The sequence below is a fragment of the Eubalaena glacialis genome, chromosome 6, assembly GCF_028564815.1.
Source record: "Eubalaena glacialis isolate mEubGla1 chromosome 6, mEubGla1.1.hap2.+ XY, whole genome shotgun sequence".
NCBI lineage: Eukaryota > Metazoa > Chordata > Mammalia > Artiodactyla > Balaenidae > Eubalaena > Eubalaena glacialis.
Genome location: NC_083721.1, coordinates 1,027,693 through 1,292,975, shown reverse-complemented (window position 1 = coordinate 1,292,975; position 265,283 = coordinate 1,027,693). Strand labels below are relative to the sequence as shown.

Genomic DNA, 265,283 nt, shown 5'->3' with positions numbered 1-265,283 from the left:
GGTTGGGATGTTGATGTCACGGCAGGGAAGGGGGTGGTCTGGAGTCAGGGGTGCCCGGGACCCTGCTCAGCACCCCACAGCACATGGGCCAGTCCCAGGCGGGCTGAGCGAGCTGGGGGTCAGGGCAGGCGGGCAGGTGGGGACCCTGGGAGGCCGCCCCACCCTGACACAAAGGTCCACACCACGCTCCTCCCGCTTCCATTCAGGATCGGAGAGGAGCTTCGTGCCCTTTGCTGAGTCAGCACCAGTTCCTGGTTCTGGGGGGTCTTGGGGGTGCCATAGGCAGAGAGGGCCCTCCAGGCAAGTCCAGGCATCAAGCTGTGTGCCTGGGTGTCCCGTGTCCTTTATGGGCTCAGAAAACTCAGAGCAGGAGCAGGACGGCCACTGGCACTTTGGCCCAGACCCCGGGCGCTCAGAGTAGGAGACGTGGTCTCAGAAGGTCATGTTTCCAGGTGTCTCCTCGCGTCCGCATGGAGACTTGAGGTGCTGCGCCCCGTGGGCGCGTGCAGGGCAGGGGGAAGGGGGCCACACTGCCAGGGCCTGGCCAGGTCAGAGGACGAGGGTTGCCCACACCACCATCTCTGCAGGGCGTTTTCTTGTCCCGACCCCGTCGGCACAGGGCTCGGGCCCGCGTGGCCCGGCGGGGCCTGCTGTGGTTTCACCCGAGAAAAGAAAGGTGTCTGGTGGCGCCCCCCCGACCACTGCAGTCTCCTGCACACTCAGAAAAGACATCTGTGAGTCCCTGCATTTTTATTCTTATCTCTATAAATGGTATTTTTTCTAATGGGGATTGGGAGATGGACTTAGTTTTTAAAAAATATGTGGCTTTTGGTTACAAAGTCCAGAGGAATGATACTGCACATGCACACAAGCAATCCAGGACGCCCGGCTCCACCTCTGTCAGCCGACTGTGGACCTGAGCACGATCCCCCCACCATGCCCCCAGCCCAGGTAAACGAATGCCTTACTGTGTGGGTCCGTGCCACGTGGCTGTGCCCTGCTGCCTTTCCCCGCTCACATTTGTGCGACCGTCCAGGACGGACCTGACGCGGGGCTCCTGCCCCGAGAGAACCCAGGCCTGAGGAGGATGCTGGGGAGGAAGGCAGCCAAGGATCGCGGGCGAGGGGGGGTTGGGGACCCTTGGGCGGCAGGACCAGGCGGGGCTGCCGGGAGTCGGGCTGGGGCAGGAGGCCTGCACAGCCCCTGCTCCTGGGACAGGGCAACTGGCACATTCCTCTGTAAGCAGGAAAAAGGAGGAAACGCACATCCCCCCCAAAAGACAAATCAGGGAGCGCAGCCCGCCGTGCATCACCACGTAGGCATTTCCTTGAGGTGTCATTTTGCATCCAGGGTCCTTAATCTGGGTTTTAGAAACTTTGGAAATCTGACACAACCAAGCCCTTGATCTTTTGAGAAAAATCTTAAACTTTGAGGACATTTTGACCGGTGGGGTTTGGGAGGGTTTCTGTTATGTCTCGTCGGCTAAGCCTGTAGTATGTATTCTGCAAAGACACTGGCCCTGCTGCGGTGCCTGGGCCCACTGGGCAGCTGTCCTGCTGGCAGGAAGGTCCGCCACAGAGAAGTCTCATTTTGTGACCTGAGCCAGGGCTTGTGGAGAGGGTGGCCAAGGTGGGGGCCGTGATCGCTGGTTTCTCAGCCCTCACCCCTGCTTGGGGTCGGGAGGCCTCACCTCCTCTCTGCAGTTTGACTCTGAGTCTTAATGGGGCTTTTCGTCATCTTTTTCTATTTGGAGATTTTTATTATAATCAAAAACAGTTATTTTAAAATGTACAAGCCCACATTTCACAAGGTATTAACTTCTCTGGAATTTATTTTTTTTGAATAATTTTGTTGCTTTCCAGGCTATAGAATCCCTGCTTTCCTTGTAATTTCACGTGGCCGAGCCTCCCAGTCTCCTGGGGTAGGCGGGTCCCAGAATGGAATTGGTGGGTGCTGGGAGGGGGGAGCACTCCCTGCCCCTTTTCTCCAGAAACAGACAAAAAAGACAGATGCGTTTTTTCCATTTCCAAAATATTTTACACCAAAATGTAAGGTCTGCCCCAACCAGAAATTTGATCCAGCACGAGAAGTAAAATCAGCTGGCATTCCCATCTCTAAATTCTGTGAAATTAGTGAATCTCTCAGAAGGTTTTCTTTTTATCAAAACTGTACGAATGGAAAGAGCGGAGTGTTTGTGATCGTGTGAGTCCGGCTTTGCGTGTCCTCCTCCCCGGCGTGTCCTGCGACCGTCTCTCCCTGGCCAGAGGCCGGCCCGGGGCACTTGGGTTCTGTGTCCACATGGCTGGGAGGGAGCGGCTCTGACTTGATCTGACTCTGAGCTCCTGTTTCTGGCAGCGCGTCTGCGCTTCCTCATTCAGGGTTTGGAGGTACACGCCCCCAGCCCCGAGAACCCTCATTTTGGCCACGGCTTGGGCTGGCGTTGCATCACGGACCCAGTCGTGAACAGTTAAAGGCGGTCTGTGGAATGTTCGTGGAATGAGCCCCAAAAGCTGTTTGCTTCTCCAACTTCGGGTTATATGCTTTAATTTTATCCTAGAATTCGGACACTTCATATGAATGTAATTCAGCCGAGAATGCTGTCACTAAGGCACACTCCTCGGTGTCCCCTGTGTGTCCAGTGATGTACAGGCCACACGTGACCCCCTGCATGAGCTTCCTCCTGCACCAAGACCAGCCAGAACCGAGCATGAGACCCTGTCACTCAGACAGAGGACTTGAGATGTTCTCAATAAAACCATGTTTCACTACCGCAGCCTCGCTGAGATTCTCTCTCCTCCCTGGTTATTTCCCTCCTTGGTCCGGAGCAGGGTTTGGGAAGGTGTGGATGGGCACCAGCCGAGGGCACTGGGCCGACACTCCACTCTTGTCATCTGTGCGTGGCTCTGAGCACCTCCCCTGGGGCTTGGGCCCTCTGATTCCCACCCCCCCACACGTGGGTTCCTGGCACACGCCGGCCACTCCCACATGTTAGGCGGAGGAGTGGAACTTGCACAGCTGGCCCTGCTCCTGCCCGGCTATAGAGAGGGAGGATGACGTGAGCCCATGTGGCGTGAGGCGTGTGGAGGGCCGTGGACGGGACAGCAGGGGGGAGCCCACACCAGCTCGTCGCTGGCCAGACTGTCTGGGTGTCGGCCACGGTGAGGCAGCTACCTGGTGACAGGGTAGAGCGGCAGTGTTCAGGGCTGGCGTTCTGGAGGGCCGTTCACAGTAAAGTGGAAACCTGGCTGCAAAGCCGTATTGAAGTTCGCGGTTGTAGAGAAATTCGGATGCTTTATGTAAGAAGGGTACAAGCACACATGGAACAATCTGGAAGAGGCCGAGTCTGGTCACCGTGTGTGAATGATGGGATTGGGAGTCATTTTAATTTTATTTTCCTTTTTAAAAAATTTATCTCTTTGTCCAACATTTCTATATCAACATGAAAAACAAACAGGAAAACCTTTTGAAAAGTCAAAAGTCCCATACAAATAAAAAGCAGCACTGTTATAGACAAGTAATTTACTGTCTTTTGCATCCATTTTGATTCCGTTTTCATTTCTTTCCCCACAATAAAAGCAACATTCAAATGAAAATATGTGTCATCAAAAAGGGCAGATTAAGCTTCAGAGAAAAGGTTGGGAGCAGCCTCTTCTTTACAAGTTCAGTCTGTAGAAGGGCTTTTCCTCGTGGGGTCTTCCTGTGGCTCCATCGAGGGGGCGGGCAAGACCCCATGTTCTGTGACGGGGCTGACGTGACACGGAGCTCTTGTTCTCCTGCAGGAAAGACTACAGATCCATTCCTGGGATGGGACGGGGGTCGGGGTGGGTGTCGTGGTGGAGAGAGGAGGAGGGGAGAGGGCAGGCGGGCTGCAGCCTGGGGACGGGGGGGGGGGGAAGCAGCTACTTCATAAATTGCAGTCATTTAATTGTTAATATTAATTAACATTTAGTTAGTCATGTTATTAATAATTTCTTTAGTAAAGGTAGGGGGACCAGCCGAGTGAACCTGACGAGTTGGGGCGCTGGCCCAGCAGCGAAGGTGCAGGAATTTGGGGCGAGGTTGAACCCAGCCGTTACTTAAGATCACACCGTATGAGCTCACAGTCATCGAGATCAAGGTGCTGGATCCCCGGAGCCCCTCGCTCGCCGTGTCGCATTGTTGTGCTGGGCCCTGGCGTCGGCCTGGGGGGAAGCTGTGCACGCTGGATGCCCCCGCTCGGGCCCCCTCCGCTGCCCTGCTGTCCCCGGGCCCGAGAAAGGGGCGCAGACCGTGCAGATGGCACCTGAAACGCGCCTGCCAGGTTGTGAGGGTGCCAGAAGTTGAGAACGTGGTGGTGCAGCCTCTGAGAACTGTCACGCCCGTGACGAGAGGCGTCGCCATTGCTTCCCGCGCCAGACACATGGGTGACAGCGACCCCGCTCTGGGCTGGCCCTGGGTGCCAGGGCGCAGCGAGAACCCACCGGGCGTCCGCGGGGGCAGCGGGCCCTGGGACTTGCCAGAGTATCGTGTGTTTTATTATTATCTATTATATGCAGCACGGGCTGCAGCCCTCACAGCCATAAAGTTGACCATCAGCTTATGGACACACGTGCACACAGGACAGGGAGGGGGTGCATGGCTAAGCATCGACCGGCACCGCTGGCCTGGGTCTGTAGGGCAGCTCCGGGCGGCGCAAAGGCCCTGTTCTCGGAGCGTCTGCCCACAGCCCAGAGCGGCAGGGCTGCAGGGACCGGGGCTCCCCACCTCTCCCCGCCCCTCAGCTCCCTGGGGCCGAGGCCTCTGAGCCCAGCTGGCCAAGTAGCCAACACCCCGCCGAAAATGACCTCCTGAGGAGAAAGAAGACATCTGAAGAGTACAACTATTTGACAATTAGAATATTGAATTAGAGATTCCGTCAGAATATGTGCTAATATTTTAGAACAGAGAGCCCAAGAATTTAAAATTAGCTTAATGAACATTCTAAAAGAGATAAAAAAGAAACCAAGAGAGCCAAGCAGAATTTGAAATAGTGAACACAATAGACAAGCTAAATAATAGAATGAATTTACAATCAGAAAACCAGATGGAAAGAGGAAGGGACAAAAAGAAAAACTAAAATATCTGGACGCTAGCAGTAAAGTGTCACATCTGGCAAATGGGGCGTCCGTGCCATTTGTTACCCTCACAAGGGCGCCGTTAGGATGCACAGTGAAGCCCTTGCAGATGAAATGGTAAGTCGGGGGCTTCCTTAAAAGAAAAAACGAAAACAAAAAAAAAGGACTGTAAATGGAGAAAAGGTCTAGTTGAAACAATATTGGCCGAGTGTAGGAAATTGTTGGAGCCAGCACATAGGAATGCAGTATACTCTTCTCTCTACTTTTATGTCTTTAAAATTTTTCATAAGGAATTTTAAAATTTCAAACATAGACTTTTAAAACTACCATTTTATGGTACTCTAAGTGCTCTGGGAGTTTTTACACAAAAGCAGGTAATGCACACACAAAAAATTTTACCACTGTAAAATGTGAATTTTCCAAGTTTTAAAAATGGGGGCGGGGCATAAAACGGTTTTTAAATTGCAATCATTTACTTCCTTGGAGAGCCGTTTTAAGGGTATCTTCATGGAAATAAGGACTTTATGCATCCGCTGAATCTTCTGTCACCGCTCCCCCTGCCTGATTTTTCTTCCTGACACTGCTGTGACATAACTTGGGTTTGTTTATTTGTCCCCAATGAAACATAAACACTGTAGGTCAGAGGCATCAGTTCACAGCTGTTCCCCGTCACTTAGGACAGCCCTGCCATGCTGCAGACAATTAATAAATACCCACTGAATTAACAAAAGGAAATGATTAATTGTTAAAAATGGTGCCTCAGAGCTTTGACACAGAAAAATAGGCATTGAAAGCAGTTTTGATGAAATGCTTAAATGAAGAAACAACATTTAAGAAATCTTGCAAGAGGCCTACAATGTAAAAATTATCAGTACAGTGGTAAGTCTATGGTGGTTGTAAAAGCTAAGCTGAAAGTAAGAGAACGCATACCCCTGAAAACCCGGAGTTTAAGGTCTGGGTTGTGTCAACGTGGCAAAGCCTGGAGTGATGGGAAGGCTAGGGGGTGTGAGAATACATTTAGGTCTTTGTCTTACTGGGGTGGAACGCGAGCATCCATTATCTTTATATGAACACATGTCAAAGCTTTTAGTTAACTCTAGTTAATGACAAGACTAATAAGATGTTATTATGTTACCCGATTCCACTGGGAGTTTGAGTTACGCTGCTAGATAAAATGCGTTCGGCCTTTTATCTGCTTGCCTCGGGCAGGAAACGCTGGGGCCCGAACTGGAAGTCAGCTATGGGTGGGTAATATCTGGCCTCGTGAAGTCGAGTGTCTTGTGAATACCGGTACCTCCCCACGTCCGGCTGACCTGTAAACGGTTTCACGAGTCAAATAGACCACTTGCTTCTCTACTCATTTCTTGTTTCATATGGAGGAATTGAATATTCTTAAATACTGCAAACACACATTGCAAAGTGCCAGCTATGAGAGTGATTTCGTTTTTTGCCTTTTCATTAAGCCTTCATACCTTTCCTACCTTTCTTTTTCATTAAACACAAAGGAGACTTTGATCATGATGCTTACCAGAATTAGTGAGGAAGGGCTTTTTCAAATGATTTTTATACTTAATTCTTATTTAGTCTTTAGCTCCTGGGAATAATGATCATTACATGCATATACACATATTTTTTATCATCATTCTCCTCACTCAGTATATAACCTGAACATTTGCCTACATACTTCATTAAATTGTTACAAATTAAGTTAGAAAAGCAGTGTATAGACTCATTTTCTTTTAAAGGCATATTATAAAGTGGGTCAATTAGTTATATCTATGTTTCAAATCTTGACTTCACTGTCTTCAGCCATTTATCTTATAAAGGTGTGTCCTATAATTTTATGTCTCATGATTTTCTTTCTGAAAATCCATGGAAAATCATGTTAACACTTCTATTTCAATGCAAAGGTGGGTCAGACCTTGTCTGACAGAAAATAAGTCTAATTTGGTTCACTGGTTTGACAAGGAGGGTCAGGCTACATGGAGGACACTGGCCATAAGTGGAATGAACTAAATCTGCAACTCCAAGCTTTGATGAAAATATATTTAAAAAAACAGTATGACAAGAGCATTTTATTGAAAAATATTGAAGGGGCTAAAAAGCAATGAAATGAACATTTCAACGTTCCCAACCCTCTCAGAATGTATCAGGTTAAACAAGGTACCGCCAGGTGACGGAGAAGCGGGGATAAACCATAGTCCCTTGATAAGTCAATGTGAGGCCTCTCCAGTAATGTCCCAACAGGATAACACATCCTCCTCCAAGTACATAGTTTCTAACCCTTTGCTTTCAGAAAAATTTGAAAGTGTAATATTGTTGCCAGTTGATAAAACATTTTAAAATTTTTATAATTTTTATTACAGATCACCTTCTGATTCAAGGGTGTTATGTAGGAGTTCAATAAACAATTAAGGGACATTGCTGTAATATACCTCCTTACCTATGTATTCTGCAAACAATGTGTCCTGGATGTACCTCTATTTTAAAAAGACTAGAAACAGAACTAAGATGAAGCTGGTCTCGTTGCAGCGGACTGTCCCTGACCCTTGCATATGGGAGCTGTCTAGTTGGAAGAACAGGCTTCCTCATCTCATTAGGAGAAGCATTTTCACTAAAATGTTGCTTTTGTGTGTAATAGTTACCTATCAATGTTGTTATATATTTATGTTGTTTGAACAATTGTGAACTGAGAGTATTTGAAAAAACTAACAATCCAGGAGATATTATTAACAAGTAAAGTCTGTTGGTCACAGAGGGAATGAAAAGGAAGGATAAGTGAAGGAGGATAAAAGATGCTGGATGGTGGAAAGTAGAAGGTGACGGGTGGAGGGTGGGTCAAGGAGGATGGAGGAGGGTGGATGGTGGAAGGTGGATGGTGGAAGGTGGAAATGGATAATGGATGGTGATGGTGGCTGGTGAATGGTGGGAAGTAGATGGTGGATGGAATGTAATAGGTACATGGTGGATGGTGGATGGTGTGTGGTAGGAAGTGGATGGTGGACGGTTGGGCTGGATGATGTAAGATAAATGGTGTTTGGTGGAAGGTGGCAGGAGGCAGGTGGATGGTAGAACGTGGCAGGTGGATGGCGGGTGGTGGATAGTCGAGGAGGATGGTGGAAGGTGGATAATGAGGGATCACAGGTGGTTGGTGGAAGGTGGATTCTGATGCTTGAAAGTGGAAGGTGGTGTGTGGATGGTGAATGGTGACTGTTGTGTGATGGGTGGCGAAAGATGGGTTTGGGAAGGTAGAACGTGAGCCATGGAAGGTGAAAGTTGTAGGTGAAAAGTGGAAGGTGGAAGGTGGATGGTACCAGGTGGATAGAAGATGGTGGATGGTGTACACTGAGTGTCGGATGGTAAGTGGGGGATGGTGCACAGTGGGCAGTGAGTGGTAAAATGTGGGTGGTGGGAGATGGAAGGTGGTTGGAGGATGGAGGACAGTGGACGGTGAAAAATGAGTGGTGGAGGGTAGAAGGGAATGGTGGACGGTAGTAATGGAAGGTGGGAGGGGGAAAGTGAAGACTAAGGGTAGAAGGCAGGGGATGGAAAGATTGGAGGAAAACATTGTTATGAGGTCAGCTCTCTTCCAATTTACGTATAGAAGAAATGCAATCCCAATCTAAACCCCCTAACAATCTTATCGAAAAATGTATATGGAAATTTAAAGGAGCCTGGGTCGGAGCCCCCTGCTGGTCTTGGAGAGTCTCCCGGTGAGGCTGGAGCTCACCCGGGGTGGGGTGGGGGGGTGGGGCAGGGGTGGTGGCAGAAGGGCCGTTCCCAAGGCCTCGTCCTCCTGGAGTTGCTGATTCCGGGCCTTTCCCACACACAGCAACTGCGTGTCTCACACTCTGTCTGGAGACTCCATGTCTTCTTCATCACAAATGCCCTTGACCTGAGCGAACAGATGAATCTATTGTCCATAGTTCCCAGGAACGTTGCATCCCAGGAACTTGGCATCAGAGGGACTCTGGTGGAAAGATTTTCAGGTTTAATGTTTTCCAGGTCTGCAGTCACAGGAGGGGGCTTCTCTTTAACCCAAGGACACTGGAGTTATGTTTATCCCATGGATTACTCGGATTTTATGGGATCTTCTCAAGTCTAAGGTGGCTTCTATTTGACCTTCAAGAATGTGGATCATCTCAACCAAAAAAGTACTGTCCTCACGTTGGTTAAATTGGCAAAAGTGAGGTGTGTCTTCCACTGTCTGAGGCTGCACTTACGGTTCAATACCTCGTGTTTTCTTTCTTATTAGGAGAGTATATATATATTTTTTTAATGCTGCATTTTCTCTGGGAATTGTGAACACAGGTGGCCCATTAATTTTGTGACCATATAATATATTGCCCTAACTTGAACAACTTTTTGAGTGAAAAGGGACCATCAGTAACAGGCAGGCTCACACTAGGCACCACCAGAGTGTCCTGGGCCCACAGGGGCGATGCTAACTCTTGCTGTTGCTGACCCAGAGCCAGGACACCATGGCCGAGGGCAGGGGTCAGCTGACCTTCACCCCAAGCGTGCCCAGGCCCAGGTTTCCTTCTTGCCTTGCTCGGGTCATGGGACGCAGTGTCCTCTCGGGCTGCCAGGAGGAGATGGACGGGAGGAAGCCTGGTGAAGTGGGGTCAGTAGGAGGGTCGGTCACCAGAGGGACAGGGACCCAGGGGACAGAGGGGATGGTCTGCCCTGGAGGCTGGTGGCTGAGATGAGAGAGAACGGGGAGTTTGAAGGATAATCTATGCACTGGGTGATGGGTTGGATGGAGGGGGAGGGACCAGGACAGGCCAGGAGGGGTCCTGGGGGGCTGGGCTGAGCGAGCCAGTGGACCTGGTCCGTCTGCTGACCACGGGGATCTGGAGGGAAGTGGGCATCCATGGCCGGCTTCCCCAAGGATGACCAGGGGTCTGAGGTTCACTGAGCTGCTCTGAGACAGGCCGTGTCCTCAGGACCATGTTGGTCCAGGGTAGAGGGGAGCTTCTGGGAGGACCTGACCTGCACATGTTACACACCTGCTCTGCCAGGCTCCCCCTGCCTCGAGTCTGTGCCTGGGCTGCCCTTGGACAGAAATGTCCCAGCCCCTCCACTTCCCCCCTCCTGGCCCATCACCCCCTAAGACCCTTGTCATTCCTGCCTGGTCCCAGCCTGGGCGTCAGCAGGGAGCAGTGCAGGGTCAGACCCAGCCCAGAACCTGTGAATCAGGAGCTGCTTGGTAGCAAGTTCTCCAGGCGATCCCTGTGCCCCTAAGGGGTGAAAAGCCCTGCAGAGAACTCCTGCTTCTCCTTCAGTGCTCAGCTCAGAGCCACCTCCTCCAGGGAGCCCTTCCTGACCTCCTGCTCGGCCCAGCCTGCTGCAGGGACAGGTGGAGAGACGGGTACGCCCAGCAATGAGGGTACAGGCCCCGCTCGTGGGCACCTGTGGTCCCTGAGTCTGTCTCTCCCATGGCTGTGCACGTGCTGGAGGACACCTGGCCCATCTTGTGTCCCGCGAGGAGTGTCACCCGCTACACTCGGGGGGCAAGGGCATCACCGCGGGAGTCCTCACCCTGCACTCCAGCCCCTCCTTCCTGCCCTGGGAGGCCCCTGTGGTGGGAGCTCCTGGGAGGGGAGACCCTGATGCCAGGGATGCAGGGCGGGAGGAACCACGTGGAGTCCAGATGGATGCGTCCTGCTCCACATCTGCCCCAGGGGAGCAGCTCTCGCGGGGTCACGCTCCTGCTCCCTGGGCTTCCCCGGCTCTCCTGCAGAGATGTCACTGCAGGTTACTTAGGGCCCGATGACAACAGGGTCATTGAAAGCTCTGAGTCGTTTCCCCTCTTCTCTGACCCCACAGCCGCCCCACACAGCCCACCCTTCCTCTTCCTCCATCCAGACGACCACCCCAGGGCCGCCCCAGAGCTCCCCGAAGACCCCTGAGCGGCCCCTCCTCCAGTCCTGCCCCTCCCCCCTACATTCCACTCTGCCCACAGCCAGGGGGACCTGCAAAGAACACCCATCACCCCACCTCCCCCCAACCCCCTCCCTCTGGGTCTGCACCCTCCATGGTGTCGGTCACCGCAATAGAGGGACATCTGTGCAGAGGCCCTTCCCCACCCCCTCCCTCCGGGTCATCTTTGCCCCATTTCCCTGCCCCTGACACTGGATCCCAGGAATTCCTACTGCCTGTGCTCTCTTGCCTGGCATACTGTGCCCCGACTTTCCAGGCAAACTCCTCTGACCTCAGACAGCAGCACAAATGTCCCTCCTGGTGTGAGCCTGTCACCCCAGCCGTCACCCTGCTGGAATTGTGTGCAGAGCAGATATGACCGTCTTTACCCCTTGTAAAGGTCCTATTACCTGACCTTGTCCTTCACTGGAGCGTGACCTCTGGGTCCCCAGGACTATTCAGCTTGGGTGATGTTTCCATCTCTGGATCCAAACATCCAGAACAGTGCTGAGGACATCGTAGGAACCCATAGATGTTAACTAAACAAACGGATGGAAACAAAGGCAACAAACCACACAGGCGCGCACACACACACAAACACACTTTGGATCCAAGAGAGTCAAGTGTGCTGGTCGTTCCCCGCATCATGTAGGGGTCCTTTTCGGGCCAGCTCTCTCCCCAAGGCTCCCTCTGCTGGCACTACCCAGGCCTCGGGGGCTGCCCGCTGCTCCTGCGTCAATGCGGGGACAGCACCCAGGGTGGGGGCACTTCCCCTGCTCCTGAGAAGCCCCTCCGTGGCTCAGAGGACACCTCTTCCCCTCCTCCCTCCAGGCCCAGGGAAGGGGACAGCCCCCCTGTTGCTGGCACCTGGGGCCCCGTCCTTGGTCCTTCCCTTCTTCCTGACACTGCTCAGGACAGGGCCTTCAGTTCAATGTCTCCATCTGCACCACGTGGGGGGAAGTGTTTCCATTTGGTATCAGGTCACTGTCACAGGGAACCCTCCCCCTCTACATATCAGAGAGGAGACTTATCTCTATAAAATTACATGCACAAAATTGTTTCTTCCCATACACATATTTATTTTAAAATTTCTTTGAAACTTGCAACTCATATTTTTCATTTTTCAGGTACACGAAACAACTTAAAGGGTCTAATATCTGCCAGGTGGGGTGTATGTGTGTGTGTGTGTGTTTGGCATCAAAAGAAGACTTTAATTTTCACTGCATATCTTCAGAAAAACTAAACAAAAACAGTATCTTAAACAAAACAACAAAGGTTAACAAAAAATTACAAACCATGAAATAGTGGTTGCAAAACCCTAACTTTCTCTAGTCTATAAATCTAGGACTAAACTATGAATTAAGACTACACTAATGCAAATATTAAGTAGTTTGCATGGGGTTTGTTTCCCTTAAGTTTTTTTGTTTTTTGGTTTTTGCTTTGGTTTTAAAACCCACCAAAATTTATTCAGGTCAATTTTAGTACCAGCCATAGTGCACAGAAGAGTTCGCATCGTCTGAAACATCTCTCTCTATTCAGGCCAAACTTAGAGAACTCTTAACTCATAGCGGGCATCTCATTTAAACCAAAAAACAAGACTCTAGAATACATCTCTAAAGGTTTCAGTGGGGAAGTTATGTCATCACGAGAACTCCATGAGCGAATCCATACCTCAATCCCACTACCCTCGAGTTATCACGCTGCACTAGCCAGAGTCACTGTGGCTTCGACTCAGTCCCGGGAGCGCCACAGAGAGAGCGATGCACGCTTCCTTCACAGACCCACACGTGGGTGTTGTGCGTGGTGGGGGAGGTTGGGCCCGGCTGCTGGGAGCAGAGTCACCACTGCAGGTCACCCGGGACCCCTGAGCCTCCTCCTTCCCCGGGGGGCCCGAGGAGCCGGGGGGAGCCGTGGGCGGAGCGGCGGGGGCTCTGGGGCGTGGTGGGGGAGCGCAGGGCCGGGAGGTGGCCGGCCAGCACCTGCCTGCGGCCGGCGTTTTCTCTCCTGAGTTCCTGGAGCTTCCTCTCTGTCAGCACGGCCGCCATCCAGCTCTCCCGGACCCTCGTCTCCTGGAAGAGGGTCTCCTTCCGATGGAAGGAGGCGTTGGCCTCCATCTCCTGGCCCAGGTGCTCGGCCATCTCCCGAGAGAGGCTGCGGGTCTGCTGGGCGGAGGCTGGGTCTCCACGTGCGGCAGGCAGCCTCCTCTCCAGCTCTAAGCAGTGCCTCTCCTCCTGCAGCACATCTGCAGCCACGCCAAGTGATGCTCGTGCAGCCTCGGCAACACCTGCAGCTTCTGCTTCAGCAGCCGAGTCTCCTCCTCCAGCCGGGAGGTCACACCCTGCACAGCTGCCTCTTCCACAGCACAGACTGGCCACACCGGGACTGGGTGCCCGGGCAGGGAGGGTGCTGGACCCAGCGGAACGCCTGAGGCCCCCACCCCAGGTGCCCAGGGCGGAGGGAGCAGCTTGTGTCCTGAGGACTCCTGCCCGAGCGTGTGCGTGTGCGTGCATGTGCATATGTGTGTGTGTGTATGTGTGTATGTGTGGCATTGGGGGGCATGAAAAGGGCTTCCCAGATTATCGCCCGGGACCGTTTGCAGGACTAAGTGCCGAGTCCCGAGGTGCAGAGCCTACCTGCTCAGGTAGAGGGGGCTGGCCTCCCCTCCCCACTCCTAGCTGGCCTGGGAGGGGCTCCACCCACCTGTGGGGGCTGGGCTGACCCACACACACAGGCCATGTTTGGGGTCAGGTGTGACGCATGCTTGTGGGGCATCCAGAAGGTAACACTCTCACCCGCTGGATGTGGAAATGGGACATGAGACATTGTCCATCTTGTCACTGCGATGGGGGCCCTGCGGAGACTGGGTCACCAGTAGACAGCAGAATGGGGAGCAGGAATGGACCAGAGCCCAGCAAGGCTGCTCAGGCCCCTGGATCCAGCTGTGCCTGATGGCAGTCACCCCTGGCCTTTTGAGTGGTGGGACTTGTATGTACTCGAACTGTTTAAGAAGTCTGGCTGGGTTTCTGTTCTCTTGATTGATGCCCGGCCTTGAGAAGAGAATCCCATCTGGAGAGGGCCCAGGCACAGCTGTCTGCTACCCCTCCCCTGGGACGTCGTCAGGGCCAAGAGACACGCTCCTTCAGCAGAGATCTGTTCCCTCCGGGACAAGCTCAGCCCCTGGTTCTTTCTCCCAAATATGTCACCCAGGGTGGGATGCCTGGATGGGAGTTCCCTGTCTCCAGCTCTCGGTCCACACAGAGGGGGTCCTACTCTCCCCAAATCCACACCAAAGCATCATCAGTGTTGACCTCCAGGGCATCCATGGCCAGAAGGAGGTACACGAGCTGAGACAGAAGAATTTCTGGAAGTCAGTCTATATTTTTTTTAATTTATTATTATTATTATTATTATTATTATTTTTATACAGCAGGTTCTCATTATTTATCTATTTTATACAAATTAGTGTATACATGTCAATCCCAATCTCCCAATTCATCACACCACCACCTCCCACCCCCGCCATTTTCCCCCCTTGGTGTCCATAAGTTTGTTCTCTACATCTGTGTCTCAATTTCTGCCCTGCAAACTGGTTCATCTGTACCGTTTTTCTAGGTTCCTCATATATGCGTTAATATACGATATTTGTTTTTCTCTTTCTGACTTACTACACTCTGTATGACAGTCTCTAGATCCATCCACGTCTCTACAAATGACCCAATTTCGTTCCTTTTTATGGCCGAGCAATATTCCATTGTATATATGTACCACATCTTCTTTATCCATTCATCTGTCGATGGGCATTTAGGTTGCTTCCATGGCCTGGCTATTGTAAATAGAGCTGCAATGAACATTGTGGTACATGACTCTTTTTGAATTATGGTTTTCTCAGGGTATATGCCCAATATATACCCTGGGATTGCTGGGTTGTACGGTAGTTCTATTTTTAGTTTTTTAAGGAACCTCCATACTGTTCTCCATAGTGGCTGTATCAATTTACATTCCCACCAACAGTGCAAGAGGGTTCCCTTTTCTCCACACCCTCTCCAGCATTTGTTGTTTGTAGATTTTCTGATGATGCCCATTCTAACTGGTGTGAGCTGATACCTCATTGTAGTTTTTGTTTGCATTTCTCTAATAATTAGTGATGTTGAGCATCTTTTCATGTGCTTCATGGCCATCTGTATGTCTTCTTTGGAGAAATGTCTATTTAGGTCTTCTGCCCATTTTTGGATTGGGTTGTTTCTTTAATATTGAGCTGCATGAGCTGTTTATATATTTTGGAGATTAATCCTTTGCCTGTTGATTTGTTTGCAAATATTTTCTCCCAATCTGAGGGTTGTCTTTTTGTCTTGTTTGTAGTTTCCTTTGCTGTGCAAAAGCTTTTAAGTTTCATTAGGTCCCATTTGTTTATTTTTGTTTTTATTTCCATTACTCTAGGAGGTGGATCAAAAAAGATCTTGCTGTGATTTATGTCAAAGAGTGCTCTTCCTATGTTTTCCTCTAAGAGTTTTATAGTGTCCGGTCTTACATTTAGGTCTCGAATCCATTTTGAGTTTATTTTTGTGTATGGTGTTAGGGAGTGTTCTAATTTCATTCTTTTACATGTAGCTGTCCAGTTTTCCCAGCACCACTTATTGAAGAGGCTGTCTTTTCTCCATTGTATATCCTTGCCTCCTGTGTCATAGATTAGTTGACCATAGGTGCGTGGGTTTATTTCTGGGCTTTCTATCCTGTTCCATTGATCTATATTTCTGTTTTTGTGCCAGTACCATATTGTCTTGATTACTGTAGCTTTGTAGTATAGTCTGAAGTCAGGACGTCTGATTCCTCCAGCTCTGTTTTTTTCCCTCAAGACCGCTTTGGCTATTTGGGGTCTTTTGTGTCTCCATACACATTTTAAGATTTTTTGTTCTAGTTCTGTAAAAAATGCCATTGTTAATTTGATAGGGATTGCATTGAATCTGTAGATTGCTTTGGGTAGTATAGTCATTTTCACAATATTGATTTTTCCAATCCAAGAACATGGTATATCTCCCCATCTGTTTGTATCATCTTTAATTTCTTTCATCAGTGTCTTATAGTTTTCTGCATACAGAAAACTTTTGTCTCCCTAGGTAGGTTTATTCCTAGGTATTTTATTCTTTTTGTTGCAGTGGTGAATGGGAGTGTTTCCTTAATTTCTCTTTCAGATTTTTCATCATTAGTGTATAGGAATGCAAGAGATTTCTGTGCATTAATTTTGTATCCTGCAACTTTACCAAATTCATTGATTAGCTCTAGTAGTTTTCTGGTGGCATCTTTAGGATTTTCTATGTATAGTATCATGTCATCTGCAAACAGTGATAGTTTTACTTCTTCTTTTCCAATTTGTATTCCTTTGATTTCTTTTTCTTCTCTCATTGCTGTGGCTAGGATTTCCAAAACTATGTTGAATAATAGTGGCAAGGGTGGACATCCTTGTCTTTTTCCTGATCTTAGAGGAAATGCATTCAGTTTTTCACCATTGAGAATGATGTTTGCTGTGGGTTTGTCGTATACGGCCTTTATTATGTTGAGGTAGTTTCCCTCTATGCCCACTTTCTGGAGAGTTTTTATCATAAATGGGTGTTGAATTTTGTCAAAAGCTTTTTCTGCATCTATTGAGATGATCATATGGTTTTTCTGTTTCAATTTGTTAATATGGTGTATCACATTGATTGATTTGCATATATTGAAGAATCCTTGCATCCCTGGGATAAATCCCACTTGACCATGGTGTATGATCCTTTTAATGTGTTGTTGGATTCTGTTTGCTAGTATTTTGTTGAGGATTTTTGTATCTATATTCATGAGTGATATTGGTCTGTAATTTTCTTTTATTGTAGTATCTTTGTCTGGTTTTGGTATCAGGGTGATGGTGGCCTCATAGAATGAGTTTGGGAGTGTTCCTTCTTCTGCAATTTTTTGGAAGAGTTTGAGAAGGATGGGTGTTAGCTCTTCTCTAAATGTCTGATAGAATTCACCTGTGAAGCCATCTGGTACCAGACTTTTGTTTGTTGGAAGATTTTTAATCACAGTTTCAATTTCATTCTTGTGATTGGTCTGTTCATATTTTCTATTTCATCCTGGTTCAGTCTTGGGAGGTTATTATACCTTTCTAAGAATTTGCCCATTTCTTCCAGGTTGTCCATTTTATTGGCATAGAGTTGCTTGTAGTAGTATCTTAGGATGCTTTGTATTTCTGCGGTGTCTGTTGTAACTTCTCCTTTTTCATTTCTAATTGTATTGATTTGAGTCCTCTCTTTCTTTTTCTTGATGAGTCTGGCTAACGGTTTATCAATTTTGTTTATCTTCTCAAAGAACAAGCTTTTAGTTTTATTGATCTTTGCTATTGTTTTCTTTGTTTCTATTTCATTTATTTCTGCTATGATCTTTATGATTTCTTTCCTTCTACTAACTTCAGGTTTTGTTTTTCTTTCTCTACTTCCTTTAGGTGTAAGGTTAGATTGTTTGAGATATTTGTTGTTTCTTGAGGTAGGATTGTATTGCTATAAACTCCCCTCTTAGAACTGCTTTTGTTGCATTCCATAGGTTTTGGATAGTCGTGTTTTCATTGTCATTTGTGTCTAGGTATTTTTTGATTTCCTCTTTGATTTCTTCAGTGATCGCTTGGTTATTTAGTAGCATATTGTTTAGCCTCCATGTGTTTGTGTTTTTTATGTTTTTTTCCCTGTAATTGATTTCTAATCTCATAGCGTTGTGGTCAGAAAAGATACTTGATATGATTTCAATTTTCTTAAATTTACTGAGGCTTGATTTGTGACCCAAGATGTGATCTATCCTGGAGAATGTTCCGTGTGCACTTGAGAAGAAAGTGTAATCTGCTGTTTTTGGATGGACTGTCCTATAAATATCAATTAAATCTATCTGGTCTATTGTGTCATTTAATGCTTGTGTTTCCTTATTAATTTTCTGTTTGGATGATCTGTCCATTGGTGTTAGTGGGGTGTTAAAGTCCCCCATTATTATTGTGTTACTGTCGATTTCCTCTTTTAGAGCTGTTAGCAGTTGCCTTATGTATTGAGGTGCTCCTATGTTGGGTGCATATATGTTTATAATTGTTATATCTTCTTCTTGGATTGATCCATTGATCATTATGTAGTATCCTTCCTTGTCTCGTAACATTCTTTATTTTAAAGTCTATTTTATCTGATATGAGAATTGCTACTCCAGCTTTCTTTTGATTTCCATTTGCATGGTATATCTTATTCCATCCCCTCACTTTCAGTCTGTATGTGTCCCTAGGTCTGAAGTGGGTCTCCTGTAGACAGCATATATATGGGTCTTGTTTTTGTATCCATTCAGTGAGCCTGTGTCTTTTGGTTGGAACATTTAATCCATTCACGTTTAAGGTAATTATCGATATGTATGTTCCTATTACCATTTCCTTAATTGTTTGGGGTTTGTTTTTGTAGGTCCTTTTCTTCTCTTGTGTTTCCCACTTAGAGAAGTTCCTTTAGCATTTGTTGTAGAGCTGGTTTGGTGGTGCTGAATTCTCTTAGCTTTTGCTTGTCTGTAAAGCTTTTGATTTCTCCATCGAATCTGAATGACATCCTTGCCGGGTAGAGTAATCTTGGTTGTAGGTTCTTCCCTTTCATCACTTAAAATATGTCATGCCACTCCGTTCTGGCTTGTAGAGTTTCTGCCAAGAAATCAGCTGTTAACCTTATGGGAGTTCCCATGTATGTTATTTGTCATTTTTCCCTTGCTGCTTTCAATAATTTTTCTTTGTCTTTAATTTTGGCCAATTTGATTACTATGTGTCTCGGCGTGTTTCTCCTTGGGTTTATCCTGTATGGGACTCTCTGTGCTTCCTGAACTTGGGTGGCTGTTTCCTTTCCCAGGTTAGGGAAGTTTTCAACTGTAATCTCTTAGAATATTTTCTCGGGTCCTTTCTCTCTCTCTTCTCTTTCTGGGACCCCTATAATGTGAATGTTGTTGCGTTTAACGTTGTCTCAGAGGTCTCTTAGGCTGTCTTCATTTCTTTTCATTCTTTTTTCTTTATTCTGTTCCGCAGTAGTGAATTCCACCATTCTGTCTTCCAGGTCACTTATCTGTTCTTCTGCCTCAGTTATTCTGCTATTGATTATTTCTAGTGTATTTTTCATTTCAGTTATTGTATTGTTCATCTCTGTTTGTTTGTTCTTTAATTCTTCTAGGTCTTTTTTAAACATTTATTCCATCTTCTTGATCTTCGCCTCCATTCTTTTTCTGAGGTCCTGGATCATCTTCACTATCATTATTCTGAATTCTTTTTCTGGAAGGTTGCCTATCTCCACTTCATTTAGTTGTTCTTCTGGGGTTTAATCTTGTTCCTTCATCTGGTACATAGCCCTCTGCCTTTTCATCTCGTCTATCTTCCTGTGAACGTGGTTTTAGTTCCACAGGCTGCAGGATTGTAGTTCTTCTTGCTTCTGCTGTCTGCCCTCTGGTGCATGAGGCTATCTAAGAGGCTTGTGCAAGGTTCCTGATGGGAGGAACTGGTGGTGGGTAGAGCTGGCTGTTGCTCTGGTGGGCAGAGCTCAGTAAAACTTTAATCCGAGTGTCTGCTGATGGGTGGGGCTGGGTTCCCTCCCTGTTGGTTATTTGGCCTGAGGCAACCCAACACTGGAGCTTACCCGGGTTCTTTGGTGGGGCTAATGGCAGACTCTGGGAGGACTCTCACCAAGGAGTACTTCCCAGAACTTCTGCTGCCAGTGTCCTTGTCCTCATGGTGAGACACAGCCACCCCCCGCCTCTGCAGGAGACCCTCCAACATTAGCAGGTAGGTCTGGTTCAGTCTCCTATGGGGTCACTGCTCCTTCCCCTGGGTCCTGATGCACACACTACTTTGTGTGTGCCCTCCAAGAGTGGAGTCTCTGTTTCCCCCAGTCCTGTTGAAGTCCTGCAATCAAATCCTGCTAGCCTTCAAAGTCTGATTCTCTAGGAATTCCTCCTCCCGTTGCCGGGCCCCCAGGTTGGGAAGCCTGACCTGGGTCTCAGAACCTTCACTCCAGTGGGTGGACTTCTGTGGTATAAGTGTTCTCCGGTCTGTGAGTCACCCACCCAGTAGTTATGGGATTTGATTTTATTGTGATTGTGCCCCTCGTACCATCTCATTGTGGCTTCTCCTTTGTCTTTGGTTGTGGGGTATCTTTTCTGGTGAGTTCCAGTGTCTTCCTGTCGATGATTGTTCAGCAGTCAGTTGTGATTCTGGTGCTCTCGCAAGAGGGAGTGAGCGCACGTCCTTCTACTCTGCCATCTTGAGCCAATCTCCTTTGGAAGTCAGTCTTTAAATAACATCTTTGAATTTTCCAGTCCCTTACCTTCCTTGCTTGGTTGGAAAGGACCAAGTGACTGTCCTGGGTTTCTCTGAGCGCTGGTGACAGTGTTGCAAGAGTTAATTGGCTGTGTCATCGCCTCACTGAACAAGGACCTGGCTTAATCACAGAGATGACAGGCAGGCGGGGAGGGACGTGAATATTTATCTCAGGCCGGGCCTCGCTGCTTGGTTGAGATGCCGCCTGCCTTCGAGGTCAGGGGAACAATTTTAGAGCATCAGCCACTGTCTCCTGCCCACGTGCCTGCCTCCCTGACCTTCTCCGCAGATGAGGAGACGAATCCCCGAAAGTTCAAACGTCCGGGTTCGACACTTCCCCTTTGTTTTTAAAAGGTTAACGATGAGTGACGAGTGGGTTTGTCAGACGTCAGCTGGAGCAGGCTTGAGGGGTCCAGAGGAGAGCTGGGAGGGGCTTTGCTGAGGCCCCGCCTCACGGTGTGACAGCCCCCAAGTCCCTACAGGAGAGGGGGCCGTGGGCTGGAGCAGCTCAGGGCGGCCGTCAGCCCTGGTCATCTCCCATCTGCCCCTCCCCACCTTCTGACCAGGCACCTCTGGCAACTGGGTCTCCCTCGCCCTTCACCTGCAAAGGTCTGTCTCGGGGCACCCAGCCTGGCCTGGCCCGTGTGGGGGGTCCTTCCTGCCCCCACCCACACACAGCCGCCCAAGCCCACTCCACAGCAGGAACCTTTGCTGATGGCCTCGGGGCTCCGAGACCTTGGGGCTCCCACCACGTTGGGCTGGGACCTGCCCCTGCTTCTCCAACAAGCTAGGCGGGTGCCCCTGCAAACTCCGGGCCTAGCACTGCCGCCCTCCTCCGAGGCTCTCCCGCCAGGCCAGGCACTGGCTGGCCCTGTGCGCTGGACATGCTCCCTGACCATCACCTAAGGCCCTGGTCCTCCCTCGAGCAGAGGCCTCCCCAGCGCCCACTCTCCTGACTCCATCAGGACACCCAGGCCCGGGGCGGGGGGTTGGGGGGTGCTCAGTGCCCACGGGGTGAATGAGGGCTCCTCCTGTGGCCCAGAGGGCACCTCGGGATCACGTGGGTGGTCTTACATCAGTGACCCCTCTGTGAAGTAGAAAAGCAGGATGACAGCACCACCACCACCCAGAGAATCAGTCCCCAGGTGAAGCTGGGAAAGTTCTGTGACCGCTTTCCTAACCTAGACTGCATCGTGATGGCGCCCCCAACCTGGATGCGTGAAGCGCTTTGTGCTGAAAGGCCAGGCCCCCAGGCTGCAGGCTGTCCGCGTCCACTCCACCACCCTCCGTCCTGGGAGGGCCAGGCCGAGACGCAGGGCCCGCGTGGTCCTTCTGGCTCAAGGTCAGACAGCCAGGTTTGCCCTCCCCCATCCACGTCCCCGTCCCTGTTCAGGCTGTCCTGCGAGCGGAGGAGCGCCACCCCGACCCCCCGACAGCTGGACTCACAACAGACTCAGCCGACGAGAGCCTGCTGCCCACAGGAAGCAAAAGACAATTAAGAGTCATCATTTCACAGAGGAGGGGCTTCCGTTCTCCTTCCGCTCACAGGGAAGGTTCTCTGCTGAAATGGGGTCTCTGGAGGCCCCTGGGCTTTGAGAGCACAGACTGATCATCATAAGAAAACAATCTCCCACGACACACTCACTCCTCGCCCAGGGATGGGGACAAAGGTGCCACCTCGCAGAAATTCCCCTCGGAGCCCGGAGCCTGGCCCGTGGTGCAGGGTAACCGGCCCCGCACGGCTGGGGTCCCCAGGGAGCCACAGTGGCAAGGCTCCCCCGCTGTCCGCTGGACCTGATGCCCTGATCTAGCAGGACTGTCCAGGCCAGCGATGCAGGGATGCCCTCTGTGACCAGGCGGTTTATTTATAAGCCCCTGTGCAGCGCCAACCCTGTGACCTCAGAGTCGGGCACTGAATCAGGGCGCAGGGTGGGGCGGCCCCAGATGTAGGGAGGTGGTTCCACATCCGGGAACCCCCGGCCTGCAGAGGGCGGCTGCCGTCCGTGCGGGGGGCCTCCGGAGCCCTCGGGGGACACTCACTTCTCGTGCCCCCACTGAGGCGGACAGCGACCCCATCCCACGCCCACCGGCTCACCTTCCTTCACCCTCGATGTGTTTCTGAAATTCCGACGACGGCACGACACGCTCCAGACAGGCTCTGACGATGGCCCTCCTGCGGCCTGCCCGGTGCCCCGTCAGACACGGCAGAGCCGAGGGTGCGGGCAGGCCTGGGGCCGGGGAGGCCCACGAGGCCACGGCTCCTCCCGTCTCCTCCGTCAGGACGGGGGTGCGATGCCCGGAGGCCGCCTCCTCCTCCGGCCCCGCCCACGGTCAGGGTCCCCACCGGCTGCCCCTCTCCCTCGGCCCTTCCACGTGGCCAAGACCACAGGCCCCGGCCCCACGTCCTTCCAGCAGCTGAGACGCCACCTCCCGACCACCCACCCCGCGTCCAGTGGCCCTGACAGCGTCACCTGGAGCCCGGCTTCGAGTCTGTCCCTCGCTTCTCCACAGACCCCCAGCAGCCCCCACCCTCACTGCCCCTTGAGATTCACTCCTGCTCCCTCCGCCACGTGGCCCGCACCCACTCCCAGAGCTCCCTGCCTTCCCACCACGTGCCCTGCCCTCTAGGGTGGGGTTTCGCTGGCTGGTCTTTCCCAGCAGGATGCAGACCCCAGGGAGGCTCTACTGCTGCCCCCTCGGCACCTAGACGACAGCAGTTCTCAAACCTGTAGAACCGCGCGCTCTTTCCAAACAAGCCTGGCAGCCAACGTGCAAAGAACGAAGAGCCGGCGGGGCAGGCGGTGCCAGGCTGGTGCCTCCACGATGCTCACAGCCGTAAACACAGATGATGACAACACAGCTTTTCTTAAAAAGGAAGGTAACGGCCAAGTCCAAACGCTTGGACCAGCGCTCAGCCGAAATAGAACACAGGGTGGGAAAAAGCACCATTTCTAGAAAACGTATTTTATTAATACTTGATGTACAAATAGACAAAGAATAAATATCTCCCCGTTTCACCCGGCACGGCTGTGACACCGCAGGACCCCGCCATGTGATCAGGGCCTCTCTAGAGCTCAGGAAGGAGACGCCGGGTGGCCAGGGCCCAGACTCATGGGTTCTGCAGGGCTCCCGGCGCCCACGTCGCCAGTCACCCCAGGTGTCGTGGCAAGTTGGGCGCCTAGTCGGAGGGGACGGGGTGGGGCCCCAGCAGTGCCCTCACGGTAGCTCCCTCGTGGCGGCCGTGCTGAAGTCCCAGCACAGGGCTCTGCAGACCGGCCTCCGCCCCGCGTGCAGCAGCTGGACCCCAAGGTGCCTTCCGAGGCTGGAGTGACCCCGCTCCTCTCGGCCGCACCCCTGCCCTCGCACGGGGATCGAGGACGAGCATCCAGCCACCCCTCGTACTGCTGTGGCCGTCACAGACCAGACAGCCTGGACAGCTGGATGGACCCTGCAGACAACCGGGGGGGGGCCCCCATCCCCGTGAGCACACAAAGCACCGGGACTCGCCAAGGAATGTTCCGATGCTCTGGCCCAGGCAGTGGGGGCGGATGGGGCAAGGGCATCACAGGCCCCCAAAGGCCTCAGACCGGCCCCGTGATGTGGCGGTTCGCCCGCTGTCCAGCTGGCACGGGGTCCCACGTGGGGAGAAGCGCAGGACCAAGGGCCCTGCTCTGTGGCACACGGAGGGTCAGCACTGTGGCCGCCACCCGGGACAGGAGCAGCCCAGGTGCCAGGCCTGCCCGACGCTGCGGGAAACGCTCCAGACCAAGGTCAACAAGGACAAGCTGGCACCTCCGAGGCATCATGGGGGCCTCGCTGGCCGCGGAGACACGGTTCCGGATCTGGAGCCAACAACCCGCATCCCGGGGAAGCGGTGGCTCTGGGTCACGGCAGACAGGTGGGCCTGAGGAAGGCAGGGCAGACGCAGCGTGGCTCCGCAGGGCTCCTGGGCCTGAGACCGGAGAGGGGACAGCCTGCTGCCCAGCCGGGGGGTCCCTGCCCCGGCGGCGACACCTGTCCTAAGGGCAGCTGCGAGCCCGCATGTGGGGCGCCCGCGGGCCGGCTCAGTACGCGATCCTCCAGTGCGTGGGCTGCTCGCACGCCTTCTCCTCGTCCCCACAGAACCGGTTGTATGTCGTCTTGGGGTCCAACCCCAGGATTTCTCTCTCCTCGTGAATTCGAAAGGAGAACGTGGAGACCGAAGTGCCGATAAAAAACCTGCTGAGAAATGTGAGGTCACCGGGGCTGCGGAGCAAACCTGCCGGCCACGCCCACCCCCGACCCCAGGTGCCCGCCCGGCCCCCCACCCCAGTCTCCTCGGCCGGGGCTCCCCGTGGCCAATCGCCACCACGCGGCCTGGGCTGGAGGAGCCCAGAGGCCAGGCTGCGGCAGCCGCAGGGGCTCGGGTGACAGGTCCCGCACCGGGGGCAGGCTCGGGCCACTGCTAGACCTCGGCTGCTCGGGGCAGGGGCTCAGGGCCAAGCTCAACCTGCCCCGCAGGCCTTCCCGCTGAGGGGCGGAGCTGCAGCCGGAGAAGGAAGAAACTCCCCTCCAGGGACGGCATCTTGGAACACACACGCCGGAGGTCTGCTCCCTGTCACCGCCAGGTTTGAGCCCAAGGCGGGCGGGGAAGAGCGAAGCCCCGAACCCCATACCCCCGCCCCCCACCAGCAGAACCTCGGGGCCGAGGGGCAGGGCCCAGAGCACAGGGCTGGGCGGGGGCTGCTCCCTGCACCCCTGGAGGGGCTGAGTCCGCCCTCACCCCTCTGCTCAGCCTGGAGGAGGTGTCCCCTGGAACAGGACAGGGCACACATCTACCTGGTAAACCACACACGCCCCTGCACCCAGCATGTCTGAGAATTCTGGAAGGAGAGGGAAAATCACCTACTCTGCTCTGATTTTCCACTTTACTCCAAGTGCCCGACTCACCCCAGCCCTGCCCTCCCAGCGCTGGTGGGCAGATGAGCCCCAGAGGAACCCCCGAGGCCCGGGCCCAAGTCCCTGTGGACAGCTTGCCTCCCATGACAAGGACGGGACAATGGGCAGGGTGCCCCGCGGGTGCCCGAGATGTACCTGGGGACCAGGACTCAGGGGCGGGCGGAGCGGGCATGGCCCCTCCCCCGAGACAAGACGAGACAGAGGAGAGACCCCGGGTGAGGCAAGGAGGGCCGAGCGGGGGTTCTGCACATGAGGACTCAGCCTCGGACACGGGCTAGGCGTGTACGCGGCGGGAGGGGCTGCTCACCGGGCGTGTGCGCAGACCCACTGGTCCACGATGGCGACGCCCCCGTCCTTGTAGAGCTCCAGCTCCTCCCACGTGGGTTCAAACCGCACCATCTCGGGCAGCAGCCTCCGGAGCCCATCCAGCTCTGCAGGTGCATCACGGGAGGTGACGGGGCCGCAGGAGACACGCGTGTGCATGCACTCACGCTGCAGGGCCACGGAGAGGGGGACGAGGAGGACAGAAACACGACCCCCTCCCGTTAACCGTGGGAGAAACAGACGGATGGAAGCCACGTACCCTTCCTGGCGGCATCCGTGGCCACGAACACCTTGTCCAGCTGGTGGGTCTTCATGAGGCTGCGGATCCTCCTCACAGCCCCCTCCAGGCTGGGCACGTCCTCCCTGTGCCCCCAGATGAAGTCCTTCCTCCTCAGGTGGACGCCCAGGTATGGGCCCCCCAGCGAAGAGCCCAGCTTGACCTGGTGGAGGAGGACCCGACAGGCTGGTGACGATCGGGCGGGACGTGAGGGGCCTGGTCGGGTCCATCTAGGGACGGATTACTGGCCAACGTCCCTACACCTGCACCAGGACAGGGGGCTCGCTGCTGACGAGCAGCGCCTCTGGTGACCGGGGCAGTGGGGCCGGGCAGCCCTGTGACAGACAAGGTGCCCCGTTCTGCCCTTCCCTGAATGAGGGGACTAGTTGTGAGGTGTCTGAAGAGATAAAATGCATCCCCCCCGCCAAGGATTACAGAAGTGGGGGCTACCTTCATCTTGGTCCAGTCCTCCTCAAAGGGGATCCTGTCGGCCGCGTCCGTGGAATTGAGGTACCTGCTCCGGAACTCGTCCCCCACGGCCCGCAGGTGCTTGGCAAACACCATGCTGCGCCGGGTCTGCGGGTGCAACGGGCTGTGAGCCCCTGCCCCGGGGTCCCTGCCCGTCACCCCCCCCCCGGGGTCCCCGCCCGTCACCCCTCCCCCCTGCCCTGGGGTCCCCGCCCATCACCCCTCCCCCCCACCCGGGGTCCCCGCCCGTCTCCCCTCCCCCCCGCAGGTGCCGAGCGGGGTCACCACCCTTCAGGGCCGGCGGGGACCACAGTGCTGTCATGAGGCACAGAACCACCGTGTCCACGTTTTGACACTTCTGCGCTTCTGCAACAACCCGCCCAGGAGGCACCCAGGTCGCAAGTCCAGGGAGCAGGGTCCCATCTGGGGGCCTCTGCCTGCCCAGCCCGCCCACAGGAGGCATCAACGACCCCTAGACAGGGCAGACCCTGAGAGCTGGGGGTCAGGGGCTGCAGAGGGGGCATGACACCCATTTCCCCAGGTGGAGGAAGGACCAGACAGGCTGAGGCTGGTGACGACTGGGCGGGACTTGTGGGGCCTGACTGGGTCCATCTAGGGACTGATTACTGACCAACGCCCTGCAGGGACAGGACAGGACACGGTCCAGGGACGGACCTCACCACATGGGGGGCTGCCCTTCATCGTGAATTAGGTGCAGAGATTACAGAATACCAACTGCATTTTTTTGACAGCAAATACCATGTTTTTCTTTTTCAAATATTACCTGCCATAAATAATAAACCTGCACCTCAATTAACAGACCTGGGAGCCCCTGCGGCAGAAAATAACATGCCCACCATGTGGAAACGGGGGTGGGGGGCATGGCCACGGGGCTCTGTCCACACCGTCGGCAGTGCCAAGGTGCAGAGATCCGGGGAAACCGGTTCCCGCACAGGGGCCTCGGGAGAAGTGACACATCCACCGGGAGCCCCAGATGAGGGGGGCGCAAATCCCCGCGGGGAGGGGAGAAACCAGGCTGTAAAGTATCTGCCTTGAGGGAGCTCAGTGCTCATTTTTAATTTAAGAAAGCTGTAATTTGCCTAAAACTTCTACTTAACTTCAACAATACACAAATGCCCCTTCTAAGATCAGTTTCTGCACAGGTCCCAGGACCCGGGGGGAGCATGGGAGCCGAGTGGGGCAGGCCCCGTGTCCCCTGCAGCCCACCCACCCTGATGCCCCTGGAGGCTCCTTCGCCCGGCAGAGCCCCCGACAGGCCAGGCCGACTTCACCTGGGTCCGCACCTTGCAGCCAAAGGCTCTTCTCAGGGAACGTCTGACGCTTTTACCAAACTGTTGCACCGGCCCCCGTCGGCAGAACTGCGCCTCTTTTCCAAGCCAGACGCCTGACGATTAAGCCGTCCCCACCCCCAGGAGGACGGGAGAAGCCTCTCGCCCACCTGCCTCACTGTCACTGTCTGTGCACCCAGAGCCAGCGCTTCCCCGTCAAAGCAGAGCCCGACTCCGCTATTAAGGACTCGGGGCACAGAATGCCCCACCATGCAACGCTGAGGACACACGGCCGGAGCTCTAATTCCAGGTTCTGAGTGCGTCAGCAGGAAAGGACAGCCGATGCAGTGCAGGAGCGGGGGCCCGGGACGCCCCAGCCCGCGCCCTGGAGCACCTCCTTGGGCAGGGGCAACAGTCACCGGCGGGCCCTCCCCCATGCCTGCTAAGCGCCTCATCAGGTTAGTCAGCAAGGCGGAAAACAAGAGCTGCTGAGGGCCTTGGGTTTTCCAAGACTAAACACACGTACAGAGATGCTCGCCACGCAACACTCACGTCCCAGTACTCCTTCCCTCCATAGTGGTCGTGAAGGAGGTTTTCGGCTCGGTCTAACATCACGGACCTATTTTTAAACAACAGGAAAAGAAGGTTTTCATGTTCACACGCTCCAGAGAGCACGGTCATGGGGGAGGCCCTGGGCCAGGGAACAATCAGGGACGAAGTCTGAGACGGTCAAACCTTGCTGGGCCGCCTGGGTGCGTGTGGGCAAATCTCTGCGGAGCCTCTCACAGGCAGCTGCCTGCAGAAGCTTCTGATTTCTAACTGGCTCTAACACTGACGGACGCTCTCCCGTCCCAGCCACTGAACTGGCTGAGCTACCAAGCTCGCGTGTGACTCGCAACGCAGAAAAACCCACAAGTGAACAAAACATAAAATTAGCAAACAGAACCCAGCAATATATTAAAAGGATGACACACATGACAAATGGAGTTCACACCAGGAATGCAAAAATGGTTCAGCATTAGAACATCTATGGCTTAACTCATCACGTTACTGGATAAAGGGCAAACCCATATAATGATGGCTACCCCAAAGGAACAAAACTCAGTATTTACTCTTATTTTTAAAAACCACCTTAATGAAAGAGTCCTTATCACGGTTGTATTTCTCCAGCCAAAAGCCAGCCCCTTCTCCAGGGAAGGCTCAACGCCCTCCTTGCAAAGCGAGGGGCAGGAAAGGTGGTCTGCCTGAGCTAATCCAGCAACCTGAAGAATCAGCACACGTGGAAAGGACCCTCCAGACACAGGCCACGTGCGGGAAGCGGCGGCCTGCGTCCCCCCTGGGGTCTGAGAGCAGCGTGGCCCCGGCGGCATCCCTGACAGTGTCTGCTGCTGAATTCGCTACCAGGCCGCCTGCCCTTTCCTCGCTCACCTTTAGAAGCTCTGCCTGTACCTGACCCAGCCCTGTACGGACTGACGTGACTGACGTGCTACAAGCCCCCCTCTCTGTGGTTTGCCTTTCCATCTTGTTAACGCTCTCTATTGACGGACAAGACTTATTAATTTCAACGTAACTGAATGTATCAACCTTCTCTCTCTGGTCAGTGCTTTTCCCATCTTGAGTTTTCTGCATGGTGGGGGTCCCCCCCACCCCCCACCCCCGTCGAGCCTCGTGGGTCTCAGCGCCGCCATCTCCCCGCTGTCAAGCCCCTGCGTCTCTCTTAAACAGAGGGGCCTCCGGGCACAAGTCTGTCCCGGGCTCAGCTCCCCTTACCCACAAATGGGACTCAGAAGAAACGGTCCCACGGCCCAAAGCTTCAGCCAGATCTGCGTTTGAAACGCAAACAGCTGTAAGGCGAGTAACGCGGGGCCCCAGCAACCTCGTCTCTTGCGTGGGGCGCGGACCCACCGCGCGGAGCAGGCGTCTGCTGCCTCCGGGGACCCGCCTGCGTTTTGTTGACACAGGCCCGGGGGGACCCGGCCTGGCGTTCTGGCACACCGGGGACGTGCTGGGACAGTCTGCGCCTTCCCGGGCCCCGGAGAGCACAGGCTCAGGGACACTGAAGGCGGCTAACAGGAGGGGCCCTCTCAGGGTCCCCACGTCCCCAGCAACCCACACCTGCAGGGGACTCCTAGGACACCTGCCTAGAAACCAAGCACGAGCCCCCTCGTGAGGAGCTCGCCCGGAACCCCCAGCCCTCCCTGCTGACCCTCCGGTGGCAGGGCGGGCGGGCGGGGCCCACGTGGCTGGTTGTCTGCTTCCAGGAGGAACCGGCCATGCAGACACACTCCCAACACGCGAGGCCAGGAGCAGCCACCAGGGCGGTGTGTCCAGGAAAGGCCTGAGCTGTTCCTCTGACCACTCACAGCTCAGCCTTCGAGGAGGCCGGCGAGAGAGCCTGATTTCAGGGGTGGCCCCGAGGGGAAGCACTCCTCCCCCATGCGGAACCTCCAAGGCCAGCTCCAGGCTGCCGCCCCAGCCCCGGTCACTCAGTGGTCCCTTCAAAACCCTCCTGGCCCCGCTGGGCCCGCTCTTGTCCCGGCCCTCCGCCTGCCGCAGCCTCACGACCCCACGGCCCTCATCCCCGCCCCCTCTTACTGCCCGCCCCCCTGCCCCTACGTCCATCCTCACGCCCTGCTGCATCCAGCAGGCTCCCGCTCGCCCCACCACCTCCGACAGGACCCCAGGGCAGGATCCGGGTGTAAATCCGACTGCACCACCCACCAGGGGTGGGACCAGAGACCCCCATCGTGAGGCTCAAAAGCACAGCCGCTCCGAGCAGCACCAGGAGGAGAACAGCCGCGGCCGCCCCACCTGGGGGCTCCCCTGGATCCCAACTGCCGGCCCCCCGGCTTGAGGGGTGGGGGAGGGGATGAGGTCTGACCCTCCGGCGACGCCCGCGGGCCAGCCAGCAGGACGGAGCACAGGCACACGCGGACACGCTCACACACGTGCCCTCGCACCAGCCATCACCCAGAGACCACACACTCACCGTGCGGACGTGTTTCTCAAAAGCACAGGGGCGATGATGGAAGCCGATCCCTGAACAGACAGACAGGAAACGTTTAAACCCCGCGTCTCTTCATAACCCCAAAACCATCCTCTGGAAAACAAGACCCACGGCACCCGGTTAGTGTGGTTTCTTTTTCCGCGGGCAGGACGTAACGTCTACACGCACGGCCTGATCTGGATAAACTCGGCTGGTTCTCTTAGTTCACCAGTAAGATTTCACAACTGATTGGTCGTGATCACAGGTAGCGACCTTGTGGAAATCTTTAAAGAAACCACAAATTTCATCTGATCTGATGAGACCACAGAAGCTCTCTTCAGGAATCTGGACGGTACGATGACAGGAAAGCAGGGGCGGCCCGGAAGGAGCCCGGCGGAACGAACGCTTACGGGCCAGGGCCAGTTTTGACAGTAACTGTCCTTAAAGCAGCTGTGCTCTCAGCAGCTTCTGAGCTGCTCCAGGTCTAGAACCGGATTACTCTGGTCCCCCGTGCGGGGGGCGCTTTGGGCGGGTTGGGGAGGACACAGCAGCACTTCCACAGGCAGCTCTTCTGATGGCAGCTCAGTCTGGGGTGACAACACCGCCACAACCACGTTCGAGTGCATTAAACAGCACGGGAAAAGGTAAGCGTGTCTCAGCCAGCTATTTCTAAACCAGCCTGAGTCCCCGAACACGGTGCTACCTGTAATACTCGTGCTTGTCCTGCGAGTAAAGGGGCGGCTCGATGCAGGGCCGGCTGTCGATCTTCTCCTCCCAGGCCCCCTCCTTCCAGCCCTCTGCATAACCTTGCAGGACATAGACCTGGTCAATGAAGGGCCCGCCAGACTCTGCAGGAGACAAGGACCGACAGGAACGGTGACCACAGCCCACACTGCGGCGATACAGAGAAGTACCACTGTACTTAACGCCACCGCCTTCCCAAACAGGACTGGAGGAAGCTCACAAAAGCAGAGATGATGGAACAAGTGACCTCGGGACGTGGGGGTCCCTCAGGGGACGGGAGGGCTGCCTGGTGGGGGGCTGTCCAGGAGCCAGCAGCTCCTCTGGGCCGCTCAGCGCCCCGACCTCTTACAGCATCCGGCCTTGCCTGGGCCCCCGTCTCTTTCCAGCCACACCCCCACTTCGCCGTGGGCGGGGCCCGTCCCCACGACAGCCGCAGGCTGTCCTCGCTCTGCCCCTCTCCTCTCCTGCAGCTGCCCGCCTGTGGTGCCTGGAGCCCATGGGGGTGCTCCTTCCCCGGGACACCTGAATAGCTGACCCGCCTGGACCGTCCCCTCCGGGGCTCGTTCTCGAACGAACAGTTTGAGTTCGCCACTCAAACTGCATCTCCCCGAAAAGGATGCCTTCCCAGTCCACGGCCACCGCCCAACACTCCGCACCCCTTCCTGCTTTCTCGTCCTGTGGCTCTGGTCACTGCCGCGAGCGCTGTGGGTCCCCGCCACTTACTTATGCTCTGCCCCCGCCCCCAACAGGAGGCCCCGGAGAGCAGGGGCCTGTGTCCCTCTCACCCACTGCTCTCCCACACCTGGAGCCTCCCAGCCACGACTCGGCGACAAGTGAAGATGTGCTCACAGGTGCAACGACGGAGCGCACTGACGAGAGAGCCACAGCGAGTGACCCGGTGTCTCGTCCACACTCTCTCTGGCTTGGGCACGAGGCCCGAGCTCTGGGGCTCCTCCTACGGCGGGGCGGGGGGATGCGACACCGGGGCTGAGAGGCCGGCCTGGAGGCCTTCCGGGTGTGACGCCCCATGCCTGGCCCCTCTGCAGCAGGAAACCAGAGCTGGTCAAGGCCGGTCTGCCACCGCCACAGTGTCACCCGGGGGCTCGGTCCCCACCCCCACTGCCTGGCCCGAGGGACACGGCCTGCAGAGAGGCAGGGACGACACCTGTCTGCAGTCACTAAGCACCCCTCGTGGCCGAGACGCCACCGCGCTGGCAGGTCAGGGGCCGGTCCCCTGGGCGCCAGGGCCCGCGCACACGAGGCCGAGCCTGCTTCCCGGGCTGAGTCGGGTCAGGAAGGCTGCTCTGCAGCCGGAGCGCAGACGGCAGCAGGTCGCCCGGTGGCCCTGCAGCCACAGCGGAGCCCCACACGGAGGACGTCCCGCGGGACAGGGTCTGCGGCGCGGTGAGAACAGAAGCTGACAAGGAGGACGTGTGGGCCCGGCCTCGGCGGGAGCAGCGACGCTCAGGCCACCAGGCCCTCGCACAGAAGCGCTAAGACCGCCACTCAGGATCTGTGACTCGCTCTTCCGGGCCGCTCCAGGGATCGGGGCAGAGGTGTCCCTGACCGTTTATGTCTTCTGAATAAGGCAACGGTGAGCTCTAAGTACCTTCATTCTAAGAAATCTTCAACTCTTTCCTCTTAAAAACATTAAAATGAGAAGGTTGATCAGAACCAAATGAGACAGGACGTGTGGTCACACGTCTCCACCAGCACCCAGCCAACGCCACACATGCAACATGTCTTCCTTCAGGTAAGAACAGCCTGGCCTGCGTAGGGGGAGGCCTGTGGTCCTGCCCCCCCATCACAGCTCCAGCTCACCAGGCGGCCGGGGTTTTCAGAGGCGAGGGGACACATAGCTCACATGCTTCAGATCTATTTCCCTAGAAAAACTATGGAAAGGTCAAAATCGCTGGTAGTGGGGGAAACGGAAGCAGGGCCCCTAGGCGGAGCAAAGGCCCAAGGCGAGACGGCCCAGCTGGCCGAGGTCTCGGGCCTGGCCTGACGTTCACGCCCCGACCAACGCCCGCCCGGCCCCCGTTACAGGACCGCCGCCCGCCTCACCTGCAATGAACTGCTCGTACTCAATGACGGGGATGTTTCTACTGAGACTTGGAAGGTCAAAAAAGTCGGACCAGGGAATGCGGACCTGGTGAATGTCGGGGCTCTTCCAGTGGTAGAGACGGCCCCAGGGGGGCAGCACCAGCACCCACTCCTCAGTCTTCAGCAGAGTCTTCAGGAGGGAGGCGACTCGGATGTAGACGTCCCTGCGGAGGTTGAAGCCCTCCGGGGGGTTGACGTCGTACAGAAGATACCTGGCAGGGAGGGCAGGAGAGTGGTTCTTCAGGGCCAGGGCTCTGCACAGAAAACCCAACACCCCACGTCCACGGCCTAGCGCCCGACTCCAGGCACGGTCAGTAGCTTCTGGTCTGTAACGTGGAGGCAGCGGCCCGCCCGTTTCTAGGGGACCAGTCACTTAAAGAGCCCGCAAGTAGGAGCAGAAGACATCTCAGTATCCGTTTAACCACCAGCAATAATTCACAGCTGAGACCAGCAGAGTCTCGCAGCCAGAATCTCAGCACTCACCCTCCAGGGGTTCTCAAACTTCTTGGTCTACAGACCCCTGCACACCCTTAACGATTAGCGAGGACCCCAAAGGCTAGTGTTTATGTGGGTTAAATCTATCGATAATTCCTGATTTAGAATTTAAAGCAAGAACTTTAGAAAAGTATTTATGAATTCCCTTAAAAATAACAAAAATAAACGTATTACTCTTACCATTAGCATTTCCAAATTTCCAAATGAAAAATAAGTGTATTTTTCAAGACAAAAATCATGAGGGACAAGAGCGGCACTGTTTTTAATTTTTGAAAATCTCTTTTTGGTCTGGTGATTGCTGGATTCTCCTGTCTGCTTCTTCATTCCCTGTGTTATGGTATCACAGGCCAGGTGGTCTCTGGAAAAACTCCACAGTAAACTCTCGAGAGAGTGTGTGCAAAAGGCAGATGATATCCTGGCCTTTCTAAGAAAACGGCCTGGCACCTCTGGGATCCCTGGACACACTTTGAGAACGGCTGCCCTATGTAAAGCAAGACTTCTCTACACAAGCCGCAGGCAGAAGACCTCAGCTTCTGCTATGTCCTCACCGCCCCTTCTCTGCATCTCCGTTACTGCAAATGAGGCCATGCTGTGATCCCTGGCGTGAGCCTCCAATCCCCCAAGCCTGCCAGGAAGAGGCCCATCTACCATCCTGACATCCCGCACCCAGCAGTCTGTTTTCGGTCAAGCTCTCAGTAACTGCTGAATGGCACTGACGCTTGTCTCTTATTCCTGAGACTTATCTATGAAACAACCAACACCTGGATGCGACGGATATTCTCTTGCAGGTAAACAAAGCTGAGCTTTCTTAAGAACCACCCCATTCGAACATCTGATTCGGGGGCTCCTCGAACTCCAGGGAGGGCCCGCATCATGTAACAGGGGCCCCCGGCCTGCCCCCTAACGCGGACCTGCAGCCTGCCCTTCCGGGGGGCTCGCGCCCCCAGGCCAGGGGTCCCGAGAGGCGAAGGGAGACCGAGGCTCCACCGCTCCGCCTCCCGGCCCTCCGAGCCCCGCCTCCCGGTTCGCCGGGTCCCTGCCCACCGGCCCAGCCAAGGACGTTTACCGTCTGCGGGACGCCGCCCCCGACAAGATGTCGGCTGCCGACTGGCCGGGCCAGAACTCCTCGCCCGAGGCCGAGGCCGGCGGCCAGGATACCGCCCCGAGTAGCAGGCAGAAGACGCCGAACACCGCCATGGCCCCGGGCGGCCACGCACTTCCGGTGGCCGTGCCCCGCCCCGGAAGTGCAGCCCGCCCTCGTGGAGAGCTTCGCCTGTACCACGGCAACGCCACGGGGCCCACCTAGGGCATGAGTCCTGCTTGATCCCGAGTCCGGAAGTTCCTGCGGCAGAACGGGCGGAGCCGCTGGGGGCCGAAGCGGGTCCGGGCCGAGGGGCGGGGGCGGGACTGATGGGCGGGTGGACTGGGCCGGGGTGTGGGCGGGGCCGAGACAGGGGCGGGGCCGCGCGGACGTCTCCTCCCGCGGGCCGCGCCGGGTACAGGCTAGGGCGGGGCTGGCGCCTGGGGGCGGGTCCGGGGCGGGGCCACGCGTTCAGAAGCGCGGAAGTCCTCACCTGGGGGCCGCGCTGGGTACAGGCCGGGGCGGGGATGGCGCCGAGGGCGCGGCCACGCGGCGTGGGGCGCAGACATCCTGACCTGCGGGCCGCGCCGGCCTCCGCCTGGGGTCCGCTGCTTCCCCTCGCGCCCGACGCGCACAGGGTCAGCGTGCGGGCTGCGGAAGGGCAAGCCAGAGGACTGACCCCAGGCCCGCACGGCTGGCCAGGTGTGGTACCTGAGCCGCAGATCCGGCAGGCCCGCCCGACGGATGGGTCCCAGCGACTCCAGCCAGTGCAGCCACCTTGCCTGTCAGGGCTTCACTCTCTGATGGGGGCCCTGGGGGGCCCTATGCAGACCGGAACCAGCTTACACACCTGCTCCCTCGCCACAGCCCAGGCCTGGCCCCAAGGCCCCTACAGCCCCCTGGCCCGGGAAAGACCACCACGGGGGCTCTGGGAAGTCCAGAAGCCTCCAGTGTGCAACCCCCCAGCCCCCTGAGTTCGCCTCTCCGGGGACACAAACAAAACCCGCATTCCTCCCTTGGACAAGACTGAAGATACCCCCTTACAGACCTACACGTTCTCTCCAGGATGGGTGGCCTGTATGCAACCCCCCGGGAAAGGGAGGGCCTTTCCCTCACCCCTGAGAGCACAGAGCCCTGCAAGGTGGGATTCCCTGCCCGGCCCTCCTCCCCGGGTGCCCAGAGCGCTGCAGCCACACCAGGCTACGAGTGGCCAATGGCAGCTGGCCCCTCTCCTCCATCGCTGCCCAGGAGTGCACTGCCCACACTGCTGGGCATTTGGGCCACGTCGGAAGAGCAACAGGTATTTTTGTGAGCAAATATTTGTTCTTTTGAAAAGATTTGAATGCAAAGGGATGAAGGATACACTTTTTCTGTTGCTCTGGACCCAAACTGAAGCCAAAGCAAGTTTTAGAGAGAGTCACAAAACACCCGGCAACCAAAGATCAACGCTCCCCAGCAAGGGCCACAAGACCAGGGCAGCCCCCGCCCCTCCCACTAGACGTTGGGAGCTGGAGCTCCAGCTGGGACGGAGCTGCCAGAAGACCTGTGATCTCCAGTGCAGGTCCTGGCCCTGCTGCAGACCCTGGGGCCAGCATGGTGACTGCCCCGCTGTTCATTCACGGAGGTCTAGGTGCCCTCTTTGGCCCCTCCACCATTGTTTCTTCTGGAAACACCCCCTGGTGAAAGAGTCCTGGGGACAGGAGAGCCCCGCGGGGTGCCTTGGGGGGTCCCGGTTCCAGGCATCCGCTGCCCAGTTCGTTATCTGAGGGAGGGGCGCCTCCTCTCCATGGGCCCCCTCCCCTCCCCCCTCCCCTCCCCTCCCCCCCCCCCCTTCTCTCCCCTCCTCTCTCCTCCTGTATCTCCTGGTTGATCCCTGGATTATGGTCTTTACCACGAAGGACCCAGGAGAGATCTTATGAGTCGTTAAGAGAAAAAAAGAAATCTTTATACAAATAATTGAAAGTAGGTTCCTCCTTCCCCCTGCGCCATACTCTTTCCAGCGGTTCAGGTTTGTTAACTGGGTGTCAAGTTTCCGAGCCCCTCACCGCTGAGAACGAGCTCCCTCTCGCTCATCCCCAGGGGCGTGCACCCTTCCACCGGCAGCCTGTCCGCCCACAGCGGCTTGGCCACAAGAGGGCAAGAGAGCCCTTCCCCAAGGCCATCGGAGGGCGTGGAGGCAGTTAGAGGAAGGGCCCCGCCCTGGGCTCGTGGGAGCCTCCAGACACAGAGGAAGGAGCCGGGTTTGGAGCTGGGCCCAGCAGGGGAGCCCAGGTGAGTCCATCTGGCCCAAGTCTTCCCTGCCCAGCGAACCCAAGAGCTACTCCAGGCCCCACGGCCCAGTCCAGCGGACCGCAAAGAGGAGGCCAGGATCCACACCTGAGGTGGGAGAAGGAAGGCCCTTGGCGTGGGGTCCAGGCAGGTGTGTCCTGTGAGTTCTGGGGCCACACCTGTTCAAGCCGCTGCTTCGACCCCTGCTGGGCCCCAGGGCCTCGTCTCCCCAGGTCTCAGAAGGGTCAGTCCTGGGCACCCTGGGTCCCGGCACTGGTGCGGAAGACACAAGAGCAACTCCGAACTGGGAATCTCCAAAGGGGGTTGGAGAGATTCTTCTGGAAACCAGATTCCAGGGTGAGCCCCTGCCCAGAGCTGGGGACCCTGCTCCGAGCAGACGGCCGCGGTGGGGGGAGGTCCCTTTTCAGAGAAGGGAGCAGGTGGTGCTCTGGGGGGAGCCCAGTGCCCTGCACCGCCCCCCAGCTTTGTCTAGTCATGTCCGCAGTTTGACCACATTCACAAACACCCCCAGCCCACCTGGGGGCAGCCCAGGAGTGGGGGCAGAAGGTGACAAGGGAAGGGCAGCCTCAGGGCTGCCTGGCCCTGCATGGGGTAGGGGCGCCAAGGGTCAGTGAGAACAGGGCAGGGCCAGGCGCCGGGGAGCAGGATGGGCAGCCAGTGATGAGAACATGCCAAGGTTGCAATAAAGTGAACCTGGACCACGGGACACGGGCAGCCTCCACCCGCGGAGGGAGACTGGACGTTTGGGCCCAGCCCCTGAGAAGCCTGAGGGTTGGTGGAGGGTCCCGGGATCCCGAGGAGCAGCTCTCCTGGGGTCGCAGACACCCCAATACACACATTTCTCACTGATGCTTTCCAGGGCACAGAGTGAGTTACCAGATCCACGTGTTACGAGCTTCGGGACTTAGGGTGGAATCCTGCCCCCCTTGCTCATCACGATTCCTGGAAACAAAGTCCTGGCGTTTGTCCCTGGACGGGCACAGGGGAGCTGACCGCTGTCGGAGTCACTTCTGGGCAGGGAACTTCTGGGTTGGGCTCTGTGGCCATAAGCCACGTGCCAGAAGCGTTTCTTAACAGGAGCACCTGGGGGTCGCCTGCCAGGACCTCCCTAGTGGGACAGCTGAGGTGCCCGCGTGACCCAGGCCACCAAGTGACCAAGTTGTGAGGCTGCCGGGGGTTTCCTGGGGGCGTGTGGGTTCCGTGGTCAGCACGTGGGCCCAGCATCCCTGGGTGGCCTGCCCACAGAGGGGCCTGCCCTCCAGGGCGGTGGCTCACAGCACGTGCAGGAAGGGGGCCCCGGGGCGTCCCGCGGGTCCACAGTGAGGGCATGGCGAGGTGCTGTCCCGCTGGCCGCTCTTCAGGGAGGCTGCACCTGGGGCTGATGCTGCAGCCTCAGAAGCCCCCCGGCTGGGCCAGGTTCCCCACCTGGCCTTTCTGTGGGATGGAAGGGCCTCTCCTTCTTGGGGTGCAGTCGGGGGAAGCTAGACCCAGCGTGAAAGTCAGCCTTCACGTTCCCCCCTAAACAGAGGCTGCGCTATGTCAGTTCATGGAAACAAAAATTGGTCACCCCCAACACAGGTGACTCAGAAAGTTATTTAGTCACGTTCTGGGTCCCCAGTTCTGGCTCTGGATGCCGGATCCCTGTCCAGTCCTCAGGAGTGGGTTTTCTGCTGGGGGGCAGGACCCCGAAAACATCTGTGTCTCCATGGGAGCCTCCCTTCCGGCCCAGCTGGGAGGTGGGCTGCAGTGGTGGGAAACCGTGTCTCCCCCAAGCAGAGGGCTACCAGGTGGTGGGGGACAGGGGACTGTGAGAATTTGTCCTACAGCCTTTCTGGGATAAAAACACCAGCAAATGTCAAAAAGTGCGTAATTTGTTTTATCGAACAGGCTGCTTATTTATGTTGGGAGGGCGGGGTTCTCTCATATGATTGTGTCAACGGAAGCACAGGCAGAGCCAAGAGGGGGGCCTGGGACTCCTCCTTGGAATGAGGCAGAACGGGGACTTCTGCGGATTTTCGAGGAGGCCCTACCGCAGAGCATGGGGTGACAGCTCCACGTGACCCCTGCCCTGTTTGGCTTGTGCTCTCCGTCTGGCCTGGATTGCACATTCTTCCAGCTGAGTTCCAGAAACTCAGAGGGTGGACATGTGTGTGTGATCCCCACCATTGGTTTTTCAGGGTTTTGACTAGCTATATAGAATAAACTGTGATGCTTTTGTCTTTTCTGTGCCTCGGAATAATGTTAACTCTTCGTAACAATTCATCTGTATCGAGCTCTTACTCTGCAATAGGGGCATTTCTATATATTTTACATGAGTTAATAACCTTCAGGTAAACCCTATGAATTAGGCACTATTTTCACGTCCATTTGACAGATGGGGAAACCGAGGCACAGAGCATTCCAGTGGCCATCCCAAGGTCACCTTGCTGGTAGGAGGTGGAGATGGAATTAGAACTCGGCAGCTGGTCTCCAGGGCTTACATTCCTAAATTCTGTCCCTCCTTTTCAGAGAGATTATACCTTAAAGGTTTTGGAAACACATAAAACTGCCTGTGCCTGGTGCCTTTTTAAGGATAAAATTGTGGCTCCTTTTTTTTTTCTGTGCCCCCCCCCCACCATTGGAATGACCAGATCTCCTATTTCTACTTGAGTCAATTTTGTGCTTTATATTTTCCAAGAAAATTATTCACTTAGTCTAGATTTTAAAATTTATCACTACAAACTGGAACATGATAGTTTCATAGTTTTTAAATCCCCCATTCTCTTTTCTCCTTTCTCCCTTCATTCTGGGGATAGTTTGTGTGTCCCAGGTGTGGCCCACTGTCACCCCCGAGGTCTCCTGAGTGAGATTTGGTAACAGGGACAGTGGTTGATTGTGAACCGCAGCCAGTGGGCTCTGTGGGTGCTGTCACATTAATGCCTGTTCCGCCCAGCAGAACTTGAAAGGAAAATTGCTATAATTACCGAGTCGCTTTGGTTTTCAACATTTATCCAAGTTACCTTTATTCCAGAGTTTAGCTTATACATGCAGCAGAGAATGTGTCCGATGGCACAGAGGAAAAAAATTGTCAACGTGAAGTTACTGAACATTTTAAAAAGATGACACAGATGTGTTTTTAATAATAACCTATCTAAGATTACTTGAAAAGTTCCCTTCTCTGAATTTTGTTAATTGATGGAAATGTGCTGAGAATGGTGCTTTTAAGAAGGATATAGCAGGTTATGTCTACCAAAACCAGTTCAAAAGCTGGGCAGCATCTGGGTAACTGAGTGATGTTAACACCCTGCAAAACCGTGATACAAACAAGGTCTCAGAAGATGAAAGAGATGGCGGTGTGAGCGTGCAGTTAGCTGTGGTCAGTGCCTGGGGTGAGGCGGGTCTGCAAACCATGTGTCCTGATCTGTTTCCTTTGGGGAAGATGGCGTGCTTCTGGCAGGAGCCGCTGGAGCAGAGCCAGAGCTGGAGAAAGCAGGCCAGGCTCTTATCGCAGTCCTTGTCTGTGGGAACCTTCTGGAACAGAGAGTCACATCTGGGCCAATATCTCCAAAGGGGCTTAGAGCCAGAGCCCCAGACAGGACCGGGGGACACAGGGTGCTGGGGCGACTTCACAATCAAATAGAATTTGTACCAAATATCAAATATTAGAATACAGTAACTAAAGCCAACACGTGCTAAAGGCTTGTCAAATGCCTGGCGGGGCTGGTGTTCACAGGCAATGGCTCTTTGAGCCTCCATGTGTTGGTGAGGCCTCTTGGCTGCAAAGACAGACCTGAACTCCCAGGGACTCGAGGTTAAGGAAGAATGGCCTGCCTAATCAAACTTAAAAGCTTTTGCACAGCAAAGGAAGCCCTCAACAAAACAAAAAGTCAACCTAGAGAATGGGAGAAAATATTTGCAAACGATGTGGCTGACAAGGGGTTAATTTCCAAAATATACAAACAACTCCTACAACTCAATATCAATTAGAAGATCTAAATAGACATTTCTCCAAAGAAGACATACAAATGGCCAACAGGAACATGGAAAGATGCTCAACATTGCTAATCGTTAGAGAAATGCAAACCAGAATCACAATGAGGTACAACCTCACACATGTCAGAATGGCCATCATTAAAAAGTCTACAAATGATAAACGCTGGAGAAAAGGGAACCCTCCTACAGTGTTGGTGGGAGTGTTAACTTGGCAAGCCACTGTGGAAAAACAGTACGGAGCTTCCTTATAAAACTAAAAATAGAGCTACTGTATGGTCCGGCAATCCCACTCCTGGCTATATATCCAGACAAAACTATAATTCAGAAAGATATATGTACCCCTATGTTCATAGAAGCATTATTCACAGTAGCCAAGACATGGAAACAACCTAAATGTCCATCAACAGATGAATGGATAAAGAAGATGTGGTACATATATACAATGGAACTCTACTCAGCCATAAAAAAGAATGAAATAATGCCATTTGCAGCAACATGGATGGACCTAGAAATTATCAATATCATACTAAGTGAAGTAAGTCAGAAAGAGAAAGACAAATACAAATGATACAAATGAATCTATATACAAAACAGAAAGAGACTCACAGACAGAAAACAAATTTGTGGTTACCAAAGCGTGGGGGGAGGGATAAATTAGGAGCTTGGGATTAACAGATACACACTACTATATATGACAACAAGGATTTACTATATAACACAGGGAACAATATTCAATATCTTGTAATAACCTATAATGGAAAATAATCTGGAAAAATTATATATATATATATATATATATATATATATATATATATATACACACATAACTGAATCACTTTGCTGTACACCTGAAACTAACACAATATTGTAAATCAACTCTACTTCAATTTTAAAAAAGAGAAGAATGTCCTGGGGTCTAGAGCAAACAGGCAGAGTGGGAGAGAGGAACGAAGTCTGGGGACCCCTCTGATACTCCCAGGCCTCTGTGTCTCTGTCTCCCCGTCTCCCTCCCCTTCCCCCGTTCCCCTGTCTTCTCCCCCAACCCCGCCTCGCTTCCTCTCTTTCTCTCTCTCTCTCCGTCTCTCCACGTCTCTCTCCTCTCCCTGTGGGGGCACTCACGGCTCAGCCACATAAGCTGGCAGAACACACTTCTAGAAGGATGGGGTGAGCACTGAGTAGAGAGGCCCCATGGAGCCCCTGGGAGCCAGACGTACAGGAGGCGGAGATGCCAGAATTCGGTGGCCTTTAGAAGCCGCCTGGTTTTACAGATACAGAAAAGTATAAAGTAAGCACCAGCCTCCTGAACATAAGAAGTTTTTGGAGACAGAGGTCTGGGCCTGGACTCCTGGGAGGTGTGGGTCCAGCATTTATACTCACACCATCACCACCCCGCTGAACTTCCTGGGACCCCCAAACCCCCCAGAATGATGAGGGTCTGGGTCTGGGAGTATTTCCCAGAGCTAGCTGGTCCATCCGAACCCCTGGAGGCATTTGAGAATTATCCCATCAGAGACCACAGGGGTGGAATTTCCATTGTCTAACCAGATGACTTACAGCAAACCACAACTTTCTATCTTCATCTCATGAAACTGGGAAAGCCTAGATCGTGAGAATGTCAGGAAAATTCCTTTGAAAGCTAGCAGGAGCTGTGCCTGCAGCTGAGGGTGGTCAGCGCCCTGGTAATCTTCTCTGCCCGGATTCACCCCCAGGCATCTAGCTTGCCCCTGTCCCCCCAGAACAGACCCCCTGAGGCCCCGTCCGTCCATCCATCAGCCCCTCCTGCAGGGCCCTCCCTCTCTGTCTGGTGCCTTACTTCCCCCCAGGGAGGCCCACCAGCAGGTTCCAGCATGGGGCTGGGGCTGGGGCCCGAGCCCTGTGGTGGGTCAGAGGGCGCCCAGGTCCCTGTCGGCCCGAGGCTGGGGACAGGCTCCGTCTACCCTCCTCTGGGCCCGGCTGGCCCCGAGCAGCCTTTAGCTCAGCCGGGACCTGCTGTGGGTGCTGCCTGGTGCTGCCGCGGATGCTCTCGAGTCAGTGTCAGCCCAGAGCCCAGGGGCCGTGACCCCCTCGGCTGGGACCTGCGGGAGAAGCCACAGCCAAGCAGTGCTGGCACTCTGAACCCAGTGGGTGCCTGGCGCTTCCCGTCCTGCCTTGTGGACGCAACCAAGGCCCGTCCAAGGCATTGGTGTCGCCAAGGGGAAGGGACGGATGTGTCTTGGGGGGTTGGGGGGAAGGGGATGGAAGACTGACGGCGGGGGAGGGGTGGGAATTTGGGGTTTCGACGTGAATTCTAATAATCCTGGCAATGCCGCCTGCATTTAGCAGTTAAAATATTTGCTTGGAGATGCTGACGTTTTAAAGCTCAGCCTCCCGAGACCTTCAAGATGGCGGAGGAGTGAGACGTGGAGATCGCCTTCCTCTCCACAAATACATCAGAAATACATCTACACGTGGAACTGCTCCTATAGAACACCTACTAAACGCTGGCAGAAGACCTCAGACCTCCCAAAAGGCAAGAAGCTCCCCACGTACTTGGGTAGGGCAAAAGAAAAAAGAAATAACAGAGACAAAAGAATAGGGACGGGACCTGCACCAGTGGGAGGGAGCTGTGAAGGAGGAAAGGTGTCCACACACTAGGAGCCCCTTCGCAGGCGGAGACTGCGGGTGGCGGAGGGGGGAAGCTTCGGAGCCACGGAGGAGAGCGCAGCCACAGGGGTGCGGAGGGCAAAGCGGAGAGATTCCCGCACAGAGGCTCGGCGCCGAGCAGCACTCACCAGCCCGAGAGGCTTGTCTGCTCCCCCGCCGGGGTGGGCAGGGCTGGGAGGTGAGGCTCGGGCTTCCGTCGGATCGCAGGGAGAGGACTGGGGTTGGCGGCGTGATCACAGCCTGAAGGGGCTAGTGCGCCACAGCTAGCTGGGAGGGAGTCCGGGAAAAAGTCTGCAGCTGCCGAAGAGGCAAGAGACTTTTTCTTGCCTCTTTGTTTCCTGGTGCGCGAGGAGAGGGGATTCAGAGCGCCACTTAAACGAGCTCCAGAGACGGGTGCGAGCCGTGGTTATCAGCGCGGACCCCAGAGACGGGCATGAGACGCTAAGGCTGCTGCTGCCGCCACCAAGAAGCCTGTGTGCAAGCACAGGTCACTCTCCACACCTCCCCTCCCGGGAGCCTGTGCAGCCCGCCACTGCCAGGGTCCCATGATCCAGGGACAACTTCCCCGGGAGAACGCACGGCGCACCTCGGGCTGGTGCAACGTCACGCCGGCCTCTGCCGCCGCAGGATGCTCACCCCGCATCCGTACCCTTCACTCCCCACCGCCTGAGTGAGCCAGAGCCCCCGAATCAGCTGCTCCTTTAACCCCGTCCTGTCTGAGCGAAAAACAGATGGCCTCAGGCGACCTACATGCAGAGCCGGGGCCAAATCCAAAGCTGAACCCCAGGAGCTGTGTGAACAAAGAAGAGAAAGGGAAATCTCTCCCAGCAGCCTCAGGAGCCGCTGATTAAATCTCCACATCAACTTGATGTACCCTGCATCTGTGGAATACCTGAATAGACAACAAATCATCCCAAAATTCAGGCAGTGGACTTTGGGAACAACTGTAGACTTGGGGTTTGCTTTCTGCATCTAATTTTTTTCTGGTTTTATGTTTATCTTAGTTTAGTATTTAGTTTATTTTCACTAGTAGATTTCTTTATTGATTTGATTGCTCTCTTCCTCCTTTTTTAAATATATAGATATATTTTTTTCCTTTTTCTCTTTTTGTGAGTGTGTATGTGTATGCTTCTTTGTGTGATTTTGTCTGTATAGCTTTGCTTTTACCATTTGTCCTAGGGTTATGTCTGTCCATGTTTTTGTTGTTGTTTGTTTGTTTGTTTTAGTATAGTTTTTAGCACTTGTGATCATTGGTGGATTTGTTTTTTCATTTGGTTGCTCTCTTCTTTCTTTCTTTTTTTTATTACTTAAAAATTTTTTTTTATTTTTAATAATTATTTTTTATTTTAATAACTTTCTTTTCTTTCTTTCTTCCTTCCTTCCTTCCTTTCTTTCTTTCATCTTCCTTTCTTTCTTTCTTTTTTTCTCCCTTTTCTTCTGAGCCGTGTGGCTGACGGGGTCTTGGTGCTCCAGCCGGGTGTCAGGCCTGTGCCTCTGAGGTGGGAGAGCCGAGTTTAGGACGTTGGTCCACCAGAGACCCCCTGGCTCCACATAATATCAAACAGCAAAAGCTCTCCCAGAGATCTCCATCTCAACACTAAGACCCAGCTCCACTCAACGACCAGCAAGCTACAGTGCTGGACACCCTATGCCAAACAACTAGCAAGACAGGAACACAACCCCACCCATTAGCAGAGAGGCTGCCTAAAATCTTAATAAGGTCACAGACACCCCAAAACACACCACCAGACATGGTCCTGCCCACCAGAAGGACAAGATCCAGCCTCATCCACCAGAACACAGGCACCAGTCTCCTCCACCAGGAAGCCTACACAACCAACCATAGCCACTGGGGGCAGACACCAAAACAACAGTAACTACGAACTTGCAGCCTGCGAAAAGGAGACCCCAAACACAGTAAGTTAAGCAAAACGAGAAGACAGAGAAGCACACAGCAGATGAAGGAGCAAGGTAAAAACCCACCAGGCCAAACAAATGAAGAGGAAATAGGAAGTCTACTTGAAAAAGAATTCAGAGTAATGATAGTAAAGATGATCCAAAATCTTGGAAATAGAATGGAGAAAATACAAGAAACATTTAACAAGGACCTAGAAGAACTGAAGAGCAAACAAACAATGATGAACAGCACAATAAATGAAATTAAAAATTCTCTAGAAGGAATGAATAGCAGAATAACTGAGGCAGAAGAAAGGATAAGTGATCTGGAAGATAAAATAGTGGAAATAACTACTGCAGAACAGAATAAAGAAAAAAGAATAAAAAGAATTTAGGACAGTCTTAGAGACCTCTGGAACAACATTAAATGCACCAACATTTGAATTATAGGGGTCCCAGAAGAAGAAGAGAAAAAGAAAGGGACTGAGAAAATATTTGAAGAGATTATAGTTGAAAACTTCCCTAATATAAGAAAGGAAATAGGGCTTCCCTGGTGGCACAGTTGTTGAGAGTCTGCCTGCCAATGCAGGGGACGCGGGTTCAAGCCCTGGTCTGGGAAGATCCCACATGCCGTGGAGCAACTAGGCCCGTGAGCCACAACTACTGAGCCTGCGAGTCTGGAGCTTGTGCCCGGCAACAAGAGAGGCCGTGGCAGTGAGAGGCCCGCGCACCACAATGAGGAGTGGCCCCTGCTTGCCGCAACTAGAAAAAAAGCCCTCGCACAGAAACGAAGACCCAACACAGCCAATAATAAATAAATAAAATAAATAAATTTACAAAATCACTAAAAAAAAAAAAAAAAAGAAAGGAAATAGTCAATCAAGTCCAGGAAAAGCAGAGAGTCCCATACAGGATAAATCTGAGGAGAAACACGCCAAGACACATATTAATCAAACTATCAAAAATTAAATACGAAGAAAAAATATTAAAAGCAGCAAGGGAAAAACAACAAATAACATACAAGGGAATCCTCATAAGGTTAACAGCTGATCTTTCAGCAGAGACTCTGCAAGCCAGAAGGGAGTGGCAGGACATATTTAAGGTGATGAAAGGGAAAAACTTACAACCAAGATTACTCTACCCAGCAAGGATCTCATTCAGATTTGATGGAGAAATTAAAACCTTTACAGACAAGCAAAAGCTAAGAGAATTCAGCACCACCAAACCAGCTTTACAACAAATGCTAAAGGAACTTCTCTAGGCAGGAAACACAAGAGAAGGAAAAGACCTCCAATAACAAACCCAAAACAATTAAGAAAATGGTAATAGGAACATACATATCGATAATTACCTTAAATGTAAATGGATTAAGTGCTCCAACCAAAAGACATAGACTGGCTGAATGGATACAAAAACAAGACCTGTATATACGCTGTCTACAAGAGACCCACTTCAGACCTAGGGACACACACAGACTGAAAGTGAGGGGATGGAAAAGATATTCCATGCAAATGGAAATCAAAAGAAAGCTGGAATAGCAATTCTCATATCAGACAAATAGACTTTAAAACAAAGACTATTACAAGAGACAAAGAAGGACACTACATAATGATCAAGGGATCAATCCAAGAAGAAGATATAACAACTGTAATATTTATGCACCCAACATAGGAGCACCTCAATACATAAGGCAAATGCTAACAGCCATAAAAGGGGAAATCGACAGTAACACAATCATAGTAGGGGACTTAACACCCCATTTTCACCAATGGACATATCATCCAAAATGAAAATAAATAAGGAAACACAAGCTTTAAATGATACATTAAACAAGATGGACTTAATTGATATTTATAGGATATTCCATCCAAAAATAACAGAATACACTTTCTTCTCAAGTGCTCATGGAACATTCTCCAGGATAGATCATATCTTGGGTCACAAATCAATCCTTGGTAAATTTAAGAAAATTGAAATCATATCAAGTATCTTTTCCAACCACAACGCTATGAGACTAGATATCAATTACAGGAAAAAATCTGTAAGAAATACAAACACATGGAGGCTAAACAATACACTACTTAATAAGCAAGAGATCACTGAAGAAATCAAAGAGGAAATCAAATAATACCTAGAAACAAATGACAATGAAAACACGATGACCCAAAACCTATGGGATGCAGCAAAAGCAGTTCTAAGAGGGAAGTTTATAGCAATACAATCCTACCTCAAGAAACAAGAAACATCTCAAACAAACAAGCTAACCTTACACCTAAAGCAATTAGAGAAAGAAGAACAAAAAACCCCCAAAGTTAGCAGAAGGAAAGAAATCATAAAGGTCAGATCAGAAATAAATGAAAAAGAAATGAAGGAAACAATAGCAAAGATCAACAAAACTAAAAGCTTGTTCTTTGAGAAGATAAACAAAATTGATAAACCATTAGCCAGACGCATCAAGAAAAAAAGGGAGAAGACTCAAATCAATAGAATTAGAAATGAAAAAGGAGAAGTAAGAACTGACACTGCAGAAATACAAAGGAGAATGAGAGATTACTACAAGCAACTATATGCCAATAAAATGGACAACCTGGAAGAAATGGACAAATTCTTAGAAAAGCACAACCTTTCGAGACTGAACCAGGAAGAAATAGAAAATATAAACAGACCAATCACAAGCATGGAAATTGAGACTGTGATTAAAAATCTTCCACAAAACAAAAGCCCAGGACCATATGGCTTCACAGGCGAAATCTATCAAACATTTAGAGAAGAGCTAACATCTACCCTTCTCAAACTCTTACAAAATATAGTAGAGGGAGGAACACTCCCAAACTCATTCTATGAGGCCACCATCACCCTGATAACAAAAGCAGACAAAGATGTCACAAAGAAAGAAAACTACAGGCCAAGATCACTGATGAACATAGATGCAAAAATCCTCAACAAAATACTAGCAAACAGAATCCAACAGCACATTAAAAGGATCATACACTATGATCAAGTGGGGTTTATCCCAGGAATGCAAGGATTCTTCAGTATATGCAAATCAATCAATGTGATAAACCATATTAACAAATTGAAGGAGAAAAACCATATGATCATCTCAATAGATGCAGAAAAAGCTTTTGACAAAATTCAACACCCATTTATGATAAAAACCCTCCAGAAAGTAGGCATAGAGGGAACTTACCTCAACATAATAAAGGCCCCATAGGACAAACCCACAGCCAACATCTTTCTCAATGGTGAAAAACTGAAACCATTTCCACTAAGATCAGGAACAAGACAAGGTTGTCCACTCTCACCACTATTATTCAACATAGTTTTGGAAGTTTTAGCCACAGAAATCAGAGAAGAAAAAGAAATAAAAGGAATTCAAATCGGGAAAGAAGAAGTAAAGTTGTCACTGTTTGCAGATGACGTGATACTATACATAGAGAATCCTAAAGATGCCACCAGAAAACTACTAGAGCTAATCAATGAATTTGGTAAAGTTGCAGAATACAAAATTAATGCACAGAAATCTCTTGCATTCCTATACATTAATGATGAAAAATCTGAAAGAGAAATTAAGGAAACACTCCCATTTACCATTGCAACAAAAAGAATAAAATACCTAGGAATAAACCTACCTAGGGAGACAAAAGACCTGTATGCAGAAAACTATAAGATACTGATGAAAGAAATTAAAGATGATACAAACAGATGCAGAGATATACCACATTCTTGGATTGGAAGAATCACCATTGTGAAAATGACTATACTACCCAAAGCAATCTACAGATTCAATGCAATCCTCATCAAACTACCAATGGCATTTTTCACAGAACTAGAACAAAAAATTTCACAATTTGCATGGAAACACAAAAGACCCCGAATAGCCAAAGCAATCTTGAGAAAGAAAAATGGAGCTGGAGGAATCAGGCTCCCTGACTTCAGACTATACTACAAAGGTACACAGTCATCAAGACAGTATGGTACTGGCACAAAATCAGAAATATAGATCAATGGAACAGGATAGAAAGCCCAGAGATAAACCCACGCACTTATGGTCACCTTATTTTTGATAAAAGAGGTAAGTATATACAATGGAGAAAAGACAGCCTCTTCAATAAGTGGTGCTGGGAAAACTGGACAGCTACATGTAAAAGAATGAAATTAGAACACTCCCTAATACCATACACAAAAATAAACTCAAAATGGATTAAAGACCTAAATGTAAGGCCAGACACTATAAAACTCTTAGAGGAAAATATAGGAAGAACACTCTATGACATAAAGCATAGCAAGATACTTTTTGACCCAGCTCCTAGAGAAATGGAAATAAAAGCAAAAATAAACAAATGGGACCTCATGAAACTTAAAAGCTTTTGCACAGCAAAGGAAACCATAAACAAGATGAAAAGACAATCCTCAGAATGGGAGAAAATATTTGCAAACGAATCAACGGACAAAAGATTAATCTCCAAAATATATAAACAGCTAATGCAGCTCAATATCAAAAAAACAAACAACCCACTCCAAAAATGGGCAGAAGACCTAAATAGACATTCCTCCAAAGAAGATATACAGATTGCCAACAGACACGTGAAAGAATGCTCAACATCACTAACCATGAGAGAAATGCAAAATGAAACTACAATGAGGTATCAGCTCACACCAGTCAGAATGGCCATCATCAAAAAATCTACAAACAGTAAATGCTGGAGAGGGTGTGGAGAAAAGGGAACCCTCTTGCACTGTTGGTGGGAATGTAAATTGATACAGCCACTATGGAGAACAGTATGGAGGTTCCTTAAAAAACTAAAAATAGAACTACCGTACAACCCAGCAATCCCACTATTGGGCACATACCCTGAGAAAACCATAATTCAAAAAGAGTCATGTACCACAGTGTTCATTGCAGCACTATTTACAATAGCCAGGACATGAAAGCAACCTAAATGTCCATCGACAGATGAATGGATAAAGAAGATGTGGCACATATATACAATGGAATATTACTCAGCCATAAAAAGAAACGAAATTGAATTATTTGGAGTGAGGTGGATGGACCTAGAGTCTGTCATACAGAGTGAAGTAAGTCAGAAAGAGAAAAACAAATACCATATACGAACACATATATATGGAATCTAAAAATAAAAATGGTACTGAAGAACCTAGGGGCAGGACAGGATTTAAGACACAGATGTAGAGAATGGACTTGAGGACACGGGGAGTGGGAAGGGTAAGCTGGGACGAAGTGAGAGTGGCATGGACATATATACACTACCAAACGTAAAACAGATAGCTAGTGGGAAGCAGCCGCGTAGCACAGGGAGATCATCTCGGTGCTTTGTGACCACCTAGAGGGGTGGGATAGGGAGGGTAGGAGGGAGACGCAAGAGGGAGGAGATATGGGGATATACGTATATGTAGAGCTGATTCACTTTGTTATAAAGCAGAAACTAACACACCATTGTAAAGCAATTATACTCCGATAAAGGTGTTAAAAAAAAATAAAGTTCGGCCTCACCACAGCCCGAGGCGGGGGCAGGAGGAGGGGCTGGGAAGCAGTCCTGGGTACTTTTATCCCCAAAATATGAGGCAGAGCAGCCACCCTCCCACTCAGAGGAAGTGCCTCTGCCCTTGGCCACGGAAGTGTCCCCCAGCCTCGCCCGGTGCTGTGATGTGGCCCCGGGGACTGGCCTCACACCCTGGAGCGTGGACAGGCCCTCCGCCGTCCCGAGGGAAACGGTTGTCTCCCTAATCAGAGGCGGGTGGCCAGATGCGTCCCTGGGGTCCCGAGGAGCACGGAGAATCCATCAGTGTCCGTGGTGGAGAGTCTGCAGGCTGAATGGATTTTCCTTCCGTCCCCGTGAGCTTGGCGTGTCCCCCGAATGTGCTCACGTCCAGCGGCGGCCGGCTGCTCTTTTCGGACCGTCCGTGTAGTCTGCGGAAGGACGGGCTGGAGGTTCCAGCCGGGCCGCCGCCGCTGGACCGCAGCTCGCGTCCCCGACCCCAGCCCCCGTGCTGGACCGAGCGCCTTTCACTCTCCCTCCCAGACGTGCGGTGCCGAGTCGCCCCGTGCACTCCTGGACCCCAACCCTGTCTGCGCCGTCGAGGTGGGCGGGGTCCGAGGGCCGCGCAACGGCGCTCAGACGCCAGGTCGCGCCGCCCCGGGCTCGCGGTGGCTGGGCCGGGGCAAGGACAGTCGTGCCTCACAGCCAGGACGGCAGCCAGGGGGTCACGGTTTCTGTGTTGTCCTCTGAGCCCAGTCCCCACAGGGTGACCCGACGTGGGCCAGGCGACACCATACGCGTGTCTGTTACAGGAGAGGCGCCGGGATCAGGGACCCGACTCTGCCGGGGGCAGCGCGCAGGCTGCCCTGCCCTGTGACAGCCGTGAGAAGGTCGCCTGGAACGAAGGGCCATCACGGTCACCCCCCGGGCTCTGCAGAGCCGGGGTCGGGTGCGCCCTCCACAGGCCGGCGCCAGCCTCAGCGCGGGGCTCCCTGCGGTGGACGTGCTGCTGCCACAGTTAGCAGCCTGTGTGCCCGTCCTGCCTCCATGGCGTATCCCAGACGCCGGCACACCAGCTTCTCACTGTGGGTTTCTGCCTCCGTTGCTCCCAAACAACCCAGAACCAAAGCAGAGGCGGCTCAGCGCTGCGCTCCACGCGCAGGATCAAGTCCAAACTCGGTCCCGCGGCCTTTCTAGCCGTGTGTGCCCCCATGCCCTCTGACCCCCTGTGCCAGCCAGACCTCAGGCCTTCCTGCCTGTCTGCAGCGTCCCGTCCCAGGCCAGCTCCGCAGCCCTCCATTCAGGTCGGGAAACACTGCTGTGAAAAAGCATGGACGCGATCAGATTTGCCTGCAAGGGAAATGCGTGTGTGTGTGTGTTTGTGCATGTGTGTGCCTGTGAGTTTGTGTGTATATTTATATGTGTGTGTGAGAGCAGGACCCCAGGTGGGTGGGTGTCCACAGTGGGCTTTTGTGGCGGTGGGGCAGGAGCAGAGGAGGCCCAGGGCTAGGGCACGCAGTCAGTGCCACCCACCCTCGATCTGGGCTGCGGAGGGGCAGTGGGCACCGGAGTTGGCCCCCCACCTGGCCACCCCATGGGCTCCGAGTCCCCTGCTGCGTCCCTGCTGCCGGAGCTGCTCCCCCCTCCCTCTTCCTGCAGAGGCCCGGGGAGGGGGTCCCGGCTCTGCCGCCCTCCGGACCCTTGTGGACCTGCTTTCCGAGTGCCGGGCAGGTGCAGGCACGATCAGACGGTTCCAGGCCCTGGAACCTGGACGCCAGAGCGACTGCCTTTTCTTCAAATTTTTATTTTTATTTCGAAACAATGTCAAACATATTGAAAAGTTGCAAGAATAGTACAAAATTCTCCTTCACCCAGAGACCCAGTTCTGTTTTGTCAGTTGTCCCGGTAGCGTCGTTTGCAGCATAGCAACCCACCCTAGGTTCACGCGGTGTGCCCAGTGGCCATGTCTCTGTCCTCCCTCAGTCAGGAATGTCCCCAGTCCTCCCTGGGCTGCCATGACCTTGACATTGCTGAAGAGTGAAAAGTCCCCAGTTTGGGTTTTCTGACACTTCCCAGACTAGACCCGGGCTGACCCTGGGGTAGCACCTCATCTGGGTGTGTCCTGTCCTGTCCACGGGCTGTGGATGTGTCCCCATGTCACTCCTGGGGCGGCAGCCCTGGCCATCTGGGGACCATGGCCCTGGAAAGGTGGCTCCTCTCTGTAATTCGTGCAGGTTTTGCGGGAACACGCGGGGTGGGTTCAGTTCACTTCCATGGCTGGTCAGCATCTTCCGATGTTCTCACAGCCTGAACTCATCACTATAAGTGCGATATAAACCGAACAGTGAATTTCTAGTCCCATCGTTCGTCAGCTGGAATTCTACTGTAACGAAGAGCTTTCTCTTTTCCCCATTCATTAATAATTAAATCTATTTATGCCACTACAGTCTCATTTCATGTAATGGGCTCTCATCTGTTACTGTCTTTATTTGTTTTTTTTGATGCTCGAATTTGTCCCAGTGGGAGTCCCTTCAGGCTGGTCTCTCTGTCTTTTCAATATGTGCCCGTGTCTGTAGCATTTTCTTCCCAGGTTCGAACCCACAGCTCGCCCAGACCCCCTCCTTTGCACTGGCCTCTTCCCTCTACCAGAGAGAAGCCAGGTCCCAGAAGCCTCCACACGTGTGCTCTTTGCTCAGCGTCCCCACCCCACTCAACCTGTGTGTAGCCAGGCTCCTGACTTTGCCCTGTCTGTGTGGCCCCTTCCCCTGCAGGTACCTCCCTGCCCCGTCCCTCCCCGCCCGATGGGGGCCTGACCCCCACTGGACTCCCTCCCTGCCCACTTCTCAGCAGCAAGGAGACACCTGGGGACCCGCGGGCAGAGGTCCTCGTGCGGAAGAGGGGACGCTAGCTCTACACCACCCCTGGGGGCGAGGGGCTCTGCTGGTCCCAGGGCAGCCCATGGTCAGGCCGGCAATTGAGGAGGGGAGACTCTGGGGGCCGCAGGGGGACGGCAGGTGTAGGGCAGGGGCAGGACCACATCCCCACTGTGCCCCGATCTCCGTGAGGCCGTTGGGGAGAACAGATCCAGGCTGGTCTGCAGACCCTGGGACTTGGCCTCAACCAAAGTTAATTTAAATCATCCACTTCTAATCGTTCTGGCTGCTCTGAGCAACCATGGGAAATGATCATATCTGTGACCATCTTGGCCTGGAAATGCTCCCCTGGGGAGGGAGTGGCCCGTGCCCGCAGCCAGCGTCACGGCTCCTGAGCGGGTCCAGGGGCAGGGCCTGGCATGACGGGGGACCTCAGACTCTGAGGTGACAAGTAGGAGAGCCGGGTGGCCAGACAGCCGGTCCACTCGGCTCCTGGCGTGGCCACAGCTGCCCCAAGTGCACAGAGGGGCCTTGTTGCTTCCCGTCACAGCTCCCAGGCCCCACTCCATCCTCTCTCTCAGCACAGGTTCAGGTGTGGGAACCATTTCTATTGGGGCTGTGTTTGACATTTGACGTTCGTTCTGGACAAAGGGGCCCTGGGCGGCCTCCCCAGCACTGGCTCCCTGCAGGGCTTCCTGACACCCAGCTAACCCCCCAGCCACCTCCCCGTCGTCACCTTCCACTCAGGGCACCAGAGAAAGATGGAGCTGCGCACACACACACACACACAGCAGGAACACACGGGCACTCACCTGCACACACACACCGAGAACACGTATATGCACAAATACACAAAAAGATGGACGTTCTGTGCACACTGGAGGGTGCAGAATCCACTCCTCAAGGACATTGGTGTGCACACACATGCACGCACACGTGCACACACACGTGCACGCACGGCCCCACAAACCCCAGCAGAGCTTCAGTCTCAGTGAAATCAGGCTTGCTGTGCCCCGTCCCCGCCTGCTGCCCGCTGCACGGCCCTGCCCTGGGCTGGGGCTTGGAGGGGCCAGGCTCCATCCCTGCTCTCAGGAGTGGCACCCGAGTGCGACCCGAGATGCTGCCAGACCAGCAGGATGGAAAGTCCCCCAGCCACCGGGGCACGGCGGGAGGGGCGGGAGGGCCGGAAGGGGGTCCTGCAAGCTGCCACGCTCCCCTCCATGCAGACCCAACGCCTTCCCGGAGAGGCGGATAACCACGGGGCTGGGAGCGCATTGTTGGAACCGGCCACGAAACCGCAATTCCGCAGCAGAGAGCCGGGCCTGTGTGTTTACAGCACGCTGGGGCAATGGGAAGAGGCTCTTGTAAACATTGCAGGAAAATTGCAAAATTGAGCTTTCCAGCATCCAAATGTCGGGGGGGTCATCCATGGGGAGCGAGGGCCCCGGGGGCCTGCACTCTCAGAGGGCAGCATCTCTGCAGGACGGTGGGTGGGCGCCCTCAGGACCCTGGGCCGGGCTGAGCTCATCTGCGGATAAACCCACCTGCCTCGTGCGGCTGGGCTGGTGAAAGGGGATGAAGCACAGCGGGCAGGGGTCTGGCCCTTGAGGAAGGGCTGAGCAGCCCCAGCGCCCCTCTAGCCGAGCCCCCTCCTGCAGGCAGTCTCACCCCTCCCTCTGCAAAGGGGCCTGTGATCTGCGGGCAGCAGGGTGCTTAGGAGAAAGCTTTCTGGTCCTCAGACTGCGGTGGGCCGAAAACTGCCCCCCGCCCCCCAGTATCCACCTTCAATCCCTGGAGCCCATGACCATGACCTTATAGATTCCTGGCTAAGCGAAGGCCCTCGAGATGCGTTCATCTGGGATTATCCAAGGGGTGCTAAACGCTGTCACCAGGGTCCTCAGGAGAAAGGAGGACGCCCAAGCCCAGGACCCAGGAGCTGGAGAGGCCTCGCCACACCCAGACAGAGGGCTGCCAGGGATCCACTTCTGTGGTTTGAGCCCCGGTTTGTAGTCTTCGTTGGGGTGACCGTGGGTCACTGAGCGCCTCTCCCCTCTGGACCGGAGACACACGTTTTGCTTGAATTCTTCTAAACTAAGGGTGACAGGACGAGGGGACGGTCAGGCTGCTCAGAGAAAGGTCCACCTGACTCTTATGTGAGAAAATTCATTGCTGCCCTCTTTTGGTCAGGCCAGTGCCAGAGAAGAGCCGGGTGGCGCCAGGACCGACCTCGCGACACGCCCTGACCCCCGTGGACCAGCTTCCGCCCTGACCCGGGGGCTGGGCTCAGGAGACCCGCCCGGCTGTAAACTCAAGTGGGCATCTGTGTCCCTGATCGCAGCCGGCCTCACATCCTGCCCTTGCTTGTCCTCAAGTGGGGAGAGCAGGGTCCTGAAAGGGGACAGCAAGCTGGCTGAGCCAAAGGGCTGCTCAAGGGAAACCAGCCTCTTCCAGGAAGGTCCGGGCCTCCAGCATTGCCTTGGCTGGAGATGCTGAGCTCTGTCCTGGTGATGGAGCTGCTCCAGGACCACGCCTGAGCACGTGAACGCACACACACACACACACACCTGCGTGCACCTGCACACACGCTCACATGCAGTCACACACACGTTCTCACGCTGACACACAATCGCACAAGCCTGCACAGATGTGAACACGCGCACGCATCTGCACACGCACACGCCTTCGGCATGTCCGCAGGCGGAGGTGGGTGAGGGGACGTTCCAGGCTGGGTGACAGAGCGCAGGCGTGCAGGGCACAGCCGGGCGGCCGGGGCAGCCCGTGCTCCACCTGCTTCAGATGCTGAAAGTGGCCAGACCACTGGCTTCCGGGGTGCGTCGGTGCAGGTGGAGCTGGCTGAGTGCCCTGGGGAGAGGGATGGGGTCCCGAGTAGGCTGAGGACCCCCACACCGGAGAGGTCCCTTCCCGGCAGCTCCTGACCCCCGCTTTGTGGCCCGGCACCCTGGCCTTTCCCAGAGCCAGCAGAAGGACAAGACTAAACAACCTCGTCCACTTCTCATTTCCTGAAAAATCCTTTCTGCCAAAATAAATAGACGTCTATCAGCTGCTCAGTCGGCCGCAGAAGCCCTGGTCCACCCCAGAGACAGAGGCAAACCACGAAACGATGGAAGAGCAGGGTGGCATCTCATGGGCCGCGGCTCCGGTGAGACTTGCTTCTGACCGTGGAGCAGGTAGGAGTCGGCTCCCCAAGCCCTGGAGGCAAGAAGCATCAGATCAAGCAGAGGGGTTCCTTCCAGGGCTGCAAGTTACCCCAGGAGGCTTAGAGTCTCCAGGAAACTTGGAGGGAAGGCTTTGCACCAGCCCATCTGAACAAGCCCAGCCTCAGGGTCCAGACCCTATCAGAGGCCCTGCCCACCCGCTCCTCCAACCCCCGGTGGGACCTGGAACAGAGCAAGGGTCCCTGCCCCTCAAGGATACTGGCGTTCCTAACTGATCTGCAGCTCTGGGTCCCGTCCAGATTGGGGGCTTCTCTGTGTCAGCTCAGAGCACTCGCCCCAATACTGCCCCCAAAGACCACTCTGCAAGGTCCCCTTGGTGGCTTGTTCCCTTCAGGGAGGGTGGTGGTCAGGACAGCAGAGGACTTTGCTCCACAGCCCAGGACTCCAACTACAGAGTTATCAGCTCTCCCCATACTGATTCATACATTAAAAGCAATAATTCCCCCATGCCTTAGCCAAATCCCCCCCAATTTTTGATGGAACCTGACAATTGGAAACACTAAGTGTACATATAAGAAGAACCAAGACAGTTCTGAAAAATAACCAAGAAGGCAACTCAATACTGAAGGGGAAGAACAAAGTTGGAGGAGTGACAGTATCTGACTTCAAGACCTACTTCAAAGCTATGGTAATCAAGACAGTGTGGTATTGGGGGAGAGACAGACAAATAGATCAATGGAGCAGAACAGAGAGCCCAGAAACAGCCCTGCACAGATAGAGTCACCTGCTCCTTGACAAAGGAGCAAAGGCAAAACCACGAAGCAAAGACAGACTTTTCAACAAATGGCACTGGAACAACCAGAAGTCACATAAAAAATAAATATATCTAGACTCACACCTTACACCCTTCACAAAAATTAACTCACAATGGATCACAGACCTAAATGTAAAATGCAAAACTGTGAATCTCCTAGAAGATAACATGGGAGAAACTCTTGATGACCTTGGATTTGGCAATGACTTTTTAGATACAACACCATAGGCATAATTAATGAAAGAATTGACAAGCGGGGCCTCCTTAAAATGAAAAACTTCTGTTCTCCAAAAGACACTGTTAAGAGAATGAGAAGACAAGCCACAGACTGGGAGAAAAAATTTACAAAACATGTATCACATACAGGACTGTTATCCAAAATATACTAAGAACACTTGAAATTCAACAGTGAGATTAAAAAATGGACAAAAGACCTGAACAGACAATCACCAAAGAAGATATACATGTGTCCAATCAGCATATGGAAAGACACCCCACATCAGCAGTCATCAGGGAAAGTAAATTAAATTAAATTAAATTAAAACAATAATGAGTTATCACTACACACGTATTAGGACATCCAAAATCAGAACACAGACAACACCAAATGCTGGTGAGGCTGTGGAGGAACAGGAACTCTCATTCACTGCTGATGGGAATGCAGAACGGTGCAGCCACGTTGGAAAACAGTTTGGCGGTTTCTTATAAACCTAAACACACTCTTAATATAGAATTCAGCAATCATGCCCCATGGTATTTATCCAAAAGAGTCGAAAACTATGTTCATACACAAGGATATTTATAGCAGCTTTATTCACAATTCTCAAAGCTAGGAGGCAACCAAGATGTCTTTCAGTAGGTAAATGGATAAATAAACTGTGGTCCATCCCAACAATGAAATATTATTCAATGTTAAAAAGAAATGAGCTATCAGGCCATGAAAAGACGTGGAGAAAACTTGAATGTATATTATTAAGTGAAAGAAGCCAATCTGAATAGGCTACATACAATATGATTTCATTCTATGACATTCTGGAAAAGGCATATCTATGAGAGAGTAAAAAGATCAGTGGCTGCCACAGGGTTGGGGGGAGGGAGGGATGAACAGGTGGAGTGCAGGGTAGATTTAGGGCAGTGAAACTGTCCTGTGGGATACTATAAGGGTAGATACATGTCATTATACACTTGTCAAAACCCACAGAATATACAACACCCTGCACTGTTGGTGGAAATGTAAATTGCTACAGCCACTATGGAGAACAGTATGGAGGTTCCTTAAAAAGCTAAAAATAGAACTACCATATGACCCAGCAATCCCACTACTGGGCATATACCCTGAGAAAACCATAATTCAAAAAGAGTCATGTACCACAATGTTCACTGCAGCTCTATTTACAATAGCCAGGACATAGAACCAACCTAAATGTCCATCGACAGACGAATGGATAAAGAAGATGTGGCACATATATACAATGGAATATTACTCAGCCATAAAAAGAAACGAAATTGAGTCATTTGTAGTGAGGTGGATGGACCTAGAGTCTGTCATACAGAGTGAAGTTAAGTCAGAAAGAGAAAAACAAATACCGTATGCTAACACATATATATGGAATCTAAAAAAAAAAAAGGTACTGATGAACCTAGTGGCAGGACAGGAATAAAGACATAGACATAGAGAATGGACTTGAGGACACAGGGGGCGGGGGAAGGGGAAGCTGGGGCAAAGTGAGAGTAGCATCGACATATATATACTATCAAATGTAAAATAGATAGCTAGTGGGAAGCAGCTGCATAGCACAGGGAGATCAGCTCGGTGCTTTGTGACCACCTAGAGGGGTGGGATGGAGAGGGTGGGAGGGAGACGCAAGAGAGAGGGGATATGGGGATATATGTATACGTACAGCTGATTCACTTTGTTATACAGCAGAAACTAACACAGCATTGTGAAGCAATTATACTCCAATAAAGATGTATAAAATAAAATAAAAAGTCATTGCCATAAAAAGAAAAAGAGTGAACCTGATGTAAACTAAGGACTCTGAGTGATTACGATGTGTCGATATAAGTTCATTGACTGTAAACATCGCACTCTGGTGGGGCACGTTGATAATTTGGTAAACTGCGCAGGTGTGGGAGCACGAAGTCTATGGAGAATCTCCATACCTTCTGCTCCATTTTGCTGTGAACCTAAAACTTCCCTGAAAGCCTATTCAAGAAAAAAACCAAAAACAACAACAACAACAAAAAAACCAACTAAGAAGAAGAAGTTGTCTTAATAGACATCTGGACACATAAGAAAACCAGAGTAAATAAACAAGGTTTTTTGGTTACAGGAATAAAGAAATAACTCAATGGGACAGAATCGAGAAGGCAGAAAAAGTTTCCTGCATCTGTGGGAATTCTGTACATGGGGGGAGGGACATCTCAAATAAGGAGAGAGGATGGAAGAATGGAATAATTATATGTGGAGTCAGACCATTCCTCACATCACTCAAAAAATATGTAAAACAAATGACGCGAGCAGCAGAAGTGATCTGGGAAGACCCGGGTTTTGACCCTGGAGGAGGAACAGCTTTCCGAAGCCGGGACACACCCACACGGGTCAGGAAGGGGCAGATGGGCGAATCGGAGGACAGCAGAGGTTAAATTTTTATGAAAAAAGACCCCATAAACGAAGTAAAAGGTAGGTGACAGACGGGATGATTGTCAACACTAAGGATGCCTCAACCTCATGGAAACAAGGGAAAATGTCAGCAAAGAGGAAAAGTGTGACCACCTGAAGCTTTGGCAAGAGCGGGTAGCTGGTGGTCGGGTGGCCCTGTGGTTTCCAGCCATGACTGCAGCCTCAGGGCCTCCTCTATCTCGGTATCCGGAGCCACGGGGGCAGTAAAGATGTCCATCTTTGTGCCCACATTCTCCATGCAGCCACTCTGCCCTGCCCTGTTCTTTGATTCTCAGTGTAAAGCCAGCTGTTCTTGGCTCCAGACACAGAAATGGAGCTCCTGTATCCACGCCCTCGAGCTGCGCTGAGAGGCCTCCGCACCCCTGGGTGCAGCTAGAAATGCAGACGCGGGCCCCACCCACAGGGAGCAGGCGGGGCTGGCACTCCCGCTGGGATGTGCCCTCAGGTCTGCCAAGCTCTGAGAAGGCAGGCTGGGGAAGGAGCCGGCATGGGCGTGCGTGGGCGTCCCTGCACTGAGGCGGCAGTGCCACTGGACACTTCCCGGGTGTCCATCCTTGGGTGCTCGGGCCCCAGCTCTCTGTCAAGTGCAGATTCTCAGCAGGTCGGGGTGGGACCCCAGGTGCTGCGTTTCTACCCAGCCCCAGGGAGGCCCAGGCTCCCTCAAGGGGACCCCCCCGCCGTTCTTGCTGCTGCCTTATAGATACCCACCGCCGGAGGGATGCGCAGAGGACGAAATGTCGGGGTGCGTGCTTGCGCTCGCCGGGAGAACCCCTCTTCTCTTACTTGGCATCTGACAACCTAGTTTCGAGCAGGAGGAAGAGTGGGAAAGCAGCCCGGGGAGAGGGTGGGAGGACAGGTCCCCCTCCCCGCTGGTCACGCCGTGAAAAAGCAGTTCTTGTCCGGAAAGCCCACCTGTCCCACTCGTGTGGATTTGCTTCAGTTCAAGGGGACCTGCTTTAGCCCGGACGCTGCCACCCTGCGCCTTTGATAGCACTCTCCGCCTCCAGATGGGACCTGGGGTGGCCGCTGTGTCCCCACCCCCATCTCTCGGGTCCCCCAGCTGCAGAGGAAAGGGACGCATTGAGACGGAGGCCAAGCCCGGCCCTTCAGATCAGGCTGAGGGCGCCCAGGGTGGGGCTGGGGCCATGGTCACCAGACCCTCGTTTCAGGCTGGCCCGGAGAGAAACCCACCAGAGGGAGCATGTCCCGGTGGGGGCCAGGGGGCTCCCCACAGCCTCCGAGGTAGCCCACTGCCTGTGGGTGCTGCCAGGGGTTCTGGAGGCTCGGCGCCCAGGGCGGGGCCCCTGCGGACAGTCCCCTGGGGGCCACAGTGCCCCTTCCTGCTTCAGAAGCTCCCAGGTCCTTGCGTGAAGCAGAACATTTCCCAGGTTTGGGTGGCGGCCGCCGGGCTTCAGGCCTCCTCTCGAGGGGCCGCCCGCCCCCTGCTGCCCATAACCTCCCATCACCCACACCCCGAGCCCCTTCCCAAGTCCAGGCTGCCCGCCTCTATCTGGAGCAAGCTTTCTGCCCCCTGCAGTGGCCTCTGGCCTGGGCTGGGCGTCATCCGCGTTGCCCCGGGCTCTCGGGGACGCGGGATGGCATCTCTGAGTGGCCGGCACCAGCCTGCGACCAGCTTTTACACCAGTTCCCAGGACACTGGGCCCCCGTGCCCCCCAGCTGGCCCCCACGTGGCCCAGCCCCTCACCCGGATCCCTGCCCACAGTGACGTCCCGGCGGGCTCTGCCTGGAGATGTTGGTCCCCAGGTGCCCCCACCCAAGGCGCGTCCCACAGAGGGGCCCGGGCCACCCTCTGGCCCACTCACGGGTTGGGTTGCGCTGTGCAGCCCCTGCGCCACCTCCAGAGCCCCCTGCTGGGGCACCACCTGGTGGGCGCCTCCGTTCCCCCCAACCTGGACCCCAACCATCCTCCCTGACTCACAGCTGGCCCAGGCCCCCTACAGAAGAGTGGGGGGCCGGGTGTAGAGGGGAACCAAGCTGGGGGCAGGCGCAGGGGTGCGCAGCTGTCACCCTCCCTGGAGGCCACAGCTATTTAATGCGGGGACCCCCTCCACCACACACCTGCCCAGAAATAGTGCGTGCCCTTGGGTCTCGGTCAGGGATGCCAGAGCCCTGGGGCCCAGGGAGCCTCTCAGCCCCTCCCTCGGTCACCGTGGCCTCCAAGTGGCCACCAGCTGCTGACCTCCACCAATGGCAGGCAGGGCCTGAGCTCTCAGAGGGAGTCCCGCCCCCGGGCAGATGTGGGCACAGGGACCTGGACGCCTTGGACGGGAGGAGAGGCCCCTTCTGGGTTCTGGCTTGAGGCCTGGGTCTGCCTTGGGGGTTTCAGAGGAGGGGAGGAGGGTCCCCTCCAGCTCCACCCCAGCCCCTCCTACCCTCACCCCTGTGCCCCCTCAAGCCTCACCTTTGCCCACCCCCTGCTCCTGCACCTATTCAGCATAACCTGTGCTCTGGGACCCCCTCAGGGTCTGTGTGCGCCCTGATACTTCCCCGAGGCTGGGATCCAGGATTTGGGGTCCTTCCTATCCTGAGGTGGAGTCACTGCCCCCCGTCCCGAATGGCCAATGGCCAGCTGGACAGGACGTGGCCCAACGTCCTGCAGATCCCGGGCACTGGGCGGCCTTCCTTGGGTGGGAGGGCAGGAGGGGTCTCTTGTCTGGATGGCGGGGCTGTCGATGACTCGTTTCTGAGTCAGACCAGGGTCAGAGGGCACCAGACGGCTGGCCTTTCATGGGCACAGAAGACAGGAAGGGGCACCAGGCCTTGAGTGGGAGGGGTGGTGTCAGGGCAGGGGGAGGGTGTGAGTGTGTGTGAGTGAACGCCAGCGTGTTCAAGCCCGTGTTGGTGTAAATATGAATGTGAGCGTGTGTGCAGGTAGAAACAAGTAGACAGACAGGAAGTGGGTTTGAGTCTTTCATGTGACAAAGCCCTCTGAGGTGTCAGGTCTGAAAACTCGAGACCCCAGCCCGCCGGGGGTCCCTCACCAGGGTTCCTGGGTGGGATTCGGAGTGTGTGACGCTGGACGCGCGAATGTGGCGGTGGCTTCTGGACTCAGCTGGACACTGCTCTCTAGTGCCCCGGTGGGGAAGCACACGCATCCGATACACACCGCAAGATGTGTCGCGGCTGTGTGTCAACACGGCTTGTTTATAATCCTTTGTGTTTGGTTTTATGCATTTTAAAACAGCGTTCTGAGAGCAAACAGGCTTCTCCAGACGGCCAGAGGGACATGGCTCGGAAGAGGCTCAGAGGCCCTGGTCTGGCCCCGTCTGCACCAAGCAGTGCCCGGTGGGCAGCGACCAGCCCAGATGGGGCCAGGACAATAGCCCACGTCTGCATCTGCGGGCCTGCCCCTCTCTCCCCTCCCTCCCCGCGGCCCCCAGGAGGACAGAAGCCAATCTGAGTGTGGGCCGGACCAGCCTCTGGTCTGGCCTCCCCAGCACTCTCCTTGGGACCCTGGCGCCAGCCCGTCCAAAGGCCAAGCCAGGAGGCTATTCTGGGAGCTTGTGAGGAGGCCCCGGGAGCTCCTTATAAGGCTCTCTCCAGCAGCCTGGTGCCGTCTGAACCCGAGGTCTGCTCTGCCACCCCGCCTGCGTCCAGGCCTGACGGCTGCAGAGTCCTCACTGCCCTTACCCACTTGACCTGGGGTTCCAAATTCCCTCCTGTCTCCAATGACGCTCTCCTGAGATTTAAATGAAATTTAACCAACATCTGCGCCTTGGGGGGCCTCGGGAGAGAAGTGGGGAGCAGAGCTCCCAGCTGGCCAGGCTGGCCCTCCACATCCTTATATGATGAAGTGCCTGGCCCTAGCTGAGTCACCGGCATTTGCAGACTCAGCCGTAGAAGCCACTGGTTCCAGCTTATTTTTAGAGTCTTTTTACCGGAACACCTGGGTTGGGCCCAAATAATACATGTATCTCAGTGGTTCATAAACATAACTTGATGACCACTCATTCACCGGGGAGACAATGCCCAGTGAGTGAGCCTAGCGAGGTGTTTCCTGAGATGTGTGCATTCCCCTCGCCTGCTGTGCAGGGCCGGGGCCCAGCTTGTCTGGATGTGTCCCCAGGAGGACATGCTGGAACCGGGTCACCCCATCATTTCTGCTCTTCTTTCCAAAGGGGGTCGGGAAAAACATGGCGCTAGAAACGTGAGACCAGGACCAGATTGTAACGTCTTCCCAGAGAGGGTTTATGGCTGGACCCCGGCCCGGCCTTGAGCCTGGCGCCCGTGGCGCTCTGCTGGCGCTGGGTGTTCAATGTGCAAACAACACAAGGAACACGCGAGTGAGCGGCGGGTTGTCATTGGGGCCCCGCATGGCGGGCAGAGCTGGCTCTCACACCAGCCGTGCCCAGGCGGCCGTGCAGCCATGCCCAGCATGGTCCCGCGGTGGCAGCTGCCCAGGCGCATGGCATGACCACCTGTGTGTGGCAGGCCCGGAACACGGGGTGAGGAAAGCACGCGAGGTGCTTCCCAAGTGTTTTCACAGGATGAACGAGGCCAGTCATGCTAGGAAGTCCCCAGGAACAGTAGGTGGCAGGGATGGTTTGGCCCCTCCCCTCGTCCCCAGTTTTAGGCTGAGCCCTCTGGACCCCGCCAGGCGGCCCCTGGCATCACCAGGAGCCCCTTAGAGACGCGGCTCAGCCCTGGCAGCACCTGCTCTCTGGGCTCTGCCAGCTGACTGGCTCGGCGGGGCGGGGTCCCCCGGAGGCCGGGCTCTGAGACGGCTCCCTCGCAAGGACTCAGGCCATGGAGGCTGTCAGGCGTGGGCTCAGCCCAGGCTGCAGGGCCGACGCACCCACGCGTGGCCACTCCACATGATTCCTGCTTCTCCCAGCACGTGGCTGGGCCTCAGAGCTGGTGTTCTAGGAGACCCAGGTGGACGCCCACGACTCCTCATGGTGTGAGCTTGGGAGCCCCCAGCCCCCTGCACACCACCTCCCATCCTGCTCAGCTGTACCCTCTCCATCAGGCCATCCCCACCCCCCTCGGTCCCCGCACATTTGGACCCGGTTCCCCAGTCCCCCTTCTCTGCAGCACACATCACCTGTAATACAGGACGCGCGCTACCTGTGTGTGAGGCCTAGGGCTCGTGGCTCGCCCCTCGCTCCTGGGTGGTTGGGGATCTGTGTCTGCTTCGCTGGCGGCGGCGTCCCCGGTGCCAGAGCATCCCCCGCCCATGGAGGGACTGATCCAAGGCCGCATGCAGCCAGCAGACATTACACCATGAGTATGAACCCCGGGGCTACTTCTTCGGTGCGATTGCAAACGCTCAACTCACCTGGCTGACCACTGACCGGCTGGGCGCTGATCGCCTGGACCAGGCTCTGGGGACGCAGGGATCCTGCTGTCCTCCCTCCCCCTCCCCCGAGCCACAGACCATTCTCCAGGCCTTTCACAATCAAGGTGCTCTGAATGCTGTGCCCCCTCCAGACCTGGTTGGCCTGTGTGGGCTCAGCACTGGCTAGGGGGTGTCCACCCTGCCCCTCCCTCACCAGCCAGCGGCTAACTGAGGTGCCTGGGCTTTCATGGTGTCAAAATCCCCAGCTTGATGATTATGGTCTAGAAGGTGCTGCTCCTATGAGACGCCCTTGTGACCTTTGCACACCACTGCCGTGTTGTCCTTATGATGTGAACCGCCCTGCTGTAGCCCGCGGACTCCTGAGGCGCTTGAGGCGCTAAGTAGGTGCTCAGCAAGGATTTCAGCCAAATAGGGGCAGCCCTTGGTGGGAAGCTGGCCTTGCATGTTCCTCTCGTTCTGGGGGAACCTCAGGATGAGAAGTCCCTGGGTGTCTGGCAGATGCCGGCCCACCTGCAGGGAGGTTGCCCGCCGTGCCGAGGTCCTGAGTTATCGCCCTGGAGGACCCTCACTCCCATCCCAGCCACCCAAAGGGGTCCTGGCAGGGCCATGGGGGCTGGGCCCTGGGCCTCTCAGGGGTACTGGGATCACCCCTCCTTGCTGGATCGCAGGCTGGGGTCACCAGGGTCACCAGCCCCTTCTCACCCGCTCTCTGTGGGAACAGTGCACACGTTCTTTCCCACGACAGGTTGGGTGCTGCCGTGCTGGGCCTGAAGGTCTCCGGCCCCGGCTGGTCAGCCTCCAGGGCACCACCCACCCCTGGGCAGCCGCCTCGCAGCAGGGCTCATCCAGAAGAAGCCCCCGCCCCCTTCCCCTTTCCAAACCTGCTGTTCCCTGGCCTGTTCGTTCCGACACCATTGAGCTCCACCGACCGCAGGCCCGCCCCGCCCCGGGGGCAGCAGGGTTGTGGGGGAGGGCAGTGAACGGGAGCCGGCACTCGGGGAGGGGGTGGCGGGGAGCCAGACCGTCCCGGGCAACAAAGGAGTCCAGTGAGGGCTCAAGCAGGGAGACCGCAGAGCCAGCGCACGGGGGGACACGGCGCAGACGCCGACGCCGACGAGTGAGGGACCATCCTGGCAGACATCGGGACACTTGGCTCGGGAATGGGGACGGGAAAGGCACAGACCCCCAGGCCCGACCCTCTGAGCGTGGGCTGTGTCAGAGGCACAGGGGCCGGCAGCCGACCCTGAGGGCTTTGCGGTTTCCTCTGAAGAAAGGGCCCCTGCAGAGGGCTTGAGAGGAGCCGAGACCTCACCTGCTTAAACCCCTGGCTGCCTTTGGGAGGAGAAGGTGGGGGGATGTGGGGGGAGACAGGGAGACTTGTAGGGGGAGAAAGGTGCTGGGGGCCGGGCGCGGGGCAGCCAGATTCTGGAAGGGTTTGGGAGGTGCAGCATCGGGGCTTGCTGATGGATGGGTAGGGGCGGGCAGGAGACAGAGCCTCCCTGGACAGACTCAGGGATGGGCCCTGGGGCCCCCCGGGGGGGCGGGGAGGGGGCACCGAGGCCTGGGGCAGTTCTGGTTCGAGGCGTGGTGTGGGTGAGGTCAGTGGACCCAGGAGCAGGGCATGTGCGGGCTTCTTCCAGCTCTGCCCCGAGATCCGCTCTGGCTGCCACCTCGCTCCCCGAGGCCCCCCCACTCCCGCCGTCCTCCTGCCCTCCCCAATGAAGCCGCGGTCCCGCCCCCCAGACCCCCTCCCCCGAGGCCCCTCCCCCTAACCGCAGCGCCCCAGCCTGGCCTGTCTGCCACCTGCCACAGACCCATCAAGCCAGCCCCTAAGCTGTGACCGAGATCCATCACGGAGGACCGGGGTGGGGGGGGATGAAGAAGTTAATGACACACATTTCCAAATTGTGTGAGACCTGGGGCTACCAAGGGCCAGAGCAGGGCGGGGCTCCGGGCAGCCGGGCCACAGGGAAGGTCCTCCCGTGGGTGGAGGGACAGGCCCCAGGGGCAGTGAGAGAAGGTCGTGTGTCCGAAGAGGCAGGGCTGCAGGCCGGGCAGGGCCAGCGCCTTCTCTCCCTCAGACTAAACGCCCCATTGCCTGGGAACCCCGTCCCGGCCACACCATTGTCACATCCGACCTTGTCCCTACGATCAGGCCACCGTCCACCGCCTGCGGGGGGCGTCCAGCTTCACCTCCACGGGGAGGCTGGTGCCACATGGCCGACGCCTGGGCCATTGGGGCTGCGGAGGGATGGGGCTGGGGGGTGGCTGCCCACGCAGAGCCTTCACACAGGGCCCTTCCAACCTGCACAAGGGCACGTCCTGGGCAAGACGTCTGTGTCCCCACCGCTTGTTCAGACATTTGTATTCCTGACCTAACTCAGCAAGGACCCTCCTGCCCAGCACCACAGGGGCCGTAGCACTGACCCTGTACTTGCAGCTGCTGACCTCTTCCCAGGCTCGAGGTAGACAGTGCCCCTGGGTTTCCGTCCTGCCTGTACCTGGCTGCGTGATGCCACCTCTCCCCCGTGGCTGTGGTCCTGTGGGCTGTGGTCCTGTGGGCTGTGGTCCCCCCGTGGGCTGTTGTCCTCCGTGGAGGGCTCTGGTCCCCTAGGGGCCGTGGTCCCTCATGCCGAGGGGCTTGGTCTGGACTGCCATGTCCCGTGGTTCTTCAGTCTGCAGCCCTGGCCCCCGCAGAGCAGACCCTGCTGGAGACACCTTCTCACCTAGCTGACGAAGCCATCGCCCTCTGGGGTCTCTGAGCAGCCCTGCCCTTCGGAGGGCCTGCTCTGATCTTGACTGGAGACAGAGCTGATTGGACGGAGCTGAGCCCATTCCCAGGAATGCTTGCTGGCCATGGCCTGTCGTGCGGCTATTTCTGACTCAGTTGCGTCACCCACGCCGCTTGCCCCGGGAGCCAGAGGGCTGAGCCGGCCTTGGGCACCGAGGGGTCAGGGTTGGCATTGAAAGGGGCTCTGTCCTCCCTGGGGCCTCGGCCCCAAGCAGCACACAGGGGCTTTGTTCTCCAGCCAAGCCCCGGAGGACCCCTCCTCCAGCCGGGGCCCGCAGGGACGTCTGGCAGGACGCGACGTGTCTCTCCAAGCCAGAGCCCAGGCCGACAGGCCCTTCCCAGAGTCACTGCCTGGGAGTCCACCTGCCTCGCCCCTTCCCTGGAGCCCCAGCCGTGGGCCCTGCCTGTCTGACACACTGCGGGTGGGACCCACCACCCCGGGCAGGGCGCGGCGCACCAGGACGGGGCACTGCACAGAGCCCACACTCGGATAACTCAGGACCCGCTGGAAGAACAGGCTGGGAGGCTGCCTGGGACACCCTGCGGGGAGAATGGGGCCCCCATTTCTCTCTCTTGCGCTTCTCTTACTTCAGCTGTCAGTATTTTCTAATTTTTCTTCAAGATGCACACTGTGCCTTGTTCATCGGGTCCGACCCCCAGGTTACCCAGCATCTGCTGCCCCTGCCCCACCCCCCGGTTCTGTCTGTTCTGCTCAGTAACGCTACAGCTGCGGCATTCATGGCCCCTGGACGCCTGGGACCCACGCCTCCCCCGGCCCCTGGTCTTCCCCCCACACTGTGCTGCATTATTCAGAACCCGTTCCCTCCAGACTTGGGTCATGTCCTCTCTTAGTCACCTCTGATGACGCCCACTGCAGTCCCACGCTATGTGCTGGGCACCGAGGTCCTTCCTCTCTTGTCTTCCCCCCTCCCCTGCCCTGTCCCCTGGCTATAGTGACCACAGCTGCATTCCACAAGCATCACTGCTGCTGACTCTGTCCACAGGCTGCTTCCTTACTCTTTGCTCCCTGGCAGTAAGTTCAGCCTTCAAAGCCCAGTTCACATGTCACCATGTCACCTCTTCCAGGAAGCCCTCCCTCCACGACTGTCTGGGAGAAATTAATCCTCCCCATCTAGAAGTAATGAAGAGCTCAAATCTGGGAGTCAAACAACCAGGTTTAAGGCCTGCTGTATCATTTTCGCCCAACATTCCATGAGGATTTGTGAAGCACCCACTCAATGGCTAGTTCTGTCCTAGGTGCTGAGGATGGCTGGAGTCCAGGCCAGGGGCGGGGCACATGGAGCTGCCCTCTGCAGAACACGCTGTAGAGGGCAGATGCCACCCAAGGGCGGGACCCAGAGTTACTTAATGAGAACCATGCGGGGTGCTACCTGGGAGCAGTGCAGGGTGTTGGGGGGGAAGGGGTGATGGGTCAGCGTGAGAACGTTTAGGTGAGGCCCAGGGCAGAGTGGGAGGAATAGAGGAGGAAGGAGCACGTGCAAATGTCCTGTGGCAGGAAGAAGGGTCTGTGGGAGGAAAGAGGTCCATGAAGCAGAAACAGGGAGCAGCACGGGGACCCTGGTGGAGAGGGCAGGGGCCCAGAGACCCCGGGAAGTGTTCTCAGGGTGGGGAGCCAGTGGAAGGTCCTGAGTACTGGGATGCTGGTGGAGATCGCATGGCATGGGGGGTGGGAGGGTCCAGGTGGGGGGAGCGGCCGACGCCCAGGTGAGCAGGTCTTGGACCAGGTGGTTTTGTAGACTGCACGGTGGACAGACCTGCTTGGAGGCTGAGCTCATTGGACGGAACTGGACAAGGGAGGGGGAGGGGCGTCTGGCATACTTGGCGGCTCTGGCTTTGGCCATGTGGAAGTTCAGGACCCTCGGGGACGAGGATCTGGGGAAAGAGGGGGGCGTTCATTCTGTGCACGTCCATCGTGGTGTCTGGGCCGAGATGCCCTCCTTTCCTGGGACTCTGAGGGGTCTGTGTTGGGGAGAGATCCAGGGGAAGCCCTCGACCCCCAGGAGAGGGGGGAAGCAGCACCCACTGCCAGATGCACAGGAAGCCCACGGCTCAGAATCTCAGGTTCTTCATCTGTGAAATGAAGCAATAATTCTGGACTTGCTGACTTTGTCTAGGCAATTAACAGCTTCTGAAAGCCCCACGACCTGTGGCTCATAACACAAGCTCAGCCCACGTTAGCGCCTTCCAACCTTGCCCACAGGCCACAGCAGGTCCTGTCTGCGTGGCCTGGAGCCCGGGAGTCCCTCGAGGCTGCGCCCGCCCGTGCATCTCTGGGACGCCAGCCTCAGCAAGGCTCCCTGCGTGGGGGGCACTCGGTTGACCGCTGGCTGCTCAGATGGGGCCAGCAGTGCAGACTGCTGGGGGCGGCCAGGGTCGAGGGGGGTCATATCTGGGGAGATGGGGCATCTTCAGGAAACAGGAAATCAAGAAAACCAGGTCTTGCCAAAACACAGAGCCCCCTTTGACATAAAGAATCTGGCTAACATGTGGGCTGGGGGAGGCGCTTTGCTCCTAGAAGGACATTCCTGGGTTTAGAGAAAAATCGCTCAGGCCCCAGGGCCTTTTCTGGGGAAGAATAATCGTCTCATTGTTATGAAATGCCAGGGAGTAGGAAATATTTTCAGGTACAATTGCCCAAATTACGGCTTGCTGCCCTTTGAAACACGAAATCCTCTTGGATTTGGTTTAAATTGTCTCAGACCACAGATGAGACGTGGGATTCGCTTCAAAATTAGCAAAAATAAGCGAACTCACTACAAAAAGAGATTGTTTCCCTAAACACCTGTTGTCTGAAAGATTTTTAGGAACTTTTTATTTTGAGATGACTTTAGCCGTCCAGGGGCGCTCCAGGGACCCTCTGCAACCTCCCTGCCGGGGGTGGGGGGGGGACTTGCACAGGACCACAGCCCACAGGTAGATGCCAGGAAGTCACCACCAGTCATCACTGTGAATAAGCCACAGACTCCATTATAGAGTTTCAGCAGCTCTCTCTCTTGCCCTTTCCGGTCCAGGGTCCCGCAGCCCACTTGCCGTAGGTCCCCCGCTGGGGGCGCCTCCACCCTGAGCACAACTCCTCAGCTCTCCTGGTGTCCCAGCACCTGGGCGCTGGCCCGGGGCTTGTGGACCGTCCCTCGCTTCAGCCTTGTCTGATGGTCTTCTCACCGTTGGACCAGAGTCAGGGGTGTTTGGCAAGCACCCCGCAGAGGGGTGCCCTTCTCGTCACATCTCATCAGGGGTTCCTGGCATCATCCTATCACAGGGGCTGTTGACCCCGATCACTCATTAACGTGGCGTCTGCTGGCTTCTCCACAGTAAAGTTGTTATTTTTCCCTTTCCCCACTTTACTCACTGGAAGCCGGTCACTAACCCAGACCACACTCACGGGAGGGATGCTAGGCTGCACCTTGGGAAAGGACGAGCATCAGAGAAACTATGGACACAGATTAAAACCACAAGAGTCATTAATAAATATTTTGGGGAGATACTTTAAGTCTTTGCAATGATCTTCTTGCTCCTAAAAGTTCCCTCCACTAATTTCTGAGCCCACCGACGGCGGAGAGGTTTGGGTGCTGATTTTCTATTTCCCCGCTGCTTCTGCATTTATACTTGGAGTGTTTCTACAAGGAAGGAGAATTTGTTCTTTCTCCCCTGTTTGTTTATTTAATCGTTATTATCAGTGTGTACTGAAGAATGTTTATTTTATTCTTTGTTACCACCCAATACTTGCTTGTTTGTTTGAACTTATACATAGCTTTACCGTTTTTCATATGGGTACGGTTCTATGAATTTAACACATGTATAGATTTGTATAATCACGACCACAATCAGGGTACAGAGCAGCTTTGTCACCCCAAAACACTCCTCACGGTACCCCTTCATATAACCTCCTCCCCCGACTCATAACCCCTGGGGACCACTGATCCATCTTCCTTACTGCAAATGTGTCTTTCAAGGGTGACTGTAATTGGAATCACATGGTGTGCAGTTCTGTCTTCTTCATTGAGCGTGATGCCCTGGAGAGCCATCCAGGTGTCTGTGTGTCAATAGCTTGTTCTTTCTTGTCACTGAGTAATATTCCGTGGTGTGGATGGACAATGGTTTATTTACCCACTCATTGTTGAAGAACATCTGGGCTGTTTCCAGCTTGGGGTTATCACAAAGAAAGCTGCTATGAACATTCCCACACAGGTTAGTGTACAGACATATTTCGTGTGAATGGTCTTCACCTCTCTGGGATAAATGCCCAGGAGTGCAGCTGTGAGGTCATATGGTAGTTGCGCATTTAGTTTTACAAGAAACTGCAAAAGCATTTCCCAGAGTGGCTGCACCATGTCACATCCCCACCAGGATGTAGAGGGCAGCCAGGCTTGGGGGTACACAAATCTCACACTTGTGGTGGAACACACTCCCCTTCTCCATCCATATGTGTGTTGGTCCCCCCTTAGCTTTGGGGTCTCGCTTCCTGAGAGAGAGTCTGTGTCTCACAGCCATACCAGCTGGGGGCAGGAAGGAACATGCTCTGAAGTTCTGACCCCACCTCAGCCCTGGGCATGGGAAACCTGGTCTCAGGTGTGGCCTTGATGGAGGCTCTCACCTCTGCCAGGTGTCCTTGCCCCCTGCTTCCCTCCCCTGCCCCAGTAGGCTCTAAGGGGGCCATGAGGAGGGGGGCTGGGGGACCCGTGCTGCCAGCACATGGGGAAAGCTCTCGAGGGCTCTTCCCATCTTCTCCCCAGATCTGCACACCTCCCCGGCTTAATAATCTCGGGATGACTCTGCTGACCACCTTATGTGGCATCCACAGCACCTGCTCTGAGAGGCAGCTGCTCTGGTCCCACCTGGGGGAGCCTGACCCTGACCAGATTTCAGGTTCCCTGATGGGCTCGAGACGTTGTTAGTGTGCAGTTTGTCCAGCTTTGTTCTTGTTGTACAGGTGGGAGTGGAGCCCCCGCAGCTGGAGCTGGGAGTCTGGAAATCAGACTTCAGTGAGCTTGATGCCGTATTCCCATTGGAGTCACACATTCATTTGGTCCCAAAACCAAATGTGACCCGGAACCTAAGAGGCACGTTGTCTGGACTGAGGTCCCCTGAGGAGACACATTTGCCTTCTGGTGGGGACGGTTTCCTTCACCCCCCGCCCCCCCACAACGTGGATGAGCCTCGCAGGCTGCCCTGCCCTGGTGTTTCCAGCTGACACTTCTTCAAATGCCTCCACTGGGCCCTGGGTAGTCAGCCCTAGACAAGTCAGGGTGGGTTTGGCCAAGGAGGTCTTGAAACAGGGAGATGGAGCGTTGTTTAATGACCCCAACTGCCCACGTTCTGCTGCAAAGGCAGCTCTGGACTGTGGCCTGGGCTGGGTGCCTCATGCTCGTGATGGATGCTGATCTGAGCCCTCAGGGACCACGCGCTGGTCAGGGATTAGCCTGGTACCTTCACATGCATGTAATTCGAGGAGGAGCCTTGGGTGAGGGGCCTGCGGGGTGTAGGGTGGACCCACAACAGCACGCCTTCATGGTCAGAGGCTCAGTTTCCAGAACCAGAAGCTGAGCGTGCTGGAGAGGCCAGATGGTGGGACCACTGGCCTTCATCAGTAACGCAGCCAACCTGGGGCCCTCACTCACTCTGCCTGTCCTCTGCTCTCTGGCCAGGGCTGCCACGGGCTGACCTGACCAGGCCAGAGGGTGCAGGACCTCAGGGCAGAGGGGCCCAGGGGCTCGCACACGGCTGGTGGGCTTTCCATCACATTTTCCTTCTTTTCGTCCAACAACAACAAAAAGGTCCATGAGGAAGTGGGCTCCTAGCCCAGTGGCTGCGGTCCCCCTGTGTCCCCACCTTCCTAGCCACAGTGGGGAAGGACTCTCCCAGAGCGGGGACTTTGGACTCAGCTGACACGAAGGGCAGCCACAGGGGCACTGCTTCCTGAAGAAGCTGGGAGGTGCTGGTGGGGGACTGGGAAGGCTTCCCTCGGATGTGCGGGGTCTCCAAGTATCAGGGGAGGCCCTCCACCAGAAGGGGCAACAGGGCTTCCGGAGGTGGAGCCCACACCAGGCAGTAGAGGGGAGGCCCAGGCCTCCAGATAAAGCAAAGCCTTCATTTGGTGCCAGGCTTCCGTCCGCAGCCACGGCCGCAGCCACCGGGCCTCTCTTCAGAGTCCTGGCCCAGGTCTCCTGTCCAGTGCAGGCGGGGCCCCCTTCGGGTGGTCAGAGATGCTGGTCTAATGTCCAAACGGCTGGGGGTTCCTTCCAGGCTCTGGAGGACACAGCTCCACCTTCTACCCGGCATCATCCTGGGCAAAGGACCCTGGCAGCGCCCGCAGTTCTCAGGAAGGGCTCACCCCAAGGGGTCTGGCCTGGAAGCGGGACAGAGGCCCAGGGCCTCTTTGGAGGCTCAGCGTCCAGTAAGGCTGCGTGCTTCACAACCCAGAAGGAAAGAGCAGCAAGGGAGGGGGCTGGGGGCGCAGGAGGAGGTGGACACGCCTTGGGGGGGGTCCCGAGTGGTCACCACTGCGGCGTCACTGGAGCCGTGGCCACCGCCGCCCACAGGGGACGTTGCTCTGGATGCCGTCCGAACGCACAGACTGAGGACCTGGCTCCCCTTCTCCTCCCTGGACACCCAGGTGACAAAGGCCAGGAGCAAAGAGGAGGGGAATGACCGACAGCAAGCAAGACGTGGCCTCAGACTTTGGAAAAAGCAATTTGTCTTTTAGAAAGAAGAATGTCTTTCTTCTTCTCTTTCTTTCTTATCATGGAATTTTTTGCATTAATTTGATGCAAATTTTGATGACTGAGTTTCTTGGTATCTTCTCCCTGAAATTTGCCCCGAGCAGGTGTGGGGCATGCGTGTAGGCAAGTGTGCACACGTGTATGCCTCTGCGTGTGTGTGTGTGTGTGTCCATCCCCTGCCCTGCTGGGAGGTGGGGTGCGGCCGGGGGCCGTGAGCCTGGAGCTGGAGCTGGGGCCTCTCACCTGCTGCAGGTGAGCAGGGGCCGGGGCCGGTCATGGCCTCTGTGGGCCTCAGCCGTCTGCCTCTCCGTGGACAATGCAGTGGGGTGGCCCAGGAGCCCCACAGCTCAAGGCCTGGGGCAGGGAAGGTGGGCTTCCTCCACATTCAGGCCCCAACAGGACCGACAGGCTGCCCTACTGCGTGCTACCAGCTGTGCAGTGGGCCATCGGCTTTGGGATTAGCCCTCTCCCTCCCCAGCCCCTGGCGATGGCACCCATAGACGTGCTGCCATCCACGGTGAGGCCCGAGGTGTGGACGCAGCCCTGGGGGCCACGCAAGTTCTGGACGAAGTGGGTGCATACACCTAGCAGCCCAAGCTCTGAGACAGGTGGTGGTAGGTGGCCCTCGGGCAGGCGGCTCTGGGCTGGGATTGGGCATCGTGGGCCCTGACCCTGAGTCTGTGCTTTCCGGCTGTTGTGGACTGGGCAGGCCCTTAGACACTGGGCCTCGGTGTCCCCGTGGACGTGGCAGGGGCAGCATGGGGAGCGCTCCCTGCCCAGCTGTCAGGTCCTTCCTCGCAGGGCAGAGCTTTCTGGCCGGTTTCGGCTGGGCAAACTGAGGTCAACCCCGCAGGTCCAGCTGGGAAGGGAGCAGCCACGGGTCCCAGGAGACAGCTCCAGCCTGAACTGTACAAGGCCGAGTGTGTCGTCAGCCAGACTAGAGCCGGCACGTGGAAGGATGTTTTCTTCGTCGCCCCGGAGGGGAAGGAACCCGGACGGGCCGAGCCCGAGCTCTCCGGCCTGAACGGTCCCTGGGCTGGGGCTGGGCCTCGGCCTCCGTCAGGCCAGCGCTCGGTGCCCGCAGCTGAGCCAGCCCCCAGCTCTCACATCCCCCTCCCCCGCCTGGGCCGACCCTGTGCCCGGCCGTGGCCTGGGAGCCCCGACGCCGACTCCGCCTTGCTTGGAGGGAAAGATGCAGGACTGGAGCCGGGCAGAGACCACCACCCGGGGCTCCGGCTCTCCTGGGTGACACCCGTGTAAAGTCGAATTTACCCAGACTGCACCATGGCAAGAGAAGGTGATTTCTTTATTTTGTCTAAAACTGCGCCGATTTCTCTTGCGAGCCTCTCCCCACCAGGGCGCAGAGAAACCGAAACCAAGTGAACAACATCAAGTCCTCGACTGCTTGGGTCTAACTTAGCAACATCGGGGTGACTGCTCGGACCTTCATACGGGTCCTCTCTCCCCCTCGGAGGCGAGGCTGGGTCCTCTGCGCACCCCGCCCACGTGACCCCACAAAACAGATCTAAGTACGTGGAGTCTGAGGCTGGGTGTGAAGCAGAGAAAGTTCGAGCGCAAGCAGAGGCGGTGGAGGGGCCGCCGTCGGACCTGCTGTTCTCACCGCTCAGAGCTGCCACCTTCGTCTTCTTCTCGGGACAGCCGACCTCGGCACCGACCACTGGACGCGGCGGGCTCCAGGGCCCCTGGGTGCCTTTCTCATTCTCCCTGGACCAGCGTCCACCATGAAGCAGGGCTCTGCTGGAATCTCGGATATTTTGGAGACCGAAGCCACCTCCGGGCCCTGGAGAAACACCCGTCTCCTGCCACCTGAGCCGCGCAGGTGGCTTCTGTCCTGGCTCCACTGGGACGGCCGCGCCTCAGAGCCGTGGGCACCCCTCCCTGTGGAAGCTGCCCACCTGTCCTCCTGTTCACGGGGACTCCAGGGGCCCTGCGGACGCAGCAGGTGATGGGCCACAGGAAAGGGGGAGGTGGTTTTAAAGCTGTGGGTCTGCTCACCGAGGCCCCGTCCTGCTTCCTGTGCCCCGACCCCACTCTTCCCTCGCTAGGGCTTCCCTTCTTCTGCCCGGGGGTTCATTTTGTTACTCTTCGCCCACATCCTTAAACTACGTGCCTGGCTTATTTAATTCCTATCTTCCTTGATTTCTAATGAGACTCGCTGAGGCCCCTGGTGTTAACTGAATCCTACAGAATCCACTGGGAACAGTGCTTTTCCCGCTGTGGGCCTGGAGCCACACCCTCCATTCTGGTCACACGTGGACTTCAACGCACGCATTTATCCCCGTGTCCCCTTCGAGTCCAGAGCCCAGGTCCTCCCCGGTGAGACCAGGCCAGGCCCCGTCCCAGTGGAGAGCGGCGGTTGGTGATACACTGCCGCCGTGTAGACTCAGCTGTCAGCTCCGCCGTCAGCATGGGTTCTGCCAGCAGGTCGCCACCCGGCCGCAGGAGCGCAGGGCGGGCTTGTGTGAAAGGCCGCGGCTTCGCATCCACCCAGCGCTGGGTCTGCCTGGACGTGGGATTCCAGGCCCGAATCACCTCCCCTCAGATCCTCTTTCTTACCGAGGGGAATCGAAGGAACCAGGTGGGAAGAGCTCCCTTGGGGTCCCTCTCCCAAGTTTTGTGGGACTGCAGACCAGCCCGAGGTCAGCTGCGGGCTCCGATCTTGGGTGAATGAGTCTGGAGGGGCTGAAGGTGCCGGCCTGCGCCTCTGAGCCCCCTGCCCTCCCCTGCCCGGCCACGGGGCACAGTGTCAGGACCTCAGAGAAGGGAGGGGGGTGAGGGATCCAGGATCCCGAGGGGCCGTGAGAACAGTGGGACGGCAGGTGCCAGCACTGTGTCCCCACCCCCCCAAGGTGGGGAAGCGCCAGCTGTGTCCCTCCCGCCCTCCACGGCCCAGAGGGGAGCAGTGATTCAGGGGCAGTGACGGTGGGCACCGTGACCCCTGCCCTCCCTGCCCGAGGTGGACGTCAGGCCTGATGGCCGAGAGGACCCCCAGCAGCCGGTGGGCAGGGCCGAGGAAACCACAGGTGGGCATGCAGGCGTCCCTCAGCGGGCGGGACTGAGAGCCGTGCTGGGGCCACTAATCAAAAGCCCCACGGAACCTCGGTCGTGCCCAGGTCTTGTGCGGCTCCAGCCCCTGAACCCACCTGCAGCCCCAGGGCAGCCCCCGCCGGGGGCCACGTCGGTAGTTGATCACAGACGCGCCCTTTGCCCAGTTGTCCTCCAGACCCTCCCCAGACCTCCTAGTGCGGCGTCTCCATGCCTGTCCCCGGGCACGTGGGGTCCTGGCCACTCCCTCCACTCAGACCCTGGGTGGCAGCACCCACCCTGCCCATGCTGTGGGCCCGATTCTGCCACCTGACACCCCCGGTTTTCTCACCTCCCTCAGCCCAGGCCGCGTGCTGTGACCCCAGGATTTCTTGGCTACTTTTAATTAGCTGCAGCCACACGGCTCTCAGAAATGCAGCTACAGGATGCCTGCTCCCACGGCGTTTCCAGTTGTGATCTGGTTTGACACATTCTGGCCCTCAGTTCTCCTGGGCAGGGGCCCTCACCCCATGGCCCCCAGCTCGCCGGGGGGAGCCAGTCCACCGGGAGGCTGGCAGGTCAGCATGTGTGGGGGGGACACCAAGGAGCCACTCTCCAGGGACGGGGATTTCCGGGATCCCAGGAATGGAAGCTCCTTTCGCATCAAGGCTGTTCCCAGAACCAGCAGAGCTTGGACAAATAAGCAGCAGCGCTGCCTGTGGCAGCCCCCAGCCTTCCCCAAATCCCAGCCCTCTCCTTCCCAGGCCCGTGGGGCATCTCATCCTCCTGGAAGCCAGGTGTGGCCACATGACAAGTTGGCCAGTGGACGTGGTGTGCATGGACCCAAGTCGTCCCTGGGGGCCCCTCTAGCTGGTGGGATAAAGACACAACAGAAACCTGGAAACCAGTGGCCCCTGGAGGGCTGCCTGGAGGCGGAGGCCCTGCCGGCCTGTTCCCCACCCAGGGCGGGCATCAGCGACCATCTCAACACGTCACATCCTGCCCATTTGTTACCACGACGTCCAGCACCCTCAGGAGTTCTGGCCTTTTGGGAGAACAGATTCTGAGCCTTCCAACTGCCTGAGTCCCTGCTCCGCCCCCTCCACCCCCAGTGCACAGGAAATGAAGTCACTTAGGAAGCCTGGCCCATCGCACGGTGGGATGTGGGGCGGGCTCTGATGGAGGACGAGGCCTGGGGGTCCGAGGGTGTGTGGGGACCCTGGGGAGGGGGCTGCAGAAAGGAGAGTGGCCCCAGGGGTGTGGGGGGCTGGGCCCTGAGGAGGCCTGGGCAGGACGCCGTCCACGGCAGGTGAAGCCTGTTTGCAGGGGACAGAGATGCAGCCACAGAGGGGTCAGCGGGGCCGACGTGTGTCAGGAGGGGCTGAGGGTCTGTACCCGTCCTACCCTTGAATCTCCGCAGACCCCGTGAGGGGACACCGTCATGGCCCAGGTTCAGGGCCCAGGACAAGCAGGGCAGGGTGCTCAAGGCAAAGCGGGCTCTTCCCTGAGGTCACTCTGCAAGATGGGTCTGGGGGCCACACGGCAGGCAGGGCTGCTGGACCGACCTCCCCGGGAGCTGAGGACACACGTCGTGTGTCCTTGAAAACGCTGTGGCTTCCCCACCCCAATCCATTGGGGTCAGAAGGTCACCAGGATGAGGCAGCCTCTGGGAAGGCGTTGGGTTTGGAGTCAGAGCTGGTGCCTTCCTGACACCTGACGCCACAGGAGCTCAGCCGGCAGCTCAGAGGGGTCAGGTGTGCTGGCGACAGGCAAGAAAGACGAGTCTGTAAAACTGCCTTTTAAGCCGCAACCTGAGGCCTGTGCTTGTCTGTCTGCACGGTTATTCAGGGCCAAGGGTGCTGGGCGGAGAGGGGCCACTGCTGATGGTACCGAGACCCTGGCCCCTCTGCTCCTGCGCCATCCCCAAGGTGTCAGCCCTGAGAGAGGTGACGGCTTAGTTCATGATCCTTTCTGCCTGCCCCACGTAGGGTCTTTTTCCCCATTTCTGTGGCACATCCGAAAGCAAGTGGTTGAAAGTGAGAGTCTTTGGAGAACCCCCCTGCCGGGGGCCACCTGCAACCCTGGCCCAGCACTCCAGTGGGAAAGACTCTCCAGCCACGGGGCCTGCAGTCCCACCAGCCTCCAGCTGCCTGTGCCCGGGCAGTGTTTCCCCAGAGATGGGCCCGGGCCTTGGAGATCCAGGACTGCGAGACTGCTGGGTCACCCAGGTGGGGAGGGCACCCAGACGTGCGTGAGGAGTGCCAGACCCGGCCGCCCCAGCGGGCGAGGCCCAGGAAGTTCCCCAGCGCTCCACCCCCTCGGTTCCAGTGAGATGGGTCTTGGTGGGCGTCCACTAGGCAGGCCTGTTCCCAGGGGTGTGGTCCAGGCTCCGCCTCGGCCCATCTGTCCCCCAAAGGAGCAAGAACCTGGCACTTCATCTAAGAGCCCCCCACAGGTGTCAAGTGCCCTGTGGTCAGCCTTAAAATCGGCACCCATCACCAAGGTCTCCAGACAAGGTGCCCTCAGCACAGTGAGGCCGCTTGCCTGCCTCTGAGCCACAAAGACTAGAAGCTTCTGTGGTTTTTCACACCTGGCAGGAAAAAAGGGAAATCTCCCAGGTGTTTTCATTGTTCCAAAAAAGGAGAGATCCCTGGCCGCAGGAATGTCTGGAAACCGGGCCGTCTGCACAAACTTTCCTGTGGAATTTGCAGGGAATGTCACCCTCCCTGGCCCTGGGACAGCGGAGGGGGGGGTGAGGCCTGGTCCTCTTCCCAGAGGACAGCGGAAGGGCCCCACCTGCCGCCATGGGAGCCCGTCTCCCCAGTTAGCCCTGGGGACGCGCCCCAGGGACCACCTGCTGCAGTGCGGAGAGGTCTGAGCCAGGACCCACAGCTCAGCTGCTGCGAGGACAGTCAAGGTGATGGGCGGGGAACAGCTTGTCACACAGCAAGAGGTGACTGACATACCGCTGGTGGGAGGTCTCCCCAAACCTGGGGAAAAAGTTCCTCCAGAGTTTTGCTCACAGGGACTGGGTCGGCCCTGCACACGGGTATGTTTGTCATAGGTTGAATTGTGTCCCCCCCAAAGATGTGTTAACGTCCTAACACCAGGTGCCTGTGACAGTGGCCTCACCTGGACATGGGGTCTCTGCAGATTTAATCAATTGAGATGAGGTCATGAGGATGGGCCGTCATCCAGTGTGACTGTGTCCTTAGAAAAAAGGGAAATCCGGACACGGAGGTGCACGCACACACCGCACACATACATACGCACACACACACAACACACAGAGGAGGCCACCCGACAACGGAGGTGGAGACCGAGTGATGCGGCCACAAGCCAAGAACGCCTGGGGCCACCTGGAGCTGGAAGGGGCAAGCAGAGACCGTCCCCCCTTTATTTCAGACCTCTGGCCTCCAGAACTGTGAGAGGATAAACGTGTGCTGTTTGAAGCCGGTACGCATGATATTTTTGTGTGATTATGACGTATAAGCCCTTCTGTGGATTATGCTTCTGTCCAGTTATAAATGTGTCCTTTGAAGGCGTTGGCATTTGAATACCTAGAGCTCATGCCTGGGCCGTGGCAGTTAGTTCCTGGGGGCGGTCTGTCTCCACCCTCTGTCACACGGGAAGCCTCACTCAGAGCCATGGGTGGGATTCCCAGGCCCTGGGGGCCACCTGGGATGGCTCCATGGGTACACGGTCCACTAGACAAGCCCACTCTATGTTTTTCTGTTCACAGGACTTGAGTGTCTAGTAGAATCATGGAAACGTACACATTTTTAGAAAGGGAGGCGCCAGACATGGTTACAATGGGTGGCAAGAGGGGGCAAAGGAAGTGTGTCGATTCTTTCCTCATTTTGTTTTAATAAAAGTCCTTTTACATTTATTGCTCCCACTTTTCTGATTAATCAGCCTTTTCCTTCACGGTCCCATTTTACTGCTTTCTTATTAATGGTCATACGACACCTTACACATATAGGGTCAGAGCGAACAGTCTGTTTAGATGACACTGGTAAAGTGATCGGGGCCTCAGTTTAAATTGCAACTCATTACACACATGGCCCCGCACACACTGGCCTCATTGCCTCCTAGTTCTGCTTCAGAAGGAGCCGTGAGGCTGCCACCCCGACGCTGAGAGCCCCTTCCCTTCGCTTTGTCCTGATGTCGTGGGATCGGAGTCACAGCGGACGGCTGTGGGTGGTCATCCCCGCGGCTGTTTTAAATCAATACCGTTCGGAGGAGAGAGAAAAAGACGTCTTTACCTTCCGAAAGGGCTGGATGGATCCCCAGTGTGGCCAGAGAACGTGGAGGGGTCAACAAAAGGGCCAGACACACGCAGGCCTGGGAGATTTGTCTGGAATTTCTGATTTTTAAAAAATAACCCACAGTTTGGGTTTGAATTCTAATTTTTAAAAGGAACTCAGGTGTTTATTCCCTAATGTATGTGTGCAAAGTGCAGAGGCCGTTGAGAATGTCAGAAACTGTGATGAAATCAGATCAAAAAGCGATGGTTCACGCCAACATCCCTGGTGATGTTCACCTTCAAGCTCCACTCCGAACGTTTGTGCTGTGGTCAGAGGCTTGGTGTCACCCAAATCCACATGTTGGGATCCAGACCCTGTGTGATGGTGTTAGGAGGTGGTCTGGGTGTGAAGGGGGAGCCTCAGGGTGGGATTAGCGCCCGCTCCTTCCCCACATGGGCGCCCAGGGAGCCATCTGGGACCCCGACCCCGACCCCGACCCCGACCCCTCCCCTGACCCAGCCAGCACCTGGCCTCAGCCTCCACAACCGTGACCATCAGAATGTGAGAAATACGTTTCCATCATTTATAAGCGCCCAGGCTGCAGTATTTTGTTACAGCAGCCTGAACAGGCAAAGACAATTCAAGTAGAGCTGTTCTTAGGTCTTTGTAATATTATAATATCATAATATCATCTGTGTGCCTATAAATTCATATTTATAAACTAAAGAAAAGGGAGCAGCTTTGTATGTTACAGTCATTTACAAAATGTTTAATTAGCAGCATTGGGTCGGAAAATGACCAAACAGGGAATTGCTAAAATGCCAGGCTTCTTAGACCATGTGTTTCCAAAAGTTGACATGAAAGACTCCAAATTTGACATTTAAAATGATTAATATTATTATTACAGAAAATATATAGGGTTTATTAGAGACGTGGACTGCGGTTTGGCTCCTTTAAATTTTTTTAAATGAGTAAAGGTTATTTTTGGAGGAGCTTTAGGTCTACAGATAAAGCGTGTAGAAAGAGCAGAGTTCCCACGGGTCCCGGCCCTGCAGGCAGGCAAGCTCCCCTCCTGCTCAGTGACCTCCGTGTGCTACGTTTGATACAACCGAGAGTGATATTGACACATTATTATAAACTAAAATCATACTAAAATCCATAGTTTACTTTGGCGCTCACTCTTTGTGACAGACATTCTTTGGGTTTTGAAAAATGTATAATGATGTGTCCACTAGTTTGGGTCCTTTTTATTAGGTTAAAAATTAAATCAGGCCTAACAGAGATTTAAACGTCACAGTAATAAATTTTGCCATGTTTTTCCTTCTGAAAACATTAGCCTTGGAAGGAAATGTTTTCACAACCAGCCACTGTCCTGCATCTCGGGCACACATCCAGAAGCACGTTATCTTATCTCTCGTGGTGTGTGCCAATTTACAGACGAGTAGCTCAGAAGCTGTTTTTTTCTTCTGAGTGTAAGCTTATACTCAAAGCAGGACCTTTGATTCAAAACGGTTTTGTTTCATAAGAGCATTTTAGTTTTACTGGTTGGAATTCACATGGAAACAGATGAAACTTACAGTCTCTTCCTGTGTAAACATTTGTCCACCCATTTCTTCATTTTCTCACTCGTTTACTTGTGCGAGCGTCCAGGAGTCCAGGAGTCCATCGTCTTTCAAACTGAGGTTTCAGCATCGTTTCTTCCTCTTAGAAAGCGCAAGCTCTGTCGAAACAAAGGAAAGCTGAGCTCTGGTCCAGGCTGGAGCCAGAGTCGCGGCCTCTGCTCACCTCCCGTGGGAAGTTCCAGGACAGGGGACGGGAGAGGAGGAGGGAGGGCAGGAAGGAAGGACTTGGCGAGTGGGGGATTTCCCCGCACTGGAGGGAATTGCCCAGGTGTCCCTGGACATTCAGCTCTTAAAACCTGACACTTTATACCAGTGTGAACATCACAGCTGTAAACCATGCGAACTTGTCTAAATGAAAATTCCTGCGTTGCTATCGATGTGATTTTCCCCTGAAAAGCACAAGCTTTGGGATACCATGTGCCCCTTACTCCAGCAGAAATTTTCTTAAACAGAGTGTCTTTCATTCCCAACGTACCTGAGGTTGGTGCAGAAAAAATAGTTGAGGCAGAGAGAACTTTTATCTCTTAGTTGTTGAAGGCACCTGGGGGTTGTGAAGCAGCCCGTCTGCTGAGGGCCACGGGGAACGAGGCTGGAAGGCCCTCTGGTTCCTCCAGATGGACGAACCCCATCGGCATTGCCCCGGCCATCAGGTGCTGAGGTTGCTCAGGCCCCTCACCTGCCGGCAGCACAGGCGAGGGGCCAGGCTTGGCCACACTCATTCCACGTCTCCATCAGTCTCCCGCGACCTGGCAGGTTTAATCTTCTTTGGGGAGGGAGGGGGTGTATCCAGAGATGCTTTTGCAGGAGAGGCCCTTGGGAGCTTGTACTGGAATCACTCAAACCTCCTGATGCTGTTCATACCTGACTGATTCTCAATCCATACCTAAGATTAGAAGTGCGCGCGCACACACACACACACACACACACACACACGAGCGTGCGCTGTGCCACCCACTTTGCTCTGGCTGCCTTGTTCACATCAGCACATATGCAAACTCAGGCTCTTCTTAAGCACAGTTTGTTTCCATCACTAGCAGATGCGTGTTTTTACTAAACCTTTACTTCTACAGGTGCTTGCAGGCTTCACAACCACAAGCATAGCAGTTTGATTCTGTACATAGAAAACCCTAAGGAATCTATAGATAAATGCTTTGATTAAAAGTGAATTTAGCAAAGGTATGAGGTTTCTTTGAGGAGAGGGTAATAAAACTATTCTAAAATGATTGCAGTGTTGATTGCATAATTCTGTGAATATGCTAAAAATTTACACTTGAAATAGCTGGATTATATGGCATGTGAAATATATCTCAATAAAGCTGTATTTTTAAAGTGAGTTTAAGAAGGACACTGGATACAAGATAAATATACAAAAGTCAATTGTATTTATATAGACCTTCAACAAACAATTAGAAAATGAGAATTTCTGAAGGAAACCATTTCAATAGCATTCAAAAACATCAAATATCTAGTAATAAACCTAACAAAATATTCTGAAAACTAAAACAGTTATTAAGGTATTAAGGAAGACCTAAATAAATGAAGGTTTATGACATATTCATAGATTAAAAGACAAATGTTATAAAGATATAAAAATGTGCTTATCGATTTCCTTATAATCCCAATTAAAATCCCAGCAGGGGTGTGTGTGTGCATGTGTGGGTGGGGCTACTGAAAAGCTGATTCTGAAGTTTACGTAGAAATGCAAAGGGACCATAATAGCCAAGACAATCTTGCAGAAAACCAAACTTAGGGACTCCACCACCAGATACCAAGACTCAGTACAAAGCTCCAGAAGTTAAGATGGAAAACAGGTGAAAAATAGATCAATGAGATGAAATGAAGTGTCCACATAAAGACACACACATATGTTGGACACTTGATTTATAATAAACTGGGATTACAGAGCAAGAGACAAGGAAGACCTCTTTAATAAATAGTTCCAGGTTAATTAAATATCCACATGGAAAAATGAAATAAATTCCCAGGTGGGTTGTGGGTGTGAACATGAGAGCTAAAACAATGATGCTTCCAGGCGTCTGCAGTGGTGGGGACATCTCCAGGGCTGGACCCTGAGGTCTGTCAGTAAACAGGACAAAGTCTCCATCCTTCACGGGTGGGAAGGATACGGAACCAACCCAAACCAAGCCGATGATAGAACAGAGAGTGTGGAAGCTTATGGTGGGGATGGATGTAGGCGGGTGCAAGGACTTTAATTACAGCGTCAGGTAGCAGAGCAAAGAGTGGCAACAACCCCAATGTTAATCGATGAACGTTGCCACAGCCCGATAACGGAATAAAAACAGGTCTACATCTCCTGGACTGTGGGAGGAACCCACATCTGGACGGTGGTGGGTGCATCGGGTGGGGCTGAGAGGGCCCCATGCCCTCCGAGGAGGTGAAGGAGGCAGGGGGCTTCGTGGTCAGCGGGCGCACCCCTGGGTCGGCACAGCCATCCTCTGAACCCACTCCGGGCTCAGCACTCCACGGCAGAGCTGTTCTAATTCAGTCACAAGGATGAGAACGGGAGCTGCAGTGATGTGCAAGAGCCCTCCGTGACGATGCTGGCGGCCTAGCGGCCTTTGCGCATGTACACTTAACCATCTGCCCCATCTACCCACATCCAGGTTCAGCTAATGGCAGAAGCTCTGGGAGGTTTTTCTGGTGTCTACAAAGTGGCCTGTGGAATGTCCAGCTCATCGGTGGTCAGCTGGAAGGAGTTTGTATTTAGAGGCAGATGAGGAAAGTAGGGCTCATAGCAGAGCAAACTCAGGCTCCTTGTGGCCAGCCATTGGCTCAGCTGGTCCAACCTCTGGCCCTGCCCATGCCCTGCACCACACTGGCGGCTGGGAGAGGCAGGGTGATGGGGACCCGAGCTCCCCTTTTGGAATCCACCTGCTTGTCTGGGGTTATCACATAGGCTCTGTATCTCACTTGATTCTGGGCTTCCGTGACCCCTCACAGGCCCAGCTCAGCAGTCACCGTGTGTTTGTTAAACAGAATAACACAGGGAACCAAGTCCCAGCAGAGGCACTGAACGTCCATGATGACAGTTAGAGGCTGAGGTGACAGTCCAGCCATCCCCAGAGCAGGGACCTCTCAGATGTCCTCCATGGGCTCATGAGGCCGTGGTCCCTGCTGGCCGAACTGGCCTTCTGGCCAGAAAGCCAGGTTAGACTGAGTAAGCCTTGGTTGCTAGTTTTGCCTTGGGAATCATATAAATATATAATTCAGTTATAAAAGTAAACAAAAATGAAAAAGCAATCCCTAAAAATCCATAACAAATGAACAAATTTTATATCACATTGGTGGCTTAATCACACAGAGAATAGTTTCTCCTGAATTTTAAATACAAGGAATTGGAGTATACACCCCTAATGGCACATGTCATAAGGATAAAAGGAATCATACAGAAATATTAAACTGCGTTCATAATCCAATCTTTGGCAATAATACTGCTTTTATTAACTTTAAACTACAAAAATACAGTTTCAAATAAAACAAGTAAGGATGAAAACAAAAAATATTATGTTAATGGCATTAGGAACCAAGATTTCAGGATTAGAGAAAAATAGATACAAATATAAAATCAAAGAAGTTGAGAAAACTCTTGCATTCGAATCAGAGGTGTCAGTATAAACTCTTGGACTCACACTGTACTTTTCTCTTATAAGAATAAGTCTTGGGACTTCCCTGGTGGCCCAGTGGTAGAGAATCTGCCTTACAATTCAGGGGACCCAGGTTCGATCCCTGGTCTGGGAACTGGGATCCCACGTGCCGAGGGACAGCTGGGCCCATGAGCCACAACTACTGAGCTTGCACGCCTCAGCTAGAGAGCCTGAGTGCTGCAAACTACCAAGCCCACACACCCTGGAGCCTGCGTGCCACAACTAGAGAGAAGCCCGCACGCCACAGGAGCCTGCCCGCCGCAACAAGGGATCCACATACCTCAGCAATGATCCCACGTGCTGCAACTAAGACCTGATGCAACCAAAAATAAATAAAATAAATGAATAATAAATAAATCTTTAAAAAGAAAAAAAAGAATAGGTCTTTTCCTTTCTGCTCCTGGATGGTGACCCAGATTGTGCCCTCCACGCACCTCTTCCTGCTATAAGGACCAGGGCTTTCTGGAGACGTGACCAAGCGCAGGGCTGGGCGGGACAGGAAGCGCCCTGAATGCTCTTCACCTGCAAGCAGGGTGTTCTCAGCACCCGGGGTCCCGCTAGACGGACGAGGTGCCAGCCTGAAAGGCCCCCACCCTGGCCAAAACTGGGGCATTTGGCATCAAATAGACCAATGGCAGCAACGGTTTGCAAAATATCAAATGTTTTTAAAACTTTAAAATCTCCCGTGGCCCTCGCAAGCTGTCAGGGCGCGGAGATTCTGAAGACCGGCAAATAAAGAAAAGGCAAGGAAAGAACAAACCAGTAGTTTGCCCTGGTTTCCTGCAGGAGCGGCCTGGCTCCAGGACAAAGCTGTTTAGAGGATTTCCAGCTGGTAAGTTCAGAAGGAATGGCGGGAAGAGAAACTTACCCTTTGCTCCCGCCGTGCAGTATGGGGGAGGCCAACGTGCCATGAGCGGCGCCAAAAGCTCCGGGTCGGGGGGCTGCCGTGTGGATCAGGCTGACCCAACCCACATCGGGGCCCCCGAGAGACGCAGCAGGAGGGGGTCCCCACTGCCTGTTGACCCCAATCTAATCGGGACTCTAGACCCAGCCCCGGTTTTCGGGAAGTGCGGGGACAGAGGACGTTTTGAAACCACACGAGGTGGCCACAGTGACCGAATCCAGACGGGGCTCCCATGGGGCACAGGCCCAGTCGTTCACGGAACAGTCGTTCCCGGGACACATGGTAATCACGGCTGCAAGTGACGTGGCGTCCCTAATTTGACTGAAAATGTGCCACAGGGGGACACACGTGGGGTTCATTTTCCTAATAAAAGCTTTAAGAATTATGAAAGAGTGGATAAAAGAAGGACATTGAGCAAAAGAAGTGGAAGGAAATAGGACTTACTGATCAAACTCGGTGGTGGTCTGCCATCAGTCCAGGTTATGAATCATGTTTCCCCACGATGCGTGGGTCAAGAGCCAAAGGGGGTGTGGAGGGCCCAGACCCCGGGGCCCTGGGTGGTCGCAAACTCCCTTCCGGAGGGGTCGCCCATCGAGGGACGGGGTGTCCAGGGGCCCCTGCAGGAGCACCAGCATCTTCAGACCCGAGACACCACGGCGTCAGCCTGCTGGGAGGCTTGGGGCAGGAGCAAGGCAGCGCGGAGGTGAAGGCCCCGCGTGCAGGGCCAGAGGGTCACGCTCCAAACCGCTGACCTCCCCTCCGCTGTGTGACCTTGGGCAAGATCGTGACCTTGCTGGGCCTCAAAGTCCTCGTCTGTAAAATGGGACCCTCCTCACAGCAGGGGGGTTTGAGGAGTGAACGGGGGTTTTGCCCGACACACAGCACCTGGTCTGTGGTCGCTTGAGTCCAATTCCATGGACTCTGCCATGTGAACCTGGGGTCCAGCAGCCAGGGCCACGTGTCTCAGACAGACAGACTGCCCGGGTCACCAGCAAGCACTGGAGTCAGCCCTGCCCGCCCCACACCCAGGTTTCCACGCCATGTACTGCGAACATGGGGGAGATGGGTACCCCGAGCAGCCATGGGCTGATCCCCATGTCTGCCCTGACGGGGGCTGGGAGGGGTCTGGGGTCCCGCATCCCCGAGCGTCAGGGACCACCGATCAGCGAGACTGACCAGGTCTTAGCACCAGCAGCAGGACCGACTCACAACCCTCGGATGTTCTCGGACCAGAAGGCCCCTCCCGCCCTCTGGGAGCAGGGCAGGCTGTGGTTTGGGCTGCATCCCCCATCCCATCGCACACCCCCTCTGCAGAGGAAGTGCCTTTCTGCACCTCCTGGGGGCTTACGGGGCAGCGTTCTGCGCGGCTGTCAGCAGTGGGATCTGTGGCATATGTGTGCATGTGTGTGTGCATGTGTGTGTGCATGTGTGTGTGTGTACATGCGTGCATGTGCTGGTGTGTGTGTGTGCACATCACTCTGGAACCCTCCAAGTTGCCGGGACTCAGCATCTCCTCTAACGAGCCCGGGGCACATGCAGCCCTGGAGAAGGGAGGACAGGGGGGCTTTCCTGTCTCTCTGAGCCAGTGAGGGGGGACACGACCCGCTTGAGGAAAACTCTGGAGGCTCTGTCTACGCTCATTTCCACATCACTGAAGTGAGTGGCCCTGAATTTTAAACGTACATGAACACATGCTCATACCTTATACTATACACATGTACATGTGCGCATACCACAAACATACACACACGCACACCTGCACTTACTGTACACACGTACATGTGCATTCACAAACACAGCCCGGGACCCGACGCCGGCCTGCCCACCTGCACTGGGCTGGAAGCGTGTCCTCGGGAGCCGGAGCCCTCGACCCTCCTGCACGCTCCCCGGGCTCAGGACAAGCAGGCAGGTTTCTGCCACATCGGATCCAGTGGGGCCACTCCCACTCCCTCCTGGTCCTGACCTGTGTCCCTCCAGGGAGGGCCCTGCCTTGCACCGGGCAGGGGGCTCCCCTCCAGGTGGAAGTGGCGCCTCCCTCAATCCCCGGTGGCTTCACCCGGGTGGCCCTGCTAGGGCAGAAGCTCTGCTGTGTTTGGGGAGCAACAAGGCTGGGATTGTGGGCGTGAGGTTGGGGAAGGGGTGCCAGAGGGCAGAGGTGAAGGGGTTGTCATCCCGGGAAATTCGGGGGAGCAGCCGGAGAGCACGAACTGGGGGCCTGGCCAGTCCCCCAGTTCTCGAAGGCTCTGGCCACTCTGCACCCTTTCCAGTCAAAAGAAAAGTTGGTCCCAAGGATTTCCAGGTCACAATCCTGAACCTCAACACCCACAGCAGAGCTCCGTACCACATCCCCAGATGCCATCATCGACTGGTGCCCAGTTCCCGGGTCTGGGGACACTCGGATCCTCCAGGCAGGACCTCTAAAATCAGGCCAAGGTGCACCTTGTGGGGCGGTGACTCACCCTGTGACAGCTCAGTGGAGCAGCGCTGAGTGCCTGCTGTATGCAGATGGATGTTCCGGGAGACCTCAGGCTGGAGGTCCCCAGACCCTCATCCCGTGGGGAGAGACACACAGCAAGGTCCCAGTGGGGAAAAAGTTGCCATCCACCTTCCCCCCTCACACCTCCCAGGACACTGATCAAAGCACCAGCTGGAGAGAACCTCGCCTGGGTACCAATAAACAGGGAACTTTGCTAGAAAACTCACAGGATTGAAGAGCAGGGTTTTATCAGACAAGAGGCGACTGGAAGTCAGGAGCCGGAGTAGGGACCGCGGGTGCAGAGCCCAGTGTCGTAAGGGGCTGGTGGCTGGGCAGACACAAGGGGTGAGTTGGCACAGAGGAAGGGCACACAGACAGCCTCAAGGTGGAGGACTGCCTGGAGGCGGTGAGACTGGATGGATGATTTGTCCCGGAGGGGCCATCCTCCCCCCGGGCATCTGTGGCTCTTCTCTGGCTGCACGAACTCTGGGCTCCAGTGGACAAGGACCTGCCAGGACGAACTGGGGAGCCAAGAGGACCCCGGAGAGGTGAGAAAGGGGCTTCCAGACTCTGGGAGTTGTGAGGACCAGGGCTCGGCGGCAGCAGGTGGGGGTCCAGACAAGGTCTCCCTCCACCCCAGGAAGGCAGCTGCTGAGAAATAAGAGAAACCCAGCAAACTTCTCTGAGTGACGGTGAAAGACCCCCAGCCTGGCGTGTGGGGTCCTGAAGCTCGTGCTGGGCCAGCGATCAGCTCACACTTGGGGCCTCCTGAGCAGTTTGGACCTGCGGCCAGCAGAGACCAGGCCTCCCCGTCTGCCACCTGCCTGCCTGCAGTGCTGGGGGCACTGGATGGGATCCTACTCCCTTCCCTGGCCCAGGAGGCTGAGTGGGGAGCCCTGCCTTGGGGGTGCACTGGGTCTGTGTGCAGCCATGCCAGCCAGCTCACCTCTGCGCCCACCCCCACAGGTGCCCTGGGGTTAACCTGGGCCCATGGTTTCTGGGGAAAGGAGGGTCCAGATGGAGCGTGCGTGGCCCACCCTTCCTGCGGGGGCAGGAGGGCTTATCTGCCCCTCCCAGGACCACTTCCTTCCTCCCACAAGGTGACCCCGGGGGCACAGCCCTGGAACGCTGACCAGCTGACTGCAGCCAACCTCCTCTTTCCATACATCGGGAGACTCACACCCAGCCCACTCAGCAGCATCTGGGACCCATTTCCTCCTGGTCCCACACGGCGTGGCCTGGGCCGTGGCCAGCTGGCTGGTCTGGGGCAGCCCCTGGCCATCAGTCAGTCCCGTGCCCTCTGCACGGACACCACCTGAGGCCAGGCCCTGCCTTCTCTCCAAAGCGGCCATACACGTGCTGGGGGCCTGTGGGCCTTGCGGAGGATACGCCAGAAATAAAAATGTCAGAAACCGGGGGAGAGGAGGCCAGACCCCAGAGCAGGACCAGCCGTCCTGACCCAACACCCTGGCCCTGCCGTCCTGCCCCTGGTCCCCTCAGGCTCTGCCCTCGGCTGGACTCTCCCACCAGCCCCTCTCACCAGCTTCCTCTGGCTCTCAGCTTCACAGCTCTGTCCTGGTGCCCAGAAGTCACCTCTACAGCATCATCACGCTCCTGCCCGTGGGGCCCATCCCCAGCTGCGGTGGGTGACCCACTGCCTGTCCAGGTGCCCACAGCCAGGGCGGCAGGGACCCATCACCTGACCTCAGCAGTCCGTGGGAAAGTCACCTCCAGGACGGGTGGGGGCCAAGCAGTGGCAGCTGAGGCCTCAGGGTGGGGTGGGGGCACCATAAGGGGAAGGCCACTTGCCCAGCCTCCTGGGTTTCCACAGCAGGTTCCATCACTGCACTGGACCCAGTTTCTTCACCTGTGTCCTGTATACACAGAGTCATGTGGTTTCCCCACATAGACATACACACATGTATACATGTACACACATATACATGCTGTCATGGGCTGAATTGTGTCCCCCGCCAGTTTACATATTAAATTCCTGGCCCCCAATATCTCAGAATGTGACCTTATTTGGAGATAGGGTCTTTATAGGGTGTCTTAGCTTGGGCAGCTGTAACAAACACCACAAATGGGGGGCTTAAACAACACACATTTATTCTCTCACAGTCCTGGAGACGAAAGTCTGAGATCTAGGTGTAATGCGGCAGGTTTCTGCCGAGACCTCCCTCCTGGGTGTGTAGATGGCCGTCTCCTCCCTGTGTTCTCACATGGTCATCTCTCTGTGTGTGTCTGTGTCCTCATCTGCTCTTCTCATAAGGATGCCATTCATACGGGATCAGGACCCACCCCCAGTGAACTTATTTTACCTTAATTACCTCCTTAAAGACCCTGTCTCCAAATAAGTTCACATTCTGAGGTGCTAAGGGGTCAGGACTTCCACATATGAATTGGGGGTGGGCAAAATTCAGCCCATAACACAGATAATCAATTTAAGATGAGATCATGAGGGTGGACCCTAAACCAATATGACTGTGTCCTTATAAAAAGGGGAAATTTGGACAGAGGCATGCAACTGGGAGAATGCCATGTGAAGATGAAGGCAGAGACCAAGGTGATGTTTCCACAAGCCAAGGAAACCCAAGGATTTTCTAGAAGCTACAAGAGAGGCCTGGAACAGATTCTCCCTCGGAGACCCCAGAAGGAAGCAACCCTGCTGACACCTTGATCTTAGACTTCTGGCCTCCAGAACTGTGGCATAATAAATTTCTGTCATTAAAGCTGTCATTTGTAGTACTTTGTTACAGTAGCTCTAGCAAACTGATACACAAACATGAGCACATACATGCACATGTGCACAGGTACACATACGCACAAATGCAGGTGCACAGGTACACATGCACAGGTATGCATATACATATAGGTACACACATGTGCATACACACAGGTACACATGTCAGAACTTATAGAAAGCAGCCAAAGAAGTGCTTCGAGGGAAATTCATAGCTTTAAATGTTTACATTAGATATAAACAAACAAAAAAGATTAATTATCTAAGTTTTCACCATAAGGAGCTAGAAAAAGACAAGCAAATTAAATACAAAAAAGTAAAAGAATAATAAAAATAATAACAGAAAGTAATGAACTAGAAAACAAACAGAAAAAATTAACAAAGCAAAAATTGATTTTTTTAAAATTGTAAAAATTGATAACTCTACAGCAAGACTTTTAAAAAAACAGAAGAGACAGAGATCAAGAATTAGAGGAGGGATATCAATACAGATCCTTCAAATAATAAAAAGAGAATGAATAAATGTTATGAACAACTTTATGTCAATAAATTCAACTTAGGTGACACAAATTCTGGAAAAATACAACTTACGAAAACTAACACAAAATGAAATAGAAAATCTGAATAGACCTATGATTATCTCTGAAAATTGAATTCTTCATCAAAACTTTCTACAAAGAAAACCGTATGCACAGATGGTTTCACTGTGAGTTTTATCAAAGATTTAGGGAGGAAATATTATGAATCTTACACAGAATCATTCAGAAAATAGAAGAGGAAACAATTCCCAACTCATTTCATGAGGCTGGCATAACCCTGATCCCACACGTGACAAAAAACATTGTAAGAAAAGAAACTTAGAGATTAATAACATTCATGAACATAGATACAAAATACAATACCTAACAAAATATTAGTAAATTAAATTCAGTGATACATGTAAAATGAAACCACAATGTGTGATCAAGCATAGTTTAGCCCAAATTTGCAAGATTTGTTTAATACTTAAAAATCAGTCAATGTAATTCACCATATGAGTAGAATAAAAAAATGAAATATATAATCATCAATAAATGCAGAAAAGTCATTCAACAAAAATTTAACACTTGGCTTCCCTGGTGGCGCAGTGGTTAAGAATCCACCTGCCAATGCAGGGAACACGGGTTTGAGCCCTGGTCCGGGAAGATCCCACATGCCACGGAGCAACTAAGCCCGTGCCCCACAACTACTGAGCCTGTGCTCTAGAGCCCGCGAGCCACAATTACTGAGCCCGCGAGCCACAACTACTGAAGCCCGCATGCCTAGAGCCTGTGAACTACAACAAGAGAAGCCACTGCAATGAGAAGCCCATGCACCACAACGAAGAGTAGCGCCCCCTTGCCTCAACTAGACAGAAAGCCTGCGCACAGCAACGAAGACCCAACACAGCCAAAAATAAATTAATAAAATAAATAAATTTAAAAAAAAATTTAACACCTATTTATGATAAAAGCTCTATATAGACTAAGAATAAAGTGGAACCTTCTCACCTGATATGGTCCCTCCATGAAATACCTACAGCTAAAATCCCATTTCCTGGTGAAGTACAGAATGTTGACACCAGAAGTCTGGGAACAGGCAAGGCTGAGTGCTCTGACCATGCTATTCAACATTGTACTGGAAATTACAGCCAATGCAATAAGGGAGGCTGAGAAACCAGAGGCACACAATTTGGAAAGTGTGTCTGTTACTAAGGGACCATCTTCCACCCAACCCCCCCCGCCCGCCCGCTGCTCTCACCTTGGGGTTGCCAGGCCGAGACTCTACAAACAACAATTCCCCTTTGCCCACCGGCTCTCACCTTACATTCAGCCAATAGCAGATGCCAGAAAGAGGCAGGAAGGGCCCAGCACCTGGAGGAGAGGTGACAACCAAGTTTAGTGTGAGCTCCCGGACATTACCCCCGATGGGAAGGAATACTGTTGGAACTTTGGCAAAAGCTGAACAGGGACTGTTGGCCATATGATTGTGTTATATTATCCGACAGTTGCCCTGAGGATTTGTGGGGGAAAGCCCATGCTCCCAGGAGACGCACACTGAGGTACTCACAGGCGAAGGGACATGGGGTCTCCCTCTTACTTTCCGTTGGTTCTAAAAGCTCTTCAGAGAGAGTGTGAGTGTTGAAGGAAATGGGATAAAATGTAGGAAATCAGTAAGTCAGAGTTAAGCTACACAGAAAGTCCCCTCTTCTTGCAACTTTTATTGAATTTTCTTTGTTTGAAATTATTTCAAAATAAACACTAAAAAAAAAGAAGAGCAGTTAAATCAGGGACAAAATCTGTCTCTCTCAAGGAGGCGGCCATATGCTCACAAGCACAGCAAGCAAGGCCCCGGCTCCGTGCTTATGAGGCTGTTTTGCTGTCGAACGAGCTGAAGCTGCACATTTCAAAGCTGACCTTAGGTCCCTGGAGCTGCATTTTTTTCCAATCAGATGTTCTTTCACAGAGAAAGAATGTCCAGTTCCTCGCGTTTGGTCTCCCTGTTAATGATGCTTTCCGGGTGCACACGCACTTCTCTACAGAGAGTTCAGATCTCTCGCCCACGGACGCAGGTGCCGGGCACTTGCCGGGCACAGAGGGTGTCATGGGAGACATGGGTGAGCTCTCCATCCTTGTGGCAGCTATGGGCGGTGGGTAGAGAGTCCTAGCTTATCTCCTGTCAAATATGGAAAGAATAGTCAAATCGCCTGGTATCTGCAGTTTTCAGATTTTTCAATCCATCATGTAAACAACAGCATGGGTGTAAATGAAGCCCATATGTAACAGTCACACACACAGACCATCCCGGCTGAGTGGGGGAGCTGGCCTGAGCTCCTCGTGGTCCTGTGGCCGCTCTCCCGAGCCCTGTCCCCAGGCGGGAGGGCCCCCGGGGCAGCCGAGGACTGGCCCAGGACCCCAGGAGGGGTTCCGCCAACAAATGTCACCGGACCGGTGAGGCTCCAGAGCAGGGAGGCCTTCCCTGAGGGTCAGTACGCAGACCCGCCGAGGCCTGCTTCTCGTCCAGCCCGTCTCCCTGCTGTGAGTGTCGTGGGTACCAGTAGGCCCCTCCTGCCAGCAGATCGGGCCAGGGGTGACCACAACTGTCCCGGGGCCACTTCCACACCACTTCTGAGCAAGGCAAGGACCTGATTCACAACCATTTCCAGGACGGAGATGGACGCTCGAATCAGAGCCAGAATCCCCGGGTCCTGCCATTTCTCCATTCACCGGACTCCTCAGCGCAAGACAGGGCTGGACTGGCCGTGGGCACAGAGCCGGACGAGAGCTTCATGGCGGGGGGGGGGAGTGGGTCAGCTCAGCACTAGCCTGTATTTAATTCCAGTAGGTGCAGGTGCTAATGCAGCGCTCACAGCGACCCCGTCATAGGCGCTACCATCATCCCCATCAGACGGGGGAGGAAACCGAGGCACGAGGAGGCCCCTCGGCTGGGAAGCTCAGAGCCTGGATTTGAAGCCCTGATTCACCAGGCGTCCAGCTGCCCTAGGACCCGTCTAGGAGAGTATGTCAGGGGACCCAATCGGGACCTGGGGCAGCGCAGGAATGAGCATCTGGAGAAGGGCTGGTGGGTCCTGCAGCAGGGTCTGTGTGTGCAAAGGCCCTGAGGGGACGGGGCCAGCTCTGCAGACCCTGGGAAGGCGTGCCAGTCTGGGTGAAGATGGCAGGGGCCGTGCTCAGAGGTGGCCTGGCAGCCGGGGCCAAAACCGCAGACGTTGCACGCCCCAGGGGAAGGCCCTCCTCAGCTGCGGTCAAGCCTGGTCTGTCCCCCCCGCCGCGCCCGCTCTGCCCCGAGTCCTGCAGAGGTCGCACCCCACCTGCCCTCACACCAGCCAGAAAAGGTACGGGAACAAACAGACCCTCCTCACCAGGCCATTAGGAACAGGCAATCCACAGTGTGTGGGGTCTGATAAAAGGGGACTTTTAAACTGTACTATGAGCTTTACAAGATTTCAGCCATGGAGCCTTTGTCCACTTGGGGGTGGGTGATGCTGGAAAGTTCACTGGCTTCAGCCGCGTTTATGGAGCTCCTGAGGAGGGTGGGGGCGGCCCGGGGAGACCTGGGACATGGGTCGGCCCTGCCCGGCTTCCTGGGCCCCCATGGCTACGTCCTCGCGAGTGACAAGGAAACAAGAACAGAGCGACGGTCCTGCTTGGGATAGAAGGAGGTGAACGGGGGCCACTTTGGATGGGGTCAGAGGCCCCTCTGGGGAGGGGACATTCCCAGAAGACCCAGAGGGACAGCAGCCCTGGGGCCTCCGATGATCCAGCACCGACTTCCCCTACAGACGGGATGGTGGAAACCAAGGAGTCCCTTTGAAATGAAGACAATCCCCAAAGGAATCCTTTATGAGCTTAAAGTGACTTTGAAACCTATTTTATACCTAACAAGAGATTATAAAGGAATGTTTTAATGACAGGGACACTGAGGGGAGGTGAGCCCCCTCAGATGGCGAGCACCCTGAAGCCCAGAGTGGAGGAGGGTGGCCTTGCAGACGGGAGCTGGCCGCGCGGTCCTGGGATGGTTGTAAGGCTCATCCCCTTGGACCAGCCATCAGCCATCCCCTCATCCCTTCCAGGGTGGGAGCAGGGGGCTTCCAGAGCGATGGGACCACGTTGGAGCACGCAGCATCGGGGGCTTTATGGGGTTAACTCAGCCAAGCTCTCCCCCCACTCCCTGTGTGCTGGGAGCCCCGGGTGCAGAGCCCCCCCGCCCCCCTCCAGCCTTGAGGGAAAAGTGAGCATCTCAAACCAGAGAGAAGTTCAGGGAGGCCGATGGTCGGGGAGCATAAGTCACCGGAGAGACAGAGCCATCCCCCCGCAGAAAGCTTCCATAAGACATGGCGGAATTTTGTTAGAACCAGGGGGTCAGCAGAATAAGTCCGCTAAAGAGACCCTGGCCCGAGTCCCTGGAACTGTGAGCAAGTGCCATCGTTCGGCAAAGCGACTTTGCAGACGCCATCAAGGCTGGGGACGGTGGGACGAGAGATCATCGTAGGTTAACCTCACGTGACCACAAGGGTCCTCACAGAGGAGAAGGCAGTCAGACAGCAGAATGGAGGCTGGGGCGGGGTGGCCGCAGCAGGCTCTCCCGGGAGCCTCCAGGACCGTGGCCCGGGAGACTGTCAGATACCCGTGCTGTTTAAGCCGCTAAGTGTGTGGTCTTTTGTCACGGCAGCCGAGGGAAACTCAGACAGATTTGAAAGCAACTCATCTGGGGAGAATTGCAAAGAAGTTACAAGGGGAAAACTGTCACAAGCAAAATGTTTTAATTCAATGAACATCGCCCAGATAGGTAAATAAAACCTTAACATCTGTAAAATAGGGTGGAGGTGGGCCACAGATCCGGAGACTCAGGATCCAGTCAGGATTTCCAGGTTCGGGGTGGGAGCACAGGGCGGGTGGCGCTGGGGACCTCCCAACAGGGTCCCCGACTAGGTTCCCGGTGTGCCCAGGGTGAGGGGCTGGGAGTTGCAGCCTTCTGGTGGCTGATGCCCACGGCCAAGACTGGCCTCCCTCTCTGCTCAGGCAGGAACCTGGGGGCAGCAGGAGGTCAGAGTTCAGTGCTGCAGAGACCCGGTGACCACTGAGGAGCCTGGGGACCCCATGCTCGCACTCAGGGCCCCGTGACGGGTGTCTGAGTCAGGTGGTGCGGGCCCCTGACGCTCTCAGCTTCCAGCCCCACATTCTTCCTTTAACAGAGATGCCTCCTGCTGTGCCTGCCACCCGAGGACCTCAGCAGGAGCTCGAGCCGGCGTGTGCCGGGGACTGGGAGGTCCATGCCTGGCCCTGGCCCCGCTGCTGCCATCTCAGCTGCCCCGCAGCAGCCTGTGCGGCCCCGGTCACCCACAGGGAATCCGGCCGAGTGGCTCGACATCCAGGTCACACTGGAGGGGCCCTGGTGCAGGGCATGCAGATGGCGAGGGGGCACAGTGAGATTCGGGGCCGTGGCAGGAGGTGACACAGGCCTGCCTCTGCCCAAGCCCTCCCAGCCTTGGCCTTGGTGACTCCCAGCCCAGCAGGGTGGGTCACAGGTCCCGGGCCACCTCCTCCCTGAAGCCGCCCTGCCTGCTCGCCCGCTGCCCCTGGTACTGGCATTTACCCCACCGTCACCCTTGAACCTTGACTCATCCAGTGCTGTGTCCACCCCCGACGGGGGCTGGAGAGCAGGATGGGTCTGCTGTCCCTTGGGAGCAGGGTGAGGGGTTGGGCGGCACCAGAGCCCCTTTTGGGGGAAGCCCCCGACCACCGCTCCAGCTGAGGGGCCCACCCGCTGCTCCTGGAGCAGGGGGCCCCTCCCACCCTGCAGGGCCCTGAAGGCGTAGCCCAGGCTCTTGGCCATTTGAACAGAGAGGCAGGCGGGGGCAGCGAGAGGGGAAACTTGTGTCTCTGGGTCGGGCGTGGGGGTTCTTAGCTTCTGCAGAACGGCTCAGAGATCTGCGTCAGGTTGCTGTGTGTATCCCTTGAGGAGGAGCTAGGACTCTGCTTCATCATTGACTATGGTTGAAGCTATCATTGCCGCTCTGGATTGACTGCTTCTCCTTTGTTTCTGGGTCCCTTACTTCTCTAATTAGTAACTGCTTGAGTCTGCTCTTTGGAACTCGGGGAAGGCCTAGGAGACTAAAGCTTTTTCTACAAACAAGAAATGGGGGACACAGAGGGGCTTTTATACCCAGGAGGGCCCTGCAGGGTCCTGCTGGGTTTCAGTAGCCACCCCTGGGACACCCCGTCCTGCGCTCCTGACAGGCCCCCACCGGGCAGGACTTCAGGAGGCGCGAGGTGACCACAGGGCATCCCTACCTGCCCAGGACAGGTGCAGCCCGGTGGGTGTGAGGGTGGTGGGCTGGCTCTCGGGTGCTGCTCGGAGGGATTCGTGTGACGCCCCACTATGTGGGCACCCCAGGTATCCTCACGCATTTCGGGGGGGGAGCTGCAGAAACACCCTGGGCCGGGCTCTCTGAGAGGCAGAGTGGGGAGAGGGAGAGCTGGGATGACTGCGCCCAGGACCAGAGGTCACAGGAATAGCCCCCGGCACCGCCAGGGCCAGAGCACAAGGCCCTGGGCAGCTGGAGGCGATGGCCACAGAGAGAACAAGTCCCGCTAAATCACAGAGCTGCCTGTGGGTAAATCTGTAGATTTTTCTTCCTCAAAGTTTCCTTGAACTTATTTTCCTTAAAAACTCTGATCTGATTTTGGACTGAAGGAAATCAGAACATGCCACCCCAAAATATGCCACTTTGGCATGAAGATTATTTTGAGCTGAAGGTGGTTAAGAAACAACAAGCACAGGAGGGGTCTCTGCTCTCCTCCTTTCTTCCCTTTTATAAAGATAATTTCCATGTGCAAAGGTGTCTTCAGGAGATCATTCTTGGGCTTGAGTCTGTATAACAGACCTCACTAAACAACCCATGTTTCCATAGTTTCCTAGTCACCTTCCCACAACTTACCCCCCAGCCCACAACCACACCCCCCCGCCCCCGTCTCTTCTCCACGAGGGCTGCCCTTTGTTAAAATGATTGTGTAACCACCACCCCCCGTCCTGCCTCTTTGGAGTTGTCTTTTCTGTGACGCAACCCCACCCCCGTGTGCATGTGAAATAAACCTTTTCCTCTGTTAATCTGGCTTTTCTCAGTTTAATTCACAGGCCTCCGGGAAAGAACTTAAGAGGGTAGAAGAAAGGCTCTTGTTGCTCTCCTACAGTATGTTTAGGTACACACATAGAGTTCTCATTGTTTTTAAACGTTGAGAAACCCTCAAAAATCTTTTCTTTTTAAAATTGTAACAGCCCCCCAGGCCAGATGGCAGGGTGTCCCATTAGCTGATGGGGTAGCAAGAAAGTCCGATGTTGGCCCACTGTCCCCATAGATGTTCTGCAAGGTTGTCCTGACCCACAGAACCCGCTTCTCCAGTATTAGAGGCTGCTTCATTATCCCAAAGTACATCATGTCCCGTGTCAGGGAGTTCACTTCCAACTTTTACAGGAAAAGATACAACACAACTGGCCATGCAGTGTGTGGGTGGACGCTCCTTCCCCACATCCTGCAGCCGACGGTGCAGGTCTCCATCCCAACTCCGGGCCTGAGTCACGGCCTGCTGGGCCTCCACACCCAGGCCTGGGATTTGGGGAGGCAGTTTTTGTTGGATGTTGGTCTGTTACAAGGAACGCGCCTTAGTCTTTTTCCTGCGAGAGAATGTGGGCTGGGGCGAGCAGCTGGGCAGTAGCCCCAGACGGGTCCCTACTGACCTCTCACAAAGTCCGGCAGCCACGCGGCTTAATGCTCTCAGGGCTGGGGTCCCTGCTGCAGCCGGCTGCGCCCCACGTCCTGAGCGGAGTCTGGGCCCTGCCCTCTGCTCCTGGTGCAGACCTTCCCAGCCGCCCACACCCTCGCCTGCCCAGGGGCCACCCGAGGGCTGGCCGGTGGGAGCTGCCAGGGCAGATGCGAACCCCTCCCCGCTGAAAATGAGAGATGAGACTCCTCCTTCCCTCCTTTTCCAGAATGTCTTTCTCTGTCCTTTCCAAATGTTTGTAAATCTTTTTAATGGGCTGTCTCACCACTCAGGAATGTCTCCTCAAGGCCTGGGAGCCAGCTATTTGAACTGTGATCTTCAAGGAAGGTGCCTCCCCGACACCCGTTTCCTGGGGGGCGGGGGGCGTGGGGAATGGGCTGAACGAGTCACGGACTCCAACTGCAGAGCCTCCGTATTGCGAAGAGTCTGGTTTCCTTCTGCCTTTGCAGTGGCTTCCGCAGCGGCCCTGCTGTGCGTCCTGTTCGGTTTAATGCCAGCTCAGCGTGGAATCGTGTCCTCTCCTACCCTTATGGAGAGGTTTCCTGGGCTGGAAAGAGACTTGGTTTTAATTCTGTCCCCCATGGAGCCCTGGCAGTGGGAGGAGAGAGGGGTCAAGGCGTCCCCCTCCCTGGTCACTCCCTCGCCTGCAGGCCCAGGCAGAGCCGCTCCCATTGCAAACCCTGGCTACTGCACCAGTCCTTGTAAACAGCCTTTGCCAAACTCTCCTCCCCTCCTGGGCGTGTTTCCCTCTGCCGGGCACCCATGCCCCACAACCTAGGGCCCACCTTTGCCAAGGTGGCCATCGTGTCAGCTGCGTTTGGTCCTGGGGGTCAGGAACGTCCCGGCAGATGGGAGGCCACACAGAGTGTCAGGGGTTCCAAGGCCCGGAGGGCAGCCACACTTCTTCCTCCTCCCCCCTCCCCTGCCCCTACACCCGCACCTGCTCTGCGAGGCTGGGCCTCGCAATGGGCCACATCCCCTGCCTGCTCAGCTCCCACGCCTGGACCCCCGGGGGCCAGGACTCTGCCCATGCCTTTCCATCATTAAGGGCGTGAACCTTTCCTTTTCTGTGCAAGTGCCCTTTCACAGCCGTGGTGGGTCAGCAATTTAGACCGGCTGTCCCCGCCGTGGACGGTCCCAGGTGAACCCCACCATCCCGCTCACCAGCCAGAGCCCCACACGAAGCCGGCCGGCTGCCTCTCAGCCTCCTCAAGCCCTGCACTCAGCCTGGCCACCCTCCCGCCTCAGGGGCTCCCAGGAATGCTCTCCCGGGCCCCCCTTACTTCCTTGGGTCTCTGGTTGTGAAGCAGAAGGGCCCCCACAGACCCCCTCGGGAGGTGTAGCCGGCCTCACACCCGGCACTCGTGCACGTGCACACGCACGCATACACACGCACGTACACGCGTGCCCGCGCACTCACGCACATGCACGCCCACGCACGTGGATCTGGAAGGAGCGCTGGGCAGCGTGCCCGCCTGGGAGCTGGCGCAGAAGCCTGGGAGGAGCCCGGCCCTGGGAGGAGGGCACCACCACTGCCCTCGGCCGGAAGCGACAGTGACAACAGAAGCCCCTGGTGGGCCCGGGATTCCCACGGGCCTGCACTATGGGCAGGGAGCCGGAGGGGCCTCAGTCTCCAAGGCTGGGGCGGCGCGGCGCAGCGCGGCCCTCTGGGCCACAGCCCCACCATCCAGGGCAGGAAGGGCCCAAGCGTGCCCTCCCCCGCCAGGCTGGTTCAGCCCCCAGGGCCGCTCTGGTTCCCAGGCCCCCTGACCTGCCCAGCCCAGCTGCTCTGAGCCTGGAGGCCTGCCAAGTGCTCCGACCTTCCTCCCCCAGCCCAGCCCTGCGGCCGGCACCTTTGCTCTCCCTCCCCCTCGGGCTCTCCCCGGCCCACCGTCATAAAAGACCCGAATCCCCTGAGGAGAGAGGCTGCCTTTCCCTCCTCCCTTCTGTCTGTGTGTGGCTAACACATCCGAGGCCATGGGCCTGAGGGAGTCGCCTGAATCGGCAGGAAGGAGGTTGGGCAGCGGGGCCAGACCCTCCCGCCCCTACCTCTCCATCTCCCCAAGGGCCAGCGGGAGCCTCTTCCCCCAAAGCGGCCCATCCAGGCCCCCAGCCGTGTGCCCCTGGCTGCGGGTCTCGAATCTCAAAGGGGACAAACTGGGAGGCTGGCCAGCCGGCCTCTCCCCATCGCTGAGTCCACGGGGAACTTCTGGGCGGCAGACATGAAGCAGACACAGGACCCAGAGCCAAACGACGCTTGGCCCGCTGGTCCCCAGCAACCGCACCTCGAGTTTTTCTTATTTACTCAAGTCAGAGACAGAAGAAAGCTGAAAGGCAAACCCACGGGCACAGAACTTTCACTTTTCACGTGGAGGATAAAACACCCAAATGTCATGAAAGGTACAAGTGAACGGAATGCAGAAGTGGCTTTGACTTGACGGAGGAGGGTTTTCTTCCAGATCTCCTGGGGCTCTGAACTCTGGGCATCCCATGAGAACTCCCCCAAACCACTCAAGCTTAAAGGAACTGAAAAGACAGCCCCTCTTCCGGTCCCTAATTTGTCTGTCACAGACCCTGAGCCTCAAGGCATAAACGGAAGCTGATTAAATGGCAGCAGACAGTGGAGACTTTCTCACCTTCCCTCTTGTCACCCGAACCAACGAGCTCACGGTCAAAGGCGCTTCGTGGGCCCGGACATCGGGTCACTTCCCCGAGGTGGCTTTGATAGCTCCGTGCAGAGGTCACATGTGCATCAGGGGGTCTTTATTTTCTATTCCTGCCCTCAGCTCCCTCACAGGCCCTCTCAGGGCAATCGAGTCTCCTCTGGGTTAATGCTTGGTCTCTCTTGGGTTCGCACACCCTCCCGGGTGATTCTGGGTTTCTCCTCTCTCAGGGTCTCCACTCCAGGGCGGGCGGGCGGGGTTGGGGGGAGGGTGTCCTGCGGCCCTGGCGTCCCCCTCCCGGGGCGTGGTGTGACACTGTGAGCTCCCCCAGGACTCAGAACCCAGAAGTCCTTCCTCCTTCCACAGACGTCCCAGCCTGGGCTTCTCGGAGTTGTGGAAGGCTGGCATCTCCCCCTCCTCAAGTCGGGGCTCAACCCAACTCCAAGACTGTGGGGCCTCAGCTCCCACAAAAAGAGGGGCTGCAGACAGCAAGAACAGGCAGGAATGGAGCACATACTGGGGAATACTTTGGAATATCGTGGGCTGCTCTCCTGTGAACCCAGAGGGTGCGAGGACAGAGTGACCGGCTGTGACAACCGAGTGGGTGGCGGTGGCTTGTGGCAGCTCTGCCTGTCCCCTCCCATCGTTGGCTGGACTGAGCTGGTGGAGGGGCTGCCTGGGTCCCACAGGAGGAGAGCAAGGCTGGTTGTTAGCAGACAGCTGCCCCACGTCCTGTCCCTCGTGTCCATCAGTGCCGCAGTCAACGTGGCCCCATGTGGCCAGCCTCAGGCATGCCCTTGGGAGCACAGTTTGGCTGCAGAGTGAATCCCAGCTTCACCGTGACCCCTGAAGAACGTTATGGGGGTCGGGTCCTCGCTCTCGTCTCAAACACCCTTGTGCCGGCCTAGGCAGCCCCGGTGCAAACCCCAAGCTGTCCCAACCAGGCCTTTGCGCCTCCCCTGGCCCCAACCTACTGTCGCTGGGCCGTGGGCCACCCCCCCCCCCCACCCCCCGTCCCTCTGCAGAAGATCAGGCCTGGCTCTCCTCCCCGGGCATGGATTGCCCAGGACACACCTAATTGATTGCCGGTGAAAATGCTGATGGGGTGATTTTGTCAGCCTGAGACGCTCCAGGGACATTGTCACGGGCTCCCCATGTAATGAGGAAAAAGCTAGAATCGGGCCATCCAGACTTTGGCCAGCCTCCACCCTTCTGTTCACGCTTCAGCTCCCAACTTCCTCCGGTTCTAAATGAGCAGAAGTCGTTGGAGGCTGTTTACCGCCTCTGCACTCAGATGGGCCGCGTGAGTCACATTCCAGCCACTTCCTTCTGGACGCATCTACCAAACATCCACTGTTTCAGTCCCAGAGGCCAAGAAACTTCCATCTGTTCAGAACATACCATCTAAAGCACATCCAGGCCCAAAGGAAGTTATGATTCAGCAGAATCCCCAGGAGTTACTCACCAGCATTGAGTAAATCTGGCTGTGACGCTTCTGGCTCAACATTCCTCTCTTAATTCACTCGTGAAATCCTCGCCAAGCAGCTGCGACGTGCCAGACACCGTGTGGAGTGGCTCAGAAAGTCCCCATTCCCAGGAGCTGGTGGTCTAGCGAGGGAAGAAGCCGGCTGGTATCACCTGAGTCCAGCTGCAGTGAGGGCAGGGCCGGCACAAGGAGGGGCGTGGCCAGGCGCCTGCGCGAAATGGAAGGGGGCACCCCCTCAGGCTCCAGCCCCCACCTGCACCACCTGAGGGGGAGCCTCCTTACATCCTGCTCCTTGTGAATGGCTGCTGTTGCCCAACTGTATACGTGCGAGGTGCACACATTGGTGTCCAACTGTATGCAGTTGTCTCTCAGTCCTGTGCAGAATTCCATCAGATGGACATACTGCAACCAGCCCACTGTGGACATTTGAGTTGTCTCCAACGTAGGGGATCATGGGTCATGCTGCTATAAATAATCTTTGGGTGAACTTGAGTGGGTGCTTCAGTAGGGCACATACCAGGGAGTGGAATTGCTGATCACACCTTAGAGGAGGGTGACCACCGGTGTTCTGGAGTGGCTGTAGCAATCTGCCCGCCCACCAGCACTGTGTGAGGGCTCTGGTTTCCCATGTCCTTGTCAACACTTGGGTTTGTCCATCTTTCCATTTTAACCATTCTGGTAGGACAGTGTCTCATGGTCTGACTTGCATTTCCTTGATGCGTCATGAGGCTGAACAGCGCTCCACATGCTTACGGGTCTCCCCCGTTGTGAAGGGACTAAGCCCATGCCCGTGTGTCTACTGGGCTGTGCACATGATTCCTCTTGATTTGCAAGAGCACTTTACGGGTTCTCTACACAAATCCTCTGTTAGTCCAACGACAGGATATATACAGTAACTCCTCTCACTCAGAAGGTCACATTTTCCACATGTCTTTATAACACACACTTTTTCTGGTCTATTTAGGATACCATGATTATACATTTCCTTATGTCATATCCCCAGATCTTTGTTGTTTACCTTTCACCTTTAGAGCAGCAATCCATCTGTAATTGACGTGTCAGTGTGATGTGAGACAAAGTCCCGGACAGACATCAATCAGCTCAGCACCGTTTGTTGACAAGACCTCCCTCCTTACTGTGTTGCAGGGTCATTTTGGTGACACAGCCCTGTTATTTGTGTAACTGCACCAGCTTTCTTTCAATTAGCGATTGAATGGTATATTTTTGCATCTCTTTACTTTCATCCTTTCTGTGTTTTTTAAGATGTATTCCCTATAAGCAGGATATAATTAGATTTTGTTGCTTTTTTAATCTAGTCTGACAATCTTTGACAGTATTTTGTTCAGCTGCCATTAATGTAATTTGTAAGATATTTGGGGTCATAACCAGTGTCTTACAGTTCATTTCCTCTTATTCCCATCTGTTCTGTGTCCTGTCTCCTCTCCTTAAATTCCTTAATTATCCTGTTTTTAATTTTATCAACTATCTTTTATGTATGTAGAAGAAATAAGGGAAATAGAAAATCATCATTATGATACTACAGAAATGATTGCTGTAGGCAAGATGCACTGATAAATGCTAAAGTCAGTGGGCAAAACTTTAAAGGAAAGCAGGACATTTGCATAGCTCAAAATACTAAGCTCTGCAATGGTTTGGCACGAATCGTTAACCAGTTTATCCTCTCTCCAGGAGACAGAGATGAACTCCCCTTTCCTGGAGCGTGAGCTCGACTCTGTGACTGGCTTCCGATGGACAGAACACAAAAGGGGAAATAAGAGACTTTGTGTTGGAGACTCCAGGCAGACGCCCTGAAGACAAGTGACCAAGTTTAATCACCAGTAACAAGGCATCCTGATGGCCTTGTCCCCTGATACGATGTGCTGTGGTGTGGTCTTTCCAAAACCCATGAGAAAACATCAGACAAACACCAATTGAGGGTCATTGTATGAAATGCCTAACCAGTACTTTTCAAGAGTGTCAAGGTCGTGGAAGGCAGGAAAGGCTGAGAGACTGACCAGATTGGAGGACACTAAGGAGATGTGATAATAAAGAGGGGATGGGATCCCAGAACAGAAAGAGGACATTAGTGAAAAACTGGTGAAATCCTCTGAGACTCTGCTGTTTAGTTCACAGCATTGCATCAATGATCACATCTTAGCTTTGACCACTGAGCCAAGGTCATGTAACATGTTAACATTAGGGGGTGCTCAGTGAAGGATCTATGAGGACCCTTGGTACTATTTTTGTAACTCTGCTAAAGACTAGAACCTAAAGTTATCTCAAAATAAAAATTAAATAAATTAAGTAAGACCTCAAAAAATTCTTGGGTGGAACTGATTTTCTTCAAAGATCTCTTCCATTGTCTTCTGATTTCCATTGTTTCCTTAGGAAAGTTAGCTGTGATCTTGGTTTCCTTTGACAGAAGTTGCCTTTGTTCCTGCTTTTAAGATTTTCTCTTTGTCTTAGTTTTCGGTAGTCTTGCTCTGAGGTGTGTGGGTGTGTTTTTCCTCAAATTTACCTGATCTTGCCTGGGTTTGCTCACACGCAAGGGATGGCTGGCTGAGGACTCAGCACTGCTGCAAGGCTCCCCCTCCTCCATCAGACCGGTATGGGCATGGTCTAATGGTGGTGGCAGAGACACCAGATGAACACGCCCAGCTGCACGTGTGCCCCTAAAGCCTCTGCTTGCATCACCTTTGCTGACACCTCAGTGGCCAGAGAGTCCTGTGGCTGGGCCAGTGTCGGAGCATGAGGGACCTCGAGTCACACAGCAAAGGTGGGGACCCAGGGTGGGGAGTGTGGTCCATCACTTCAATCTACCCACTTCTTCCTCAGAGCAGCCCTTAGGGCAGGTGTTATCAAGCACTCCTGTTTGTCAGATGGCTGCCCACAGCACACACCAGCCTGGAGCAGGACCGGGACCCCACAGTCCAGCCCCAGAGCTGCTCCCTTGGCCACCACATTCAGCCAGGCTCTTAGCAGATGGCTGCCCCCACCCCATGGTCCTCTGTGAGGGTCACACCCAAGCTGGCCAATTGAGAAGGGCCACCCCAGCTTCATTCAAGTCCAGGGGTGATACCCACACTCCTCCCACTTCTGTCATCCTTTTTCAAATCCAGACACTGTGGTAATGTGCAGAAGCTCTGGGTGGTCTCCCCCAGGGAGCTGCCCACTCAGCTGGCCATGAGTCCACAGGCCTGCAGTCCTCTTGGCCTGAGGTCAGGTCAGCAGGTGTAAGAAAGGACGAGGCTCCTCTCGACCCCCCACCAAGGTCTGTGGTCACTGCTCCCCACCTGGCCTGGGCCAACAGAACCCTCGGAGCTGGGTTTAGCTGTGGACCTCTCCCACAGGAGGAACTTGGGAAGGGGCCTGGCAGGCCATGTGGAGAGACAGTGGCCAGAGCCCCGGGAGCTGAAGCCCCAGAAGCCCCAGAAGCCCCAGAAGTTGTGGGATACAGGCCGGCAGTCCACAGCAGATGCCCCAGAGCCTCCCATGGGACAGGGTGTCTGTCAGCCCTGGATCACCCCGTCCTCTGCCTCTGCCTGCTCCAGGCTCCTGGCCCTCATGAGAGGGTCTAGTTCCTTGGTCACCAAGTCAAGTCAGGCTGAGGCAGGCAAAGGGGTGGGATTGGGCTTTGGGAAATCTGAAGAATCCAGGAGGGTGGCACTTCCTCAGGACTGGACCCCAGCCTGGGATGGGGCCCAGAGAACACACACGGGGCCACCACGAGGCTCCAGCATTGCCCGGAGCGGAAGAAGCCCCTGGAGGTGGGCACTGTCCAGAGGGCTCTCGCGCCCACGCAGGAGCTCTGCAGGAGGGAGAGGGAGAGGGAACAGTGACCCGGACCCCGAGTGTCCGTGCTCCGGGTGATGTCACCCCTCTCGCTCCCACGTGGAGCCCAGAGAGCTGCTCAGCTGCTTCCAGGTTCCAGGGCCCGAGACCCCCACGGGAGATGGGGTCACACCGTGGAGCTTAACATCACAGCGGGACAACTCTTTCCCACACTTCACCCCTCCTCAAGCTACAGAAGAAAAAAGGGAGGCGGTCGCTCAGCAGACTCCCAACACCCGACCCTGGATGAAGATGAGGGCGTCCTGTGGGGTCTCAGCCTCTGACGGTGGAGGGATGACTCCACGGGGCCCGCGGGTCATCGGGAGGGCTGTGGTTTCTGCCCACCCCAAGTATGAGCTTCGGCTCCTGAGAAAGAAACTCAAGCTCTGGATTGTTTTGAATCGCTGACCACAGGCCCCGGGAGAGGCTGGGAGGCCAGCAGTGCCCCTGGGGATGGGCCCGGGAGCAGCACAGGGGCTGACAACACAGGTGTTCCTGTTGCGCTTCCTCCAAGGAGGGGAGAGCTGGCCGCCCACCCTGCTGCTGCCGTGTGCACGTCAAACCCCGCGCCTGCTGCATACTCCTGTGTCCCTTTGTCAGTGGTGGTGGTGTCACCGTGGAGCTTGGAATGTCTCTGTCTCTCGTTGTCTTGGCTCAGGGAGGGAGGGGAGGGGAGGAAGGGATGGGGGAGGGGAGGGGAGGGGCCATCTCCTGGAATTGTTTGAGGCCACCTTAAAGGGGGACGTGCTCACGGGTCTGGGGGCTGCAGCGTCCTCACAGCGACCCCAGACTCCTGTGACAGCGGCCGGGAGCTGGGAAAGCCGGGAACGCCAGCCAAGGCAAGTGGCCAGGCTGCTGGTGTGTGCACGTGTCTGTGTGGGTGGGTGTGAGGATGTGTGTGTGTGCGTGCATACCTGTGTGTGTACACGTGTGAACGGGTGTGATTAGACCAGACGCCCACGCTTCCTTCCACACAATCCTTCGCTCTTGTTCAGGCCTGGTTTTCCTTGAGGAAACCTCCAGATGGTGACCCAGATCAGCAGACACACAGGCTGTTTGGGGGCATCCCCCCCAGGCTGAGGCCAAGGCCCCTCTGACAACCTAGGAGGTCTTCGTGGGGGGGCTGCCACTCAGCGGGGTCCCCCAGGTCAGCAGGGAGATACATCTGAAGGCCCGGCCCCCCTGTTCTGATGGGGGTGACTTGGAAAGGCCTTCGGCCCCCCAGCAGCCCGGGGGCCGGGGATTAACTTGCGTATGCTTTTTTATGTCTAAAAAATCTTATGCTTTTTTAGACACAGATGTGACGTCAGGCCTCCCTGGAGCTTAGTGGGCTTCAGGACAGGGTCCCCCAGGCCGGGAGAAAGCTCTCACTTAAAAGAACGGAAACTGACCCGGGTTCTGAAGGGCTCGTGGAGGAAACTTTCCCTGGAAAAACCCACTTGGGGACCGATCTGGGGGAGGGGTAGAGGGGGAGGGTCATTTCTCTCCCTCCATTAATCATGAACAGTTGGGTTTATTGTTGTATTTTCTCTGACATTTGCTGGAGCCAATGTTTATTTGTTAAAGGAAAACAAACATTAAAACATTTGCTTTGTTACAAAATAAAAGCCACATTCCAGGAAGCATACAAAGGCCTTTACCCACCAAGAGGACTGTGAAAGTGACCCCCTCACTGTGAGCACAGCCTCCCCGACTGGACAGAAGAAAGAGGCTCCAGCCAGCCCCGCACTCTCCTTTTTTCTCCCTTAAAGACCTGGAGGAGAAAACAATCTTCATTAACAAACACGTCACTTGAGCTGGACTCGTACAGAAAATTTAAACCAGCCCCACGGAGGACCTTGAGTCAATCAAGTGCACAAGCCCTTGGGCCAGTCCTGGACACTTGGGGCTGCAGGGGGAGAGTTCCCTGCTGTTTTCACCCCAGTACCCGCCATGGGCAACAGGAAAGGGGCTGCCTGGGCCCTCCAGGCTCCAACTGCGCACGACAAAGGGCTGTGGTCTGAGACCCCGCCGGGCTCACAAACCAGCTCCCAGGGAGGGTCCAAGCCCGACTCCCCCAGATCCCCCAGATCCTCTCCCAGCCCACCCAGCCCACCCTCCCCGGGGTCCAGGTGAGGGAGCCCCCGGCACTCAGGTCACCACGAGACCTCCCACCCGCTCCACAGACCTCCACAAATGTCCCCATCCTGGGTCACCCATGACAGAGTCCGCTCTGACTTCTGCAGCGTGAGGGCCGTGACCTGCAGCCTCCCCACCGAGGACTCCTGTCGGCCCCTTGGCCTCGACCCCGCCTCTACGCCCACGTCTCGGGGCCCCTCTGAGTCCTTCTGTCCAGCTGCTGTCTCAATTTCCTCGCCCACACCTCCCCAAGCCCCTCAGACCCCACAGACCCCAACACACCCTCCCCTCTGCCCCGAGCCCGGCATCTGCCCACCCGACGGCCACCCGACCGCACAGCTGTGGATGCGGCTCTAGCCAGCGGCCCCACCAGGGGGGCGAGGATACTGAGGACCCCACCCGGGGACGCGGAGTGGGATCGGGGGCAGTCTGGCTTGCCCCAGACCCCCGATCTCACCGCCTCCCAGGGAAAGCACAGGTTCGTTTCCCGTCTGTCTTCCCCGATTTCTCCTTTTAGCCAGTAACCTCCGTGTCTGATCCGGGTCACCTGGGAGCACAGCTGACATTCCCCACCTCCATGTGCAGCCCACCCCTTTTCTCTCACAGCACGTGGCCACATGTGGCCTGGTCCAAGCCTCGGGCTTCACCCTGGTCTCCAGATGCGTCACTCATGGTCTTGATGCAGGGGAGACTCAACTCATGACAGAGCCCGCAGCCCCCAGGACAGGATGCGCCCGGGGCTCCACGGGGCCCAGACAGGGAAGGTCCCTGTTCTTGCCCCCTGTGCCGGTCACCCTCACAGCATGCTTCGTCACACAGACAGCTGCTGCTAAAGCGTGAGCCGCAGATTGAAGACAGAATGGGGGGCAGGGGTACAGGGGCACGGAGGGGGAGTGCAGAGGAGGGCGCAGCTCAGCCAGGCAGTGAGACCCGCTGCGGTGATGAGGAACCAGAGTCCTTAGTGGAGACACAGAACCCGGGGCCGGGTTCAGGGAAACCTGTGTGACACTAAAGTTTCAGCAGACACGCGCTTGGCTTCTAGAGAGAAGCCCAGAGCCTGAGGAAGCGCACGGCGGCCACAGCTGGGATCTCAGCCACCAACCACCCTCCGAAAGAGCCGCCTTCCGCTGGGTGACATGGGCCCCACAGAGAGGCAGGGGCGGGAGCCCGGCCTCTGTGCGACCTGTGAGCTCCCTGAACGAAGGTCCCGCAGGAGCGCCCATCTGCCCCGGCAGAGGTCAGGGAGTGGCCGCCCTGCAGGATGGTCCTCTGTCCCGATGAGAGTGCCCGGGAGTCCTGTTTAACTGCCAGGGGCCGCTCAGTGGAAAATGGCTCCAAAGACACCAAGTCCTAACCCCCTGGACACGAGTGTGACCTTATTTGGAAAAGGGCTCTTTGCAGGTGGGATTAAGTGAAGGGTCTTGAGAGGGGAGACCACCCTGGACTCCCTGGGTGGGCCCTGAAGACCATCACAAGTGACTGCGAAGAGGGGTGCAGAGGGAGACGTGACAGATGGAAGGGGCAGGGCTGCGGGTCCGCGGGGGGGGAGACAGGTGAGGACCTGCCTGTGCAGGCGGGAGCCCGCCGGCCGGAGCCGCCGGGGGCTGGGGATGCAGGAAGGACCCTCTCCGGGGCCTCAGGGGGAACGCAGCCCTGTGACACCTTGATTCTGGACTTGGGGCCTCCAAACAGTGAGACGATAAATTTCTGTCATTCCAAGTCACCTGGTTTGTAGTAATTTGCTGCGGCCCCAGGACGCTCACAGGACAGAGAGGCCGAAAGAGGAGGGTCTTGGCAGAGCCGTTGGGGGTGGAGCGGGTGCTAGGGGGGCAGAGGAGGGAGCTGGGGGGGGGCTGCAGCTTCTGTGACCGTGAGGGGACTTACCCTGCCTCCCGCCCCGTGGATGGGAGGCTGGCTGAGGAGCCTCAGCCCATCTCTCCAGCTGCCTGTTTCCCGCCTCAGGCCCCACCCCCCCAGGAGGGATCCATGGGCCACAAGCTTGCGCGCTGCTCCCATCTGGCCGAGCCCTGTCCCTGCTGGGCCAGGCCTGGCTTGACCTGCACTTTGCAGGAATCAAGGTGCAGAGGTGCACTGGCCTCTGTCCCTCTGTCCCTCCCTCGGGACCCACTCCTCTGACCACATCCCTCAGGCCCTTGTGGTAGGCTTGGCTGAAATGCTGGCTGGTCACTGGTCTCTCCATGGAGATAAACACAGGCTAGTCCCTGCGATGGCACCGAGGCCGGGCATCCAGCGCCCCCAAGCTTGACCCTTAAGGAATCCAGTTGGCCACTGAGACAGAGGCAATGAGCCCCACGTGGGGACTGCGTTAACCGAGGATGACAGCAGGGTGAAGCTCGAGGGAGTCCTTCCCCACCTCCAGCTGGCCTCCAGCGGGTGGTGACGACACAGTCTTCATGAGAGGCCCTTACCTTGCCCTGTGTCATCCTGAGGTCATGCTCCCTTTGGTCCAGGGTCCTCAGCCCAGGCTGCACAGCACCTTCACCAGGCTCTTGTGAAACCACTAAGGCCCCTCCACCCAAGACTCCACTCCTGTGGGCGGCCCGACTTCGGTGGGCCTTCAGCTCCCAGGTGACTGCCCGCTGTGCTACAGGGCCTGAGCACCAGGCCAGGCTGGCCCTCAGCTTCAGTGGAGAGGACGCCGGCACAGAAGGGATGCACCGCAGGGGACAGAGCAAAGGCCCAGCGTCCGGAGGTCCCACCGCCTGGACGGCGGTCTCAGCCCTCCCTCCCTCCCCACACCCTCCCTCTGCCTCTTCCTCTGAGAAGGCAGATAATCCCTCTCAGAGTTCCCGAGAGGGTCAGCAAGGGCGTGTGATGGAGGTTCCAAGAACCAGAGCGGCTTTTTTCCTGCCTAAGAGGTAAATTCTTAGATGAAATAAAACAACAAACCAGATAGGGATCGGAAATCTCTATCACTGAAATAGAGGTGTCTGGTTTCTCCAACTCAGTTAAAACAGTGCCAATAGAAACACGGTTAATGCTGCAACTACGAGAAAGTCTGGAAACGGTGAATGATGGAGAAAGTGTGCTGGGGGCCCCACCTTACTTTGGCAATGGTTGCCTGGGGGTGCTGGTCACCTTAGGTAAATGGCAGATGCAGGTACGGGCACAGCTGGTGAGGAGCATTCGGGGACGTGAGTGGCTGCCTTGTTGCCCCAGGACCTGCTGTGTGCTGTTCTGTTTATCTGCCCTCAGCTCTTGGTGGAACAAGTTCTCTGGTTTCATTTTTCAGGAAGCACAAAATGTGCTTTCTCAGTAAAGACAAAAGCAAACTTATGTTCTGACGCACAGATGCCTCCAAGAAGGAGGTGAAGAAAGTGACCTTTATTTTCCAGGGGCTCCTTCAGCTGGGCCTGAGGAGTGACGCACTGGGGTCAGATCAAAATTGCCGTGGCTGGCACGCATGCCATCCCAGCCATCGGTGTTTCCAACTCCTACAGGAAACTCTGGCTCCACACTCCCTCCTTGCTCACCAAAGGCTTTCACCACACCCACCTACCAATTCCCTTGCCCCCTACTCTCTGCCACCAGAGCCAAGGATGTAGCCACAGGGGTGACTGTGGCCAAGTCACAGCCTGGGCTTAGCCATCATAGACCATTTCCAGGGTCTGCCAACCCCAAAGCATTTGTGACCACATCTGAGGACACTTATTGCTTGATTAAGATAGATGGAAAGAACTAAAGATAGAGCTAGAAATAAGGATAGAGGTGGAGATGGAGATGAAGCCAGAGATGAGATGGAGAAGGAAGTTGAGATGGAGAGAGATGGGGATGGGGATGGAGATGGGGATGGGGATGGAGGTGGAGGTAGAGATGGAGATGTGGATGGGATGGGGATGGAGATGGGGATGGGGTTAGAGAGAGACAGAGGTGGAGGTAGGGATAGGGATAGGTGTAGGGGCAGAGAAGAGGATAGAGGTGGAGAGATACAGGGTTTGTGGTACGGTAGAGTTGGGAGAAGATCCAATCAGCTGAGCAACGCCTGCCCCTGAAGACTGTGGGTGTCCCAGTGGGGAAGGCTGGGAGGAGTGGAGGTGAGATCCTGCCTCTGTCCTGCCCAAGGCAGACCCCCTCCTTGTGAGTGAGGGATGCTTTCAGGCAGGCGTCTCTAGGCAGGAGCCATCCGGTCTGGAAGGGAGCAGGCTTCGTCCTCCCACTTCAGTAGCTGCTTTAAGGCCCAGTGAGGGTGCGGGCCAATCAGACTGTGCTCTTGAGGGACGCCAGTCAGATGTGTCACACGGGGTGGGGTATCTCTGCAGAAGCCATACACTTCTCAGGAGATGCTGTGGACGCACCACAGTGCCTTGCTGAGGGTGGTAGATGTGCCAGATTGTTCCCCGGAGCGTCAGAGGCTGATCTGGCACGCGCATCCCTGCTGACTCAGATGCAGACAGATGTGTCTCTGCATGAACTATGCTTTCTCTTTCCATGGAACGGGACAATTCTGTTTTAAAAGAATGGAAACAAAAGCTGAGAGACTATTTCCTACACAGATTTTATCAATTTCTGCATCTCAATGGCTGTGGCCCGTGACTGCTGACCCTGATGTGGGGAGGGGCCCGAGGTCCGGGAACAGGAGCACGTTTAAAATGCACAGATGTGTCCTCCAAGGAGCCGTTAGTCCCAGGAGGCAGATTCCAAGCACCGCCCCTGCTCTGGGCTCCCACCCTCCTGGGGATCCTAAGCTATGTGAGGAATCCGGTCTGGTGCAGCACCCCCCTCGTGCACCAGCGAGGTTGTCCCTGGGAACGGGCACTGTGGGGTCAGGCGCATCCTTTCAGAAGGAATTCCCCAGCCAGCAAGTCGGGGCTTCCAGGCAGGTGGGCAGGCGGCCTGGGGCGGCCACCTGAGCTGGCCCTCACCTGCTGGGCTCACAGCTGCGGCTGCGGCTGCAGCTGCGTCAGGTCTGTGGTGCCAGGTGGGGGGACACACCTGGGCTGTCCTTTTACCGGAAGTGCTTATACAGGAAGCCCTTAACCTTCAAGCTTTCAATCCTGTTTCCCCGCAGTAGCTCCATAAGGTGCTCTGCAGATAAAAGATGTTCCGAAACCAAATCTAAATACCAGCTCAGCCCAGGCGAAGAGCTGGGAAGCACCCAGTTCTCCTCTGCAGAGTCCCATGTGCTCGTGTATCTCAGACCTCACTTCGCCCTAAAATAGACCTGGAGAATCACTGTGACCTTGAAAAAGTCCCGACTATTTTTGCATCAGCGTCTCGGGGGACTGCAGCAGATGACTCATCCGTGACAAATCTTTCCTTTATGTTCCTTTGAAACCCACCCCCCACCCCTTCCAGAGATACACAGCTGATGCGGAGCCTGATGGTGTTTGAACCCAGCACCACACGCTGGCTTTCACACAGGGGGAAACCCGCTTCATAAGTTGCACAAGAAGGGTGTCCCAGCCGGGCCCGTCCCCGTCTGCCTGCACAGCTGTGTCCAGGCCCCCACTGACTCCTGCTGGTGGACGGAGCCCCAGAGCCTGTTTCCTGGAGAACCTCCCCGAAGCCTTTGTTTAGTTAGAGCTCTTAGAACTCGGCGCCTCTCAGCCACTGAAGACCTTGGGGTGGGGCCCGCTGCCCGCCAGGCCCACCAGGCCTGGGTTTCTGATGGGTGTAAGTGCAGGGGAAACACGCCTTCCCATAAAGCTGTTGCCATACTGCTTCTAATCTCTAAGTTTTCCTTCAAAGGAAATACTCTCAGTTCCATGGTCCACAAATTCTGCTCTTGTAAATTCGCCTACTCCCTGAGACTTATTGTAGCCACAGATCAGTACTGTGTGCTTCCGTGGTCATTGGCCACGGTCGTTGCAGGGAGCGCTGGTCAGCTCGAGTCCCAGCGCCCGTTCCCAGCTGGGATGGAGCGGCCAGCTCTGCCTTCCCGGTTCAGCCCCGACTGTGGGGTGTCCTCTTCAAGGTCTAGGTGGTGCCCGCCTTCTGCATTCGCTGGTGGTTTCATTTGAAACAATCCGCCCCCCTCCCGAGCTGGGGCAGGGCTGAAGCGCTGGACTCTGGGCGCAAGGGTGCACCTCGCGGGGAAAACCCGTGTTAGAACAGGCTTCCCGCAGCCGGCGTGCATGTCACCACAACAGTACATTAATGAGGAGGCTTTCCACAGCGACAGGCAGAAAGTAGGTCATCTGTTGGCTGGTTGATAAAAATGTGACTGTTTCCCCCAGAGCTGAGGTTCAGTGACAGCTGATTCACTGTTTGAGGCCACTTTCTAGAACACAACGCTACCAACTCTGAATCGACCCCACCGAGGACTTCTGAAACCTCACAGCTTTCAGTCTTCCATCAGATTTAACTATTTTCTGTTCTATTTCACCTTTAACCCCAAGGTGTGTGAAGCCAGAGGGCTGACCGGGGCCAGCCTTCTGGGCTCAGGGTGCAGGTCCTATGGAGGCAGCTCTGGCAGGGCCCTCGGGGGACAGGGCTGCTGTGTGCGTGAGGGCGCGTGAGTGTGTGCGGACGTGTGGGTGAGTCCGTGTGGGCCAGTGCTCATCGCAGCACAGACACCCCCCGGTGGGCACCTCTGGGCACACGCGGACTTCCCGTCTGTGCCAGAAGCTTCTGGAGTAAAGATCTGCTGTGCTCACCAAATCAAACTGAGCTCGAAGAGAAATCAAAGATGAGCACTTTACCCCTCTTTCTGGGCCAGAAGAGTCTACACATCAAATCATGGCTCTGGGGATCCAGAATGTTTCCTGAAAACCTCAGGCCTCTGAACTGATGTGACTCGCCTGAGGATGGTGACGGGGTCCAGGCTATGAGCAGTGCCAGGGCTGGTGACCACTTTTGCCCACTTCTAGCCTCACTGTGTCTTCCAGACACTGTCCCTGGTCCCTGGGGAAGGGGGAGTTGGGGCCGTGTGCAGACTCCCAGCTTCCCGCTCCTGGACCAGCTGGGCCGGCCCTGTCCCCATCAGAGGACACCCCCCCCTCCAAGAATGGCCCAGCTGGCCCCACGACACCACTGTCCTTAAAAGGAGCTTCCCCCAGGGACCCTTATGTTGGGAATCCCAAGCTGGAGTTGGAGGCAGGAATCCAGGGCCTGGGCGCATCCGTCCTGTCCCCAGAGATCTTCTCCGCTGAGGTCACGGTTTTCTCCAGCTCTGAGGCATTCGGGATCCTTCCCAGGGCAGAGGCTGACAGGCAGGATTGTTCCAGGACAGGAAGAGGCCGTGGTCTTGTAATCCTGCCTATAGCAGTGGGGAACGGAGGGGGCACTTAGCCTGGGAACTGCTCAGGAAGTGAGAACAATGGGGAAGCCACCCCTGCCCACCCCCCTCCAGGCTGCAGTGCAGAGCTGGTTCGTGGGGGTCCTTGACCCCAGACTCTCCCCTCGCTGGTCCTCGCGTGGCAGCGGCTGGATGGGCGTGTGTTAATTTGTCTTAAGCCTCAGAACAAGTGTCCACCCGAGGTAACAGGGTTTGCCCTTTTTTATTGGGGTGACTGTGATCCTGGTTCCTGGGCAGTCACTGTGCCCCCGTGACCCCACCCGTATTCAGTTGTGTGTGTTGTCAACCTCTTCTCCCGTTACAGCCTCTTTCAGCTTTCTCCAGGGTGTCTTTACTAGCGGTTCTTCCTGTAACCCAGTGCGGCCAGCTGACCGCTCCCTCCCAGGTGTGCGGGTCACTTCTGGCCCCTGCTCTCCTCTGCAGCCCCTCACACCTGAGGTGAGGTGTGACGGTGGTCTGCGCCCTGGCAGCTGCACTTTGGCTTCTGGTGGGTTCCTCCCTGGGAGGTGCCAGCAGGAGTCAAGACTGGGAGCTGGGTGAGGTCAGGGACGGACTCCACAGGTCCCCCCACCGCTCACTGAGGGTCAGTGAGTCCCTCCACCAGGGGCCACGGCTTCTTCAGGACCCGCTTCCCACAGCTCCCTCTGGGTTCCTGCAAAGTCCCTCCCTTTCCCTGGTGTTACCGCCCAGTGTGCCCTGCATCCTACATTGGGTTCCTTACACGCTGCCCACATCCTTGTCAATGATCTTTTCCTAAAATTCTCCACAAATGATTTGTTCTGAGTGTGCCCTGTTTCTTGCCAGGGCACTGACTGGTACAATAGTCCAAACCTGTGTGCCATGCTTGTGAAATCTTTTCCAACCTCAATGTCTAAAAGAGAGTCATGCATGTTTTCCACTTAGAATTTACTGCTTTGTCTTTAACATTTATGTCCTTAACCCATGTGGAGTTAGTTATATCTTTTTTGATGTGAGTAGCCATTTTTTTCTCACTCTGTTGACTGAGGGTAGCTCCTTCCCCCTCCCCACCTTGCTCTCTCTTCTACTCACATGTATGTCTGCTTCTGGGGTTTCTATCCAATCCCGGTGCCCAGTTGTCTACCCTCACAATAACCTTGAATCACCTCAATTACTGTAATTTCATGGTGATCCTGACATGTGGTGGGGAAATCCCCACTTCCCTTTCAGAAATGCCCTGGATATTCCTGGTCCTTTATTGTTCTGTGTACATTTTATCCTGATCCCAGCACGTCCCATGAAATACCCTGTTGGAATTTTGATTGGAAATGCATTGAATTTATGCATCAATTTGGGGAGAATTGTCATCTTTATAACATGTGCCCCTATCCATGAATATGGTATGCCATTCCATGTATGTCTTTGAAATTTTTATCTTGATGAAATTTTATAATTTCTACTGCAGAAGACTTATACTTTGTTAGATTTATCCTTAAATACTTGATATTCTGTGATTCTATTGTAAATATGTTTTCTATTTATTCCTTTTCTGGGGAATTGTTTGCTACTCATGTACAGAAATCCAGCTGACTTTTGTACATTAACCTTCTATATAGTGACTTCACTAAGCTCTCCGACTTATAATAATATGTTTGTAGACTCAGGTTTTAAAATGCACAACCATAGCACCTGAAAACAACAGCTTTACTTCCTCCTTTTCAATCCTTGATGGTGTCACACTGAATGTTAGATGAGGTAGAAGTTACAGGGTGGCAGATTGAAAATTCATTCATACATTCATATTGCTAGAAGGAGCTTTCTAGCAATAAAGCAGCACAAAACAGGGGGGCCTGCTGACGTCAGTTGTTTTCTTTGTGAAGGGAGCACAAGTGAGTTTGGAGCATCCCATTCCTCAGAAAGCAGGAAGGACTCTGGTGCAAAGGTAAGGCAGGTGTAGGTGGCGCTTAAGTGCCTTCCAACCACCCCCTCACCACTTTTTGAGGTCCTGGTTCACTTCCTTCCCCCAGGGGCATTGGCAGTGGTTCTCAAGTCCAGTATCCAGAAACCAGAAGTGCTTGGGGCAGCTGCCTAATGTCTGGTTCACAAGTTCCCCGTCTGCCCAAAGAGCAGGGGGTGCAGAAGGCTCTGAAGTCCTGCCACACCCTGAGCCCAGTGGCCCAGCCGGAGGCACACTCCCCCCGGGCTGTGGCATTCACGCCTCCCTGCCATCCTGCACCCTCGGCATGGAGGCCGGACACTCAGGGCACTCTGCTGCTGGAACCCTGCCCAGCAGCAGTTCCCCAGGCTGCCCTTCATCAGAACCACTCAGGGCCCCATGGGACACCCAGCCAGGCCTCTCTCTGCAAATTCTCATGTTACAGGGTCTTGGGCAGAGCCTTAGAATCTGTACTTGTAGAAGTAACACTTGGGTGATTCTGACAACCAGGACGCAGCCCCTAGTAGGGACCACCCCGTGGCCATCCTGTGGGACCACCCATGGTGAACTGACGGGCTCCATTGGACTTCCCACCCACAGACTGCACCTAATGAAAGGTTCTTATCTGAACTGAGAAGTTCTTATCTTAGTGTGGTCCATCCTTGCCTATGAGGAGGTTTCTGGAGACCTGGGAGAGGGTCCCAGGCAGGCAGGAGGAGGGGCTTAGGGCAGGGTTCAGTCCACGGGCTGGAGAGGGGAGAGAAGAGTGATAGTGTCCCCAGTAGAGGTACTGAGCCCTGGGGTGCACGTCTCATCTAGTGATGGAGGGCTCGGCTGAAGGGAAGGGAAGGGAAGTCAGGGCTGAAGAGGTAAAAACAGCCAATGCCAATCAGGCCTGTGTTTGAAGTCCTTCAGCAGGTCCCTGTCAGGATAAAACCCCAACTTCTCAGCAGAGCCATGAAATCCCAAAAAACCTAGGCTCTGCTTGGTCTGCAGCCCAGCTCCACCTACTGCCTCACCCCAGGCCAGCCGGGCCCTTGGCAGATACCCAGTACACGTGCTGTTTTAAGGGCATCGGGACTTGTTCTAATCCCGTGTGGTACAATATGCAGACACAGAAATGATGTCACGAAGGAAGAAGTTTATACACACAGACCCCAAGAATCAGGAGACACGTCACACCATGCAGTGCCACGTGGGGAAGCACCAGGGTTGGTCAGGAGGCAGAGGGAGTGAGAGGGAAATGTGGGCAAGTGTTAGATGGTGGTTTCCACAGGAAGGACGGGTGAGGCAGGGTCAGCAGGCTTGGGATTGGCTGGTCTGAATCATTCCAGCAGGTGCTGGGCGCAGGGGCTGTCCCCAGGTATCTGGCACCTGCCCTGGGTGATTAGGGCAGGTGGACACTGGCCCAGAGTGAGAGGGCCCTGCAGAGGAGGGGGTTGGGGTGTGGGCTCTGATTGGTGCCTTTGCATTTGAAAGAAATGTTTTCTGTCTCTAGGATTAGCTAACCTGGGAGGGGCAGGCCCTCCACGGGCAGCAGAGCCCCGATTTCAAAGCATCTGACAGAAAACAAAAGGCGTGCTCAGCACACATGCACACCAGGACATCATGCCTCCTCATGGACGTTCCCCTCTGGGGGCCCTTTCACTGGACCGATCAGGTGCAGGGAATTTAACATCAGCTCTGGCCTGAGCTCCATGGAGCTTAATATCCCGTCCCGGTGTCCCTGCTTCTGTGCTTCACAGAGGCCCCCTTCTTCATCTGGAACGTCCTCTCCCCCTCCCTCACCCCGTCCACCTGGCGTCCACCTGTGTGCTCTCCAAGCCCAGGTCAAGCGTGACCTCTTGGGTCGAGCCTTCCCTGGCCTCCATCAGGTGAGATGCTGCCTGTCGGTGTGGATTTCCAGGGACAGGTCGTGCGCATTTTTCTGGTGTAGCTTTTAATAGTGACCCCTTCACTCTCCCAGCTGTCTCGGTTTAGACAGTGAATTCCATAGTCACCCTACCTGATTAGGACTTTGTCACGACACTTGTCATTTTTGAAATTGCATATGAGTCTCTTCTAACCGACTGTAAGTTCCTGGAGACGGGGTGTCATTTTCCATTGTTTTACTCTGGACCATAGTGGTGCACACACAGTGGAATCAATAAATATTTATAGTTCTCAAGTGTATCTCCACTCCTCCTCATGAGAGAAGGTGGGGGAGGGGAGCATGGAGGGGAGCATAGGGGTATCCCCCCTGCCTCACACCCGCAGTGCATGTGTGGTTGTCTCTGCCCTCCGCTAGTTTTTCTGTGTCCACATGTCGCTATAGTACTAGACATACTGTGGGCTCACTTTTTTGTTCTTTTTTATTTAATAGTAAGGTGTGATCCACATATTTTTTAGACTTTATTGCAGTAATTTTCAACCTTGCATCATGTTCCATTGTCGATGCGCCCTAACTCACCGAAGTCATTTCCAATCGTTGGTCGTTCGCATTGCATTTTGTAGGGGTAAATAACGTCCCTCTGAACCTCTCTCTGAATGTGTCTTGGGAGTCACCTGAATCACTTCCTCACGATTCAGCCCAGGAACGACACGGCGTTAGAGAATCTGAACATTTGTATGACTCAATTTATGTTGACAAAACGTGCTCTCAACATAAAGAAAGAAGGAAGGAAGGAAGTAAAGAGAAAGAAGGAAAGGAAGGAAGGGAGGGAGGGAGGGGGGAGGAGGGATGGAAAAGAAACCAAGTTACACGGCTGTTGGGTTTCTGGGTGTGAGAAGAAAGACTTCATGCCGTAAAAAGTGTGGTAGAACTCAGAGTTACTATAAGAAAACCAGAAAACACTCACATACCCACACATGCACACACATGCACACACATGCACACACATGCCCATTTGATTACCAGGCGTGGTCCCTCGCAGCCCCCAGAACCCAGGCAAGCACCACGGCCATGTCCCCTGTCCCCACGGGGCCCTGGGCAGTGCTAGCCACAGATATCCCCTGAGCTCGGGGGTTGGGCGTGCTCGTTTCCAGGTGAACTGACGTTGGTCCCCTTGGAGGTGCTGGGTGAGTGGGAGGGTTGAGGCCCAGCTGTCCCTGAGGGAAGGGGTCCACCGTGTGTTTGGGGATCCCGGGCACGCACCCCTCCACCTCCAGTGCCACCTGCGTGGTCAGAGGGCGTTCTCCCTGGCCTGTCCCCACTGGGCACCCTGGGAACCTTCACCATCACTGGGCCTTCCTCTCCAGGCCTCCTCAAGGGACGCAGCACCTCTGCCACCAGCACAAGGGGCGGGGCCCGCACAGCCAGGAAGGAGCTCACACCTGCCCGGGGCCCAGGCGGCTCCCTGTCACGGCATTTCTGTAGCCCGCAGCCTGTGACTCAGGGTTGGCTGGCTTCCCGGCCTGGTTTCCTTTTCCTTTTGCCATAAATAAAATCAAGACGGGCTGAGGGCGTCTCTCCAGGGTCTTTGTACAGGCTTGTCAGGGTGCAGACAAGGGCCCTGCAGCGAGCGAGCGGAATGGGACCCTCCAGAGCCTCCTTCCCGCACAGGCGGAGTCCAAAGCCAAGTTGGCCAGAGGGAAGGGCCGAGCCTGGCATCCTGCAGGACTTGGAAAGAGGGCACAGCTGGCCGTCGGTGCCCTCTCTGCCCGCCAGGCCCTGCATCCGCCCCTTCCTCCTCCTTCATCCACAGAAAACCCAGAGGGAGGCTGAGGCAGAGAGAAGAGCCCGACAGAAAACAGGAAAAGGGGAAGCAGATGGGGAAGTGGGTGTGAGCTCAGAGGAAGGGGGACAATGGGGGGGGGAGGGGACAGAAGGGGCTGGGCAGGGCGGGGGGCAGGCAGGGGCATCTGGGTCCACCCCCTCCTGGGCTCCATCCTGGGCCAGCACCCCCAGGTCTCCCTGCATGATTCAGGAGTGCTCACGTGTCCCGTCACGGGTCCGGTGGCACAGGACGGGAACTGGTCGGGATGCCCCTCTTCAACCAAGAACTTTCCTGGAGAGTCCACATTGTATCACAAAAATTCATCCCCATTTGTAATTTTGGTCTTACACATTTTTATTTACTTTTCTTGTTGTAAAAGACATCATACACCCAGAGGTATGTTTATAATACATACACGGAGTTAAAAGAATAATAACTTAAAAATTGCACCCAAATTCACCACTGTCTCTTCCGGTGGCTCCAGGAGCCACGCTGAGATGAGGATTCCAGCCAAGGAGGTGACCCCAGGAGACACAGGCAGGTGGGCAGTGGGGCAGGAGGACGGGAGGGAAGCAGCCATCGAAGGGCTGGTGACCAAGCCAGCCTGGGCCCTGGAGACACCTGTGGACCCCGAGGCTCAGGGACGCGCCCCACAATGGCGAGGGAGCCGGCACCCTGACTCACTGTGTGGGTCTGAGAAAGCCCTCGGGCAGGCGAGGAGCGGGTGCCGCTCTTGAATTCCCGACGGGGTGCCCTGAACTGGCAAGGCCCCGGGATGTGGGGGGGCCCAAAGGTGTCTGCTGCCCTCCCACCTTGAGAAGAGGGACAGTCCCGTCCCCCACGAGCCTCTCCCCATCACTCTTTATAATGAACACCATGTGCACGGAGACTCATAAATCACTTGGTTTCACTTTCCGAGCTTTATAAAGAATCGTACTGCATGTCGTCTGCTCGCTTTCCCCACTCGGTTATTGGCAGAATTTAATGAGGGGAGCTGGACGTGAAGGGCAGAGGCCTGAAACCTCAAGCGGGCAACTTCGGGCTGCCAGAGATGAGCAAGGGTGGAGGCTGCCACCAGAGCGGGAGCCATCTGGGCAGGGGTCCTGACCATGGAGGGGCTGCAACTGCCCACCTACAGGCCCCCTGAAGTGAGAAAGATGGAAGAAGCCCTGGCTTTCCCCTCCTCCCACCCTCGCATCTCAGCCAGCACCTCCCACGGGCTGAAGCTCAACTAGAGCCCCTTGATAAGGGAGCCCGGGAAGTGTGGTTTTCAGGGACAGAGCAGAGGGGAGGGTGGGGATGTGTCTCAGCAAGAGCAGGCACTTGTCTGAGTTCACATGCACGTCTGTAGAGTACTCCCTGCCGGGGGACTTTGGTTGGTTCCAGTTTTTTCTCCTATAAGCCTTCTTGTGCGTGTCACCCAATACACACGTACCAGATGAAAGTGTTTCTCTAGACAGTGTATTCCAAACTTTCTGACCACAATATTTTCATGGTGGTGAAACAGGGCACACCCACATGACTGAAACCAATGGTTATGAAGGAATAGTTACCCTAGACTGTGCAATGTTTGCTGACATTTACTACCCTATTTTCTATTATTGTTGTCATTGTTCTTACCATCATCACCAGCATCATCACCATCATCACCATGACCACCATCATCACCACCACCATCATCATCATCACCATGACCACCATCACCATCATCACCACCACCACCATCATCACCATCACAACCATCACCATGACCACCATCACCATCATCACCATCATCACCACCACCATCATCATCATCACTGCTTTCATCATCTTATGAAATTGATTTCATCACTCACTAATGGGTGTACAGTTTGAAAAACACTGGTCCAGACTACGTGTCTAAGAATGGCATTGCAGCATGATGTGGCAAGTGTATCTTTAATTCTACTGGGAAATGTCAAATAGTTTTCCAAAGCAGTACCGCCCCACACGCCCATCGGCAGTGCAGGAGAGTTCCAATCGCTCCCCATCCTTACCAACGTGGGGTGAGTACACAGTGGAATCTCTTAATAGGTTTAATTTGCATTGTTTACTAATGGGGAAGAGCAATTTTTCATTTCTTTATGAGCCATTCCTACATCTTTTCTGTGACATTTGTTTTTGTGTTTCTTTCATGTCATTTGATTTTCTCCTTTTAAAATGTGTAGATGTTCTTTATGTATTCAGGATACTAATCTTTTGTGGCAAATGTCTTATCTTAGTTTTCAGCTTGTCTTTCCACTTTCATACTTGTGTCTTTTTATGAACAGTTCTTTAATGTAGTCATATGTATCAATCTTGTTATTTATGGATGAATGTTTTGTGTTTTAAGAAATCCTTCCTCCCCTTGTGATCATTAAATATTCTTCTATATATTCAGTTTAAAATACTTTTCCATTTTCATTCCTTTAATGTATTTGGAATTTATTACTATTTTTGAATCACATTCTGAGAGCAGGATTCAGTTTCCTTCTTAACTACGTATGTACTAACATTCCTCGCTACCTGCGAGGAACAGGATTTTAAAAAAGGAGTTCCTGTAACTGCAAGAAAAATCCACTTGTTCCAAGCCCACTCATTTGCTACGAGCTTTTTATTTTTTCACATATGGATGCAAATCAAACATTTCATTTGTCATATTCTCGAAGTGACCTTCTAGAAAACAGTAGCCTTATTTGCCCCAATACTGCTGTGCCTCGCCAGTGCTTGGTGTATTGAGTTGAATAGTGTCCCCACAAAATTCATGTCCTTCCAGTATCTCAGTACGTGGCCTTACTTTGAAGTAGGGTCTTTGCTGGTATAATTAGTTAAGATGAGGTCGCACTGGAGTGGTGGGAGCACTAATCCAATATGACAGGTGTCCTTGTATGAAGAGAGAAAGAGACACTGAGAGACACACAGGGAGGAGACACCTCGTAAAGACAGAGGTGGGGATTGGAGTGATGGCTCTAAAGCCAACGGACTCCAAGGATCCCAGAAGGGAGGCCTGGAAGGACTCTCTCTCACAGCCTCAGAGGGAACCAGCCCTGCCAGGGCCACCCCCAGGCCATGGTCCTGTCATCAGTGTCCCAGTGTGGGTCACGATTGCTCTGGAAGGCCAGAAATTCTGGGGTGGGGGTGAGGCGGCGGCCAGCATCCCAGCTCCTCCCGGGGGCCACAGGGAGAGCCATGGGGTGGGAGCTGCCCCCCACCCAGCCCCTCTGATGGTGCCCACATCAGTGAGTGGCACTCGGCTCTCTTGTGTGACACCAAGACCTATGCTGGCCACTCGATGGTCGTCACCCGACATGGAGTCAACTCCAGGACACTGGACCCCTCAGGACATGTCCCTTTGGGGTGACAGTGGCTGTGCTTACAGAGGTGTGGGCACCCAGGGACCCCATCCTGGCAACTGAAGTCTGGGGGACACCAGCTGGGGAGAGTGAGCCCCCGGAGGGCATCTGAGTGCATCGTGCTGGGCCACCGGCTCCCCTGCGCTGGCTGCACTGACCTCCTGCCCGTGGCACAGATGGGCCAGTGTGGCAAGGGGACCCCAGCCACGTGCCGGCGGGCGGCTGCTGGACCCACCGGCACGCTCCTCGGCTCCTCCTGCCGCGATGCCTGGAACCCGGTGCAGGCCAGCTGTGGCACCTCGTGCTCAGTGTCGGGAAGGAAGGACCCAGGAGCAGCTGGCTTCCCTCCTGGTGCCGCTTCAGAACCAGTGGCTTCAGCCCGGTCACTTTCAGGCCGGGCCTCCCACAGGTTCCCTGGGCCCGCTGCCCCCGAGCCCGTACATCCCCTTACCAGGTGGTACCACATCCCCCAGCCCCTCACCAACACGTGCCCACAAACCCTGCTGCCCTGGGGTCTCTACGCCCCAGGGTCCCTCTTATTCCCCACCTGCCCTCCTGCTCCCTATTCTCCATCCTATGCACCAACCTCCCAGCGTAGCCCCGGGTCTCTCAGCTGCTCGACTCGTCCTAACCACACGCTGACCGGCCCTACTGACAGCCCAACCTCCCAGCCACTCCCAGCCTCTCCAAGCTCCTCCTCTTCCAGCCCACGATACCCGCAGTCTCCAGCCCACGCCCCAGGCTCCCCAGGCTAAGCCCCCCTTTGCCAAAGTACAGCCCACCCTTTCCTTCCTGCGGCCCCAGCTCAGGGGAGCTCCCCCCTCCCCACACAGTCTCCTACCAGCCCCACCTGGTCACCCACCACCTCAAAATACTCCCCACCCTCCCCCAAGTCTTCTCGCCTACCAGCCCAGCCATCAGCCGATGACAGTGAGGCGGATTCGAGGGTGGGCAGACACAGTGGCCGCTGGCCGGGGCAAGGGTGGCCTCCGCGGGCCTCCCACCCCCTGGCAAGGCATTGAAGGAAAACCATTCCTCTATGCACAGCAATTCTGACACCAAACATGTGGGTTCCTCCACCAGGCAATGCTGACACTAACCACCCAGAGTGAGTGCAGACCCCACGGGTTAAGGGCTCAGTCCCGCAAGACTGTCCCCCCCAGACACCAGTTGCCAGGATGGGGTCCCTGGATGCCCACACGTCTGTCCAACTTGGTGACAAAGCAGAGGTTCCCACGAACCCCTCTTCGGTTTCAATAATTTGCTAGAACGGCTCACAGAACCCAGGAAAGCACTTTATTTACTATAACTGGTTTATTATAATGGGTGTAAATGAACAGCAGATGAAGGGGTCATAGGGCGAGGTCCAGCAGGATCCCGAGCACACGAGCTCTGTCCCCAAGGCGTCGGGGGCATCACACCCCTGGCAGGTGGGTGTGTTCACCAAGCCAGAAGCTCTCCGAGCTCTGAACCCTTTCGTGTAGGGCTTTTATGGAAGTCCCAGCACGCAGGCACGACTGATTAAAGTATTGGCCATTGTTGATTAATACGGTCTCCAGCCCCTCTCCCCTCCCTGGGCTGAAAGGTCCGACCTCTAATCCTGTGGCTGGTTCCTCTGGCGACAGCCCCATCCTCCCAGGGTCACCTCATTAGCATAAGCTCAGGTGTGGATGAAAGGGCTTGTTATGAAGAGCAAAAGACCCCTCTCTCCCCAACTCAGGGAATTCCACGGGTTCTAGAAGAAGCTCGGTGCCAGGACCAAACGTCACAGGTGTCACAAAGCCCTTTGCAACAAAGTTCCCCGTGAAGTTCTGGGTCCATTTCCAATGGGCTTTCTGTTGTGGTCCCACATGTGCCATGTCAGAGCCCTCGGCCCAGCTGTGGGCGGCTCCCTCCTACCCCACCCCGGTGTCCCCTCCTGGCCTGCGGCTTGACGGGTGCGGGGGGGGCGACTTGAAGTTCTTAGGGTGATTCCTGCTCAGGGTCCTTCCACCTGAGCCTCAGCAGGAGCAAAGCTAAGGTTGCCTTTTACCTGTTATTTTACTTTTTGAAGCTTAAGTAAAGTTTACTAATTTTGACCACCACCATCAATGACACAGGGTGGCGTTTAGTTATATCTCAGCTAACGGCTATTTACCGTGTGCTCCCAACCAGGGTGCAACTGTCTCTAGTGAAGTGTTTTTAATAGCTTTATTGACATGTAATTGACATACGATAAGCTGGAGATACAGTGTGCATTTGATGTGGGTGGCATCTGTGTACACCTGGGAACCCGTCAGCACCATCCACATGGTGAACAAATACATCAGTGTGTGATTCGCAGCGTGTCCTGGCCATCTGTCATCTGTGCTCCCTGTACCCGCCCAGCCCAGCCCGGGCACTGGTCCCCCTCTGGTGCTCCCAGGACCTCACAAGGACGGAGCCATCGTATGTACATTCTGTCTGGCTTCTTTCACTTGGCACGATATTTGGACGTTTACTGCTTCTAGCACAGATCAGTAACTAATTCCATTTTATTGCCGAATGGCGCTCCTCTGCAGAGAAGTTCCGCAGCCTGTTTATCTGCTCACCTCCTGGTGGACACTTGCTTGTTTCCACGTTGGGGCTATTGTGCACTTTTGGGTAGGGTCTCTGTGTGGACAGAAACCGAGGAGTGCGTGGTTGGATCGTAGGTAGGTGTATGTTTAACTTTTTAGGAATCTGCCAAACTGGTTTCCAAAGTGTTTGTTCCACTTTATACCCAAGATTAGTGGCAAGAGTTCCGGTGCCTCCACACCCTTGGTGACACATGGCCCAGTTGTCTTTAAATCCTGGCCCTTCCAATAGGGGTGTGGGCATCTCCCTGGGCCTCAGCGTGAATCTCCCCAACAACGGATGATGTGGGGCATCTCCTGTGCTCCCCCGGCTCCGTAGCCATCTCTCTCTGTCGACCCTCGCTCCCCTTGCCTATATTCTTCTTCTCAAAAAGTATTGTTGGGTGGAGGGTTCAATAAATATCAGTGAAGTCTAGGTAGTTGACAGCATTGTTCACGTCTTCTGTGCCTTTAGTGATTTTTCTGTCTACTTGTTCTAACAACCACTGAGAGTAGCGTGTTGACATAACTACAGTTGGGACTTTATTTCTCCTTCCAGTGCTATCAGGTTTTGCTTCATATATTTGAAGCCTGTTGTTCAGGTACACACTCATCTATGACTGTGATGTCCTCTTAGAGACCTGACTCCTTCACCATTACTGAATGTCCTGCTTTATCTGTGATAATATTCCTTCTTCTAAAGTCTGTTGATGTCAGGATAGCTACTCTGACTTTATTTTGGCTAGTGATTGGCGTATTTTTTTCTTCCTTATACCTGAAACTTACATATGTCTTTATATTTAACATGGATTTCTTGTAGACATGACATACTTTTTTTTTAATCCCATCTGACCATCTCTACCTTTTACCTGGTATGTTTAGACCATTCACTTTTAATGTGATCATTGATGATTGGATTAAAATTGTAATTTTGCTAGCTGTCTTCTACTTGTTTAATTGTTTTTTTGTTTCTCTTTTACTCTTTTTCTGCCTTCTTTTGGTTAATTGAACATTTTTTTTATCATTCTGTTTTATGTCCTCTTGACTTACTACTTTTACCTCTTTAAAAAAACTTTAGTGGTTGTCCTAGGGTTTACAATATAAATCTTAAATTAATCAGAGTTTACCTTCAAATAGCATTAGACATTTCACATACATTTCAAATACAATATTTTCCTAATTCCTCCCTCCCACCCTTCTTGATGTTACTATCATACATTTTACTTTCATGTATGCTGTCAGTGCAATACAATGCTACTGTTTTTCCTCTTGATGGCAGCTATAATTTATAGCAATTAAAAATAAGGGAAAAAAAGTTTATCTTATCTTCATTTCTTGCATTTTTGGTACCCTTCATTTTTTGGTGAAGATCCAGTTGGCAGACTGATACCATATTCTTTCTGATTGAGGAACGTCATTTATCATGTCTTGTAGAGCAGGAATGCCAGCAGTAAATTCCCATAGTTCTTGTTTATCTGAGATGGTCTTTTTTTTTTTTAATCCTTAATTTTTAAAAGATATTTTCACTGGTACAGAATTCTGACCTAACACTTCTTTTTCTTTCAGGGTTATAAAGATATCCCTTCACTGTCATCTAGCTTGCATGGTTTCTGAAGAGAATTCTGCTATAACTCTTATCTTTATTTCTCTGAATGTAATGTATCTATTTTTTTCTCTGGTTTCCTTTGAGATTTTTTTCCATGTCTTTTTTTTCTCAGCAGCTTGAATATGTTATGCATATGGGGTTTTTTGTTTTTTTGTTGTTTGTTTGTTTGACTTTGGGGGGGCATTTATCCTGATGCATCTGCTCTGGGCTTCTTTGATCTACGGTTTGGGGTCTGTCATTACCCTTGGAAAACATTCAGCCATTTTCCTCCAGATATTTCCTCTATTCCTCCCACTGTCTCCTTTCTCCATAAAATTTGATTCCAATTTTATGGACGTTAGACTGACATTGTCCCACAGCCCTTGGATGCATTGCTCTGTTCTTTTTTCATTCTGCTTTCTCTTTGTTTTTCAGTTTGGATAACTTCTGTAGAGCTACTTTCAGATTCACGGATTCTTTCCTTGGCTAAGTTGAGGTTACTGATCAGCCTGTCAAAACCATTCGCCATCTGTTTACTGTGCTTTCTGTTTTCGGCATTACTCGTTTCATTCTGTCTCACTGTTTCTATCTCTTTTCAAGGAAGTACATTATTTTAAGCAAATGATTGAAAACAACTTAAATCTCATTAAGGTGGGATCACTCAGTATGCTATTTCCATGGAATATGTGTGCAGTCATTTAAATAAACTTGTATATGGGGACTTCCCTGGTGGTCCAGTGGTTAAGACTCTACACTCCCAGTGCAGGGGGCCCGGGTTCGGTCCCGTTCAGGGAACTAGATCCCGCATGTTGCAACTAAGACCCGGCGCAGCCAAATAAATAAATAAATAAATATTTTAAAAATAAATAAATAAATAAATTTGTATATACTGATGTGTCAAGAGCTATTGTGCTAATGAAGCAAGGTTTATTTATTTTTTAATTAGTTAATTTATTTTTGGCTGTGTTGGGTCTTTGTTGCTGTGCGCGGGCTTCCTCTAGTTGTGGTGAGCAGGGGCTGTTCTTCGTTGTGGTGCACGGGCTTCTCATTGCGGTGGCTTCTCTTGCTGCGGGGCACGGGCTCTGGGTGCACAGGCTTCAGTAGTTGTGGCACGCGGGCTCAGTAGTTGTGGCTCTCGGGTTCTAGAGCGCAGGCTCAGTAGTTGTGGCGCACGGGCTTAGTTGCTCCGCGGCACATGGGATCTTCCCGGACCAGGGCTCGAACCCGTGTCCCCTGCATTGGCAGGCGGATTCTTAACCACTGCACCACCAGGGAAGTCCCTAAAGCAAGGTTTAGAACCATGAGTATTATCCCATGTATGTTTTTAAATTTTCACAAAACAACTTTCTACATTTCTAAAGTAACAAATATCTATAAAATGTATGCTTAAAAGCCAGCAGAAGGATAGTGACAAGGACTAACTTGGCAGGAGGCTGAGGCGCGGAGGTGGGTCAGGGCGACCTTAGCTTTATTTGTAACATTTGGGGTTTTTAGTGAGCTATAATCGAGTAAATTCAATGGGCTCTCACTCTGATTGGGGGTGAGGGCAGGTGGAGGAGGGGTGCCCCCAGCACATGGTGCCGGGGAAGGAGGTTGGAGGCTGTGTTAGGCACAAACCGGTCCCACCCTGGAGGTTCCATCCTGGGGCTCTCGTGTCACTCGTGAGAAGGAGCACTTGGAATTGCCCTTCTCAGCTGAAATATACCTGTGTTCCTTCCTTCCTCCCTCCCTCCCTTCCTTCCTTCTGGTCTGTGGAGCACAAAGCAAAGACACCATCCCTTATGGGGGGCGGGGGCGAGGCGGAATTCTACTGGAAGGAAGTGGGAAAACCACAAGCAAATAAACGGACAAGTGAACAAATAAAGGAACAAGAATATTAGTGATAAGCGCTCTGCAGGAAAGTCAGCCAGCCTGACGCGCTGGTGGCTGGGACTGCTCTGAGGACCAGGCGGTCAGGCTGAGATCCGCGGACACTGAGGGTGGGGTGGGGCAGGGAGGACAAAGGCCGAATCCCTGGCGGAGTCAGGGCTGGAGATGTTCTAATGCTGATCTTGAATGTGAGCAGACCCAGGTTGTGTGTGTGTGGTGTTTAGTTGGGGGTTGGTTTGCACTCAGCAGTCACCCTAGCTCACGGTGGAGGGGGGGAAGCAACCCTCTGATTAACTTGTCTGAACGAAGTGGCTTTGTCGTGGTCACGCCCCAGGGAAGGGAAGGGGCCGGGGTGCTGTTTGTGCTGGAAGGCTGCCATGTGGGCAGGAAATGGGGGGCAGAAGAGTCGCCCAGACACCTTCCTTCCATCTGAGGGAGTTGGCAACATGTGTTTCCTTTGTATTGATGAGCCTCAGTGGAGAGGAGGCAGTTCTCGAGAAATTGACCATCCTGGGCCATTAGATGATGCACTTGAGAATTCGGGGACCCCTCCCCTTCCCCCGTGACTCAACAGGACCTGAGGCATTTCCGTGCAGCAGTGAAATGAGGAAGTGGCACGGTCCAAAATTAATAGAAATGTGTGTTATGAACCTTTGACAGTCACTTCTCACAGCTGGCTCGTCACCTCCTCACATGCGTGTTTCCTATCACGGCACCACGTGGCATCCGTGGCGTGGGACGTGGCTTTTCCACATAAACATTTCTCATTTAATTAGATTTTTCATGGGGATGTAGTAGTCTATTTCATGTATGTCTCATCATTCACTTGCTGTTTCCAAATTCTGCTCTGACAAATCCCCCCATGAAAACTGGCTTCATCAGCTGCCCTTCCCAGTGCCCAGGGTTCCGCCGGTCAGAGATTGAAGTCCAGGTGAAGCTGAGGGGAAGGGCTGAGATCCACAGGCTGCAAAAGGCAGTGGCAATTCCCATCTTTCATTTGGCAGGTAATTATCCAACATCCATCAGAGGCAGGTGTCACCCCAGGAGCTGCAGGTGCAAACACAAAAGGTGTGATGCCTGGGCACAAGGTAGGGGGCTGGCCTTGAGGGCAGCAAGCATGGAAACCAATAAATATACACTCTCACTCACATAGTGACCAGTGAGGCGGAGAGAAGAAACTGGGCAATGGAGGAAGTTGGGGGGGGGGCAGAGTCCAACAGAGGTCAGCGCCCAGGGCCAGGGTCAGCCGGTCCATTCACTGTCAGGCCACAACTGCGTCTCAGATCCAGTGGACCGGCCATTAGGGCCTGAGAACTGATGTGTGACTAGATACACTTTTTGGATAGGCTTTGTGTTTTTCACAGCGGGCTCTGCCTACCATGTAACTTTTCTTCCTCTCCTGATGAAAAGTTACTTTTGTAGCACAGCAAGCCCCATGGTGTCTCTTTGGACACAAGGAGAAGGGACAGCCTGGGCAGAGGGCAGAGGTCCTCCCCTTTCCTCGTCCCTGGCCTTGCTCTGTACCCCTGGCCCCGCGGCCCCTTCCCTGTACACCCCCTCTCTCCCTGCACCAACCCACAGTCCCCACCCAGGACGCGCCCACGGAGCAGGCAGGCGCCCGCTGCACAGGCCCCAGACTTCAGCAGGTCCACTGTGGTTTTGGAAAACCCTGTGTCGATTTAAATCACAAACCAACCCAGAGCCTTCTGTGGGTGGGCGACGTCAATCAAGCATCCTGGGCTTGCGGGTGCCTGCTGGATGGGTGTCTGGGAGTCCCCAACCCTGTGTGTCACCAGGATGAGCTGGGACGAGCACAGCACTTCTGTGGCATCTGTCATTTACTTCTGTGTCATTTGTCATGTCTCCCTGCGGAAGGAGCCGCGAGACCCCCTGCAGTGGAGAGGGATGGAAAACAGCATGAGGCACAGAGGAGAGAGGCCTGCACCTGAGCTCAGGCGGGTCAGCACTTCTCTCTAAGCTCCAGCCACCTCACCAGATGCACCATGTGTCCCAGAACTGTACTGCGCTTGGGCTGGCCCTCCCCCGGACGCGCTCCACCCCCAGGCCTTTGCTCCTGGACGTCACCGCCACCCCCAAGCCCCTTGTGGGGCACCCACAGGCCTGGGCCACCCCTGCTGCCCAGATTGTGCCCCGAGGACCCTGCACAGCACTGGGCACGGCTGGGGTCCTTCTCTGGGGCGAGTTGATTTGGGTCTGTCCCCCCTGGAGGGTGGGGGTCTTTGTGGAGGAGGGCAGGAAGACACACAGCCCAGTGATGCTTAGTGGTACCTCGGGGTCTTCTTTTCTTTGTGTGTGTATACGGTTTGTATATTTCTACAGTGATCACGTATTACTTGTGGATATAAAAGAAAAAATAAAACTCTAATAAGAAAAAGATGAGAAAGCCGTGGGAACTGTGGAGACACATAGCAGTGAGTCTGCAATAAGACGTTCAGTGAAAAAAATGAGCACAAGATACGTACTTTCACAGCTATAAGTTCAGCAATCATAAGTGTTTCACAGTAAAAAGTCTTCCTTTTGTATTTTTTGTTGTTGTAGCACTTTTCATGACACAGAATGCCCCTTGAAGCTGGCCCTCCCCCCAAAGCCGAGAAAGGTGGGCTCACCCCTGCTGTGGGGCTCCCAACCTGAGAGAGGAGAGAGATGGTAAATCCCAGGCCCCAGTGTGGGCAGGGACACAGCACTGCCCGCCCTGGTCCAGCCTCTCCTTCCCAAACCCACAGTCAGGCCCAGTGGGTTGGTTTGGGAGGGCAGGGGAGAGGGAAGAGGTTGAAGAGCCCTGCCCTTCAGCTTCCTCACCCTGGAGCAGGGCCGCAGCCCATGGACAGATGGACAGATGGGCCACAAGGCACAGGAAGGGACACCGTCAGGACCCAGGACGTGCCTACCACACACATGAACACACCACACACACAGGGGCATGACACACTGAAACCGAGCAGGACCCTGCAGGGCCCTCCTGGGTACAAAAGCGCCTCCGTGTCCCCCATTTCTTGTTTGTAAAAGAAGCTTTAGTCTCCTAGGCCTTCCCTGAGTTCCAAAGAGCAGACTCAAGCAGTTACTAATTAGAGAAGTAAGGGAACCAGAAACAAAGGAAAAGCAGTCAATCCAGAGCAGCAATGATAGCTTCAACCATAGTCAGCGATAAAGCAGAGTCCTAGCTCCTCCTCAAGGGATACACACAACAATCTGACACAGATCTCTGAGCTGTTCTGCAGAAACTAAGACGCTCACCCAGGAGGAGGATGGTGACCACATGCTGACCACAAGCATGCAGACCCCAGACTGGTTGGAACCAGAAGGTCGATGATGCTGACTCCCGATTACCTCACCACCAACCAATCAGAAGAAAGTCCATGAGCTGCAACCCTCACCCCTAACGCTGCCTTCCCTGAACGCCATCAGGGAGTTTGGGTCTTTTGAACATGAGCTGACCAGTCTCCTTGCTTGGCGCCTGCAATAATAAATGCCGTACTGTTCTTCACCGCAGCCCAGTGTCAGTCAGTTGGCTTTGCTGCAAATGGGCAAGCAGACCCAAGTTTGGTTCGGTAACAACACTAACAGACACACATGCACACACCACACACAGTCACAGAAACAGCTCCATCACAGACTCATGCATCCCCTTCACACATACCCGTCGGCAGACACACAGAGCATGTGGACGCCACCCCACCCCTCCATCCACATATACAACAAAAGTTTTGCATTTCTATTCAATGCTGTTCTCCTTCATTTAAAAAAAATGAGGTCACAATCCTCTAAGTTGCTTTCTCTCCTCGCCATGGACCATGAGCACACTTTTCTCTGGACCTGGAGGTTCAAAGTCAGGTGAGGACGGAGGAGCGAGCAGGTGGACGGGCACAGCAAGGTGGGGCAGGCAGGGCCTGAAGTGCGGGGCAGGCAGGGCCTGGGGTGCAGGGCAGCATCCATCCGCCTTTGAGGACTAAAGCAGACAGGGGAGGGAGGATGACGCGATGGGATTGGAATCCCAGCAGGCCCTCTGCTTAGGCTGGAGAGCCAGCAGGGGCAGAGGGAGGGGCTGCGAGCCGCTGTCAGGAGGGTCCAGGAGAAGCCCGCTGGCCAGGGCCGGGGAGGTGGTGGTGGAGGATGGGTAGATACGAGAGGTGCCTGGAGGGCGCCCGGCTTGGACCAGGCCAAGGGCTTGGTCTCTAGGCCAGGAGACGGTGAGGTCGGTGCTGTCAGTGCCGCAGGGAGTACCCAGCAGGATGCCTTGGGTGGGGGGTGGTAGGAGAGGGGTGTGGAGAGGCCCAGAGAGTCTACGCTGCAGACACTGCTCAGGGGTCAGGCAGGAGATGAACCCGGATCAGGAGGTGGCAGTGGGGAAGGAGGGGGGCGAATCCAGAGGGTTTAGCAGAGATACTAAGCCAAGGGCGATGGCACTGGGACCCTTGGTTTTGACAGCACTGGGGCCCCTGTTTACTGCACACCATGAGGGGACCAGATCCAGGGAAATGCGAGTTTACTTTAAGAGGTTGATGTGAGGGGCTCTGGTTGCCTGGAGAGGCCTGTGGGTGGTCTGAGGAGTGGACCCCTTTTGCAGCTGCCTGGAGGAAGGATCTGGGTCCTGAGGTCAGGCGGTCAGCTGGGGGTTGGGGAGCAGTGGCCTGCGGAAATGGAAAGGGCCAGACCGAACTCCCAGAGCTGCGGGGGGCGGAGGGGGGGCAGCTGGACCTCCAGCAGGGGGAGGGGCCTCCTGGGCCAGGTCTTGGAGGCAGGAGCGCCAGAGCAGACACCTCGTGGGGCGCAGGGCCCATCCCCTGGGGGGTTTCAGGAGTGCGCGCAACGTGGGGAGTGGGCCGTGGGGAACGTGACCCTTCTGGGCCCCAAGCCCGTGGAAGCAGCGAGGCCGGATGGGCTGCCACGACGCGGCCACGGCGCCCACGAGGCTGGGTAGGAGAAGCCCGGCTCCCCTTTCCTCCATCCGTCGCCCCCTGGCGAGGAACGTCTTTGTTTAAATCGCCCGCCTTCCTGCTGCCCCATCGGACTCAGGGCCTGAGGACGAATCCCCTGGTTACGGTCACCTTCCCGAAGAGACACCGGGCTGGACACACTGCGTGTCCCTGGACCTTGCCCCGGTTTGCAGCCCGAGACCCCAGGTGCCGCCTTGGGCAGCGACAGGGGCAGCTCTTCCTGAGGCCGGGGCTCGGGCCAGCCACGCTGCCTGGGGACTGGGGGTCGGGGGAGAAACACTGCGGCTACAGCGCAGGGGTGCTAGGACCCGGGGAGCGGCCCATGGTCGGGTTCCGGGTCCGCACCCCGCTCCGCGCAGGGTTTACTCCGCGCCAGGCCCTGCCCCCTGCCCGGCCCCCTTCCCGCCCACTGCCCTGGCCCGTCCTGCCCCCTGACCAGCTCCGCCCCCGCCCGCCCTCCGCCTGGTCCCCGCGGCGGTCAGAGCGCGGCCGGCCGAGCCGGCGCAGCGCGGCGGAGGCGCAGCATCCCGCGGCACAGACGGTCCGGCCCGCCGAGCATGGCGCCGAGGTGCGGGCCGCGCGGTGCCGGGGACGGGCGGGGGCAGCGAGGGCTCACGGGCGGGGGACGGGGGCGCGCGCGGTACCCTAACCTGTGGCCTGTGCCCGCAGGTGGCCCTGGCTGCGGCTGCGGCCGCGGCGGCGGCGCCTCCTGGACTTGCTCGCCCCCCTGGTCCTGCTGCTCGGGGTCGGCGCGGCGTCCGCAGAGCCAGGTAAGACCAGCGGGGACGCGGGAGTGCTCGCACCTGGCCCGCCCGCCCGCCTCCGGCCGCACTTCGTGCGGGTCTCTGGCAGGTCCCAGACGGCGACGTCCTCACCCCAGCCCATCTCGGCTTCGGTCCCGGAGGCGGCCCGGCTCTACCCACGCGCGCAGGTGGCCCGCGGGGGGCGGTCGGAGGGTGGACGGGGTCGGGCCGGGGCCGTGTGCCCGAGCGTCCCGCGAGGGCCATTCATTCCTCGACTGCGGGGGTTCGCGCCACCTGGGCGCGCCCGGGACTCGGGGAGCGGGCCGGGCTGGGGATGGTGCGGGCCAGCTGCGTCCTGAGACCCTCGTGTCGTGACCAAACTTCGGCGACTCTGCGGGGAAGTTGGTGAGCTCGACGGACAACGCTGCGGGCCGAGGGCCAGTGAGGTCCCGGAGCCGAGGTCGTGGTGACGGCCGTTACACGCACGGTGGCTCGGAGACGCCCGGGCATCCGAAGCCTGACCGCGGGCCTGTGTCGCCGTCACCGGCCTGGTGCCTCCCAGCGCCTCTGGGCCCCAGCGTAACCGCGCGCGGAGTCCAGCAGGTCTCGGGGAGGACGGTGCTGTGCGGGGCGCAGCCGTGTTGTTTCCAACCTGTTGAGGCAAAACTGCCCAGGTTTCCCCAGGGCCAGCCTTTGTGCGCCGCCCCGGCCGCCAGGCCTCTGCCCCCGCGCCCGCCGCGGTGTCGGGTTGCGCGCGGTCCCTTTGATGCGGCCGAGCGCCGAGCAGCCGCCGGGAGAACAATGCGCAGGGGTCCGTTGTTTGGCGGCGCCCGCCCGCCGCTGCTCCCGCGTGGACGCAAACTGTGGTCCGGAAGGCCGTTCTGACCGCGCTGAAACTTCCTCTGCCCCCAGCTCCTGGGACCCCATTCCTAACCACGCGGCGGCCCAGGTCCTCTTCCCAACCGGCCCCGCAAGGGCCCGGGAGGAGCCGGTGGAGGTGCCAGACCCGAGGCGAGCCCCCGCCCGCAGAACGTAGGTGCTTTACCACAGGTGGAAATAGACTGCCTGCCCTGACATCCGTCCCGGGCCGCCGGCTCCCCGCGGCCAGAGTGACCGCTCACTGCGGTCAGCACAGCAGTCGCACACCTGCTGCCGCAGCTGGGGGGTGTCGCCGGAGGGAGGTGTTCTGGGGAGAGAGCCATAATAATTTGTTTCATTGTTTCCAGTGGGCTTGGTCATCGCGTTAAACGGCAGCACAGACCTTTTAAAAAAGCAACCACCTCATAAATAGATGTGCGGGAAGCACCTGTTCGTAGTGTAGCAGATAACTCCTCAGGTATTTGGGTTAACTCGGGGGGGGGGGCATTTAGGCAGTGTTTGTCCTTACAGGGTTCTGTGGTCCCCGGGGTTCCTGGGGTTCTTATGACTGCCCGGGACCACATCGTGGCTTCAGGGGCCATCCCCTCAGACATGTGCAGGAATGTGTAAGCCTGAAGGCTGTTTTATAATTATGTCTAGTCGGGAAAAGGAAAGACACTGAAGCATCCACACCCCAGCTTATGAAACTTTGTAATCAAGGAGAGGAAGTCAAGGGTGTTGACTTTGAGCCTCACAGAGAAGAAAAAATCAAATGTTGTGTTCGGGAGCTTGGGTGAGATGAGATCTATAGGTGTTCAAGTTAATGCAGACTCTGGGGGTGGTGGGTGGTGGAGTGACAGTTCAAGAAATGGTGTTTTTTTTTTTTTTAATTTATTTATTTTTGGCTGCGCTGGGTCTTTGTTGCTGTGCGTGGGCTTTCTCTAGTTGTGGCGAGCAGGGGCTACTCTTCCTTGTGGTGCACGGGCTTCTCACTGCAGTGGCTTCTCTTGTTGTGGAGCACGGGCTCTAGGCACGCGGGCTTCAGTAGTTGTCGCATGCGGGCTCAGTAGCCGTGGCTCGCGGGCTCTAGAGCGCAGGCTCAGTAGTTGTGGCGCACGGGCTTAGTTGCTCCGTGGCACGTGGGATGTTCCCACACCAGGGCTCGAACCCATGTCCCCTGCATTGGCAGGCGGATTCTTAACCACTGCGCCACCAGGGAAGCCCTAGAAATGGTGTGCTTTATCTTCTGTCCCGCCACGTGGCTGCAGTGGGGGTTTGCCGTAGTCTTAGGTCCCCCAGAAGGAAGGGAGCCCCTTCCCTTGCAAGGTGCCTAACAGAATGTGCTCTTTTTGTTCCCTGGAGCATAAAGCAGGCAGCAGGCCTAGCAGGGCTTGTGTGCTGCCCACCCCTCCCCCGTGCTGGGAGCACACAGGCTCCTTTCCCTGCTGGGACCAAGTCCCCTTGGAATGGGATAATAATTGCCTCTCTAGTTGTTGGAGAAGAGCAAAAGTATGTGAACGCCTGACTTAGCAGGGGCTCAATTTGTTCTAGAAACGCTTCAAAATTACCCTTGGAAGTCAAAAACTTTAGCCCCGTTTGCTGATTTGAACATTTTTTTCTGACCCCAAATGATGCATTTTCCCGAGTCTGTCTCTGGGCTGTACTTGACCAAAAATATAAATAAATAACAACTTCTGCTGTTTTGTTTAAGCTTGGCCGCTGTCATTCTGACGCTCTTGAATGGCATCATGTGCTTTCCCCCATAGCCAGAGACCTGGTGGGACCTTGGCTGGGCGGGCTTACGAGCCTGGAGGCTCAGTGCTACCTGCGGTCCCCTCTCCCGGAGGAAGTACCGGAGTCACATGTGCTAAGGTGGCATCTGCCCATGGGTCATTCCTTCAGGGCTGAGGAAGAACGACCTCGCCCTGTGGACATTTGCAGGATGCCAGTGGCCACGCCAGAGCCCTAGGCTTTGAGTCGTCTTGTCTCTGGCCCCCCCCACATGTGACTTCGGGCTCAGGCTCCGTCAGCTCCCCGCACACCCCCACCCCCAGACCCGCGTGTCCCACCCTTTCTCACCACTAGGGTCCATCAGTGGGTCCAGGTCTCCGCTGATGGCCGTGGTCCTCCCTCCCCCCAACTCCCTCGGTGGGCCTGCAGGGTTTAGGCTTGAACAGGACACGGCCAAGACCCTGTGGGTCCCCGTGTCCGGGGGTGCCTGTCATCCTGGGGTTCACAGGCACCTGGGTAAGTGATCTAAGTAGAGGGTAGGAACTTATGTCGAGGCAGGCTCGTTTGGAGGGGCAGCACAGATGGGGAGTCTTCAGGGTTCAGGAATAAGACCTCTAAGGTAGTCTTGAATTTCAGCAAAACTTGTTTTTCAAGGCACTCTTGTTTTCCTTTAAAAGAAGGAGGAGGGGGAAGGTCCTTGCAAGGAAACCTAGAAGGAGAAAAACTGACTCCTGAGCTGTCCAGAGCTCGAGGGGCCTAGAGAGCCTGCCCCACCCGCCCTGCTTCACCCTGAAAACACAGCTGCGCGTGCACTCAATGAGTGCGCACACACATGTGCACACACAGACGTACACACTTGCACATTCGTGCACACGCTCGCTCTCTCCCCACCAGAGTGCCTGGTCTCTCTTCAGCTGGGTTGTTGAAAACGTCCTGGCGCTCCGTGGGTGACGGAATGGGACAAGACCCATCTTCTGACACGATGGCCAGCGGACTTCCCTCTCTCATGGCCTGAGCACTGCGGGGAAGGGCTGGTCAGTGGAGGGGTGGGTGAGGGGCAAGCGGGTCTTGCTGCAGCCGTGGCTGATGAGCAGCCCCCAGGCCCGGCTCTGTCTGCAGTGGCTGGCCTATGCCCCACGGCACATGCCCGTCTGCAGTCCTGGTCGAGGCGTGGCCACCCCCGTGCCGGCGAGGGTCGGACCACAGATGGCACACTCTAATCTCAGCTCTTTGCTCGGAGGCTTGGAGGCTCTGGGTTAGCTGTCATCTGAGAGGGAACCCCAAAACGGCGGCCCCTCTCCCCAGAACACAGCTGGCCAAGCACCAGCTGTCTGATGTCTGGGTAGAAGGTGGACATTGCAGGATGTGACATGTGAAGCTACCCGAAACTTGATGCTGTTGGCGGGAGGGAGGGATAAATTATTGGGAAAATTAAAATATATGTTTGGCACGCTCATAAGATGATTACATTTGATACATTTTGACGGCAGGGCCCAGAAGGACAGTGAGAACGTTGTGGGAGGTGCCTGCAGTGTGCCCTCGGTCCCCACAGCTCTGCTCCCTTGCCAGGTCAGGTGGCTTCTCTGGACCCCGCGCCTCCCATCCCTGACGGCTTAGGGTCTGGGATGAGCTCTCTGCCAGGCCCGGCTCCTTCCCAAGAAGGCGTGGGCCTCTGAGCCCCTCCCTGCCCTCCTGCCAGTCTTGGGAGGAGCACCGGGGTGGTGGGCGCTGCCTTGGTTTCCTGCTCTAACCGGGGGCGGGAACAGCCCCTCCCCCCGTTCTGGGTGCCCTGAGCAGCAGGTGGTTGCCTTGTGAAGCCCTCACAGCACCCGCGTATGACGTGCCTTGTGTTGGATGCTGCTTGTGGTATCTCCACCCATGTCCGGGACCTCGCAGCGTCCACTGCATCCCTCGGGGATGCTTGGTGGAGACAGGGGGCTTTCTCTGTCCCGCTCCCCAGCACTGCCCGGTGCCGGCAGGGTGTGGCTGGGTGACTTGGGCTGGCCCTTGGGGTCACGTGTTCAGCTGGCGGGTCTGGGCCGTGGAGAACGGCTGTCAGAAGGAGCTTTAGAGCACGGATGCGCTGAGTCAGACGGAACTTGGGGGCCGCAGGGCAGTGTCTGTGCTCCGCCTGCCGGCCTGCAGGGGCGCGTCCCACCCCCACCCCAGCTCCTCTGGCAGCGACAAGTCCCGGCACGGCCTCCTGGCTGTCTTCAGCGAGTGCCCAGGAAGGAGGACTTGTTCACAGGCCGGTACACCTTTCTGGAATTCCGTGCTGGCAGACGGGGACACTCCCGGGCTGATGCACCGTGACGAGGCCGGTGGCATAGGGCAGGGGCACCCAGCGCTGAGCTGGGGTGATGGGTGGGGCTCTCGGCCACCCCTGGTTTCTGCAAGACCAAGAGACTCTGTGGTGGGTCCAGCTGGCCCAGGCACTGGCCACGGGTCAAGGTTGACCTTTACAGGGTGTTTCCCCACAAAGGACATGAGACCAGAGCCAAAGGCTCGGGGATGAGGCTGCAGGGCGAGGGGATGGAGCCTGTGTGACCAGAGCTTGGTGGTGGGTTACAGTGGCAGGGCCTGAATGGAAACTGCAGAGACCATGTACGTGCTTTTGATGGACTGGTGTTGGTGGTTTTCGTGGAGCCCGGATGGAACATCTGCAGATATTGCATGTTACTGATTTATTTTTTTATTCATTCAGTCATTCATTTAATTTTGGTCCGAAGCACTCGTTTCTACTTTTTGCACTGTTCCTTGAGTAGATTCAGAATTAGGCACGGTCAGGCCTCCTTGTTTTGCATCCAAGCTCAGGAATCTTGGAGACGGTACCAGGCTCCGGTAGCTGGGTCTCCTGTTTGCACAGAACCTGCTGGCACAGGCTCTTCTCAGTGAGCATGAGAGGCGCCCTTCTGCTTTGGGGAGACTTGAGCCGATGTGAAAGCAGTGCCTGGAGGGCACATCCCAGCAGCGGTTGAACCGCATCTTGGTGCCCACCGTGCAAAAAAGTAAGCTTCTCTCATCCTGGAAACGGGGAGGGCCCGGGGAAGAGCACCGACCCAGCTGCTGGGAGCTGGAGGCCGAATGCATCTCTGCTGGGGCCTGAATCCAGAGCCCCCATGGCCTCTAGGGCGAAGGGACACCTTTCTTCCCCGTTTCCATTTAGGCAACCAGGGGACTTCATCTTGGAAGGGAAACCATGATTTACGTGGATGCTGCTGCTTTGACAGTGTGAGGTGGGAAGATTCTCCCCCTCCCCTTGCAGTCAGGAGGGCAGGGCCATGGGAAGAGGAGGTAATGTTCCGCAGGCTGACCGAGTGCCTGATGCAGGGTGGACCTGAGCCCCTGAGGTGGCCCTGCCTGCCCCTGAGCTCCCCTGGACCAGCCAGTTGGCCCATGGAGCCAGGGTCTCTTCCAAGCTGGGGCTCACGCATCTGGGGCCGGAGGTCGGGGTTCGCATTAGAGGAGAACTTGGGAAGGCGTTCCTTTCGCCCCGGCTGGTCCGGGGCTGGGAGGTGGTGAGTGGTGAACCCAGCCACCTGGCCCCTTGGTCCATTGACTTCCTCTTTTCTGAGTCATTTTTGAGCACCTCTGTTTGCGCCCTGCCTGCCCCAAAAAGGAAGGTAAACAGCAGTGTCCCTGGGGTCTGTCCCTGTCCCCGAGGGCAGGGCAGACCGTTATCTCCCCAGCAGGCCGAGAGCATCCACTCTGGGGTCTGGGCTGCTTATCTGGGGAGGCCCCATGGCAGTGCTGGGGCTGAGTGCGGGGGTGCTGTGGTTGGGACCTTCGGGAGGGGGGTGGACATCCCTCCAGATGGATATTAGTTCCGTGCAGCTTTTCAACCCAAACCGCCAGGGCTGGGCACTGTCACTTTGAAAATCCTGCTAATCTGATAAATGGAGAAATACCACTTCTGTGCTCTATTTTGTGAGTTTCCGTCCAGTGAGGGTGCAGGTTCTGGAGTGTTATTTGGCCTTCGCATCTCTCCTTGCTCTGACATCCATCCTCCATCTCTGCACTGTCTTCCGCCTTGTCATGCCTGCCTGTGGTGTCACCTCCTGGGGGGCATATTTGGCATATTTTCTAGTTTGTGGGCAGGCTTTAATTGGGAACGTGTAATTTCTTAAAGCAGGGTGTTGTTTTTTTCTCTTATTTTTATGGCCTTTTCCTGTAGAGGTAGGACACGCGTGACGATCACGGCTCAGGGACAGCGGCCTGGGCTCATCTGCATCGCAGGGGTGATGCGGGGGTCGGGAGAATTCAGAGAGGAAAACTGTGTGCGCCAGCAGGCAGAGTGCTGGGGGGCCACGTGCTGCATGTGGCTCTTATTTTCTTTACTTGGCTTTGGTGGGCGTGGAGTTAGGGCTAGTCCTTGCAGAAAACAAGCATGGAGTCACTAAATCGTGGTCTATTACAGCTGGCGGGCAACCTGGCTGACCACTTTGTGTTTGTGGATGGGACACCATCTGCTATGTGGGTTGAGAGCCCAGGCTCCAGGTTTTAATTCCAGCTTTGCTTCTGAGCACTGTGTGACCTTTGGCAGATTCCTCACCGTCTCTGTGCCTCTGGTCTGTAAATTGGGGAGGGCAGTGGGGCTCTGTGGGACTGAATAGGGCATTCCTGCAGGGATCTTCCTGGGATGTGTCCTGACAACTCCTCCTTGGGCTCTGGGAACACCATCAGGGATGGCCTAAGCCACCCGTCAGGGCGGGGCCTGGAAGGAGGGCCTGGTGAGCACCAAGAACAGGAAGTGGGTCCTCGTGACCGGAACACAGTTTTTGTGCTTCTTACTTGGCCATGGGCTGCGCCTGCTAAGACGATCATGTGTTTTAGACAAAGCAGCCCACTCACGCCCGCAGCTCCGAAGTCCTGCAAGTGTTCTGGGCCCGGGTGCCCGCATGGTGTCGCCCACCCACGTGTCCCATGGGGGTGATCCAGGGATCGCAGACCTGCCTCTGCCTGTTGGATCTTGTCACGAGGCTGCTGTATTTTGAAAAACTCTCCCGCTGAGATTCCACGGAGCCTCTTGTTCTCTGCAAGCCAGGCCGTTTCCTGGGGTTCCCGGATTGAGGCCCCGTCTGTGCTGGGAATCTGAGCTCAGCCTGATGGGGTGTCGTCCGGGCAGCGCTTGCTCAGAGGACAGCAGACAGGACGGCGTCCTTTCTGTCCTCTGTCACCCCAGCCTTCCAACCAGAACGAAGGGAAGCCACCCTTGATCCCCTCCATGCTCACCTTCGGGGTCTCCCCACCTGGGGTAGACCCACTCCCTCTCCAGCGAGCGGCTCTACCCCAGGCCGCCAGGCACCGCCCACAGGCCCAGCTCAGACCCTCCTTCCCCTCACACGGGGCCTGAGGGCTTTAAAAGGCAGGCCCCTCAGGAGATGGCGCAGCCAGCCCATTGGTGGAGCTGGGAGAGGCTTTTTCTACCATAAATGATTATTTCAACTAGACAGCTTTCCTTCTGCCGCCCTGGGCGTGTCCACACCTGGCCCTGAGCCACCTCTGCTCCTCATCCTCTTGCCCCTGGAGGGGAGGACGGCCGTTTCTGAGCCCAGGTGACCCTGCAGGGCCCGGCCCTCCTGCCCCACTTCAAGGTTCCGGCTGTCACTTTGCTCACTTCTCTGGGTCCCAAGGCTGACCCAGGGTTGCGGGCTTACCATGCTTCCGCACCGGCGGGCAGTGTTGGCAGTGACCTCTGCTTGTCTTGGGTCCTCACATCTTGACCTTGTCCCCCTGTGGCACCGGGGGACCCATCTTGGTCCAGGTCACCGGTGTCCTTGGGGCAGCCAGGACCTTCCTGTGTTCTGGCTAACATGAGCCTCCATCCCCAGGGGACTCGGGCCCAGCTGGCGCTGACTGAGAATCTGCGATGCTCTGCTGTTCCTTCATAACCTTATATTGTGGCAATAGTTAAGAATGCCGCGGAGGTTTGGAAACCAGAAAGAAAACCCACCCATTCCAACACAGTCTTTACTGTCAGTGTCGGGGAAATGGGACATCTTAAACGGGCCTGGGCTGCCCTCCCTGCTGACTCCACTCCCGGCCTGTGTGGACAGCCCCTCTGGGTGCAGAAGCCTCAGGGCCCCCCGGAGAGCCAGCCGCGAGCTGGTCTGCTTCCCAGATGGGAAAACGTCCCCACCCCACCGCCCACTCCTGGACGGCAAGCTGGCCTCCCGAGCACCTAACTTCCCCACATTTAAGAACCTAGACAACCCCACCTCCCAGCGTTTAAACTTTTTCTTCCCAAGGCATATGGTCTGCTGAATGTCAGCCCCCAAAGACCTCCCCATCCTGATCCACAGGACCCGTGAACGCTGCTTTACGTGGTAAAAAGGACTTTGGGTGGGATTAGGCTCTTGAGCTGCGGAGATTACCCTGGATTATCCGGGTGGGCCTACATGTAATCCTAGGGTCCTAAGAAGGGATGGGGGAGGCCAGAGGGTCAGGTCAGAACAAGGAGACGTGGCGATGGAAGCAAAGGTTGAGGGAGAGATTGGAAGATGCAGGAAGGGGCTACGAGCCGAGGAACACAGGCGGCTTCTAGATGCTGGAACCGAGGGACTGGGTCCTCCCCGGGGCCTCCGGAAAGGAACACAGTCGTGCCGACACCTGGGTTTTAGGCCTCTGGCCTCCAGAACTGTAGAGCGCAGCTCGTGTGGTTTCCAGCCCCTGACTTTGGGGTCATTTGCTCCAGCAGCTGCAGGAGGCTGTCCAGCGCGTGGCTGTGTCCGCGGCGGGCGTGGAGTCATGGCGACGCAAATCCTCTCGTTGGTAAAGTGCTGCCTCTCGACAGTGTGAAACCTCTGATACGTTCGAAGGCCTTGGGACCCCCACGCCCTGTACAGGGCCCCTGAGTGCCCTTCCTGACCCCCAAGTCCCGAGGGTCGACTCCCCGTCCTGCGCACCCAGCACCCTGGGCTGGGGACTCTCTGTGGAGAGGTTAGAGGGGCCCCATCCTAGGAACCTCTTAGGGCTCAGCGGGACCCCATTCTCAGGCCCCAGAATGACCTCCGCGTGTCCCCGGGTGGCACCAGGGGCTCCGACGTGCTGGCTCTGAGCTCCGACTGGCTGATGGAAGCTTGAACGGGGGAGGGAGGTGGGCGGACAGAGGGCAGGTGAGCGGGGCCGGGGCAGACGTCGGGACGCCCGAGAGTGCCTGGACGGGCCTGTGGGCAAGGGGACTGTGTGTGCGTGGGGTCTGTCCTGGGACTCTCTCCGGCAGGGCCCTCGCAGGGCAGGGGCAGGGGCAGGTGTTATCGTCCACAAGGTCGGACAGCAACCCGCTCTGTTCCGTTTTTGGAGAATGAGGCAAATGGCACAAAAGCACATTCCCAGAAAGTGCCAATTCTGCCCAGTGTCCTGGCGTGTTGCAGAAAGGGTTTATAAAGTAAAGCTGACCAGTTGCCGAGCAGGTGGACAGTACTCAGTACTCGTGGAACGGACCACTGCTTGTCAGCCTCCAACCATCTTGGGTGCTGGCTGGACCTTCAGTTATCCGGATGCCGGGTGGGCCTTCAGTTATCCGAGGTGGACCTTAAGTTATCCGGTGCTGGGTGGACCTTCAGTTATCCGAGGTGGACCTTCAGTTATCCGGTGCTGGGTGGACCTTCAGTTATCCGAGGTGGACCTTCAGTTATCCGGTGCTGGGTGGACCTTCAGTTATCCGAGGTGGACCTTCAGTTATCCGGTGCTGGGTGGACCTTCAGTTATCCGAGGTGGACCTTCAGTTATATGGTGCTGGGCGGACCTGCAGTTATCCGAGGTGGACCTTCAGTTATCCAGTGCTGGGTGGACCTTCAGTTATCCGAGGTGGACCTTCAGTTATCTGTGCCAAGAGACTCGATGGCCGGTGGGAACTGGTGGCCAGACTTGCTTCACTTATGAAAACGGCCAGACTGGCGCATCTGTGAGGTGGCTCCTGACGTGCAAGCTACATCTTCATCTGCCGTCACGTACTGGGTGTTGTCACCTCTCCTCCGGCACAGGGACCTTTCTCAGATCTCACGCACTCAGAGAGAGCAGGGACGTCCGGGCAGGGCGTGTGGCTGAGAGCTCAGCCTGGCTCCCGCAGGCCTGGCTTTGTACCTTCCGGGCGGCCAGAGATGGAGCCCAGGGTGGCGGGCAGCCGGGAGGGGTTGGGGGCTGTGCCCGGGACCCTTGGGTGCAGTTTGCTCTTGTTCCCGTCCCCTGACTCCCAGAAGTGGACGGGCCCCCCGCCTCAGGCCCTCTGTAGGCCATCTCAGGAGCGGCCAGGGCTGGCCCAGCCCAAAGGTCACTTCCTCAGGGGACTCTGTGGGGAGGCTGTGCAGCTCCTCCCCAGGGTCATGGGACAGAGGAGGGGCAGGGCACATGTCTCTGCTTGGATTCAGAAATCCAGGGCCTTTGGCGGCAGCGTCGTCCATCATGGCTGGTCACCCTGGTCTGTTCAGTCCCAGCTGAAGACCCTGCTCACCAGGTCTCAGTGCAGGTTGTACTGGGTTTTGAATCCTAACTAGCTAGCAGACAATGGGGAGTTGAATTCTAAAGCCGCAGCCCTCACCTGCCCACTGGATTGGAAATCAGCCCCGCCCCCCCATCCTCCTTTCCCTGCGTTTCCCCAGTTGCATGGGAGCATCCCTTGGGAACGATCCAGGATCGACACTTCCAGGGGCGCCGGCTCACTCGGAGTTTCAGGTGTGTGGAAGCATCTGATTTGACCTTTGCCTTTCTCTTCTACAGAAACAACCTTCGTGCCTTAATGTGCTTTTACTAAAGGGCCTTTTTGAGTGTTGAGGAGTCTCTCCTGTTTTCCTGGCTCAGGACATGCATGTTTGGGGAGCCACTTCTTAAAGGGCAGCCCTGGGCCTGAGCTTCTGGGAGACCCGGGTCACGGAGACGGGGGTGGGATCCGCGGAGACCCCTTCCTTGTGTTGCGGTGTCCCGAGTGGACTTCGTCCTATCAGCGGTGACGGTCGCTCGCTGTGACTGCCCGAGCTTCGGGGCGCCCCGTTCTCTTTCCCTGTGCCTGTTAACCAGCCCCCCTGGATGCCCCCCACGCGCCCTTCCGTGTGCCAGGGCCTGGGGTCCCTGCGACCTCATTCTTGGGTGTCCTTGCTCTTCCCCGTGGTTCACGGCTCTGGGCCCTGGCCCGGCCGCGCCCCCGTGCCAAGGGGTCTGGGCTGTGCGTCCTGCCCGCCGCCACCTCTCTGCTCCTTCTTAGCGGTCAACATGCCGACCCTGCCATTTCGTGAGCCCCGGCTCACCCAGGACCTGGGTGGGAAGACGCCGCACAGGCTGCGGTGTAACCTGCTCTCAGGTAAAGCTGTCCCTCTGTAAGTTGTGGTTGCATCGGCCCAGGTGAAGCCACACCACCTCCACCCTGGCCTGCGTCACACCCGAGGCCAGGCCGAGGTGCCGCTTGCGGCCTCTGCCGTTCCCGGGCCGGTGGCTGACTGTGAGGTGGGGGGACGCGCATGATGGGGGTGGGGCTCCAGCTTCCGGGGTTGGGGGTGGCTGCTCACACCTGCTTGGGCCCCAGGTGGGTGCACAGGTGCAGGTTGCCCTGACTTCATTTTGCACCAAGCACAGGAGTTTCCCTCTCACGATTCACATCCCCTCCACCTCTGCGCTCTCTCATCGCTAATCGAGGACGTGAGGCCCCTCAGATGAAAGCCCCTTTGTGCGCAGCCTGCGGCTGGCTCCGCCCTGGGCTGGCGCTCACGGCCTGAGCAGGTGCAATGGCCCTCGCACCACAGGAATGTCCCCACGAGGCCCCGCGAACAGCTTCCTCCTTTATTCGTGCTGTCAGCTCATGACGTGCGATTTGGGTCCAGTTATATCTGGAGAAGGTCGTGCCGTCTAGACGCTAGTCCAGCACGGTTGCGGCTCCTCCTCGCTCGTATCCCAGCAACAGGATCACGGCTGGCGGGATGGCATTCCTGTAGCCCTGAGAGAGCGGGTTCCCAGTCCGCCCACTCTCCGGAACCTTCTGGGGCCAGCGGTGGGTGTGGGCAGGGAAGGCACTTGGACCCAGCTGCCCTCAGGCTACCAAGAGTTAGCGCTGCAGGACTCCAGCGAGAAGGAGCTGCGGCTCCGGACCCAGGGGCCTCCGTGGGGAGCTGAGCGTGGCGAGTTCCGTGGTCCTGCTGCACACTCCTGCCTTTTACCAGGAAGGGCAGGGCTGCTGATGGCCCGCCTGTGCTTCTCAGTGTGCCCCCCACTCACCAAGCTGGCAGGCTGGCCCCTCTCTGCGACTCCCGACGGGTTCCCCAGCGGCGTCTGCGCTGGCGCCTACTCTGTGTTAGGTTAGCTGGTGCCTGTGTGGGTCCCGCTCAGCACAGTCTAGGCTCCTTGAGGACAGACGGGCAGACGGAGGGCCTCTGGGCGAGACTGGACTTTGTCCCCGGAAGTGTTTGCAGCCCTGTTTCATCCTTACTGAAATTTACAGTCTTGTGCCATGCGCTTAGTGCCCCTTGCAAGGAGACCCGTGGCCCACATTCAAGGACCACCTGTGCATCTGACCCCAGGAGTGACAGTGGGTGGGCTGAGCAGTAGCAATGGTCCCATCGCAGGGTCAGCAGTAGTCGGACGGGAGGAAGAAGGAGGTGAGCCCGGTGAATGGGAGGTTGAGGTCCAGTGTGTACAGAGCAGCAAGGCTGTGCTGAGTGAGGAAGAGTCCTGACTACTTTACCTCGGAGCAGAGTTCCACGCGGCCGGCAGGGCCTTCCTCCATCTCACCGTCCTTTTGGGGCCTCGGTCAGGGGACGCTCCCTCCTCCCGCTCTGTCACATGGCCCCGACACAGCCCGGGACGGGGGGAGGGGGGTGGGGGGTACAGGGTCCCGAGCACACCCTCCTTCCCGACCACAAGACCGTGGGTGGAGCTTTGAGTGCAGCTCCCGTCTGTGGGCACCAGATCCCTCCGCTCCTGGTGGTGAGACTAGTTCGCAGTTAGCAGATTCCAGAACCGCTCACAATGAGAAGCTAGAGTCTCCGCATGCGGCTTATTATGCTTTCATTTGATTAGTAACAGTCCCTTCCACCTGGCGATTCCTGCAGGTGCCTCCCACGGGGTTGGAAGGGGTGGGCACATGGCGGGGAGTGACAGGTGGCGTCTTTGCTCCTAGCTGACCGAGGCTCATGTCATTTTAAGTTCAGCCACGTGCGGGGGGTGCCTTCCTGACACGAAGCCCCAGGTACTGGGCAGCGAGCGGTGGGCGCTGGGGCTGGAAGGGCCATCAAGATCTTCTGGGCACCGGCCGCCAGGCACCTGCTTGTACTGGAGGAGCAAGAGCTCCGTGCAAATGTCCTCGGCTCCGAGGGCCCTGGGTCACCAGCCTGTGGGACTTCTGGGCGGCTGTGACCCTCACGCCCACGGTGGGGGGGGGGCCTGAGCCCACTCCACACTCGACTCGGCCCACGCCTCCTTTCCTTCCACCCGGACAGCACACACTCACAGGCTCACCCTGAGGTTTAGCCGAGTGGGACCCGCACCCCAGGTCAGCTCCTTGCGGGCTCGCCGCCCCCAATCCCCACGCCCACACGCAGCTTCCTCCTGAGCTGCCCCGCCGCCATCCTGCCCCTCGTCCTGCGGAGCCCGGGCAGGGGTTCCTTGGCTGGCCACTCGTCCGGCCCGGCCCCCTCTCCCCAGCCCTGCGTCCACCTGGAGGGAAGCGGCTACAGACCCCTCCGGGCCCCCTGCTCCCCACTCCATGCCAGCCTCTCTGTGGCCTGGGAAGGAGATGGTGGGTCGTGGCCCAAGGGGCACTGGGACGGCCACCCCCACGGGACACCCTCCTGTTTGACACCCTCCTTTGAGTTTCTACCTGCTTCTCCTTCTACCCCTTCCCTGCCTGGTGGACCTCATCTACCCCCTGGACCCGACACCTGCACCTCCACTGCGGCCGCTGACCTTTCCCCTACCCAGTGCCCTGGGCATCGGTGTCTGGCTGCCATCCTCCCCCAGGGCGGGGACCCGAGGCCCCCAGCACCTAACGTCATGCCTGGCGCACAGCTGGGGCTCGTAAATGCTTCCCAGATGCATGGATGGACTTTTGAGGGCTTCAAGAGAATGATGGCTCATGAATTTGGCCAGAGCGCGTGGCCGCCCTGCCTGAGGTCTTGGAGGTGCAGTTTCGCAGGGCGAGGGCCTGGCTTAGGTGCGCAGTTACTGGGGATGCAGAGGTGTTCCTGCACCCACGGGTCACCAGGGGTTTTGCCCGCTCCTGTGCGGGCTTTGAAGGTGTGCGGACGCTGGTAGCCGTGGAGCTGCAGGAATGGGAGAGAGACGCTGAAGCCTGCGGTCTGGCCTGGCTCCCCTCACCGGCTGGCCACCACGCTGGATGCTGGGTGTCAGCAGACACGGAGCAGACGAGTGGGTCCTGCTGCAGGAGGCCACGCAGCGCCGGGAGGAGCTTGGATGGCTGTCTCAGGGTCGTGAGGCTCACGGGCTCTCCCTGGCCAAAGGGCCGCCGTCCCCACAGGGAGATGGGGGTCTGTGGGGGAGACCCCTCCAGCCTGGAGGGCAGTTTCTAGGAGGTTCGAGAGATTTTAGGGGCCCTGACTTGTGGCCAGCCATCACTGCTACCTCTTCCTCGTTCTCAGGGCAAATCGAGCTGGGAGATGGGGTCACTGAGCCTCGGGGTCTGACGATGAAGTCTTGCTGGGGGTGGGCGCCTTCGAGAGCTTCTGTCTGTCCTGGGTGTCCCCAGGCGGGACGGAGCACGGGAGGCCAAGGCCGCAGACCGGCCTGGGCACCCTGCCTCGCTGGGAGACCGTCGGTCGCCTTCTCTGAGTCCTGGTCTCCCAGGGGCAGCCTGGGGCAGCCCTCACTGCCGTGTGGGCACCTTGTCCCGGCCCTGCTGTGGGACCCAGTCAGCGCCGAGCTCCTCAGCATGAATGCTCAGGCCCCCCTGAGCCCCTCCCCGTTTTTGGAAGAATGACTTCCTTCTCATCCCAGATGTATGGTCGGCAGCTGCGGTGGCACCTTCCCTCCGGCCCCGTGGTCCCCAGGTTGAGCCAGCTCCTAGGAGCCGGCTGAGGACCAGGCTCTGCAGTGCCGTCCCTGCGGGCAGCGGCCAGGTGCGCCCAGCGTCCCCAACCCAGACGTTCTTGCCGCGCGTCTGATTTGGAGTCTAAGGTGGAGAACGCGCGTGAGGCTTGAGAGGGTGGACGGAGGAGGCGCCCCTCCCCGCCGGGGTCTGAGTGCCTGGGGAGCCCACGTCCAGCCAGCCGTTCAGCGGCCTTCTGGCCGGAACCGCCAGACAAACTGCACTGGGCCTGGGGGAGCTGGGCTGCCCCTGCCACCCTGGTGGGGCAGCCCTGAGGGCCCGGCGCTGGTGCCATGGGGTCGGGAGAGAGTCTGCCGCCCGAGGACCCTGGTGGGCCACCTCCTTGCCTGAGCGCCCGACGTGACACCCGCGGTAGCACAGCCAGCACCTTACGGGGAGGGGATGTCGATTCACCCGGCAGCTGAAGGGCACGCCCCCACCCTCTGAGCGCCTCTGTACAGCGGGGTCCTGGCCGTTGCTGGGCTGAGCACACTCGGTGCTGCCCGTGGGGGCCCGTCAGACTCTGGGAGTGGACACGAGATCCCTCTCGCTGGGAGGCCCTGGAGCGGGTGGGGAGGTGGGCAGGCTGCCGGTCATCACGCCTGGTGCCCAGCTCCGCCGTGTGTCAGCTACGGGGCCCGGGCGCGTGTTCAGGGGACGCCGCGGCATGGTGACCGCCCGGGGCCGGCCCCGCTCTGGCCTGGAGTCCCCCGCCGAGTGTCACCGGACGGAAGGGACACTCTGCTCCCATTCTCGCTTCAGAACGTCCCCCTGTGTCTCGTGCTGCTCCGGTTGAGAGGGCTCAGGAAGACGCTGTGGCAGAGGTGGGGCCCATCGCTAACGTCGGCCCCCAGGACCCGGTCCAAGGTGTGGATCGAGCCCCTCCGTTCAGGGGGCACGGGGGTTGTGGCTGGATGCCTGTGGTTTCCGCCCTGCACTTTGGAAGGGCAGGGCACCGTCCTCCACCCGCAGCTCCCTCTGTGGGGCCCACCGCTCACGGACCCCCCAGTCTCCCACAGGTCTGACGAGGCCCGAGGCTGTCCCCCTTCCCGCCTGGTGACCTGGTTCAGATTGCCCCGGGCAGCCCCCGGAGGGTCTCAGGTTACTGGCCCTCCCTCTAAAGCCCCCTGAAAACCCTGGTGTCACAGCAGGATCTCCAGGAGGTGGCTGGCGCCAGCCCAGGCCTGGGACACTGCCCAGTTCACGGGCATCCCTGAGGGCCACGGGCAGGGCCTGCGGCCCCCAGTGGTGGCCTGGGCTGGGCCGTCGGGTGGGCCCCGGTAGAACCCGTGCTGATTAAAACAATGACAGCAACAAACCCGAAACTTCCCAGATGCCAGAGGCTGCAGCTGGCTGCTTTCAGTTTTACTGTCACTTTGGGAAGGAATTTAAACTGTGTGACTGTTGGCCTATTGATCTTCATCCCGCGTGATCCCGTCCCTGCCTGTGGTTTCTCATTTTCTAAACCTCATTTTTGTGCTGTCAGGATCCCCCTGAGCTCTAATGCCTGACGGCCCTGAGGGGCCCGGACAGGACTGGTTGGCATGTGTGGGAGCTCGGCTGCCCCCAGGGGCCTCCTGCAGGGGCGAAGGTCCCCTGGGTGTGTCCTGCATCCCTGCCTTCCCCAGCTGTGGCCCTGGTCCGGGGGGCGTGCAGAGCTGGGGCTCCAGACGTGGGGTGCCAGGAAGGAAACGCCCCTGCCTGAGGACTTGGCGTGGGGTGACTGGGGGCCTCTGGGGAACGCCTGCTCCCCACATCATCCAGGAGGGCTCCTCCCAGGGCCTGAAGGACGTGGCTGTGCGCTGCTATGAACCTAGTTCTGTCTGACTTTAAACCCTGATAAATTAGAGAGAGAGAGACAGAGAAAGAGAGAGAGACAGAGAGAGAGAGGAGCCTGAGCGTCCAGCTCCAGGCCTCAGGATTCCTGTTCGTCGACGCAGAAACGCAAACATCAGAGCCACCTGCGACTCCCGCGTGGGTGAAGCACCTGCTCCTGACTCAGCGACGTCCTTCTTGCCTGAACGTCGTGAAGCTTCGTCTGTGGTTCTGTTCGCCTCTTTAACCTGGACGAGAATCGGGAGGGGCTGAGCGCGAGTCCCCTTGATTTTCCCGCCTTTCTGCAGGCGCCCTGCCCGGCATAAATGACAGCGAGTGTTCTTAAGCCGCTTGTCTTTGTCTGCGTCTTTCCAAAGCCCTCAGCCTCTTAGGGCCCTGCCCAGGTCAGGCCCAGTGACTGTGTGAGGAAGGGCAGCGGGGGCAGCTGGTGGCTTTCGTTCCCCCCAGACCCCGAGGAGCCTGCAGGTGCCCCGAGAGCAGCAGGGGTGTTGGCTGCACCCTGTGGACCGAGGTGCGTGCCTCTGAGGACATGGCCTTGTGTCCTCCGTCCCAGCTGGGGGGCTGGCCTCGAGGCAGCCGGCGAGGGCCCTGCGGCTTGGGCTCAGGGCTGTCTGCAGCCTTTAGGGTAGGGGTGTCCGGGCAGAGGCATCCACAGCCGGATGGCCCGCGGGGTCCCCGGCCGTGGGGGTCAGCGTCTGAGATGGCGGGGGCGGGGGGGGGGCTCGGCCTGGAGGGCGCGCCCTTCCCGCCTTTTCTGTGCACCGACTGTGCACGGGGCCCGGCGTGTTCCCTGCTGGATTTCAGGGGCCCACATGCCTCCACGAACAGTCCCGAGTGGAGGTGTGTCTGAAACCAGGGCTGTTTCTGCAGCAGCCAGGGCTCCGGGCCCTGGTGAGCCGCATGGGAGCCCCTGCCTGTCTGCTGGCCACAGAGGTGATGTCCCTTGGGTGATAACTCCGGCATCCCTGGATTTAAGGCTAGGCTGCGGATTTGTGGGTTCCATTGTCTTCTTCCCTGGCTTGTCCTGTCCCCTGGCAGACATGCGCTGCTCAGGCCGACTCTCTGCCCGCCTCCTCACCGTGGCCAGTGGCCCCAGGGCTGCTGGCTGCGGGGGGAGGACCCCAGACCCTGGGAGTTGCAGAGTCTCACCCACAGTCCCTGGTGGTGGAAGGAGCTGCCGAGGGCCGTGCAGGGAGCTCGGGGCTGAGCAGAGGTAGGAGGGTGTGATGGTGTCTGAACACAGGTGTTCCCGAGCAAGCGGGCGTCTCCCGTCCTGCTGCCAGACAGTCCCTGAGAAAGAGAGCGCCCCTTGCTTCATGAGACCTCTTTTTAAAGACCGTGAGTGTGTGCATGTATGCGTGTGCATGTGTGCATGCAGGTGCATGGGTGTGCATGTGTGCATGTGTGTGAGCGCAGGTGCATGGGGGGGTGTGTGTGTGCAAGTGCATGTGTGCACACGTGTGTGTGTTAAACTAGGCTTCTCTGGATGGAGCATTCGTAGGGCCGGGTCTGCTGAACCTCCTGGATGCTGTGTGACCATGTGGTGCCCCGAGTGGGGAATGGCCAAGCTTGTCGTCTTGATGTTTCCTCCCGTCTGCTTCCATCTCACTGGAGCTTTCACTTCAGAATGTCCCCCACCCCCCGCCCGCCGTCCCCGTCCCCGTCCCTCTCCTTCCCATGTATGCACACGTTCCCAGAGACTCGGGGCCCAGAGCCCCCTCCCGCCCGCGCCTTCTGGGCTGGACCCCAGGAGGCAGGTGCCCCTCGCTCACGGCAGCCCAAGGCACCTGGCTCCCCTGGCCTCTGCCGCAGTCAGAGCCCAGAGCCCACTGCGCCCGTGCCGCTGGGACGCTGCTTGGTGAGGGCGCCGCACCCTCTGGGCAGGCCCCAGCTTGCCCTGCCCCCACCCAGCGTGATCTCACCTGCCTGCTTGCGTGTCGGGACCCCGCCGGCTGAGCCGGGCATGTCCGGGTGGAGCTGCCCACGTGCTAACCACGTTGCACTGGCCCCTTTGCTGGACGGTGGGGTCTGAGTGGCCCGAGTCCCGCTAGGATCTGGGTTCTGATTTCCGCCTCCAGACACGTGGGCCCTGGCTTGTCTGCGCTCAGCTCGGGGCTCGGGGCCGGGCACCCCAGGGCTGACGGGGAAGCAGAGAGGGCACGGCCTCGGGGTGCAGGCTGGCACCTGGGCGATGAGCTCACGGCTGAGCAAAGAGGCGTAGTGACTCAAGGCCCCGGGGGCCCCCAGGGGTTCTGGCCCCTCTGTGGCGAAGGCTGCTTCCTGCCGTCGTCCCGGGAGCCAGAGGATCCCAGGGCTCCTGGGTCGGAGCCGAGGTGGGCGGATGTGCCCACACCACCTCCCTCACGCAGCCCTTCTGAATGCCCCCTCTGGTCCCCCCAGGAGCTCTGAGGGTGCATCTCACCGCGCGGTGCCCCTCAGGGCTTCAGGAGCATGTGGGTGAGCGCGGCTGGGGGCCGTGGATGTGCTGCGTGATGGGGTGGCCTCCCCGGACAGGGGCTGAGGAGACTGTGGGAGGTGGGCCACCCTCACCCACCGGGTGCAGGCGGTGACCGGCTGGGCGTGGCCAGGGCCGGGACTTGAGATCAGGAGACTTCACGACACGGGTGTCATATGCTGTCTCTTCTTTAGGCTGGGGACCAACTGGATTCCTTAACTTTTTTTAACTTTTATTTATTTATTCACATAACATTAAAACTAACCATTTAAAGTGAACAATTTGGAGACATTTAGTACATTCACCATGTCATACAACCGTTGGCCCTGCAGTTGGAGAACATTCTTGCCGTGGAAACCCCGTACCCCCTGGCGGTCACTCTCCCCGTCCAGCGCCTGGCTCCCCCTTATCTGCTTCCTGTCTCTGGATTCGCCTTCTCTTGACATTTCACGTGGATGGAATCCTACAGTGTTCGTCCTTTTGCGTCTGGCTTCTCTCGCTGAGCATCATGTTTGCAGACTCATCCACGTTGTAGAGTGTCAGTGCTTTGTGGGGTTTTCTGTTTGTTTGTTTTGTTTTAATGGCTAAATGATACTCCGGTGTAGGTCCTTTCACTTTTAAGACATTTTCTTGTGTATCTGAACTGTCTCTGGACTTGGGACTCTGGACTCGCGACTGGCTTTCCCTAAAAGCACCCAGGTTGTGTCTGAGGGTCCTTCTCTTGCGAGTCCCGCAAGAGAACGTGTGTGCACAGCACCCCGGCGGCGGCCTCCTGAGCACCCTCAAGGATGGAGGGGTGTTCTCTGCTCACCAGCGCGGGGCTCGCAAGGCGCGGGCAGGTGGAACGATGGTCGCCGCGGGGGGCGGCAGAGCAGGTTAGGTGGAGGCTTCCTGCCGGCACGCGTGGCTGGCCCAGGGGTGTCTTCCTTCACGATCCTCCGTCCACTCGTTCATCCACCTGTGTGCGCAGCGTGGCTGGAGCTGCGTCCGGGGCCTCAGTGCCGGGTCCCCCCGCCCGTGGTCCCTGGTGGGGCTGGAGACGGCGTCTTCCAGCTTAAGCTCTGAGCCGATGAACAGGCTACGAGCAGGCAGCCAGGCCCCATAGCCGTGACGAAGCCCCTGAGAGGAGGAAGGGGGCAGGTGGGGCGGGGAGCGCAGTGCCTCTTGGGCGCCGGTCGCTGTCTGTGTCGGGGGTCCTTCTGTGCAGCCAGATACACTGCTGGGTGTCTGGCTCCCCATCCCCAGCGTCTCGAAGGCACTGTCTCAGCATCCCTTGTGAGCTGCATGACCGTGACCGCCGCTATGGGACCTGGGCTGCCGGCGCCCCCTCTCCACCTCCCTGGGGCCCATCCGCATCTGGGCCTGGCTCCCCGGGTGGCTGCCTCTGATCCCCCCTGACGGCCGCCCCCTGTCCCCCGCAAGGGCTCCTGCTGCCCTGCTTGAGGCTTCTACACTGATGCTGGGGGCCGGGGAGCGTCGTGACCGTGAAGTGGGGATGTGCGCCCAGGCGGTCCCGGTTGCATCCCTCCACGTTCGAGGACCCTCCGCGGGGGCTCCCGGCTGTAGTCCGAGCGGTGGAAGGTCCCTCCTCAGCTCCAGTCACTTTGCCCCCCCCTTAGGGCAGGCGGCTTGAAGCGATTAAAGTGGCAGGAATTGGGGGGGCCTCCCCACCGCTCTGGGGGCCTCAGCCACCTGCCTGGGTGCCTGGGAGGGGGTTCCAGGTGGGCTGCCCCAGGCTCCTGCCCCACCTGGCCTGTGGGAGCTGCAGAAGGGGGCTGGGCCTGTGCAGGGCAGGCTCGGGGGTCGCTCCCGGTGACCCTGCGTCCGGTTCCAAGGCAGATGGAAGCCTAGGAATGTGCAGGCGGCTGGTCCGGGCCTCAGGCCTCGTGTGCGGCGGGTGAATTTGCTTTCATGTCTAGGCAGAGGCCACACGGAGAGAACTTTTAGGGCCACAGACCCTTCTGGCAGAGGCCCCAGGCCTGGGCCTTCCATGGCGCAGGCCGTCAGGGCAGCGGGGACTGGCCAGCCGGGAAGCTGGGGCCACCAGGCTCTGCGGCAGTCACCCTAACCCAGGCGCCCTGCACGGCGGGCCTGCCTGGCAGAGCAGGCACCGTGGCAGGGGATCGGAAGGGACCGACACAAACGAGTGGGGAGGCCACGGCTGCCGGCTCCACTGGCTGTGACCTGCGGGGACTGTTGCCATTTGTCTTCCAGGTGGTTTCTTTGCCAGGCTGGGGCCTGACGTCCCCGGGGAGGTCACATTCCACGCACAGCAGCTTATCTGGGCTGTCAGGCAGCCTGGGAAGCGACCTGAGACAGAGCAGAGCTCTCGCGGGGGCCGAGGGCGGGGGGCATCTCCAGGCACCTCCAGTGAGCGCCTGCTGTGTGCAGGGACCGCGTGCAGCCCCGCCTCGCATTGCTCCCCCCCCCGGACCCCCCCACTCAGCGGCCGCGGGGGCCGGGGGGAAGCCAGGCCCTGATGGCCCAGAGTGGGGCAGGGGGCTGGACCTGATGGGGGTCCCTGCCGCCCCCAGAGGATGGCAGTGTTCTCAAGGCCCCCGTAGGTGTGCTGGGTACGCTTCTGAACCCAACAGAATTCTCCCCGAGGTCTCGGGGAGCCCCCCGGCCGCTCTCTGAGCTCTCAGTGTCTGTTACTTGATACAGTTTTGGACGCAGGCCCAGGACTAATGCAGAGGCTGATAAGGGCCAGGCAGCCGGCGGGGCTGGACGAGGCCCGAGGTGGACAGAGGTGGACCTTGGAGGAAGGTGAGAAGGGAGGGCCGCCCAAGTGGTGCTCGGCTGGCCCTGTGGGTCCCTGTCAGGAGGCGTTAATGGAAAACCTCGGGGACCCCACCCTTCTTGTCTTTGAAGACTTGGTCCAGTCAAGTTGCTGTCAGGTTTAAATGGAGCAAATGCCTACCAAGGGCCCAGGTGCCTGCTTCTAGGCCCCTGTGCTGAGGGACTCGGCCTTGGGGTGGGAGGGCATCCTGCAGGGCCTGGAGCCCTGGGGATGGGCAGGCGAACCTGACCCTGGGACCCCGGGGAGGAACCCCAGGGACGGAGGGAGCGATCCCCAGAGGTGCCTCTCGTGTTCTTGGCCAAGGACCAGCCTGCCCATGGGCTCCCCAGGGTGGGCTCCCCCGAGGCAGCCCCGGAGGTTCTGCTGCACCCGTCTGCAGGCTCCTGTGCCTCACGCTCCTTGAAGGGCCTGGAGCAGGTCACCCAGGGCAGGACCCCTCCCTCACACCCCTGGTGGCTCCGCGCTGTGAAGACGTGACGTGGGACCCACTTGAGGTGCCCCTGGGGAGGGCGCGGTCTCGTTTCCTTCTGTCCGAGGCTTGCTCACCTCTCCGTGGACGGAAGCTGCACAAATCAGACTGACCCCTTGACTGCCCGCCCGACTTCCAGAGTGATGTCAAATGTGCCGTTGAGGGCCCCCGAGAAACGCCCCCTACAGGGCACCCCGGCCCCCTTCCTGTAATGACCGCGTGAGAAAACGCCAGAAAGGTTCTAAAGAAAAACAGCAGCTTGCACAGATGTTAATCCTCTTTGAAACTTGACTTAACGGCGTAGCCAAAGAAAATAACAACAGCGGTTTCGTTTTGAAAGGGGTCACAGACTCTTTTTAATGTTTGATTTCTTTTGACCCTCTGAGTCTTGTAGAAGAACACGGAGACAGAAACATGTTGAGTTTGTTCAGACGTCGGTAGGAAGTCTGGCTGATGAGACGGAACGTTTGGTTCAATCTTTTACAATTTAACAAGTGCTTCATTTTTAATCGGTACATTGTGAACAGACTTTACGGTACTAGGTTGTCACTACTCGCCAGGTGTGCAGATGGGGCCGTCCGGTTCCCGAGGGAGAGGGAGACTCAGTGGACGCCCCCCTGGGCACTCCCGGGCTGGGCTGCTCCGGGCGCTGGGAGGGCCTCGGACGGCCCAGACGTGCCCCGGCCTTGGCGGTCTTCGGGGCTGGATTCGGGTTCACAGACCTCTTCCCAGGACCTGTGAGGGGGCCCCTTCCCCAAGGCCTCCGTGGCCTCCTCACAGGTCCTGGGAAGAGGGGAGCTTGTCCTGCTCGTCGGGGAGCAGGTCTGGGGGAACCTCTGAGGGGCCCCAGCAGGTCCCATTCTCTGGATGTTTCTTGACACGGCGACCGGCCGCGTGCCTGCCCTGCACCTCCGGCCGCGAAGGGGCTGGGAGGCTGTCGTGCGGGCGCTGAGAAGTGGGCGGCTAGGGGACGGGCTCCGGCCTCTCCAGGAGCCCCAGCCCCACGGTCGCGTGCACGGGGACCCAGGGGGCGTGGCCCCCCGGCGGGGGGTGCAGCAGCCTTTCTGCCCTTTGACCCCGGCCTCGGGGAGCAGGACGCAGGTGCCCCCACGTGGGCACAGGTGCGGGGGCTCCTGAAACCGCTGCTCTCAGCTCAGAGACCGTCTGACCCCAGGTCGAGGGTGACACGTCCAGGTGGGAGGATCTGTCTGTCCTGCTCGGCCCGCACCGCGACGGGGCCCCAGAGGCCGCAGCAGATGGATTTGCAACTCGGATCTTCTTCCTCAGCCTCCTTTCTACCAAGGGGTTGTCAGTGCAGGTGGTTTGGGGTGTGTCTGCGGGGGCAGGCTGGCAGCTGGGGCGGAGATAGGGGGCGTCCTGCAGGGTCCGGAGGCTACCCCTCATTCCGGCCAGGGCTCCTGGAGGGTCGCAGCCGCTGGAGCCCGGCTTCCTGCGGACGCCCATCTTCGTTGGGTGGTGCTGGGATGGCTCTGGGTGTGGAGCGACCCCAGGGCCTTTGAATAGCCTGTTCTAGGCAGATGGGAGCGCTGCGGTCTGCGTTACACAGACAGGCTGTAGTTTAAGAAGAACCCAGGCGTGGGAACCCTGTCAGGGCGTGGGTTAGGGGGTAAATTGGGGAGGCAGTGTCTGACCCCCATGGCTTTCTAGGAACACGCTCGGTGGGCCCTGTCTCTGGCGCGCCCGCTGCCCTGCTCTCTGTGTCTGCAGCCCTGCCCCCTTCCCTGATGGCACGAGGTGGGAGAGGAGCTCGTGCACACCCAGGTGGGGGCCATGAGAAAGTGGGGGTGGGGTGAGGCCCCTGCGGGGGGTGCAGGCGCAGGTGAGGGTCCCAGGGAGCAGGGTGGGGCAGGAGGGGGACAGGAGGGGACACACCTCCTCGGTGCTGTGGGCCCCCCACCCTGGCCCCCAGAGGGAGTGGTTTGGTCTGAGGGCAGGCGGTCAGGGCGGGTGTGGAGGCCCAGCGTCTGGCGCTCAACTGTGGCCACAGAACCATCCAGAAATGGCAGCCCTGTGCTTGGTGAGCACTGGGGTCCAGGGTGCTCCCCATCCTGGCAGAGGGAGCCCAGCATGGCCTGAGTGTCCGGCGGGTACGGGGCGAGCCCTGAAGCCCTGCCCAGATCCATGGCCATGGGACAGACAGGCCGGCTCAGGGAGGGACATCTGTGGGATCTGCAGGGGGCGGGGTCTGCTGGGGGCACGGTGGGGAGCATGGCCCCCTCGCTGGGGCAGACGAGGGGGGCTGACACCACTGAGGAGGTTCCCACGGGGCCAAGGGGTCGGGTGTGGCCCAGGGCTGGGGCTCCGTGGGGGTCATGACGACACGTGGTCCCCTCGCGTGGGCGTGTGGGTGTGAATCGGAACTTCTGTGAACACACTTCCCTTCCATCACCCATAGGAGCCCCTCCTGGCAGCCCTTCTCGTGGGAGGAGCGGGACGGGTGGCCTGGTCGAGGGCCAGCGTGGGACGTACTGGGGCCCCGGCTCTCCTCCTGGGGATGCCCTGTAAAGCCAGGATGATTCGGGGGCCTTGCAAACAACGTCTTCTGAGAAGGAACGTTTTCAGAGGGAATTCATCTCCAATCTGACCTGCAGTGCTCCCATGTACTCTGTCATCTTGTTGGTGACACTGATTTTAACCTTTCATTGATTTCCTTGGGCCACGTGGGTGGGGACCTGGTTTGAGAAGCGACCTCTCAGGAAGAGGGGGCCCCTTCATCCTCCAGTGGAAGGCGGCACGGAAGCAGCCGCACTCCGTCCTGGACTCCATCCAGCCGCGTGGAGGGGGAACGGCCCACGTGACGGAGGGTGGGCTGTGAAGGGGGCTGTGCCTGGCGCCCCAGTGAAACAAACCATTTTCAGATGAATCAACTTTCACTTTTATAACTTCCTGCAGACCACATTTCTCGTGATTTTAAAGCTTAATGGAATACCCATTTTCAACTTTCCTCTGGAACAAGAGAGGCTGTTAATTAGGGGACAAGGTCGCCTTTGTTGGACGCAGCCCACGCCCAGGCTGCAGCCAGGAAGCGGCCGTTAGAGCTGATGGTGTGTCCCCGAGCGTCCATCCCCAGCAGCTCCAGGCCGAGAAGGACTGTCCCCTCCCAGGTTTGGGCCAGCCTAGCTGCCCGAGTTCTGGAGGTGGGATGTGTGTGTCTCACACACGCACACACACACAGATGCACACGCACACGCCCCGGGTGGGGACTCCCAGAGCCGGCTCACGGGTGCGGCAGCCGTGGGAGTGGGTGCGCCGGCGGTCCATCCTGCCCTTTCAGCAAACCCCTCCTTTCCCTCCTCCAGCTTCTCACGGCTCCGCCAGCCCCAGCCTAGGGCTCTGCTCTACTGTAGGGCTGGTGTGTCTGGCTTGGGGGCAGCTCTTCCCCAGGAGAGGTGGGGAGGGCCGCGGGGCTTGAGCCTGACCGCGGCCCCTCTGTGCTTGGCCTTCCGCTGGCCCCGCGCAGCGCGCCTCAGTGGTTATTCTCTAGAAGCGGCGGTTTGCTTGCTGACCTGCATGGGCAGGTCTGTCCCTGCAGCTGGAAAAAAACGACTCAGATGCCTCCGTACGTGGTGACCCAGGGCTCCCGGGCAGTTTGGGGTGAGGGCACTGAGCACAGAAAGCGACAGTCCCCGTGTGGAAACGCTTGTGTCATCTTGCATCACTGTGACATTTTTACTGTATTTTATAAAGTATTGGCCGTGACAGGTTGGGGGAAGCGGGTCCTGGCCGGCGGGCTGAGAAGCAATGGTCTGAAGGTCCCCATGTTAAGAAGGAAACTGCAAACGTCAGGCTGTCATTCAAGACAAGGTCGGTGGCATCACAGTGTGGGGGCGGGGGAAGCTAGTCAGAAGGAAGCCTGTGCCCCATAACAAAGGGGGCCGGCAACCCGCACCCCAAACGTGGAAGAACAGGGCTGGATGGAGGAGGGACCCCCGAACGTGGAGATGCAGGTGCTGCTGGTCGCAGGTGAAGGGCCCACCTCAGAGCAGGCAGGAGATGCAGAGCGGATGAGGGTCCAGCGGCCGCTGTGACCAATGATGACAAAGTCAGTGCCTTAAAACTACACAGATTATTCTCTCAGAGCTCTGGAGACCAGAAGTCTGACATGGGTCTCGTTAGGTTAAAATCAAGATGTGGGCAGGGCTGATCCTTCCCGAGGCTCCAGGGGAGAATCCGTTTCCTGCCTTTTCCGGCTTCTAGAGGTGCCCGCGTCCTTGGCTCTCTGGGCCCCTCCGCCTTCAAAGCCAGTGACACCAGTTCAGTCTTTCTCGTGATGCCATCTCTTTGGTTGTGGCTCGTCCGCCTCCCTCTTCCCTACTTAAGGACCCTTGTGAGTCCAATGGGCCTGTCCAGATAATCCAGGATCATCTCTTTATTTTAAGGTCAGCTGACCAGCAGCCTTAATCCACCGGCACCTGAATTCCCTGCAGTGTTCACGGACCCCGGGAACAGCATGTGCGTGTCTTGGTGATTCTGAGTCTGTCTGCCCCGCCCTCTGGCCCACGTGCAGAATACGTTCATCTCCTGCCTGCACCCTGCGTGGAGGAAACACGAAACACGCCATCCCCACTGCAGGGTTGGCAGTGCCGGGGGGGGCATGTGGATCCCGTGTCTTCATCGGAAGGTCTCGACCCTCTCTGTTACCTACATTCTGGGAGCTTGCGTCTTTGACCCCATGACCCCATTTTTGGGAAGCACTTCCTGTCAGGACGTCAGTTTAGCAGCATTAGAGCAGCCAGACCAGACGAGACCCACCTGGACCCAGCGCCTGTGCCTCCCGGTGGGCCGGTGAGCCGGCTGGAGCTGGGTCCCCTCAGGCTGGCCTAGAGGGTCCCAAGGTTCAGAGTCACCGGGGGTCCGAGGGTGGGGACAGAGGAGTGGGTGTCACCGAGCTGTGGGCGGGAGTGGCTGCTTCCTGGGCCTTTGTGCATCACAGCATGTACGATACTTTTATTCTTTGAAAGGACCCCACAAAGTGAACTTTTTGGTTCCATCACCACCGGGTCTCCCATCCCTGGGTCCGTGGCTCCCCCCAGTGGCCGGTCCCCCTCATGACAGCCCTGCGCTCGCAGGACCTGGGGCGTCTTCCACGCACAAAGCCTGTTGACAGCAGAGCACGGGACAGTCCTGGACGCACAGGGGGAGCTCAACTAAGGGCTTGGGAGGCAGTTTATCTGCACAGAGCCTGGAGTTTGAAGGATGCTCAGTACGAATGAGCCTGAGAGGGATTTACAGGCTCCAGCTATGAGTTCAGCCAGAAGGGAGAGTGGGAGCCTGGTGGACCACGGTGTCTGGACGCCTGCCTGTGAGAGTGGAGCCCCGACCTGATCCTTCCACCCGTCCATGTCGCCGGCGGCCCTGAAAGGGCAGGAAGCAGGGCCCGCGGGTGGGCTGGCGGGTCTCCTGCCCCTGGTTCTTGGCACATCTCAGGCGGCAGAGAAGGAGATCATGGCCCAAACCAGCTGTCTGTTTCGTAACTGTTCTGGCACCAACTTACCAGTGACGTTTTCTGGATCCTGGGTGGACTTGATTGCATCCTCCAAGCAAGTGCCATTCGATGGTGGGGCAGGGCGGGCGGGGGGAGGGGGTTAGCAAAGGATCCAAATCCATGGGGGTCAGGGGCTGCGATGTCCCTCCCTTTGGCTTCTCAGCCCGTGGAGTGGACCCCTGAGTGGGTGGCCCGTGCAAGGGGCGGCATGGGGTCCCCGTACTCCAACCAGGGCCGACTCTCCCGCTGGGGTCTTAGCTGCATGGAGCCCTCCCTGGCGGGACCTGGAGCCCAACGGGCAGCTGGGCACGTGCTCTCTCTGCTTCCCCACCTGAGGCCAGAGCAAGGCGACCCTATTGCCTTGACCCCAGGGGACAGCTGAGGCCCCTGTAGGTGAGGTCACGTTCTTGCGACACAGATGGACGGTGACCAGAGGCCGCCTCTGGGAGAGGCCACTGTGGCGCCTCAACCTTCGCCAGGGGCCTGGGCAGCCTGCATAGGCGGCTGTAACCAGACCACGTCCTCGTCTACAGCCCAGCCGAGGGTTCACCTGGGGAGGGGACAGAGCAGGCAGTGGTGACCCCCAGCCTTCGCTCTGCCCCCCGAGGGCCTTGGCGTCCTGTGGGTGATCGTGACCCAGTGCACAGGCGCCCGACCAGGGACCGTTTCCACCACGGATGTGGGACCAGCGCTGTGGGCAGGCAGGTCACAGGGCGGCAGCCTGACCGCAGGGGAAAGCCGTGGTGCTCTGGGTGGGCTTGCTGACCCCCGTCCCTTGCCCGCCCCCACTGTTCCCACCCTGGGGGTCTCCTGGGGTGGTCATCACAAATAACCACACACTGTAGTGGCTAAAACAACAGGGTCTGGGTGGGAGATGGCTAAGCCAGGGCTGACCCGGAGGACAGTCCAGGCAGGGGAGGGCCCAGCGCACGTGTAGCACCAGAACACAGGAGCCGTCCCACAGAGGCGCGCCCACCCCTGTCCTTAAAATAAATCCGTGCAGTGCCCTCGCGTGGGCCGGTCCTGCCCAGGCACCCAGCCCGGCCACCTTGGGCCACCACCCTGAGTCTGGACGCCACTGGACACTGCCCACACACTCGACCGCACGGTGCCCACGTGAAGCAAACCGTCAGCTTTCCCAGTCCCTGCACCTTCCTCTTTCTCCTTATTCTTCATTGTCTGTGAGTTTTGTGTTCATAATTTTCAAAAACGTATGCCAAGAGCAAGGATCAGGTAACCCGCGGCCGTGCTGCACCCTGTTTATGTTGTCACGGTCACCGCGGGGATGCCCCGTCCTTGCCTGGCACCCTCCAGCCTGGCCGGGTCCTCGGCCCTCCTCCCTGGCCCCCTACACCTCCTCTGTGGTTTGGGGTCCTCCTGCATCGGGCAGCAGCGTCTTGGCCGACCCTCCGGTGGACGAGCACGCCTGGGCCCTCTTCCCCGAGGGCACGGCTCTGTGAGATGAGTGAGGGTCCCGCCATCGAGGAAGTGCTTGTGGACGCGAAATCGGTAGGGCAGCTGTGCAGCCCCCGGGGCGTCGGGCTCCCGCCTTGACTGGCCGGGCCGTGAGTCCCAGAGCGTGGCACCTGCAGGGAGCGTGGCCCTAACCAGGGTGGGCACAGGTGGGGGCCAAGCAGGCCACCGCCTCCCCGCCCCTCCCCGTGGGAAGCTGGCCGCGGGAGCCTGCCCTCCAGCCTTCCGTGAGAAATCTAGTTAATGAGCAGCCGCCAGGCCCTTAAAAACTAATCGGGCTGCTCGCTGCTTTAAAGGTCCCCTCGGGTCCTTTGCGTCCTCTCTGCTCCCCCCTTGGCCCGTGCCTGCAGGAGCCCAGCTCCCAGGTGTTGGGGGGCCCTCGAGATGCTGGGAGCCCCTGGCCGGGGCCTCCTGCCCCCCCAGCGTGTTCTCATGGGTTCTAGAAGGTCACGGGGGGTTGGGGCTGCCCTGTGCCTCTATGAGGGGGTGGTGGGGACGTGTCACTGAAGAATGGAGCAGTGACGTGACGCTCTGCGGCTCCGAGTCGCTGGGACGCTTGGTGGAAACACTAGTCAAATATTAATTTCCTGGGTGAAGAGCCTTCATTTGAAACGCTGGCCCCCTTGTGCCCCGTCCTATGTGTCACGGACACGACACTGAAGCTGCAGACACTAGAGGACTCTGCAGCTGCTAAAGGACCCAGGTCTCACGGTGACGTCGGCTTTGGTTGGCCTCAAGACTCCTGGAAAGCTGACCGTCCTCCCCGCTGGCCATCAGGGGCTGCCTGTCCCCTCCTGGGTGCCAAGCAGGTGTGTGGCCTTTCCACGGGGAAGGCCACGTCACTGCCCAGGACTTTGGTGTCCGCGTGCGGGGAACCCGCTTCCCCGGGGGCTTCGGGGACGCTGCTGTGTTTATCATCTTCCGAGAGGCGCCCTCCCTCTGCCCCGCGTCCTGGTCTGGGCGCTCACCCCGTGTGTCCCTTGCTCTCCCCGCTGGTTCTGTTCCTTCATGTTCCCTTTGCGGTGGACTCTTCCTGCCCTGAGGCTGACCCATCTTCAGCGCCCAGAGCAGGGCTGGGCACACAGTAGGAGCTCAGTGTGTGTGTGTTGAATGAAGGAAGGCAGGATGTCCCACGAGGTGAAGAATTAGGGTTGTGGCTACACTTTGGGCCCCGAGCCGGAGGGTCTTTGCTCGCCGCCCCCGCTGGGGACCGGCCCACCTCCTTTCCTTCCCTGGGCTCCTGATGTGATGGAGGATGGTAGTGAGGTTGACGCCTACCAGGGCAGGAGTGTGGTCCGGCGTGCCTTGTGCAGAGAGGGCGCCCTGTGAGCGTCAGCCGCGAGCCCGCGGAGCTGAGCACGGGCAGCTCTGTGGATGAGCCGGGCATCCAGGCCCAGAGAGGCCCCGGAGCACAGAAAGAGTGGGAGGGGAACCTCAATCTCCTTAAAAGTAAGAACCTGGGTTTTGTGAAAGAGGCTTTGTGATAAGCTTGAAAAACAACACTAGCAGCAAAGATGACCAGTGCCCATATCCCTGGTTTTTTAAAAAATGGCAAATACTCCCTTAGAAAATGAGTAAAAGTTCATAGGAATTTATAAAGGAAAGAGATATTTTCATTGATATATTCAAAACCTCAATCTCAGGAACAATCAAATAAATGCAAATTAAGTAGCGTTTAAGGTTGTGTGGTTTGAAAAAGGTGACACAGTCTCCCTTCGTTCTTTTTTTAAACAGCTTTATTTAGCCATAATTCACATGCCATAAATTCACGAACTTAAAGTGCACGATTCAGCAGTTTTTAGCATGTTCAAAGATGTGTGCAACCATCACCACAGTCAATTTTAGAACATCTCTATCACTTCAGAAAGAAGCCTTTAATTTTGCCACGTGCAACAACGTGGATGGACTTGGAGGGCGTTATGCTGAGTGAAATAAGTCAGACAGAGAAAGACAAATACTGTGTGATATCACTTATATGTGGGATTTAAAAAATGTGACAAACTAGTGAATATAACAATAAAAGAAGCAGACCCACAGATGTAGAGAACAAAGTAGTGGTCACCAGTGGGGAGAGGGAAGGGAGGAGGGGCAAGATAGGGATAGAGAATTAAGAGGTACAAACTATTAGATATAAAATAAGCCGTAAGGATATATTGTACAACACAGGGGTATAGCCAATAGTTTGTAACTCTAAATGGAGTATAACCTTTAAAACTGTGAATCACTGTATTGTACACCTGTAACTTATATGATATTACACATCAACTATACTTCAGTAAAAATAAAAAGAAACCTTTTAGCTGTTACCACTTCCAGCCCTAACCAATCACTAATCTACTTTCTATAGATTTCCCTATTCTGTCTATTTCATGTAAATGGAATCACCTGTATGTGACCTTCTGTGTGTGACTTCTTTCACTTGAACGTCATGTGTTCAAGCTTCATCCATGTTGTGGCGTGTGTCAGGACCTCACTCCTTTTGGTGGTTGAGTCACACTCCAAAGTGTGGATGGACCCCCTTGTGTATCTGTTCGCCAGCTGGGGAACACTTGTATTGTTCCACCTTTTGGCTGAAGTGAAGAGTGCTGTTGTAAACATTCGTGTACAAGATTTTGTGTGGCCGTATGCTTTGATTTCTCTTGGTATGTATCTAGAGTGGAATTTCTGGGGCATAAGGTAACTCTGCCTAATCATTCAAGGAACTGCCAGACTATTTTCCAAAGCGTCTGCCACATCTTACACTCCGGCCAAGAGAGGATGAGGGCTGTGATTTCCCCACATCTTGCCAGCACTCGTGATTACGTTTTTGATTCTAGCCATCTTAGTGGGTGTGAAGTGTATCTCATTGTGGTTTCCATTTGCATTTCCCAGATGACTGGTGTTATTAAGCATCTTTTCATGTTCCTGTTGGCCATTTGTATGTCTTTTTTTTTGGGTGTGGACTACTTTTAAAGTCTTTACTGAACTTGTTACAGTATTGCTTCTGTTTTTTGTTTTGGTTTTTTGGCCTCGAGGCATGTGGGATCTTAGCTTCCCGACCAGGGATCGAACCTGCACCCCCCGCATTGGAAGGTGAAGTCTTAACCACTGGACCGCCAGGGAAGTCCCCATTTGTATGTCTTCAGTGGAGAAATGTCTATTCAGATTCTTTGCCAATTTAAAAAAAATGGATTGTCTTCCTATTGTTGGGTTGTAGGAGTTCTTTTTATATTCTAGATACACATCTCTTGTTAGGTATGTGATTTGCAGATATTTTCTTCCATTCTGTGGGTTGTCTTTTCACTTTCTTGTGTCCTTTGAAGCACAAAAGTTTTCAATTTTGATGAAGTCCAGTTTATCTATTTTTTTTCTCTTGTTGCTCAGACTTTTGGTGTCATATCTAAGAATCCTTTGCCAAATCCTAGGTCATGAAGATTTATTCTATGTTTTCTACTAAGAGTTTTATAGTTTTAGTTCTTATATTTAGGTCTTTGATCCATTTTAAGCTAATTTTTGTATATCGTGTGAGGTAAGGGTTTAACTGCATTCTTTTGCCTGTGGCTGTCCAGTTGTCCCAGCAACATTTGTTGAAAATACTATTCTTTCCCCACTGAATAGTTTTGGCAACCTTGTCAAAAGTCAGTTGACCATAGATGTGTGAGTTTATTTCAGAGCTCTCAATTCTGTTTCACTCATCTATCTGCCTGTCTTTGTTCCAGTACCGTGCTGTCTTGGTTACTTAGCATTATAAAAGGTTTGAAGTAGGGAAACGTGATTCCTCCAGTTTTGTTCTAACCCTACACAATGTTCTAACCCAATACTGTGAACAACTGTATTTTAACAAATTATATAACTTAGATGAAATGAACAAATTCCTAGAAAGACACAAACTACTGAAATTCAATAAGAAATAGACTATTTGAATATATCTATAACAAATGAAGAGATTGAATTAGTAATCCCAAAACTTCCCATAAAGAAAAGACCAGCTTCACTGCTGAATTTTACCAAACATTTAAAGAAGAATTAAAACCAGTTCTTCACAAACTCTTTCAAACGATAAGAGAGGGGGGAACATTTCCCAGCTCATTTTATGAGGCCAGTATTACCTGGATACCAAAACCATACAGATATCACAAACACAAAAAACTACAGGCCAACGTTTCTTACAATACAAAAATCCTTAAAATACTAGCAAACCAAATTCAGCCACATAGAAGAAGAATTATACATCATGACCCAGTGGGCTTTATCCCACGAATGCAAGTTTGGTTTAATGTCTGAAAATTAATGCAATACATCAAATCAACAGAATAAAAAATAAAAATCACATGATCATCTCAATAGACACAGAAAAGGCATTAGAGAGAATCCAACACCCTTTCGTGATAAGAACATTAAAAAAACTAGGAAAAGAAGGGAACTTCCTCGAGCCAATAAAAGGCATCTCGAAAAACCCATACGTAACATCGAACTTACTGGTGAGAGGCTGGACGCTCCCCCGAAGATTGGGGACAAGACAAGGACACCCCCTCTCACCACTTCTATTCAGTGTTGTACTCTGTTCACAGATGACGTGATCTTATATACGTAAAGTCCTAAGGAATCTGCTAAAAAACTGTTAGAACTAACAAATAAATTCAGCAAGGTTGTAGGATACGAGATCAATATAAAAAAACCAATTGTATTTCTCGACAACTTGCAATGAACAATCCAAAAATGAAATCGAGAAAAAATTCCATTTACAAAAGCATCAAAAAGAGTAAAATATTTAGGAATAAATTTAACAAAGAAGTGCAAAATGTATACTCTGAAAACTTAAAAAAACAACATAGAGAGAAATTAAGGAAAAACATCCCATGTTCACGAATTGGAAGACTTAACATCGTTAAGACGGTATCACTCCCGCAAACAACCTCCGGCCAGTACAGCTCCTACCCGATCCCAGCTGATGTCTTTGTAGGAATTGGCAAACCGATCCTAATATCCATATGGAATTTCAAGGCACCCAGAATAATACTCTTGAAAAAAGAAGAACAAAGTAGAATAACCCCTTGGTTCTTAAAGGAGTTTTTAGAGCCTGTAAACGTATCTGCTTTGCCTTGGGGTGTAGCTTGGATTATTCTTGTAGAGTCTAAAACCTGACTGAGAGAAACACGTTTAGATCTTTGTTTTGTGAAAGTGAACCTAAATGACGCCAAGTAAGAGAAATCGGCGACTTTGCTGCCCGCTGGGCGCTCAGGGAAGGCGGGAGCCACTCCCAGCTGTGTGGCGACCTGCCAGGGGCTTTTGAAGGCTCGGCAGGGATAACACCCACGTGTGGCCCCGGGGACGGGACGTGCCTGGAAAGCAGTTCTTACTACCCTCTGCTGCGTCACCTGCCTTTCCAGAGACAAAGCTGGTGGAGAGAGTGTTCCAGGCGGACACAGGAGGAGAGCTTTACTTTCTGCATGAACTTCTCTCATTGGAACATTTCAAACCTGCAGAAAAGTCGGAAGGACAGTGTGGGGTTTGCTCACGTACTTCCTTCAGCGCGGTTGCCCTTGGTCTCCAGGTCTGTCCCTGTCTGTACCCAGGGGCGTGCACACCCGCACACCGTGTCCACGTGTGCGTCCACACTCACATCCCCGGGCAGGTGCACACGCTCCTTGGGGACATGAGCACTGCATCCTGACCCGAGTCCTGCTCTTGCACGTGTGCCCCCTGTCCGCCTGTCCTCTATCGTGCAGGCCACATTCAAGGGTCCTCCGGGTCCCAGTAACGTCCTTTAGGAACTGGCCCCTGTCTCTGCCCGGTGGCCCTGGGAGCATCGAGGAACCACGTGGCACTTGGCGGCCGTGGCTCCTCTGCCTTTGAGTTTAGAGCCGCCCCTTCCTCCTCATCTTTCCTGACGTGGGCGCTTTTGGAGAGTCCGGCCGCTGTCCCGTGGAGCGCCCTGTCTGACTTGTCCAGCTGTTTCCTCGTGTTTGGATTAAGGCTTCGGGTGTGCACCCTGGACAGGCAACCGCGTGTGCTCCGCGTGGCCCTCCCTCGGGAGGTGGGAGGGCGCGGGTGTCTCGCGGTCGTTGGGTGGCCCCGGGGAGGTGCCTTTTCCCCGAGATGTGTCGACGTCTTGAGAATCTCTGCTCCCAGCCACCTTTCACCTCCACTGCCGACCCCTCCAGCCGGGGGTCTCCACCTGCCACGCTTGCCTCCCCAAGGGCCGGCTCCGTGGGGGCCGGAGGGTCCCCTGTGTTCTGTCACCCCAGACCAGTGGTGGGGTTGTGGGAACAGCGCACCCAGCTGAGTGTGGGGTGACGCTTGGTGTTGATCTGGGAACCAGAGGGTTCCCGTGGGCTCCGCTGTTACCGTGGAGGAATCTGGGTCTGGGCTGGGACAGCCTCCTTCCCACCAGGCAGCACCTCCCCTGCCCGCTCTGCCCAGGCAGCGGGGCCTCAGCCCTCGCGGGAGCTGGGGACTCAGCTGAGGGGGTGCACCTGGCGACCTGAACCCGGGTCTCCACTCTCCACACTGGGACGAAGTGGGTTAAAGGACACCTGAGGGCGGAGGGGGAGGGCTGGACAGCCTGGTGGTTAAAGATTAGACGGTGTCGCAACGTCCCCGCTGCCCACGGTCCTCATGTCTGTGTGCTCGGCTCTCACTGGCGGTGTGGCCAGGCGGGTCCTCGGGTGACCGACACCCAAGGGGAGGGGAGGCACCCGTGGGCCTTGACCTGTAGCCCCGGCTGCCCGGCCACCTCATGCCACTTAATCTTCACAGCAACCTGAGGGCGGGCAGTGGCCACAAGGAGAGGCCCAGCCAGCGCAGGAACCTGGCCAGTGGTCGGCATAGAGCTTGTCGTCAGCAGGCCCAGCAGCAGGGCCTTCAATGGGCATCTCAAGAGCTGTGGCCTTTATCACTGTGGCTCAAAAAAGTCACCATGAAACACAGGGTTGGGGCAGAATGTTTGGACACGTTGGACAGTTATAAACAGAAAGATGAGAAGGTGTGTTCCATTCTGGAAGGGCTGTAAACGTGTCCACAATGTACGGGTCTTTTTCTTTTTAATTTTTAAAACTTTATTTATTTATTTTTGGCCGCGTTGGGTCTTCGTTGCTGCATGTGGGCTTTCTCTAGTTGCGGTGAGCAGGGGCTACTCTTCGTTGTGGTGCGCGGGCTTCTCATTGCAGTGGCTTCTCTTGTTGCGGAGCACAGGCTCTAGGCGCATGGGCTTCAGTAGTTGTGGCATGCGGGCTCAGTAGTTGTGGAGCACAGGCTTAGTTGCTCCGTGGCATGTGGGGTCTTCCCAGACTAGGGCTCGAACCCGTGTCCCCTGCACTGGCAGGCGGATTCTTAACCACTGCGCCACCAGGGAAGTCCCCACAATGTACGGGTCTTTACTGGACGTGCTGCCTCCCTGGGGGCTGTCCCCAGCATTGGATGCTGGGACTGTGGTTTCCCAGGCCTGCTCCTTGGAGGCCGAGGACACCTGCCTGGGCTGGCCAGCTCCTCACAGGCCCACGCGTCTTGAATGGTCTCTAGTGTCTGGTCCTCGAGGGAGGAGCAGGAGAGGTGACCCTGGGCGACCTGAGGAGGGGTCCCTGCAGGACACTGCTGGCCTGGGGAGCATGGGGGCGGGGATGGGCTGAGGGATGGGCTGAACAGAGGAATCAGGGCCAGCCTTTGGGTTATGTGTGGGCAGCCGCAGGCAGACCACCCGGAGGGGCCCGGGAGAGACCCCGCCGTGGGCCCAGGACGGCTGAGGCCCCAGCGGCAGCATCCCTGAGACCCGGGCACACAAGGCCGTCCTCTGAGCGCGCAGCCCGAAGCCTCAGCCCTGGACACGCTCTCCGCTCTGTTCCTCGGACTTGCTCTGCTCACATGTGGGTGTTTTGTGCTTTTGAAAAAATGAAAATAAAAGACCACATTATTCAGGAATCCAAACCAGAAGGGCCAAGACAGAACAAACCCTGGCACAGTGCACAGTGCCGGAGGCTGGCGGGTCTCCCAGCAGCAGGAGGGCAGAACCTTCTGGAAGTTTTGGGTGCTGGGTCCTCTCGGAAGGGGTGGCCGGCCCCTTGCCGCCCCCCTCCAGTGCTTGTAGGGGGAGTGATCCTGAGCCAGAGAGACCTGTCTGATGAGGCCAGCGCCTGGGTGCCCGTGGGGAGGCCGAGGCAGGCGTTTGAGGGAGCGACTTAGACATTTGCGGCTTCGGGATGTCATTCCAACGAGAATGTGCAAACATTGGCTAACAAGTTAGCAAGTCCTAACCCCCGTCCCTGGGTAGTGTAGACCCCAGGGCGTGGCCGGCAAACCCCGGCTTGGCGGGACTTTCCTGCAGCCTCCCTGGCGTCCAGGAACCCAGAGACGGTTGTGTGCACGGGAGTGAGTGGGCACATGTGGGCACAGACCCAAGACATGTGCACACATGTGTGTACACAGACATGCACATGCACGCACACAGAGACGTAATCACACGCCCATCAGAGAGACACAAACACACACCTATAGACGCACATGCACCCGTGCACCTGGCGAGCCCTGGGGTGAGTTAACAGGAGTGAAGGGTTCGCTGGTTTGGGCCACGAGCCGCTGTGTGTGTCGTGGGTGGAGGAGAGAGGGGGGCCTTTCAGGAAGGTGGCGTGGGAGGAGTGAGGGCGTGAGGGGAGAAGGGGCATCGGGAATCCACCCAAAGCTTTGCTAGGGGCCACCTGGCACCCACAAGGCATCTACAGGAGTTTTGGCCAGTTCATTCCCAAGAAAGAGAAAACCTCCTTGTTATTACCAGTGCCACCCGCATGTCTCCTCTGGGTCCAGAATTCTCTTCTATAATTTAAATTACCCTTGTTGTGCTGGATAGTATCCAGGAGCCTTCAGACAGAAATCTGATGTCCTCCAGGGGAGTTTTCAGCCACCAGAGACAGTTCTGCAGGCACGGGGAGGGCTGGGTGGGAGGAGGAACCCACCCACGCAGGAGAACTTGCCTTAAGTCAGGACACAGCATGACATGTGAGTACAGGTGGACACCAGGTTAACAAAGAACAGAAACTACCACACCATCGAGGAGTGGGGCGTCGTCACCAAGGCAGGATCCAAGGCAAGAACAGCGAGCCCTGTCTGGGAGCCGCAGGACAGCAAGCATAGGGAATGGGGTCTTGAGGGATGTGTAAGAGTTTGCCAGATGGAGACCACAACAGCATTTGTGCTGTCATTGGCTTTTGGTCCTGGACCTGGTGAATTCCCAGCTCACCAGGAATTCCTGGATCCCAGTCGTTCCTGAACTGGGTGCTGGGGGCCCAGGGCTCCTTGCACGGGCAGGACTTGCCGTGGGTCCTCTGAGGACGGCCCTCTGGGCAGCCGTGGGCTTTCTCCCTTCTGGGCACCTGTATGTGGTCAGAGGGTCCTCCAGGGGCTTAGATCAATGCATGCGTCTTCTCAGATGCATCTCAGGCTTCCCCAGAGGCCATCCCACCTGGGCGCCGAGCTGCTGCCTGCTTCTGAGTTTTGAGCCCAGCTGGCTGGTGGCAGGCAGTGGCGAGCCCACGCATGGGTCTATGGACATCGAGGCCACTCCTTGGAGCAGTGCCCTCAGGGTCCTCCAGGGCCAGGTAGATGCTCAGACTCCTGGAACCCTCGTGGCCAAACTTGGCTGGAGGGCCCGGGACAGAGCTCAGCTCCTGCGGGGGAGGGCCAGTCCTCAGGGCAGAGGGACCTTTAGCCTCAGGCCCCACGCGAGGTGGCTTCTCGGCCAGGGTCCCACCAGGGGCCTGCCCAGCACGGAGTCACTGCGTGCAGGGAGCCCCTGCGATGGCTTCCAAGGGGCTGGCCTCTCAGGTGCCACTGTCCCCACCGACACCAGTGCCCGGGTTACCAGGGGATGACTAGAGAGTCACCCAAGGTCATAGGAGCCCAGGAAGGCTTTAGATGTTGCTGGGCAGCCCATGGTCAGCTGGACGGCCCTTTGCCGGCTGTTCTCATAAGTGAAACCCGAAGGGAGACCACAGACCCTTGAGGGCGAGGAAGGGGCTACACGGGGCCCACGGGGTCCCAGGCTGCTCTGGGCTCCACGGGGGCCCACCCGTCTGCACGTGCTTGCTGTGGGGGTGTGTGATTAGGGGCTGGTTTGTTTCCTGAGCTCCCCGTGAAGTAACTGAGGACACGGCCTCCGTGCTCCTTGTCGGGAGCGGCTGGGAACCCCGGGCAGGGCACACAGGGTGGGTGGGTGGGTGGTCCACTTCAGCCCCGAGGCGATGGGGCGAGTGCCCTTAAGACCTGGACCTCTGCTCTCTAATCTGGGCTGAGGAGCTGCAGGGAAGCTGGCCAAGTCCCCGCCAGGAAGGAGGCTGGGACCCTGGAAACAGGGCCCCCGGGCTGCTCTGGGTGGGGGGCTGGGCAGGCCAGAGGAGGCTGTGCTCCCGAGTTCTGATTGGGCAGCGCCGAGGCACCACGAAACTTCTCAGATTGCACGGAAATGCCTCTGTGATACCCCGAGCGGTGGGCAGAGGGAGGAAAGGCCAGGTCACCGCTGGGGGGTGGGTGAGGGGATGTTGGCCTAGACGCACCCCTGCCTGTGCACCCCTCAGCGTCTCGTCTGATCCCTCCCCCTCTAGGGCATGAGGATGAATGGGTGGGGGAGTGACCGAGGGACCACTCTGCACACGATGGGGGGGGCACATCTGCCGGGGCCACCTTACCCGGGGGGCCTGGGGTCGTTCCTCAGCACAGCGTTTGTGACGATTCTGAGGAGGGCTGAGGGCTCTCTGGGCCCGGCCTTGGAGAACAAAGTGCTTTCAGCAACGTGGCACCTGACCCAGAGGTATTTGTGTTTCAGTCATTTCAGATGGTTTCCCTCGAAACCCATTTTCCCTTCCTTCTCCATCCCCACGAGTGACAGGGAGATTGTCCAACCTCCACAATGAGCACAGACTCCATAGGGACCAGTGCTGACGGGACCCTGTGCACGGATGGACCGGAGCCCCGTGTGTCCCTGAGGGGCTGGGCCCGGGCGGGGCCTGCTGCAGCCACAGCCTGCTGGGGGAGCCTGGTCTACACCTCAGGCTTTCCGAATGCTGCAGTGTCCGTGTGAGTGTGCATGTGAGCGTGTGCACACGTGGGGCTATGCACGTGTGTGCGTGCATGTGCACGTGTGGGCACGCGTGCACGCGAGCCTGTGCACGTGTGGGCACGTGTGTGCAGGGAGCCTCACGGACCAGCACCTCGGCAGGTTGCTTCCTGACGGGAGCTGCGTCCTGGGGCAGAGCTGTGCTGACGTTTTCCAGAGAAGGTGGACGTGTGACGTTCTAGGAGTGCCGGGGAGTGACCGCGGCCTCCAGAAGGTGGGCAGGAAGGGTGAGGTCTGGAGCGGGGAGGGCGGGGGCTGCCCACTGGATGGTGGTATGTCGCTCAGTGCAGTGGGGTCACAGCTACCATCCCCCTTTCCCCCGCGTTTCCGCGTTCCTGGCTGTCCCGGGAAGCGTGAGTTGAGCGAGTGAATGCAGGGCTGGGGGCTGGCGAGTGGTCCCCAGGGAGTAACTGAGGGCACGGTGCCATCGGGGGAACAAGGGCAGCCCCACCCTGATGGGCTCAGGGGCTCTGCCTCAAAAGGGCCCAGAGTCCCTCTCCAGAACGTGCTTGGAGAAGGGGAAGGGCCTTTGGAATATCTGTCCTGAGATTTTCCAGAGACTTCTAGGCATAAAATCACATTAGCAGCAGTGACTAGCAAGAGACTGTTCTCTAGACGTTTCTCAGAATTCTGGGATGGATGGTGGGACCCAGATTCGGCTTACAGGGTGCCCCCCGCCTTTCGAGAGGGGACCCGCTGTTCAGCTGTCCTGAAATGTGGGTTCTGATCCCAGGCAGCCCAGCTCTGCCCTTTGGCCAGTGCTCATCGATGGCATCCTCGGCGTCCTGAGCTGGGGTCCCCGCCACAGCCTGGAGAGGACGGGGTTCCGAGGGGACTCAGACAGAAGGGGCGGCTGGCACGCAGGGCACACGTGGGGTCTGGCGTGGAACGTGTGGTGAGACCCGTGCGTGTGTGTGTGGATGTGTGAGGTGCATGTGATGATGCGAGCCTGCGGGAGGGAACACGTGTGTTTGCATAAGCGAGTGTTGGGCGTGTGCAGGCGTGTGTGGGCGCTTGTAGAGACCGCCTGGATTCCACTCGGGATCCCCCTCTCCTGGGCTGGGACCCAGAGTCTCCGGTCTCCGGGCCGAGGTTTCCTCACCACGCGGTGTGCCTGCCACAGTGAAGGCGTGAGCTGGGTCCCCGCCTGGTGGGCAGGCGCCAGGTGGGGAGGGAGCAGCTATCATCCAGGTCAGACACCCGCACAGGCTGTGAGTCCCAGGCAAGGCTGCTCCCGGTGCCCGGGTCTTCTCCCCAAACCCCGAAGCAGGTGCTGGCGGGACTTCAGGCCACGGGGCAGCATCCGATAGTGTTTTGGACAGAGGGATTGTGTTGTCTGAAGTTTTATGAAGGGAAGGAGCCGGGGCTCGGTGGGAAGAGTCCAGCTGCAGGCCGGCCTGGCTAACCCGGCCTCCGGAGCGGTCCGCAGAGTGGGACACCCCCGGAAGGGGCGCCCAGTGATGTCTGGAGGAGGCTGGCGCCCGGGGGCTGCGTGAAGGGCTTATCCCCCAGCCACCCACCCTGAGCACGGGCTGAGCTCTGAGATTGGGAGTGGCAGGGGGGACCTCTGTCTGTCTGTCTGTCTGTTTACCGTTGGTCTCACCGAGTCCCTAATCTTCCTCTGCCTTTTGTCGCTTCCCAACTGCTGTGCTCTGTCCCTTTGGAGCAGTTCTCAGGAGTTCCTCAGCAGCTCCCGCAGGCCTCAGCTAAGCGCTGATGAGAACTCGGACACTGGCCGGGTCAGCCGGGGAGTGCGGTACCAGCCCGTGAGACAGAGGCCGGTGCATTTGAGCAGGTTTTAGGAGCGAAAGCTGAAAAGAGGCGTGCTCTCTGGCGAGATGGAAAGAGGGCGGCCGGGTGTCTGCGGGGGGACAGAGCGGGGCAGGCTGCGGAACAGGTGACTGCGCAGCCCCCAGGGACGGGAAGCTACCGTCTCAGGGCAGCAGCTGCAACAGAAGGACGGACTCACAGCGAATCCAGTGGCTTCTAAGCTCCAGCTTTGCCCCAGAGCCGTGGCTTGAGGCCAGGCTTCCAGGCTGTTCTCAGTCAGAGAAGCTCCAAGTGCAGAGCATGGTGGGCACGGGGGGCCAGGGGCTGTACCCCGGTGTCCTGAGGCTCCCAGCCACGCGCAGGACAGACGCCCCGAGGACCTGTGCCAGGCGCTTTCTCTTGGGTCTGGGCTCTGCAGGCTGCAGGGCAAGGAGGAGGGTCCTTCCCAAAGCTCCAGAGCACCCAGGAGCGCCCCCGCTCTGGAGGGGACCGCAGGGTGCTGGCCCGGAGCCCACCCGTGCCCACGCTCCGGGCCAGGGACTCGGCGGCAGTCTGGGAGGGCCTGGGGACGGAGCTGGGAAGTCCTCTGCTCTGTCAGTGCCCCTTGGCCTCTGGTGGAGGGAGCGTCTGCGGCTGCTTTAAGGAGGTGTGAGACGTTTTCGAGGGGGCCTGTCACCTTGGGTAGAGGCTCGTGTCTGTTTTCCTCCTTGAGAGCGGGAAGGGGAAGGTAGAAGGAGGAGCCGCCTGGATGCATGAATGGGGAGCTGGCTGCGGGCCCAGGGGCGGGAGGCGGGGGCGGGCTGGCCCCGCCTCTGGACGGCAGAGGCCGCCCGCTGCTCTGTGGTGCACACAGCCTGATGGCTCCGGACCCCAGCGGCCGCCGCGGCCACTGCGGCCTGCTGCTGCTGCTTGCCTGCTGCCTCGCGCCCGCCCGGGCTGACCTGATGTCCTGGCTGTGGCCCGGTAACGCTGCCGGGTCCACGGTCGCACCGGCCTCTACGCCCCCGGGCAGCTCACCTGTGCAGCCCACAGAGGACACCTCACCTGTGCGGCCCACAGAGGACACCTCACCTGTGCAGCCCACAGAGGACACCTCACCTGTGCGGCCCACAGAGGACACCACCACGCACGTGGCCCCCCAGGATGACCCCACCCAGCAGTGGAAAGCCCTTGCCAGCCCTGAGCCGCCTCTGGAGAGGCCGGAGGTGGGCCAGGGCCAGGCCCCCGCTGTCCCCTCTGCGGCCTCCACTGCGAGCCCAGACACGAAGGAGGAGAACATTGCCGGCGTCGGAGCCAAGATCCTGAATGTGGCTCTGGGCATCCGGAGCTTCGTCCAGCTGTGGGACGACACCACCCCCACCAAGAGCTCTGCCACGGCGGGAACGCCAGGCCCCGAGAACCCCACGGACCCCCTCACCACCCCTGGGCCCTCCAGCGGCCCCCAGGACGACGGGACCACTCTCTGGCTGAGCACCGGGGCCCCGAGCTCTCCGGACACCCAGAGGACCGAGGCCGGCACCCTGCCTGCGCCCACCCAGCCGCCGCCCTCCCCGGACAGGCCCCGGGCCCTGCTCAGGGAGCCTGCGGTACCACCGCCATCCCCAGGTAGACCTCCTCTGTCCTCCGCGCGGGCCGGGGCCCCTCCCCAGGGAAGCCAGCCGCCCCCGGGGTGGCCCCAGGAGCTGGACAGCGAGGGACTCTTGCCCGCGGCAGCCCGTCCTGGCCAGCAGCACCGACGCCCTGATGACCGCACGCGCACGCCTCCTCCGCTTGCCCTGGTGACGGGCTCCCCGGGAGCGCACGCTGGCCCCTGGGCTCTCTCCTCTGACCCCTCTGCCAAGCTGTCTCACGCCGCACTCTTGGCTCTAAGTGGGGACAGGGGTGCTTGGGTTCCCCACGTGGCTAATTCTGCGGGGCCTGGTGTCGCTGACAACTCCACACTGCTGGGGGCTGCTGGCCGCTGCCTGCCCCTACTGCCCTCCCTGGCTCTCTGTGGCCACCTGGGCATCGGGCGCTTCTGGCTGCCCAACCACCTCCACCACGCGAGCGGCGAGGAGGTGCAGGCTGCGGTCCGGGCCTGGGGGGCGCTCCTCCAGACCCACTGCCACCGCTTCCTGGCCTGGTTCTTCTGCCTGCTGCTGGCCCCCGCCTGTGGCCCCGGCGCCCTGCTCGGCCTGCCGCCCTGCCGCCAGTTCTGCGAGGCCCTGGAGGACGCGTGCTGGAGCCGCCTGGACGGGCGCGGGCTGCCGTTCCCCTGCGCTTTGCTCCCGGCCCGTGAGGACGGGCGCTGCGTGTTCATTGGGCCGCCTGCAGGTAACGGCCGGCCCGCCACCCGCCTTCCCGTCGGTCCGGCCGGGCGAGTGCCCTCGGGAGGCTGGACGGCGTGCGCTGCTTCCTTTGGAGGGGGCAGGCTGAGGTCTGGGGAGGCCGAGAGGCGTGCTCGCGACCAGAGGTTCTGTGCGTGACGGCAGGTCCCCCACGCTCTGAGGTCGCCTGCCACATGCCTGTCGCGGAGGGGGAGCCAAGGCACAGGATGGCGACAGGACTTCCCACCGAATTCTGCCTGCTGCTCCCAGCCACTGTGCCCAGCCTGCACGGTCGAGGGGGCGGAAGGGACGGGGGGGGCTTGCTGCTCTTAAGGTCGAGAGGTCTTGACCATCTAGCGGTCAGTGAGTCTGAGGGGCTCACGGGGGCCCCCCCAGCCGGTCCGTGAGCTCCAGAGCCTCTCCACCCCGGGGCAGCGAAAGGGCCACTCCCTCCTGGGGGCCACGTCCCCCCACATGGACCTCGCCTCATCACCACGTGGCTGGTAGGGGAGAGGGCCGGGCCGCCGCAGCCTCCTAGGGCCCACCAGCTCCCTCTGCGCCCTTGGTGTGGCTGGGCCCCTGAGTGGAGCCCGCTCCCCATTTGCACTTGCGGGCCCATCCGTGCCCTGCTGTGTGTGTACTGCTAACCCCCCCGACCGTGGTGCCGTGGGGAGCAGCCTTGACCCACTCATTGGTCTCCGAAGTCATTGGGCTTTGGAGCTGGGCCAGTGGGGGTGGGACGCCTGCACTGGACCCCGAGAAGGGGTGTCACTCTGCTGGGCCCCTGAGGGATGTGCATGGGCGATTCCCTGGCCAGGCCTGGGACGCAGCGAGGAGGTGGCTGCCAATGCCCAGGCCGCGGCAGGGCAGGAGCAAGCGCCCACGACGGGGGGTGCCCACTCCGAGGAAGAAGCAAAGCAAGGGCTGGGAAGGAGAGGGAGGAGGGGCCGTGGCCTCTGCAGACAGACGGGTGGGGATGCTGCTTGAGGGGCGACGGTGGCTGAGGCCTGCGTGTGAGCAGGATGGCCAGGAGGGTGTCCGAGAACAGCCCGGGCAGGGTCCTGTCCGGGAGGGCCCGGCGCGTGAGGAGCCCACGGGCCCTGTGGCTGTCCCTGAGAGCGGGGCCGAGGGCAGAGGCAGGGGCCTGCCCGGGCTGCTGGCACGGAGGGCATTGATCTCACGCCGAGGGCGGGGGCTGCAGCGAGCTGCGTGCCCCCTCACCCCCCACGCAGTCAGTGCCCGGTGCACCCGAGCGCTGGGCCAGCCCGGGCCCTCCAGCCTCTGTGCCGTGTCCCCCAGCAAGCCTTGCCCTGTCTCCACCAAGCGCGTGGGGCGGGGGCAGCCCCGCGGGGAGGTGTCCTGCCAGGAGGGCCCCCGGTGCCACACAAAGGCCCACCTCCACAGGGCAGGGGCAGGGAGCAGGGAAGGGCCAGGCCTGCCCGCTCAGAGCCCTGGGCACACACATCCCGCTGCTGGGCCCAGGTCCCCTTTGGGTTGGGGGTTCAGCCACAGTGGGCCCGGGGCCGGGGGCTCGTGCAGGATGGGCCTCGTGCCGGCAGGGCCCAGGCAGGGCTGCGCGGGGTGTGGAATTTCCTTGACTGCAGCTGGCCCGGTCTGTGGAGCGGCCTCAAGGGGACTTCTCACTGGGCGTGGGCAGACATTGGCAGGGCTGCGGCCTGAGGCCGCGTTCAGAGCAGAAGCCTGCGGGATTCTTCTGTCAGCCGCTCGGACGTCCACCACCCCAGGGGCCCTGCTGGCTGTGGCCTGGCCGGGGGTGTCCCACGGGGCCGGGGCTGGAGTGCCCTGCCCCTCCTGCCCACTGCCAGTCCCTTGGGCCAGCCCTGTGTGCAGTGGGGGAGGGGCAGGCGGAGGGGGGAGGCCTGGCCGGGGAGGGCGGCCCTGGGGTGAAACTGGCTCTGGCCGGGGGAGGTCCTGGGGCTGCTCGTGCCGGCCGTGGGGCGGGTTGGGCGGAGGCCTGAGCCGCGGGTTCTGCCTCCTTCCCAGGCCCCAGCAGAGCTGCCCGCAGGGACCCCGCACCCCCGCAGTACCACCACTTGCGTCCCTCCTCTCAAGTGTGTCCTGCAGGGCGGTGGCAGACCCCGGGACAGAGACGGGCCCCCTCACCTCACGGTGGCCAGTGGGGCGTGGACGGGTGCACAGCAGCCCGAGGCCGCGGCCCTGTACAGCCCATCACAGCGCCTCCCCCTGGACCGGCTTCCTCCCTGGCGCCGGCTCGCGGCCAGCGGTGTGGGGCTCGGGGAGGTGGTCGGGTGGACCCCCGTGCGGGGCCCCCAGCACCGTGTGGCCAGGAGGGGAGGGGAGGGCGGCTGCCGCCGCCGAGGCCCTGGCAGCTCCGTCGGTGTCTGCGGTCAGGCTGGGCCCCTGAGCCGTGCCCGCCCCCTGCCTGGCGGGCCTGGCCGGTCCCTGGTGGGCCGTGCATGTCCCGGCCCCCTCCCCTCCCCTGCCCTCCCCTCCCCTCCCCTCCCTGTGGTGCCGTGGGGAGAGTGCACTGCTCGGGAGGGTCTCTTGTCCCCCAGGCCCCAGAGATTGGGGAGTGAGGCCTCCACACAGGGGTGGGTGGGGCAGCGTCCGTCCCAGGTCCTCCCGGGTCCCTGCTGGGTGGGCCAGCGGGGGGGCTGACCCCTGGGAGCGAGGATGGAGCTGGGGTCGGGGAGAGGGCGCCCGGGGTGTCGGGGGAGGCCCCACTGGAAGGGGCCGGTTCTGCAGGTGAGCGGCCTCAGTCCCGAGGAGGGAGAGTGCAGCGTGGCCATTGCTCAGAGCGGGCCTTCCTCCTGCCACCGTGCACGTGCTGGCCCCAGGACCGCCTGCACCTGCCTCTCTCGCCCCTGAGGCCCCCCTGCTCTCATGGCGTCCTCCGCTGCTTCTCCCCTGTGTTAGATTTTCATCCCAGACCCAGTCGTGAACACAGTTGTCAAGGTCCGGGCCTCACAGGGAGGGCCGGACACGGCTCCCTGTGGGGGGCGTCTCTGTGGATTTGCACACATGTGGTGTGTGAGTGCCCTGTGGCCACTGAGACAAATGACCACAAACTCAGGGGCTCAAGTCAACACAAGTGTGTCACCTTTGGGGTCAGGAGTCTGAAATCCGTTGCTCTGGTCCAGAAGCAAGGTGTCTGCAGTGCTGTGCTCCTTCTGGGGCTCCAGGGAAGATTCGGCTTCTGTCTTCTCCAGCTTCTGGAGGCGGCCCGCGTTCCTTGCCTCACGGCCCCCTTCCACCTTCAAGGCCAGTGGTGCCGCCAGCCCTTCTCAGGCTGCATCTCTCTGGCTCTCTGCCCTGGCTGGGAGAGGTTCTCTGCTCAGCTCTTGGTTAGATTGGATGGTCTCATCCCAAGGGCCGTCCCCGTAATCACATCTGCAAAGTCCCCTTTGCCGAGTGCAGTGACAACTCACAGGTTCCAGGCGTTGCGGGACAGACATCTTTGGGGCCCATTACTCTGCTGCCATAGCATGTGCGTGCACGTGTGTGCACCCACACATACTTGTGAGTTCTGCTTTGTGGACGTGGGATCACGTTCTGTGCACCTGAAAGTCTCTTCCTGCACAGAGTCTGGGAAGCCTCCCTGTGTCGCTGGAGGGCCAGTGGCCCCGCTCAGCCTCCCGATTTCTTTGTTCCTCGATTGTTCACGTCTGTGTTAATGACTGGCGGCCCGAGAGCCCCTGTGCATCCCAGTTTTGGGTGCTGGGTAACACGCCCCACTAGGAATGCGTGGCCTTCTTCAAAGACTCCTCGGATGCCCTTGGGCACTTTCTCTCTTAGATCATCAGAAACATTCCCCGAGGCTGTGATTGGTCATGGTGGATGTGTGCGCAAATCTGAACGTGATAAACATGTCGGCATGTCCGCAGGGACTTGGGTCACCTCTCCATTTGTTTAGGATGCTTCCCAGTCCTGCATGTTTCTGAGATGTTTTTTCTCTGTGGGTTTGCTCTGTGATGCTGAGATGAGGTTCCCCAACCCCACAGCTGTCTGGACTTGGTGACCACTGCCATGTGTGAGGAAGGGACAGGATAGACTTTCTTTAGACACGTGATCAGGTTGTCTTACTGAGGTGGTTATGTCCCATCTTAACGGGAAAGTAGGGCAGGAGAGAGACTCAGGGTCTGCATCGTGAATGAGGACTTTCTCCCCTTTTTGCCATGCATCCTGGGTGCACGGGGTGGTACCGGGCTCATCACATCTCGGTGGATTGTCAAAATTACCATCCCCTTTGTCCCACTTAATGCCTTTCATCTTAAATTCTGTTTTATCTGATAATAGGGTTGCAATATTTGCTTACTTTTTGTTATCATTTGCCTAATTTTTTTAAAAGACTTTTTTTAGAGCAGTTTTAGGCTCACAGCAAACTTGAGAGGAAGGTCCAGAGAGTTCCCCACTGTCAACACCCCCACCCAGTGGTACATTTGTTGTTATTGATGAACCTGCCCTGGCACATCGCAATCACCCGGAGTCCAAAGTTCAGGGTTCACTCTTAGTGTTATATGTTCCGTCGTGCGTTTGACAAATGTAAATGACATGTATCCACCATTATAGTGTCACGAGGGGTATTTTAACTGCCCTACAAATCTTCTGCACCCCACCTGTTCGTCCCTCCTCCCTGACTCCTGGAGGCCAGTGATCTTTTTACTGTCTCCATAGTTGTGCCTTTTCCAGAATGTCATGTGGTTGGAATCATACAGCCTGTAGCCTTTTCAGATTGGCTTCTTTCACTTAGAAATATGCATTCAAGTTTCCTGCATGTCTTTTCTTGACTTGATAGCTCATTTCTTTTTAGCTGTGAATACTATTCCATTGTCTGGATGGGCCACAGTTTATTTATTTTTTCACCTACTGAAGGACATCTTGGTTGCTTCCAGGTTTTGTCAATTATGAATAAAGTTCCCAGAAACTTCCATGTGCTGGTTTTTGTGTGGACATAAGTTTTTGACTCCCAGGAGCATGATTGCTGGTTCCTATAGTGAGAGTATGTTTAGTTTTGTAAGAAACCGCCAAACTGTCTTCCAAACTGGCTGCACCATTCTGCATCCCACCAGCAGTGAATGAGAGTTCCTGTTCCTCCACATCCTCTCCAGCATTTGGTGTTGTCTATATTCCAGATTTCGGCCATTCTGATAGGTGTATAGTGATATCTCATTGTTATTTTATTTTATTTTTTGGCCGAGCCACGCGGCTTGTGGGATCTTAGTTCCCCAACCAGGGATTGAACCTGTGCCCTCGGCAGTGAACGCACCAAGTCCTAACCACTGGACCATCAGGGAATTCCCTCGTTGTTTTAATTTGCATTTTCCTGATGACAGCTGATTTGGAGCATCTTTTCAAGTCCTTAACTGCCATCTGTATATCTTCTTTGGTGAGGCGTCTGTTCCGATCTTTTGTCCATTTTTTAATCAGGCTGTTCATTTTCTCATTGTTGAGTTTCAAGTGTTCTTTATATATTTTGAATAACAGTCCTTTATCTGATGTGTGTTTTGCAATTTTTTCTCCCAGTCTGTGGCTTGTCTTCTCGTTGTCGTAACTGTGTCTTTTGGAGCACAGAAGTCCAGCTTGTCAGTTCTTTCATGAATTGTGCCTTTGGTGTTGTATCTAAAAAGTCATTGCCAAACCCAAGGTCATCAAGAGTTTCTCCCATGTTATCTTCTAGGAGTTTTGCATTTTACATTTAGGTCTGTGATCCATCGTGAGTTAATTTTTGTGAAGGGTGTAAGGTCTGTGTCTAGATTCTTTTTTTTTTTTTGCATGTGATGTCCAGTTGTTCTAGCACCATTTGTTGAAAAGACTATCTTTTCCCCATTGTATTGCCTTTGATTTTTTTATTAAAGATGAGTTGACTGTATTTATGTGGGTCTATTTCTGGGCTTTCTGTTCTGTTCCATTGATCTGTTTGTCTCTCTTGCACCAATACCACAGTGTCTTGATTCCCGTAGCTTATAATAAGTCTTAAAGTCAGATACTGTCAGTCCTCCAAATTTGTTCTTCTCCTTCAGTAGTGTGTTGGTCTTTTCCCTCTCTGGATAAACTTCAGAACTGACTTGTTTATAGCCCCAAAATAACTTGCTGGGATTTTTATTAGGATTGCACTGAATCTATAGATCAAATTGGGAAGAACTGATATATTGACATCATTGAGTCTTCCTATCCATGAACATGGAATATCTCTGCATTCATTTAGTTCTTCTTTGATTTCTTTTGTCAGAGTTTTGTAGCTTTTCTCATGTAGATCTTGTACACATATATGTCATATTTATACCTGGTATAAATATAAATAAGTATTTCATCTTGGGGGTGCTAATGTAAATGGTACTGTGTTTTTAATTTCAAATTCCACTTGTTCATTGCTGGTATATAGAAAATGGTTGACTGTTGTACACTAATCTTATATCCTACAAACTTGCCGTTATCACTAGTTCCAGGAGTATTTTTTGGATAATTGTTTTGGGTTTTCTACATTTTGATTTTCATGTCATCTGCAGATTGATAGTTTTATTTCTTCCTTTCCAATCTGTGTGCTTCTATTTCCTTTTCTGGTCTTATGGCATTAGCTATTATGGTGAAAAGGAGTGGTGAGAGGGGGCATCCTTGCCTTGTACCTGCTTTTAGTGGGGAAGCTTCAACTTTCTCACCGTTAAGTATACCATTAAGTATGATGTTCACTGTAGTTTTTTAGTAGATAGTCTTTATCAACTTGAGGAAGTTCACCTTTATTCCTAGTTTACTAAGAGTTCTTATCATAATGTGCATTGGATTTTATAAAATGCTTTTTCTGCATCTAATGATAGGACCATGTGATTTTTCTTAAGTCTGTTGATGTGATGGACTCCATTAATTGATCTTCAAATGTTGAACCAAACTTAAGTACCTGGGCTAAATCCCACTTGGTCCTGGATGGCCTGTTTGCTGAAAGGGAAACTGTCTTCAACTAGCAAGTCCCCGATTCCTTGATCTGAAGTGAGTGCGGCAGACCAGAGGGCCCTGGCGTATGTAGGTGCCACCCACTGTGTTCCCAGCAAGGCGTACCTCTGAGCTCCCAGAGCTTGGCTTGGGCACTCGCTCTCTGGAGAGGTACTGGTTCCCTTCCCGAGACAGCTGGGCCAGCGCCTCGGGCCAGCACCTGCAGCACAGCAGCTGCCAGATCTGCAGGGAGGTGTGGCCACATCCGCTGCTCAAGGCGCCTGTAACTGGAGAATGGAGCAGTGATCTTAGGGCTGTGGCATTCGGAGGCCTACTCCCGATGGGAACCATGGAGAATTTCATGGAGAGGAAACGGGAGAACTTTGGAAAGGAACTGCTCATGCATCTCTGGGGTCCCTGGGCTGTCCCTATAACACGCTATTGTCTTCCAGCCCAGGACGTCAACGGCTGCTGCATCTTGTGTTCTCAATTAATCTGGAAAAGTTCTAGCTGCCTGGGAGGAAGGGCGCTGCTGGGGCACATCCATATTTAACTTTGGGGGCAGCTGAGTTGGGACACTGGGGCCACTGGCACTCAGGCTGGTGAGGGTCCTGTTTCCTAATCTTAGAGCATCTCCCCAAGTGGACACTTGAGCCCTGGGTACTTCTGATACAAAGGGACCATATAGCAGCCGCCATCTGGGTGGACAGCAGTGTCTGTCTCTGAGCAGGACGTGACTGCTGGCCTTCCAGAGCCCAGGGTACTGGTGAAGATCCCCTGCCCCTCTGAGGGGCCATTTACCCTGGGCAGGCGCTGAGGCCAGGCCACTGTTCTGCGAATGCTGCTGTCTGCACTGCCCTGGCTGTTCCCCACTTCTCATCTGCATAGGGGTCTTAACCTGCAAGGGGCACTGCAAGGGGCAGGGTGAGGCCGAGGGGGAGCCCACATTGTGGGAAGTCGGGACCACGCAGAGACGCCGCTATCTGGGAAGGACCAGCCTGGCGGGTACCCAAAGCCCTGGCCTTCGTGTGGGCACCTCCTGTCTCTTCTCATTTCATATTTTGTCCTCAGGGGGCTCTTTGAAAGGCACGGCTTGTCTTAGGAAGTTGGGGTCCAGCTTTTCTTCCCTCTGGTTTGTCCCAGGAAGTCCCGGGTCGGCCTGACCCTGCGCTCGGGGGCCAGACTCCAGGCGCCCACCACACACTGACGCACGGACGCAGCCACGCTGTCACCTGCACACACAGTCGCGTGCACACTGGTGGGCTCATCCGCGCCTTAGTCCGGACACCCACACGCCAGCAGCCGCTCCCCAGGAGAGCGTCTCCTGGTGGACCTCATTTTGGAGGCAGACTGCGCCCAGATTTACAGGGGGTCTTGAGAGAAAAGGCCTTGGGGGGGCCCTTGGCCAGACCACGGCCCCCAAGTCCCCACTCTGCCTGGCAGTGTGTGCGTTCAGGGAAGCCACTGGTGAACCCGCCTCTCCCCGCAGTGGTGTTTCCCCCTCCTGTGGCGGCCAGTGACCACGTCCCCTGTACAGAGGTAGGCCCTGCCGCCCCCAGCCCTGGACACCCCCGGTCCCAGCGATCATCAGTCCAGGCCACTAGTGGCCCCTGCACGCCTGGGAAGCAGCACCGTCCATGCTGTACCCACGGCTCGGGCGGGTCCAGGCACCGTGGCTGTGTCCCAGCCTGGGCCCATGCTGCCGAGGGGGCTCCGTTTGGTGGGGGGTCGCTGACCAGACGAGGAGGAGGAGGGACGAAAGCCCAGGGGGTAACTGAGAGGATGGGTGGAGCAGTGTGGGGCCGCGAGTGTGAACGGTCGGTGGGGGAGGAGGCCGGGGTCGTCCATCAGGCAGCCCCGTCCATGTCGGGCGGTTGCGTGTGGCGCCTGGTGTGGACACTGGGCAGTGAGGAGCCCCGTGAAGCAGCCACCAGCTGGTAAAACCCCCAGCAACCTGGGAGGCTGGGGTGGAGTTGGGCGGTACCAAGTGTGAGCAGACATGGAGACCACAGCTAAGAAGGGCCCCCCAAGAAACGCGGCCCCTTTTACGGTCTCCCTTCCTAGGAGTGTAATTCGTTTCCGGGACGTTCCTAGTGTAGACGCAGCTCAGGGCACCCCCTGTGTGTATCTCTCTCTTTTTTGTAACGTTTCGATGTCTTCAAGTTACACCAGTGTCCGGGGTGGGTGAGGGTACCTTGACCAGTGTCTGGTGCGTTCCTCCTGTGGTTCCAGTGTGGGAACGGGGGCGGGCTCGAGCCCTCGGCACCTGGCGGTGGCTCCTTGTGCTAATGGGGGACGGGGTCCCCAGCGGGCTGTGCCCCTGCCCCTCCCGCCACGCTGATTTGGGAGGGTCTCTGCGCCCCACTTGGAAGCAGCGAGCCTGTGGGGGCGGGCGCGGCGCCTGGACGGGCAGGTGGCTGTTGTGTCCCCGCCGGCGCGGGCGGGAGGGCAGCCGGGCCTCTGTTTCCCCGGGGGTGCGCGGCCTCACTGCCGTCTTTCTCTCCACAGAGAGCCAGGTCATGGAGGTGGGGCTGCAGCTGCTGCTCGGGGAGCCCCTGCCGGGGCAGGTGGCCCTGGTGCACGACCCCGACGTGGGGCCCGCCTACGAGTTCGGCGCGGACGTGGGTGGTGACGGCTGGGCGGCCCGCAGCCTCCTGCCCAGCACGTTCTTCCGCCACTTCTCCCTGCTGGTGCGCGTGCGGCCGGCGTCGGCGCGCGCGGGCGTGCTCTTCGCGGTCACGGACGCGGCGCAGGCGGTGGTCTTGGTGGGCGTGAAGCTGGCGGCGGCGCGCGGGGCGTGGCAGCAGGTGCAGCTGCTCTACACCGAGCCCGGTGCCGCCCGCACACACACGGCCGCCAGCTTCGCGCTGCCCGCGCTGGACGGTCGCTGGACGCGCCTGGCCCTCACCGTGGACGGCACGCACGCCGCGCTGTTCGTGGACTGCAAGGAGGTCCAGCGCCAGCCCCTGGCGCGCTCCCCACGCGGCCTGCAGCTGGAGCCCGACGCCCGCCTCTTCGTGGCCCAGGCCGGCCGAGCAGACCCCGACAAGTTCCAGGTAACCGCGATGGCCGCCAGCACTCGGGGCAGGGGGCGGGCTTGGGATGGGGACGCTGGTTGCTCCCACCTGCTGCGGCGGGGGCTCCGGGGACAGGAGAACCCCGGGGGGAGCAGGCCCTTGGTCCACCCAGCTCCCCCTGGGCTTTATTCCCCTGCTGGTCTGGGACCGCCTTCTTCACTGGATACCCACCTCTGCCACCGTCAGGGGCCCCACCCCATGTGTGTCTGCACGTGGGTGTGCTGCCCCCCCATCAGTGAGCAGGGGGCTTTGTCCAGGCCCAGCAGCAGAGCACGCACAGTGAAAATTAAGAATTTCAAGATGGTAGTGGAGCACTGAGTGGGGGCCTTTCTGGGGGCTGGCTGCACACCAGCTGGGCTGGGCCGGGGGGTCATGCCACGCACCAGCATTCATTGTGCTGGTTATTATTTTTGCCAAATTGTGCAGTGGCCCCATGGCCGGTGAGCCCAGGGCAGGCCTCCACTTCAGAGCAGCGTGGGCAGAATTTCCCCTGCGGTGACCGGCATGTGGCGGTCTCCACCACGTCCCCAGGGAAGCCCCTTCCCCCAGGCCTGGCCCTGGCCTTCACTTTTGGGGGGAGGTAGATCCCAGATCCTAGCGGGGTCTTTCTCCTGGGCCCTTGGCCCTCACACTTCTTGGAACCTTTAGCTGGAGCCCGCCTCCTGGAAACAGTGCGTGGGCACCCCCAGCAGGCACTGATCTACAAGTCCCTGAATTCTAACACTGCAGCCACTCTGCAGCTGGCACGCCCCGCCCGGCGGTCCAGACAGGGGTCCCTGTGTGTGCTCATGGGGGATGTGTCCCCAGGGGACAGAAAGTTAATTATTGCCCAGACAAAGGCTGCTTGGTTAAAGTTGTTCTAAGTCCTGGTGACTCGGTTCTGAAAGCTGACCTTTCACCTTTGGCAGGAACTTTCACCCGTGGGGTCTGGGAGCCAGCAGGACTTTGATACCAAACTGGGCCTCTTCGTGTTTTCATTTTGATCCTCAAACGTGTTTAACTGGAGAGAAGTTGGAGAGAGCCGTTCTGTCTAGGGAGGGCCTGTGTAGACTGGCGAGTTGTTGTGGGATTTCCCAGGCTTTTCTAGACGGAAATCTCCCCCATAAGGTCCATGTTTCTTTAACACTTTAAAACAAAAGTTGCTTGTGTGCTGGTGGGAACAGGGGTTGCCTGTCTCACGGTGCTAACAGAGGTCACCACCTTCCTGCATCGAGGACAGCCAGAGGGTCTCACCAGGCTGGGGTCATCTGTGCAAAACACACTTGCCAGTTAGATACATAAGCAAACAGTGTCTGGGTGTTTTAATTTGCATTTCTTAGTTGTGAGTGAAAACAAACTTTAATATTTCACGTGTTTACTGGCTATTTGTATTTCTTCTTGTGACTAGCCTGTTTATGTCCTTTGCATATTTGTTTTAATGGCTTCAGTTGTTTCTTATTGGTTTATATGAACTCTTTATATATGTAAGACACTGATCATTTGTTTTATACGCTGCACATTTTATTTCCCAGTTTTTCATTTGCCTTTTCACCTAGTCATTCTTTTTAACCATTGGGATATTTAAAGTGTTCCTGTGGTTAAATCTGGCCTGGAATAGACACCCAGAAAAATCTTTGAAGATTAGAGAGACAGATGCAGAAGACAGAAGCAGAGGAGACTGTCCGGCTCTGTCTGGAGCCCTGCTTACCAGGGTTAGGTGCTGCCCCTCCCCCTGCTGTAACGTGCCACTTCCAGCTGAGTCCAGTGTGGTGTGGCTCCTCTGTCCCCTCGGACTCCAGTTCCAGGAATCTCTCTCTGGGAGTTTGATCAGACTCCAGCCAAGTGAGAGGTGAAGCGTGTTGCCTGGGGGGAGGAGTAGACGAGATGGGTTTAGGACAGGGTTTGTCAGCCTTTCTGAATTCAGACTCTTGGGAAAGAATCACGCGCATGTGTGACTGCTAAGACTTGGCCCAGATGAGCACAGAGCTTGCGGTGCGGAATGAGCCAGGTGTACCCACCGATGGTCTCCGGGGCAGCGTGCTCAGCCCCTCGCCGACCACCCAGCACTCAGCCCGGCTCCCCTCCTGACGATCTGTGCAGACCCTTTGTTGTTTTCTCCCGTCACAAAGATTATGAACGTCCTTGGTCTTTCACGTTCATTCTTATTCTTGAGCTTGTTTGGTAATAAATATTTCTTGGGAAATCCCTAATTCCACCCAGTTGTTGCAACATGCTGCTTAAAATGTCACTTGCAACTCTTTTTCAGTGGTTATTGACCCCATTCTTTTTTTTTTTTTTTTTAACTATTTCAAATACTATGTAGTTGAATTTTCTTGACTTAATTTCTCTTTGTCGGAAGTGTTCCTGTTTTCTCATTCTTGTTGGCTTTTCTCTTTATGAAGCCATCTTCCTCTTTACCCAGGTTTCCGTTGAGGTTTAGTCATCTGTTTATTCAGACCTCCTGGGACCCTCGTCCGAAACCGGTGCTGGGCCAGGGCAAGACTGTGCTTGGGAACAAGACGCGGCCCAGCTTCGCAGGCGGCGCTCCAGCTGTGCCCCCCATGTTGAGCACTCACTGCTCTTGTTCTACGATGAGGGCACTGGAAGCTGTGAATTTTCCTCAGTAGGCGGCTTTGTTGGCCACGTTATATAAGAAATAAGTGATTGGTCCACTGAAGCCAAGAGGGTGCCCAGCAGCCACGCTAGGTTTGGGCAGGCTTGGCCCCAAGGATGGAGCACAGCGGGCAGGGAAAGTGCCGGCATCCTCTGACACCCCTCAGTCCTCTCGCTGTGGCCCCCAAGTCCAGCCACACCAGACCTGCTGCTCCTGACTGAGGGGCAGCTCGGGGCACCAGAGGTCACTGTCACCAGCTTCTCCCAGTACTCCTGTCAGTCATCTGAAGTGACCTGGACCCATAGTGTAACTGGTCACGGCCCTGCAGCAGTCACGCAATTTCCTGACTTCATGAAACGGAGAAATAGGGAGAGAGTTGCTTGTAATAGAATTTGACCCAAATAGTTGAGGAGTTGGGGCTTGATACGGGAAGCCGGTCAGAAGCCACTCAGTTCAGGACATATGGGAAATGGGACGGTGGTGGTGTGGGCCAATCACAGAGACAGCCGGGGCAGGTGACAAGGGACCAGGCAACCTGGGGGGTCAGCCAGCAGAGGAGGGAGGGGCCGGGGGTGAGGAGGGGCGAAGCAGGCCCAGGAGGGCTGCGGCCCACCCACCCCCTGTGCAGGCTTGTTCAGCCCCACTGCCCTGGGCCGGGACACGGCCCTTCCAGATGGAGCAGACGGGGAGGGTGGGAGGCCCCCTGGAGAACCCTGGGGTGCCCGGAGTTGGGGTCCCAGGGAGATAGACCTGGCACCAGTGACTAGGGATGCGCTTTCACGGCGTGGGGCTCTGGTCGTCTGCACACAACTCTAAGCCCAGTGGCCCTAGCGAGGCAGCAACAGGACAGATTTCAAACGGTCTGGATTTCATAACCTCTGCTTCCAAGTCCGTCCGGTGCGTGCAGCGGGTCTCGTGGCCTTTCAGCTACTGACGTGTTCCCAGCTGTGCGTGGCCTCGGGCGTGTCCTTCTCCTCTGCTCCTCATGCCTCCCGGCGTCCGGCGGCCTGTTGCTGAGCGGCTGGCCTGATGCCGGCTGGTGTGGGGACCCTCGCCTCAGGGGACAGTGTCCGTGTGGGGACGGTCATGCCCAGATGCCCTCCACCTGCCGGGAGCCTCGTGCCCTCCCCGCATTGCTGTCACGCACGAAGTGCCCCCAGCGCCGTTCAGAGTGTGGCTTTCTAGAAATTGAACATCTGGCCCCTCGTGCCGCCCCTGGCATGACTCTCTGTCACCTGGAGACCCCCTGTCCCTCCTCCTCCAGAAGGGCTGGGTGGGCCAAGAATTTCCATCCCCAACACGCTGCTGCCACTGACCTGAGCCCAGTGGCCAACCCCCGTGCATGCACACATGTGTGCCCTCCCGCACACAGACCCTCCACATGCCCCTCCCGGCAGCTCACTGCCCTCCCTGGTGGTTGGAGCATCTCAGGATTCCAGGGGGGAATAGACCAACCACTGCCCACGGCCGAATTCCCTCATCACAGCCGGGTGGACTGTCCCTCTCCAGACCAGAGCTCCAGCCCTGGGTGGTCTGCAGGCCGCCAGCCCCTCACAGCCTCTCCTCTACCGGCAACCAGCTTCTGCCCGTAGGATCCACGTACCGCACGGGGCCCAGAGACCCCGATGCCTGCACAGACCCACGGTCGATCAGGCCATCCTGTGTCCCGCCAGTGATCTCCAGCCCTGCACACAGCCTCAGCTCCCCCGCGGCCGCCATGAGAGGGGCCAGCTCCGCTCCGACTGTGGGCTTTGCGGGGATGCTGCAGGCTGGTTCAAGGCTCCAAAGACGACGGTGGCTTTCTGCTTTGTGGGGGGCAGTGACGGGGGACCCAGGGGGGGCAAGGATGGAGCTGGATGTGAACGGCAGAGGCAGCTGAACTCAGCTTTGGACATAGGCGTCTACGCTGGTCCAGCTGAAGCCATGGACTAACCTTGGACGTAGGCGTCTACACTGGTCCAGCTGAAGCCATGGACTAACCTTGGACATAGGCGTCTGCGCTGGTCCAGCTGAAGCCATGGACTAACCTTGGACATAGGCGTCCACGCTGGTCCAGCTGAAGCCATGGACTAAGCTCAGACTGAGGGAGACGGCGCTCCACACGCCTGGTCATTTCCGGGAAGACGCCGCCACCTCCCTCCCGCCAGCCAGGGGCCAGGCTCCTGGACGGCAGTGCTGACCATGACCCCCGCCCCCCAGCCCTGTGGTCTGTCAGCTTCCCCTGGAGGCCCAGACATCACCAGGCCGGTGCTGGTCCTCGCCAGGCCGTCCTGCAGAACCTTCTGGAACCGCTGGTCATCCTGAGAGTGAGAAGCGTGCAGCCTCCCGCCATGGTGTGAGGGTCGGAGCTGCAGGGGGGCCTCACCAGGCAGGATGGGCCTTGGCCATGAAGCCACGGGCGCTTCTGCCTTAGAGCTTCTGAAATGAGCTGTGGTCAGGTGGGGAAAACAGTGAAGATGGCCCGTGTTCCCACCAATGGGCACTGTTCTTGCAACCTTCGGAGATGGACCAGTGACAGGACGCCATTGTCGGTGACTTGGTGCCCCCGTCGGCTGGTGAGGCCGCGGCAGTTTTGGGAACCCCGAGCAGGGCCCACCGCCCCTGAGGCCAGCCCTCATGCTCACTTGAGAAAGGGGGGGTCACATGTGCACGGTGGAGCTGAAACCCCCCGCCTGCATCTCCTCCCCACCCGTGTCCTTGGCCCCTTCCTCCCCTCGTAGGCCTGGCTGGGAGTTGTGTTGGGGACATGAGGACCTCATGTAACTGGGGGCTGTGGGGTTCTCCCTCAGCCCCCCACCTGGGCCAGCTGACCTCATTCGCCTCCCAGGATCAGGTGTGTGTGCCTGAACATGCACACACACCTGTGCACATACACACCCACGTGTGCACATAAGCACGTGGATGCAGGTGCACGCTCACACACAACGATGCGCGTACCTGCATGACACACTTATACACTCATGTATACACGTGCACATCCACGTGCACGTGACACACGTGATGTGTACACATGAACACACACACAGGGAGGCGAGGTGTCCCACTCCGTAGGCCTCACTGTCTGTGGGAGTGGAGGTGCAAGGGGGAGTATGGAGCCAGGCAGAACTGGCCCCCGGAGGTGCTGATCCTTGGGAGGGAGTCCGTGGGGCTTCCTGGAGGAGGTGGCCTGAGCTGGGCCTGGAGAGAGGAGTGGAGCCCTCAGGCGAGGGCTCATGGGGACACGCGGGGGTGTTTGTCGGCTTGTGGTCACGTGTGGAGCAGGATGGCCGTGAGACGGAGGATCAGTGATAAAGGGAGTGTGAAGGGCACTTAGGGGATAAACAGTAACCTGACCGGGTCGGCACACGGCCAGAGGACATCCCGTCCGCCGCCTATTTTTATACAGCCCACGACTAGAAAGGCTTTTGCATGTTTAAGTGGTTGCAAAAACCAAAAGAAGAAGAATATTTTGTGAGGTGTGAATGTTTCAGTGTCCTGTACGGTCTGGTGGGAGCAGCTGCGTCCAGCGTCCACCAACCGTCTGTGGTCAGCTTCCCGACACGGCTGCAGAGCAGCGTCAACAAAGACCTGGAAATATGCGCCATCTGGTCCTTGACTGAGAAAGTTTGCCAGCTCCTGACCTAAACTGGTCTGTATTAAGAGCTGTGAAAATGTGCATCTTAGACTCGATGAAATGTGGTCTCTATTCAGGAGAAGATGCACCGATAAATCCCGTGGATTAAAATGAAAACAAAAGAAATACCAGGAAAGCATGTGTGAATACTCATAACTCCCAGGCAGGGAAGCCTTCTAGAAAGGGCACCAAAGGCCTGGGGTCCAGCGGCCTCACGCACGTGGCTCCGAGATCTCGGCCGCGATTCAGAACCTGTGGTTGTGTCACCCTCTGGGGAACAGGAGACCTCATGGCAAAGGCCCCGGTGCAGCCAGGCTGAGGTGCTCGGCCATCGTGCCATCCCAGCTGGTGGTGGCTCTGCCCTAGCGTTGGGCTTTCTGTAGGAGCGGGGGTCCCGCATCTTCTCCGTGCCTGCTGCCCCGACCTCCCCCCGGCCGGTGCCGTCTACCTCGTGCCCCGAGGGGACACCGCCTCCAAGGATACTGCACACTGCTGACCTGTTCTCTGCACTGGGACCCGAGAGATGTGTTCGTGCTGTGTCCTGGCACTTAGTGTGGGGCTGGGGCCACGGAGGGAGCGGGGAGCCCGCGAGAGGGTGATGAGCGTTCATGGTGAAGAGGGAGGGAGGGAGGGAGTGATGCCACCCTCTGTGGTGTCCCCTGCTGTGGTGTCACCCGCTGTGATGTCACCCCTGGAATCGGCCTCAGACGTGCCGGGCTCCGAGCTGGCTGTAGCTTGAGTCGGGGTCTCCCTGCGCCCTGGGCCTCCTGCCTTGGGACCCCTGGTGACCTTCCCCTCTGTGTTCAGGGCCTGATCTCAGATCTGAGGCTGCGTGAGGACCCCCAGGTGAGCCCCCTGCATTGCCTGGATGAGGACGAGGAAGACGATGACGATAGGGTGAGTGGCCGCTGGCTGGGCTCAGGCAGGGGGCTCCCTCCCCTCCCCCACCTTGTGGGACGAGGGACTCAAGGCCGGGAGTGGGGTGGCCTTGCCTGGAAACCCAAAGTAATGGGACCAGGAAGGTCCCTTTTGAAAGATGCCACTTTGGGTCGATGTTACCTGGGATTACGTTTCTATCTACCTGTAACCTGAGAAAGAACCTCCCTTGCCTAGAACTTTCCACATAGAAACACAGAACCTAAAGGTTAAAAATCACCCCTAGAATAGCCAGTTGGCAATAGAGTCACTAGTAGTCGCCAGAGCAAAAAATGTGTGTGTGTGAGAGTGTGTGTGCGTGTGCAGTAGTGTGTGTGCGTGTGCACACTGTCCCGTGGGACCTAAGGCAGAAGGCACACCAGTTCTGGTGTGTGAAGGACAGACGGGCAGGAGACCTGTGTCCCCAGGGCAAACCCAGGTCTCAGCCGTGTGCAGGGAGCAGGGCAGGCGAGAGGGGGCGTGACCTTCACGCTGAGTCCGAGCCCCAGGGTCCCTGGGCGGGGCCTCCCCCCTCGGCTGTTTCCCAGGACAGCGTCCCGGGGAGAGGATGACCCGTCGAGAGGAAGGAATACGTTCGTGCGGGTCTGTGTGTCCGGCCAGTCGCTGAGCTCGTTTCCCGCGGGCCTTTCTTTCTAAGTGGTCTGATGGACACGTGCCCTGTCGAGGACCACCCTGACCCCCCCACCCAGCCCGCGCTCTCCCCCCACCCCAAGCTCCCGGGGGGCTGGGGGGCTTCGGTCACCGGCTTGTTTCCTATCAACCCTGCAGGCGTCAGGAGACTTGGGCAGCGGGCTTGCGGAGACCTGGGAGCATATCGGGGAGGAGTTGGTGAGTGCTGGGGCCCTCAGGGTGGAGTGTCGGGGACACGTGTGCACACGCATGTGCAAATTCTAAGGGCTCCCTGGGTCGCCAAGACAAATTCCTGCTGGAGACGGGGGACCGGGACTCTGGCTGAGTGGGCGGCGCGCCTTCCGGCTGAGCCTCCTCTGGGGGGGAGTGTTCTCTCGAATCCGGTGTCTGGTCCAGACCTCGTGCGATTGTCTGAGTGACCTTGGCATCTGTTTGCGTCTCCCGTCAGCTTATGGGGCCGTAAGGGACTAAGGGGCCAACCTTGCTCCGTAGGCCACATGGCCCAAAGCCACACACAGGGCTGGGGGTGTCTCGGGAGTGACAGGGACATCGCCTTCTCCTGTTTGGACAAATCGTGTTGACCCCCCACCCCATCCCCAGCATCGCCTCCACCTAGGGCTTGGGCGTTGAGGGGCCGTGATGGGGCAGAGTGCTGAGCTGCCCTGGGGTGGACGGTTGGCGGCCCCCCGCACGCCAGGGACACCGGGGCTCCCTGCACTGGCCAGAGCAGCCCTCTGGGAGCCGCGCTGGCTCTGGCGCCCGGCTGCCCCCTGGAGGGTGTCAGAGGGTGGTGCCCACGACGGCCCTGCCGGGGGTCATGTGGCCCGTCCACTCCTCAGCCATCTCCACCCAGGGGCCCTGGGCACAAACTGCGGAGACAGCGGTGTCCCCGCTGTACCGGTGCCAAGGCGTGAAGTGCTGCAGCCACGGGGCCTCTCTTAACAGACTGGAGGCGGGGGGCAGTCAGAGTGGAAAGAGTCATCGGCCTGCAGTGCGCTATCTAGGATGCCGTCCCTGCCGGCGCCTGCTTCAGGAGATCTGGCCGAGGCCGCAGTGAGGGAGGGCGGAGGGGCCGTGCGGAAGCCTCTGTGCGGGGCCCAGCCTGGTCCAGGGCACCCTCGGCCCCTCAGCGCCCCCTGCACGCTCTCCGTGGTCCTCTGTGCCTCCACCCTCCCCCGCCCACAGGGTCTGGGGTGTCAGCGGCTGACCAGCTCCGGGTCCCTGGGGACCTTCCCCACATTGAAGGGTTGTGGCTGTAGCAGGGAGGCCTGGTGTCCAGCGCCGGGTGCCGCTTGCCCACCAGGCAGTGGGGGAGCCCTTGGACGGGCCCCACAGGCATGCCGTCCCGGGCACCTGGACCAGCACCGTCTCCCGAGCACTCTAGCCAGGGAGCTTATGCCAGGTGTGGACGGCTGGTCACGGGAAGCGTCTTCACTGCGCCTGTGCCCACGTCCTCGCAGCTCCGTGTGCCTCTGGGGACAGGGAAGCAGGCTTATAGAGCAGGGCCACCTCGTCCCCTCGGGTGGGGCGGTGGGTGGAATCGCCGGGCCGTGGGTGCCGGGTCATGACCCTCGCCAAGGACACATGGCGGCCACCCCTCCCCTCGTGCAGTGAACGCAGAGGCTCCCTCCCTCTGTGGGCGTCCGCCATGGTGATGGCTACGTGCCCGTCACCGTCCAGACCACGGGCAGGACCTGGGGCTCCCTGAGTCTCCGAGGGGCCGTCCTGGGCCCTGCAGGGGGAGGGGGAGGGCCGGCGCCCAGCCATCCCTCCAGGTGTGGGGGGTTGGGGGACTTGCCGACTTGCAGGGCGAGGAGACCCCCATCCCCTGAGCTGTTCAGAAGAAAATGGCTCTGGAGGGGCCTAGAGCTTCTTCCTGTCTGTGACGGAGTCTCTGGTGGCTCCTTCTTAACTTCCCTGAAGTCCATAAACATCTCATTTTACAACCAAACGCATGTAAACCTGACAGCTTTGCCAGCGCTCATGGGCCACACGCCTCGCTGAATAACAGAGCTGCTTCCCACTCTCACCCCAGGGTGCACCCCTGGGACCCCGGCTCCCCGAGGCTCCTCCAGTCACTTCTCCACCCTTGGCTGGAGTGGGCAACCAGGAAGATTTCAGAACTGAGGAGACTGAGGAGGAGACCACGGAGTCTTCGTTAGGAGGTAAAGCTTTGCTGGGGTGGTGTGTTTGTCCGTGGCGCGTGCGTGTGCATGCAGCGTGTGCGCCCAGCGCATGTCTGTGTCTGTGTGGCAGAGGAGGGGCTTCCGTCCGTCACACGCACGCCCCGCGGGGGAGGGCCCATGCCTGCCCCGCCCCCTCGCCGCCCCGCCCCCTCGCCGCCCACGCTGCGGGTCCTCCGCGGCTCCGTGGACGTGGTCTCTCCTGTGTTTTGTTTCTCACTTTCTGCTGCTCCTGAGGGATTTGTGGGACCGTCCCAAGGGTGCTGCGACTTCCCAGCCTGGGGACAGCGGGGTCACCAGGAGGATGTGAGAGCTGGTTTTCAGGGAAGAGGTGCAAAGGTGCCTCTGCTCGGGCCCTCTGCGAAGTAGGGCAGCATTTGGGGGCTCAGGGACTCCCCCCACGCCCGGCCCAGAGGGTGCACAGGCTCGGACGCCCGGGCCACCCTGGGAAGCGGACCGTGTCTTCCTGCACAGCTGCCCATCGCCGCGTGCAGGTGCCCACAAAGGTTGCTGCTTGCCGCAGGGCCCACGTCTCCCTTCAGTTGCTATTCCTGTATCTTCTTTAATAAAGATCTGTTCCAGTCTCATGCCTGTTTTTTAACGGGCCGTTTGTTTTCCTGGTATCGACTTCTGAGAGTTTTTATCTTCTGTACACGACTCCTTTGTCAGATATTTTCTCAGTCTGCGGCTTATCTTTGCGTTTTGTTAACGGTGACTTAGAAGAGCACAGGGTTTTAACTTGGATGAAATGAGAGTCATCGGTTTGTTCTTTATGGGTCTCAGTGTTGGTGTCACATCTGAGAAGCCGGCCCAGTCTTAGGTTTTCACTCGGGCCTGTGATCCACAGGACGTGGTTCTCGTATGTGCTTCCAGCACGTTTGTTGGAAGGAGTGTGCTTTGCCTCTGCGTTGCCCTGGGCCTTGGCTGAGAACAGCTGTGCGTATGTGCCAGTCTGTCTGGACTCTGCTGCATTCCGGACCCCATCTCACCGTCTTCACGGCTCTTCCACACGGTCCTGATGGCTTGGCTTCATGATAAGCCTGGGCTCAGGTGGTGTGCGGCCTCCAGCTTTGCTCTTCCTTTACGAAGCCACTTTGGTGTTCCGTGTGCTTCGTCGTCTCGTGTGAATTTTCGATCCGTATGTCAGTTTCTCCGAGGAGGGCTGCCGGGGTTTTGACGCAGCAGGTCAGCGTGGGGACCGGCCTGGGCGTCCAGCTCATGTTCAGTCTTCCGACCCCGGACTCAGGATCTGTCTCCTTTGGCTTATTTAGGCCTTTGCTTTCTCTGAGTGACATTTTTGCAGTTTTAAATGTTTCTGAGGCAGGAATTTTAATTTTGCCTTAAATCATGCTAACACAGGAAGAGGCCTGGGAGGTGTCCTCCCAGGCCAGCGTGGGGCAGGATGGGGTGCCCTCCGGTGGCTGACTTGTGACTTGGCGGGTCTGCGGGGGTGGGATGGGGCTGGTTGAGGCGACGGTGCCCCCAGCAGGCGCCGGCCGGCTCGCGTACTGAGCAGGGCGAGCCCAGGGGCGGCTGCAGGTGGGCATGGGGGTTGTGGCCCCGAATTCTTCTGGAAACGGGCACGGACATCCCCCAGAGCTGTGCGCCCCTGGAAACCTAGGTCCTGTCCAGCCCCCAAGCTCAGCGCCTGGCACCGTCAGAGTGAGGTCAGGACCTCGCAAGGGCACAGACCCCTCAGGAAGTGGGACGTTGCCAAGCGGCTTGAATCCCGTTTTGTAATTGACTCAGTGGTGCTGACGCTATTGGAAAGCTTTGGGGGAACAGTCTCAAAGTCCACCCCCAAATTCCTGTCCATCACAAAGGGGAGGCGCCATCTTGCACCCAGTGGAGGGAAAACCCGCAGACGGGGGAGGGGGGACGCGCAGGATGATGTGTTGGGGCCAGGCGTCCATGCCGCAGACACTCTTCTCTGGGCCGTTTTGTTGCTTTCCCAACTCTGTGGGAACCATCCTTAGCTTGGGCTGAGGCTGGCTTTGGCCGGATTTGGCGGGTGGGCCGACCCTCCACGGGTCCTGGAACCGATGGTGATGGAACCATCACCATACCCCAAAAGGAAGCCACAGGGACGCGGTTGGGCGCGAGGGGAGACTTGGGTTAAGTCACTGCACAGAACAGCGCTGCACTTCCCACATGTGAGCCGGATTCTCGGAGGCCCTTGCTCCCAGGCGACGCCCGGCACTCAGGAGAGAAGGGTCGTGGGGTCGTGAGGATGCCGCAGACCCTCAGACGGTTCATCGGGAGGAGAAATGGGAGTGTGAGGGGACGGAGCTGGAGCCCGGGCTCGGGGCCCGGCCAGGACTGAGCGCCATGCAGGGGGCAGCCTGGGGACGGTCTGACGGCCGCCTCTGCCTCCTGCAGCTCGGACCCTCCCCAGCTTGAGCACAGTCGCCACGTGGGACGGGAGCGAGTGGAGCCCTGGGCGCGGCCTGAAGGAGGTGAGGTCGCCACGGGGACCCCAGAGCGTTCGGAGCCCCTGCTCTGCTCACTGGGGACCCCGACGGAGCTCTGTGCCCCCCGTCCCCGTGGGCGCCAGCGGCACTGGGCGTCCACGGCTGGGGACGCTCCCCAGCCAGAGCACAAGGGCGGGTGTAGGGGACGCCGGGCAGGCAGACCCCTGTTGGTGCTGGCACCACCATGCCGGCCCCGTGTGTGTCCACAAGCATGTCCCCTTGCCTGTCCCCTGCGCCTGTCTTGTCTGCGCCCCCCCGCTGTGTGATCCCGGGCCTGGCCCAGGACGCAGGCGAGCGTGTGTGCTCCCGCCCCAGCCTGTACCCTCTCCTCTTCGTCCCCAGGGAGGCCTGAAGGGGCAGAAAGGAGAACCAGGCGCTCAGGGCCTCCCTGGCCCCGTCGGTCCCGAGGGTCCCGCAGGCCCGGCCGTGCAGAGCCCCGATGCACAGCCCGTTCCCGGGCCGCAGGGACCCCCGGGGCCCCCGGGGAAGGATGGCGCCCCCGGAAGGGACGGCGAGCCCGTGAGTACTGTCTCCGCTTTGTCCAGCTGGGGGTGGGGGCTTGGCCAGAGGGGAGAGGGCAGCAGGGTCCTGGGGCTCCGGACGGCTGCTTCCTTCCCTGGGTGCAGCGGGAGGGTGGCCGGGGGGCAGGCAGAGCCAGCCCAGGGCCGCGGGCGGGGACGCGGCCGCAGAGCCCTGGACGGAAGGTTCTCCAGCCCCGTGCAGAGAGCCACCCTCTCGTGGGAGCAGAGGGGCGGGGGGGACAGGGGTCCGTTTCCATGTTCAGCTCGGGGTGGGGTCAGGTGCGGTTTTCTGTCACTAATAGTTTCTCTCCCACTTTCCAGGGTGATCCTGGCGAAGATGGGAAACCTGTAAGTTGCCTCTTCTTTCAGAACCTGTGTTATCTGTGATGTTTGCATGAGTCCCCAGGCTTCCCCTCTCCCCCACCCAGTGACTGTTTTTAAGCTCAACAAACTGAAGAGGTTTCAAAACGAAGCCATTTTCAAAATGCAACTTTTGTTAAGAAAGTATAAGTCTAACGGTTGATAGAGAAATATAAAGTTATGCGTGTGTATTGAGACGTTTAGGCTACCAGGAAACAAAGAAAAGGAAAGAAGTAAAAGGTAAAGCTTCCAGATTCTTAGAGGTGAGAGAGAAACAGCCTGAAGTTGGGGGTGGGCGATGGAGCGGGGACACAGCGCGTAGAGAAGAAGAGAGACACTCGCAGGAGAAACCACAGGCTCGTCAGCCGTCACGGTGGATAAGACAGCTTCTCTCTCAAGACAGTTTGGATTTTTAAAAATCAACAAATGCTATTCGTTGATAATAACAGAATAAAATCACACAAGAAGGTTCAAATAAAGATTTGGGAAACGACAGACCCACAAATGGTGACGGGAAGGCAGGGAGGGAGGCTCGCAGGACTGAGCGGAGACACGGCAGACGCCTGGGGGGACGTCAGCAAGGACGCGGGGACGTTTCATGTGGACTCAGCCTGTCCTTCATCGGCCTCTTTGCGCTTGAGGACAAAGCGTGGCTCAGTCGTTGCGGGGAGCCTCTGCAGAGCGGGGGGTGTGTGTGTGCACGTGTGGAGTCCAGGGTCCGGTGACTGGATCAGCCAGCTCCTGGATCGGGGTGCGCTGGGGCCTCAAGTCGGACGCGCCCTGCGTGCGGACGCGCAAACACAGAGGGCCGTTTCGGCCGCGCGGCCTCCACCCACTCACCCAGGCAGCACCCACAGAGGCACTCCTGTCCTCAGTGCCCCCGTAGCACACGCGAGCACGCACACATGCGACGGGCAGGGTGCCACCCTCCGGCCTGGTGTCCCCGGGACGCTGAGGTCACCTCTGCGGGCCGCTGTTCCCTGGTGGCGGCCTCGCATCTCCGAGGTTGGAGGTGCACCCCTGCGACCCCCATGACAGCCCCATCTGATCCGTAGGCACAGAGCCGCGTGTCGGTGGTGGCTTGGCCGGTGATGGGCACAGGGCCTTCTCCTGACCAAACCTCCTGGCTTCTGTCTTCCAGGGGGACACCGGGCCGCAGGGCTTCCCAGGAACCCCGGGAGACGTGGGCCCCAAGGGCGAGAAGGTGAGAGGTAACCGGCCGGGCGTGGGGCGGGCACGACCCGAGGTGGGGCTGTGAACCCTGGTGTGACAGGGGTCTTCTGTTCCCAGGGGGATCCTGGGGTCGGGCCGAGGGGACCCCCAGGACCCCAAGGGCCTCCGGGGCCACCCGGACCCTCCTTCAGACGTGACAGGCTGGTGAGTCCTCCCTCTCCCACCCCGGTCCCTGCAAAGGAGCCTCTGGTCGTGCTTGGCTTCCGATGCCGCACTGCTCGGGTCCGGAACCGGCCTCCCCGGGGCGTGTGCAGACCCTGGGCACTTGGCCCCTGCCCTGCCTCGGGTGTTTTCATTCGGGGGTTGGGGGGCTCGAGGTCACTGTGACAGTCCTGCACGGTTAGCACCAAGGGCCGGTGCTCGGGGGGCAGCTCGGGGCAGGGCTGCGGCCTCGCCGGCTGACCGCAGGTGGGCCGTCGGGGCTTCCGGTGACTCGGCCTCTCCCCTCAGACCTTCATCGACATGGAGGGGTCCGGGTTTGGTGGCGACCTGGAGAGCCTCCGCGTGAGTGACCCTTGGCTGGGGTGGCCGCTGCCCTGACGTCCCCAAGCGTCAGTGGAGCCCGCTGGGCGGCGACAAGGCCTGGCGGGGGTGGGGGGCAGTGGGCATCCTTCGGCCAGTGCCGCATGCAGTGACGGTTCTGTTTTCCGTGTCCAGGGCCCTCGAGGCGTCCCCGGCCCCCCTGGGCCCCCTGGCGTCCCAGGCCTGCCCGGAGAGCCAGGCCGCTTCGGGATGAACAGCTCGGACGTCCCCGGACCCGCAGGCCTTCCCGGAGTGCCTGGGCGGGATGGGCCCCCCGGGCTTCCTGGGCCCCCAGTAAGGCCCGCCTCCCCTCACCTGCCCGTGTCCGCGTCCGGGTCGGGGGACAGGGAGCGTGGGGCCTTCCCCCGTCCGGGTGAAAGCCCCCCTCACCACCTCCGTCCTCCCCACCCCCCAAATCCTTTCGGGGGGGCACCCGTCTTTGGGCCCCCCGGGGTGGGAGGGACCTGGGTGGGCAGCCCCGTGGTTCTGGCTGCCGAGCCGCCGGTGCCCACATGACAGCTGCTCGCCTCCCTGCCCTTGCAGAGGCCGTCTCGGGGGTGACTCGGGCGGGGTTGGCCCTGATGTCCGGAGGGTGGGAGGCCGAGAGGGGCCCACGTTTGGCCCTGCGGGCCCCCCTCCTGGCACTGGGGACACCGCACCGTGGCCTGGCAGGTGCCCGGAGGTGTCCCTGTTGAGATTGGGTCCCAGGAACCAGGGGTGTGCACCTGGTTTTCACCCAGCAACGTGCTCGGGACACAGAGTCTGTGGGCCATACGGTTTCCTGCTGAAGGCGTGATGACCCTTTACTGAGTGTCCACGGCCGGTCACCAGCCCCAATCTCTGCACACGAGGCCACCCCCTCCCCGCGGGGCTGGTGGCCCTTCTCATCCTCCCTAATTTGATTGGCGACTCAAATTAAGCTAAAAAGGGGGAAGAAAGAAATAAAAACCGGAACAGAGCTGTCCGACGCCCTTGACCGTGCACGTGGGCGGGTCTCCCGTGAGCCGTGGGACTCTGGGCCGTGTCCCGGCAGTGTTTCGGGTGCCGGATGCACAGATGGTCTCCTGCTAACCCAAATCATTCTCCATCTGGCCTCACACTCTGCTCTTCTCTCCCCAGGGACCCCCAGGTCCTCCAGGAAAAGATGGGCAACCAGGACAGACCGGCCAGAAAGGCAGCCTTGTAAGTCACTCCCCCCGGCGTCCAGGGCGGACCTGACCTAGCGCCACGGCGTGTGGGTATTTGGGTGGTGCGGCCCCGGGTCAACAGAGGAGAAATGCCACAGGGCAGGGCAGTGACAGCTTTAACCCAACAGGGAGCCGCCGTCTTCTCGGTCCGACAGTCGGGGAACCCTGGGCTTCCCACGCTGGCTCAGAACCGGCTGCTGGGGCTCCTGTAAAATTCCAGGACTTCACTACATAATGCTGTTTCTCCATGATGACAATTGGCCTAGTGGTTTTGAAGAATATCGAAGCTTTACTTGATTTGGACATTTTATTTCTAGTTTCCATTTTGGTTGCATTGATAATGGAGAAACTTTCAAGGCTGGACAAACCTGTAACTGGGGCCCGAGGTTTCCGTGTGGTTTTTTGGGGATGGACCACGGGAGATGCCCACACAGTCATCTGGAGATAACACTTCCCTGTGATCTCTCAGCGAGAACCTGGCTGTTTGGGGCTCAGCAGAGGAGGCCAGTTTTAAGGGAACCCTCTGTGCTCCAAGCTTGCTGCTTTGCAGCCATTGAGCTAGAAGGACTCTCCTCCTGGTTCCGGGGTGGCGGGGGGCGAGGGTTGCCGCTCAGCAGCGAGGTCAGCCCTGCCCCCTCCACGGCTGAGCCTCCCAGGAGCCTCCATCCCCACCTGAAACAGGTGACGGCGGGAACAGCCAGCGGTGCACCAGGGCCAAGAGGAGACACTTGGAGTTTTAGAGATAGTTGGTACAAGGGGAAAACTTGACCTCATGGGCTGGGATAAAGCAAGTGAGACGCTGTCCCTCTCTCTTGCTGCCTGCACCCTGGTCCGATTGTGTAGTAACTGTTCTCTCCTCCCGCAGGGCGAGGCGGGCGCCGCAGGACCCAAGGTACAGACAAAGCCCCAGTGCCGCCGCTCTTCCTGGACGGAATGGGCCCGCCAGCCGAGGGGGTGGGGGTGAGGGCATGGCGGCCGAGAGATCGAGCCCCCGGGCACTGATCGTGGGGTCCGGCCAGGAACTGCCCTGGCAGCAGGCACCACGTTTGTCCTGCAAGACCGTTTCCATCCGAGTTCTGGTTTGGGGACAAAACGAGAGCAGATGTGCTCGGAAGCAGGCAGCCCTGGGGTCCCGGGGGCTGCAGCGGGGGAGAGGGCTGCTGGCAGTCGGGGTGCTGCTGGGGCCCCAGTGTGGTCCAAGTGGGTCCCTAGCACCGTCACACAGGCCTGGTCCTGGGGAGGCCACCCCAGCCCCTCCATGAGCCAAACCGGCAGCCTTCTCAGGAGGGAGGGCCCGTCACTGGGGAGGCCGCTGAGGGGGTGCAGCTCCAGACTCGTCCGCCGGGAAAACGGAGAGAAGGGGGAGAAGGGGGAGGGGAGAAGGGGGAGGGTGACATGGGAGAGAAGGGGGAGGATGACAGTGGGACTGGAGGGGCCTGGAGGTAGGGACGAGGGTCAGAGTAGAGACTCCGGTGTGTAAACACGCACACACACACAACCCGTGCACGGGCTTCAGGGATGAACGGGGAAAGCTGGTGAGATTTACAGTGAGGGAAAAGGCTACAGCCGGGGGTGAAATTCAGCACAGGTGAGGCCAGACTCCACTTGTAGTTGGAGATCCTGGACACCAGAGTTAGATGCTCAGCTACCAGGGCCACTCAGACCTGAGAGAGGGCTCTCGAGCATCTTGACTGAGATGCCTGGGCCGCCCCCAGTCACAGACGCTCTCATGGTTCCCTCATCCCTGTGGCAATGGGGTCCTGGGCCCCCTGCCCCGCTTCCTCCAGCGGAGTCCTCCCTCCTCCTGGAAGGAGCGTCTCGGGCCCCCGCCTGGGGGTCTTGCTCGGTGGTTTCATGTTAAGTGGATAAAGTCTGGTGAGGCCAGAAGGAAGAGGTGCTGTGGGGTTAACGTAGCTCCTGGCTGGTTGTTCAGCCCCCTGGCTCTTCAGATGTAAAATGCTCGCGAGAAAACACAGGTGCACTGGCAGTGCAGTGGTGCCTGGGGTTTAGGGATACCCCGAGGGCCGAGGTGATGACTTTCTCTCCCACCTGCGCAGGGAAGCAAGGGAGACCCCGGCCCCATCGGCACGCCTGGGGAGCACGGCCTGGCAGGACGCCCCGGACCAGCAGGACCCGCAGGACCACCAGGGCCCCCGGGCCCCCCCGGGCCCCCAGGCCCCGGACTCGCTGCGGGGTTTGTGAGTACCCGCTGCCCCTGGCCCCCAGAAAGCGCGGCTCTGCGGCCCCAGGCGCCCTCGGGCACCCACACTGACCGGCGCTGCCTGGCAGCAGCCAGACTGGTGCCACCCCTGCCTGGGCTCCTCCTGGCTGGTGACGGAGTCCCCACATGTGAGCGCTGAATGTGGGGCGTTGGCAGCCCCGCTTGTCTGCCCTGCCGTCCCCGTGACCCACCCAGCAGGGGCCCTACAACCAGGGAACCCCACCCTCAGAATCCACCCGCTCGGGCGTTTGGGTCCCTGCCCAGCCTGGGGCAGGTCTCTTCCTATGAGAAGACACGCAGACCCTGGCGTCCCTGTGTGTTCTCCTCCAGGACGACATGGAGGGCTCCGGGGGCCCCTTCTGGTCGGCAGCCCGAGGTGCCAGTGGGCCGCAGGTACTGCCCCAGAGCTGGGCTTGGTCAGCTTGGGGGCGGGGCCGCCTGGGGGGGTCCAGGGGAGCGTCTGTGGGACTGGCCTCCAGTGGGACCAGAGCAGCCCTGCAGAGCCAGCGAGCCACTTGCCTCCGGGACACTGTCCACCTCGCGGCCGCTGGGGAGAGAGTCCACTCTCCAGTGTGGGGAATGCCACTGGTGGTCGAGCTGAATGAGCACGGGGCAGGATGGGCCCCAAAGACAGGTCTTCCTGGGAAATACTAGCCCAGTTCTCTTTATGGCTCTAACTTTGGGGAAGTTACACGGTTTTGACCTGAGCAGAACTTTAAAGAAAAATAGGGACCCTTTTCCTATGAAAAATGGATGGATTCCTATGAAATCCCACCTTGTTGTGCCATCGACATGTGCACTGGTCATGATCAGGTCCAGCTGGAGCTCCTGGCGTCCAGAGGTAACCGAGCTTAGGCCAGACGGACACACGAGGGGCCATCCCGGGGGCAGGATGCCTGGGATGGGCAGAGAGAGGGTTCCCTCCCTCAGGAGCCCACGGGGCCGACACAGACCCCACTGGGGTCCTTAGGGGACCTCGAACCAGTGTCCAGCTGGGCCCCTGGAGTCTCAGCCCAGCGAGAGGGTGGTGGGACGGGCCTCCTGTTCTGAGCACCACTGCTGAGGATTTTCACTTGGGCAGAAGCTAACTCTGTGGTGCAATAGAGCGGTTTTGCCCCTGTAAGTTAGTGCCTTTCCCTTTATGCGTTAGAAAGGCTTAGTTTGGGGCAGTAGCAGTCGGCTTCCTCGCATCAGGTGAGATCTGAGCCAAGGTGGCAGGGCCAGGTCGCGGGGCAGGGTCCCCTCCTCTAGGTCCAAGGACACAGCTCCAGTGCCGCTTGACCCCTGGAGGGGTCTGTGGGCTGTTCCGTGGCCTCAGGGTGATGGAGACCCTCGGGTGGGGTTAAACCCTCCTCCTCCCTGGGGAGGCCAAAAGGCAGCATCCCATCCGTTCAAATGCGTTTGTTTCTAGTTAATAAGATGCAGGTTTCTTTGCGTTGGGGTGACTTGCTCATGCCCCCCCGCGGCCGGTTTGTGTGCCATCTGTGGGACACCAGGTGGCGCCGAGGACAGGCCACCTCTGGTGGGGTTTCGGGCTGTGCGGGCCCCTGTTGACACGAACGCCCTTTTTTCCGTGTTTTATAAGAGGGGCTAGTTTTCTTGCGGGGAAAGGCTGTCCCCCGAGGGGCGGAAGCAGCACCGACCCGGCCCGCTTCCTTCTCTGCCCCCCAGGGACCGCCTGGCCCGCCTGGAGTCAAGGTCAGTGAGAGATTTGTTAGACCGGGGGAGCCCGCCGCTCACCCCCTCCCGCCAGGAGCTACTGCTCAGTGGCCCCGAGTTCCTCGTGGGAAATTTGCAAAATACAGAAAAGCCTAACGGGGAGACGGTCCCCAGAGCTCGGTTCAGGGGGTGGCGCTGTCCCATCTTCCTAACCCCATGAGTCGAGATCTCTGGCTCCACACGTGCCAGGTGTGTGCTGACTTGGGGAGAGCGAGGGGCTTAGGGAAGGAGCCCCCAGCCCGGGGGGCAGTGGCTGGCGCCCGGCAGGACCTGGGTGCTTCTCTCGCCGCCGCTGGCCCCGCCCCTGGGGGACAGCAGCTCCCACCCCCGGGGGGGGGGGCGGGTGGCGAGGGCAGGAGCAGCCCCACCCTGCTCTTCGGCACCCGTGCGTCCTGGGAGTGCAGGGCCCCCCGCGGCCAGCTGTGCCGCCCAGCCCCTTAGAGCGTCTGCTTTGATTTGCAAACCTTTGAGACAGTTGGAAAGATGGCTTTTTTAGAAGGACGTAGGTCTTAGCTTTCTTGAACTGTTCAAGGTGAAGTCACCTGAGTGCTCCTGCTTCTGCGGGAAATGGTGGCCTGGCCTCCAGAACAGTCCAGGCCGTGTGCCCTCAGCGCGTGGGTGGGCGCAGGGCCCGGGGCCCTCAGCTCTGAGCTGCGGGGTGCGGCGTGGGGACCACCTGGTTACCTGAGGAGGGGTGGGTGCTGCCTGGGGGCTGGGCCAGCGCTCGCAGCTCCACAGAACCGTTTGTCCACTTTAGGGGGATCCTGGAGTCATGGGGCCACCAGGGACCAAGGTAAGAACAGTACCTCGGGTTCAGGAAATCCGCAGTCGTTAGCAGCCCTGGTCTGGGGTGCAGGGAGGGGTCCCCAGGCTGAGACCAGGAGCTTGGCTGGTCCTCATCGCCTGGGGCCTCAGTAAACAGGGGTGAGTCCATGCCAGGCCCGGCGTCCTTCTCCCACTGTCCCCCTGTCCCCCCCGGGTCCCCCCGGGTTTTCCCATAGGACAGCTTTCCTCCCATCCCAGCTCCGCAGCAGAGTCCTCTGACCCTGCCCCCTCCTCTGCCCCACGGCGCTCCCCAGGAGGCCGAGCAGGTTGGATCTCCCTCAACCTGGTCAACAGACCAGGTTGAATCGGGTGTGAGCTGGTGGCCAGCTCCGGGACACCGTGGCCCCCGGGTGCCGCGGCTGACGCGCGTGCTCTCCTTATGTCCACTGCAGGGAGAGGTCGGGGCAGACGGAGCTCCTGGGGTCCCCGGCCTTCCTGGCAGGGAGGGTGCAGCCGGACTCCAGGTGAGTGGCCACCCAGGGCTGCTGCGGCTGACACCCCCAAAGCAGCCACGCCTGGGGGAGAGCTGGCGCCCAGTGTGTATCTCTGGGTCCCCAGAGGGCCCGGAGACCCCAGCTCCGTGGGACGTGAGTCGGCGGTCCAGGCTGCCTTAGGGGGCTTCCTGCGTGGCTGACCCCCCCACCCCCCAGGCCCCATTTGGTCAGTGCAGGGAAACGCCACATCTTCACTCAGGACCAGTCCCAGCGGCTTGGGGTCTCCAGGAAGGGGGGCTCGTGTGCTGTTTATGATGAACGATTTCCTTCCTGTCTCCACAGGGACCAAAAGGAGAAAAAGGGCCCCAGGGAGAGAAAGTGAGTTTGCGGGGGTTGGCGGGTGTCCGTGGACGGGTGGCAGGTGCACGGCAGGGCCGGGGGGTGCTGCCCTCTACCCCGTGCCCGCCCATGTGGCACAGAGACTTGGGCGGGATCCGGGCTCAGAGCCTGCCCTGCCTGGGGTGGGGGCTTGTGGGCCACTGTGCTCAGCCCTCAGGCGTCTCCTCACACCCCGTGGGCACCGGAAGCCCCTCCAAGTCCGGGCTGGGCTGCAGTTCAAACCCCAGGGGAAACTCTCTTCCAGGGCGACCCAGGGAAGGATGGAGTGGGGCAACCAGGCCTCCCGGGACCCCCCGGACCCCCAGGGCCTGTCGTCTACGTGTCGGAGCAGGACGTAAGAACCCTGCATGGGTGGACACATGCTCTGCCCAGGGCCCCCAGTCCTCCCCCCGTAGGGCGACCTCCAGAGACACCGGGGTCCCAGTCTGTTGGTTCCATGGGGCTTCTTGGCATCGAAGCTGGCCCTTCCAGAGCTGCCCTTTGGTCGTGCTGTTTGCCCGCGTGTCACCCGCTCCATCTGTGACAGGCCCCCTCCAGCCCCCATGCACAGCACCCAGGGGAGTGGGGGGCAGTGTCCCCCTGGTCCCAGGGTCCCGGGCCGGTTCTGTGGCACGGGAGCGGACTCCCGGGGGTGCTTCATATCTCGTCTCAGGGACCTTGAGGCCAAAGCCAGGAAGATGTCTTTCACGTTGACCTCCTGGTGTTCTTGGTGGGTCTTGTGTGGCTAATGTCACGGGAGTTGAGTGTTCATGGTAAACGTGGTCCTTTTCCTTCCTTCTCCGGGACACTGGCTCTGCTGACTCACGGACAGAGGGCACTGGCGAGCGTGCCGGGCCCCGAGGTACGTGCGGCCCCGGGACGGGCTGGGCGCCGTGCACCTCCCCGCGGCAGGTCCTGACCGTCGCTGTCTCTCTCTCCACAGGGCCGGGCGGGGCTCGCAGGCCTCCCCGTGAGTACCTCCCCAGCGGGCGCGGGGCCTCTGCTTCACAGGCAGGGGCTGGGTGGGCCCCCGTGAGGCCAAGGAACCGGAGCCGGAGACCCCATCCGGACAGGGGTGTCGGGCGGGCATCTAGGGCGGGGCGGGGGGTCACGGCCCTGAGGCAGGGGCCTTCCGGGCAGCGCTCTGTGTCTCCTGCAGGGACCAGCCGGGCCGAAGGGAGACCTGGGCTCCAGAGGCCAGCAGGGCCTCCCGGGACCCAAGGTGAGGGGCCGTACAGGGTCACCGGGTGACTGCTTGCGGGGAGGGGTGCTGTGCCTGGGAACCTGGGGCGGACTCACCTCTGGTCTTTTGCCTGGACCTGCAGAGGCCCCGCTCACGGCTCCGTGTCCTGGGCTGTCGCGTCGGTGCCGAGGGGGGTTCACTGCAGGGCTGGGGGGGTGCGAGGCCTGCTCTTGCCCGAGCCGGCCTCCCTTACCCGCCCCCCTGTTCCAGGGCGAGAAGGGTGAGCCGGGCATGGTCTTCAGCCCTGACGGCAGAGCGCTGACCTCCACCCAGAAAGGAGCCAAGGTGAGTGGGCGTCTGGGCCCAGCTTGCACCCTCTGTCCTGCCTGGCCGGGGCAGCGGGGCTTGGGGGCCGTGGAGACGGCACAGAGGGGTTTGTCCTCCTGAGAGGGGCCAGCTCCTGCCTGTGCGTGGGAGCCTCTGCTGATCGGGCTCTGGAAGCTTCCACAGCCTGGGCCCCTCGCCCGTCCGTCTGTTCCTCTCCCACCACCCTGGTGGGAGGGTCCTCGGGGCCCCTCGGAGCCTGCACCTCAGCCTGGCTGGCCCCTCGTTCTCCTCTGCCCATCAGCAGAGCCCACACCACAGAGGGGCCAGGGGCTCTTGGGGGCCCCGGCCTGGGCCTTGCCTGTGGAAGCTGCACCCCTGTGGTGCCCGTCTGGCCCTCTGGGGGCACTGCTGCTGGGGGCAGGGATCCTGGCCTGCCTTCCTCAGGAGGGGGCCAAGTATGGCTGGGCTCGGGAATGGGCTCCGTGGGGGCCTGTGCCCTGGGTCCCCTGCCCCCCAGCAGGGGACCCCCAGCCCTGGGGAGAGCTGGGTCTGGATCAGGAGGCTGTTGGGGACAGGCCTGCAGGGGGTCCCCAAAGGCCCCCAGGATTGTCGGGGGATGGGCCGAGGGACTGCGGGGCAGAGAGAACTCTGCCGGCCCCACCGTGTGTCACAGCTGAGGTCGGGGCCCACAGATCCCTCCAGCCCGGGCGCTGCGGGGCCGACCCCTGGGTCTCAGGGCCCCCAGGGTGGGCCCCGGGACACAAACCCCAGTCCAGAGCTTTCTCCCTGTTGCTGTTTCCTTTTCTTCCTGGGTGTTGTCAGTGCCTCGGGCGCCGCCAGGGGCATCCAGATGGACACAGGGACCCCTCGGGGGCTGCCCACTGGGGGGCGTGACCTACGGCCACCTAACGGTGCCTTCTGGTTTTCTGTTCAGGGTGAGCCTGGCTTCCGAGGACCCCCGGTGAGTAGACCCAGGCTTCCCCGCAGCACGCGTGGGCGTGCTGCGGTGGGCGCCGTCGCCTGCCTGGCTGCCGTGCGGGCGTGGCAGCCGAGCTGCTATCCCAGCTGCGCCTCTAAATGCGGGGGCAGGTGTCGGGAGGGAGACCGCGGGGTGGGGGGCGGGTCACGGCTCACCTAAAACCTGGCTCCCCCCACAGGGTCCCTACGGGCGGCCCGGGCACAAGGGAGAGATTGGCTTCCCTGGACGGCCGGTGAGTGTCCGGGTCTCGTGCCGGGTGTGGACAGCAGCCCAGGCCCACGTGGACGATGAGCCCGGAGCGAGTGGGCTGCAGTCTCTCCGCTGTCCTCCTCCTGGGGACGCCCCCACCAGAGCGTGGCTCTCTCCAGCCCCGCTCGCGGGCTGCTTGGGCCGCAGAGGGACGGGCACCCAGAGGGGGCCCTGGGTGGGGACAGGAGCTGCTGGGCCAGCCCTCACAGCTGCCACCCACTGTGCTCTGCCCCAGGGGCGCCCCGGGATGAACGGACTGAAAGGGGAGAAGGGGGAGCCGGGAGATGCCAGCGTGGGATTCAGCGCGAGGGTGAGTGTTCTGCGGGGCGGGCGGGGGTAGGAGGCCTGGCCGCAGTGGCTCGGGTCCCAGAGGTCACCTGTGGGAGGCTTCTGAGCAGCCTCGTGGCCCTCGGACACGCAGACCCCCATGCACACAAACACACGTGTGCGCGCACACACGCACACACACGCGCCAAGGCCACCGGACAGTGCCCCGGCGTGGTTTTCTCAGAAGGGCCTGTAGGCCGCGTGGGCTCTGGGGTGGGCGCCTCTGGCCCGTGGGGCTCTCGCTCCGACCGCCTTCACGCTGCAGTTGCTGCCGCCTCGTGAGCCGAGGGTTCGGTAAAGTCACCGGGTGAGGCCCTGTCATCACCTCTACCTGAAACGGTGCCATCGAGATGCAGGACTCGCCTCTGACCCCGCTGGGCACCCAGTGGGCCTGCCGGCTGCACCCGGTGCCTTTTCTCCTGCACCCCCTCCCACCTGGCCTGGCCGCGCGACGCACGGTCCTGAGGGCAGTGGCTCAGGCTGCGGCTCTTCCGGTGTTTCCGTCACTGTGTGTCTTCATTCGGGCTCCCTCCTCCTTGCAGTGGTTTCATGAAATCTCAGAACACGAGGCGGCGTCTTGCAGAGTTCTGAGATGGAGGTGGACCAGGCCACTTCCGTCGAGGAGGACGGGGGGCTCTCGAATTCCCCCCGCGGTTCTGAGTTGGAGAGGCGGAGTGCCTGCCGCTGTGCGCGCGCCCCCGTCAGGGCGTCCAGCGCGTCCAGCTTCCTCGTGGGCCTGAACTTGTGCCTCTGTTCCACTGCCAGCCCCTCTCCTCGGCCGCAGGGTTGGGGCGAAGGGGCCCAGGGGCCCGAGAGCAGGTGGCCGTGCGGTCCCGGGACCCTGTCCCCAGGCACCGTCATCACTCAGGCCAGCCCTTTGGCGAGTGAGCCGCTATTTTCAGAACGGCTCTTCTGACACTACCTGAATCGGCCGTTTGTCCTTTTCCTGCGAGCGGGTGAATGAACGGAGCTGATCTTCACCCAGCTGGCAGTTAGTAACCACACGAGCCGTGTCCGAGGTCGTGTCCGGCCCAGACGCCACCCGCACGTCTCCCGTGGGAGGATTTGAGCAGGACTCCGGTCTGGGAACGGGAAGGGGACAGCTCTGTCCTCAGGGAACCCACGACCACAGAGTAAACTGGACGCATTCTCCATTTGATGTTTTCTGACTTCACCGTGATTCTCAGAAATGCTCCTGCCCACATCTGCTGTTCTGGACAGTGTCGCTGGCCAGTGTTGACTGACCAGGCTTTCTCTTCCCTCACGCAGGGTCCACCCGGCCCACCTGGGCCCCCAGGGCCCCCGGGCCCTCCCGGGACTCCGGTCTATGACAGCAACGTAAGTCACCGCGACACCTGCTGTTCCCACTGCGTCCCCACACTCTTCCCTGCACTGGCTTCCTTTCCCCTCCGCTGACCCGGGGAGGGCTGAACCCCAGGCCCGGCAGCTGGAGCCACGGCCTCTGAGCCCCTGGCCAGGGGGGGCTTCTGGGAGGGGCACGGTGGTGGGACCCAGGCCCACCTGCCTTGTAGGCCGCACCTGGTGGGCCGCTGGTTAGAAGACAAGCCCCCAGGGGAAGTGAGGTCGGGGGAGGGCTCTCTGGATCTGGGCTCCTGAGCACGAGCCCTGGGGTCCTGGGAGGTGAACACCCCCTACCTCACAAGGCTCAGTGACATGAAGTGACCACGTGGGGCAGTCATGTCGTGACCGGGGCTCCCGACTCCAAATCCTGTGTCCTCTCCCTCCCCCTCCCTGCTTTTCTGTCTTGGGGGGCAGGGGTGCTTGGGGGTGTGGCCTCGCAGACCCTTGGGCAGGTGGTGGTCTCAATTTCCAGAGCGTCTCTCTCAACGGCCATCTTTGGCCTGTTCTTCGCAGGCGTTTGTGGAGTCTGGCCGCCCTGGACCCCCGGGATTGCCAGGTGAGGGTCCTGGGGCCTCGGGGAGGGCAGGTCACCCCTCCAGCCACAGCTCAGAGCAGGGTGTGGGCGGCCCTCACAGGGGTGCTGGATGATCCAGGCCCCCCAGTCCCAGTTGATCACGGCCCCCTTTGCTGGGCTCCTGGGTCCTCCCAGCACAGCCTTCCAGGCGGCCCAGCCGTGGATGGGAGTGGGCACCGAGCGGCCACCCACTGGCCGTCCACTGTCCAGCTCCAGCTCCTCGTCCAAGCCTGCTGTTTGTTCGAGCCCCTCCCTGCAGGAGTGGCGTGGCCTCTGGGAGCAGAGGCTGCAGCCCCTGGGGCGCGACCACCGGGCACTTCCGCCGGTTACGAGCTCTTGCTCTGACTGTCCCTGGGTTCACACGCTGCCTCCTCCCTGGTCCAGGCCTGCAGCGCACACAGTGCCCACCAGGGTCGGGCCATGCGTGGGCAGGAGGGCCTGTCCCAGGCGCCTCTGTCACATGTTTAGTAACAGGCACTGGGGTCTCTGTCCCTCCAGGGCACCAGGGGCCTTCTGGACCGAAGGGTGACAAAGGAGAAGTGGGCCCACCCGGGCCACCAGGTGAGAGTGCTCTGGGGGCCTTGGGCTGTGTGTGGTCACCCGCCCACCCGGCTCCCGGAGGAAGGAAGCCCTCGGGGCTCAGGGGGCTCTGACGGGACACCTGGTTGGCCCCGTGGCCTCGGGGCAGGGCTGGGGGCTAAAAGGACAGGGGCCTGAGGTGGTGGCCAGGCAGGATGTCCCAGCCCCCCACTCGCTGAGGAGCAGGGCTGGGCCCCAGTGTGCACCTCCCAGGGGAGACCCAGCACCCCCAGCGCATCGCGGGGGCCTCATCGGCCCGGATCGTCCGGGGGATGAACTCCCAGCACCTCGGATGTCCCCTGGGATGGCGAGAATCCCCTGCTGAATCCTGCTTCTGCAGCCGATGAAGCAGGAGAACAAGTGTGATGCCGGGTGCAGGCCAGGCAGAAGCCAGGAGAGCTGGACCCCTGGGCACTGCCAGAATCTGCGTAAGCTCGGGGTTCCCCTACGAGCTGCCAGAAGCAGAAGCAAACCCTCCCCTTGAGGAAGGTGAGCTCGTTGAGAGCCTGGGATTTCCAAGCGGGCAAGCGATGAGCCAGCACTACAGGAGTTTCCAGGCTTGGCCTTAACCGTGACGATGATGCCCAGACGTGGAGAAGAGGAGATGGCAGCACAGAGCTGGAGCCCACGGGCAAGAGTCAGGTTTAATTCTGGGACTGAAAACTCGCAGCCTCTGGACGTGAGGATTCTGTGCGACTTCAGGCAGACGGGACACAGCTGAGGAGGGGAGGGGTCAGCCCGGAGTCTGGGCGATGCACTGGGCAGTCGGACACGCCGAGGGAGGTCAGACGCGTGCGGGTGAGGACACGCGGGTGGGGCTGGGGCAGAAGAGCATTTGAAGGCGTCACGGCCGAGCTTCCAAACCAGGGAAAGGTTCAAGGAGCCCTTCACGCGAAGGGTCAACACAAGCTGATTCCTCACAGGGATGCGAGGAGCCAGAGGCCATAAAGGGTCCCACAGGTCGGAAGAAGGTAACTGCTCACCTAGAATTCTGCAGCCAGTGAAGACACCCATCTTCTACAGGAAGAGGAAGTGGGCAGCGAGGCCTCTCAGGACACGAGCCTCAGTGGGGACGCGAGGGCCGCTGGGGAGAAGGAAGCGGTGCTGATGACACGGGGACGGAGGAAGAGCAGCAGGGGGGCCAGTGAGACCACGCGTCCCTGCTCGGCCCCGCCGCAGAGAGGTCGCATCCCCGAGACCCCAGCCTGGCCCCGAGGAGGCCGATACCTCGTTACATCAGGCCCAAGTGCAGGACGCACCTGTCACCTCAGGGACCAGCCGAGAACAGGAGGGAACGTGCCCCTGATAACCGAGCAGGAAGGAAGAACAGCGTAGGAAAAACCCGACCCGAAGACGGCAGGAAAGGAGAGAAGAGAAACTCGGAACAGGTGGAGGAACGGGAAACGGGGTGAAGATTGATTAAACTCAGATCCGTTGGCGCGTATGTTCAGTGAGCGGGGTCCACTCTCCTGTTTAAAGACAAACATCGTCAACGGGACAAAACCAGAGCTGTGCTGCTTACGAGATATACCCCCAACTGTAAGGACATGAGAGCTGAGGGGGAAGGGGGTGGTAGTCTGGTGAGAAGGGAGCCGTGTGTGTGCGCTTGTGAGAAATCAGACAAGTGTATTTTAAAGCAGGAAATACTGCCAAAAATTTTTTAAAACTCCATAATGATAATGGGGTAAACCCGCCAGGAAAGTACAGTGATTCTAAATTTCTGCGCCGGTAACAACCTAGCTTCAAGATATGAAAAGCAAAAATGGACAGAACTAAAAGGAAAAACACAAGTCACTCAGTACAGGGGGAAATCAGTAAGCAAGGGAAGCAGCAGACAAAAGACCGGGTCAGTTGGGAGGTGGAAGATCTGAACGGCAGGTGACAACCTGGCCCCCAGTCCCAGCACTAACGTGGGATGCCACAGGCCCACGCCGGGCACACAGCAAGTCCCTCAGGCCTGTCTGCCCTCGAGGGAGCATTGAAGACACAACCAGCGTGGGCCCACCGAGCAGGGCGCCTGCAGGGAGGAGAGGCCACGGTGGGAACTGGAAACCCTGGAGCTGAAGGACAAGGCTGTGTCTGAGGGGCAAGGGTGCAGCCAGGGCCGGGGTTGGGATTCTCGGCCCTCACTCCATGGCCCGCGGTGGCAGTGGGGTCACCCCGCTCTGAGGAAGGACCCAGGACAGGCCCTCCGGGCCGTGAACATGAGCCGGGTGGCCCTGGGCGGGCGTGGGTTTCCCGGAGCAGCCGTGGCGGAGCACAGATCGGGGACTCCCCCAGCCCCCCGGGCCCATGGTTCACTCAGCAGGCATCACTTCACCCTGGGGGTCTGACCCCCACCTTTATCAGGTTTCCAGGGGAAAGGCCACAGGAGAAGGGTAAGCCAAGGTCGCTTTCCCACCCAGAAGGAGTGAGGGTCTTGTCAGCTCCTTGTCCACAAGGTCACAGCCTTCAGTAGCCTGCGCTTCAAGCATCCAGCTCAGGAAGTTAGAAAACAAATAGATTTAGCTCCCAGAAAACAGATGGGAGATGCAGTGAATGGAAAAAAAAATGTACATAACAGGAAGCATCAAGAAAGCAAGGAAGTCAGATGTTACTTCTTAGAAAAGACTAATAATACTCCCCTCGAGGGACTGATGAAGTAAAGAGACAGCAAGAGACGTTGAAGATGGCACCCTCGTGCTCTGGAAAGAGCGGGCACCCTCTCTCTGCCATCCGCAGTGGGGGGTCGGGGCAATGGGGGGTGGCTGGTCATCGCTGCCGGCGCGGGGCCCAGCCGGGGTGCGGGGCAGGGAAGAGAGAAACAAACGCAGGGTGTGACTCTGGAAGAAACAAACGTGCTGTTTTCACAGAGGACACCTTTGTGAATGTCAACAACCCAAAGGGATGTGCAGATAAACCGTCAGAATTAATGAGTAAATTTACCAAAGTCACAGGGGCAGTTCACAAAAATCGATGGCCAGTCAAAGACTAAATGAAATCTTTAAAAGGCACCATTTAGAAAAAGATCAGGTTGGTTGCCAGAGGTGGGATGCAGGGTGGGGGGTGAAGGGGGTCGAAGGTACCAACGTCCAGTTACAGGACACAGCATCCGGGGGCACGCAGCTATAGCCAACACCCCTGCCCAGTGTACTTGAAGGTGCGAAGAGAGAAAAGCTCTCGTCACAAGGGAAAACCATGTTTTTTCGTGTGTGCGTGTCTCTGCGAGGTGGTGGCTGTTAACTAAACGTCCTATGGTGTGCAGTTCGCAGCAGACGTTAAGTCCGTCGTTTAGCGGTCCCCCTTGACCGTCTGCAGCGCTGTGTGTCAGTGATAAAAACTGAAGGGAAAAACGCACCATGAACAAAAACACAAAAAAATATCAAGTGATTGGGAGTAAGTGTAACAAAACATGCAGGGGATCTCTACACAGAAATACAGAAATTAGAGAAAGAGGGGACTTAGGTAAATTCGGGGGCGGGGGGACGGGTGGACCAGGCAGGAAGACAGCGTCTCACTGAGGACCCCCCAAACTCTCCCCCCCGTAGGGCAGTTCCCGTTCGACCTCCTGCACCTGGGCGCTGAGATGAAGGTGGGTGACCCCGGGCCCTCACACTGCCCCCCGCACGGGGCCCCAGAGGGCACCTGGGACGCGCACCCCTGGCTCCGTTTTTCGGGAATTCAGTTGACGCAGTGGGAAGCTGGGAGGCCGAGCCCCGTCCTGTCGGGCTGGCCAGGCCTGGGCCGCAGAAGCTTCACCGTGGGCCTCTGGGGGTCGGCGCCCGCCCCTCCCCACACGGCACCGGGAACGGGGCTGTCCCGACAAGCTTTTCCATCCACAGGGGGAGAAGGGCGACCAAGGGGCCGCCGGGCAGAAAGGAGAAAGGGGCGAGCCGGGGGGCGGCGGGTTCTTCAGCTCCAGCGTGCCTGGCCCCCCCGGCCCACCAGGCTACCCTGGGATTCCGGTGAGTCTGACCCCAGCCGCCCGTGGGTACCACACACAGGCCCAGGCCCGTCCTGTGCCAGAGCTCGCGTCCCCGGGGTCCCTGGGGCCAGGAGCCAAGGGCAGGTCCACCCTGCGGGCTGGGCCCCGAGCGTCCGCCTCCCAGCTCCTTGCCCTAGCGCGGGGCACCCACATGGGGAGCCTGGTGGGTGCGTAGTGGCTGCCCTCCCGGATTGGGCACCTGACCTGGGGGCTCCTCCTTTCTCCTGCTGCCGCTGTTCTCCACCAAACCCCCTCAGGGAGACCCTCTGCCCTGAAAGCGTCTGGGGGACCGTGGGCCCCAGCTTCCGTCCGGGAGTGGGGGAGGGGTGGGGGCCCTCAGGGCTGCACCTCTGTGGGTGGCTGTCCTCGTCTACGTCCCAGGGCCCCGTCCCAGTGGGGGGCACACGGGGTGGGAAGGCTGGGTTTCCCAGGCCCCGCGTGGGCAGTGGGGGGACAGGGGCTTGGGGGCCATGCTCCCTGCAGTGGGTTGTGGCCCGTGCTCCCTGCAGGGGCTTGTGGCAGATGCAGCCAGGACCTTCAAGCTTGCTCGTCCCCAGTCTGGAGACATAGGTGACAGCGCCCTGTGTTTTGCTTTCCACGCTAGGGGCCCAAGGGAGAGAGCATCCAGGGCCAGCCTGGCCCTCCTGGACCTCAGGGACCCCCTGGCATCGGCTACGAGGGACACCAGGGGCCTCCTGGGCCCCCCGGACCTCCAGGGCCCCCGGGACCCCCATCCTTTCCTGGCCCTTACAGGCAGAGTAAGTCGGGTGGAGAGTGGGCCCTGGGCTCCAGCCTCGTCCAGGAAGGGCCACTGTTCCCACCTCTGGCTTCTCTCTTGTAGCTATCAGTGTTCCTGGCCCCCCAGGCCCACCTGGGCCCCCAGGACCACCCGGATCCATGGGCACCTCCTCAGGGGTAAGCACCGCCCTGTTCCTGACCTGTCGGACCCTCACTGCCCGGCTGCCCTTCCCTTTGGAGGCGTGTGGGTGGGTACCCCAGCGCCAAGAGCCCTGAGACGAGGTTTCCAGAGCAGAAGTGGGGGACCCAGGTGTGGCTGGGGTCTGAGATGGGTAGGGGAGGAGGACGAAGGAGGGGCGTTGAGAAGGTCCCTGAGGGCGGTTCTGCTGTGCAGAGGCTGCGGTGGCCCAGGCACTTGGGGGCTGAGGTCTCCCCGTGGCGCTCATGGGGCCAGCCTGGCAAGGAGGCGGCCACGTAGGTCTTCAGACTGTCGCAGCCCCCAACCCTCCCCATGAGCCCAGAGGTCCCCTGTGCGCAGGAGACCCCATTGGGCTGGGCTTCCAGCAGGTGAGGGTCTGGGCCACGTACCAGACCCTGCTGGACCAGGTGCCCGAAGTGCCAGAGGGCTGGCTCGTCTATGTGGCCGACAGGGAGGAGCTGTACGTCCGGGTCCGGAATGGGTTCCGGAAGGTTCTGGTGAGTTCTGGACAGGGCGATCCCTGCACGTGGTGGGGCGCCTTCCCGCTTCGCTCTTGGGGCAAAGGGTACAGAGAAGACGGGAGGTGGAGGACCTGCGTTGCAGGGGGCCCCGGCGCCTGGCGAGCGGCAGGGACCAGCTGGGCGGGGCCCGCGGGCATGCGGCCAGCGGTTCTCCATCCTCACCCACTTCCCTCCACTTCTCTCTTTATTAGAAGCTGCTCTATGGCAGTTTTAGGTTCACAGAAAAGTGACTCTCAGTTTTTAAACTAACAGATGTGCTTATTGTGTGCCGGGCACCGGGTGGGGGGCACTGGGACGCAGCCATGCCGGCCTTCACCGGTGTGGGGGGCGGCCGGGGCGAGTGGCGCTGGCTGGGTCAGAGGTCTCGGGGTGACCCCCTGTTTTCTTCCAGCTGGAGGCCCGCACGCCCCTCCCCCGCGGGACGGTAAGGAGCGTCCCTTCTTCCCACGACCATCTCGGGGGACCGGTGGGCAGGGGTGCAGCCTGGGTGGGGACCCCTGCCGGGGAGGGGGTGTGCAGACTGCGCTCATCACCCTCATCAGGCGAGGGGCTCCTCTGAGTCCTTGTCTGTCTGTCCTCATCCAGAGGGCTGGGCACGGGGACAGACCCTTCAGGGTGTGGGGGGAGGAGGAAGGAGGGGGGCAGGCGGGAGGGGGCCCAGGATGTTCCAGTCTCCCTAAGTAGGGGTCACGTCCCCAGGCGGTGCTCCTCTGAGTAGAAGTCACAGCCTCTCAGACGGCTCAAGAGCAGGGCTCCGTGCTAGGTCTCGGGTGTCCGGGTTCAGTGTGGGCTGGTGGGCTGGTCTGCCCCGTCGCCAGGCTCGGGGAGTCCCTTCTCTCACGCAGCACCTAGTCCTGGGCGCTGTTCTAGGCGCGGGGACAGCCGTGCCTGAAACAGGCAAAGCCCCCACCCCGCAGAGGTGACATCATGTTGGGGAGACGGGCAGTAAGGGCAGTACGTGACTAAGCAATAGCATATAATTATATAAATATAAACATTTCAGCTAGATACATGAATTCGTTCTATAACTTATGATTGCATTAGATGTTACTACCAGGTAATAGGTACCAGGTAACAGGTATACAGGTAACGGGTGTCCGAAGGTGCTGGGTGCTGTGGGAAAGGGACGGAATTGGGAAGCGGGTGGGGCACAGGGGCTGGCATTTGGAGGTCGAGGTCACCGCCGGAGGTAGGAACTGGGCAGAGGCTTAAGGGGCTGCTGGTACCACGGCTGCAGCAGGGGGAGGTCAGGAGGAGGTGGTCGGCCCAAGGGTGCCCAGGGCCACGGGGAGGAGCTGGCTCGTGAGGGTGATGGACCCGGGGGCTTGAGCAGAGGGCCACCCAGCCCGACTGAGGTGTCACCAGGCCGGCTCTGGCCTGACACGCCAGGTGCCCCCGGGTCCAGCTCGCCACCTCCAGTCCAGCGTCGCCGGCCCAAGAGCACAGCCGGGTGCAGACGAAGGGCGTGCAGGGCCGGGCAGCGGGACCCGCGGGTGCAGGAGGCCCGGCCCCACGGCGCTGTCTGCCTCTCCGCCTGCAGGACAACGAGGTGGCCGCTTTGCAGCCCCACGTGGTGCAGCTGCACGAGGGCAACCCGTACCCCCGCCGGGAGCCCCCGCCCCCCACAGCGCGGTCCTGGCGGGCTGACGACATCCTGGCCGGCCCCCCGCGCTTGACACACGCCCAGCCCTACCCCGGGGCCCCGCACCCCGGCGCCTACGCGCACCTCCGGCCGGCAACCCCCACGGCCTCACCCGCCCACACTCACCACGACTTCCAGCCGGTGGTGAGTGACCACCCCGGGCGGCGCTGGGGGTGGAGAGTCCGGAGCCCAGAGCAGCCGGGGAGGGGGCGGGGGCGGGGGCTGGGGCTGGGACCCGCCCTCCCCATCCCCTCCCCCCACCCCGCCGCTGCCCCGGCGTCCGCCCCGCTCGCATCCCAGAGACCCGCCGGGGGCGGGGGCGGGGGCGGGGCGCGGAGACCCGGCCGTCGGGCTGACTCGCGGCTCCACCCGCAGCTCCACCTGGTGGCGCTCAACAGCCCGCAGTCGGGAGGCCTTCGCGGCATCCGCGGCGCCGACTTCCAGTGCTTCCAGCAGGCGCGCGCCGCGGGGCTGGCGGGCACCTTCCGCGCCTTCCTCTCCTCGCGGCTGCAGGACCTCTACAGCATCGTGCGCCGCGCAGACCGCGCCGCCCTGCCCATCGTCAACCTCAGAGTGCGTGCGCGCCCCAACCTGGGCCGGGCCTGGGCGTCGGGTGGGCGCTGGGCAGGTCTCGCCCCTGAGGACCACCGGGCACCCTGTGGAGCCCCACGTGGCCCCCGACCCCTGCCCCCGCCTGCCAGGCGCGCTGGTGCGTCACCAGCTTCCGGAGGTGGCCTGGTCCCCTCACCACTCGGGTGTCAGTCCAGGGCTGGGCGTCCCTGCCCCGGTGCTCTTCACGGGGATGTGTTCCGCGGCCCCTTCCGCAAACGGAACCACGTGCTTTCTGGATGCGCCGAGCGCCGGTGTTCCTCGGGACCAAAGGCGGTGGACTCACTCTGGCCCCGGGTCCAGGGCTGGGGGCGGGTGCCCTGCGTTCCTGGGAGAGGGCGAGAGGCCTGGGGCCAGCCCACCCTTGGGCGGGCGTGGGCGTTGCTGAGACCCCCTGGGCCGCTCGGCCCTCTGGCAGGAGAAGACCAGAAACGAGATGACCCCGCTTCTCCCCGCAGGATGAGGTGCTGTCTCCCAGCTGGGAGGCCTTGTTCTCGGGCTCCGAGGGCCAGCTGAAGCCCGGTGCCCGCATCTTCTCTTTCGACGGCAGAGACGTCCTACAGCACCCCGCCTGGTAGGTCCGCTGTGTGGGCGCAGCAGCTCGGGGCCTCTCTGGATCCAAGAGCCCTGAGCAAAGGGGCGACGCTCCTGGCTCTGAGCCTCCAGGCTGACCCAATCCTGGAACACGCTCGCGGCTTAAAACCCCCCAAATCCAGAAGCACAGGAGGAAGAGTAGAGAGCGTCGTTTGCGGTGTTATCTGAAACACCCTCACCTGGCCTGCTTCCCCGGGCAAGTGCCCCCAACTTCCTGCTGGGGAGACAGGCTCCAGCCCCCTCTGTCTGTCACATAAACATCACAGCGAATTACTTCTGTAAATTCCTCAACCTGGAATCTCTGGGTCAGAGAACACGCGTGTCTACCTGACACGCTGGCACAAGTCGCTAGCTTGCCCTCAGGTCGGCTTCATGCCCATCGTGCCCCTGCTTGCAGGTGTGAGGCCCTGTTCCCCACCGCTCAGGGGCTCAGGGTCCCGGACGAGCCCGTGTCCCTGCCTTCACCGAGGAGCACCGCCCAGGGCCGTGTGGGAGCCTCGGGCAGGGCTGTGGGCTCCACCGGCCCAGGGGCTGGTCCGAGGCCAGAACCCCAGGCCTGCGCCGAGATGGCCCTTACGAAGCATGGGCACTCGAAGCCAGGTCCACCCGGGCCCCGAAGGGTCAGCCCTCGAGGTCACCGGGCGCTGCTGGCCAGGCTGTGCCCCCAAAAGCAGCAGCAGGACGGGGTGTGATCTGGGAGACCGAGCGCCCAGGACGAGGTTGGCCTGACTCCCGGCCACCCGAGTCCCTGCCCTCCCAGCGGCCCCCGCATCCCGCCAAACCTCCGCCTTTGGGAGACGCCCCGTCCTGCCTGGGGTGGCCTCCAGCATGGGGCGGGGGTGGCCCCCGGTGAGACTGACGGCCGGTGCCTCTTGCAGGCCCCAGAAGAGCTTGTGGCACGGCTCGGACCCCAGTGGGCGCCGGCTGACGGAGAGCTACTGCGAGACGTGGCGGACTGAGGCCAGGGCGGCCACGGGCCAGGCCTCCTCGCTGCTGGCGGGCCGGCTGCTGGAGCAGAAGACGGCGGGCTGCTACAACGCCTTCATCGTCCTCTGCATTGAGAACAGCTTCATGACCTCCTCCTCCAAGTAGGGCCTCTGCTGGCTCCATGGACAGATGGACGCACGGACAGAGGGCCGGAGAAGAGCCAGGCGGTGGGCAGGGGAGCGGATGCGCCGCTGGCCCGGGCAGGGAGCCTCTGCTGGCGCCCGGGGCGGGGACCTGGCTGGGACACTTTCCTGTACGGTTCACGTTTCATGTAATCCTCCAGAAATAAAAAGAAACCAAAGAGTGTATTTTTTAAAAAGCTTAAGACAGCCTGGTGCCCAGACTCTTCCTCCCTCCCACCTCTCCCCCAGAGCCTCGGTGCCTGTGCTGCCCTCTTGGCCCGAATCAGACCAGGGGGTGGACCCAGCCCATTTAGGCAAGAGGCCGACTTGGAACCTTCTGCCTGGGGAGGCCTCCCGGGTGCCGAGTAGGGCCCCCCAACCGCCCGGGCATGTACTGGTGGCTCCGTTTCCTGCCCAGAAAGCCTTGTGGCGCCAACGCCAGGCCTGTCTGCAGGGCAGCCGCGAGGAGGCGCTGGGGCCTCCCTCCTGCCCTCTCTCCAGCTGGCCGGCCCTCTCTTGGGCCACGCGCGGTGCCAGGGGAGACCACCTTCTCTCAGCCTCTGACAGCAACTCCCCTGGCTGCACGGTTCCAAGCTCAAACCCCCCGCACACCCCTGGGGCTCCTGATGCTGCTGTGTGCAGCCAGCCCCGCCACGTGGGCCCGTCTGCGGTCCTCTCTGTCCCATGCTGGCTTCCCGTGTCCACTGAGGTCCCACCGGCACAGAGCCTGGCCCGGCCCGGACTGTACTGGGAGAGCTTTGAGGGGTCCATAAACCAGCACTGGGTCCCTGGGCCCAGACCTCACACCGGGCGCTCCTTCCCTGACTCCAATGCCTGACCAGCTCTGCCCAGCAGCATGTCCGGGGACCCAACTGGGCCCAAACCCAGGCTGCCTCAAGTCCTGGGTCAGACCTGCCTCCTGCTGAGCTTGGCACCAAGGCTCCAGGTTCACCTTTGCAGGACACAGAGGCAGAAGCCCTCGGAGGCAAAAGGCCACACGTGCCCCCCGCCAGGACAGAGCCCACAGGCTGCCCAGCCGAGCCCCGGGACGGGCGAGGCAGCATGAAGGGGTTGGGCTGGCCCAGGACAGGACTGGGCCGTGTCCACAGGCGGGCCACGTGTGCTTGAACCCTGCTCACCACTGTCTGTAGCAGCACGTCTCGGGGAAAACCCACGTCATTGCCCTCCTTGTGGGAGGAGTGAAGGGGACATTTTGGGGTGCGCGCGGGCATCTCCAGGGGAGCTGGCGGGGTGGCCCAGAGCCCAGCTGCCCCAGGGTCTGCTGTCCAGGCAGTGTGACTGTAAACCAGAGGGGCTGGTCCTGTGAACTGTGTGTGTGGTTCCCAAACAGGCGCCAAATAAAAATGACCATTTACACTGACACTTGGTTTGCAAGCAGCTTTCACTGTCATGAGTCCTCGGGAGCCTCTGTCCTGGACGGCCCAGCTGGCCAATCCTGCTAAAGGAGCACAGGTGTGCACAGGTATATGCAGATGTATACGGATACACACAGGTGTGCACAGGACACAGGTGTGCACAGGACACACACAGGTGTGATGTACACGGATGCACATGAATACACATGGGTTCCCAGAGGCATGGTCGTCCTTCAGTACCCGTGGGGGATCGGTTCCAGGACCCCCTCAGATACCAAACCTGCGGATGGTCAGGACCCTTACATAAAATGGTGTAATGCTTGCACATAACCTATGCACATCCTCCTGTATGCTTTAATTTATCTCAGGTTACTTACCATACCTAATACAAGAAAAATGCTACATAAATAGTTGTAAATACAATGTAAATTCCATGTAAATAGTGGCTGGCACGTGGCCAATTCAAGTTTTGCTTTTTGAAACTTTCTGGAATTTAAAAAAATATATTTTCAATCCACAGTTGGTTGAATCCTCAGATGTGGAATGCACGGATATGGAGGGCCACCATGGGTGTGTGCTGGTGTACATGGATATACACACGTGTGCAGATATACATATCTGTGCATGGGTGTACATGGATAAACGCAGAGGCACACGTGAGTGGATATACATGGGTGTGAGATGCACGCGGGGGTACACAGATGTACACGGATGTGAGATACAGATACACATGCATGTCCACGGCTGTCCACCGAGGCCACAGGTGCCCTGCACCTTTTTCCTCTCTCAGGGTCTCCCGGGGGGGCCAGCAGTCTCACAAGCTCTTCAGAGCCGGGTAGGTGCCCCGGCGCCCGTGTCCCCCACCGCTGTGCCAGCTGTCTGAGCCCGAGGGGCCGTGCACACTGCCCGGAGCAGGGGCTCAGTGGTGCCCCAGGAGCTCGGGACCGGGGGTGGCAGAGGCCGAGTGGGGGGTCCAACGCCTGTGGGGAGGCTGCAGGGGGAGCAGGGGGAGGTGGGAGACCAGGGCGCCGGGTCGCGCTCATGGGGGGCACAGAGCACAGCCCTGCCTCCTGGGTCAGGAGCCAGAGGCGAGCCCCCTCCACCCGTCAAGCCCCGCCAGCTCCCTGAGCACGGAGCAGGTGCTGCCCCTTCCCAGCAGCATCCTGGGGTCGGCTGTGGTGTCTTGTGCGGATGCGCCTGGGGACCACCTGCCCTATCTGACCCACACCGACGGCCGTGAGTTGAGTCAAGCTGCGTGTACAGCCTCTTCCTCGACCCTCAGGGTGCCCCGAGACGCCCTGCTCACCCAACCTGACCTCAGGGGTCCCAGGGGGCAGCCAGCTCCGGCCCCTCCTCCACCAAGCGTCCTGCTCTGAACTCGCAGCAGCGGCCTTTCCCGAAGACCCTGGATGAGGGCCGGAGGCCATGGGAGGGGCCGGGTTCAGCTCAGGACGGGGTTGGGTCCTCGCCTGCTGGGGGGCAGGGCTGGGACCCTCTCTTGACCGGATGGATGCGTGGAGTCAGGGGTCCCCTCACTCGGGCTGTGCGTCTGCTTCACATGCCTGGGGCCAAGCGGACAGTGTCACGTCTCAGAGGAAGCACGACCGGCTCTCCGGCCCGGCGGCAGTGCCCGGGTAACATGAGCGAGTCCCCCGGGGGCTGGCGCGTGAGTGGCCCCCATCACCGGGAGGGGGTCAGCATCAACCCAGCTCCGGATCGAAGGAGAGGACCTGGGGTGAAGCCCAGAACGGAGGAGCCGGTGCTCCCGGGCTTCCACCCGACAGAACTGCCACCCCCAGCACCCCGCTTCTCCCCCAGAAACAAGCCAGACGAGGGTCCTCATTTTTGTCAGTTTTTTTAAAAAAGGAACAGAGCATCGTTTACAACGAAGGTACCTGGACAACTGCAGACGTCACACTTCAGCCACAGGCTCAGGAACACAGCCCCCACCCCCAGGGCCCGGGACACCCCGTGGGCACCGTGTCCCCCGGGCTTGCATCTGGGACCACCTTGCCATTTCCCCGGGACAAGGGGGTGAAAGCAGAGAGGTCTGGCGGGCACGTGGACCCCCCCCCCACCGGCCACGTGTAGGCAGGGACAGCAGGCCAGCCCCCAGTGGCCGGGCAGCTGCCTGAGCGTCCCCGGCAGGCCGCGGGTCATGGCCAGGGCGTGAAGCAGGGCTGAGGGGTGCCCTGCTCGGGGTGAGCCAAGGACCCCTCGCGGAGGCTGGAGGCCCCTGAGGCATGGGTCTCGGGGACAGAGCACCGGGGTCCCGTCAGTCACCAGCGCCACAATCTGACAATGTGGACGATGCTGGAAACCCGTCCGCAGACACCCAGAAGACAGGCAGCTGCTGGCGACGTGTCAGCTCTGAGGTCAAGGCCCAGGCTCGGCTGCCTCTGGTGTCAGGAATCTGGCCGCCCACCGGCCAGGAGAGCAGGCCAGGCAGGGTCAGGTCTTGGCCTCGGGCTGCTCCCCCACGGCCCACACGCCGTCCTCTGGGGCGGGCCCGTCCTGCGTGGCCTGCTCCTGCACCGGGCTCATCAGCTCCTGGGCCGGCGGCAGGGGCTGGTGGCGGCCCTGTCGGAAGTGGCGCAGGCCCGACAGCAAGGCCGCAAGGACATAGGCGACAAACAGCACCAGGAAGTACACAAAGTAGATGAGGAACTGGAACAGAGAGGGTGCAGGTGAGGCGGGCGGGGGCACCCCCCCCTCACGGCCCTCCTGCTCAGAGGCCAGGGGAGCACGCACGGCAAAGGGGGTGGGCACCCAGGGGTCATGGAGGTGGCAGCAGGGCCCAGCCTTCACCCACCCAGCGGAGCTTCTGCAAACCCAGCACTTCTGCGCCTCTGCCATCTGCCCCGTAGCACTTTGATCGCCTTGTGTGACAGCAAATGCGCACTTGGCTCTGGGGCCAAGTCCTCACGGAGGACACCTGTGCGGGCGGAGGCTGGTGGAGAACAGGCCGCCCAGGTCTCTCGGCCCCCGCAGCCCCCATGGCCCCAGGGCAGTGCAGCCCTGCACCCCAGGACCAGCGAAGCTGCACAGCGGTGACGCACAGGGAGGAGTGCCCAGCACACGGGAAACTCCCCCCGATTCTCAGACCGCAGGGGGCAGGGGGTCCAGGGTGGTCTCCTTCGTGTGTGGGCCAGACGAGCGTGAGTCCCGCCCACGGCCCCGGAGCTCAGCTGCCCCAAGTGGTCTCCCCGAGAACCCCTCAGCACTGCATGCTCAGCCCTTCTAGGAAAGCTCATTTTCAGAAGCAAAACCAGGAAATGAAACGTCGGGGACTTGGCTTCCGGGAAGATGGAGCTGCCATGACTTGCCTGTTCCTCGCAAGTACGATTAAAACCCTGGACACTGCACAGACAACACACAGGAGGTGACTCTGAAAAGTGGATGGGGGCAGACTAGCTGGGACCTTGGAATCCAAGGAGCACCACGGCAATGTGTTCCCTGGGCTTTTTTTCTTTCTGCTGCAAGTATTTTTAAAGGAACCAAAGAAGCCCACAAACCAGAAATGCCAGGAAACACAGAAGAAAACACTCAACAAAAGCTGCTCCGACCAAAGCATCAGGAGATGGACCACCACCCTACCCAGCAGGACAGGACACTGATGAATGGGAACCACTCTCCTCCAGCCAGACCCCACCCTCGTGACCCAGGCTGTAAAACCTCCCACCCCCGTCGGGTGGTGTTGGTCAGGGCCCAGTGGGGAGCTGGAATGTTCACCCCCACAGGGACCACATGGAAAGGCTGGACTTTCACTCCCACCAGGTGGTGCCCCCCCCTCCCTGAAGAGTCAGGACTTTTACCCCACCCAGCAGCAGTGAGAATGCCCCTCCCCCACCAGTGTCACTGGAGGCCACATGGGGAGCAGTAATGAGGCACCCATGGCCCTCCTGACCACTGCAGGCCATGTGGGGAGCTGGCACTCCCTTCCTTGCCCAGCAGTAAGGAGAAGCCCCACCCCACCCCTCAGTGTGAGGAGGGCTGAGTGGGGAGCCTAGAATTCCACCCCACCTGGCTATAACGAGGTGCATGCCCCTAGTCCTCTGCTAGGCTGGTGTCAGGAGAAGCTAGCTAAAACAGAAGGATTAAATATGAGCCAGAGTCTCATAACATAATAGCCAAAATGTACAGGCTTCATTTAAAAAAAAAAATCACTCAGCACACTTAGAACCACAAAGATCTCTGAATGAATGAAATACAATCAACAGACACCCACACCAAGATGACAGAGATGTTAAAGTTATCCGAGAAGGATTTTAAAGTAGCCATCATAAAAATGCTTCAACAAGCAATAACAAACATGCTTGAGACAAATGAAAAAAGTCTCAGAAAAGAAACAGAAGAGATAAAGAAGAAAAGTTACAATTGAAAACTATAATAACCAAAATAAATACTCAGCAAATGGTCTCAACAACAGAATGGAGGGCACAGAGAAAAGAATCAGTGAACTGGAAGATGGAACAATAGAAATCACCAAATCTGAACAACAAAGAGAAAACAGATGGGGAAAAAAGCAGAGCCTCATTCTCCAGGGGACAAAATGTAACACTGTGTCATGGGTGTAAAATAAGAAGAAAGAAAAAGAATGGGGCTGAAAAAGTACTTGAGGAAATAATGACTGGGAAAACTTCCCAAGTCTGGCAAGGGACATAAACCTATAGATTCAAGAAGCTGAGAGAACCCCAAACAAGACAACACCCCCAAATCAGACCAACACACACCATATTCAAATTTTTGAAAGCTAAAGACAAAGATAAAGGAAAAATCTTGAAAGCAGCCAGAAAAAAAATGACACCTTAAGGGAAAAATAATTAGAATGACACTGGATTTTTCATCAGAAACCAGGAAGGCCACAAGGAAATGACAAATTTTTCTCATACTTGAAAAATTCAGGAATGAAAAATAAATCAAGACATTCTCAGATAAAGAAAAACTAAGAGAACAATTTGTCACTGGCAGACCCGCCTTAAAAGAATGCTTAAAGGAGGTTCTCTAAACAGAAAGTAAATGATAAGAAACTTGGAACATCAGGAAGGAGAAAGAACACAGTGATCAAAATTGTGGGTAAATAGACATTCCTTCTCTTCAGTTTCCTAAATGTTTGACAGCTGGAGCAAAACTTAATATCCTATTTTAGGTGGCTCTAATGGTATATAGAAGAAATAAGTAAGACACTTGTACTTAAACAGTAGAGAGAAAGGTGACCTAAAGGAGGTGAGATTTCAATACTTCACTACAACTGGCCATTTAATACACAAAGCAACCATCAAAAAAGTTACCATGAAAGATACACTCAAAAATACAACAGATAAACAAAAATGAAATTCTGAAGAATCTGTAAATAATCTATGAGAAGGCACAAAAATAGAAAACAGAAACAAAAGGCAGAGAGAATAAAAAGAAAACAAAAAATGAAATGGCAGACGTAAGGACTAATACATCAACAATTACACTAAATATAAATGGTCTAAATAAACCAATTAAAGACAGATATTGGCAGAGTGGATTAAAAAAACATGACAACCATATGCTATCTACAAGAAACTCAGGTATAACAATATAGTCAAGTTAAAAGTAAAAGGATGGAAGATAATATGTTATGTAAACATTAACCAAAGGAAAGCAGAATGGCTATATTAATATCAGGTAAAGTAGACTTCAGAGAAAAGAAAATGACCACAGGCAGAGAAGAACATTATATAATGATAAAAGGCTCAATCCACCAAGACATCCAGTGTATGTGTATTCAACAGAGAGCTGCAAAAACGTGAAGCAAAAACACGACAGAATTGAAAGGAGAAATAGACAAAGTCACAATTATAAATGGAAACCTCAACACCCCTTCTCAACAATAGGCCAGACAAAAAAATCCGTAAGGATAGAGAAGAAAGCAATACCACCATCGACTATAGGACCTAATTGATATTTATGGAACACTCCACCCCAAAACAGCAGAATTCACATTCTTTTCAAGTGTACATGGAGCTTATAACAAGATAGACCATGTCCTGGCCCCTAAAACAAACCTCAACAAATTATAAGAATTGAAATAATACAGATTGTGTTCTCTAATCACAATAGAACATAATCAAAATAGAAATCAATAACAGAAAGATAACAGGAAAATATCAAAACACTTGGAAAATAAACAACACATTTTGAAATAATCATAGGTCAACTAGAAAGTATGAAAGGAGATAGAAATACATAGAAATGAATGAAAAAGAAAATACAACATATCAAAATCTGTGGGGTGTAGCTAAAGCAGGCTGAGAAGGAAATGTATAGCAATAAATGGAAATATTAGAAAAGAAAATTCTCATATGGTTTATCTAAGCTCCCATCTAAAGATCCTAGAAAAAGATGAGCAAAATAAATCCAAAGCAAGTAGAAAGAAGGAAATAATAAGGATAAAAGTTCTAGCCAGTAACAGTAAGGCAAGAAAAATAAATAAAAAGCATTAAAAAAAAAGACCTCCCAGAACTAATAAGTGACCTCAGCAAGACTATACAAGGTTAACTCACAAATATCAGTGTATTTCTTATACAGGCAGACCTCAGAGATATTGTTCAGTTCCGAACCACCGCAATAAAGTAAATATTGCAATAAAGCAAGTCACACAAATTTTTTGGTTTCCCAGTGCATATAATAATTATGTTTATGCTATACTATAGTCTATTAAGTGTGCAATAGCATTATGTCTAAAAAAAAACAATGTGCATACCTTAATAAAAATACTTTATTGCTAAAAAATGCTATCATCTGACAATGCAGGGTTGCCACAAACCTTCAACTTGTAAAAAAGTCAATATCTGTGAAGCACAATAAGGTGAAGTACAATAAAATGAGGTCTGCCTGTACTAGCAGTGAACACCTGGACACTGTTATGAACTGAACTGTATCCCTCCAAAATTCATTTGTTGAAGCCCTAAGCCCCAGTGTGACTGTATTTAGAGATGGGGCCTTTCAGGAATGATTAAGGTTAAATGAGGTCATGAGGGTGGGACACTAATCCAGCAGGACTCCTTATAAGAGAGAGAGAGACACCAGGAGTGCACACCCACCGAGGAAAGATCACATGAGGACACAAGGAGAAGACAGCTGTCTGCATGCTGAGGAGAGAGGCCTCAGGAGAAACCAAACCTGCTGACACCTTGATCTCAGACTTCCAGCCTCCAGACTGTTAGAGAATAAATTTCTGCTGCATAAACTACCCAGTCTGTGATATTTTGTTATGGCAGCCCTAGAAGATTAATGCAGACACCAAAATTATAAATACAGTATCATTTACAATTGCTCAAAAAAACACTGAAATTCTTAGGAATAAATCTAACAAAACATGCACAGCACTACAGTACTTGCATGTTGAAAACTACAAAATGCTGAAAGAAATCAAAGTTCTAAATAAATGGAGAGACATACCATGTTCACAGGTTGGAAGATTCAATATAATAAAAGATGTCAATTCTCCCAATATTGATAAACAGGCTTAATGCAATTCCTAGCAAAAGCCCAGCAAAAATTTTTGTAGATATACACATGATTACTCTAAAATTTATAGGGAAAGGCAAAGAAACTATAATAGCTAAAATAATTTTTTTTTTAATTTCAAAGTTGGAGGAATCAGTGTACCAAATTTCAAAAACTTACCACCTAGCTACACAAGCAGGACAGCGTGGTGATGGAGGGAGGGTAGGCACATAGCTCAACGGAACAGACAGCCCAGAAACAGACTCACGCAAGTGGTGGAAAGCAATTCAGTCTTTTCAACAAATGGTGCTAGAGCAACCAGATATCCACAGACAAAGGAATGAAATGTTGTAAGCTTCACACCTTACACAAAAATTAACTCAAAACAGGTCACAGACTTAGATGTTGCGGAAAATCTTTGGGACCCAGGGCCAAAGAGTTATTATATGTGACACCAAAACTAAGATCCACAAAAGGACAAATGAATAAATCAGACCTCATCAAAATTAAAAACTTATGTTGCAAACAACCCTATTAGGAAGATGAGAGGGTGAGCTACGAGCAGGGAGAAGACTTTGCAAAGCACACATCCAACAAAGGACTACTGCCTAGAATAAATAGACATTCTCAAAACTCAAGTGAAAAAACAAAGGAGCCAATTAGGAAATGGGCAGAAAAGTGAAGAAACACTTCACCAAAGAGGATGTACAGATGGCAGCTGCACGTGGGAAGAAGAGCATCACAGCCACCAGGGAAAAGCAAATGAAAACCCCAGGGATCATCAGCACTCCACGCTGTTCGGAATGGCCGAACAGAAATGGTGACCACCTGAAAGCTGATGAGAATGCGGAGAAACCGGGTCCCTCAGGCATGGCCAGTGGGAATGTAAAATGGTGCAGCGACCGTGGAAAACAGCCTGGCAGCCACCACGTGACTCAACAACTGTACTTCAGGGCATTTCTCCAGAGAAATGGAAATCTGGGTTCACACAAAAAGCTATAAACAAATGTTTAGAGCAGCCCCCAACTGGATAAAGCCAGGGCTCTTGGCGTTGAGTGGGTAACTGAGCCGTGGTCCAGCCACTGCGGAGCCCCATGCAGCAAAGGACTGGAGCGAAGTAGCCACGCATCTCCAGGACTTGGGCTGAGTGGGGAAGGCAATCCCAACTCACAGCTGCAGGGTCCCACTCTCGCGATGACAACACTATAGAAATGGGGGGCAGACCGTGGTGGCCAGGGGTTGGGGAGGAGGCAGGGTGGGGGCCCGGTGTGGCCGCAGGGGGCAGGGAGGGATGCTCCCGTCCCGACTGTGCGCGGTCCGTATCCCGAGAGTGCCCGCACCGCAGAACTGCAGGACGTGACCGGTGGGGAGGCTGGGCCCGTACCAGGTACGTGGGTCTTTGCATCACCTGTTACCCCACAGGTGAGTGTGTGGTGACCCAGAAGTAGAGTTCAACTTAAAAGACAAGCCAGCCCAGGCCAGCTCCCTGCATGCTCCGTGCTGGTTCCCACCACCGGCTCTGCCCCACTCTCACCACCCAGGACGGAGGGAAAGGGCACCCGGAGCACCGCACGCGGGAAAGGTGAGTAGGATGAGCTGGGGTGACTTTCCTTCTGGACGCCACCAGGATTTCTAACTACGAGCAAACCTCTAGAGTTACCTTTTAACCAGGAAATTAATCCAGCAGGAAAAAAATCAATATATTGTTGTCAGCTTGACCCAACGTGGCCAGAAGCTGTCACGTGGAAGGGGCTGGGGCCAGGTCAGGCGAGGAAGGCCCAGCCCCTGGGCCCCTCGGAAGCCCCGCTGCCCAGAGCCGGGACACCCAGGGCTCCAGGGAGGGAGAGGCTCCCCCAGGTGCTGGGGCCCTTCCCAGGCCAGCTGGACGGCCGCCAGGCAAGGCCCCATGGAAAGGCCAGGGGACAACATGCTCCCCTGTGGAGGCCACCGCTCTGGGGGAGAGGCCTCCCCTGGAGGGTCCCCGTTGAAGGAGGCCCCAGCCCGCCACCTCTGGACGACAGGCCTTGTGCTCTCCGGACAACCCCTCCCGCCCGCCCCGTAGGTGCAGCTGCACATGCACCTGTGGACCTGAGTCCAGCCTGGCCACCCTGCTCAGCCCCGGTCCCCAGTGTTCAGCCTGGGGTGGATGGGGCAGTGCCCCTGGAGGGCCCCACTGGTGACCGAGGGCCAAGACCTGCCTGCCCATGTGGACACAAAGGGCCAGAGGCTCTGATGTCCTTCACCAAAATGGATTTCCAAACCCCATCCAAAAAGCCAGTTTCTGAACAAGAGGGTCTCTCATGCCCAGAACTTTCTTCCTGGCCAGCTTTGGGATCACCAAGGCACCTCGGACAGAGGGCTGGGACTTCTCCACGAAGCCGACCAAGCCCCAGGGAGGTCTGGGCCCCCAGCAGATGGAGGCTGCGTTCCACAGGCAGAGAGCGGGGCAGGATCCTCGGGGAGCCCGGTGACAATCCCTCCCACGGGACCATCCTCTGGCTAATTCCAGCTCACTCAAGAGTGGTCCTGCCCTGGGTGAGGCCACCGGGAGTCACATGCCCGAGCGGCCCCCAGTCTCACAGCAAACAGGAATTCTCAAGTTCTTCTTGGAAGACCGAGGACCCGCCTAGGACTGGACGGAGGGAGGGGACGGGAAAGGAGCCAGCACGCGCCAACGTCAACCCCACGAGCTCCACTCTCCACTGCCCTCCACAGAGGAGACAGACAGCTGTCACGTGAGCCAGGACCCATCACAGGCAGGGACCTGAACGAGGGCACAGGGAATGCTCGGCCACACCTCTGTCTCTCCTGGGACCTCAGCCAGTGCAGGGGGCGCCCAGGGCCGGTGAGAGCGCCTCCAGAGCGACCTGCACCCAGGATGGCCCTGGAGGCCCCCGAGGTCTCACCACACTCGACCGCACTGCCCAGATGCAGGCGGCATTTACAGCCCCAAACTCAGCCCTGGCAGGGAGCTGCACACACTGGATCGTGGCCCCCTGCCACCTGACCCTCTGACCCTTCCCTCCCTGCTCCCGCTCAGTCCAGAGGGTCCGGATGGAGACGCCCCACCCTCAGCGGGTCTGTGGTCTGGGTCCCGGGAAAGGCAACACCACTGGCTGGGTGGCCACCAGGAGGCCTGGCCGGGACACGCCCCAGAGCCTTTCCTCCTCAAGGAAGTGAGCCCAAAACGGGGGCTCACCTGAGAGCGGACTGGGAGGCCCAGGCCCCGCTTGTCGGAGACAACGAGGGTGATGATGGTCTTCAGAACAGTGGCGAGGAACGTGTTGACTCCGAAGACAAGGGCGCGGAGCTCTTGAGAAAGAGAAGACGCGATCTGAAAACTTAACGGGGAAGCCGCCGACTCAGACTCAGCTGGGGGCGAGATGCACGCACAGGCGCAGAGGGCCCGGGGCGGGGCAGCGCTCCTGGGCCACCAGGAACAGCCGCGGGGGACGGGCGAGACCCGCCCAGCGCCCAGGCTGCCCACCGCTCCGGGGCTGCGTCCTGAGCCAGCAAATCCTCCCGCAACGACTCACAAAGCGAGTGCAAAACCAGGTGCAGAAGGCAACCTCGGGAGATGCTTAAAGTCTCCTGGTAACTCCAGTACAGAGTAAGTCATAATCACTACCGGGTTCCCAGAAGATCAGCCTCATGAGAGCAGGGCATTAACAGACAGGGCACTGCACGGAGAGGGCACGAGGAAAAGTCCGGAATTAAAGTCCTTTGTCGTTAAACGATTCAGTAAATTACAGAAAGAACCGTAAAATAAATAAAGAAGGCAGGAGGAATTAGTACGCTCAGAGCCTGCAGTGCTCTGCAAAGAAAGTAACATTTGAACGTACTTCCAATTAAAAGCCCCAAAGTGCCTTTAAAAAAACAAAGAAAAAACTGATCAAGAAGTGTCCTAAAGTTCTGAAGAATAAATGAACAAAAATACCCAAGAAGCCTCTAAAGAGAATGACCGAGGAGCTTCTGCTGGGGGGCTCAGGGGGAGGGGACAGTACACGAAGTGCCAGGATGAGCAGTCATGTGACCAACGGCGCACTAACTAAGGCAGGAGGTGGATCAAAGGTCCCTGAGGACAGATTAAGTCCCGGGAAGCGGGAGCTGGGCCAGGTCCCGCCGGCACAGGCAGAGCGCCACGCCACACACACAGCTGACTCAGGTAGTGCTGCACGGACTCCGAGAGTCGGAGTAAAGCAAACGCTGACACGGCAACACACAATAAAAGGCTCCTATCACACGTGGTAGATGTAAGCGCACTGCAGATAATCAGGAAAAAAGAAATCCTAGCAGAAAAAGAAGCCACAGGTATAAACTGGGCAGGACGCCAGGGAGAGGCAAGTGGCCCGCGGGCCGCCCTCCACCACCCGCAGGGGCTGTGTGCCTGGCTGGACAGCGCCGGCAACATCTCTGACACCCCCTTCCAAAGCGCGTGCCCTCTGACCTGGCGGTTCCCTTCCAGGACCCACCTGAGGCCATTATCAGAATTTGGGAAGAAAAATGTAGGCGAGAGGGTGTGGCTCCCATGTTGTCTGTCACGGGAAGATATCGGAGACAGGGGCCTTATCACCAGGAGGACCCACGACAATGCCCTCTGACATGGAGCCACGCGGTTACGAGGGGCAGGGGTGCAGGGTGACCCCGGTTCGCTCCAGGCAGCCCAACACCCATGTCAGCCTCAGGGGCTGGGGTCTGAGGGGGTCTGCTGTCTCCTTCACGCCTTTCTGCCTCACATTTGACCTTTTCTGCATCGTATCGGATCTTTTTGCCACGAACACCTATGGCTTTTACAATTAACAAGAACACGCGAGACACTAAGTGGTCCTGGGAGAAGTGAGGGAAAGACACCCACGGCCCTGGCGCCCGTTCCGAAACGCTGACAGAGACAGGACAGGTGGGACGTTTACAGGCTGAGCGTCAGGAGGGGAGGACACAGCGTCCAGTCTGCGCGGAAGTCCAGGCCACAGCCATGGCTACGGGGGCAGGGGGGCATTAGGAGCAGAAATCAAGAGAGCAGGGCCAGGGTAGTCGGGGTGTCTGGGCAGCACTGGCCCTGAGGGGGAGGAAAGGAAGGATGCAGCCCAGGGCAGGCGAGGGACGCTGGGTGCCAGGCGCTCCTGTGAGACGGCTCAGGGGAATCAGGCCACCACACTGCGGGGCGACGGCTGCAGAGGGTCAGGAGTCCGAGGACACGCTCTGAGCTCAACACCAGGCAGGGACAGATCTCGCTGGGCGTGACCGGAGCGGACGGTCCAAGTGGGGAGGGAGGTGCCCCCAGGGAGACGGGGCTCAGAGGGGAGCTAGGGCCACACAGCTGGGGACAATGACAGGCCACCTGCCAGGTGCAGGAGGTGTAAGCATGTGTCCTGAGCACGTGTGCTGTGTGTGGCATGAGGGCATGGTATGGTGTGAACACATATGGTGTGAGCATGTGTCTGGGGTGAACACATGGTGTGCGTGTGCAGCTTCGTGAGAGGTCCAGTTCAAAGGGTGTACGAGGGTGTCAGAAGCCAGCAAGATGCGGGCTGAGGAAGGTTCTGGAAGGCACGGGTGGTCGGCAGGCAGCTCCCAGGACGTCCCTGGGCCAGTGCTGGAGCATCCCCAGGAGCGTGAGGAACACAAGGGCATCAGGGGAAGGGCTCCCCCAGGCAGGAGGCAATCTGGGTCACCCAGCCACTCTTGGGCTGTGAGCCACTGTGCCCAGCAGTGGGAGTGGGAGGGGATGGGAATGACCCAAGATGGGACAGCAGGGCCAGGAGACTGGAAGAAAGGACTTCCCAAGGTCCGGTCCCTGTGGACACCGTGGCTCAAGGGGGGAGCAAAGGGGACGCCCACATGGCTCCTTGCCCAGCCTTGTGATGCCGGTGGCCAGGACAGGGCACGCTGTGGACAAGTGGGGCCCTGGTTAAAGGCACCCACGCGCCTCCTGATGTGAGTGACGCGCCAGCACACCTGCTCTGCGCTGCCCGGCACATACCCCTGCTGCTCCCCATGGAACCTTCTGGAAGGAGGCCTCTCGATACACACAGTGCACGACCCTCCAGCTGCCCACCCTCGGCTCCAGTCTTTCGGGAGTCTCCTGCCAGCAGTCCCGCATGGCCACCCCGCACCAGCCCGACTCACGTGGCGATGGGCACCAGGAACTGGTAGGAAGCACGGAAGAGCACGAAGGCCGAGTAGCACAGCCAAATGTTGCTAGTCGTGTACATGAGGAAGACGAGCCCGGCCTGCAGCCCCGTCACCACCGCGATGATCAGCTTAGCCCACAGCGCCCAACGGATCTTCACGAAGCCGGCGGCAAAGGAGGTGATGGCACCTGGGGAGACAAGACGCGTCAGCGCTGTCCCCGTGCTCACGGTCACCACCGTCCGGGCGAGGCAGGCGGGGCGTACCGAGCAGAGTGGAGGCGGCATCCGCCCCGCCATTGTAGACCCTTGTGGTGTCCGCGGTGGGGTTGACCACGTTCCACAGGATGTGCACGTAGTACACGATCAGGTAGTAGCCGGCGGAGTTGAAGACCCACCAGAGGGACCAGAGGCGCAGCTGCGGCAGCCGCGCGGTGTGGCCCAGCTCGCGGAGCATGTGCGCGAGCGCCGAGTCCCGCCAGGAGGCCGGCAGCCGGCCCGGCTTCCCACCCGTGGGCTGAGCTTGGCCCAGGTTCATCCGGTCCAGCTCGGAGGGCGAGGCCCCGGCACAGGCGGGCGCTGCGCGGTTGAAGAAGAGGCTGCGCTTGGGGCGCTTCAGGAAGAGCGTGAGGACCAGGCTGAAGGCGAGGAAAGCCAGCGAGATGTAGTTGAGCGTGGAGAAGGGGATCCTGCCCACCGTGACCAGCAGCTGGCCCAGCACGGAGCTGGTGAAGACGCCCAGCAGCACGGAGGCCCGCGAGTAGCCGGCCATGCGCTGGTAGCAGGCGGGGGGCACCAGTGAGAAGATGTAGGAGGAGTAGGCGATGCGGGCCGCCATGGTGACGCTGAAGAAGACCTCCATGAACTGCATGTGCAGCACGGACGAGCCGAACAGCAGCAGGAGCCACACGGACACGTAGCTCAGGCCCTGCAGCAGCAGCACTGGCTTGTAGCGCAGGTAGTCGGTCAGCAGGAAGACGGGCACCAGCACTGCCAGGTAGGAGTAGGACAGCACCGGCGTGATCTCGTTGGTGACCTGCGGGACAGCAGGCGTGTGACCCCAAGCCCCTGGAGCACCAGTCGCCCATCGCGTCTACCGGACTTGGCCGGGTGCCTGGGAGCCCCACCCGGACCCCACGCACCCCTTTACCGCGGCGCCCCACCAGGACTACGTGGGGAGCGCCGTCCTCCAAAGACGTGCAGCCCGTTAAGACTGTCCAGGGCAGCCAGGGAAATGGAGAAAAGCACAGCCCGGCCTCCAGACCGTGCTCTACCCTGACCTCATCCCCCACAGGCGTGCTTCTCAGACAGCAGCTCGGTGCTGACACACGCAGAGAGCTGGTAAGTACGCTGAAAATAATCCGTAACTACATGCTAAGCCATGCTGATCCAGGCTTGTTTCTAACGAAATAAAAACATGATATGATTTCCCCTTAAGTCTACCGATACAGAAAACAGAGCTGTGACCAATCTACACTCATGCTGGCCGCCAATGAAGACCTTCAGTGGCCGGTCCCACTCGGTCCCAGGGCACAGGGGATGCAGGAGAGGACTGGGCCCTCAACCCCCCTTTGCCAGGCAAGACTAGGGGGATGTGTCCACGGGAGCCAGGGCTCCCGGCTCCACCAAGGGAGCTGCCCGCAGCCTCGGCCATTCAGCTCTCCACTCAAAGAGGGCTGGCCCAGCAGGACGCTCCCTCCTGGGCACACAGGGCAGAGGCCAGAGCCACAGACCCACTTGGGACGACAGACAGATGTGCCCCTGGCTGCCCAGGAAGGGCCATCCTGGACCCACCTGGGCCCAGCCCCCAGCAACAGGTCCCAGCTCACAAGAGGCCCAGGTCCCTGGCCTCGGCCCCTTCCTGGGGGATGGACACGGGACGCACCTTGTGTTCAGAGCCTCTCCAAAGGCCCAGGTGGGTTTTCAGCAGGTGGCCCCTTACAGGGGCGGCACCAGACCCCATATGACACCTCCCAGGGGCTCCAACTGACCCCACCCAGGGATTCCACCTGACCCTGCCCAGGGCCCAGCCATGACTCAGATCAGCCAGGGCAGCACCAGGTGAGCCTCGGGCCTCGGTGGGCTCTCAGAGGCTTTGGCCTCCCTTGGGTCCTACCTGACTCAGGGCGCTAACCTTGACTCAGGCCTGACCACCTGCTAACACCATGGGACGATCCCTGCGCCAGCCCAGGGGGCCCTCAGCCCTGCAAGGCCAGCAGGCACCAAGGCCCACTTTACAGATGCTACCAAGGACCCAGAGCCAAGCCCAGGCCAGCACATGGGGCCCAGCCAAGCCCACCGCTTAGTGGCCAGCTCACCTGTGGGTTTCTGCAGCCCTCGAATCTGTCCACCCACGATGTGCCACCTGACTAGCCAGCCCCAGGGCAGTGCTTCCCAGTGTGTGCCCAGGACCCCGGGCTGGCACGCACACCCACCACCTCCAGGGCTCCCCTGCCTGGTGGCCTCCTGGACCACATGCCCACCAGAAGCCATGGCTGACCCCAAAGGCTGTGGTCCCCCAAACACCAAGCACTAATGGCCCCAGGACAGTCCAAGACAGTATTGGTGCAAGTCCGTCCCCGGGGCAGGATGAGTAACCAGCGCTGGTCCCAGAGCCACGGGGGCCGGCTGCAGGGGTCAGAGCCTTGTTTATGGAAAATTCCTGGAACATCAAACCATCTCTCAGTTAGCTGACGAAACCTCTTGGCAGATGGCTTGCACAGCTGCAAGGGCCACGGGGTCAGAGCTGAGGGAGACCAGCTGGTCTTTCCCTCCCGCTGCCGCTGCCCACACTTCTCAGGCCGGGCAAGCACACAGGCCAGGCGAGAGGCTGACCCGTGCCACACCTGTGAAGCGCTGGGAGCACAGGCACCCACAAAGTCCCTGGGGCAGGTGGCACGGGGATGGCCTCCTACTGGCCTGGGTCCAGCATCGCTGGGCCACGTTCCCAACACCTCGGTTTGGACGGGCCGGGTCCAGGCTGAGGGGCAGGATGCGGAAGCTGGGCCCAGGTCACGACCCAGGTGGCTTCAGGGCAGCAGCTGCTCTGAAGTCAGGAGGCCTGGCTGGGGCCCCACAGCAGCCAGGACCAGGACGGGGCACCGTGGGCCCTGAGGACCGGCAGGACCAGGGGAGCAGGGCAGGGCCAGGCCAGAGGGGCCCTAAATTCCAAAAGGAGCAGCCCCAAGAGCCAACACCTGGCAGCACCCAGAGGGGCGCTGAGTCCTGCCTGATAGGGGAGCGAGGACAGGACAGGGGCCGCCACGGAGGATCCCGCCAGAACGGGCGGCGTCAGCCATGGGCTTGGAAGGACTGCTGTGTGAAGCGCCCTTCACACAGAAGGGGTCGTGATGTGAAGGGCAGGGGTCATCGTGGAGGGGGGTGGGGGCCTGGCCCAATCCAGGCAGCTCAGATGCAGAGGAATCACAGGCCCAAAGGCGCAAAGCAAAGCTCGGACCCTCCGGGAGGTGCTTCACGAACCAGGGGTGGCGGCATGTGGGGCAACACTCAGCACAAACCAAAAGGAAAATCCGGCAGAATTAAAAGGTGAAGCTGCGGCATAAAAGGACACGGCAAGCAGGGAGGAGGCCAGCGCAGACAGGAGAAGCCGCTGCCCACAGGCGGTGGATCCCGCCAGCGCCAGGAGCCCGCCAGGCACAGGAAGGCAGACGCCCGCAGGGAGGGGGAGACTGGCTAAGGCCTCACTCCGGGGACACCCAGGAACACGGGACCGCGGCAGAAATCAAGGAAATGCAAACCCGGCAACAAGCTCTTCCATCTATCAGATGGGCAGAAACTCAACAGCGCCTCGCGGGTGCTGGCCCGAGGAGCTGGAAGCAGCCTCACGCTGCAGGGGGTCACGGCAGGAAGCCACCAGCAGCAGCGTTTCCCCCAGGGACGAGCTGGTGACCCCGGAGACCCCTGGAGCAGGGGAGGGCAGGCCCTCTGTGGTTTGAGGTCCCGGGTGCAAGTTGGGCAGCACCAGCCCGAATCTGTGTGGGAGGGCCACAGACCCGCCGGGCTCTTCCCAGACAGGCCTCTGCCGTCCTCTGGTCATGTCCAAGGCCTGGTGGGTGGCTTAATTTCTGCAACCTACTGTTTCATCGGTTACCGTGTGAGCTAAGAGGGCAGGTGGGGGGAGCTCATGACAGGTTTTCCTTCTTGTTATTTTCACGGAGCTTCCCACTCATTCCTACGTCATCTCCGCAGTGGAAGACGGCCCCTTGCAGAACAGAGTGGTGTCCAGGGAACCGGCCAATCAGTGAGCGAGGGATGTGCCAGACCGGCTGCTCGAGGCGGGCAAGCCCCCACCCCGGACTCACCTGGGAAGTGACCCCTCTGGCTGCAGTGCTGGCCGTGCGGTCAGACACAATCACACACACACAGCCTCGAGCCTGTGCACGCGGCCTGGGCACCCCGGTGTGTCCATTTTCCAAGAGGGCTACTTTGAGGGGACAGGCCTCATCTACACGGCAACTCCACGTGACTTAATTCTGGGGTCGGTGAGGGGTTGGGGCCGAGCTCTGGGCCAGGGAGAGGCAGGGGCTCCCTGAAGAAATCAAGTGGGAAATCCCGGTGGGACCCAACGGGGGCCAGCGACAGTGACAGGGGGTGTGGAGGCCAGCGGCCACCCTGGAGGGGACAGACAGGGCTGGCGGGCCGGGGCCAGGCTCTGGGGCGGTGGGCGGTCCTCAGGCAGGACGAGCAGGGGTGGTGACCACAGCCCCGACCGTGAGCTTCATCAACCAACGGCCTCTGCGCCCTTCTGATTCGTTTTATTTTATGGAGACAGAAACCGGGAGGGACACTGCCTGTTGCTGCTTCTGCGCCACGTTTGACCCCAGAGAGCCGCCGGGTATAAGCTTATTAGTCAGGTTCCAATGAGATCCTTTGTCCTTGTTCTGAGCAAAAGGCAAATTCCTTCCGTAATCCCTATGGGCAAACAGGTCTCTGCTGGAAGCAAGGGCCCAGCGGGCGGGCGGGGGCCCCCTTGCGCTCTCCCCTCAGAGGCCCACGGCAGGCATGGACCCCTCTGCCGGACCCGCCATCCCTCTAACCGCGGGGACCTGGTAGCCGCCAGCGCCCGCAGCCCGAGCGGCCCCGCACTCCGGCCCGGCCCGCCCACGCGCGCCCACGTGCCTGCTGCTGCGTGAAGTTCTTGTCGGGGCCCAGGAGGTAAGGCGTGATGAAGCTCTCCCCGGGCCGCATCTGGGACATGAAGCCGTAGAAGCAGAGGCAGAACACCAGGCTCCACCAGGACTGCAGCTTGCGGCCCGGCCTGGGCTCCGCCGGTACCTGCTTCTCCACCTCCGGGCCGCAGAGGGCCATGCTGCCCAGGCCCCCGACGGCCCTGCAGGAGACCGAAGGGGACGCTGTACCTGGGAAGGAGAGCCAGAGTCAGGGCGGCTCAGCAGACAGCTCGCAGCCGTCTCCTGCCTCCGGAAACTTGGCTGCAAAGGGCTCCTCCCCCCCGTCATTCAATTGGGCTCTACCTCACACGGTGGAGAGGCCTCAGCCCCAGCCCCAGCCCCAGGCCCGGTCCCAGCCCCGTGGTCCAACCTGGAGCTTGTGACGATCCAGGAGCCAGGCCCAGCCAGGCCACGCTGTCACCACTTCTGGGGGCTCCAGGGCTGCAGCCCCCATAGGGTGGCTGCCAACCACGTGGGGCCCATAAATGTTAAGTAACGAAAACTAAATGCAATGCAAGATCCAGGTCCCCAGGGACACTGGGCTCCTCTCACGTGCTCACTCACGGCGCCGCCGGCTGCGATTGCCGGGCTGCGTGCACCTCCCCCGCAAGGTCTGACGGCCTGCTTCTCACGGTGCCACAGCACCAGGCGTGTCCAAGTGCCAGACCTAGAGGAGGAGCAGTCGCGCCCGCGATGGTCCAGAGGACGTGGCAGAGGAGGACCTGCCGGGCCAGGCACACACCAGACCACAGTACAGGGGTCGGTGACGGGGGCAGAGAACCCCCAGGGGCCACCGAGGGCAGAGTAAGACTTCACCCAAGTACCATGATTTCAACACAGGCCTGGGCCTCACTCAGCAAGGGGAACTACTACAGTCAGATGAGCCCGGCTGTTCTTTCCTCCTGTGTTTATTTCTGTGACTGCGGGAAAATGGGGGGCTGCTGTGTGACGGCAGTAAACCCCCTGAAGAAGCTGCGGCTGGCAGGTCTGTTTGTGAAGCTACAATGAGGGGCAGGGTAGGGGTGAGGGGGGCAAGAGTGGCCCAGGAGTTACAGGGTCCTAGGTCCCAACGTTCTCGAGGGCCAAGCAAAACACCAGCTAGGACGGGGGCTGGAACCCGGCCCCTCCGCCGGCACCCCTCCCCCTAGGAGGTGTGGCCCACCAAGAGCACACAGGCCAAATGGCTCCAGCAGAAAGACTCTGATGTTTGGGGCGGGGGGTGCACACACGGCTCCCCACTCCAGCCCCAGGAGTCCGCCAAGTTCACTCTCCCACTCCTGGGGTGCTGCCCCCTGGGTGCCAGAAAAATGCACACTCTCAGCCAGCTAAGCACCCAGCGTGGGGTGAACAGCCAAGAATTTACAAAGCCCAGGGTCCCCAGGAGTGGGCCCCCACCCTCCCTGTCCCCCAGGGGCTTGGGGGCCCCTGCTCCCGGCCCCCCTGTTCTGAAGGAGATGACAGAGGCTTCCCTACCTGGCGTCCCCCAAATCCCGGGGCGGAAGTCTCAGACACCAGAACCCAGCAAGCTCACCAGCTTCTTCTTTCTACTTCCTGGACTCCCATGGCTTCTGAAACCCCAAGGCGGTGCTTCTGAGACTCCAGTGAGAGCTTGTCAGAAGTTTGTCTGAAGGTCTCGGACACACCCCAGGACTCTGCACCCTGACATGGCCCCCGGACATGCCCAAACAGGTGACCAAGCACGCAGGGAGCTGCTGCCTCGGGATTTCCAGCTGGTCACCGATAAGAGCTCCGCCTCCAGTATCTCGGGCCAACATCGCAATCCCGCCTCCACCAACACGCAGATGGGCCCCAGGGCCCCGGCACCCAGCCCTGAGGGTCCCAGGAGTCCTCCAGGGTCACAACACAGTGGTGGACCACCGCCATCCCCAGAAGCAAGGACGTGCAAGGGTCCACACCCTGCAATGGCCAGGGAGCTGGTGGGGGGCGGGTAGGGGGCAGTGTCTGCTGACACCCGGGGAGCAGGGCTGAAGGGACGGGGTTTACATGGGGTCTCAGGGAGTGTCCCACGAGCTGCGCCCCCTCCCTCCCAGCCCCACCCCTACAATCTGGGGACGCTGTGCTCAGTGCTGGAGTCCCTCACCTTCCTCCTGAGTTACGGGACAGCTGGAAGGAAGGAGGGGCCTCCCCCCCAGCCAGCAGGGAGAAACCCAGGCCTCCTCTGCTCTTGGATCACAGGAAGCAAAGGGCCAAGGGCTCACCTTGGGCTCACGTGCGCACGGTCTCGCCTCTGGGCTGCAGCCCATTGGCTGGAGGGTCTCCCAGGCTGCACGGGGAGCCTTCTACCTGCTGTCTCCAAAAACATCTGCTCAAGGAGCCCCTGAGCCTCAGGCCTGCCACCCAGCAGGGGTGGCCGAAGGAAGGCAGCCTTCTCACCGGGGCTGGGAAGGGCCATCACGCGCGCCAGAAAGAGGGCCTCCAACTACCTCTGTGCTTCTCACTCAGCCCGGGTGCCAGGGACCCGCTGTCCAAGGACGTGAGTGAAGATGCCCACCCTGGACAAAGGCAGCCGCCTATCCTAGGAAACCTCTACCGCTCCGTGGCGGCCCAGTGACCCCTGGAGCCCGGCCTCCCCCTGCCCCGTGCCAGGGAAGCAGAAACAGCAGTGAGGATGCCGAGAAGCACAGAAGGTACCAGACCCTGCAGGGCTCCCTTCAGAAATGGCCACTTTCATTCCTGGTTGACGTTTTTTCCTGAGCGTTGCTTTAAAATCTGTCCCTTCCACCCACATAAGGCCCTCCTCCAACTTCTTGTGGGGGGCACAGTCCTGGGCCTGCCCTTCACCAGCACCCCTGGCTCCCCACGGTGAGAAGGCCCCTGCAGGGGTACCCAGGGCAGAACTGCGGGGAGGGGGCCGCAAGGCAGCGCTGACCTCTGTCACCCGTCACAGGCGGAAATGCCCCTACAGGCCTCACTGAAGAGAGAAGGGCCAGGCCTCAAGGAGCCGGCACTGCGGCCGCTGCGGGACCACCACCCAGGGCCGTGATCGGTGGCACTGATCCGAACTAAAGGGACACCCGCCACACCAGGCCGGGCCCACTTTGGAAGGTGCGTCCCTCCCACACTTGGCTCCGCACCACCGGACGCGCTTCCCAAAGCTTCCAAAACAGGCGGAGGGCTGCCAGCTCATGGGCCCATGGCTGGACTGCAGGGTCACGGGGAGTTGCTTGGCCCCATCCCGGGAGCACGGGCTGCCACACAGGAGCAGCAGGGCCCCCGGGAGGAGAGGCCACCTGTACTGGGGCCTGGGATGGGGGTGCGGAGGAAAGGGCGGACGCCGAGCCGGGTTCTCCCCTAGCGAGGTTGGGCCCCCAGCAGGGAGCTCCGAGGACTACGGCTCCGGCACTGTGGGCAGCCTGGGAGACAGCTGCTGCTTCTAGATGCATTCTGGAGTTCTGAGCTGGCCCAGATTCCAACCTGTATTCTGAGACCTGCGGCCGGGGATCCCCACATGGCGAGGAACCCCATGAACACACGTGTGTGCCTGGCGGATACCTGGACACTCAGGACAAGTGTTTCGGATAGGACCCGGGGGATAGCTTTCCTCCCGCAGACGTGTAGAGCGTCCCGCTGCTCTGGACAGTCTCCAGCGCTGGCCTCCAACCGCGCCAGGAGCTGCTCCAAGGGGAAGTTGTTCACAACTACAGACTCCGGGCGCAGGAAACGACAGTGGCTTGGCTGGAGACCAGAAGCGCACCGGGGGCTTCTCCACAGGCCCGCGCGGAGACCGAAGGTGACAGACGCTTGGAGCGTGCGCCTGGGTTCCCACATGGGGCGAGGCTGCACGTGGGACTCACCGCCCCTTCACTCAGCGCCAGCGCCCCCGCGCCCAGCCCGGCACCAGGGGCCCATGCACCCTGTGCTCTCCCCGGGCCCCAAAGCCTCCGTCCACCGTCCACCCCGACACTCGGAGCGCGTGCACCCCCGCGCTCCTCCCGCAGCCCCCGGTCCTCGGCCCCGGAGCTCCTGCAGACAGGGGAGCCCCACTACCTGAGCGCTCGCGGCCTCCGCTGCTTGGCGCTAGAAGGGACCACACTGCCCATAATGCCCCGCGGCGGCTCGCTTCCGGGAGGCTGGGGGAGGGGGCGCACCTGGTCCCGCCCCCGCCGCACGTCACCGCCGACAGCAGTTGCACGGTCTCTGACACGCGCCCCACCGTGGCACCCGAGGTCCCCGCGGGACGGGCGCAGCAGCCCCGCGCGCACGCCCCGCGCCCCGGGACTCGGGACTCAGTCCCCACCCCAGCCCACCGCGTCGCCGCCCCCGATCACGCGCCCCTGGCCGCCCAGCGCGGGCGACTCCCCGTGCGTCCACACGCCCGGCCGCACCCTCCGGAGCCCCCTCCCGAGCTCCTCGCGCGCCCCTGGCGCCTACCCGCCCAGCGCCTGGCTCTGGTCATACTGATCACAGCTCGGGGTTGTGCTGGAGGCTTCCGGCAACGGACCTGGACAGAGACGCGTCCCCCAGCGCCCCGCAAGCTGTGACCGCCCCTCGACGAGTGCAGACGCCCTGACCTCTGCACAGCCTCTCCCGCCGCCACCCTGTGCCTTTTCTTTTCGGTTCATTCATTCTGAGATGCTCCTTTCCTAGCCAGTCCGCAAACTCAAGCCAGGGGCGTGGGTCACTGAGCCAGGCAGGACAGGACTGTGGGGTTGGAAGGGGCCCCCTCCCCCCATGCAGCCTTCTGTGCGGATCACCCTGACCCACACTTGCTCTGGTGGTTGACTGGGGACTCCAACAAGGCACAGGCTCAGCCTTCCCGAGGGAGGAAGCGTCAATTGGGAGAGGGGCACAAAGACAAAGGAATGGACCAGAGGTCTGTTTGGGCCTAGCAGAAGGTCCCCTGGAGGGATCCCAGGGAGGGGACAGGCCAGTGTCTCTCCCCGCTCCTCACAGCAGGACGGCCCCCCCGGACTTGACCTGTCTGGTGCAGTGAGGCCCGTGACAGTGAGGGATGCTGGCCTCTGAGTCATGGCAGGGAAGTTGCGGGTGCCCAGGCTGTGACCCTCAGGCGGGAGCAGTGGGGAGCAGCCCCTGTGGCAGCCCCGCTGCTCCCCACCCCTCACTACTGGGAGGGGGAGAACCTGGAGGCTGGCCTCACAACCTCAGAGAGTGGCTACGCCCTCCTGCTGCCCTAAAGGATGGCACAAAGGAGCGTGGCCACGGGGCACCCAGCACCAGTGAGCCATTGCCATTGGCCAAGTCTGGGAACTGGCCCAGACCAGCAGTGCGGCCCCTTGGGGAGCAGGACGGACAGCACCCTGGGACCGGGACAGGAAGGGTGGGCCCCCGTGGCACACACAGGTGTGCACAGGTGTGCAGAGAGCAGCTGCCCCTGAGCAGGCCCACAGTGAGGATCGGAGCTCCGTCCCGCAAGTCCCTCACCCGGTGGTCTCTCTCTGGCATGTGGGCCTGCGTGGAGCCCGAGTAACAGAGCCCAAGCCTCGCTCTGGTCCCTGGCCACACGGAGCTCAGGGATCCTGCATTAGCTGGGCCCGGGGCGGGGTGGAGGGGTCACTGGCCCGAAGGGGGGCTCAGGCGGGCTCAGTCCGGCTGGGGCTGCAGTGTCTGGCTGGGCCACGGTGCCCAACAGCACCCCATGGGCATTGTCCCCAGGAGGCCGCTCCTCCGTGGGAAGAGGGAAGGGCTTCCAGAGTCCAGGATGTGATCCTGCTGCCAGGAGCAGCCTGGACGCCAGGGCACAGGGTCCCAGAGGCCCCGCAGGTGCAGCTGGCTGGAAAGCGGGGTTGCCAAGCAGAGAGACGTGCAGAAACAAGTGGTTTGGGGGCGAGCGGTCACTTTGGGGGATGGATCTTGTGCTTCAGTCATCGTGGCTTTAAGTGGTTCTCTTGGCTTTAACAGTCTATTCGTCAGATGTTTACGTGCCGGCTCCTCGCAGGATCGGGGTAGCTGCCGCGGGGGTCGCAGAGGGAGCGAGAGTTGGTCCCTGGGTGGACCCATGGTCGGGAGGGGTCAGGATGGGCCCGGCAGCGCTGAACCTCAGCCTCACCAGCCTGCAGGCTCCAGTCACGCGTGCTCACAGAGATGTCCAGGGTCTACTGCCCCACGAGACCCCTCCCCTCTCAAAGGGGAGCTCAGGCGCGCTCAGCAGTTGTAGCGAATGACAGCCCCCAGCCCGTACCTGGCCCACCCAGCCCTGTCTCCCCGCGACGGGGTGCCCCAGCCTGTCAGCTCCAGGCGTCCCCAGCTCACCACCTCCTGGAACCCCCCCCAGAGTGTATCCCCTCCCCCTTCCATCCCCTCCCCCTCCACCACCATGTACAGCCCCGCACCCCAAGTCCAGGTTGCTTACTGCTGTCCAGGCCAGCCTGCCGGGGTCCCAATCCCGGCACGACTCCGCCTGGGAGGACTTCAAGGGAGGCTCATCTTTGGGGGTCCGTGGCGTCCAGTCTCCCAAAGGGCTTCTCCCAGGCTTCGGGGGGGCGGATGGTGGACTTCTCCCCGCTGCCAGCTCCTGCCCAGGCCCCTCGGGCTCTGCGGGGACACCCTGGCCTAACCCAGGGAAATGGTCCATCCCCGAAAGGAGGGCCCAGGGACGGGCTGTGGGGGTGGCCTTGAGCTGCGCCGAGCAGAGAGTGGGGAAGGAATGGGGTCCTCACAAACCAGAGGAGCTGACTGTCCTCGACTGCAAAATGCCCAACAAGGGGGGACAGAAAGGAGACAGGAGCCAAGGTGACGCAGGCTGAGTGAGAGCAGGCTGAGAGGTGTGGGAGCGTGGAGAGAAGGAGGAGGGAGGGAGAGAGATGGAGAGACGCAGAGAGACCGGGGGTGGGGACCAGGACATACCGGCGGTGCTCAGCGCGGGAGGGACACAGGGCCCTGGACCCGCCCAGCACACCTGGGCCGCCCCAGGCTCAGGGCCCCTTGGGGAACCTGTGACCTCTGGCCTGGTCGGCGAGTGGGATGGACCGTGCCTTCCCCCAAGCCTCGGCCTCGGTATCATGTGTCACCTCTGGAAGCAAGGCTGAGGCCAGATGCCAGCACACATAGGGACATGCACACATGGGCACACACGCATGCCACAGGCACCTCAACAAGCACCTTCTGGAAAGATTCCCTCAAAGGCACCCAAGGGCGCGTCCACCACAGGGTCAGGCCAGGGGCCCAGGCTCTCGCCCTGAGGCACTGGTCTGCACGACGGATCGGCCCCGAGCGTCCTGCTGCCTCGCATCCTGAACATCTGTTCAGCCCTCACCAGCGAAGTGTGTACTGCGGTCTCTGGTGCCCAGAAAACGTGGATGAGGACTTCAGGAGGATTGCGGCTACTCACAGGAAGAGGGACTTGGGAGTCAGGGCGCCTCTGAGGCTTAGGGCCCACAGTCGTGGGCAGCATTGCTTTCAGATGGAGACCAGGAATGTCCGCACTGGGGGTTCAGGACGTCAGGGAAGGGGCCTTGTCCTCCCCCAGGGGTGTAATGGATGCTGGAGCGCCCTCGGCTCCACTCCAGGGTCACGGAGCCTCTGGCTGGCGGGGTTGTGTCAGGACAGGAGCAAACAAGCTGAGACATGTCAGCCGAGGTGGGTGCCGGGCTGTTGGGAACAGAGGTGTCTTTGAAGGTGCGCGTGGCCCGGGGGGGGGGGTGGGGGAGTCATCGCCCCTTGACTTTGGCCCGTGGATGACAGGCGATAACAGGCGGAGGTCTGAACTCTGCACTGAGGTGGGACTTGCCCTGCCCACTCCTGCCTCTCACCCAGACCCCGCCTGGTGCAGAAGTTCTAAGAGTCACATGGTATTGCACCGGGTACAGGAATATGCAGGGAGGATGCGGCCACATCCAGCCATGGAGGGGACGCTGACTCTTGTGGCCAAACTCAAGAGATCCCCATGGAACATGCATAGTGAGTCTGTAGAAGACTTAAGTCCCACTATGAGCAATTTTGATACTATTTTTCATATAAAGTGCAGTATGCATAGAGAGAATAGACATTTTTCCCCCAAAATCCCATGGAAAAGTTTAAAAGATGACCCAAAGTCAAGCTGCAAATCAAAGCTCAAACCAATTTCAAAAACTGAAAACTCGCTTAGGCCATATTCTCAGATCTTAACTTCATAAAACTAAATATTAATGATACCAAAAAAGCAATCAAATCTGACTGGTTGAAAATTTTCAATCGTTCTTCCAAGTGAGCCACAGGTCGAAGAGGAAACCAGGCTCCTGTGGATAAACACCCATCACCAACGTGGGTGGGGCCCAGACAAAGGGCCCCAGGAGAATTCCCTGTTAGATCATGTTCATCGTTTCCTGGCTGTACTATTAAAACAAAAGAAACATAGCAGTTAACTCAGAAGCTAGAACAAAAACGGAACAAAATGAACAAAAGAAAGTAAAAAAAGAATGAAATACGGAGAAAAACAGAATTTCATTAACTGGAAAGCAAATAAAACTTGATTTTTTAAAAATCCAAAAGAGAGTTCCTCAAAAAATTAAAATAACATGGCGTAGGGAATGCTTGTCAAATGCTTGTCAATTTGACCAAGAAACACAGTAAAAACAAATGTCCCCATTGGGCTGGAGGACGGTGCTCACAGGTGGGGGTCTGTGCACAGCCCCTCCCCCTGAGCGTGACCACTGAGGGAGACCACGACGTCTGGCAGGACCTCAGTCTGCAGAGACACTGCCTCTTCATTTAATGCAGTTCTGCTCCAGATCTCAGGAGGAGCTGTCTGTTTTATGAAACTTGGCAAGTAAAATTTAAGTTCATTTCTAAGACTAAATAAGACAAAATAGCCAAGGAAACTGCAAGGAGAAGAGCCCTTCATAACTCACTTCCACGGGGCAGCGGCGTCAGCAGTGGATCCAGCACATGGAGGGGGCAGGCAAGGACCCCCGGCTGCTGCTCAGGTAGGGGTCCCCAGAGCCAGGCCCACGTGCCCCCTGGGGCACACCGGGAGGTGGGAGGCCCCAAACCAGGAGGGTGTCTCAGACCAGCAGGAGGCCTCCCCGGGCCAGGTGGGCAGGAGGGCAACTGGGGGACACTGTCAGAATGCTGGGGAGACGGGGACAGGGAGGGCGGCGAGGTCGGGCCAGGTGCCGGTCAGTGTTCTGCCCCGACCACTCGTGGCCACCCCTGGAAATCTGAGCGCATCAGCCTGGGTTCTGGGGAGAGATCGACCCCAAAGCGCAGGAGGGATTCGGGGGTCTGCGGCCTGGGAGGGCGGCCCTGGGGCTGAGAAGGGGCGGGGGGGGATGGTCTCTGTGGGAGATGTGTGTAAGTCACATGGAGTGCACCTGACCTTCCCCCCAACGCACCTCAAAGCTCCAAGGGCACCGGACTGACCTGCGACCGAGGGCCAGGGTGCCAGCGCCCCGTCCACTTGGCAGCCCGCGCTCCTGGCTGGGGAGGGTCCAGGCAGTAGCCCTCGCCATCACCCACGGCTGCTGCAGCCTCTTGTTCCCTCGGACTCCCTTGCTCACTACCCTCTTCTCCCGACGCCTGTTTCCCTGTCAAAACAAGCTGGGGCTGCACCCCCAGGAGATGAGGGAGGGAGATGGGGGTCCCACGGCCTTTCACCCACTTAGGGCAGTGCGGGGTCTAAAGAATCAAGTTTATTAAGGTGCAATTCACATGCAATAAGTTGCAGTGAAATAAATTGAAGTATGCAGTTCAATGCATTCTGACAGCACCCGCCCACCTCTATACCCACCCGGATACAGAGCACGTCCATCCACCCAGAGAGCCCACAGCCCCTTCCCAGCCACAGGCAAGCGCTGAGCTGCTTCCCTCAGGACAGGGTTTTAAGGGCAGAGGGTTTACTCAGGGTGGGCTGTGCACTCAGCAGTGCTTCTGGGATTCGCTCAACTGTTCTTTCCTTGTTATTCTGAGTAGTTTTCATTATATGGATCCACCTCACGTGTTCATCCTTCATTCCCTGATGGACGTTTGGGTTGTTGCCAGTTTTAAGGATTATAGATAAAAATGCTACAAACATCCGTGCACGAGTTTTTCTGGTGAATGTATGTTTTCACCCCTTCTGAGTAGATGCCTAAGAGTGAACTGTAGGGTCTTATTGTAGGTGCACATTTAACTTTGTGAGAAACTGCCTGACTGTGTTCCGAGGCTGTACCATTGCCCCGTCCACAGCCCTGTCAACACTGAGTGATGTCATCTCTTTAAATGTCAGCCTTTCTAACAAACTGTCGTGATATGGAGCATGTTCCCATGTGTTCATTAGTAGTTTGTGTATCTTTAAGTGCCATTCAAATCTTTTGCATATTTTAAAAACAGGATATTTGTCTTCTCTTTGGTGAGTTGTAATGATTATTATGTATCTGGATACCAGTTCTGTGTTAGATACATGGGATATTAATATTCTCCCCCAGGTGTGGCTTGTCTTTTTGTTTGCTTAAGTATCCTTTAAAGAGCAGAAGATATAATTTTGATGAAGTCCAGTCCATCCATTTTCCTTTCATGAATATTGCTTGCTGTATCCTGAGAAATATTTGCCCATCCCAAGTTTGGGAAAATTTTCTGCTATGTTTTCATGTATAACAACCCAGTCCCATAGACATCCTTGTGATGATAGAAATGTCCCATGTCTGTGCCATCCGACAGGCAGCCACCAGATATGTGTGAGCACTAGAAGTATGCCTAGGAATTGAATTTTTAACTTAACTTCAATTAATTTAAATATAAATACAACGTATAGCTAATGGCTCCCCAAATGGACAACACAGGTCTAGAAGTTTTACAGATTTAGCTTTTAAACTGAGGTTTGTCAACTGAAAAAAAAAGCACAACATGAGAGCCGTGAGTTCAGTTTTATTTGGGGACTTACTGAGGACTATAGCCCAGGAGACAGCCTCTCAGTAGCTCTGAGGAACTGCTCTGAAGAGGTGAAGCGAGGAGGCCAGTATACACGTGATTTTGGTGAGGCAGTATGTGCAATCAGGCACATATCTTGGTAGAAGGTTGCTGCTGGTCACGAGGAGCAGATGCCTGTGTTAATGGGTTTACTGCTTTTCTAGGTATTAGAAGATGCAAGAATTGGGTTCATAAAATTTTCTCCTGAAAATATCTAACCATCTGACATCCTGTTCTTCCAGTTTTCCCAGAGCCCTTCACCCAGAGCGCCTCATTCCTGATCTCTGCCCTGAACACCTTTCAGGCTGTGTTTGTCAGGACTGCAGTGGCCAGTGGCCTAATTCTCACAGAACCAGATGGCGAATGACTTTTTAGTCATCAGGTTCATCGCCCATTTCAAACGAGTGTTGTGAAAATGGGTACCCAGTGGGTACCCGGCTGTTCTTGCACTATTTGATGCAAAGACTATTCTTTCCCCAGCTGAATTATATTGACACTTTTGTTGAAAGTCAGTTGTCTGTGTATGTGTGGGTCTTTTTCTGGACTCAATTCATTCCCTTTGATTTTCTGTGTGTCTGAGCCTTCCCACTTTCCTCTTCTTTCTCAAAATCGTTTTGGCTATTGAATGTTCCTTACATTGTCCTATAAATTTTGAATCAGCTTCTCAATTTCTACAAAATAAAAAGCCTGTTGAGATTTTGATTGGATTGCATTGAATCTATAGACCAACTTTGAGAGAATTTTCACCCAAGCAATGAGCCTTCCAATCCATGAACATGGTACATTGCTCCATTTTTAGATACTCTTTAATTTCTCTCAGCAACGTTTTGTAGTTTTCAGTGTAAAGAACATGCAATTTTTCGTTAAATTAATTCTTAGATATTTTATGATTTTAATGGTACTGTAAATGGTGTTTTTAAATTATTATCTACCTATTATTTGTTCCTAGAATATAGAAATATAGTTTATTTTTGTATGAACTTTGTATCCTGTAACCTTGCTAAGTTCACTTACTGATCCAATTATTCCTGGATCGCTTTCTTAGACTTTCCTGTACTCACAATCATGCCATCTGTGTATAGAGATTTTCATGTCTTCCTTTTCAATTGTTATGCCTCTATTTCTTTTCCTTGCCTTATCACTTTGATTCTCGTGTGAGAACCAACATCCTTGCCTTGTTCCCAACCTCAGAGGCAAATCATCCAGTCTCTGGCCACTAAGAATAATGTTATGTGGAAGTTTTAAAAATAGCTTGTTTGCAGCCAGCGTCCACTGCCAGTGATTTCCGGGCTGGATGGAAACCCCTCTTACTCCCAGATGTTTCACGTAGAGAGGGTGTCACTCCATGTGGGAGAGAAGGCTAAGGACACCAGTGCTTCTGGAGGGTGA

General features: G+C 57.5%; 3 protein-coding genes across 26 annotated transcripts; 1 reads left to right on the top strand and 2 right to left on the bottom strand.

Annotated features, from left to right (window-relative positions):
* Window positions 1–23,300: 23,300 nt before the first annotated feature.
* Window positions 23,301–35,314, bottom strand: POFUT2 (protein O-fucosyltransferase 2). The gene is made up of 9 exons (XM_061193797.1): window positions 35,043–35,314; window positions 33,443–33,693; window positions 31,338–31,482; window positions 30,638–30,748; window positions 28,201–28,267; window positions 26,342–26,467; window positions 25,874–26,054; window positions 25,598–25,721; window positions 23,301–24,570 (listed from the first exon to the last, which is right to left on the bottom strand). The coding sequence occupies exons 1-9, from the start codon at window positions 35,171–35,173 to the stop codon at window positions 24,417–24,419; spliced, it is 1,290 nt and encodes a 429-aa protein (XP_061049780.1). The 5' UTR covers window positions 35,174–35,314; the 3' UTR covers window positions 23,301–24,416.
* A 105,070-nt stretch (window positions 35,315–140,384) lies between these two features.
* Window positions 140,385–233,080, top strand: COL18A1 (collagen type XVIII alpha 1 chain). Of its 8 annotated transcripts, none has more exons than XM_061193817.1 (42): window positions 140,385–140,626; window positions 140,728–140,828; window positions 195,527–196,074; window positions 203,109–203,198; window positions 204,006–204,065; window positions 205,903–206,032; window positions 208,430–208,506; window positions 208,864–209,040; window positions 209,364–209,390; window positions 210,544–210,606; window positions 210,693–210,779; window positions 211,086–211,139; window positions 211,293–211,451; window positions 212,277–212,339; window positions 213,210–213,236; window positions 214,402–214,542; window positions 214,896–214,958; window positions 216,237–216,263; window positions 217,042–217,077; window positions 217,502–217,573; window positions 217,886–217,921; window positions 218,187–218,276; window positions 218,754–218,783; window positions 218,865–218,891; window positions 219,081–219,143; window positions 219,375–219,449; window positions 220,366–220,392; window positions 220,589–220,642; window positions 220,895–220,969; window positions 222,256–222,324; window positions 222,862–222,904; window positions 223,421–223,483; window positions 227,029–227,072; window positions 227,323–227,445; window positions 228,070–228,223; window positions 228,307–228,380; window positions 228,768–228,899; window positions 229,315–229,347; window positions 230,464–230,709; window positions 230,941–231,138; window positions 231,633–231,748; window positions 232,647–233,080. In XM_061193817.1, the coding sequence occupies exons 1-42, from the start codon at window positions 140,616–140,618 to the stop codon at window positions 232,858–232,860; spliced, it is 3,999 nt and encodes a 1,332-aa protein (XP_061049800.1). In that variant the 5' UTR covers window positions 140,385–140,615; the 3' UTR covers window positions 232,861–233,080. The 8 variants fall into 8 exon arrangements, with proteins under 8 accessions (XP_061049800.1, XP_061049799.1, XP_061049798.1 ...); XM_061193816.1 differs by having other exon boundaries at window positions 140,524–140,626; window positions 228,771–228,899; XM_061193815.1 differs by lacking the exons at window positions 140,385–140,626; window positions 140,728–140,828 and adding an exon at window positions 184,645–185,411 and having other exon boundaries at window positions 228,771–228,899.
* A 3,011-nt stretch (window positions 233,081–236,091) lies between these two features.
* On the bottom strand, window positions 236,092–257,100 carry SLC19A1 (solute carrier family 19 member 1). Of its 17 annotated transcripts, none has more exons than XM_061193792.1 (9): window positions 257,061–257,100; window positions 254,526–254,620; window positions 253,423–253,719; window positions 253,003–253,241; window positions 248,131–248,899; window positions 247,862–248,054; window positions 244,935–245,047; window positions 237,066–237,188; window positions 236,092–236,920 (listed from the first exon to the last, which is right to left on the bottom strand). In XM_061193792.1, the coding sequence occupies exons 4-9, from the start codon at window positions 253,189–253,191 to the stop codon at window positions 236,529–236,531; spliced, it is 1,779 nt and encodes a 592-aa protein (XP_061049775.1). In that variant the 5' UTR covers window positions 253,192–253,241; window positions 253,423–253,719; window positions 254,526–254,620; window positions 257,061–257,100; the 3' UTR covers window positions 236,092–236,528. The 17 variants fall into 17 exon arrangements, with proteins under 17 accessions (XP_061049775.1, XP_061049763.1, XP_061049771.1 ...); XM_061193780.1 differs by having other exon boundaries at window positions 253,613–253,719; window positions 254,584–256,685; window positions 257,061–257,079; XM_061193788.1 differs by lacking the exon at window positions 257,061–257,100 and adding an exon at window positions 255,154–257,050.
* Between the last annotated feature and the right edge of the window lie 8,183 nt (window positions 257,101–265,283).

Coding starts and splice junctions, on each gene's coding strand:
- COL18A1 (XM_061193809.1), top strand. CDS start 184,664: ATGGCTCCGGACCCCAGCGGCCGCCGCGGCCACTGCGGCCTGCTGCTG. Junction 218,784..218,864: donor CGAGCGTGCCGGGCCCCGAG/GTACGTGCGGCC, acceptor CTCTCTCCACAG/GGCCGGGCGGGGCTCGCAGG. Junction 223,484..227,028: donor GGGCCCACCCGGGCCACCAG/GTGAGAGTGCTC, acceptor TCCCCCCCGTAG/GGCAGTTCCCGTTCGACCTC.
- SLC19A1 (XM_061193780.1), bottom strand. CDS start 254,615: ATGGGAGTCCAGGAAGTAGAAAGAAGAAGCTG. Junction 253,720..254,583: donor GAAGTAGAAAGAAGAAGCTG/GTGAGCTTGCTG, acceptor CTCCTCCTCTAG/GTCTGGCACTTGGACACGCC. Junction 237,189..244,934: donor GCCTCCCAGTCCGCTCTCAG/GTGAGCCCCCGT, acceptor CCGCCCGCACAG/GTGTCCTCCGTGAGGACTTG.
- POFUT2 (XM_061193797.1), bottom strand. CDS start 35,173: ATGGCGGTGTTCGGCGTCTTCTGCCTGCTACTCGGGGCGGTATCCTGG. Junction 31,483..33,442: donor GTACGAGCAGTTCATTGCAG/GTGAGGCGGGCG, acceptor TGTCTCCTGCAG/AGTCTGGCGGGCCCTTCATT. Junction 26,468..28,200: donor GAGGGAAGGAGTACTGGGAC/GTGAGTGTTGCG, acceptor TTGCACCCGCAG/ACCCGGCGCAGCATGGTGTT.